The following is a 288,358-nucleotide window of genomic DNA, read 5'->3' as shown; positions in this document are numbered from 1 at the left end:
CCTCTGAATTTTTCACATTTTTGCACACGCGACTGATGTATGTATTATCCTGAAGTTCTCCTAGTGTCTGCTTTTTATGGAAATATTTGTTCTGCTCTACTTTGTGGTAGAAGGAAACTGGAACCCAAGTGCTCCATTGAGGGGAAGGTATTTCCCATGTGAGTGCCGACTTGCTCATGTGACTTTTTCACTTTGTTTATGTATTTATGGTAGGGATCACAAGTAGAAGGTATTGGCCCTTTGAAGAATGAACACTGCTGTTACCCTCCATTTCCTATAAGATGTCACAGCTGTGACAAGGAAGGGTTTATAATGGCACAGTTCGGTGCCTTCATAATTTATTCTTTCTGATTTTATGCTCTTTTAGTCTCCTGCTCAACCATCCACTAACAAGCAGTGATATTAGCCAATAAATCAAAGACGTCTGCTTGTCACCACCAGATGCTTGGCCACATCGCCACCGATTATGAGACATACAAAAGGACAATTTCATGTAGGGAGCTCAGCAGAGGTGTTCCACTGATATTCTGTTTGATAGAAAACTAGTTTGAGGTGAATGTAGTAAAATTCAAAAACTATTATGCCTTGCAGCAATGAAGAACTAAATGGAAATGAAATTGGAAAGTAAATTAGGATCTCACCTTTATGATTATTCCTTTTAAGATTCTAAATCTCTCCCTTTGTCACTTTGATACAAGTTAAAGAAGAAATATCTTAATATACTCTGTTTATTTTTCTAGGTTTAAGAATTTATCTCTCTTTTCTAAAAGCACCAAATAAGACATTTATATCCATCTATTAAATACACTTATTAAGACGTATTATTTCTAAACAAATATAATTTGTTTGAATTGTAGTCAATTGTAGTACAACAATAATATGATTTTATTTTTTCATTAATATTAAGACCTACTGTAACCTAATTAAAACCATCTATTAGGTATTAATTGCTTATATATTCTTTTGTTTCATTATTGAAATTACTGATACACCATAATGTACATAGACCTTTCTCTGTGGTATAAACAAGAACAATAACAGCATACTAAATGTATAGAGTTCAAATAACTATGCCCAATATTTTAGGAAATTCTCCTCAGCATACTGTTAAATTTTTAAAAGAAGACAAGAAGTTTATATTTTTTCTTTAAATTAAAGTAGAAAAGCAATGTCCAACTGGCTTCATTTTAATAAAGAAGTTGCTAAGTTTTTCTCAACTGAGAAGTTAACCATATTTATACATTAAATATATAACTAGATTGTTGACTTAGCATTTTTGCTATATTGACAATTTATTATAGAACAAACAAATTGTAAATTAAATTTCAATATGAGTTACAAAAAGGCATATGTAATGATGCTTTATTTTTAATTAATATGGCTATGTTTATCTTGTGACTGTACAAGCTGCCCTTTCTTTCTTCACATATTCTTTTGACTTTCTCAGGGCCCTAAAAATGCCATTCAGAAAATGAGTGAGTTATTCCACGGTGCCTCAATTTCAGTTACTAACTCTTGGAGGCTAGAAAAATCATGTCTGTTATTTTGTTTCCTTCCATTTCTTCATCTTTTTCCTTTATTTTACAGACATATCTAGATTACCCTTTTCAAATATTAATTTATTTAAGCCTCCTCAGAATAACAGTTGAACTTTCCAAAGTGTATAAATACAAGAACTTTTCAAAGTAAAATACTTACTGTATATATTCAAATAATAAACTTGCATTTTACAGTTCCATTCAACCTAGATGGAGATGCTGTATCACTGTGGTTGCTTTGTTGCTGCTGTTGTTTTGTTGTGATTTATACTATGACTTTTACATTGATATTTCATGATAGTTTTATTTCCCTTCAGCCTAATAGGAAGTCAAAGGTGCCATCTATTTAGAAAGCTTTAGACAGAGAAGATAATTCACTTAGAAATGTGTGCTTGAAGTTCTTTTTTATTTCTCTGAGCTACAGAATTATTAAGTATTTAAGTACTTTTTTTTTTTTTTTTTTTTTTTTGAGATGTTGTTTCACTCTGTCACCCAAGCTGGAATGCAGTGGCATGATCTCAACTCACTGCAACCTGCGCCTCCTGAGTTCAGGTGATTTTGCTGCCTCAGCCTCCCGAGTAGCTGGACTACAGGTGTGTGCCACCACACCCAGCTAATTTTTGTATTTTTAGTAGAGATGGGGTTTCACCACGTTGGCCAGGCTAGTCTCGAACTCCTCACCTTAGATGACCCACCCACCTTAGCCTCCCAAATTGCTGGCATTACAGGCATGAGCCACGACGTCCACCCTTAAGAACCACATTTATTCTGCAAAGTTTCTATAACTATTGTTTTGTGTCTCACATTCTTATGAAGTATAAGAATAAATGTCCAGTTATACTAAGCACTAGAAACCAAGGAAGCACTCTAAAAGTATACTGAGTAACAAAGTAAAAAAAATAGAAATCTTAGGAATATTAAGAAAGTGATACGTTACAGCACAATTTGGCTTATGCACAACCGCCATAATAGAATAGGGATTCCTGCTCTCATCTCAAGAAGTGTGTCGGCATGTATTGCCCTGCAGTAAAAAGATAAGAAATGACTTAAAATGAAAAGAACTATGAAAACACAGAAAATGAGATGATGATTAAGGATGTGAGCAGTATTTACCTTTGATGAGACATTATTCACACTACATCTATCCAGCTAAGGCAAGTGATGAGTTTAAGTGGATTTGATTGAGTTACTCAAAATCAATAAAAACCAGTAAGTGTTTTTGTTTTGTTTTGGTGTTTGGGTTTTCCCCCCGCCCCCACCAATACTGAGAACTTGGGAAACCCAGAAAACTTTAGAATGAATGCAGCATAAAGCTAGCAATGTCAGTTGAAACTATTGGTATCATCTCCATTATTTTATTCCTTGCCTCAATAACATGCTTTATCTGTAGGTTCTATGATACTGGGTTGGGTGAAAAGTATTGGCCACCTGTTATCTTGAATGTAAACTCAGAGATAACATTTATGAAGCTGTCTCTCTGTAATTACTTGTGTTGAATAAGAGTCCTGATTTGCCCTGTAGCTTTTGTGAAGCATCTATAGGTATTATTGCTATTTCATTGTTCATCCCCAGGGATGTGTGTGAAACCTGCACTGAAAGCACTGAGAGGACCACAATATATCAAGGTAGAAGAGGTCTGATTCTTCCCATTGGCAAGAGAGAACACTGTCCTAGGCCCAAGTATAGGTTGTCAACCCAACAGATGATTTTCTAGTTTCAAACATATCTAACAGAGGTAAAATTCCTTTACAAGCTGGGATAGGAGAGAGTTACAAATGTCTTTTACAAACAACAAGGGAACAACTATTTTGCATCATCTTCCATGTCTTTTAAAATCTTACTAATCCACCATTCCAGAAATGCTTGTGACCATGACTCTATGAATCATGGATTCCATCTTGATTTTCTCCTCATGGCTTTACCCAGGTAATAATTTATTGACATGTTATTTTACTCATAGCTTAGCCATGCAAATGCGCCTTCCTCCGAATTCTGCCCCTTTCATACTCTGACTCTAAAGCAAAACTCCGTAACAATTTTCTTCTCTTTCTCACTCCCATAATCACTACTTCTGAATCTCTGTAATTCTTCTTGCCGGCATAATATATCTGTCATTGATCATACATTGTGTGTAGCATTCTGATTAGAGATGTTATCTGGACCACATTTTCTAACCTCTATTTTCTTTTTCTATAAAATGAGACTAATAATAACATACATTTCAAATGCTGAGATGGGGATTAAATGAACTAATACCAAACTTTACTACATGTAAAGGGCTCAACCAGGGCTAGATGCATAGAAACACACTGCTGAATAAGTATGGGTTGGTGTTATTATGGTGACCACATTTTTTTTCTAGAGCATATTATTTTTGTGAGTATGTATTAATAAGGGTAACCATGTTATTTATATATTAATTTAAATTAGAAAGTATATCTTAGAGTAAAATGTACTATTTAACACTTGATTTATGTCAGTACAAGAGTCTCTGATTTTTATGTATCAGTAAACCAATAGTATAAACCACACACTAAACAAATGTATAAGTTCATACAAACTTTCTTGAATAGTATCATTGCATGCAGTATCATTTATAATACTGTTATGATTCAACTGCAAATGCACCAATAATTATGTTAAAAGATTTTAGGCTACACAACTCATCATGTGATAGAATCAAGCAAATGTGATAAATGTAACTGACATATAATTTGATTAGCATAATACATTTAAGTTACAAAATTTAAACTTGTTTAATAAGAGAAAACATGAAACCATTATTAGAAAAAAAATAAAACCAAGAATATCAGAACTGTTCGATAAATTATTTCTGTGCGGGGCTTAGTCCTCAAACTCTATAACCATGAAAAATATCACAGCCTCTCTGGCCCAGGTATTTATAGACTGTTTTAATTCATATTTTTCTACTCCACTAGAGTATATGCTATTTGAGAATAAGTATAGAGTCATTCGCTTATTTATTCATTCATTCATCCAATTCACCAATAGATCACTAACATCTAAATGAGTGCTCAGTAATATAATATGTTCTTGTAGGAAATGAATGATGAATGATGAATGACCTTCATTTTTCATCTTTAGAATGGTGGGTCCAGAGTACATAACCTCTCAGCTCCAGAATTTTAAAATATTATGACAGTATAATTAAAATATATCACAATTGATGCACATACAAGAAAAAACAGAAATTCTTCTCTGTTCTTGCCTCTTTCTCTATAACCACACTTTTTAATTTTATGAGCTCTATGTGAGTTTGTCCACTCTAGGGAGACAAATGGCAGAACCAAATTTAATATTTGAATTAATACAATTTTCAACTCTAGAGCAAAATATATGATCATCATTGTTGCCATTTATGTACTCAGTCATGTACTGTTCATTCCTGTGGGCCAAAATTATTCCAGGTGGTTTACTTATCTCAGTCCTCACAACGACCTTCTAATGCTGAGATAGGAACTTCCAAATTAAAAATATGGGTACAGGATGAGAGATAACTTGTGTAAGATTCCACACTGCTGGTGACAATCAGGATTCTAAACTAAATCGCTTTGAAAGATCATGCTCATTCTACTTAACAGTCTCTGATACTGATCATTGTCATAAGGAAGAAATTGTCAACTGCATGACAATTTATTATAAAGCAAATATCCAGAATTATAAGCCAATTTTCTTTCATTTGCTATTCTATAATGCCATTAATTTTGTCTGAGTTGTAATTAATTAAATAAAATACAGTAATTTAACTGTAGATCACATTTTTTCTTCACATCTTAAAACTTTTCTCCAAAAGTAATAGCAATTTCTAGACTTTGCATCTGCTGAATATTACTTGGGTCTGACTGACATTCCATGGTGGACAGACCTTAAGGTGAATTCCAATGATCTCTGCCTCCTTTGCTCCACGCCATTCATATTAACCTCCCACTGGAGTGTGGGTGGGACCTAAGACTTGCTTCTAATCCAAAGAATGCACAAAGGTAATGGAAAGTCAATATCATGATTATGCTGTTATATAAGACATATTTCTCTCTTTCTCTTCCTCTGTCACTGCCTTCAAAGAATTGATTTGCTTTGAATCCTACAGCCAAAGATAAATAAATTCTGCCAACAACCTGAAGGGCTTGGAAGAGGATCCTACCTTCTTCAATCAGTCCCCCAGATGAGAACACAGACCTGATTAACACCTCGATTGCAGTCTTATAAGGGATCCAGCTATTCCATAGCTCAAATCCTGACCCAAAGAAACTGAGATTAGAAATGTGTGTTGTTTTAAACCACTGTGCTTGTGACTGTTGCACAGCATATAAAACTAGTTCAGGCCGGGCTGGTGGCTCATGCCTGTAATCCCAGCACTTTGGGAGGCTGAAGTGGGTGGATCACTTGAGGTCAGGAGTTTGAGACCAGCCTGGCCAACACGGTGAAACCCCGTCTCTACTAAAAATAGCTGGGAGTGTGGGTGGGCACCTGTAATCCCAGATACCCAGGAGGCTGAGGCAGGAGAATTGCTTAAACCCAGGAGGCAGAGGTTGCAGTGAGCCTAGTTTGTGCCACTGCATGCCAGCCTGGGCAACAATAGTGTAACTCTGTCCCAAACAACAATAGCAAAAATATTTTAATTATTTTCTTAATTTTCCTATATCCTGGAATTAATGCTGTCACTATCATGAATAACTTTTTGGAGCTGGGGATTTCTAGAGTATTTCTGTCTCTTAATTACTACTAAATACCTTAGATCATTATTTGAGAACCAATATTTATTTTCTATAAAGATTGCTAAAATAACTACAAATTCTCCAATAACCTACAACGCAGATGAGCAGAATAACTGAAAACATCATTTTTAGGAATCTAGACTTTATGACTTTGTAATCTGAAATAAAGCTTTTTTGTTACTAAAGTTTAAATTTGCCTCTTTTTCAGTGCCTAGTGCCATTTAATACAGCAATACCTCTTTATGGTTTCTGCAAAACTATGTCTGATACATACATATGGGTTTTAGGGGACTTATACAGTAGTAGGTTTACCCCATTATAATTTTTCTGAGAAGGAGGAAGGAGAGAGAGAGAGTTTCCTTTGAATTCTCAGGATCCCTTCTGGATCAGTTTTCATCTGTTTAATTTCTCTGGATTTAATTCCTCTTTTGTTTCAACACAGCCTGAATTCAAAGGGAAAAAAATGAAAATAATATCAAAGCAATTTCAGACGCAATCTGCTTTAGGGTGTCGGACTGAAAATCTACCATAACATATGGCTCAAGGACAATTAAAAAAATTGTAGGATACATGAAAGAAGTATCAACAATATGAAGTGAAGATAAGTACTTCTGACCTTTTTAACATGAGAAGAAACTACTGTACAACAGGAGACAGTTCAATGTGGTGGACACAATTACTACATGAAAAATTAAACCTTATAGTCTTACATACGTAGGACAAAATGAAGGAGGAAGAGAATTAATATTTAATGAGTAACTACTTTGTGGCAAGCATTGTGTTAAGCCTTTAAATACTAAAGCTAACATGGTAACCTTGCACAAATATTTGATAAGTAGTAAAAAAAAAAAAAAAAAAAAAAGAGGTCCAAGACATCCATTTTCACCCTTGACCTATAAGTATCTAGCAGTCATCACTCCCATCCTAACAACAAGGAAAAAAGCTGAACAAAGTGAACAGCAATGTCTTGTTTGGGATCCAACAAAGAACAAACCTCCACTCTGAAATATGGAATAGCAAGTGATTTCAGAGAGTCATAGCCAAGATCTGCTTACCTGGAATAGAGGCCGCTGTAGCCATAAATTGGTAGGAACACTTAAATGGCAATTGGGACAAGTTTCTGCAGGCTAAGTATGAAATAGAGTGAAAGTGAGAAAGTTCAAGGGTCCAGAGGGTCCTCAAAAATATATGGGTTTACCTCAAAGGACTCCACTAGGTTCTCACAAAGCCAAAAAACATGGCTTTCTGGCTCTGGCAGAGGAAGACAAAAGTAACCATTTAGAAGTCTGTCGAAGACATTCTATATAATGAAAGCTTACTCTTTACTGGAGGATATTTTACAGGAGAATTGTCTCACCTGGGGGAGAGCCATTTCCCTAAACACAACCCCTACTATCCCTTCATCTAAGGGGGGAAAGTCTAAGAAACACTTGTGAAGGTCACAAGACTGAGGCACACAGGTCCACTAAAGGAGTGAGATTTAATCATAAGATTCATAAAATGAATCCACTCATCCATTGTGTACCACCACAACAAAAGAACTCCAATTTAATAGCAGTGGATTACAGATGAAATATGTGTAAGACGCAGACTCTCAAAGAGTTCTTAGGGAAACCTGGAGACAGTAGGAGAGGCAAAAAATAAAAGCACCAGAAGAATTTAAAGTTTCTGGTACCATATAGCACACATTACATATAGCCAAATTCACCTAAAATCTGAAACAAAAGACCCACTTACCTCAGTCCTACTATCTGGTATATTGTTTTAGTCTTTCAACAAAAAAATAACAAGTTATGCCAGACAGGAAGAACAAAAAACATGGTCTGAAAATACAAAGCAAGGATCAGAAGCAGACTCAAATATGACATAGATGTTGGAATTTTGAGACAGCTTAAAATAACTGTGATTATTATGTGAAGGCCTCTATGGGAAAAATGGGCAGCATATAAGAAGAGTTGGATAATGTAAGCAGAGAGATGGAAATTCTAGAAAAGAATCAGAAGGCACTGTAGAAATTGAAATATTGTAAAAGAAATGAAGGGTGCCTGTGATGGGCTTATTAGTAGAATTGGACATGACTGAGGGAAGACCCCATAAGTTTGGCTATATGTCAATAAAAACATCAAAACTGAAATGAAAGAGAATAAAAAAGAATGACCAAAACCCCCAGAATATCCAAGGCAATTTCCATCTCAAAAGATGCAACTTACATGTAACTGGAAGAGCAGAAGGAGAAGAAAATGAAAATGGACCAGAAGAAAAGAAAAAGACCAGAAAAACAAAGACAAAAAAAAGAAATATCAAAAGAAGCCAAACGATAAAAACAATTTACCTGTAGAAAAATAAGGATAAGAATTACCTAGACTTCTTGTCATCAACTATGCAAGCAAGAAGAGAGTAAAGTGAAGAAAATAAAGTGTTGAAAGAAAATAACCACAAACCTAGAGTTCTATAACCAGTGAAATAATATATTCTTTTGAAAATGAAAGAAAAATAAGGTATTTTTTTAAACAAACAACAACTAAGGAAATTTATTGCCAGAAGTATCCTTTAAGAAATATTGAAAGTTCATAGAGGCTGGGTGCGGTGACTCACACCTTCGGTCTCAACACTTTGGGAGGCCAAGGCGGGAGGATCACCTGAGATCAGGAGTTCGAGGTCAGGAGTTCGAGGTCAGCCTGGCCAACATGGTGAAATTCTGTCTCTACTAAAAAATAAAAAAAATAAATAAATAGCCAGGCATAGTGGCTCATGCCTGTAATGCCAGCTACTTGGGAGGCTGAGGCAGAAGAATCGCTTGAACCCAGGAGGCAGAAGTTGCAGTGAACCAAGATCGTGCCACTGCACTCCAACTTGGGGGATAGAGTGGGACTCTGTCTCAAAAAAAAAAAAAAAAAAAAACCAGTTCATAGAGGAGACAATGATAGAGATCTAAAACTAGGATCTACTGAAAGAATAGAAAAGCATCAATGAATGAATAATTGAAGGAAAAATATTTTTCTTATACTTAAGCAATCAAAAAGAAAATTTGATGAAAATAAGACTAACAATATGTTTGATGGTTATAGCATAAAGATAAGTGAATTACAGCAAGGTCATAAGGAGGAAGAGGTTGAGTACACTCTTTTACCAGTTATCTACACTAAATGTAAAGCAATCCATTGTTATTTGAAGGGGGTTTGAATTAGTTAAAAATGTATATTGTGATTTCCAAGGAAACCACTAAATTTTTAAAGAAGTATCATTGACAGGAAAATAGAGGAGAAAAAATAGAAATATATAACACGCTCAGATAAAACCCGAGAAAGGAAGGAAAAAGGAGGCACGAGACAAAAGACAAGCACAATAAATAGAAAACAGTTATAAAAATGATAGGTATTTAAGCTATGTTTTTTTAAAGACAGATGTTATTCCAAATATATCGATAATCATTTTAAATGTGAATGGTTCAATATGCTGATTAAATACAGACATTGTCAGATTGAAGTATCAAGCTATAGAATGATATGGATGATCTTTAAATCCTTATTGCCCAGTGAAAGAAAGTAGTTTAAAAACATTACATACTATGTGATTCCAATTATATGATGCAGAAAAGCCAAGCCTACAGAGACAATATTGGCAGGGGAGAGAGCAAAGAGGGAGGGTTGCATAGGTGAAGTATAAGGGATCTTTTAGGACAGTGAAACTGTTCTGTATAATACCAAAATGGTGAATATATAACACCATACATTTTTTCTTTTTTTTTAATTTATTTTTTATTATACTTTAAGTTCTAGAGTAGGTGTGCACAACGTGCAGGTTTGTTACATACGTATACATGTGTCATGTTGGTGTGCTGCACCCATTAACTCGTAATTTACATTAGGTATATCTCCTAATGCTATCCCTCCCCCCGTCCCCACCCCATGACAGGCCCCGGTGTGTGATGTTCCCCTTCCTGTGTCTAAGTGTTCTCATTGTTCAATTCCCACCTATGAGTGAGAACATGCAGTGTTTGGTTTTCTGTTCTTGCGATAGTTTACTGAGAATGATGGTTTCCAGCTGCATCCATGTCCCTACAAAGGACGTGAATTCATCCTTTTTTATGGTTGCATAATATTCCATGATGTATATGTGCCACATTTTCTTAATCCAGTCTGTCATTGATGGACATTTGGGTTGGTTCCAAGTCTTTGCTATTGTGAATAGTGCCTCAATAAACATACGTGTGCATGTGTCTGTATAGCAGCATGATTTATAATCCTTTGGGTACAACATACATTTTTCAAAATCCACTGAACTTTACAGCACAAAGATTGAATCTTAATACATATGCAACATAAAATAATTTAGGATAACACTGGTACTCAGGAAGTAATGCAGACTATGACAAAAAGGATCTAACTAGTATGTAATGGCCTCACTTGAGTAGGTGGGCAAAATGTGCTGACTCAAGTTGAAAATAAATGGAGTCTATAAAACTAAAGTAAAAAAAAAAAAATATATATATATATATATATATAAATATACACACATATAAGTACTGTACTCTAGTTGATAATACTGTTTCTACTGGGAACTCAGGCTTACAATTCTGATACTCTGATATATGCACACAGGAAGGGAAAAATTAGGTGAATAGATGGCAGATGATGGATCCAGGTTTCTCATTGTTGAATTGGAAATTTACAAATAAGCAAGAGAAGGAAGCTAGAACTATGAATGTGGAAATGGTTTAGAGTTGGAAACATCAGTATGAACTCATGTTGGTTACATAGAGAAAATATATATATATTTATAATATACATATAATATACAGGGTGTATAGTTTATATATAATATATATATAAAAATATATTTACACCCATATACAGAACTTAGCATACCCATATGCGATTATATCCATTTAGCATACCCATGTATACATATACACCCCATGCACAGAACTTAGCATACCCCCATATATTTTCTTGCTGTGTCAGCTGAGAGGGCACAGATGCAGTGATATTCCAGTACCAATAAGCATACCTCGTGCCCAAATCTTGGTTTCCAATTCTGTTGTTCAATAAAAGAAGTGGGGTATTTTAGGACTGTGGTAGAAAATATGCAAGAATAGTCTACAGTATTCTATAGTGAAAAATGGAAGGTACTAAAAAGAAAAAAAATAAAGAAAGCAAATGAAAAGAGTAGCTCCCAACGGCAAAAGGTAAAATCAATTATGCAAGGAAATAAAGTAGTATTGCATTATAACCCAGAGCATAAAATAAATATCAATGAGTGTATATCAATATAATGAAATAATTTAAAAATAAGTAAAGAAGATAAATCACTTATGCATAATAATTCCAAATAATTAATGTAGATATTCTCCTTTCAAGAGTTGGAGCTTAAATCACCACTTCTTAAGTGTTGAATGTTCAGAGTGACCTCTTTCCAAAAATTTTAGCATGAAAAGGAGAAAAAAGACCAATTTTATAGTAGAGAAACCTGACAAACACTATCAGATTTTTCAAGGTGATCATGGTTAACATCAACAGTTATAAATAATGTTGATTATATGTAACCTAAATGTAAAGTAAGGAGAATGACATTCTACTTCTTTAGTATTTCTGCTGAAAACTCAAAATCCCAGTCTAAACATTTAGAAACATATTAGACAAATCTCAATAAATTCTATAAAATACATCATATAAAATACCTTACCAGTACTCCTCAAAAATCATCAAGTTGATCAAAAACAAAGAAAGTCTGAAAAACTGTCATAGCCAAGAGAAGCCTAAGGAGATAATAAGGGAATCTTGATGGTAACCGTATATATAAAAGGAAAAAAAAGGACGGTAGGTGGAAAACTCAAGAAAACCTGAATAAAATCTGGAGTTTGGTTAATAATCGTGTATTCATATTGGTTCATTAATTGTAATGAAAGTATCATACTAATGTAAAATGTTAATAACAGGAGAAGCTGGTTGTAGAGCATACCAGAACTCTTTACTATTGTCATAAATTTTCTGTAAGCCTAAAACTATTCTTTTAAAAAAAGTACTTGAAAAAAACAGGCCAAAAATATGATGTTCTTTGATGAATTTAAAACTAAGGAAATATAATATTAAGTATTGTGTATTATATATTTCAAAATAGCTAAAAGAGAAGATTCTGAATGTTTTTACTACAAAGAAATTATAAGTTTATGAGGTGTCAGATACGCTAAACACCTTGATTTGATTTTTACATAATTTATACAGGCATCAAAACATCACATTGTACCCCATAAATATGTGTAATTATCATGTGTTAAATTAAAAGCAAAGTTAAAACAACTAAGAAAATCTACTAGAGAGTATAAATGACTTTTTGAGGGCATAAAATGAATGGAGATGTAGTATAGTAAAATTGTTAAGTGATTACTTCTGATCATCAGAAACAGTAAGTTTGAATTCTTGCTCTACTGCTTGCAAGATGCATTGGCATAAATGTTAATAAATGTTGGATATATGTAATATTAATTTAACCATAATACTAATATGTAGTGGTTCAAAGAAGAATTATGCATTGAAACTTTGAAGAGAATGAATGCCTTCCAGAAGAGTTTAGATTAATTAATTTGAAATTATGAACACACTCAAATAGAGGTTAACACTTTGTGTGAACACGTGTCTTTGTATGTGTGTGGTTGGAAAGCAACGGGGCCTAGAAGTGGAGCATAAAACAAGTTAGCTTTGACAGTGTTTCTAGCCTAGTTTTAGGAAGAGGATGACATGAACAGGAACCAGCATATCTATTGGGATGGAAGGTAGAGTTGGATTCATTAAGCGATATTAGTCAGCGAGAGCCATTAATATCATTTAGTTGGTTTATCTATGTTATACCATGTTCACCAGACAAATTTTTGATTATATTAAAATTTCCATGTAGATTTATAAAAAGAGAGTGCACTGATCAGAAAAATTGGAGGATACACGTCTCTTGATTCTAAAAATCTATCCTTAGAAACTAATGATTAGGTGTCTGATTTTTATGCGTCTATTCTAAGTTTAGTTATGCTGAATTGTCCTTGAGGTAGATCCACTTGTGGTGTTCTAGGACTTTCCAAATGATTTTCAACCTCTTTGCATAAACTTATGAAAGAACTCCAAGTTCTTTTTTTAATCATTCAAACTAAGAAATGTACTTTAATTCATTTAGACATGTAATTAAACTCCTAATATTTTACGCAGAAACATCAGCATTAATGTTACTAACATCAGTGACAGTATCAGCATAACATCAGTAAAATAAAATACCAGTATTAGTGTTATTTCATTTGTAAAAGTCAAATCACATGATGGATATCTCAAATTAGTCAAGGATATAAAACAAAAATTTATGAGCAACAACTCTAGACTCATTTGAGTAGGGAAAATCGGCATGTTGTTTACTTGGCAGGTATGTTTCTAGACTAAGGCATTTTCTAAGTTAACTCCCAGCCCATAGTTTTGAGTTTAGATATTTTGAGATATAAGCAGTGTTTAATGGCATTTAGCTATATGGTGACTTTATCTGGGAAGAAGTATCTATTTATATGGTGACTTTATCTGGGAAAAGTATCTATTTCACAAAGCAAAATTATACTAGAGTATCAATGAAATGTAAGTATATATACACATATGTTATATATATAGATATAATTGAGACACAGTATATTATTTGACCAATTCTTTTATCTAAAACAGGGTGAGGAACTAATGGGACAAAATGTTGGAGAAAAACATTCAAGGGGTGACTCTCTCAGCAAGTTTAGTACAGTAGTTAAGAAGACAGGCTTTGGAGCCAGTTGGATATACATTTTAGCCCCAGTTATCCTTAGTAGGTGGTGACTTTGCACAAGTTTTCTAATTTCTCAATGACTGTATTACTCCTAATAAAATGAGGGTAAAGGTAACACCTACCTTTACAACTGTGGCTTATTACATAGTTAGTTCCTCGTAATATTTATCATTTTTGTTTCTTTTGTTATTAAGATCATTATGATTGTACTTATTATTTTGCCTGTGCCACATCACAAAATTTGGTTCACTGATTTGGCAGACAGGGGACATACTCTAACAAAATATCAAATGCAGATTCTATGTAGTTATAATGTCAACCAATGAGGCTATTACTTAATATAGAAAAAAAAACAAGTCATTGGTTTTCAGCTCTTCTTCACCCATAGGTCAAAACTGCAGTAGAAATATTGTGACAGAAAATATGTAACATACAAGCAATAAGTTAAGTCATCAAAGAAGAAATGGACAAAAATATTTTATATGAAAATCCAAAAGAATTGGCTATAAATAAAAATGGTTCTGCAATAACTACAATGATTAATGTTTCACTGCATCAAAAATGGCATTTGAGCTTGCATATTGTGGTAGAGACCGTGGTCAACAAGAGTTCTATGTTCTCCCACCTTTCCACAGTTCACCTTGCAGTTCATTTGTTGCCTTATGACTAATTTTGGCCAACAGCCTGTGAGCAGAAAATATATGTATCTTTTGGGTGGTGGCATTTGATAGCCTGTGTGCCCTGTCTATCTCTCTCTTTTCCTATCTCAGAAATATGCGAGACCATATAGTCCCCAACACAGATTGGGTTTCCTATGAAGCTGACTCTGAGATTGAGTTTAGTGAATGGGATGTTTACTAGCAAGGGCCTTTGGGATCAACACCTTTGGAAAAGAGGAAAAGGAAAAGGGATGGGGCAGAGGCAGAAATTGAAGCTGAGATTCTGGCACTTGATATACTTCTCTAGGAGCTACAGAGATCAAAAATGGCCTATTCAGAGTTGTCTGCATTATATCAAAATGACTGTTCCTCTGAATACCTGCTTCAGTCAGTTTTGAAGGACAAGAGTCCTTCCTCAAAGGGAGGTGTGATCAGAACATCACCATGTCCACCGCCTTTCAGAAACAGTTGCAAGGTGGACAAAGGCTGCCGAAACCAGTGTCAGACTATGATATTAGGATTAAGCCACTGAAATTTCAGGGCTTGACTATTATTAGCTGATTTCTAGTTTCTGTAGTCAGATGCTGGCCTCAAAGAGTTACAAATAAAGCAAGAATAACATCTGATAATTTTAATCTTGAAATGCCCACATAGCCAGAGTGTACATTTCAGATAACATTTCCCCAATAATAAGAAAAAAATTTGGGGTGCAGTGACTTTTAAACAATGGCTAAATAAGGTTTTGATAAAATAAATCAGAGAAGTGAGTGGTTTAATGGCTTTTTAATGAGCTTAATGTTTTCCGTTTTAATGAGCCCTCTTACATCAGCTTTAATCATTTTATGAGAATGAGAAATGATTGAGAAATGGCTTGCATTAATTCAATTTTCTGTTCAGCCTTCCCACAAGCCATTATGGCACAGTTGCTAATGGGAGTCAACTTGGATAAGTGGGAACTTACATAATAGGACAAGTCTCAGCTAAATTTAGTTAGACATTTGATATGTTAACTGGTGATAAGGTTATATTTCCTCATTTTGCAAAGAGTGCACACCAAATGCCCACAAAGTATTTTAACACTATAGCACAAGTAAAAATTAATTAGGATAGTTGAAATGAACTAGAATTTGTCCTAATTAATTCTACATAATTGTGTTAAAAATCACCTGGCTTTTTATTAGTGACATATTAAAATTCAAAACGAACAAAAATAACTGAATTTGGAAATGTATACCTTTGATATATTTTGTGATTAAAACCATGTCAATTCTACCTATAGTTAAGGTGTATCCCTGTGTATAAGCAATAGAGTATATAGAACTTAGTAAGTTACACATAAGGACACAATGTACCTAATACATGGGATCATATTAAATAAAATCATTGGCCATATACCAAATTAGATGGGTAATTTACTGAAAGTGTATCAAATTATCACAAGAGCAAGTCATTTTAAACAAATAAAATAAAGTAAAATAAAAACAATGCTGTATTCTGATATATCAATGAGTTACTTACAATGAGTACTAGAAATCAATTCTTATTAATTTGGGTTTTAAAAACTATGGAAAAAAAAAAAAACCAACACTGTATGACTCACTGCATTGCCAGGAAAATTCAAGAACAAGGCTGAGAAGCATGGGCAAGAATAAGGAAAGTTGTGCAGGAAAAAAAAAAAAATCATATACAACACCGGTCCAGTGAGAATGTCCCAAGCAGTATCAGTTGGAAGCCTAGCAGTCCTCTGACAGTGCTGGGAACCAGGCTTGGGGCTAGAACCAGAGTCAGGGCCACCCCTAGAAACTGAATATTGATACTATCATTACCATCCCCAAGCAGGAATAGATGCTTAGCCCTGGTATTTCTTAATAAAAATATTTACAAGGTGTGAGATGGGACTAGGTCTGAAGCCTTCTTTCTAGACTAGATGTAAAAGAACTGTAAATATATATATGTGTAAATGTATATAAATATATATGTAAAAATATATATGCATGTAAATACACATACATATATGTTATATACAATTGTTTTCAACCTATTTAATGGGAGGTGGGATCTTCTCTTACAAAAATTCATGAGGTAGAAAATACTACCATGCATCGTAAAACATTTAGAAACTTGCAAAGAAAATGATAGACGGTTGGAGGGATAAATAGAAATATAGATGAAAGACAGATACAGAGATAGATAACCCAAGACCAGTGTAGAAATGTATGAAAAATACAGAAAAATAGAAGAAAGTGAGAATTTCCCTAATCATAGTACCATGAGAAAACTACCATTAACATTTTGCTATGCAAGCTTATGGCCGATCTCCATGTATATTTAAAGCTACATGGCTGGGTGCGGTGGCTCATGCCTATAATCCCAGCACTTTGGGAGGCAGAGGCAGGCAGATTACCTGAGGTCAGGAGTTTGAGACTAGCCTGACCAACATGGTGAAATCTCATTTCTACTAAAACCAAAAAAAATATTAGCCAGGTGTAGTGGTTCATGCCCATAATCCCAGCTTCTTAGGAGGCAGAGGAAGGAGAATCACTTGAAACTGGGAGGCACAGGTTGCAGTGAGCTGAGATTGCACCATTGCACTCCAGCCTGGGCAACAGAGCAAGACGCCATCTCACAAACAAAACAAAACAAAACACAACACAACAACGAAAAGACAAAAGAAACACTTTCAAATTCATATTTTCTTCTCCATCCCTACTACCCTATTTTAATTCATTCCTTTATTTCTTCTCTCACCTGCTCTACAAAATGACCCCTAAGATAACACTGACCAATTCTATCTACAGTTAAGATGTATCCCTGTGTATAAGCAATAGAGTATGTAGAACATAGTAAGTGTATATAATACATTCTTCTTCTTGGGTAAAGATCATTTTATATAAGTTTAATTTGTTAAAATTTCTTATTTTCTACTGATATATTGACATAAATGAGGCATTTATTTTAAAACCTTGCTCTTATTAGAAAGAACATTTTAAAGGAGCGTCTTGTAATTGAGATCTATGAACATTAGTGCTCTGAAATATTTTAATATAAATTTCAAAAAATTGTAACATGAAATAAGCTTGAGAAGTATTCAGATAATACATAGAGGACGTATCAGAGCCTTTACTATGCTAACATGTTCCAAAACTTCCTGAGAGGAATATATTACCTTCAGTGTTTCATAAGCATATTTCGCCAGGGAGCCTCTTTATCACAGTCCCTGTATAACTATTAACATATTTGGAATAATCTTAAAGACACTGATTGAGAAAAACCATTCTAGAGTATTTATAGAAACAAATTATGCTTAGATATAAGCAATGTGATATTTTTAGGTGACATAAATCAAAATTATTCATATATAATTAGTTTGTTTAAAATTACTTTCTAGTCTTTGCTAGACTACATCTATATATACTATATATAAACTATATATATCTATATATACTATATATCTATATATAAACTATATACATCTATATGTAAACTATATATGTACTATATATATGTATATACACTATATATATCTATATATATAGATAGATATCCTAGCAATAAATATATTGATTTATGAACAGTAAATTAAGACCCATGGAGTGTGGAGAAAAATGAGTTTAAAGTCATTTTGCATGTTTTTAAGTGTGATTCCCAGTGGATTCTATTTAAATCCTTCTGACATACTCTTTCTTAATATCACTAAAAATTACAGGATTAGGCTAGAATAAATTAGCAAGATGATTAATTAAGCTAGAAATATTTATCATTATTAAAAAGTGGTATTTCAGATAATCAAAAAAGCTATCTTTTTAGACCTGATTAATCTAGACTAAATTTAATATTCTCACTTGAGTACAGTGAACTACAGCATCATAAGATAGTACAGACTCTGGTTTGATGAAGAATGTGATGGATTTTAGAAGATGGCAAGTCTGGGCTTCCAAATTCATGTATAATCTCTAATTTCATCCTTCACTTTATAGAAACAAAATGATTGCCTTTATTCTCCAAGAGTCTTGGAATGATGTAGAAATTTCTCCTATAAATTATTCTGGTTTGCATGATATTCCAGTACATATCAATGCTTACCAAGTGATCTACACAGCTAAAGATCTGAATACTGTATGTTTCTATCATTTTGGTAGAAAAGAAAGAAAATGGTCCAGATGAATATCTATTCAATGTTCCCCTGTACCCACATTGTTTATTCTAGGCATAAAGAACTATTGATTGTCTTTTGGGATCAATTAAAACCACCTCAAAACTACATGTCAAAAAGTTCAGAATTGCAGTCATGTAACAGTGGGAAACTCACAACACTTAGGAAGATTATATGGTGGGAGGGATATCCTTAGAAATTAACATTTTCATGATAAAAACATACTCATAAATGTACTTACAACTTTTTATTATAGAAAATTTCAAACAAGCACAAAAATAGGAATAGTATAAAAAACTCCCAAGCACCTATCCTAAACAACTCAAGGTAATTTTTTTTTCTTCTATGTCCCCAACCTTTCCCTACCCTGAGTGTTTTCAAGCAAATGCAAGACATTTTATGATTCTGTCTGCAAACATTTTCAGGTTTTTTTCTTAAAAATGGAGACTCATTTTGAAAATACAAACAATACTATTGTCCCACCTTTGAAAAAAACAACAAAATAATTTCTAAATATTATATAACATAATGCCAGAGTTTAGGTCTCTCTACTTGCATTATAAATATATTTATTTAAGTTTACAGTTTGCTTGAATTTGAAATTTTTTTAAAAAGTCCATAAATTGCAAATGGTTAATATATCTCTTAACTCTCTTTAAATCTGTAAGTTTGTCTTCCATTTGTCTTTTGCCAAATTCCATTTTTTTGGTTTTTCAAAAAAATAACTACATTATTTGCCTTCTAGAGTATCCCACAGTCTTGTTGATCCTTGTAGGTTTTTAAAAATAATTTACAGATATTTTTGTATTTGTTACTATCCTCTAAGTAAACATTATGTTTGTTTTGTTTTGTTTTGTTTGAGACTGAGTTTTGCTCTTGTCACCCAGGCTGGAGTGCAATGGCATGATCTCAGATCACTGCAACTTCCACCCCATGGGTTCAAGTGATTCTTCTGCCTCAGCCTCCCAAATAGCTGGGACTACAGGCATGAGCCACTATGCTTGGTTAATTTCTTTTTGTAATTTTAGTAGAGATGGGGTTTCACCACTTTGGCCAGGCTGGTCTCGAACTCCTGACCTCAGGTGGTCTGCCCACTTCGACCTCACAAAATGCTGGGATTACAGGTTTGAGCCACCGCACCTGGTCAAACATTTCTGTAAATCCATGAAGTGTACATTTTTGTTACAGCTTTTCAAGGTTCTCCCATTCTAGTCTGTCCAAAGACCATTTTTCTACTATGGTCTATTTATGTTGTACATGTATGTAACTTAAATAAAGTTAAATATGCATGCTCACGTGAACTACGCTCTACCTATGAACAAACAAAGTCAGTATAAACAGTAGCTAGTTCTGCCTCCCGTTCCACCAAATGAAGATGCACCCTGATTGAGCAGGTGTGTGAGCCATGCATGTGTATTCTCTCTGTTACTTTTGTTCAGGGAACATTCTGTCCAGCTGACAATGATCCTTAGTATGTAATGATATGTGCTTACCATAATTAATGACTTATTCCCAATGATGAAAACAAAGAGGTGCCACCTACATTCTAAATACCTACTTTAGGTTTACTAAAAGTTACTGTAGCTTTTCTGGCCACAGTGAATCCTCCCATATTCCCTTTCATTCCCCAGCTTAGCCCCAGTCCTTATAAACAGAGGTTTGCGGAAAGAATGGGAAAGAGAGTCTCCAGGAAAATATTGTTTTGGAGAGTGATTACATGATCTTTTCCCACAAGAAACCAAGAGAAATTAGAGTTCCATGAAAATCACTTTTAGAGACTGGGAGAGCTAAGAACAGAGGGCTATGACTTGGTTTCCAATGTGCTGTCTGCTCAAGCATTCACCTTGCTGTGCTAATTCTGAGACTTGGAAGAGGAGGTCAAGGCAGGGGAAGACAAAATGTGGAGCAGCCTGTTGTCTCACTGTTTGGGGTATTCAAGGTGCATATTTCCCAGAAGTCAAGAGGACCCCACCAGGGAAGCAGGGCTGAAGCCGTCTAGTCAGTCAGTGTCTTGCCCATGTTGGCTGTCCATTGGGCCAAAGACCCCAAGTGGCAAGAAAGCTGTGAGGCTCACTCTTGATGACAACTGGTAGCTCCTGATGGAGCTGAAGGAAGTGGGGAGGTTCATCGTGGCCTTCAGATGAATTCACACTTAATGCTCTCCAAGAGCACATGACAGGCCAAGCCTCCTAGCCAGAGTTTCTCTACTGAGAGAAAGTCAACTACACAGCAGCCAAGTGAATGGAGATATTTGTCTCTTTCTATCTCCTTTCTCATTTCACCAGCACATTGGTAACAGGGAGCCCCCAGAGAGAAAAGGAGAGAACATTTCAGAGGCAGAGGATGCCCTCCTCTTTCTCCACTCTCTAACCTCCAGCAGTATGCAGGCTCCCATTCTACATGAAGAAATAATATTTAAATAGAGTGGCATAAAAGTTTTACATTAAAGTGGACTTCAAATAACCAGTTGCTGAAAAGTAATGTAATCTGCCAGAGATGTCAGTAAGGACATTTTGATAGATCACAGTTGAAAACAGTGATTGTAGAAAAATAAACTGCTTCATATTTATACCCCCACTGAGTTGAGACTACTCAATAAACCAGTTTTATGTGATTTTTATACCACATGGTGCCTAAAAACAAGCTAATTCCTTCTGGGGCTTAACCAGAGAAACTGCAATCTGTCACAGCTCTGGGAGAAAACCTGTCAGTGTCAGACTTGCTGAGAGACGCTATGTCTGTCTCCAACCTGGAAGCTTCCTAAGGAGTTTTCAAGAGCAATTTTGACCCCATGCAATTTTTTTTTTTCTGAATGCTTTAATAAACAGTACATCTGACAAAAGCAATTTATCTATGTAGCACATCACAGACCCTCGACAAATCAGCTGGTTCTCTCACTGTCTTAATCGTAAGGACACAGCTTCACTCATCTAGAAATTCAATTTAGTTTAAGATGAATAACTGTCATGCATTGTCTGAAATTAAAGGAGTTTCCAGGATCTGAGATTTTCAATATTAAAATCTAGAAAGTTTTGGTCAAACCAGAAAGAACTGATCACCCTTCTAGTTGTAATTGTCCTTCATAGAGTGAATAAAGTCTCATCCATCTCCTCCTCAAAGGGTACAGAGTGCAGAGACATTTGGGGGTTGGAGGTGTGATTTGGTTAAAGACACAGTAACGTAGCAGCTTAATTTTTCCTGTAAGAAGCCTATTAGTTTATTACTGATATAACAAATTAACACCATATTAGTGGTTGAAACAACACACATTTGTTTTCCTACAGTTCTAAAGGTCAGAAATCCAAAATAAGTGTCACTGGGCTAAAATTTAAGTGTTAGCAGGGTACGTCCCTTCTGTAATATCTAAGGGAGGATTCATCTCTTCGCCTTTTCCAAGCATCTAGGAAGTTTAACCTTCTTTGGGTCATGCGCCACATCACTCCAACTTCTGTTTCCACCTCAAACTTCTTCTCTGACTCTGACTTTCCTACCTCCGGCTTTAATATATAGATCCTTGTAATTACATTCGGTCTACCTAGATAATCCAGGTTAATCTCACTGTCTGAAGATCCTTAACTTAATCACATCTGTAAAATCCCTTTTGCCATATATGGTAACATATTTCCAGGTTCTTGGGATTAGGCTATCTTTGGGGGCCATCATTCTGTCTACCCCATTAAGCACAGGAAATATTTTTTAAATGATTAATTTTATCTCAAGGAAAGTTAATCCATATTTGTCTCCTATAACTCAAAATTTCTAGAGGACTATATGAATTTTAACATACTAGGAAATACTACACTTTTCATGACCTTCAGTATAAATTCTATTTGACCAATATTTTGTCATTTCTGGATAGATGTATATTCCTTTATCTTATAATGAGGTTGGAAAGATTCTATCCTTCATTCACAAATATTAGGGGAACCAAATTTACAACATCTTAGCATCTTACTTGCCTGAGAGGTAGAACTTCTAAAAAGCTTTCCCACAAAATACTCACAGCTAGAACTAGCTTAAAACTGAGACTGTCATTTGATACAGCAATTCCATAATGATTTTTTTGTGTTTTTTTTGGAGACGAAGTCTGGCTCTATAGCCCAGGCTGGAGTGCAGTGGCGCGATCTCGGCTCAGCCTGTGGAGTAGCTGGGACTATAGGTTCCCGCCACAACGCCCAGCTAATTTTTTTTTTTTTTTTTTTTTAGTAGAGATGGGGTTTCACCGTGCTAGTCAGGATGGTCTCGATCTCCTGACCTTGTGATCTGCCCACGTCAGCCTCCCAAAGTGCTGGGGATTACAGGCGTGAGCCACTGCTCCCGGCCTCCATAGTGAATATTTTTAAACTTTAATCCAACCTCTTTGATAAATTCTGATTATTTGCTAAAAAAAAAAAAAAAGTAATTTATTTTCACAAACATTTATTATCCTTAGCAAATTAGCATCTTACCAAGAAATAATTGGTGAACTTTAACATTTTGATCCTCTAACTCACCTTCAGACTTAGAGTTAAGGTGGTGAGAACTGGATATTTTAAGGCAGGGATCAGTATTATAGTAACTAGTCTTTAAACCCTGGGAAAAATCCAATTATACATAAGATAATTTCATTTATTTATTAAATAAATATTTACTGATCTCCTACCCTTTGCAAGATATATTTCAAACAAAAGATAAAATTCATTGAGGTCAGAATTAAGTAACCCTTAATGTATACAGTTTGAAGGAAGACAGATCTAATTTCAAAATTTCTCACTAACTGAGCAAGTAAACTCATTTTGTTTTCAGTTCAGTCCCACTCTTCTGATTCATATGGTGGTTGTGAGGTCTCACTTAGATAATACATTAAAACTATTATGCGCAGTGTATGGGATATCACTTAAATCTCTTCAGGATCTAATACACGGCTAAGTAAACAATTCATAAGCAGAAGTTCTTATTTTTTTATTGGATTACATCATATTGTTGCTACATCTCTCATAAAGGATCCTAGGATGTGACTAGGTTTCTATTCAGATTTAATACAACTCTCAATAATTTATTAATTAATAACAGTAAGTTATAAACTGAGACAACTTGGCTGGCCTGAGATACAATTTTTTGTTATTTCTCATGTTTTATTCAGTAAAGAAAAGTCTGGGTATGTATTTCAAGCTTTGTTGAATTTTCAGAAGAAACATACCATATTCAACAATTCTTAGAGCATTTATGACTTTCATTTTCAGCTCTTAAATTAAATAAAGATTACTTGGTCCTGGGTATTTAGAGGTAGGGGGAAAACTAAAATACAAGGGTCTGTCCCATAGTGAATTTAGATATAAATGAACTTTTCTTAAAATATGAAAAAAAAAATTGTCTACCATAGGCAAAAACTAAGCTCCCAGGAGATCAAGACAGATCAGCTGTTGGAACCAGAAGTATGGGGCTACTAGAGCCCCAGAACAGGTGACATTGAAAGACTACCTTATGGGAGGGATTGAATAAAAACTTAGGTAGAATCAGAAGAAGTAAAGGAAGGAAGCCTTTTGATATTACTTTTGTTTCTGTTGGTTACTTGATTAGCTTGGTTATGCTTAAGAATTTGACTCTAAGTCTCGGTGTTTGAGAACATCTTCAACCCTTAACATGTCTTATTAAGGTGGATATCCTCACTTCTTGGCCTGATCTCCTTGTTGACATTGCTTCCTGGAAGGAGGCAAAAGCCCAAAGACTCCTGGTGTCAGGTTTGAACAGTCTGGACACTTGGTTTGGAACACTTCCCTAAGCAACCTTTATTCTACCATAGCAGGTTTATACCCATCCATAGAAGGAGTGCACCATGGGGTCAGCAAATTACTTAAGTAAAATTTTCAATGGATGTTCTATAATTTGATTTTTATTAGTAAAAGCAATAGCAAAAAATAAATCTCTCTGGATTCATTCTACCCTATTCTATAAACTGAAAGGATTCTCTAATATATATATGTATATATAATATATATAATATGTATATGATATGTATATTTTTTCTTTTTATATATATGTTACATATATATATATTTTTTTGTTTGTTTTTTTGGCTGAGTCTCACACTGTTGCCCAGGCTGGAGTGCAGTGGCATGCTCTCTGCTCACGGAAACCTCCACCTTCCAGGTACAAGCAATTCTGGTGCCTCAGTCTCCTGAATAGCTGGGACTACAGGCGTGTGCCACCATGCCCGGCTAATTTTTTGTATTTTTTAGTAGACATGGGGTTTCACCACGTTGGCCAGGCTGGTATTGAACTCCTGACCTCTGGTGATCCACCCGCCTCAGCCTCCCAAAGTGTTGGAATTACAGGCGTGAGCCACCACGCCCATCCTAAAATCTTTCTTGATATACCATTTTAACCCAAATTTGCATCTTTTAAGAAACCTAGGAAATCTAATAATCAGCAAATTAAGTTAAGTAAAGAAATTTAAGACCTCTGAATGGTGGGTAGTAATTATTAGAAACTGCATATATCAGATAAAAGAAATATTATAGGTCCAATACCTAAATATAAAATCTGTTAAATCAGTGAGACACAGCAAGACAGAAGAGATAAAGAGGAAGAGGCTGGAGAGGGCAACATTCTGAAGATTAACCATGCAATTGGTTTTCATTGCAAAGGAGCAGAGTGTCTGGCTAAGGCTGCCTACACCAGCGCTCCATCCATCTCCTGGGAATGAAAGCCGGTGCTGGGATTACAGGCACGAGCCACCGCACCCGGCTGATGCTGAAGTCTTCTTTTTTTCCCAGCTGATGTTACTGTAATCAGCCTAAAGGTCTGTAAACTCATTTACATTATGTGTGGGTTTTATGATCCCATAGAGGGGGGGGGAGGGGGATTAGAGGGGCGGGGGGGAAACTCTTGGATTAAGAAGTGGTAGGATTAATGTTGTAGGTGTGGTGACTTTTGCATTTGGACTCCTTAACAGACAACTTGACAATTATTTTGTTTGTGTTGCCTGACTTAAGAAGTTGTCATTGGGAAAAGTCAAGCCATAATCATTAAACTAGAAATTAGAGTCAATGCTCAACAGACTGGAGCAAAATTATCTCTCTTGGAATACCCAGCAAGAAAAGGATCCTAATAAATTCATTTCTTCTTAACGTTTCAGTGTTATTTTTTGTCGAATCTCGTAAATCAGCAATAAAATGGCATACACAGTTGAACAAATACACTCATCAATTTATACCCTCCTCACATGGTTTGTAATAATTTTCTAGTTTTTACTCTATCAAAGATCCTAGGAATAAAGAGAACATAATTACTTCAAGTTCAAACTTCACTATAAGCAATCACTTAATTTCTTTCAGAAAGAGTTAATTTTTTTTATATTGATGTTTCAGCCTTACAGCTGCCCCAAAAAAGTTTTCATGTGGAGTTTATGAGGGATTTTTTGTGGCAATAGTCAGGTACTATAACAACCCAACCCTCTCTTTTCATTTTACATACATATGGATAAAATGACAAGTGCTCAGAGTGATTCAGTTAATGGTCCGTGGCCTTAAAATTTGTGAAATATAATCACCTCATTCATCATTTGCAAAAAGAAAATTTTTATCTTCCGTAACAGGAAATTAGGTAGCTAAAGGCTGAAAGTACAAATCCATCTTCAACTAATAAGGTATTAAGCAACACTAGCAAGCAGTCTACTCGCTTCTCTTCTAGACTAGGAACACAGAGAAGTAATAAGCCACATGAAATATTCACCATCAGGACTTTTGAGGTAGGCAGATTCACAACAACAGCACACAAGCTTCGTCAGGAATTGTTGAGAGATTGAAAGCATACTTAAAGGATTTATTAAAGCAATAGAGGCAACCTCGACTCCAGTTACCATGATTGCAGGGATTTTTATAGCCACGTGTTTAATCTTCTTGTGCTGTAACAGATAAGTTATGCTTTCAGCTGATTTGTGTACAAAGAGTTTTCTCAATCTTCTCTAGTACTATATAGTACTGTGGTACTGCTTTTTGACTTGCTAAGTGAAGCATTAATAGGACTGTCAGCAGCAAGATAGAAGAGGCAATAAATATTAAGGTTTAATGTTATGATGATTTATGTTGAAGGAAATATTGTCCTAGATTATAAGGTATGATTATTATCTCTCATAATAAGAAATGATGGGAGAAACAGAATGTTGGCAAAGGAAACTTTCTAAAGCTCTTTTCATCAGGAAAATCTTTTTACAGGAATATATTGGAGGTAATATCTTGATTTTCTAAATAGTAAAGGTGATTTGCATAAATGCTTACAAAATATTGCTGTTCTTATACAGGATTTTTTTTTTAAGGTTGGCACTGGTCTTTTAATATTTGACCATCTCATTCACTCCAAGTATTTTGTAGGAAAAATGCAGAGTGTTTTACGAATGGATTTAAGATAGCAGAAAATCCTTGCAGGAATTGAGACTAACATAAAAGACCATTAGACCACTCAACTCCTATACACACCATGGTGATAGCAGGTTTATTTACAGAATTACATGAGTTTTTAGAATCCCAGGCTCCCTGTCCCTGCATTTGCTATAATGTATTTTGCCTAGAGTGTTAGTTATCTATTGGGGTGAAACAAATTACCCCAAGACTTAGTGGCCTAAAACAAAAAAACATTTTTATAATCACAAATTTTTTTTATTTTAGGTTTGGGGTATATGAGCAGGTTTGTTACATGAGTAAACTCTGTATCACTGGGGTTTGGTTTACAGATTATTTCATCACTCAGGTAATAAGCACAGTACCCTATAGGTACTTTTGTGATCCTCACCCACTTCCCACCCTTCACCCTCAAGAAGACCCCAGTGTCTATTGTTCCCTTCTTTGTGGCCATGTGTACTCAATGTTAAGTTCCCACTTATAAATGATAACCTGTGGTATTTGGTTTTCTGTTCCTGCATTAGTTCAGTTAGGATAATGGCCTCTAGTTCTATCCATGTTGTTGCCAAGGACATGATCTCATTCTTTTTTATGGCTGTGTAGTATTCCATAGTGTATATATACCACATTTTCTTTATCCATTCCACCACTGATGGGCATGTAGGCTTATACCATGTTTTTGCTATTGTGAATAGTGCTGCAATGAACATACCTGTGTATGTGTCTTTATGATAGAACTATACACACAATTTCTATGGGGCAGAAATCCAGGCCTCTACTTTGGGCTGTTTACAACATAACAGTTTTCATCCCTTAGTGTAAGGCATCAGAGAGGGAATGTGTGACAGACAGAAAAAAAAAGAGTACCCATAAGGGTTCCATAGTCTTTATATAATCTGATCCTGGCAGTGACATCCCATCACTCACACAGTATTCTGATCATCAGAACAGAATCCTCACATATGGTCTTCACTTATGGGCAAGGGATGACACCAAGGTGTGAATTCCAGGAAGCAGAGACCATTTGGGGCCACCATAGTTTGTCTATTACACTTAGGTCTCTACTCTACCTTGGGATTTACTGTCACTATATCCCTCAAGTTACTGAGCTTGTAGGGAATGAGCTTTAAAGTTCTCAAAGAGTGCCTAACCCATATATTCATTTCAAATTATTTGACACAGTACACAAAACTTATACATTAGAAAAATTCCTTGGAGTTTGGGCTTAGTGTCTTCAAAACACTGAGAAAAATATGTATTAGGTATGGATTTGGAATAATACATTGGTCTGGATTTCCCAATAAGTCATATTGCTATGTATTCTGTTGTATTGTCTTCATAAGCATTCACACTTGTGATCCTATTTTGGGTTTGAAAATATACTCAGCACAGTTACACTTTAGGGATGACATTCTAAGACATAATCACATTAGAAGAGTAAGGATCTTTATTTAAAAGGGCCTCTAGCTTAATTTGTAAATAAAATATTCTCAAAAATATAAAATATAAACGGAGTGTAATGGTTTCCTTTCACAGTTAGTAGGCATTCAATAAATATGGTATTCTCAAAGGAGAGTTATAACTTCTCATACGGCATTAGACAAAGTGGAGGAAAAGCTATAATGCAGGAAATTATTTCTCTGTATTTTCATCCTCGACTTTTTGCATAAATACTCCTAAATAATAATCTTGCAATTATGGAGGCAATTTTTGCTTGTATATGTTTATTATTTCTTTGGGCAATCACTAAGATACACATCAACGCTAAGTGTGCCATGTTAATTGATTTACATGACTGAATGGTTAGTTAGATAATTTCTTTGTTTAAGAGCACCAAGGTAGAAGATTTTGTATTTTCTAGTTGCATAGTTCTCTTAAATACAAACTGGATATGGAGAATAATGTAGAATCTTGATCATTTGATTACAGAGAACCCTTTATTCACCTCAACTTGGTATACATTACCATGTATATGTCTGAATTCACTGGTGAATTTTGTAATAAGAACTAAATACAAATATTTAGTGTCAAATATATATATATATATTTGTCCCTAATGACATGGGCCTAGAACATCAGTAAGACATATAAAATGATAAAATGGCACTGGGGAACAAATGATTGAGGTTTCATGTGTGCATTTTTTTTTTTTTTAACATTTCCATCTTATACTTGAAGCCATATGTTGGTAAGTTTTACATCAAAACAAAAATTCTGTACCTAGAAGAGAAACAGCCACATAAAGACAAGTTTTCGTGCTAAATGAATAATAAATTATAGGTTATGTGTTTCTTTGATTTTAGAAAATGCATAATTTAAAATGACAATTAACATATCAAAGCATTCTAATTTAACTTATGCACAAGAACAGTTAAGATATAGAATCTGCTTGTTGTTCAAAACACGTCTTTATAGTATAGAAATGTAGCAGCTTTTTATTAGTAACAATTATGCTTTCCAAAGGGTAATTTCGGTTTATCACTTTAAAATATTAGGAAATGTTAAAAAGTTCCATTTCTTATACGGGATGTGTAAGTACGTAGTGGTGGAATATAGAAAGAGAGGCATAATTAGCAGTGTGCTATTAAAATCTCACATTCAACTTAGTCTGCTTTTCTGTTGCATGATTTCTGAGTGGCATACTCATTTTTATTTCCACACATGTTCCTCCTCTACTCTGAGTCTACTCTGCAAACATGAAGAAATAATCCTTGCTTTGTAATCATTAATTTAATAGACGCTAAAACAGTGTTCTTTAGATGTGGTATGTACTGACAATACTATATTTGACTATATTTAAGCTGGTGACAATCAACAGAAAGTGAAAGTGTTTTTCTGCTGTTTTTTTAACCTGGGGTTGAAGGTCAGCTAGCTAGAGACAAAGGAGGCTCTCAGAATCCTTAGTTTTCAGGTGCAAATTAACATTGATTCACCTTGTAGTCTTTAAAAAATAGTCTGTATGCTGTTCTGAAACAGAAATTGCCACCATCACCTCATATTGATTTATTTTTAGATTAAAGCAATAATTATAAAATAGCTTATTTTACATCTGCTGAAACACTGGATGTTCTATACACTTCAAACAAACAGCAGGTAGTTTAAATGATAATTAATTAATTTCAAATTCTTCCTTATTAGAAGCAATAATGAACATTATAGTGTGAATGAAAGTTCGAAGCAGAATATGAGAGAAGTAACCACTTAGGCTTAGCCCAAATGTTAAAATAATTTGTCTTTTAGTATAAAAGAACAATTTGGAGCATGGCTTTTTCTAGAACAGTTATCACAACAGCAAAAACACAAGATTATCAAGAAATGGGTGAGGTGCTAGCTCCTAGCACCAAATAAACACATCAAATCTAGCAGGAGGTACATATCAGCTTAGGTAAGAAGCACCAGGAATACAGAACTGAATTTGTTGGAAAGCAACATATAGAAACAATAGTACCAAAAGGGATTGCAAAATAAACCCTACTCTTAAATTAAGGACCTTGTTCCTATTCATATTTCAATGCCCTCTTAAATTCAGAATTTTTAATGAGACTGGAAAAAAATAGGTAAGATGAATGCTTTTACCTAATGCACATAGAGTGAGTCAACCCTAAAATTCCATTCTTCTCTTTTAGAAAACCAAGCAGGGCATTTGCGAGCAAGTAGGACATTAAGTATATATCCTCTGATCATAGTGGAATAGAACTAGATGTTATTAACACAAATTTCAGCCACTTAAAAAATAAATTAACCTTTCTAAATAATGAAAATTAAAACATTCCAAAAGTTTGAAATTACAGACAATTCATAGAATATATAATTTTGAGAATACTATGTGTTGAAGCTTATGAATGTAGTCAAAGCTTTAGTTAGAGGCAAATTCATAGCATTAAATTCTTTTAAATTAAAAGGAGAAATACACACATATTGAAAACAAAATAAGGAATATGTAAATAATAGTGAAAATGAAAATATTGACTCTATGAAAAATTTACAAAGAAACCTTTCCAAATCTAATTAAAAATAGCAGAAAGAAAACAGAAGTAAAATAACAACTATAGAGAAAAAGAAAATAGCACTATGCTCCAATCAATGTTAATCTGTTAGAAAAATTCTAAAGTATTAGATTCAGAAAGTACAATCATGATCACTAAAATCAAATCAAATTAAATGTAAAACCAGTGTAGAAATTGATAGTGCTGTTAAAATAGGATATCAGCAAAATATTTTTTAGGTCTAGACAGTTTTACAGGTAGCATCAATGAAAATGTCAAATAATACATTATTCTTTTTTTAAATTTTATTTAGTTTTTTTAGATGGAGTCTCACTCTGTCGCCCAGGCTGGAGTGCAGTGGCGTGATCTCGGCTCACGGTAAGCTCTGCCTCCTGGGTTCACGCCATTCTCCTGCCTGAGCCTACTGAGTAGCTGGGACTACAGGCACCCACCACCACTCCCAGCAACATTTTTTTTTTTTGTATTTTTAGTAGAGACGGGGTTTCACTGTGTTATCCAGGATGGTCTCCATCTCCTGACCTCGTGATTCGCCTGCCTTGGCCTCCCAAAGTGCTGGGATTACAGGTTTGAGCCACTGCACACGGCCGAAAATGTCAAATAATATATTATTATTATACCATATGTAAATGTTTCAAAGCACAGCCAACAAGTGACAGTTTTCTATATTTCAAAGATAAGAGTATCCTTATAAAAATCTTTGATGTTCACTCTGTACAGAAAAAAGTATACTGTGTATAACAAAGGCCTGCTTTGCCTTAAAAATTTGAAAGCAACAGTTCTAAATAAAGTCCTTTCAAATCAAATTTACCAGCATATTGAATACAAAAAATATGATTAAGTAGTTTTATTTCAGGAATGCAAGAATGTAGCACTGTTTAAGGACTCTTTAAAACATGTATATTTATTACATCAAAATTTTAAAGACGATAGTTCATACAATAATCTTGCTAAATATAAGATGTTTTAATAATATATATATGATTTTAAAAATAAAACAAAATCACATTTATTTAGGAATCGAAAGGTCCTTTCTTTTAATTATCATAATTATATCTTTCCTCATTTGCATTCCAACTTTATCCTAAATCTCCACTCATTATCACAAACTATGATATGTAATAAAACTATGATATAAACTGCCTAGCAATAACCATAATGGCCTAGAGAGAGGCAAAGGATACTGGTATCCTCACCCCAGGATCAACTGAGATGGTTAAGACATGAGTCTGTCCTTCTACACACTCAAAGTATTTCAAATGTACTATTTTTTAAATAGACTTTATTTTTTACAGTAGTTTTAGGTTCAAAGCAAAATTGAGCACAACGTACAGAATTCCTATATGCTCTTTGAGTGTACACAACCCCCTCCACTGTCAACATACCCCACCAGAGTTATAATCTATTTTGTTACAATCCGTGAACCTACAATGACACATCATTATCACCCTAAAACCCACAGTTTACCTAGGGTTCACTCTTGGTGTCCTTTTATAGTTTTTGACAAATAATGACATGTGTGTACCATGATAATAAACATATAAAATTGTTTTCATGCCCTAAAAATTCTCTGCATTCTATTTATCCCTCTTTATCCCTAATCCCTGGCAACCACTCATGGCTTTACTGTCTCCACAGTGGTTTTGCCTTTTTCAAAATGTCATATAACTGGAATCATACAGTATGTAGACTGGCTTCTTTCAGATTGACTTCTTTTACTGCATCATATGCATCTGATTTCCTCCACGTCTTTTTTCTTTTCTTGAGATAAGGCCTTGTTCTGTCACCCAGGCTGGAGTACAGTGGCGCAATCATGGCTCACTGCAGCCTTGACCTCCTGAACTCAGGCTATCCTCCCATCTCATCCTCTTAAGTAGCTGGAACTACAGGTGTACACCACCATGCCTGGCTAATTTTTTTTTGAGAGGGAGTCTCACTCTGTCACCCAGGCTGGAGTGAGTGCGGTGTCGCAATCTCGGCTCACTGCAAGCTCTACCTCCTGGGTTCACACTGCCATTATCTTGCTTCAGCCTCCCAAGTAGCTGGGACTACAGGTGCCCGCCACCACACATGGCTAATTTTTTTTTTTTTTTTTTGTATTTTTAGTAGAGATGGGGTTTCACCGTGTTAGCCAGTATGCTCTCCATCTCCTGACCTCGTGATCCGCCCACCTCGGCCTCCCAAAGTGCTGGGATTACAGGCGTGAGCCACCGCACCCGGCCATGCCTAGCTAATTTTTGTACATTTTGTAGAGACAGTGTCTCACCATGTTGCCCAGGCTGGTCTTGAACTCCTGGGTTCAAGCAATCCATCCATCTCAGCCTCCCAAAGTGCTGAGATGACAGGTGTGAGCCACTGTGCCCTGCCTTCCTCCATGTCTTTTTATGACTTGAATACTCACTTCTTTTTAGCACTGAGTAATATTCCATTGTCTAAAATGTACTACAGTTTATTTGTCCGTTCACCAACTGAAAAACATCTCGGTTGTTTCCAAGTTGTGGCAGTTACAAATGAAGCTACTATAAACACGTATGTGCAGGTTTTTGTGTGGACATAAGCTTTGAATTCTTATGGATAAACACAAAGGAGCACAATTGCTGGATTATGTGGTAAGAGTACGTTTAATTTTGTGAGAAACTGCTAAACTGGCTTCTAAAGTGGCTATACATTTTGCATTCCCAGCAACAATGGCTGAAAGTTTCTGTTGCTTCACATTCTTGCCAGTATTTGGTGAAGTCAGGGTTTTGGATTCTCACCATTCTAATAGGTGCACAGTGGTATCTCATTGTTGTTTAAATTTGGAATTCTTCGATATGATGTTGATCATCTTTTTATGTGCTTATTTACCATCTGTATATAACCCTGATAAGGTGTGTTTGTTCAAGTCTTTTGCCCACTTTTTAATCAGGTTGTTCATTTTATTATTATTGAGTTTTAAGAGTTCTTTGTGTATTTCAGGTAACAGTTCTTTACAAGCTATGCCTTTTAAAAAATATGTTTTCCCAATCTGTGTCTTGTCTTCTCACTCTCTTCATAATAATTTGTACATGACAGAATTTTTTTTTAATTTCAATGAAGTCCAGCTTATTAATTTTATTTCATGGAATGTATCTTTGGTGTTGCAGCTAAAAAGTCATCATCAAACCAAAAGTCATATAGATTTTATCTATATCATGCATAATTTTGAATTTTATATTTAGATCTATTATCTATATTGAATCAAAATTTTCGGAGGGTATAAGGTCTTTGTTTAGATTCTCGTTTTTTTTTTTTTTTTTCCAGATGTAGCTGTCCAGTGTCCTTACACCATTTATCTTTCCTCCATTGCACTGCCTTTGCTCCTTTGTCAAAGATCAACTGACTATATTCATGTGGATCTATTTCTGGACTCTCTATCCTGCTCCATCGATGTGTTATTCCAATCTTTCACCACTGCCACACTGTCTAAAATAAAGCTTGTAGTTAGTCTTGAAGTCAGGTAGTGTAGTGCTCTGACTTCCATCCTCACTTCCATATTGTGTTGATTATTCTAAATCTTTGGCCTCTCGATATAAACTTTAAAATAAGTTTATCAATATCCATGAAATAACTTGCTTGGATTTTGGTTGGGATTGCATTGAATCTATGGATCCATTTGGAAAAAAAAAAAAATGAACATTTTGTCCTTGAGTTTGCCTATCTGTGGACATGAAATATCTCTCCATTTACTTAATAATTATTTGATTTCTTTAATCAGAGTTTGATAGTTTTCTTCATAAAAATCTAATACAAATTTTGTTCTATTTATATCTTATGAATTTTTAATTTCAAATTTCACTTGTTTATTGCTGGTATATAAAAAAGCAATTGACTATCATATACTAACCTCATAGCCTTCAACCTTGCTATATTCACTTGTTACTTCCAGAAGGGTTTTGTTTGCTTTGTTTTTTAATAAAAGTTTTCAGATTTTTTACATAGACAATGATATCATCTGTTAACACAGATAGTTTTCTTTCTTTATTCTCAATCTGCATGCCTATTATACCATTTTTCTTCTTATTGCATTATCTATAATTTTCAGTAGAGTGTTGAAAATGTGTGGGGAGAGGGGATATGTTTTCCTTGTTCTTGATCTTAGTGAGAAAGCTTCTAGTTTCTCACCATTAAGTATGACTTAGCTTTTTATTTTTTTGTAGGCGTTCTTTATCAGATTGTAGAAGGTTTACTTTTCAAAGTAGCTAAAGTTTAAACATGGACATAAATAAATAGAATATAGTACTATGAACATTAATAAATATACGTTTAAAAGTTTCAAAAAAGAAATGCTTAAAAATCTCTTGACCCAAACAGATCTTGGAGGAAACGGTGAAAGTAGGAAATGGCAAGTTACTTAATGAACATTACTTCCAAAAGCTCTGATTTATTTTCATGTATATGAAAACAATAAATGAGAGAGAATATTCCTTACAGAGGTAAGGAATTTTAGATCTGGAAGTGCCTAAAATGTGTTCCTAATGCTTTATCTGTCTTGTATTGTAAACAATTGTGCTATTACATAACAATTATTGAGTAAGTGCTCCTTCTAAGTAAGCAGCATGCTAGAAGAAAGGTAAATAAAACAATTTCTAATTTCAAAGGACACTAGCATATATATGTACCCAAAATAACACAAAATAACATTGAATGAAAGAAGAGGGATGCAATACAATACACAGAAAGAGATTAGTGAGATTTAGATTTAATATTCTAAGCAGACTTTTTCTCTTAAACCGTGTCTTCCATTTAAAAGCTCTAGTTGTATGTCATTTGGAGAGAAACCCTACTTAATATATTTGTAAGTAGGTGAATGGTCACATATTCTAATACGCTCCCAAGCCACATGTTTAGTTCTGGGGGAATAATGTTTTATATTAAACATTTCTTTGTTTGGTTTAGCTTTTTTTTTTCTTACGTGCAATATAATTTAAGAAACTTGCACTCTTTCATGAGAAGGTACTACACTAGATACTTGTAAAAAGCAATCCTTATGTATATCTATAGAAAGCTCAGCTGCCTACTCATTGTACTATTTCTATCATGAAAGATCATGCAATATCTCAATATCTACAAGCTAGAAACTAGGAGTCATTTTTATCAAGTCTCTTTCTATCCTAGTTCCTCAAAATTTCATTCATCCACCTATAAACTGCTGAATATTTCTGCCAGATTATCTGCTCAGCTGCTCCTTTGATCTTCCATCTGTTCATTTCTTTCTCTCTGACTGAAGAAACAAGAACTATTTGTGGCTATGTATTCCACCGAGAAGCCACGAGACAAAAGAAGGATGCGTATGAATGAAAAGATTTCAACCTAAAGTGCCTTTTCCTGAAAATACTTAAAATCCTGTTGATTTGATTTTCTGTTAAGAATAGAATGACCAGATGCCATATTTTAAGAGCCTATCTCATTTTTAACTATTCTGCTACAGTATTCCACAAACTTCAAAGCCCCTTGGAAAGGACAACAATGTTTGGCAGATTTTTTTAATGGTTTTTAATATTCTCAATGGCTTCCCTTTGCATCTGAAGTAAAATCTAAATTTCTATCACAGCCTAAAAATTCTATGTGATCTTTCCATTGCTTACCTCATTTGTTCACAATTTTCCAGCCATACTAGCCTATTTCATTTTGTTGAAGACACTAACCCATTTCTATCTTGAGATTCTCCTACATGTAATTTTATTTGCCTAAAATAATCTTTTCCTGCTCTTATCATTGCTGAGTTCTTCTTATCTTCCAGGTCTTAGCTTAGGTTTCATCATAACTTTTCTCTCCAACAAATGGACATCGCTCTCCAAAAAATGTCCTGGTTTTTGACTCATGAAAGGGAGTGTAGTGTTGTGATCAAGAGCATAGCTCTATGTTAAAATAATAGGATTAGCATCTACTCTGCCTTTAATCATTGTGCAGTTATGAGCAACTTATTTAGCCTTTCTGGGCCTCAGTTCCATAATTTGTAAAATGGAGATAACAGTAATATATCTCATAGGATTGTAACTAAGTAATAGGATCCTCATAGGATTCTAAATAAGCTAATAAAGGAAAGAACTTAAAACAATGTCTGGAACAGAAGAAATGTCCAATAAATATTATCAGTATCTTAGCATCCTGTTTGTCTCTCCCATATCTCTTATAACAACATGGACTGGCTTCACTGCAAGATGGCCAAATAGGAACACCTCCAGCCTCCACCTCCCAGTGTGAGTGACACAGAAGACAGGTGATTTCTGCATTTTCAACTGAGGTACCGGGTTCGTCTCACTGGGGAGTGTTGGACAATTTGTGCTGGTCAGCTGGTGCAGCGCGACCAGCGAGAGCTGAAGCAGGGCGAGGCATCACCTTACCTGGGAAGCACAAGGGGGAAGGGAATCCCTTTTCCTAGCCAAGGGAAACTGAGACAGACACCACCTGGAAAATCGGTAACTCCCACCCTAATACTGAGCTTTACCAAGGGTCTTAGCAATGGCACACCAGGAGATTATATCCCACACCTGGCCCAGAGGGTCCCACACCCACGGAGCCTCCCTCATTGCTAGCACAGAGTCTGAGATCTAACTGCAAGGTGACAGTGAGGCTGGGGGATGGGTGCCCACCATTACTGAGGCTTAAGTGAGTAAACAAAGCCACTGGGAAGCTCAAATTGGGTGGAGCCCACCACAACTCAAGGAGGCCATACTGCCTCTATAGACGCCTCCTCTGGGGACAGGGCATAGCTAAACAAAAAGCAGCAGAAACCTCGGCACAGGTAAATGACCCTGTCTGATAACTTTGAAGAGAGCAGTGGATCTCCCACCATGGAGGCTGAGATCTGAGAACAGATAGACTGCCTGCTCAAGTGGGTCCCTGACCCCTGAGTAGCCTAACTGGGAGACATCTCTGACTAGGTGCAGACCAACACCTCACACCTCACATGGTGGGGTACACCCCTGAGACAGAGCTTCCAGAGCAAGAATCAGACAGCAACACTCGCTGTTCAGCAATATTCTATCTTCTGCAGCCTCCGCTGGTGATACCCAGGCAAACAGGGTCTGGAGTGGACCTCAATCAAACTCCAACAGACCTAAAGTTGAGGGTCCTGACTGTTAGAAGGAAAACTAACAAACAGAGAGGACACCCACACCAAAGCCCCATCAGTACATCACCATCATCAAAGACCAAAGACAGATAAAACCACAAAGATGGGGAAAAAGCAGTGCAGAAAAGCTGGAAATTAAAAAAATCAGAGCACATCTTCCCCTCCAAAGGAATGCAGCTCATCGCCGGCAACGGAACAAAGATGGACGGAGAACGACTTTGACAAGTTGAGAGAAGAAGGCTTCAGTCGATCAAACTTCTCAGAGCTAAAGGAGGAACTACATACGCAGCACAAAGAAACTAAAAACCTTGAAGAAAGAATGGATGAATGGATAACTAGAATAATCAATGCAGAGAAGACCTTAAAAGAACTGATAGAGATGAAAACCATGACACAAGAAATACGTGACAAATGCACAAGCTTCAGTAACCAACTCGATCAACTGGAAGAAAGAGTATCAGCAATTGAAGATCAAATGAATGAAATGAAGTGAGAAGAGAAGTGTGGAGAAAAAAGAGTAAAAAGAAATGAACAAAGCCTCCAAGAAGTATGGGATTATGTGAAAAGACCAAATCTACGTCTGATTGGTGTGCCTGAAAGTGACGGGGAAAATGGAACCAAGTTGGAAAATACTCTGCAGGATATCATCCAGGAGAATTTCCCCAACCTACTAAGGCAGGCCCACATTCAAATTCAAGAAATACAGAGAACGCCACAAAGATACTCCTCAAGAAGAGCAACTGCAAGACACATAATTGTCAGATTCACCAAAGTTGAAATGAAGGAAAAAATGTTAAGGGCAGACAGAGAGAAAGGTCAAGTTACACACAAAGGGAAACCCATCAGATTAACAGCAGATCTCTCAGCAGAAACTCTACAAGCCAGAAGAGAGTGGGGGCCAATATTCAACATTCTTAAAGAAAAGAATTTTAAACCCAAAATTTCATGTCCAGCCAAACTAAGTTTCATAAGTGAAGGAGAAATAAAATCCTTTACAGACAAGCAAATGCTTAGAGATTTTGTCACCACCAGGCCTGCCCTACAAGAGATCCTGAAGGAAGCACTAAACATGGAAAGGAGCAACAGGTACCAGCCATTGCAAAAACATGTCAAAATGTAAAGTCCATCAATGCTAGGAAGAAACTGCATCAACTAGCGAGCAAAATAACCAGCTAATATCATAATGACAGGATCAAGTTCACACATAACAATATTAACCTTAAATGTAAATGGACTAAATGGTCCAATTAAAAGACACAGACTGGAAAACTGGATAAAGAGTCAAGACTCATCAGTTGGCCATATTCAGGAGACCCATCTCACATGCAGAGACACACATAGGCTCAAAATAAAGGGATGGAGGAAGATCTACCAAGCAAATGGAAAACAAAAAAGAGCAGGGGTTGCAATCCTAGTCTCTGATAAAACAGACTTTAAACCATCAAAGATCAAAAGAGACAAAGAAGGCCATTACATAATGGTAAAGGGATAAATTCATCAGGAAGAGCTAACTATCCTAAATATATATGCATCGAATACAGGAGCACCCAGATTCATAAAGCAAGTCCTTAGAGACTTACAAAGAGACTTAGACTCCCATACAATAATAATGGGAGACTTTAACACCCCACTGTCAACATTAGACAGTCAACGAGAGAGAAAGTTAACACGGATATCCAGGAATTGAACTCAACTCTGCACCAAGTGGACCTAATAGACATCTACAGAACTCTCCACCCCAAATCAATAGAATATACATACTTCTCAGCACCACATCGCACTTATTCCAAAATTGACCACATAGTTGGCAGTAAAGCACTCCTCAGCAAATGTAAAAGAACAGAAATTATAGCAAACTGTCTCTCAGACCACAGTGCAATCAAACTAGAACTCAGGACTAAGAAACTCAATCAAAACGGCTCAACTACATGGAAACTGAACAACCTGCTCCTGAATGACTACTAGGTACATAATAAAATGAAGGCAGAAATAAAGATGTTCTTTGAAACCAATGAGAACAAAGATACAACATACCAGAATCTCTGGGACACATTTAAAGCAGTGTGTAGAGGGAAATTTATAGCACTAAATGCCCACAAGAGAAAGCAGGAAAGATCTAAAATTGACACCTTAACAACACAATTAAAAGAACTAGAGAAGCAAGAGCAAACACATTCAAAAGCTAGCAGAAGGCAAGAAATAACTAAGAACAGAGCAGAACTGAAGGAGATAGAGACACAAAAAACCCTCCAAAAAATCAATGAATCCAGGAGCTGCTTTTTTCAAAAGATCAAGAAAATTGATAGACCACTAGCAAGACTAATAAAGAAGAAAAGAGAGAAGAATCAAATCGACACAATAAAAAATGATAAAGGGGATATCACCACTGACCCCACAGAAATACAAACTACCATCAGAGAATACTATAAACACCTCTATGCAAATAACCTAGAAAACCTAGAAGAAATGGATAATTTCCTGGACACTTACACTCTCCCAAGACTAAACCAGGAAGAAGTTGAATCCCTGAATAGACCGATAGCAGGCTCTGAAATTGAGGCAATAATTAATAGCCTACCAATCAAAAAAAGTCCAGGACCAGACGGATTCACAGCCGAATTCTACCAGAGGTATAAGGAGGAGTTGGTACCATTCCTCCTGAAACTATTCCAATCAATAGAAAAAGAGGGAATCCTCCCTAACTCATTTTACGAGGCCAACATCATCCTGATACCAAAGCCTGACAGAGATACAACCAAAAAAGAGAATTTTAGACCAATATCCCTGATGAACATCGATGCAAAAATCCTCAATAAAATACTGGCAAACCGAATCCAGCAGCACATCAAAAAGCGTATCCACCATGATCAATTGGGCTTCATCCCTGGGATGCAAGGCTGGTTCAACATACGCAAATCAATAAACGTAATCCAGCATATAAACAGAACCAAAGACAAAAACCACATGATTATCTCAATAGATGCAGAAAAAGCCTTTGACAAAATTCAACAGCCCTTCATGTTAAAAACTCTCAATAAATTCGGTATTGATGGAACATATCTCAAAATAATAAGAGCTATTTATGACAAACCCACAGCCAATATCATACTGAATGGGCAAAAACTGGAAGCATTCCCTTTGAAAACTGGCACAAGACAGGGATGCCCTCTCTCACCACTCCTATTCAACATAGTGTTGGAAGTTCTGGCTAGGGCAATCAGGCAAGAGAAAGAAATCAACGGTATTAAGTTAGGAAAAGAAGAAGTCAAATTGTCCCTGTTTGCAGATGACATGATTGTATATTTAGAAAACCCCATTGTCTCAGCCCAAAATCTCCTTAAGCTGATAAGCAACTTCAGCAAAGTCTCAGGATACAAAATCAATGTGCAAAAATCACAAGCATTCTTATACACCAGTAACAGACAGAGACCCAAATCATGAATGAACTCCCATTCACAATAGCTTCAAAGAGAATAAAATACCTAGGAATCCAGCTAAGAAGGGATGTCAAGGACCTCTTCAAGGAGAACTACAAACCACTGCTCAGTGAAATAAAAGAGGACACAAACAAATGAAAGAACACACCATGCTCATGGATAGGAAGAATCAATATTGTGAAAATGGCCATACTGCCCAAGGTAAATTATAGATTCAATGCCATCCCCATTAAGCTACCAATGACTTTCTTCACAGAATTGGAAAAAAACTGCTTAAAAGACCCCGCATTGCCAAGACAATCCTAAGCCAAAAGAACAAAGCTGGAGGCATCACGCTACCTGACTTCAAACTATACTACAAGGCTATAGTAAGCAAAACAGCATGGTACTGGTACCAAAACAGAGATATAGATCAATGGAATAGAAAAGAACCCTCAGAAATAATACCACACATCTACAGCCATCTGATCTTTGACAAACCTGACAAAAACAAGAAATGGGGAAAGGATTCCCTATTTAATAAATGGTGCTGGGAAAACTGACTAGCCATAAGTAGAAAGCTGAAACTGGATCCTTTCCTTACTCCTTATATGAAAATTAATTCAAGATGGATTAGAGACTTAAATGTTAGACCTAAAACCATAAAAACCCTAGAAGAAAACCTAGGCAATACCATTCAGGACATAGGCATGGGCAAGGACTTCATGTCTAAAACACCAAAAGCAATGGCAACAAAAGCCAAAATTGACAAATGGTAGCTAATTAAACTAAAGAGCTTCTGCACAGCAAAAGAAACTACCATCAGAGTGAACAGGCAACCTACAGAATGGAAGAAAATTTTTGCAATCTACTCATCTGACAAAGGGCTAATATCTAGAACCTATAAAGAACTTAATCAAATTTATAAGAAAAAAACAAACAATCCCATCAAAAAGTGGGAAAAGGATATGAATAGATACTTCTCAAAAGAAGACATTCATACAGCCAACAGACACATGAAAAAATGCTCATCATCACTGGCCATCAGAGAAATGCAAATCAAAACCACAATGAGATACCATCTCACACCAGTCAGAATGGCAATCATTAAAAAATGAAGAAACAACAGGTGTTGGAGAGGATGTGGAGAAATAGGAACACTTTTACACTGTTGGTGGGACTGTAAACTAGTTCAACCATTGTGGAAAACAGTGTGGCGATTCCTCAAGAATCTAGAACTAGAAATACCATTTGACCCAGCCATCCCATTACTGGGGATATACCCAAAGGATTATAAGTCATGCTGCTATAAAGACACATGTACACGTATGTTTATTGCGGCACTATTCACAATAGCAAAGACTTGGAATCAACCCAAATGTCCATCAGTGACAGACTGGATTAAGAAAATGTGGCACATATACACCATGGAATACTATGTAGCCATAAAAAAGGATGAGTTCGTGTCCTTTGTAGGGACATGGATGCAGCTGGAAACCATCATTCTCAGCAAACTATCGCAAGAACAGAAAACCAAATACCGCATGTTCTCACTCATAGGTGGGAACTGAACAATGAGATCACTTGGACACAGGAAGGGAGCATCATACACCAGGTCCTATTGTGGGGAGGGGGGAGGGGGGAGGGATAGCATTAGGATATATACCTAATGATGAGTTAATGGGTGCAGCACACCAACATGGCACATGTATATATACATAACAAACCTGCACATTGTGCACATGTACCCTAGAACTTAAAGTATAATAATAAAATAATAAAAACAACAACAACAACAACATGGACTTATTTTTCAAATTGAATTTCTGTCTACCTATCATGCTACATTTTAAGGTTTCTGAGAGCAAAGATTGTATTAATATCTGTTTCATTTTTTTTTTTTTTTCAAATTCTAATCAACCTGCCTGGCATATAATAAAGTTTAGTGACTATTGAGTGATTGACAGAATGACAGATATCTGGGAGAGATCTTGCTTATGAATGGTATGAAATGGTAAGTATAACCTCTTCTTCTACTCATCAACCAAACTTTTATATTAAGAACAGTCACTATCACTCCTTAGAATTTAGGAACTTAACCATCGCTGGCTGGATAGTGCCTTCCGTTGAGTGACTAGCTTCTCCCGTGGCATGAACAAAATACATGCTTCTCTGTTCCTATATATTGGACCATCTATACTATGAATGACTCTAAAAGAAAAATGAAACCCATGCTAACAGGCAAAGAATCTTTACTCAAAAAGGCATTACACAGTGCTACCTTTAAAGAAAAGCAAAGACTGACTTTGTGAAATGAGGTTATTCTATAAATGATTTTTAAAAAGAAGCCAGCTGTACCACAGAACTAAATGGCAAAGATTACGCTGACATTTACTGGTTCCCTTCTTGCCACTTTTAGCAAAGTTCTATAAAACAGAGATAAACTCAGACTAGAGCAAACCATTTGGAAATCAGAAATGGAAGGAAATTCTGCTGTCTGCCCTTGTCCTGCAATCTATGTTGACTAAATGGACTTTTAAATAGGAACCTTACCAGACTGAAAAACCAACTGCTTCTGGACTCTAAATTGAAATGGTTGTATTGTAGTGGCTTTAAAACTGCAGCTTTAGCTGGAGATAAAGCTGGTGTCCAGCCTTCTGCAAGGACAGCAATAAGCTATTGCTTTTCCACTCAAGCCATTGTTTTCAGGGTCAATAGTTTAAAAAAGAAGCTTAAGAGTGAAGCTCCTGAAATAATGGCTAATGTACAGGAAACAGAAAGTAAAAGACTGGTCATGGTAATTAAAAGCAGAGCTTATAGAAAAGGAAGTAAAAGACAAGACTTCCCAGGCTTAAAACTATGTCAAAACAAGATTTGGGTTGTGGTTACTCAACCAAGGAATTAACTGGAAGCAAACAGACTGCAAATCTACTATGTTTTTGGAATGAAATTTATTGTAAAAAAAGAAAAGAGAAAAAGAAAAAGATATTTCAAGCCTGGTTCATATGAACCTGTAATAAACAATCCTTTGGCTCTAAACCTGCACCAAGAGGAAAAGGCTGGGCCACTGCAGGCAAGACTTTCCTCTCCAAGGCCTAGATCTAGCACAGGGGATCCAGAGACAAGATCCTTGCTAAGGGCAGAACTAAGGTTGACAGACGGATTAACAAATTGTTCTAGAGCAGGTAATCTATACTATTGTGTTCATTGGGATTTGATAATTTCTGAGCGCTATGATTGCTTAATGTTTTCCATTTTCCAGAAGGACATTTTTATTTTGTTATTATGTTTCTTCTCTACCACTGTATTTTCATTGGTTGGGTACTACACATTCTAAGTTATTAGACTACAAGGTACAATATCCAATCTTAACATAGAAGATTACACAGCACACTACTCATGTCCTGGAATTCATGAAAGATGGAGCAACTAAAGGAGACCTTAGGAAAGTCTGTTTTGGGGAGTGATATGTGTATTCTATACATATGGAGACATACACACACAGGCACACACATCTATATGGATATGTATGAATGTGTATGTGTGTATATATACATATATACACACATATACATATATACACACACATACTTTATTTATCTACAAAATATAAATGTAAGTCATTCCATGGCCTTCTAAAGAAACTCTTTAAAGGGGTGGACTCAACTGGAATTTGTACTCCTTATGTTCTTTTCCTTTCCTCGAGTCTAAAATATGAATGAGAAGGTTGGTGTTCCAGTAACCAGCTTGTAAGCATGAAGCAGCATTGCAGGTGAAAGCCAATAATAGGGATAGTAGAGCAAAAAGTTAGAAGTCAGCTACCAAGTGTTAGCTACTTATGGACTTCAAGTTTTATGAAAGGAAATTCAATCCCTACTTTATTGTACACATTATTATTCTAGACTTATGCATTAGCCCCCAAAGTTCATTTCTAAATACACATTTTTGCCAGTTCGTCCCAGACCAAACTTTGTGAATGACTATTTCAGAGATTTAAATTTTGCACTATATCGTGATCTTGTCTAGTACTTTTCCAAGGTTGAAAGAAGAGTTGACCAGCACATAATTGTCATCATTCTTTTAAAAAATTCCAAATACCTAGTGGAATGGAAACAAAATAATATTTACTAGCTTTATATTCATTATAATAAGAATGTAATAATATTATTTATTTTATCATGGACTAAAAATTTTAAGAGGCAAGTTATCTTCTTATGCATTTAGATCAAATCTTGGTTTCTAGGTTGTAGTTTAATAAGTAAATGAGTGTAAATTTGTGCACATCTGTGTTTAGTACACATGCACATACATATACGTAGACTTAGACACAGATAAATGCATGTGTCTCTGGATATGTTCTGGTATCAATATAAATTTGATAGCTTGTTACAACTTCATTTGTTTAACAGACTTTCCTGAACCCCAAGATTTTGCAAATTAAATAAATCTATTAGGCTGTCACAGCAAGTTTACTTTCTAAAGAAATGACAGGCTTGATTAGTAAGTATGCCCTTTATCTGTAAGGTTCTTATTTGTCTACCATTTCACAGCAAGCAATTCTGATGAATAGTGCAATTAACCTTTCTGTTATTAAAACAATTAATTGTAAAAATTAAAGACATGACAGGGACAAAATATTAATGCATAAATTATTAGGTTCAGAAGTTATAATTATTAAACCACATACAGTAATTGTGGCATAAACAATGAACAAACTGTAAGATAAAACATGTGACAAAATTTTTTGCTTTTTACTTCTTTTCCGGACAAAAGAAAAGAAGTGTTGGGAATGAGGTTTAAAAGAGAATTGGTATCAACTAAGCACTGTCAACATACAAGATATGACAATAAAGAACTAATACTGATTTAGCTACTAGATATAAAATGTATACATATGAACAAGTGTGTTTTTTCAAAATAAACATCTTCAAGCTACATAATGATGCTACTCTGATGCTTACCAAAAAAAAGTTAGAATATCTTTCCTTTTTTTTTTTTACAGTTTATAGCTATAGGGATGCTTAAATAGTCAGGAGGAACTAACTGTTTCTGATGTGGAATCAGATGATTTAAGCCAGTTTCTCAATTTTGCCTTTTACTGGCCATAGAATTCATTTCCTTGGACTTGAGTTTTGAGAGAGCAAAATAAAACTTCTAAACTCTCTCTTCTCTTCAGTTTGGTAGTAACTGGGTAATACATGACAACACTTAAATATCAGGTAGTATATACATGTGAATTGTTATTATTTTTTATTGAGTTCAGAGAAATGAATCCTGCACTGCTCGAAAAGGTAGACACTATCCACATGTGGTTACTGAGCACTTAGAATGTGGCTCATCTGAGTGGGAAATTGAACTTTTGATTTTATTTCATTTTAAATAAATTAAATTTAAATAGCCACCTCTATTGCATTCTCTATACACCTCTCCCTCCGTTCCTGAGCTTATTTGTCAGATCTTAGTGATTGGACCATAATAACTAGTAGGCTCAGTTATCACATTTTTAGGGGCATGCACCAAACAACGTTCTACTATTTAAATGCTATTTGCGATCCTTTTGTGCTTGTAGAAACCTTGAGACAAGGTAAGTTTAGCCCTTCTTGAATCTCCTGGTCATGATATCATTCATATCATGAAAATTTTGCCGGCTATTCATTTGCATATGATGGTTTTCAATCCCTGAAATAGACTCTTTAGTTTCAGAAGCTTAACAGAGACCATCTATAAACTGAATTCCATACAGGATGCACTTTATAAGTCAACCTAACGCAAGAGAAATAGCTATTTGCCACAGCACTATTCAAATACTCTACAAGCCAGTCATGTCAAAATTTTAATCTTGTTTAAAATGATATGGCATTTTTGCAATAATGGCATTTGATGACTTGTTTTGTGAAAGGAAAAAAGGATAAAAGAGTATTTTCATGTGAGCATGTGATTGGAAACATAATAGGCTATAAAATAACAATTTTTAGTAAATAAAATAGCTAAAGTATGGCTGGGATACCTTTCCAGATAGACAGTTTCATTGATTCTTTGAAGGGGAATTTTTACATGGTATACAGAATAGTCTGGCATCATAGAATTAGTTGGTGAATTTATTTGATGAATTAACTCAGCATTTAGTGCTAGTTACATAGGGAGCACTCAACATGTGCTGATGAAAATAATATTTCTATTTTGAGAACATTTTCAAGTATTCTGAATTTTTTATTATTCAGTAGCAAATGTGTAAAATATACAGGGTAATTCATCAAGTACATCAAGGACACCTAAGTTAATAAAAGAGAATATTTAATAGTCACCATGGGTTATATATGCAAATTACAATATTTTGTTTTAGACAGAAATTATTAATTTGCATATGATATCCTTTTTGATGTATGATCAAAAGCAATTGTTATTCATCCCTTTATTCAGGTGAAGTTTTGGTGAAGGGGCAAGCAGAAACAGGTGAAATGTTTAGTTTTTGTTCAGTGAAGTGGCTTAAACACAGAAAAACTTTGATCTTCCAGACTTGGTTGAACTGTATGCTGAAAAAGAATGTTTGTTAGTTTCCTCTAACTGGAAGAAATTAGCAATATGCTTTGAAACCTGACAAAATTTAAGAATAAATGTATCATATTTTTCTTCTAAACCTAAGTAAAGTTTATAAGAATAAAATAATTCTATCTATTAAGCAATCAAATGTATTTCTTCAACACATAGTTAAAATTCTATTAAGATTAAGACTTTAATTTTAGCATTATGGTGATTTAGAAATAAGATTAAATCATCTGAAACCATATCCTCTTATCACAGATAATTCCTATCTGCCTCCATGTAATCCAAGTCTATCAAATGACACTACTTATCCATATAAGAAACATGGCTCCAAAATGAAACTGAAAAATTTTCACAAATTACTCATATGTAAACTCCTACCCTGTTTTTTTCAAACAATAATATTAATCATAGTAAAAAAAAAATAACATCAATCTGACTCTGACTTTTTAGTGTTATTTTTTGCTGAATCACAATATACGTACATAGTTTTAGGGTAAATGTGATAATTTAGTACATTCATGTAATTTGCAAAGATAAAATCAGTATAATTGGGCTGTTACCTTAAATATTTGTCTTTTCTTATTCTCATCTAGCTATTTTGAAATATACAATCAATTATTGTAAGCTATAGTACTAATACATCCTACTAATCTGTTAGACACTAGGTCTTATTTCTTCTATTAAACTGCCTGTAACTTTTCAAGGTGACTTCAACAAAATACTAAAGCAAAGTTTGCAGAATACAACTGCAGTATCTTGACAGCATATTGTATTGGTCATGGTTCTCCAGAAAAACAAAATCAACAGGATGCATATAAAGATGGAGATGTATTTTTAGGAATTGGCTTATGTAATCGTGGAGGTTTGGCATGTCCAAAATGTGCAGGATAGGCTGTAAGACTGGAGTCCCAGGGAAGAGGGCTGTTTGAGTCCTAAGGCACTGTGTAAGCAGAGTCATCATTTCTTTTCATCTTAAGACCTTTACTTGATTGAATGAGGTCCACCACATTATGGGGGATAATCTGCTCTATGCAAATCTTACCAATCTAATTATTAATCTCATCCATAAATACCTTCACAGAAACATTTACAATAATGTTTGACCAAACGAGTACCATGGCCTAGACAAGCTGACCCATAAAATTAACCATCACACACTTATAGAGCCTTAAATCTTAAATAAAACAGCAACCTAAAAAAAACAAGGTAGTTAATGTTATTTGAAAGCTGTGGTGGCCATTTCAAATTAGTTTTTAAAAACGTATGCTTTTTAGTTTAAAAGAATGTGAAGTCACTGAGTTATCAACTGATTATTTTCTCAAGCACAAGAAGAATTTACTAATATTTTCACGGTCTTTTCCTTACACTCAATATGGTTTCCAACATGTTTACTAAATAAATAAGGCAATACATCAACATTTCCAACATTGTTTCTACCTATTCAATTTAATTTAATGTGCTTAAATCCCAGTCTAATTTTCCCAAATTCAATCTACTTGCTAAGTTTGTCATAGCTGGACAAATTTTGATTTTAATGTACCAGATTTACATCTAAAATGAATGATTATACATCATCAACCTAAGATTGTTCTAACTAAAATTTAATACTGAATTTCTCAAACATTATTCAAGCATCTTATAAATACACTTTCTTATTATTCGCTTTCTGTTCTGGTTCTAATCTTGTAGCATCTACTTGCACAACGGAAATGCCAATCATCTATATATTTATCCATGAGATTTTAGTTTGTGGTCTCGCTAATAGGAAAAATACACACTAAAGATTTCAAAGAAGAATGTAACTCATTACATGCAATAGTTGAGAAGTATGCCATGGTTAGCATTCTACAAATATGTAATCTTGTTATATTGTGAAATGCTATAATACTATGCCCTTTTCTAAAATGCAGTTTACTAGAGCATGGCAGGAAGAAGGCAGGAGGCCAAAAACTGGAAAAGGCAATTACATAATGTAAGTTATTTTTCTCAGTTTTAAAATAAAAATTTCTTTGACTTCTAATCTGATTTTTATCATAATATGTCATGCACAACACCCATATGGACACAAAAAAATTTAATAGTCATGCTTTACTGCATCCATCTATTTAATTGTTATTCCTTGAATAGTTTTAAAATTTTAATTTATATGATTTTTCTAACTGTTAACTGAAATGGATTGAAATTTATTAACTATGTTTTTCCTTGTAACTTCTTAGACATTTCTGAATGCAATAGTTTCAGCAAATGTTATGCAGTTGAAATTGTTTCTATGCCCCTCCAGTTTGATTGGAGTTTTCAGGAAGGATTTGTGAGGGTTACTTACCAGATTGTATGAAAACATTTATGTTGCATGTAAAAATAGCATTTATTTTCTTCCAGCTGTCAAATTGAAATATTTGGACATTGCAAACTCTAGAATTTCACTTGCAACTAGAATATCCTCATTTAAATACTCTATTCTGCTAAGCCAGTCATATCTGGAGTAAATTATTTTAAAAGGCAAGGTTTATTGATACGCTGTAGGTTTTATTAAATTGTATAGCTTTTTCCAAAAGCTTCAAATGTGATATTTTCTTAAATATTTACTCATGTTTAATATTTATGTGTTTAATGTTTAATATTTGAATTATCCTGTTCCAATTTTCTCATATTTTAAAACAATTTCTATTTTATTCTGGAAAAAAATAGGCACTGCCATATAACATGAAATTGTTGAGTAGATTATGATGACATTAGTATTCCTGTTGTTGAGAGAGTAAATAATTCCTAATTAATGAATTTGTTGGAAATTAAATCAAGTTCTGCTTTATGTCCTATATGTTTATCCACACTTTTAGTCATTAATCAGTATAATCAGCTAACTTTTATAGAATTATGTGTTAAGTATTATAGATACATATTGCATATAATAAATGAGGCTTGGAAAATTAAAATATGCTGGTATTTATTTATTATTATTTTATTAATAAAGTAAGTATTAAATATCCCTTATGTGCCAGTCAAAAATACATGTACTACAGATATCCTGCTGAAAATCTTGGGCCTGTGTTCAAGAACCTGGGAAAAACCCTGGTAGAGATTTGAAGCAAAAGTCACAAGAATCAGACCTGATAAGATCAAAAAATTTCAAAGTAAAAAGGGAAAGCAAAAGCAAAAATGAAAATAATATGAAGTTATCTAGAAACATTTTAGATAAGCTAAGTATCAAAACAGCATATAGCATCCTATGTTATGTAATCTAAATAGATAAAAATTAAATATCCTTATATCTAATTTACATTCTAAAAGAAATGGGGAAAAGTCCAGCATTTTTCCTCTCATTTTTGTCATGTTCATCACTTTTCCTAGATGTATATGTAACAATTTATGATAAGGTCTCTTCCTACAAATATATAAAACCTTATGCTAAATCACATTTCCCATCATGCTGCTTTTGTTTTCTGTGTGTGTGTGTGTGTTTTTTTTTTCTTTTTGTAACCATTAGCAGAACTGCTATCATTGTCTCTTCTATTTTGCTCATGTCTTTGAATACTTATCCTAAAAGTCTCTGTTTATTCTAATGGTGAAGCGTTGTTCTACTGTTAACTTGATTACACTGGAAACTAGAATACATTTCTGAGAATCTCCTTGTTTGTATGTTTGCCAGTCTGAGACGGACAAAAGAGAAGTTGCAAAGGAAATGATGCTCTAATGGGTTTGGTTAGAGGCTGCAAGAGGCACAGAGGTGCTGGCAAGTTCTAGTTTGTCCTCAGTAATTCTTGCTCTACACTCAGTTCTCTTTCCAAAATGTGGGCCCTACTGACAAATGGCAACCTTGTGGCCACTCTCCACACATCCCTTCTTAGTTGTAACCTCAAGGAAATGGTAGACAGGAAGGTCAACAACCTTTCCTAGATTTCCTGGAATCTTTTCTAACTCTAATGCTCTTTACAAAGAAGTAAGGAAAAACTCAATATAAGGACACAGAAAATAGCTGAGTTCTTCCTGAACCTTACTGAAACTCAGAAGAAAAATCCTTTATAAAAGAATGTGTAGTCAGACCTTCAGGGTAAGTAGCCGAGAGAATGCAAAGCTGAATGAAGGAGCTATTGGAATGAAAACGTCTCTGAATAAGAATGGGACCAGATTTGGGTTTATTCTGAGCTGCAGATAGGGAGTTGCAGTGTGATTCTAACAAGGCAGGGAGTACACCAAAGGATTAGACATACACGGCGCACCAAGAGCAGCTGTTACATTTTCAGTGGAATGAACATCTTGGCTTTCATACAGCACAGTTATTAATTGGAAGCACAGGATTTAAGAACCTATAAGTTCCATCTTAACTATGGAGAAAGTTACCAACTATAGCCTCCAGCAGCGGATGGTAAATCCTACAACCACCCAGGCACAGAGAAAAAGAGAGGGGTTGGAAGGTTTTAGGAGCCTCTCGATGAAGGGACATTTTATCTGACATCAACTCAGTATCTTTGAAGGGCAGAGCTTATTTAGGAAGAGTGCTTAAAAACAATGCTTGTTTTCTCTGCGGTCTTTAAAATTCCTTAAAAATACATTGTGTTAAAGTACAACAAGCAGTAGCTTGTAAAAGGTGACAATAATTAAGGAGTTAAACTTGGGGTGGGGAATTTCACATTTTGTATGGTTTGCATTTAATTTATCATGCAAATATATAACGTTTATATTAAAAAGAAAAGAGTGAATAGTCCTATTTGGACTTATTTGGATTTTTTTAATCAATTCAAAACAAAATATGAAGCCCATTTAAGTAAAATTCAAGTTAATATATCCTTATTAAGAGTGTGTTATGGGGCAAGGCACACTGGCTTACACCAGTAATCCCAGAACTTTGGGAGGCCAAGGCAGGTGGATCACTTGAGCCTAAGAGTTCAAGACCAGCCAGGGCAACATGGCAAGACCTCGTCTCTATAAAAAATACAAAAAAATTAGCTAAGCATAGTGGCACACCCCTGTAGTCCCAGCTACTCGGAAGGCTGAGGTGGGAGGATTGCTTGAGCCTGGGAGGTAGAAGTTGCAGTTAGCCAAGATCGTGCCACTATACTCCAGCCTCAGTGACAGAGTGAGAAACTGTCTCAAAAAAGGAAAAAAAAAACGGAAAGAAAAGAAAAGAAAGAAGAAAGAAAGAAAGGAGAGTGTGCTATGTTCTATATACTGCTCTAGATACTGAATATTGTGTGAAAAAATTTTTAAAAGTACATTTTGAAAATATGTACTTTGTTAAAATTGAGCACTGTTTTCTCGGTATGTTCTAACCTCAATTCAACAGTTAGACATAAATTTTGCTAATTTATATTCATAGTTCGTAGTTTCTAAATTGAATATTCAAGAGCTATAGAATTGATTTATGTTATAAAAATGACAGTCAACATCATGAGAGTTATTGATTGTCATATCTACTTTGTCAACCTTTGGACAACCTTTGTATTTTTGGTAAAATCTCATTATGGAAAATCAAACATTGGTCATAACTCTTCCGTCTCCTATAGTATTGCTATGTGTCCACACACTTGGCATGGTTCTATATGGGTGAAGTATACTTCCCTGCCCACTAAAGTCTGGAAATTACCATATGAACTTATTTGATTAATGGGATATTAGTAGACGTGAAACAATATCAGCTTGGAGTGTGATTCTATGATAGAGCATGGCTTCTTGTTCTTCTCCTGTCACTAGGGGAAGATGTCCTAGCTAACTTGTTTATCAAGGCAGGATGAGAAACTTGGACCCATCCTACACTGAGAGCCAAACCCAGGAGATCTGGCAGTCTGGATCAGTGAACACACAGCCATCCCAAACTGTGTGAGTAATTAAGCATGTCATTGAATTTTGGGCTGGCTTGTTAAACAGCATTTTTGTGGCATTGTTTGAATACTGCAAAAAATTTACCAAAAAACACCCCTCAAATATATGGTACTGGTTTTGAAACCAGGCAAAAGTGACATGAAATTATTATAAGAGTCGAAGAGATTGATGAGCAAACTGTTGTCAAAAGATGGAAAAATGGCGACATATATTAGGTAGTGGAAAAATATTAGTAAAATGGTCACTTATGATAATTGAGAAGAAAAAAATCACCCATCAAATTTGCAGAGTGGAGGGATGGGATTTCAAGGCTAGTTGCATTGGAGAAGGTGCCACAAGGAAGAGATGAAGTTAGAAACCAATTAGTTGATGTGTAAAATCAGTCCAATAACTTGCAGTTTTAGATAATGAAAGAGTTCCTCACCAAATTAAAGGATCTTATCACTAATCAAGATGCATTATAATAACCCAAGATATTTATTAGTAGGGGTAGCAGACTGTGGGGCGTGTGTGTGTGTGCGTTTGGCACATCTCATAGGTAAGATGTGATATATCATTTCTGCTCAGTCACTTGGCAGCTGGTTGACCATAAATAAGTTACCGAATCTATGCTTCAGTGTACTCATTTCTGAGCTTTCTCCATTACAAAGGGTTGTTTTGAATATACAAATTAAGACCAAAAAAGCAAAACAAAACAACAACAAATAAATCTGGAAAAGTTCTTGGCACAATATAAGCACCAATATAAACCATATTTGTTGTAATGTTGTTTTATTTATTTGTTGTTTTGTTTATTATATAAACAAGAGTTGTTTATATAATAATTATTATTAAGAGTCATGGTTGCATATTTAAACACTGAATATTTGAAGACATTTTAAAAAATATATTCATTACATAAACTACTCCACTTAGAGTCTGGTAGTACAAGAAAGTAATCTAATTACCCTGAGATAGTCTAAAACACTGGGAAAGATAACCTCAGTTATACAACCACATTGATTCTAAACAAATGTTATTCATATTGTAAAGTTAGAATATTAAGAATGCTAAATGCTAAATATGTACCTGCCCAAGTGCTCAATGCTGTAGGCTCTATAAAAAAAGTATGAGCTTTATATGGTCCTCAATCCTGGGAACTTAGTTGAAAAGAACAAAATAAAACTGAAATTTTCAGAATTTTTCTGAAAAAGAACAATTTTGTATAAATCATTGTTTTTATTGCCTTCCTGCTCTGTCAACTTTTTGCATCAATTTTCATTCTTGTAAACACAAATGCTATTTTTTCCTCATTTGAATGTTGAAACTGAAAATTATATTTCTTGCCTGTATGAGTTCACTCTAAATTCATAATATTCTACCTTATCTGTAAGTTTGCTCCTGCTAAGACTGCTCTAGATGTAGCAACTTTTCCCAATTCAGTCAATCCTATCACCTTCACTGTCAGATGATTTCGACTATTTCTCTACTAAATTTACTCTCTCTCATAGGTTTTATAAATTTACAAATCCAAAGGCCTGTACTCAGTCATTATTTGACACTTTTGACAGTTACTTTCCTCTTGAAAGTTTCCTTCCTCACATATGTACAGCTATACTGTTGAACTTTTGTCTGCAATATTTCAGTCATTCTCCTCTGTGTGAATAACTGGCTTCCTTTTCTCTTCTCTTCTTCATTCTTTCAAGTTACACTCCTTGAATGCTTCTGTTCTGAAAAGTTTGTCTTTGGTTCTCACAGCTCCTTCACTCTATACTGGCATATGAATGACTTTAACCCACCTATGACAGATTCCTAAGGTACACCTCTGGGCCTGACCATTTTCTATTACCTACACCTAGAATTCCTGCTGCCTACAAAGCTGCCTTCAAATTCAATTTGTCTAATATTTCTAAGATTCCCTGGAAACTTGTTGTATTTAGTATCACTGGTCACTTTTATTACTATTCTTTTGGTTTTCTAACCTAGATGCATTGATGTCATCTATTTTCTTCCCATGTACACCTAATCAATAGCTCCTCATATGTGCAGGAAAGGCATTTTGGCCAGAAAAGAAAGAGGAAGAACAGAGGATCTGACGCTCTAGTGTGTTTGGTGGATTTGGAATATCCAGGAGGTCTGTATGAAAATAAAAAAATAAAAAAAAATTTAAAAAGGGGAAAAAGTAACAAAGAAAGGGTTAGAAAAAAAGAAAATAAAGCCCACTTCACATCTTCCACATCTGTCTTCTACTGGAGCTCTGAAAGGCAGAAAGGCTGCCAATAGGCATGTATTTACATAAACACTTTGCTTTGTGCCTTTTTTACCAGGTGAATTAGAACGCTTTGTTTAAAAAATAAATAAAACCGAACAAAAAACAAACAATAAGACAAAACAAAATAAAACTCTAGTGGTGAGTCTCAATTTTAGCCACTCTGTAAACAGTAGTTTTACTAAGAAGAGTGAAGACTGCTGGTTTTTCTGGTCTCAGATGCAAACCAAATGTAGAATTTAAGAATTTTTAAATGAAGCGTGGCAGTGCCAAAGTGTCTGGCATGACTTATGTGGAATTTCAGCAGATGAGAAAAGATTACCATATATGGACTTCCTTCCATCTTCTCCTGTACAACAGTGTCAAATGGACATGAGGGACAACTTGTATTGGGAAGATGATAGTAGGGAGAAATGAATTCATTGTTGTGAAGTGACAAAAAAAAAAAAAAAAAAAAAAAAGATAGTTCTGAAATGCCCTTAAATGCTCTCTCTAGGATGCTAGAAAAATCATTTCACCAGGACCAGAACTTTCTCACAACTTTCCACCCAGAGGCTAGTACCTTCTCTCTCAGCAGACAAAAAAATGAAAACTTTCCCAGCCACCTCAAAGGATCAGTGGGTATCTAACTCCAGGCTGCCTGATACTGCAAATGATCTATTTGTCCCCCACTAACCAGGTGCTTCTAGTGCTTGCCCTAATAGCAAAGAAAACAACAGGGGTCATATTTCCTTCCCTGGAACTTAACCTCAAGGCCTGCCCTGCAGACCATGGTTGTCTGTCATGAATCTCTTTGCAGCTGATGAAAGTCTGGGTGGGTGGGGAGATACTGGCTCTTTTGCTAACTTCTACTCTGTTGTATCTCCTGTAAAATTTTATCTTTAATCTATCCTGAGTGGTGTCTTCTCTCTTCTGCCACATGTTAAGCCAAGAATTAACCAGCTTTGCATACAAGTTGCTTTATTTATTTATTTATTTATTTTTGAGAGGGGGGAGTCTCGCACTGTCTCCCAGGCTGGAGTCAATGGTGCAATCTCTGCTCACTGCCACCTCCACCTCCCAGGTTCAAGTGATTCTCCTAACTCAGCCTCCCAAGTAGCTGGGGATTACAGGTGCCTGCCACCATGCCTAGCTCATTTTTTGTATTTTTAGTAGAGATGGGGTTTTTGCTATGTTGGCCAGGCTGGTCTTGAACTCCTCACCTCGTGATCTGCCCGCCTCGGCCACCCAAAGTGCTGGGATTACAGGCGTGAGCCACTGCGCCTGGCCAAAAATAGCATTTTTTAAAGAGATGGGGTCTTGCTCTGTTGCCCAGACTGAAGTACGGAGCTATAATCATAGCTCACTGCTATAATCATAGCTCACTGCAGCCCCCAACTCCTGGCCTCAAGCCGTCTTCCTGCCTCAGCCTCCTGAGCAGCTGGGACTACAGGTGTATGATACCACACCCTTAAAATTGCATTTTTGAAACACACAAGTCATTGTGAAAATATTTCTTTTATTGAGCCAGACATGGTCATGGTAACTTGATTCCCGTGGGATGGACAAATGTCTTGAGGATAATTCACTTTGTAAGTTTCTACAGCTCATTGAGCTTTTACCTCACGTTTTGATTCACATTCTGCAGACCTACTAGAGTCTGTGGATATAGAAGGTTGGAAGTTTAAGGAGGAGCATCTCCAGTGAGTAGTAACATCCCTCGTGTAAGCCTTCAAAGGGGTAGAAGCTAAGCTGACCATTCAACCCTGATCCATTACACAGTAACACTGGAAAATTTCTGTTGCAAAGACAATCAGAGATATGGGAAGAAAGAATGGCAACTGAGGTAAAAGGAAACAATCTGTGATATTTCCAGAGACACAGCTTTCGTTGTGTCCTAAGCTACATCAATTTCATGATGCTATCTCTAGGTGATAAAAAAGATGAAGCCTATACAAAGTTGGAATTGAGAACTCCTTCATCTGCATTGTTCAGCTGTCTTCCTATGCCTTTCCTGGATGGTTTTAAATGGCAAACTCCCCTTGCTATGATAGGCCATAATGGTGTCTTAGTTTCATTGAAGAGAGTAAGTTCAGCCTTTCTGCCTCTGCTACTATACACTGAATAATTTCATCTCAAAATGTTCTTTGTTGACTACAAAGGCGATGGCAAATTTCATGTCACTATTTCATAGGAAAACCTATAGTTCTTTGCTATACTTCATTCTGTAGCTAATGTTGGGCATCCTCATAATAACAGAAAACTTTTCATACTGAAAACAATCCCCTCTGTAATATCTACTATAGGAAATGATAAGCTACAGGAGAGGTATATATTGCAATAAGCATGCCCTTGTATACATTTAGTTTCCAGATGTAAGCCTGTTTCCAAGATTTGCTTAGAGATAAAGACAGTTTAAAACTTCTAAATTTCGTATTTGTGTAATGCAATGAAATGATTTTTAAATCACTAACACCCCTCCTGAGGATAATCAATCACTGCTAACCTGCCTACAACTTAGTAAATTATGAATCTGAAGAGATTACAACTGTCATCTTCATCTCTTGCACTGGTAAAAGATTCATATTTCAAATCCAGGCTATCTTTGCATAAGATTCGGTGTTATATTGTCCTGCCACCTACTAATCATGATTTGGAAAGATGATGAGTCTTCCAAAGGCAAACATACATTTTCCTCTTATCACAGCAGCACAGTTCACTTTAGCAGAGTTAAGGTAGCATCAGTGTTTCTATTATAGATTCCTGACTTCAAGGGGTTATGCATATTGTAGAAGTTCACAATGAGAAGATATTTGTCATATACAGTGTGTTTGTGTTCTGGAATACTTAAAACAAAATAAAACTATACCAAAAATCAGTAATCTAAAATTGTGGCTTTTAAATATGTTGTTGGAACTGAAAACTCAGTTACCTATTTTCATCTGACAAATGGTATTGCTTCCCTTATTATAAAACACTGAAATTATGAAAAGTGACTGTGGGATAAACTGACTAGCATTGAGCAACAAATCAAAGTTGAATATTCCACCTTTCTATGCCATGTTGACAAATACATGGCTTGGATGTGACAAATGTGTTGTATTCTATACAACGTATCCTCCTGACCAGAAGGCTTTTTCTGGGATAAGCCTGTGCTCCACACTGGCGGGCAGAACAACAGCTAGGACTGAGGTGAGTCTAGAAAGGTGCGTGTTCTTTCCTGCTGGACATGAAGCTTGGGCAAATTGATGCTGGAGTTCTGTAGGCATCATTTAACCCAGGTTAAGAGAGTGTCGAACTAATTGGTGATGATGTGGAGATGTGGATTTAGGCCAGCACAAGATGAGACAGATGGCAGAGAAAACTTAGCCCTAATGACATTACTTCAGCCCCAAATGCTGTCATTTTCTGAATTCAGCTTTATCCATGGATGTTTTAGTTATGTGTTCTGATCTATTTAAATTCAATTCCTTTCCTGCCCCTACTCCCTCTCTCTCTGTAAGCCAGTAGCAGTTAAGTTTTTCTGTGACCTAAAGCGAAAGTCTCTTAATTGATGAAGCCTCTTAATCCATCTCTTCCATCTAGGCTCTGGGCTTTTTAATCAATCCTGTACTTTCTTACTGGACTAATCTCCCTAGAAGCATGCTACATCGTGTCATTGCCTGTTTTAGAACAAGTGGAGAAAGAAATACACCACCCCCAACAATGTCCACTGCATCAAATCTAATGATGGATTCTAAAGCCTTTCTTCATACCACACAAAATATGCAAATTCATCTCTCACAGTCCACATATACATGTTCCAATTAAACAGTGCTTCTTCCTTTCCTTGCTCTGTTTTACCTCCATGCCTCTGTTTATGATATTTCACATTCCTAAAATGAACTTTTGTTCCTCTCCAAATAGGGAAATGTTTCTTGAATTTTAAGGATCGTGTTACCTTCCAAGTCTTTTCAGCTACTTCAGATGTCAATGATCTTCTGCTCTAACTCCAATAGCCTATATACAGTCTATATTTTGGCACCAAGCATTTGTTTACCTTTGTAGATAATGACTTTCTTGAATCTAGTGATCATGTTTCGAGAATTAATTTACATCTCTACATTAGGTAACATTTTTTGACTATGGAAAATGGGATTCATTTTAAGCAAGAGAGCAAGACATTTTATATGAGTTGCAGGATGTTTCACAGAAGCCAGGCACAGTTACACAGCCAAAAGCAAGAAACTCTTCAAAACCCTCAACTCTGACCCTGTGTAGCTGCTTACTTCTTCTCTTTGTATTCTCTTTTTCTCTAACTCCTTTGTTTCCTTTTTTCCCTGTCTTCTGATCTATTCTACTGAACTTTATTCTCTCACTTCTTCTCTTTTTTGCTTCTATTTTTTCTTTCTACTCTTCCTTCTCCTCTGATTTCTCCTCCCTTTCTCTTCTTCTTCTTCCTCCTCCTCCTCCTCTTCTTTTCCTTCTCTTTTCTTCTTCCATCTTCTCCTCTCTCTCTCATCTTTCTCCTTCTACACTCAAAGTCTCACCCTTTTTTCCACCTGCCATTCTATAGTCAACCCATAATAAAATAAAAATAATTAAATAATATCAAATTCCCATTCCAAGTTTCTGCAATATAATTAGTTGAGCTAATTTTGAGTCAGGTAACTTTGGTTCAGTCAACTATGCCCACTAAGGACAGGATCTTATAAAATAGAGCCACACCCTTGTAAATAGGAGGGTGATTTTTGAGAAGAAAAGTGGTGAAGTAGACTGTCCCACAGATATCTACTGTAATTTCACACAAAATTAGCATATCATTTCTACATAACTATTGATACGTCAAGTCATGGGAGGTTTTGCCAGAGCTATAGGGATTTATATAAACTCTAAAGAAATATTTAGATTCATAAGATTGGATAGAAAAGTCTAGGAAAAAATGAATGAGAAATTTGATTCATTCAAAGGACAATTGGGATATAGTATTTATTAATTTGGAGTCAGAATAACAAATAGTTAAAGCTGGCACACTTTTCATGTTTGTAAATAAATTTTGATGCCTTCCAGACAAAACAGAGTACCATGGACTGAATTTACTCTCTAGTGTAAAGAAAACAAAAACACTGGACAAATATATTTAGAAATTGTTCTGAAGATAATAGACAGCAGGCAACAGAGGACTGGGATCACTAAGAAAAAGAAAGCAAATGTAAGTCCAAGATCTGTGCAAGCTCACTACACAGAGTTCTCAGTATGTGACACAGAGAGGGGTAATGCAACTGAAACATGGAAGTCTCCCTAAATCCAAGAGATAGAGCAGATAATCTGGGGAGACCAAGCAGCTAGAGTTCATAAAGCAGAATATGGGAACTGCACAGAGAGAGAACTCTGGAGATCTCACAGGCTGGGAATAGTGCCAGTGCTTTCCAGTCAGATTGGAAAATCTCATAATTAATGAAACATTGAGTAGAATATAAGAAGAGTCTTGCCTCAGTAGTGGGTAATAAATTTAAAAGGAGTCCAGTCATACAAAGTATATTATCTGACCACTATCAAATTAAATGAGAAATTAATAATAAAGAAGGATTTGGAGAATCCCCAAATATGTCAAAACTAAATAATAAATCTTTATATAATCCATGCGTCACAGAAACAGTCAATGGAACATTAGAAAATAATTTGAATTGAAAGAAAATAAAAGCAGAGCATATTAAAATTTGAGGAATGCATCTAAAAGCAGTTCTTAGAGAGATAATTAATAGGATTAACCACCTGTATTACAGAAGAAAGGTCTTAAATAAGTGATCTTACCTTCTAATTAAAAAAAAAAGAACAAATTAAAACTCTAAAGAAAAATAAAAAAATAAAGATCAGAGCAGAAAACAATAAAATAGAAATCAGAGAAAAATATACAAAAGTCACTCAAACCAAAAGTTGTTTTTTTAAGATCAACAAAATTTATAAACTTCCAGCCAGAATAATCAGTAAAAAAAGAAAAATGATGTTAATGACCAATATCAGCAATATGAAAAATAGCCTCACTACATATCTATAGATACTAAAATAATAAGGGATTATTACTCTCTCAATGCCAATAAATTTACCAATTTAGATCAAGGATCAGTAAACCCTTTAACGATCAAGGCTGACAATGAATGTTCAAACTTTGTACTCTATATGCAGTCTTTGTCTCCTATTTTTCATTATTTTTCAATTCTCTAAAAATGTAAAAACATACACACACACATATATGTGTATGTACATTTTATATATCTGTGTGCGTACATACATACATATATATGTATAAGTTCTTAGTTGGCATGGCTACATGATCTATTTGGCTTATGAGTCATAGTTTTCTAACTCCTGATAGTAGATAAAATGAATATATTCCTTGAAATAGCCAAAGTATCAAATTCATGCAAGAAGAAATAGACAAGCTAAATGTCACTATAACAATAATTTTGTGTTTGCATTTATAGTTGAAACCTTCACACAAAGGTCATTCCAGCCCTACAAGGTATCACTGATAAAATCTACCAAATATCTAATAAAACGTAATATTAAATTTACGTAAACTCCTTCAGAAACTTGAACATGAGAAGCAACTTTTTAATGCATCTCATGAAGCTAGCATTACTCTGATACCAAAATCAAAGGCAGAAGAAAAAATAACTATATGCTAATACTCCTCATGAAGATAGATGTAAAATTATAAACATTTTAAATAATCAGATTTGCAATATATAAGATAATTTATCATGACCAAGTGGTATTTATTACAGGAATGAAAGGTTAGTTTAATATTCAAAACTCAAACAATGTAATTCACCACATTAACTAAACTGAAAAGGAAATGTCATATATAATCATAATGTGCTAAAGATTACTCAAATCCAATATATATTCCTCATTAGAAACTTTCAGTAAATTAAGAATAGAAAGAAAAGTCAATCTGACAAAGAGTATGCTTTTGAAAAAAGCACAGTTTACATACTACTTCATGACAAACATTAAGTAGCTTCCCCTTAAGATCAGAACAACAAAAGAATGTGCACTCTTTGAGTCTATTTAGTACTGTACTAGAAGTTCTAGCCAGTAAAAATAGGGAAGGGATAAAGAAAAGACCTCAAAATTGGAGAGGAATAATTAATTATCTTTATTCGAAAATGACATTATGACCTATGTGTAAAATCTGAAGGAATATATTAAAAAGGTAGTAGAACCAACAGGTGCATTTACAAAGCTTTTAAAATACAAGATCAATATACAAAAGAAATCAATTGGATTTCTATTATCAAGCAACAATCATAAATTAAAATTTTTAAAAATACTCCTCCATAGCATCAAAAATATAAAACACTTAGGAATAAATATGACAAAAGATGTGTAAGACCTGTACACTTTAAACCATAAAATGCACTGAAAAACTGAAGGAAATCCAGATAAACGAAGAGACATTTAGTGTTCATGGAGCTCTCAAATTTATCTTTAGATTCAATGCAATCAAAATGTCATCAGGCTTTTTGTACAAACTGATAAGATGATTTATAGGGAAAGAGGATGTATCTAGAATATTCAAAAGAAATTTCAAAAATATGTGCAAAATTGGAGGATCAACATTACCTGATTTCAAGATTTGTTATAAAGCTAAAGTAATCAAGACAATCTGGTATTGATGAAGATAGAGACACAGATAAATGGAACAGAATATAGAGTCGGGAAATAGATTCACACATTTATGGATTACCAATTTTTGAGAAAGTTACAAAGATTGTCTTTTCAAAAAATGGTATCGGGTCAATTGGATATCCATATTGCAAGGAGCTTAGAGCCAAGTACAAAGTTAAAGGGCACAATTCTCAAGACTCCTGCCACTTTTGACACTGATCACAAAGTCAAAGGAGTTCCCCACACCACCCTCAAGTCTGATAGTATTAGAAGGACTCACAGGACTCACTGAGAGCTATTATATTCACAGTTATTATTCAATACAGGGAAAGGATATACAATAAAATCAGCCAAAGAAATATGCATACAGGGTGGACTTCAGGAGCTGCTGTTGTCTTTTCCCAGGGAGTCCGGACATGTCACTGTACTGCCATCAACACAGAATAATGCACACAGAGAAGTGTCAACCAAAAAGACTTGCCCAAGCTTCAGGGAGGAGTTTTTTTTGTTTATTTGGGCTCTATTATATATGCATGGTTGGTTGACTGATTGCCCTTGTGTTTGAACTCAGTTTCTGGGTTCCACATAACCAAAAGCCCCCCATCTTAAGTTACATTGTTAGTCTTTCTGACATGACCATTCTGCACTCTAAAACTAAACCATCGTGGACTCCTCCATCCTCACATCTAACGTGGCCACTCCTCACCCTGAAAACAATCCTCTCAGGTGTACCTCCTCCTACAAGCCAAGGGCAGAGATCAGACCTCTCTTTGGGCCAGACAAATTTTTTTACCAATATGTACACACACTTAAAAAAAAAAAAAAAAAAAAAAAAAAACCTTGGATCCATACCTTAAATCATACACAAAATGTATCTCAAAATTTTCATAAACATAAATGTAAATTATAATACTTACAATACTATAAGCCAAATAAAAGTCACATGAAAATGTGTGTGATCTTACATTAAGCAAAAATTTCTTAGATATGACACTAAATACTGACCATAAAAGAAAAACAAATGGTAATTTGGGCCTTATAACAATTAATTCTTCTCTTTTAAAGGAAAAATAAAAATCTGTTAACTGAATAAAAGGAACAAAAGGAAAACCATGAGCTAAAGAAAATTCTTGCAAATTATATATCTGATGAAGGCCTTGTATCTAGAATGTAAAAAAGAACTTTCTAAACTAAGTTTAAAAAATGAACCAAACGAAAATGGGCAAAACATTTACATAAGCATTTTTGTGAGGTAGATTTTCTGATTACCGAATAAGCACATGAAAAGACGGTAAACATAATTTATCATCAGAGAAATGCATATTAAAACCACACTGAGAGACCACTACACATCTGTCAGATTGGCTAAAGTTAAAAAGACTGATCTTACCTTATGTTAGCAAGGAAACAGACTGTAATTTTAATTTGCCACTGATGGTGGGAATGTAAAACGGTACAACCACATTTTAAAAAGTTTGTCAATTTCATAAAGAGTTAAACATACACCAACATATACCTAGACATTTCATTTCTAGATATTTGAGGAGCAGAAATGAAAATATATGTTCACACAAAGACAAGAATATAAATGTTTATAGCAGCTTTGTTTGTAACAGCTAAAACTTGGAAACAATCTGCTAAAAATTGGAAACAATCTAATGTTTACCGACATCTACAAATTGTGGTATATCCATACAAATAACTACAACAGAAAAAATAAAATATGATGAACTATTAATAAATGCAACACATGGTTGTATATCAAAATAATTATGCTGAATGATAGCAAGCAGGCTAAAAAGAGTACATGCTGCATGATTCAATTTATATAAATATCTATTTAATACAAATTAAATTTTAGTATCAGAATGCATATCAGGGAGTTGCCTAGGAAGGAGATGGGGAGTGATAAGAAAGAGAGATAACAGAGGGCATAAGAAAACTTTTGGGGGTGATGAGTCTGTTTACTATCTTGATTGTGATAATGGTTTTACAGGTAGATCAAATTGTATATTTAAATATATGCAGTAATGTTTTAAATTTTATCTCAATAAACTATCAAAAGATGTTTTACAAAGACCCTTGATTCCTTAATTCATAGAAATATAATCAAGATATAATTATAAACACTCTTTTTCAAGCCTCACACATTCCAAGTTGTTTACAAAACACTAACGAGAGAAGTAAAAGGTCTCTACAGCAAGGATTACACTGCCCAAAGAAATCAGAGATGACACAAATAAATAGAAAAACATTCTATGCTCATGGATGGGAAGATCAATATTGTTAAAATCGCCATACTGCCTAAAATAGTTTACAGATTTAATGCTATTCCTTTAAAAACTACCAATAACATTCCTTGCAGAATTTAAAAAAAAAAAAAAAAATGATTCAAATGGAACCAAAAAAGAGCCCGAATAGCCAAAGCAATCCTAATCAAAAGAAACAAAGCTGGAAGCATCATATGACCTGACTTCAAACTATACTACAAGGCTACAGTAACAAAAACAACATAGTATTGGTACAAAAACAGTCCCATAGAACACCCAGAAATAAAGCCACACACCTACAACCATATGATCTTCAACAAAGTTGACAAAAACAAACAATAGAGAAAGAACTCCCCATTCAATCAATGATACTAGGATAGCTGGCTACCCATATGCAGAAGATCAAAACTGGACCTCTTCCTTATACCATATACAAAAATACACTCACAATGGATTAAAGACTTAAATGTAAAATCTAAAACCATAAAAACTCTTGAAGAAAACCGAGGAAACACCATTCTAGACATAGACCCTAGCAAAGATTTTATGACAAAGATGCCTAAAGTAATGGTAACAAAAACAAAAATTGACAAATGGGACCTAATTAAACTAAAGAGCTTCTGCACAACAAATGACTATCAACAGAATAAACAGACAACATAGAGAATGTGAGAAACTACTGCAAAGTATGCATCTGAGAAATGCCTAGTATCTAGAATCTATAAGTAACTTAAATTAACAAGCACAAAACAAACAACCCCATTAAAAACTGGACAAAAGACTTGAACAGACAATTCTCAAAAGATTTATATACAATCAAAAGCATATGAAAAAATGCTCAACATCAATAGCCATTAGAGGAATGCATATCAAAACCGCAATGATCTCATACCAGTCAAAATAACCATTATTAAAAAGTCAAAAAATAACAGATGCTGGTGATGCTACAGAGAAATAGGAACCCATACTCTGCTGGTAGGAATGTAAATTAGTTTAGCCACTGTAAAAAGCAGTTTGGTGATTTCTCAAAAAACTTAAAACTATCATTTGAGCCAGCAATCTCATTATCTGCTATATACCCAAAGGAAAATAAATTGTTCTATCATAAAGACACATGCAGCCAGGTGCACTGGTTCACGCCTGTAATCCCAGCACTTTGGGAGGCCGAGACAGGCGGACCATGAGGTCAGGAGATCGAGACCATCCTGGTTAACATGGTGAAACCCCATCTCTACTAAAAATACAAAAAAAAAAAATAGCTGGGGCTTGGTGGTGGGTGCCTGTAGTCCCAGCTACTCAGGAGGCTGAGGCAGGAGAATGGCGTGAACCCGGGAGGCAGAGCTTGCAATGAGCCAAGATGGCACCACTGTGCACTCCAGCCTGGGCAGCAGAGCAAGACTCCATCTCAAAAAAAAAAAAAAAAAAAAGAAAAAAGAAAAAAAAAAGACATATGCATGCATATGTTCATCACAGGACTATTCACAATAGCAAACACATGGAATCAACCAAAATGCCCATCAACAGTAAGCTGGATAAAGGAAATGCAGTACATATACACCATGGAATACTTACAATATAGCTATAAAAAAATGAGATAATATCCTTTGCAGCAACATGGATGGAGCTGGAGGCTATTTTCCTAAGTGAATTAACACAGGAGCAGCAAACCAAATACCACATGTTTTCACTTATAAGTGAGAGCTAAACATTGAGTACACATGGACACAAAGACAGTAACGGCAGACACTGGGGCCTACTTGAGGGTGGAGGGTGAGAGAAGGGTGAGGGTAAAAAAGACTACCTATTGGATATTATGCTTATTATTACACCTGGGTGACAAAATTATATGTATGCCAAGCCCCCATGACACAAAACTCACCTATAGAACCAACTTGCACATATACCCCTGAAAATAAACTTTTTAAAAATATATTTTTAAAAACATTAAATAAATACATAAATAAAAGTTAAAAGTAACAAGAATGAAAAAATTGAAACAGAAGTAAAAAGAATAAACAATGCCTCCCATACACCTATTCCAGAAAGCAAACAAAGGAAACACAGTTCATACTTCTCTATATGCTTTATAATTTTTTTCATGTAGTTGTTTGGAGGTTTAACAATATGTGAAAGTTGAATAATGCACACCTGTAGTAGAACTGTTTTTTTTTTGGTTTTGGTTTTACTGTTTGCTTTCTTGTGTGGTTTTTGTAGGTTGCAGTATGAGGGTATTCATTGTTGGAAAGCTAATGTCATGATTAATTCTAATCATCCTCAAATACCCTTCTCTATTCAATAATGGAGAAGCAGCTCAAGCATAGGAGAGAGTTCAGCATCCCTGCATAATTCAGCAGAGTCATCTCTATCAACCACAGGCATGTTCTAGGCACAACCTTTTCCTGCTATGTCAGCAAAAGGCACAGGGAACAACTGTACCAGCGCAAGACAAAGTCAAGCAAGCAAAAGGAAGTTAGCTGTGAGAGAAACTGGTTCTTCCATGACAAGGAAGGTCCTGCAACTTCAGACATGGAGGGAGGAGAAAATGAATAGAGTTTAGACAAGGACGTCTCTGAAGCAAAGTAAGCCATTAATATCTAAGTCAGCAGGTTTTCATGCCAACATCCAAAAGTCCACAGCGTTCAAGGGGTGGAAATGGGTCAAACCTCTAAAAATTTTGGATAAAATTAATAGTCATGCTGGGATTTTCTTAAGTAAATGGTTAAAATTTGAGGAGATATCTTCCGACAGTTTGGTTATTTTTTTTAACATCTACAGGGCCACACCACCAGACCCAGTTAATTTTTGTATTTTTAGAAAGAAAGCAAGGGGGGGAAAGAAGTAAGGACAGAAGTGAGCAGAAAAGGAAGGAGGAGGAAATAGGAAAGAAAGGGAGGAAGAATGATCGAAAGCAAAGTTCTGCAAATGACCTCACTAGAGAGTATGTGCAATTCCCTCCCTCTGTGAAGAAGGCCTGGTGGCCAAAGCAAATCTTAAAATTCAGTACTATCTTGGTAATTAGTTGAAATGTTTAATTTAACGGTTTAGTAAATTCAGTTAATAGTTTATCTCAAGTGTGTGATTAAGTTATTCTTGAGGAAATTCTTTTTTGTTTCAAATCTCAATTAAGATTTCTAACATGGTGTTGTTTATTTTAAAAATACCCTAATTCAGGAAAAGAAATTAGATGGATCTATATCCTAATCCTTCCTCAAAAATACATTGTGGATGGAGCAAAGATTTAAAAGTGGAAAATAAAATCAGAAAGGTACAACAAGGAGCAAAACCTAGTTTTTATTTAATATTTGAGTAGGAAAGGCCTTAATATCACATAAATTTAGGAGTCATTAAAGAGAATATTGATAAATTTGTCTGCTTAAAAAAAAAAAAATTCCTAAAAGGAAACTTAAAGTAAAAAGGCAATAGAATATTGCAGGGAAATACGTAAAATGTGTGATATACAAAAACTTAATTTGTTAATACCTTAAGAGCTCTAAATAATCAGTAAGAAAATCCAATAGAAAAATGAGGAAGGATAGAATAGAAATTCCAGAGAAATGTATATATATAAATAGTGATTAAGTACTTGAGTTAATATTTAGAGTCATTCATTGTGAAATGCAAAATAAAAATACAATCAGATGTTATTTTCACTTAACAAGTTGGCAAATATCAAGTTAGGTAATACAACTTGTTAGTGAGATTGGAGGAAGAGATTCTATGTTGATATTAATATACGTTGATATTAATGTAATGGTCAACATGTGTTTATAATGCATTTAATCTTCAGCTACACATTTTTCATTCTAGGAATTTATCCTGCAGATAATTTCAAACAGTGAAGAAGAATCCGATTTTTTTTTCCCTACTTCTAAGCTAACAAATCGCTTGGCACAGTTTCACGTGTGTTGGCAGAAGGTTGGAGACTCCTGGGCCGGAGATACAGAGCAGTATAGTGCATGGGACAGAAAGCCGCACAAGATGCAGGTTCTCATCAATTCCCTTTGTCCCTTCGAGTTCCACAGGCGCAACATGGAAGGGCAGCCTTTGTGGTGGGTTTGCTTCAGAGCTGAGGAGCTTCGAGCTTAGGAATTCTGAAACTTTCATGCTAACCAGTAGATACATCTGCTTTTTTCCCAGAGGGAGACATCATCTCCATCTTTAGGGTGTTTGTCATAGAAACGTCACTGACAAGACAGTCTGGAATAAAACAGCAGTTAACTCCTCTGGTTGCAGCATATTCAGAAAAGTGACAGACTTATCAACCATTGCCCCTTAACACAGATATCTCAAGCAAAATTTTAAGTATGAGTAATTTTACTACTGCACTGTATAATAGTATTTAATTAGAAATATATAAAGTACCCATCATTAAAGTTCTAAATGTACCAGTGAGCTTGTATATGCAGAAGTATGAATGCATAACAAAGGCAGGAAATTGATATATCTTTCTTCCAAGTTTGATTTTCTAGTACATATATGTGTACATAAATATATATTCATATATATATAATGAATTTTAAAAACTGATAATAGTATTTCCTTTAGTGAAGGAAACTGAGTAGTTAAGAGCTGTTGGGAGAAAATTTACTTTATATATTTTTGCACCTTTTGAATTTTGTCACATTTACCTATTGAGGAAATTACTTATTTTTCTGAAATACCCTAATTTAATTAGTCCATTCTTGCCACTGAAATTAGGTCCAAGCAACGCCCTATTTTGCCTTTATTTCTAACCAATAGAGAGAAAAAGATAAAAGGTTCCTAAACTACTCAATAGAAAGTACAATCCCCATAATGCTATTCTCAATATCAGCCCCTTAGTTTTCTTTCTATAAAAGATTGGTTACAATGTAAATAATTTGTTTATTTGGTGGTTTATTAGGTTTTGTTTTGTTCCATGATGGAAACATTGTGATCTCTCCTGTCTAGCACATATACAAATTTGATGACTGGATGAGTTCAATAGAAGTTTTGGTTATTGAAGAACCTTAATTATATGGAGACCTGCTACCAAACATTGAGATCTAACATTTGACTGGTATTTTGTTGTCTAGTTTTGAGTAACAGGAGTGTTGAAGAGCAAAATCAGGTAGCGTAAGTTTTAGTCAGGAATTATCCCAGGCCTGGGACATCGACTCATTCCTGTAATTGAGCACTTCCGGAGGCCAAGGTGGGAGGCTTGCTTGAGTCCAGGAGTTTGAGACCAGCCTGGGCAACATAGCAAGAGTTTTTCTCTATAAAAAAATAAATAAATATAAATTACACAGGCATGGTGCCTGCAGTCCCAGCTACACTATAGGTTGAAGTGGGAGGACAACTTGATTGCACCACTGCACTCCAGCCTGGGTGACAGAGTGAGAGCCTGTCTCAAAAATAAATAAATAAATAAATAAATAAATAAATAAATAAATAAAAGGAATTATCTCAACTCCAAGAGGTAACAATAGGTTACATCAATTTATTGACGTGAATTAGAACAATAGAGTCTCATTACCTACATATTTTGTATTCTGTATCAGAGGCTGACTACAGGCTAGAAGCCAACTCCATCCTACCATAGGTTTCTGAAGATAAAATTTTTTGTTTGTCTGTTTGTTAGTTTTGAGACAGAGTCTCGCTCTCTTACCCAGACTGGAGTGCAGTGGCATGATCTTGGCTTACTGCAGCCTCCTCCTCCCGGGTTCAAGCAATTCTCATGCCTCAGCCTCCCAAGTAGCTGGGACTACAGGCACACACCACCATACCCAGTTAATTTTTGTATTTTTAGTAGAGATGGGTTTTCATCGTGTTGGCCAGGCTGGTCTCAAACTCCTCGCTCCAGGTAATCTGCCTGTCTCAGCCTCCCAAAGTGCTGGGATTATAGGCATGAGCCACCATGCCCCACCAGGTTTCTGTAAATAAAGTTTTATTGGAACACAACTGCATTCATTCATTTATACATTATCTATAACTGCTTTCACACTACAACAGCACAGCTGCAGAGCTGAGTTGTTGCAACAGAGACTACAAAGACTCGAATATTTATGATCTGTCTTTTTACCAAAAAAGTTTGCTAACCCATATTCTAGAGGTTTCTTGAAGCTCTAAATAATGGAATAGCAGGATGCTTCTATCAGCATTACAAGAGAAATTGGATAGCCATCATTAATACAACCACAAATTACTAAAAGTTCTTTGGTGAGAAAAGGACTCAAATTCAAATTCTTTTTTTTTTTTTTTTTTTTTTTGAGACAGAGCCTCACTCTGTGGCCCAGGCTGGAGTGCAGTGGCACCATCTCGGCTCACTGCAAGCTCTGCCTCCTGGGCTCACGCCATTCTCCTGCCTCAGCCTCCCGAGTAGCTGGGACTACAGGCGCCTGCCACCACGCCCGGAGAATTTTTTGTATTTTTAGTGGAGACGGGATTTCACCGTGTTAGCCAAGATGGTCTTGATCTCCTGTCCTGGTGATCCACCCGCCTCGGCCTCCCAAAGTGCTGGGATTATAGGCGTGAGCCACCGCGCCCGGCCTCAAATTCTTACACTAAAAACTCCCTGAAGAATCCCCTGAAAATACAAACTGCTCATTCTCAGCTTAAGAAAGGCAAGACGCATGGGCAATAAAAAACTGCTATGTCTTCTGGGCACGGTGGCTCATGTCTGTAATCCCAACACTTTGGGAGGCTGAGGCGGGTGGATCACCTGAGGTCAGGAGTTTGAGACCAGCCTGGCCAACATGGTGAAACCCCATCTCTACTAAAAATACAAAACATTAGCCAGGCATGGTGGTACGCACCTGTAAACCCAGCTACTTGGGAGGCTGAGACAGGAGAATTACTTGAACCCGGGAGGCAGAGGTCGCAGCAAGCAAGCCATTGCACTCCAGCCTGGGCAATAGAGTGAGACTCTGTCTCACAAAAAAGGAAAAACTATGTCTTTCAGGCAGAGTCTCCTGAGGTAATATCATTGTAATTCTTTATTCAAGGGGTTATTTTATGTTCAGATACAATTTAGACTCTACAAATGGAAGGTGACTACAACTTTCATGGTCTCAATTTGTTCTTAAAGTCATTTCTTCCTCAGCAGCGCTTCCCTTATTAAAATTTTGATAATCAACAAGTAGCTTGGGAGCTGGGCATGGTGAGTCATGCCTGGAATCCAGCTACTCTGGACACTGAGGCAGGAGAATGACTTGAGGTCAGGAGTTTGAGACCAGCCTGGCCAACATAGAGACCTTGTCTCTAAAAGAAAAGGAAAAACAAATTATAAAAAATAAAAATAAGAAACAAATAGTTTATCAAGAGAGGTTCTACATCCAAGGCACCATTGCTATTCCTTCCAGACCCCACAGATGCCCTTTTGTTTAAGGTAAGGACGAACTGTGAAATTAATATGATCTCTATTCACCATCAAATAACGTACTGCTTGGATAATATGTTATGAGTGTATAGATATCCATCTACTAAAATTGGAGCTCAGGTTTACAGCTCATACATTTGGGCTTTCCTGGGAGAACTATGAAAAAACACTTGTAATCAATAACAACTTACTTGGCTATATATATATTTCTTTAATGACACAGAAGTAAAAATATCCTTTTGCAATTTATTTTATTCAAGCCATACATCTCCTCAGACTGACTATAACTCACACATTTATTGTTTATGTTTTATGAAATAATAATGTTCTAGGCAGTGGCTAAGAAATGCTCATCTGCCCATGGGTCACACATCAGAGCTTATACACACTCTGATGGATAGGAGAGGGAGCTTCAGTTTGCTTTAAAAGAATGAGATAAACAGTGATAAAGGGAGAGAAATGGCATTCTCAGTTGATCGGTTTGATCACTTTTATAGATTGCTTGTCACTGGGGAAAAAAAAAAAATCATAGACATCACTTTAAGTTTTCAAAGGATTAGCATTGGACTGAGTTGTTCTCTAAACCTTGTCTCACCATTATACCTCAATTATTTGACTTTTCTGTGAGCAAACGCCAATCACTCCCAGGTGTCCTTCATTATCAAGTCAAAGCATTTTCCTTCCCAAACCTCAGATTGCCACATTTCCCAGGGCTTATTGATGATTTTAAGAGGAACCAAACTTTCTAGATAAGATATTTTATACTTTGAAAATCCTTTTAAGAACAGCATGCTGTAAATGATCCAGATTAATTCCTCCCTCCATCACATGCAGATAAACTTAAGGTTTTTCTACTGTAACCAGGAAAGCTTTTTGTTACAGTAACCCTTGCTGACTATGACTCAGAGTCCATTTGTTTGCAAAATAAGTTAAAAAGTTTGAAAAAATGAAGTGAATCTTGGAGCCACAATTTAAAACTATTGGATATTATTAATAATCATAATGGTGGCCTCTAAGGTGACCCATGTTAAATTAATTTTATACAATGTATTAACTAGAGTTCCTTGTTTCTGATGGACATCAACACTGCTGCTGCCTTTTGTTTTTTGTTTATTTCGGTGTCCTATCTATAACTTAAATTCAAAGTGCTATGAAGCAGACAGAAAGAGCTAGCATTTGGGCACATCTCTTTGAAATGACCAAATTCAAGGTAAATATTTGCACATCAATGCAAGCTAATCAGGCATCTTTATCGAGTGGTAAAGCTGTGCTTTACTCAAAGTTTAACAGGGAATAGTTAAAGGCAAGGACAACTTTCAGGTGCCCTTATCAACATATTAGCCCCAGTTGCATTTTCCAAATATGTTATCAAAATGGTAATTCTATGCTTTCCTTTCTGTAGCTAGACTAGGTTTCGTAAAGGTAGAATTATTACTATAAATATATTGGGGGGAAACTATTTCAATTACTGGGAGAATATGTAACTCCAAGTCTATTTATTTCAATTTATTCAACTGTCTTGATATATTCGCGCACAGAACTTTATAAAGAATGAATAAATTCACCTTGAAATTGTACCAATTGACTTTGGCTGGGCTAGTCTGTGAGAGGAATCAGAGTCCCTTTTTGAAATAAGCCTTGACAATGCTGATCAAAACAAAGAGGCTATTCATTTATTAAACTGACAGCTCAACTCGGGCTTCAAGCTTTTGGGATGACGGGGCCTGGGGTGTTAGCTCTGGCCTGGGGTGCTGGCCTCTACCAGATACATTTTTGCTGCTTACCCACTCAGAGCCTATATCTGATGGTGTGACATTTCCTAGGGCATTGGCAGCTGTTCAGATGTCAAGCAGCTGGTGTGAGAACTGTCATCCACTCCAGTTTATTATTCCATGAGTGACATGTTAGCCCAGAGAATCTTTTTCAGAAAACCACCTTAGTTTCCCTTTAGTTACTTACAATCTATTAGAAATTTCAGCAAAGAGGTGTGTCATGACTAACAACTCTATTAAGGTAAAATTGGGCAATCAATGGTCACATCAGATAACTGATTATTATTACAGAGTTGTGAAATGTGCATTCTGAAATTAACTACCTCTATAGTTAATGTACCAAATTTTGTGAATACATAATTTATTTTGCAAAAGACAGTGAATTCCACTTTCTATTTTTTTTGTTTAATGGCACTGTAATACCATTCTGAGTTATCTAAGAATGCTGCCCACGCTGGAATAATCTTGGGCATAGAAAATGGGAATGGATTGGGTGCAAGGAACATAGCCATCTATGTGTTTTGTGGCCATTCCAAATGCGGTACAGCCTCACTCTAATGAATGGAATTAAACATTGAGCAAAACATGATCAACATGACAATAGCATATTATATGCATTTAGCAACATTTTAGTGAAAGTGTTAAACCAAAGGGTTTTTCTTCTAACAATACAATGTGTTGTAAAATCAATACTAATTCAGTAAAGACAAGCATAAAGAATGTCAGAATCAGATCACTGCTTGCAGAAAGAGGAGAGTTCCTTTAAAAAAAACGATAAATTAGTCTGAAAAACACAGAGTCGAGTAGGAATAAAGTTGAATGAGGCTTTAAATGAAGAGAGCAAAACACAATACCAGTCACAACTAGAGGCTGCATATTTCCAAAGCTGCTATTTATTAAATTTTGGCTTTCCTCAAAAGACATGTCTACTCACGTTTATTTGAAACTGTAAAAAGAAATCTGTAAATTTTAAAATCATTTTAGTAAAATGAGAGGAATGTGGCTTGACAAAAATTACTGTGGCAGTATTGCTAATTTTTTATTCTTTAATTTCCTGCTGAACATTCATACATTCTCACTGTACACATAAGCATTCTTCATCACATAGTTCACTTTTATGGTGGTTCATCTTTTCTTCCTATATTCATTTCCAAATGGTTGTAAAATTACTACAAATTTGTCTTAGTGCATATTTCCTCTGCACTGATAGCCCTCATAATTGCGGTAGGACTGAATGAACCCCTACATAAACAGAGAGCCTGTGACCTGGACCTAAGCCACTTGCTGCCTTACACACCCACAAATGTGGCAAATGACTCCAAATGAACCTATCAAATTTAGTCCTGAAATTCCAGTTTGAATTGTGAGGAGGTGTTTTAAGGCTGTAAGTCAGCAACCTTCCTGCAATTTTATAGTAAGCTTGTTTAAAAGTTAAACCATTGCAGAGGAAATATGAACACAGTTATGGTGAGAGCCTGGTAATATTGAGACCCTAAATTTATCTATATCCGAAAGCAGCATGTATTAGTCAGCGTTCTGTAGAGGGGCAGAACTGATAGAATAGATATATGTCCTTGTGATTGTGTGAGGTAATACTTAATAAACTCCCATATATATTACCTCACACAATCACAAGATCCCACAATAGGCCGTCTGAAAGCTGGGGAGCAAGGAACGTCAGTCCAAGTCCCAAAACTGAAGAACATGGAGTCTGATGTTTAAGGGCAGGAAGGGTACAGCACGGAGAAAGATGTAGGCTGGGAGGCTAAGTCAGTCTAGTCTTTCACATTGTTTTTGTTTGTTTGGTTGGTTGGGTTTTTTTTGTTTGTTTGTTTTGTTTTGTTTTGTTTCTGCTTGCTTTATATTCTAGCCATGCTGGCAGTTGATAAGATGGTGCCTACCCAGATTAAGGATGGGTCTGCCTTTCCCAGCCCACTGACTCAAATGTTAATCTCCTTTGGCAACATCCTCACAGACATACCCAGGATCAATACTCAGGATCAATTGAAGGACTGATCTTCCTTCAATCCAATCAAGTTGACACTCAGTATTAACCATCACAAATCCACCCCTTGTCAACTTGGACCCATACAAATCTCCTGAGAGCATACATAATCTTCAAATAAAGACAATCATAAGGTCATAATTACACCTAACGTAATACAACTATTCTTTGTACAACTGGAAATGCAGCAATCCCCAACCCAAATACTATTACATAAGTTAACAATACTTAAGTGCTGATATGAAGTCAATAAATCTTATGTCATGTAATAAAAGAAAAAGGAAATAAAATGAAGATATTTTCTTAGTATAAGTGTATACATGCACAAACATGTTTTTAGCAAAAAAAAAAAAAAAAAGGAGAAAATACTCATGACAATTACAGTGCTCATTTCTGCAGTTGGTCACGTTGTCATAGTTAGTATTGATGACTGCCTTCTTCTACTATCCATTCCATATTCCCTTTGCCCTCAGCAAGCACCTCAGCAGGTCATGGTTTTTTCCTAGTAGAATGACCCAAATCTTCATTTCTGAAGGGTCTGGGCCATTTGTAGTTCCTTCCTGGATTGGGCTATTGTAGTTTCCCATTGACCTTAATCATACAGCATGGGAATACTAAGAGATGCCCTAATGGATCTCCTGTATTCCATGTGTTCTCTTTCTTACCTCCATTGTGGAGTAGTAGACTGATTTCATCATGATAGACCGGGTCAATACCCAAGCCAACACTGTAACACCCTTTTTAGCCTGTTGACTTAAAGGTAGGAGGAGCCCAAAGTGTCCAGGTGGCAATCTTAACTTCCAGTTTAATGGAATCATTGTTGTGTCTCCTGGCGGCAGCGTTCCTCCATCTGGAACTACGACCTCTAGACCAGCAGAACATAATGTCATGAGAACAGGAAGCAAAAATTTTGCTAGTGGATTACTAGGAGTGATGGTGAGTGGTACCACTTCCACTTCCACCCCTAATTCCTGAACCTGTGAATCCTGGCCAAGGGAGAAACAGTACTGTATATTGGACACTGATTCAGAGCATACATGGCCTTCTGCAGAACTTTGACCCAGCCCTGCAAAGTATTGTCACTTTTTTACTAGTTACCAGTTATCCTAGTAAAAGGCAGAAGGTCTCCTTGGGGAAGGATGGGAGAAAGATTAACAGCACAAATTGTAGGTAGTGTAGTGGGGTCCTTCCTCAAACGGACTCAGCTTCCCCTTCATTCAAGGGGTTCTGGGTCTGTAAACTGGTTCAAGTCTGGAAATTGATTGAGGGACCATGAGTCTCTGTTTTTATAATTCAAATTAGCTTTTGTCCATTGGGCCTAGAAGTTTTCTGCTTATATAAATTAAGTAGGAATGGAGTAGGCTTCCTATCAATTTTACTTCTAGGAACACTAATTAATCAGTTCTACACGAGTCAGGCTATTCTGATTGCCGCTTTGCCTCTGTTGTCCATTATGGTAGCTAGGCCCACCTTACCTTTGATGGTTGAGTACTGCCACTTGGCCCTGCCACTGGCCCCAGGATCCAAATATTCCCATTGTATTTAAATTTGGTAATTGAGTGACTGTGATTCCCACTGTTTGATCTGACATACAGAGAAGAGCAATTATAGGGCTCTTCAAAGATACAAGTGCTGCCCTCAAAAATCTATTTTTCAAGGCAATGGTCAGGGGCATATCATCTGGACCCTCTCAGTTGGGATGAGTAGGTCTAAAGTGACTAATCCACTCCACCATCACAATCTCCCTAAGCCTTTGAATCCCTTCCTTAACATTAAACCAAGCGAGTACAGGCATTTCCAGCTCACTCACAGTGGGCGATCTTTTAATCCATATTTCAGCTAACCAAGCAAGTAAACTATTAGAACCTTTTTAAACTCCCCCTACTTGGTAGACCCAAATCAATAAATTCAGCCTGATCCAACTCTATGTCCTTCCACAATTATCCCACACTCTTAATATCTATTCCCATGCCTGTTCTCCAGATTTCTATTCATATAAATTAGAAAACTCAAGCAGTTCTTTTTGAGTGTAGCATACCTCCTCATGGGTCACACTGTCAACCTCACCTCTAGGGGCCCACCAGGACTTTAGTCCTGTTATATGTCTAGAAGCAAACAGGGGTGTTGGGGGTGACTCATGAGGAGAATTAACATTACCTTGCCTGGCAACTGCCTCAGGGGAGGCCATCATTGTTGCTTCAGGCAGTGCAGGGTTTATCTCCTCAGACAAATGTGGAAAGGCTGATGGCAGCCTGGGTTAGGGAGGGAATGTTGCCACTACTGGGGATGGGGAAGCTGCTTTTTCCGGCAAAAAAGTTTCATCAGAGTTTAGAAACTCAGTGTCCCCAGCTTCATCAGGGTCCTCCCACACATCCCCATTCCAAGTTGCAGGGTCCCATCCTTTTCCAATCAATGCCCTCATATTAACAGTAGACTCCTGGTAAGGTGGTGCATGCACCTTTTATTGCAGGTCAGCTACTCACAAGAGCTTGTGTCTGCTTTACTATAATTTCAGCTCTTTCACTACAAGCGATAGACTGACTCAGGGCAATCTTAGCACATTTGAGGCTCAGTATCTGCTTCTGAAGCCAGGAGACAGAATCCCTGATTTCATCATTTTCTTTTGTCACTTTGTCCTCTGAACATAGGAACAACAGCTGTATTATGTTCCTTGGTTCTCCACATATGGTCAAAAGTATTATGTATACAGTCACTAAACTCCTTGCCTTTCATGAGTAGTGAATCAGGAGTGTCAAATGCATTTATTTTGCATAACTCTCTAAACAGTTCATGCCAAGGACTATTAGTTTTCTCCATACTATTAGATATAGAGTCCTTAGTATTTTGGGGTCTAATCATATTAAGCAGCCAACTCCAGAAACTCCAAAACAAATAAAAGAACTCCATCCTTAATATTCTATTCCTCTAGAACCACTCCTGGTACCAAAATCTGTATTAGTCAGGGTTCTCTAGAGGGACAGAACTAATAGGGTGTGTGTGTGTGTGTGTGTGTGTGTGTGTGAATGTATTAAGTGTTAACTCACTTGATCGCAAGGTCCCACAATAGGCTGTCTGCAAACTAAGGAGCAAGGAAAGCCAGTCTGAGTCCCAAAACTGAAGAACTTGGAGTCTGGTGTTCAAGAGCCCAGCATGGAAGAATGATGCAGACTGGGAGGCTAGGCCAGTATAGTCTTTTCTCATTTTTCTGCCTGCTTTGTAGTCTAGCCACACTGGCAGCTGATTAGATAGCACCCACCCGGATAAATGATGGGTCTGCTTTTCCCAGTACACTGACTCAAATGTCAATCTCCTTTCACAACACCCTCACAGACATATCCAGGATCAATATTTTGCATCCTTCAATCCAATCAAGTTGACACTCAGTATTAACTATCACACAGCACAACACAAAGACTTTCAGTAATGTAAGCAAATAAATCTTCTGTTTCATTTAACCAATTCACAGTGACTGTTATTTGCACCTAGAAAAATATTAATTTATGTATGTTCTAATTTTTTATTAAGTTCTCTTCTCAAAAGTTTTTATATGTATTTATGTTTGGAAAGAAAAGACTATCATCAAAATAGATTTCTATGAATTTTTGATGGACAAACTTCTCCCAGATTTTTTGACTATCCTTTAAGGGAAAAAAATTTACTTAATAACCTCCCCTCCCTGCAAACACAATAATTTGTGATTTTATAGGGAAATGACCCCATCATATTGTGCTGATGGTATAAAATCTGGGCCATCTGGAAATTCATAATTCTGATTATTAATATTATTTCAGTGACATTCCCTTTATCTATATCTATGTATTATCTGTCGATGATGTAAAGGTGGATTCAAATTGCCAGTGTTTCCTATATCATCAGTCTATATACTGACAAAATACATAATTATATACATAAAGTGTAGGATAATAATAATTGATTAAAAATTGGGGGATTTAATACAAATACGGAACTATGTAAAAGAAAATACACAATAAAAAAAGATATGTTTATGTGCATAAATAACTAAATGTTCATATGCATATTTATAAGCATATGAAAGGAAAATACCTTGGGCCCCCAAAAATCACTAAGGAAAACTCAAGCTGGAAACTGCTTAAGGGAAACCTGGCTCCCATACTATTCAAAGTTATCCTCTGCTCACTGAGATAGATGCATATCTGATTGCCTCCTTTGGAAAGGTTAATCGGAAACTCAGAAGAATGCAAATGTTTGTGTCTCATCTATTTGTGACTTGAAGTTCCCTCCCCACTTTGACTCTTCCTGCCTTTGCTTCAGGTTGTCCCACCTTTCCAGACTGAACCAATGTATTTCTTACATAACTTGATTGATGTCTCATGTCTCCCTAAAATGTATAAAACCAAGCTGTGCCCCAACTACCTTGGACACATGTTGTCAGGACTTCCTGAGGCTGTGTCATGGGCACGTCCTCAACCTGGGCAAAATAAACTTTCTAAATTAACTGAGACCTATCTCAGATTTTCTGTGTTCACAAGCATATATAATCTTATATACTTATATATTGTCATTTTCATAGGCTTTTCTTAATATCTTGATTCTTTTAATCCCACCTTTTCCTTGAATGTGATCCCTTTGTTTTCCTAAATAGGACAGCCGTTGCTTAAGTAATTTTTGCTTGTATTTGTTGGAGTTTGGGTCACCAAATATTTAATGTTGGTTATTAAAAACATTTATCTCATCTATCATCTATCTATCTAATCTATCAATCAATCATCTATCTTTGCGGGAGTGGGCAGGAGAGAGAGATCCATAAAGTGCTTATTTGCTCTAAATTTGGACTTTGGAGCTTCCCTCTTACTCCTTTTTAAAATATGCTCTGGTTACTTCTGTATGTTCCTTTAAAGACTTCTCTGAAAGCACAACAACAACAACAAACCCTCACCACCCTCTCACCCTCCCATCTTCTGTAGACCCCAATGTCCATTATTCCACTCTGTATGTCCATGTGTACCTACTGTTAAACTCTCCCAAACTAATATATTTTTAATAAATGGATCTTGCAGAATCAGTCAACAGCTTGGTATTTGCTCTATCCCTTTTAAGTATTCATTTGATGTCACCTTGAAAGTTTCTAATTTTAGCTATTGACATCAAGATCCATGTAAAAGTGTTGCCTCACATCACAATGAAAATAACTCAGCTAGGAAAAAAATATCTTTTATGTGTATGTACAAAGCATTCATTAGTGTCAGAGGAAGCAACAATCCTGTGGACAGAATACGACTTCTAAAGAATCTTTCATATATTTTAACAGATGTTTATTTATCAAATATAAAATTTAGTGCATATTCCTCAGGAAAGAAAGGGTATGAAAATTCTCTTCATTATTTACTATCATTTGACTTGTTTTGATTCAGGTAATTGAAAATTCTGGGTTTCCTGTTTATCCCGCTTGTAAGCATTTCTCTATTTCCCCTTCCATTTGTTCTGGTTTTGTTTTTGTTATTTGTGTATTTGCTTTCTTTTGTTTTTTAGAAAGAAGAAATAATTTAAGTATTTGAAACATTTTTGTAGTGTTAAGTAGCTAATCTGTGGTCCTGCTTTCATCTTCTCTTACTCCAGAAAGAGAACAAAATCTCTAAAGTCTTCAGTTATAGTGCTTTTCCTTGCATACTGGTGATTTTTGTGTACCCCTCCTCAGTGAAATTGCTGATCAAGTGTCAGATTCCATTTGGATGGCTTAACAGCACATCTTGTCAGGTTTACAGCCCCCAATTTACTTTAATTGTCCTCCCTTAGGTGGCAGCAATCAAATGACAGTGACATCGGGAAGTGTTTCCTATTAGAGCAATGAATTTAGATTCTTTAGTCCTCTCGGCCATGCCATCCATATACAAGTGATAATGAATAACCTGACAATTAAATAGACACCCTTTTTTGAGTTGCTATATGAGCAGCAGGGCATAGTCATATTACTTAATTACCAGAATACTAACTAATAGAAAGAAGCTGGCATTTACTTCTAATGTGTGGAATCCAAAAGCATCTCCTTGGAGTAGATTCCTTTATCTACTTACTTAGATTAAAGCCTGCCACTGTGAAGGGAAGAAATACACTTCTTACATCCAACCTGCAACATGTTTCCTACCTCCTTCCTAATACTACAGACATTAATTAATTATCCATTTCTTTACTTATAACTAAAGATTGGTGGAGAAAACACATAGTTTCCTAGTTGCTAGTCCTTATGAAATAGGAAGAAAATTTGCTCGTTTTTAATAATACCGTGCTTATTTGCACTAATCTAATCTCCCTTCTGAATTAGTGTAACCAGCCACTAGCAGATTGTGAGTGAAGAATGTTTTTAAACAATTTAATAATTCCAACGTGGTAATTACTTATTTAAGGTCAAAATTAACTTTTCTAAGGAATATTATTATCTTGTTCAAATCCCTTACTATTGCCCTGGTGGATGGTTGGATGATACAGAACTAGCAAATCATTTCTTACATATACAATCTCTGTAAGATTTCTTCAGACTCTGTTTTTAACTTTTTATTAGAACGTTAAATCATAGACAGGATAACTTAGTATGACAGCTGAGTTTTATATTTTAAAATATCATGCAATATATTGAATTGAAAAGTAAGAAGTTCTCTATTACCGTATTTTGACCTTAGGAAAACTAATTTACTTGCAAGAAGATGGTGAAATCTTATTTTTTCTCCGTATCGCAAATTTGCCAAGCTCCTCACTTAAAGCATATATACGTAAAATAGACTGAAAATTCCAGTAATTTTCATGTAGCTCGGGTTTTTATAACTGTTTTGTTTCCTTTCTCATTCAACAAGGGTTTATGTAATAGTAAGTAGAAAAAAATGGAATTGATAATATCCAGAAGGCATTGGGAATTTGCTGGTAATTAAACGAATAACTACAATCAACAAACAGATTAATAGCTTAGAAAAGCATTGAAAATGAAAATGTCATACAGATTTAAATGTCAGATTGTAGGAAGACCATGAAAGAAGGAAAAAAAAAGGAACCATTATTAGGTACTCCATTGTTAGTCACTAAGCCAGATCAGCTGGGTGTTTAAAAAAGCGTCTACTCGGCTCAAGCCTGTAATCCCAGCACTTTGGGAGACCGAGACGGGCGGATCACGAGGTCAGGAGATCGAGACCATCCTGGCTAACATGGTGAAACCCCGTCTCTATTAAGAAATACAAAAAACTAGCCGGGCGAGACGGCGGGCGCCTGTAGTCCCAGCTACTCGGGAGGCTGAGGCTGGAGAATGGCATGAACCCGGGAGGCGGAGCTTGCAGTGAGCTGAGATCCGGCCACTGCACTCCAGCCTGGGTGACAGAGCGAGACTCCGTCTCAAAAAAAAAAAAAAAAAAAAAAAAAAAAAAGCGTCTACTCGTGTGACAAAAGTTATCTTATTCTCACTTTACAGAGGAGAAAACCAGTTCTGAAAGTTTTTCAGATAAAAACAGTTTATCTGAAAAACAAATAAACTGTTTATGTGTGGTAGCATGAGGCCTGGGATTTATAGTATGTCTATCTGGGTTTTTAATTCAAGCTCTCCATGCCATGATATCTGCAAAGAGAATTGTATATTGGAGGTTGGGTTCTACATCTCCACCTTTAGTTAAAGATAGGTGAAGATGTTAATTCTCTTGAAAGAAATTCAACAATATTTTATAGTAATATATGACAGTAATATCTTTATTCTTACTTTCAAAGAAACTCTCATTGTTTAACTTCAAATGCACAGGTTAGAATTTAAAGTCATCTCCACAATAAAGACAGATAATTTAGAGTTCACACTCACATAATGTCCCATAATAATTTGAAGTTTCTGATTAAGTGAGCCTTGCCTTCTTTTTCTGAGTATCATCTATTTCTCTTTGTTCCATAGATATCCATTTAGAAAGTCCTAATCCATCTACTTTTACTGCAATGTTCAATGTTTTAAAATTCTTTGTTATCTATCCCAATGTAAAATATATATATAATAGGATTACTAGAGTGAGGAATGATTTCTCATTATTTGTGAGTTACAATATTAAAATATTCCTAAATTTGGGAAGTTTATATATAGGGTGCATATATACAATTTTCTATGAAAGTCATTCTAAAATGAAATTCTATGTTTAGTTAAAGTCCTGGTGTCTGTTCAAAATAAGGTGTTTCAATTCAGTTTAAGTAGTTCTAATAAGTGTTAATGATTAAAAAAAAAAAAAAAAAAAAAAGGTTGCAATGACCTGATAAGATAATGTGCAATTATTGGTTTGGTTTCTCCTCTTAACTTACTTATAAACTTTCTTTCTTTTTTTTTTATGTTGTTGTTGTTGTTGCAGGGGGACTGGGCAGAGTCTCGCTCTGTAGCCCAAGTTGCAGTGCAGTGGCATGATCCCAGCTCACAGCAATCTCCATCTCCCGGGTTCAAGCAATTTTGCTGACCCAGCCTCCTAAGTAGCTGGGACTACAGGCGCCCGCCACCATGCCCAGCTAATTTTTGTATTTTTAGTAGAGATGGATTTTGCCATGTTGGCTAGGCTGGTCTTCAACTCCTGAGCTCAGGTGATCCATCTGCCTTGGCCTCCCAAAGTGTTGGGATTACAGGCGTTAGCCACCATGCCTGGCCTAAACTTTCAATATTTAAAAAGAAAAGAAGATGCAGTTTCAAATCAAAACATTTGTTGTTGAAAATAAAATATTTCATCTAAAGGGAACAGGTTTCCAAAAATGATTTCTTTTTACTTGGGAAACAATAATGATATACTATGTTTACTATTCTAAAAGATATGGATGTAACAAACTAGATTTATTCAACTGTAATTATGTGTACTAAAAACCTGATCAAACATGATTAGCCTTCAACTAGACCATCAGATGACTTTTTCAATAAGTATACAATTTCATTAAAAATATTGTTTTCCCTAAAAGGCACCTAGATTTGACATGTGCTAATTTTATTTTCTAATCATTTTTATTTGGCAGTAATATACAATATATAAAATTTTGTCTAGGATGGCAAGTAAATAATTTTCTTCATATTTGAATTACAAAATTCCTTTCATACTACTCTTTGGTTGGTCTTGGAGAATTTAGGATCCTTCATAAAAATTAGGATATCATGATACCAATAGACAATTTGAACTGTGAATCACTTGCAAAATAAATATATGCTACAATATATCAAATAAACACATGCTATAATATATCAAATAAATATATGCTACAATATATCAAATAAATAGTTGCATTGATCAGGTTCTTTGTATCATAAAAGTGTTTACTCATTTGAAGGACAAATAGTTACCCTGTGTGAACAGAGTCTGTGTGTGTGTTGCATGAGGGTATTTGTGTGTGTTTGTCTGTGTGTATATCTATTAGACACATTTAATAGATGCTGTACCACTATTGCACATGTACGTAAAACCTTTATATACGTGGTTAAAGTTCTCGTTTCCCTGAGCACATTTGTTCATTAGATACTTGCTTGAAAATTTCAAGCCCATCATTGCAATACCTGTGATATTAAGTTGCATAAATAGCTTGTGATTTTTAGATTAATATTTTTTTTCCTCTGAGAGAGGGGTGCATAATAAACCCTTTAAAAATGCCAAATGTTAAAATACAAAATGAAGTGAGCAATGAAGAAAATTGTTTATCAAATGGCATAATTATTTACTAATTATTCACTTTATGCTTTCAAAATACAGTACAGTGTTTGTGTTTATAATAGCTCTTTCATTTTTCATATGAAAGCATACCCATAAATATTTGTCTAAGTAAAGACCTGCTCTGTGTACAAATGATTGTTGAAACTGGATGCTTGGAAAGAAGATCTTCAATGTTTTCACTGAGAAATAATGAAAACATATTTGATAAATAATTCATTTACACCTGCTGTGCATAATAATCACTCATGATGTTGGAGTTCTTTCTGAAATAGTTCTTCAAATAAGTTGTCCTTTGCACAGTGTTGTTTCCAGCGAGGAGACTTGAAAGTTTGAGATATTTCAATAAGCCTGTTGTCCTAGGAATTAGTATAATAAAATCAGTCCCCAAAGCTTTGTGTAAATGATTTATCTTAAATGTGCAAATAGCTTGGTCAAGGTTTAAATTAAAAGTTTGTGAAACGGATAGCATTATGCAAATCTGAAGTCATGTGCCACTTTTCCCCCAAATATCTGTAAATGTAGCAAATTAAACTTGTAGAAGTTTTAAAACAGGTGTGGAAAAAGCATTAGTAGTAGTGTTTGTTCATGATTCCCAACACGTGGTCTTTGAAGAACCACTAACTAGGAACTTGCTAGAACTGCAAATTCTCAGTCTCCAGCCCAGATCCACATATTACATACTCTGGGTTTAACAAATCCTCCAGAGAATTATGATACTCAAGTTTGAGAACACCTAGTATGTTATAAGAGGGAACCATATTGAGGGCAAAGGTTTCTTTACTTTTAAGAAGAATGTCATAAATGTTTAGCATATCCTAAAGATTAAGAATTTTTGAAACCAATATAATACTCCATCACTTCCAATTGCATTTTAGTGTAAACAAACATTTTTCTGCATTTTCTTTTCAATTTATGTTTAAATAGTTTTTATATCAGTGGATGCTAAGTGTTTTTACCTCCATTTTAGGAACTTCAGTTAGTATTTAATCATCTATAGCTTAATAAAATATACGGTAAGAAAATTTTAAGGCATACAAATACATTCCATTTTCACAGTAGAAAAAGGAACCTTTTATTGTTTGGGATTTTTGTGTTCAAGGCATTGAATGTGTACTACAATTCTTCACAATAATCATAATCATAAAAAGGCATTGATAAAAGGCTATCAGCCTATAAGATTTATTGTTACAGTGGTTTTAAAAAATAGAATAATGACTCATACATGGGAAACAATTAGCTTTCCAGTTAAAAGCAAAGGGAGATAAACTTTAATAAAATTCTAACAAATTCAAATAAATTTGACATTTTATTTATTTATTTGTTTATTTATTTATTTTCGAGACACAGTCTTGCTCTGTTGCTCATGCTGGAGTGCAGTGGTGCAGTCTTGGCTCACTGCAACCTCCACCTCCTGGGTTCAAGTGATTCTCCTGCCTCAGCCTCCTGCATAGCTGGGATTACAGACACCCACCACCACACCCGGCTAATTTTTGTATTTTTGTGTTTTTCGTAGGGACTGGATTTCTCCATGTTGGCCAGACTGGTCTCAAACTCCTACCTCAAGTGATCCACCCACTTTGGCTTATCAAAGTGTTGGGATTACAGGTATGAGCCACCTCACTTTTAAAGAGGATTTTTTTTTTTCCTGATCATTGACGTTGGACAGTTACATGTTTGGGATCTCTGACATTCTCAAACCATTTACTTAGTTGGAACTATTTCTTCCCATCCGAAAGTGAATTTCCATGTACTAAATTCACTGTTAAAATGACTTAGGACTATCTTCTCTAGTAATAGCTGGTACACAACAAATTTTGGAATGAATAAATGAAAGAGGGTGCCCTAACAATCATCAAGTTCTGGGATATTTTAGTAGAGTAGAGACATCATTAATATGAATCTAGTACTTACAGGGGCAATTGAGGTGTAAACATTGACTTGGTAGCTATTAGTAACAAACGGTGACTAAAATCATGAAGCGAATGAGACTCAGGGACAGTACAGATAGAAAGTCAAAGACAAAAATTTTAAATCCACAAATCAGTAAAATAGAAAAAAAACTCAGAGGAGTAATTTTAAGGAAGGAGACCACCCTTCACAATGTCTTATGCCCAATTTCTGCCTCCAAAGAAAGAAGAAGTAAAAACTAAAAGGCAGAAATGAAATCCACAGGCAGATAGCCCGGCACTGTACCCTGGGCCTGGTAGTTAAGGATGGACCCCTGACCTAATCAGTTGTTATCGATAGATTACAGACATTGTATAGAAATGCACTGTGAAAATCCCTATCTCGTTTTGTTCCAATCTAATTACCGGTGCATACAGCTCCCAGTCGCATACCCCCTGCTTGCTCAATCAATCACGACCCTCTCACACGCACCCCATTAGAGTTGTGAGCCCTTAAAAGGGACAGGAATTGCCCACTCTGGGAGCTTGGCTCTTGAGACAGGAGTCTTGCCAATCAATGCCCCTGGCCAAATAAACCCCTTCCTTCTTTAACTCCGTGTCTGAGGAGTTTTGTTTGCTGCTTGTCCTGCTACAATTTGATACAAAAATTATAATGAGAATATTGAGTCATTGCATAAATTGTGGTTTCATTACTAGAAGAATGACATGAAGAAATAAGCTGAAGAAAATAGAAAGGAGTCCCCCAAATTAAAGACAACATAAATAAGAATTTGATAAAAGGAAGAGCAAAATGTTCAGGAAAAACTACATAACAATTGTCAAAGTAAATTACTTTTATGCAAGAGATTGCTTTAGGATTTTATAAATTTAACAGATAAAGAAAACACAGTTTCATAGTCGAAGGAGAGTCTCATTGGTAGAAAAATAGAGCCCGAATTTAAGGATGATGTAATATATAAAAGGCTGATACAGAGTTGACCTCATTAGATAAATTTTACCATTAAGTCCAATATGCTTTCCAATAGTCTTATTGGACTTAATGGCTAAATATTTTAAATATGCTTGTTACATAAAGTTTAAATATAATCCATCCTAATAGCAGAGACTTGAACTAGATATTCTGCAAAAAACACAATTTTTTGAAGGTTTTGAACAATAGTAGGAAACAGATGACTTTATTTGACTTTAAAAACTTTTTTCTTTTGCTAACAGTGCTTTTATCGTATTGCTAACAATCAGGGAAACTTTCCCAATTAGTTTAGAAAGTAATTTAATTACCACCACCCCACCCGTGCACTCACTTAGGAATCAAATAACTCTTGGTCACTAAAATCAATTAATCCCACATCTGAAAGCTGGGTTTGCTGCTACAAAATGATGCATTAGAGATAGCCACTTGGAGAGACCAGGTAGGAGATAGAGGGATGCAACTGTGTAAGGACGTCTCCTGATATAATGTAAAGCTTACACCTGACTTCACAAACTTAGTTTTTCTCTCTATTTTCTACTTTTTTTTAGTTAGTTCTCTCCAGAGCAGCAGTGCTGAGAGAGCTGCTGCTGTGAATGTTTGTTTCTGCAGAATTGCACATCTGATTGACATGCCCTGATTCTAGTAATTTGCCTCGGTGCACTGTGTTGCCACTCATGGTGGTAACCTCCACCAGAGCTCTGGAATCTTAGTAGGTATAGTTTTATTGACTCATTCCCACCCCAGCAGTCTATTAGGTGTTTTTGTACAAAGGAGCTGAAACTAAATTTTCTTTAACCCTTTTTGTTGTGAAATATCTAATATACCATAGTAAACAACAGTATATAGGCAGCACAATTCATCATGAATACCTGTGTAATCACCACCTAGATTAAGAAATAGATCATGGCTAGCCACCTAGAAATCCAGTCCTTATGTTCCCTCCCAGTAATTGCTTACTGCCAATCACTTTAAAAAAATTCAATTTCATAGTGTCACTATGTCAGTTCCTATTACATGTTTTGTTAATTAAGTATAAAATCCTAAAACCTGTTCTGTTTATTTTTAAAAATATTGATCAATGTTATTATACAGTATGTAGCTTATTGTATCTGGTATCATTCACTCCCTGGTATATTTGTAAGATTCAGGCGTATGGTTCAGCGTAGCTATATTTCTTTCATTTTCATTGATGTATAGTATTCCATTATTTGCATATATAATAACTCAATTTATCCAAATAGCCTACATAATGCTGCTATAAATATTTTTGTATGCGTCTTGGAACATATTCCTCTTCATTGTATGCCTAGGAGAATAATTGCAGGGATATGGAGTATGCCTACATTTATATTTACAAGATAGGACCAAACTCTTCCCAAAGTAACTCTCTTTGCCACAGTGTAAGAGAACTCACAGTGCTCTATGGCTTTGTCAACACTTTGAGTTGTCAGCGCTTTTAATTCTTATGATCCTGGTGGTATATCATGATGTTTCATTATGTTGTAATTTTCATTTCCATAAATACCAATAAGGTTTATAAAATTTTCTCACTTTTGTTTGACATATGTATCTTATTAAAGCCTCTTGCCAATTCATCTCTTGAGTTGTTTTGTCTTTTTCTTATTGATTGGTAGTTCTTTATATATTCTGGATCCTTTATCTACTGATGATTTGAAAAGATATTCTCCCACTCTGTGAATTGCTTTTTCATTCTCTTAATAACATCTTTGGAAAATGAGTCCTTAAATTTAACCTTGTCCAATTTACCAACATTTTCCTCTGTGGTTAATGCTTTGTGTGTTCTATTTAAGAAATACTGCCCGACTCCATTATAAAGATATTCTCCCAAAGTTACATTCTAGAAAATTTCCATTTCTCATCTAAATATATAATTCCTTGGAATTCTTTTTTAATATATAATGTGTGGGAGTGGTCAAATCACACTATTTTCAATATCGATAATCAGTTGTTTCAGTATCACCTGTTAAAGATACTATTGTTTCCTATTCCTCCATATTGCCACTTAGCCCAGATATCTGATAGAGGAAGTCCATTCCCCTTGCTCTTCGAGGCAGAATATGATGTCTGTTATTATTAACATTTTGCATTTTCATACTAATTTTAGTGTTATCCCATCATGTTCCACAAAAACTCCCATGGGGATTTTGATGGAAATTGCAGTTAATCTAAAGATAAGTTTAGGGAGAGTTAGAAACTACATTACAGTGTGTCTTTCACTCCATAAACATGACACACACATTCATATTCTTCAATTTTCTTTAATTTCTCTCAATAAATATTTTGTACTTTCTTGCAGGGAGGTATTACGTGTTGTCTGCTGGATATATTATTTGCTAAATTTTCAATGCCATTTTATTATAAATGACATGGTTTTAAATTTTAATACTCTGTTTATTGTAGCTATAAAGAAATGTAATTGATTTTTATACTTTGACTTGCCTCCAGAAACCTTGGTCACTAAACTCTGGGTCACTTAACTCTCGGTCACAGTAAGGTCACAGAAACCTTACTAAAATATTTTATTAATTTTAATTTATTGTGTGTACTTTTTATTTCTATCTACATTATATGTGAATAATAAGAATGTTATTACTTCCTCTATGATCTACATTAGTTTTCTTTGTTGTTGTTGTTGTTTACTGCACTGTGAGGGACTCCAGTAAAATGAAGATTGATGACAGCAGCCACTTAGGACTCCATTTCAAGTAGAAGTCTTCAAAACTGTCATGATAAGGCATTATTTTTTCCATGGCACTTTTCTTGTGATACATACATTTATTAGACTAAGTTCTTTCCTTTTTGTTTTCTAAGATAGCTTAAATCATGAAATATTGAATGTGATCAAACCTTCTTTTGTCATGCTTTTCAGAATGATGTCATAATTTTTCTTTTTTTCTTAGTAATATGCTATGTTAAATTTATTTACCAACGTTAAACTAACCTTACATTCCTGGAATAAAAACAACCTCAATATGATGCATTAACTCTTTTAGGTATATTATTGAATTAACTTTGCTAATATTTGTATTGGGATTTTGAACTCTACATTCTTCTTGAAAATTAATGTTTGAAAATATATTTTCTTGAAATGTCTTACCCTCATAATATAAATTGGAAAGCATTGTGCTTTCATTTTATTTTATTTTGCTGTTTTATATATGTTGTTGTAAGATAATTCTTCCTTGCTTAAATCCTTGGAGGTATTCACCAATGATCACATCTAGACCTAGATTTTTATTTTGTAATGTTTTATGATCTTTTCTTTACATTTTTAAAAATTCCTTCGTAGAAAAGCTATTAACTGGGGATTAAATTTAGTTAATAGTCACAGGTTTATTCAAATTTTTATTTTTCTTGTGTTGGTTATATTGTCATGTTATTATTTTCAGAATTGTTCATTATATCCTTATATCTTTTTAATGTATCTACAGATTTTTAGAGTTGTTAATTTTTTTCTTGATATTGACTATTCTACACTCTCTCTTTCTCCTCTTCCCCTCTTCTAAGCTCAGAATTTGTTAGCTTTATTGATTTCCGGACTATTCTTTATTTTTTTCTATTTTAGTAATTCTGTTTTCATCTTATTTTAATTTTTTTTTTTTAGTTTAAATTTCAGTTCTAGTACTTCTTAATAAGGTGTTTGGTTCACTGATACTCACCTTTTCTTTTCAAATATATGCCAAATTTTTCCTCTAAGAAAATATTTTTCTGCTTCCGGTAAGTTTTGATGTATCATTTTTATTAACATGCAGATAAAAACATTGTGATGGTTAGTTTTATGTATCAAGTTGATGTATATGGTGATGACAGATTCATAGGCATATACATTTGTCTCCTAATTTTCTAATGCTTTAACGTTCTCATATGCAGAGTCTATATATATATATATTCCTCTATTTCCTTTCTCTTCATAGATATTTTTATGCCATGGATACTAAAAAATATTTCTTGCACTGATTAATATGGTAATATCAGACATATGAAGTGTACATAGTGCCTATATAAATTTTAGAGACCAGTCAGAATTTGTACTAGTCAGTGACTCTTATAAAATAAAATAATTTTTAAGACCAGTTTGACTGATGATATCATTACAGTTTTTCATTTTAAAAAAGATCTATGCATTTTGTTATAAAACAAGTTCAATGAAATAATGTGCCTAAGAAGTAAGCCTTACTTTGTTTCATTTTTATATTTATTCCCATGGAAACATTATGCACATCAAGTATAGCCTTGGAAGTTTCCTTACAGCTTAGAAATATACAAATAGTTTAATACAGTTCCCAACTCATATTATACAGGGTTCCTACGAAGTAAATTATAAGGGCATCTTGTCAGAGATGAGTTAAAAAAATTAATTCTTATAACATTTTCTACATAAGCCTAAATATTTACGCCCAGGTATTGTTGTTTTGTTAGCTATTTAGAACCCATTAGAAAAGTGAAGGGGCTAAACGCACTGACGGTGGTATTAAATAGGCAATATATGATTATACGTTCCTTGAAATACATAAACAGTAATAATAGCTATCATTTATTTTGCTCTTACTAATGTTAAACACTGCACTAAGCATCTTGCTTATTGACTTACTCTTTTTTTCATTCACTTGATAATTATTTGTTGAATACCTACCATTTGCTACATCATATTCTTGGTGTTTGGAATCTAACAGTGAAAGAAATAGCAAAGTTTTTGCCTTCGTGGAATGTAGATTCTGCTGAGCCTCAGAATAATGTGAACATTAGATACTGTGTTTTTGTTGTTGTTTTGTTTTGAGACGGAGTCTCACTCTTTCTCCCAGGGTAGAGCGCAGTGGCATGATCTCGGCTCACTGCAACCTCTGCCTCCCGGGTTCAAGTGATTCTCGTGCCTCAGCCTCTCCAGTTGCTGGGTCTAGAGGCGCCCGCCACCTCACCCCGCTAATTTTTAGTAGAGATAGGATTTCTCCATGTTGGCCAGGCTGATCTCCAACTCCTGAACTCAGGTGATGTCTGCCTCTGCCTCCCAAAGTGCTGGGATTACAGGTGTGAGCCACAGCGCCAGGCCAAAAATTAGGTACTGTTTTATCCCAGTTTTATAGCTGAGAACTCTAAGGTTTCCTTGGAAAATAGGCTATTTGCCTAGTTTACTTTGCAAAGCCAGAATTCAGTTCATGTTTGTCTTACTTCTGATTCCAAGGACTTAAACACTATACTATACTGAAAATAAGTGAGTTGAGTAGATTAAGTCACTGCATCAAGACTATACTTATTTTAAGATGGTATCTAAAAAAAAAAATGTTAACATAATCTCTTATGTGTTAGTACTTTTTCACTTGAATTATGCTGTAAAGTTATTATCTTTATTCAATTTTATTTTTGGCTTCATGTACCTCTGCCTATGAATGATATGGACACTGCGTGTGAGTTGCATTGAATGATAAGATATCATTCAAGGAGACATTATTCAAGGAATAATAGGAGAATTATAAAATGCAGAGGAGACTAGTTTACAAGTGAATTCATTTAAAAAATTGCTTTAAAAATGTAAATGTTGGTTTTATAAACAAAATAAATCAAATTTATTCCAATAAGTGAATATATTATTTAGTGAATATTAACCAAAAGATTATTCAAAATTAAGTAAATATATCTCATATAATAACTGTCAAATGATGTCAATTTTTAAAATAAAAGAGACACATTATATTCTATTAGTTCAGGAGAGTGAAAGAGTTGGTGATCTCTCTCTCTATCTATCCATCCATCCATCTAAAAACAGACTTGCTCCTTCAACCTCAACCTCAATCTCAGAGGACAAGAATGAAGCCAATTTTAAAAGTAAACAAAAGGCTCCATTTCTGTGTTCTTCATGCTCTGCTGATCACAACACCAAGAATGTGACTAATGTCTAAAGCAAAGTATTTTTGGATGTCTTGCTATTGTAACATGGACTTCAAATAGTAATCACCAGCATTCTTCAATATAGAATTAGCTTGTGGACTATACTGGTGATGGAGAGGGTCCCTAGGCCTCACTGTAGCAATTTAGTATAAGCAATCCTCCAGAGAATATGCGGTAAAGGGAGATTCTGGGTTTCATGCTATTTGTATTCATAGGCTTCTCATGAATCTTCATTTTCAATGGGAATTGCAGGTAATTCTGAGAGAGATTACCATTGCTCTCTCATTGGGCTAACAGTGGCTTTGATTGAGCCAATAAAAAAGACAGACTCTTATATGGCAAAAGATAAATGAATAAATAATAATAATGAAAGTGTCATGTGATTTTTTTCTTTCCCAATAATTGTATCTTCCCCTTGTGACAGTTATTTGCCTTTAATCTGCTTTCAGTGATAGAATTCATGAACTTCAAATACTCTGACAGACCTATACTGTCATTAAAATATTCTTTACTTAGAAATAAACAGGTGTCATAAATCGTCTCTCAATAGATCAAAGTACACATACACATGAATTAATTAAGATGTTTAGAGTGAATGCTCTGTCTGTGACATAAGAGGGCTAACAGTTGGTGAAATTGTTTTTAAATTATTGTTAAATGCCATCTTACTTTCCCAAACTGTTCTTATTTTTAGTGAAAATGCGTGACACTAACTTTTGATATTTTTTAAACAATTTTTTAAAAATCATAGTCTTATAGTCATTACATATGTGTGGATTTTATATTTTGACTCGTAAATACTTTTTTATTTTTTTTCTTTGCTCATTTTTTCCTCCCTATTTCCTGCTCCTCTATGTGGTATTGATTGCTTTTCAAAATCGCTTTATTTTCTACTTTTATATCCCCAGTTTAGATTCCCCATATTATGCCCATCAACTCTTTTGGTACAGAAACACAAGTAAAAAGTAGAATCTCTCAAATATTAAAATACAAAGTCACTTGATCATAATTTAACATGAAAAAAGAAAAACATATACATATACTCTATGCAATATATTTAAAGTTAGTTGTTTATAGATTTATATTTCTTATGTAAACTTTTTGATAATGACTGCATCTGATTTTTCTCATGCAATTCAGATTTTTAAATTTATTATAGTAAGACATATTATATTTTTAAATTTAAAAATTTAACAAGAGAAAATAATATGAAAAATTTGGAGTTCACAAGAAATCTTATTTATGTTTTTATATTTAGATGTTTTGGCTGGAAGAAGGGGAGTTTGATTTAAAAGGAGATAATAGTCCCAACTGAGAAATTTTCTTTTTCCACACCAACATTTTTTTGCAGTTTTTATAACACCTACATTTTCTTATTGCCTGCCTTATGGTTCTATTTGGAGCTATGCCAGTGTCATAACTAAAAGATATTTTTTAAATGCAGGGGAGTAATGCACAGTAATAGTAATACTGTCCACAGAAAGGAAAATCATTAAACATTTCAAATTGTGATTATATTTTGATATGGTTTAGCTGTGTTTCTGCCCAAATCTTATCTTGAATTGTAGTTCCCATAATCCCCACGTGTTGTGGGAGGGACCTCGTGGGAGGTAATTGGATGATGGGGGCAGCTACCCCCATGCTGTTCTCGTGGTAGTGAATGAGTTCTTGTAAGATCTGATGGTTTTATAAGGTGTTTTTCCCCCTTTGCTCAGCACTCATTCTCTCTCCTGATGTCCTGTGAAGAGGTGCTTTCTGCTATGATTGTATGGAACTGTGAGTTAATTAAAACACTTTCCTTAATAAATTACCTAGTCTCAGGTATTTCTTCATACCAGTGTGAGAACAGACTAATACAGTAAATTAGTACTGGTAGAGTGGGGTGCTGCTATAATGATACCCAAAAATGTGGAAGTGACTTTGGAACTGGGTAATAGGCAGAGGTTGGAACATACTGGAGGGCTCAGAAGAAGACAGGAAAAGATGGAAAAGTTTGGAACTTCCTATATACTTGGAGGGCTCAGAATACAGGAAGATGTTTGAAAGTTCGGAACTTCCTAGGGACTTGTTGAATGATGTTGACGAAAATGCTGATAGTGATATGGACAATAAAGGCCAGGCTGAGGTGGTCTCAGATAGAGATCAGAAATTTGTTGGGAACTAGAATAAATGTGATCCATGCTATGTTTTAGTGAACAGACTGGCAGCATGTTACCCTGCCCTAGAGATCTGTGGAACTTTGAACTTGAGAAAGATGATCTGGGGTATCTGGCAGAAGAAATTTCTAAGCAGCAACATGCTTAACAGGTGGCAGAGCATAAAAGTTTGGAAAATTTGCAGTCTGATGATGTGATAGAAAATAAAAACCTATTTTCTGAGGAAAAATTCAAGCCAGCTGCAGAAATTTGCATAAGTAATGAGGAGTCAAATATTAATCTCCAAGAAAGTGGGGGAAAATATCTCCTGAGCATGTCACAGACCTTCATGGCAGCCCCTCCCATCACAGGCCTGGGAGCCTAGGAGGAAAAATGGTTTTGTGGGCCAGGTCCAGGGAATTTCATCCTAGCCACTCTAGCTACAGCCATGACTAAAAGGGGCCAAGGTACACCTCGGGCCATTGCTTCTGAGAGTGCCAGCCCCAAACCTTGGTGGCTCTCACATGGTATTGGGCCTGTGACTACACCAAAGTCAAGAATTAAGGTTTGAGAACATATGCCTAGATTTCAGAATATGTATGGAAACTCTTGGATGTCTAGGCAGAAGCTTGCTTCAAGGGCAGAGTCCTCATGGAGAAGCTCTGCTATGGCAGTGCAGAGGGGAAATGTGGGGCTGGAGCCTCCACAGAGAGTTCCCACTGGGGCACTCCCTACTGGAACTGTGAGGAAAGGGCCACCATTATCCAGACCTCAGAATGGTAGATCTACCGACAGCTTGCACCATGTGCATGGAAAAGCAGAAGGTACTCATCGCCACCATGGAAACAACTGGGCCAGAGGGCTGCACTTTGCAAAGTCACAGGGGCATAGCTGCCCAAGGCGGTGGGAGCACACTCCTTGCATCAGCATCTCCCAGACATGAGACATAGAGTCAAAGGAGATCATTTTGGAGCTTTAAGATTTAATGACTAGCCAGGCATGGTGGCTCATGCCTGTAATCCCAGCACATTGGGAGACTGAGGCAGGCAGATCACCTGAGGTCAGGAGTTCAAGATCAGCCCAGCCAACATGGAGAAACCCCATCTCTACTAAAAATACAAAAATTAGCTGGGCGTGATGGTGCACACCTGTAGTCCCAGCTACTCAGGAAGCTGAGGCAGGAGAATCACTTGAACCTGGGAGGTGGAGGTTGCATTGAATTGAGACCATGTCATTGCACTCAAGCCTGGATGACAGAGTGAGTCTCTGTCTCAAGAAAAAACATGATTAATGACTGTCCTGTTGGATTTTGGACTTGCATAGGACTGGTAACCCCTTTGTTTTGGCCAATTTCTCCCTTTTGGAATAGCAGTATTTACTCAGTGCCTGTACCCCCATTGTATCTAGGAAAGAACTAACTTGCTTTTGATTTCACAGACACATAGGTGGAAGGGACTTGCCTTTTCTCGAGTGAGACTTGGACTTGGACTTGTGGGTTAATGCTGGAATGAGCTAAAACTCTGGGGGACAGTTGTAAAGGCATGATTGTGTTTTTGAAATGTGAGGACATGAGATTTGGGAGGGGTCAGGGGCAGAATGATATGGATTGACTGTGTCCCCACCCAAATCTCATCTTGAATTTTAGTTGCATAATCTTCACGTGTCATGGGAGAAACCTGGTGGAAAGCAATTGAATCTTGGGGGCGGTTACCCCTATGCTGTTCTCATGATATTGACTTCTAGACAAATCTGATGGTTTTTATGAGGAACTTCCCCCCCACCCCCCTTGCTCAGCACTTCTCCTTCCTGCTGCCATGTGAAGAGGGACATGTTTGCTTCCCCTTCTGCCATGATTGCAAGTTCCCTGAGCTCTTCCCAGCCCTGCAGAACTGTGAGTCAATTAAACCTCTTTTCTTTACAAATTACCCAGTCTCGGGCAGTTCTTTACAGCAATGTGAGAACAGACTAATACATATTTCAAACCTATATTAGTTCTTTTATAACACAATTAGACAGATTATTCAACCCATGTGGGAAAAGATGGTGTCTTTTCCTCTTTAGTTCCATTTAATAGCTAGCATAATCCCTGACACTCACGGACACTTACAGTGCTTTTTTTTCACTTTTGGCTCTAATAGTGTTTCTATTAACCTTTACCCATTTTTCATGATCACACCTCTCTTTTGGAAATTTATAATCCTGTACAGGCTTAGGGGGAGGTAGTTTAATTCTTACCAATGAAACCATCAAAATAAGATTTTCCTTCTTCTCAAGCTCATGGAGGCAACATACACATACCTCACGTTCAGTCAGACCAATGCCCCTGTGAGAAATCTTGAGAGAGTAACATAATCTTGGGAGTGAAAACTTGACAGCATGACCTAAGGACCTCAGGACATGAGGCCCCATTCACTGTAGCAACAGATGCAGCTTCTGGAGGACTCACCTTTCTAGAGTGTGAATTTCATGTGCTTCTTGCTACATTGGCTCATAATCTGTCAACTAGGCTCCATCTTCAGGTATGAGGATAAGTAAATCAAATTAAATTTGGTTGGACCCACTATGAATCATAATTTTATTATACCAGAAAAGAGACATGGATTAACTGATATCATGGAAGGGTTGCAGAATTTGCCCCTTTGGCACAAAATTATTTTGAGTAAAATGTACTTGGAAAAACAGCAGGTACAAGAAGGGCACTCTGACCTCCCTTATTTCCTTCCTGAAATCAGGCAATTAAAACCCCCATATAGAAGGTATTATCCATATGCCAGGAGGAAAGTAAGATTCTTATTACCAGGGACAGGGAATTGAGGCTGAGAAAAGTCTGTACAAACAAGCTTTGGAAACTAACCCTCAATTTCCTAGTCAGGTCTCTATGATTAACTACGTGTATTAACTTTACAAACAAACCCAAGTCCTCTTGCCTTGTTTCATTTTCACAATCTGTTAGTCTCTGTTCAGCTCAGTATGTAAAGCTTCAACTTTACCTCCTTTCTGAGTCTTCATTTTCTTATGAGAGCTCCTGTGTCATGTAAAACTCCTGTTTCAGACATGTGTATGATTTTCTCCTGGTATTCCGTCTTATGCCAATTTAATTCACAGACCGAGGTGAAAATTCTAAGAGGATAGAAGTTAATCTTGGCCCTCCGCCCCCGACAACACCATCAAAGATGCATGTTTCAAATGGTTATATACTGCATCCAATTTCCATTTATATTCAAAATAAGGAACGTTTTATGATTTAAGGACAATCTTCCTCTTAACATTTAGGAGATAATTACTATATTTTATTTCCAAGTACTGTTGTTGGTGGTATTTGATTGCCACACACTTATTTTGGGTTATGGGAACAAACAGACATCAGCAGAGGTATTCTTAAAAATGTAGGCTGTGTACATCTGAGACATGATATTTATTTTATATGAATATACCTAATGTTATCATTCTTCTTTGGTATGCACTTAGTTTGCAAATATCAGAGCAATGAAGTTAAGCTATAACCCAAAAAGAATGATATCCATCATCAACCTTCTCAACTTCTGTATTTGGATACATTATATATCAGCATATTAAGTTGCCTTCTAGTAATTTCCTGTTACTATTCTATAGCTCTTTCAATGCATTCATTTTACTAATTTTGACTACAGTTTGGTTATGCTTTAATCTGGTTTTCACAGACTCTTTCAAAATTTTTGCATTTGAATTCAGATTAGATAAGTGCTAAAGACATGTGAGAATCAATATCCAATCTATTTCTGAATGTAGTCCTCAGCATTTTTATCTTGAATTAAAACAACTGCAAGTGCTCACAGTACCACCTTTAATCAAGTGTAACCATAAACTACAAAGAATTTAAAATGAAATGAGTATAAGACATTTCACACTCCAAGCAGTCAGATGATAATAAGTTTCCACCTGTTAACATATTAATAACAGTGTTAAAGAGCGCAATGTGCCGGAGGTATTACAAGTCTGTGCAATTTTACATGTGTCAAGAAATAGTTTGCTTGTTAGCAACTGGTTAGAGTATCACAGCAAAGTGAATTCCATGGGGGAAACTGGTTGCATAATAAGGAAAAGGGGAAATCTTCATTTCTTTAGTTATTTAAAATAACCTGTGAAGAGCACTGGATAACATAGCAAGAAGGATTTGCCTCTGAGAGTATTAGATGACCTACAGTAATGGATCATTTCCCTCTCTAATGTCTGTGATTAACATGTCATAATTTTGAAAGGCGCACTCAGGAAAAAGAGAGACAGTGAAGACTAATACAATAAGACAAGGCGTGGCACCAAGAAGGGACATCCAATACCAGTGATTTTGGTAATAGGAAGAGGCAGAGCACATGGTTAGACCATCACATGATAATAAGAGGTTGTTAAATGCCATTTTAAAAGATTATTTCGCTTTCATCTTATATGTGATTTTTTCTGTTAGATAAAATGAAAAGTATTTTAGCACTAGACTGAAAATCTGAAAATGAAAAAAATAAAGCAAGTCAAACATAACATCATATACTTTACTTAGAATTTTTAAAAGAAGATTAGAGCTTAATAAAGGCCAAGGCCAAAATGAAAGTTCAACAACACTCCTGTGTTGCTTTTTTATGGTTGAAAGTGAAAAACAAAACAAACATCCATGAAAAGGCCGTCAGTGGGTGCTAAGTTAATGTCTAAATTATGTCTAGAATAAGCATTCCTCTTTTTTTATCTCTTTTTCTAAATATAATAAGATTAAGAAATTCTATTTCCCAATATGTGTCTAGAAGGAGTTGAGTTTCACCAGCATTTAGTTGGAGTTGAACAGTAAATTTTGAATGAATTTCTTCTGAGACCAAGTAGAGAACTAAGCCCCCCCTCTCAACACACACACCAAAAAAAAAAAAAATTACCCAATGAAGAAAAAATGTCATGAGGGGAAGTTTAAAACTTAATTTTTAAAAAGTGTTATTTGAAAATCATGACAACTACATTCAATATATTTTCAAACACGTTTTACTTTTTCATAAGCTCCCAGCTTCACTGATTGCTTGACTGTATCATACTCTTTTTCCTTCAGTGAACCCTAAAAAGGAATCCAATACCAAATAGTCCTCAATTAATAATTGTTAATCTCTTGGTTGATTACCCATTGATTATTCATTTGTGCAATTATTTATTTATAAATCATAGAAAATATTGAATTTCTTGATGAATGAGTAATCATGCTAGTTATATGTTGTGGCAGTAGTTTTTAAAAATATTTTATCTTCCAGAATAATGTGAACGTTGTATAAAAAAATGGTATAAGTAAAATCACGTAATAGTAAGGCAAATTAGAACAGTAAATAGTTAAGAAATTATTCTTGGCCGGGCGCGATGGCTCAGACCTGTAATCCCAGCACTTTGGGAGGCTGAGGTGGGTGGATCACAAGGTCAGGAGATCAAGACCGTCCTGGCCAACATGGTGAAACCCCGTTCCTACTAAAAATACAAAAATTAGCTGGTCGTGGTGGCACTTTCCTGTAGTACCAGCCACTCAGGAGACTGAGGCAGGAGAACTGCTTGAACCGGGAAGGTGAAGGTTGCAGTGAGGCGAGATTGGGTCACTGCACTCCAGTCTGGTGACAGAGCGAGACTCCATCTCAAATAAATAAATAAATAAATCTTAAAAGTAATCATGGCCTCCCTAAGACCAGAAAGGTATCTTTAACCAGTCTCCTATTGTGAAGCAAAGCTGAACCTAAACTCTGCTGAACCACTATTAGTCAATCCCCGCAGCCCAAAGGGAAAACTCTCACAGCAACCAGATAATCAAGGAAGCGCCAAAGCGGTCATTATACTAACCCCATGCAGGGAAGATCCATATAGGAGGATTTTGATTATTTATTTAGCATACCAGGTTTCACAATTTAGATTGAGAAGAACTAATAGAAGCATGCTGATAGCATGTCTGCTATAGAATAATGAAAATTTGTAGTTTGTGTTTCCTACTGAGCAAAAATGGGAAGCCTGTTCCTCAAGTAACTACAAATAGTTTATATAAAGCCTAGTGAAGAAAATGGACGGACACACACACGTAATGTATGTATTTTAGCTAGGTTTATAAGGGCCACTCAATACCTGTAAAAATCTAAGAATAATTAAAGCTCAGTGTCCATGAAGAGTGCCATGCCTAAATTAATTATTTGAATCATGTGCCTTCTCAAATGGTTCCCTGCTGGATACAGTTGGGTAGAAAACTGTTGGGAAGCAAAAACTGTCCCATATGCAAGTAACAATCGGAAGTTCTGCTTGCTTTTAAAATTATGTGAAGTTGTAGATTATCTCCTTAAAGGCTCAACTAATTTAACATAAGTGGGTGTAGGATCCTCTATTCGGAGCACACATGTTAACACTCTTTGCAAAAATATTTCCTCAAAAAAGTCTGGGAAGCTCTATCTAATCAATTACAGAGTTGAGAATGCATTGGCTAAGGGTTGGGAAAATTAGTAGTTTGCACTAGGTAAGAGAGGGAGTGATAGCTTATATTTTAATAAAACAAAAAATATGTTTCAAAAATTTATCTGTATTTTTTTATTTAAAGAACCTGTGACTTATTCTAAAATAATTCAAATATAAAAATCTTTAGCCTATACTAAAGTTTCCTTTATAAGCCATTATTTCCCATCGAAAGATTGGGAAAATATATTTGGATGTCATTGCTTTACTTTTTGCTTTATTATATCAAGCTGAAAAACTAATGTCAAAAGATTCCATAGGACGTACGTTCGAAATATCATTCAAATCAATTTGAAACTTAAAAAAAAAATGATTCAAATTGATCTTTCTCCCAAGAATTGTTTTCCCAGATGAACAGCCTCTGGCAAACATAATTTTAAACAATTGGAACATTTATAGTTATTACAAACATATTTTTCCTAAACCAGAGTAATGGCCTGTAACTGGTATCTGTGATTCTCTCTCTATACAAAACCTATGAGTATGTGAAATATCACTCAGATCATATGATTCCCTTCCCATTATATAAAGTCTACAATTAAGACTTGTTCCCATATCACAAGAGTTCTTTGCAGACTGGTCCTTGTCTACTTCCTACATCTTGTATCCTAGCATTCTCCTTCTTGCTCTTTAGGATTCAATAACATTGGCCTTATAATTTGTTCTCAGAAATGCCAGAATTAGTCTTACTTTACGATTTTTGCACTCACCATTCTCTCTGCCTGGAAAGCTTTCTCTAGACCTTGATGTGGATACAGCTTCTCTGAATACAGGTTTCAGCTCACATAATTGTCACATCTGAAAGAGGACTTAACTATAATATCTAAAGAAGCACACTTGCAGGCATTGTCAGTGCAAGTCATTTTTATCATAGAGCTTACCATAGTCCAAAGTGATCATCTTTATTTTTTCCTCTCTACCAGAATATAAACTCTATGGGAAGAGTCAACTTAAATATCATCTTTACAGCTGTACTTCCAATACCTAGAAAACCACTTGGCCCATAAAATATACTCAATAAATACGTGGAGAATGAACTAACCTGGATTAACATATCATAAAACATAAATTTAAATTAATTTTAAAACTCCGGGAATGCATGCAATTAGATAGTGGTCTAGAGTAAATGTGTTTTTGATATCAAATTCCTAAGATATACAGTTAACTCTAAAAAGATAATTTTATTCCTCCTTTAAATCATTCAAGTATTTTCTTATAGAAGTTCATATAATTTGATGGCCATAATAAAAATCCAATTTCTTCTTAATTAGTTTTATTGCAAGTGTTGTTTTTTTAATGAAATAAAATATAATTAATGAAGTATGCAAATCCCAAGTAAGAACTATGATTTTAAAATCAAAATTTGTGTTCTACGAATATATTAAGACAGATCTAGAGGATACATATTAATTATGTATGATTGAAACAGTAAATGTACTTGATTTCTAGGGAAAATCTAAGTCGCATCTATGGTGCTCTGGCAAAACCTCATTGCATAACATTGCCAATGATATGTTTTATACACTAAATATTTTGCTCCTAATTTAGAATTCCAGAATTGCCTTTGTATATCAAATTCAAATTCTATAATAGTTCTTTCTTAATCTGAAAATGTAGCTATTTTATACCAGTGCCAACCACTAGAACATTCCATATGGTGGGAAAGTCTGATTTTAAAAGATAAAGCAGTTGTGGATAATGATAGCAATAAAAAAAATCATTCACATAATTCTTAAACATGTTAAAACATTAAATATCATGAAAATCATTTTGTTTAAACTTTCAGAACATGATGGGCAAATTTCTAAAGTAATCTCTTTTCTCTGATGCTCTTCCTATGAAAGCTAACATGTTTGATTTAAAATAATTGTTACCAAATAATTTCTAAAGGAAAGAAATAATATTTTTCACAAGTCCCTATATTTTAGAAAACTCCCTAGTATTTTCCTGAGCGACTGCAGTGTCATGAATTTCAATAGATTTGTTCACTGCTCCTGAAATAACTAAAGATTTTACTACTCTATAAATGATACTTTTAATGAAACTTCAGCCTCCTGTGAGTGGTAATCATAAAAAATAGTTTGAAGCTGTCATTCATTATATTTTTGATAAGCTTATAATACATCAAGTTAACTAGATTTGACATCTTCTACCACATCTTCAAAAAAGGTGCTTTCATCTAGGAATTAGATATTGATCCTTCTTTAAATACAGACTAATGACTTTTGTGTAGCTACTATATAGTCACAGTACACACATCTCTCAAATTCAGTCAAAAGTAAAGCTGTACCTCCTATTTTCAAGAAAAAATATAGTTTTATTAATGCCTCACTATTACATTTTTATGATGGCTTGGAAGATGAAAACACTGTAAGTTGCAAAGTGCAGTATCAATACATTTGTTGACATTGTTTTTAAATTCATAAAAAACCCAATAGAATTAGTCTTTATTTATTTTTTACTTTTTTATTTATCTATTTATTCTATAGAGATGGCATCTCACTAAGTTGCCCAAGTTGCTCATAATCCTGGGCTGAAGTGATCCTCCCATCTCAGCTTCCCAAAGTGCTAGGATTACAGACATGAGCCACTGTGCTTGGTCGAGAGTTTGAGTAATAGCTACAGCTATTTACTTTGAACATACCCACTTATAAAACCAAAGCACAATTTAGGGGTGGGGACGAGAGTGAAAAAAAAAAAAAAAACCCACAATTTAGCAGTAAACATACTCTTTGAAGGACATACACGTGTTTAAACTTAATTATAGAAATCATGAAAATATATAAAATTATGTCTAACCAATGCATGAGTATCTTTCTTTCTGTTTTTTCCCCAGATGATGCAAACTTAACTCAAGTTATGTTTCCATAAGGTGCAAAGGTGTTTGTTCAAATAATCTTTTAACTATGAGTCATAAAATCCCAAAACAAAGTAAAAAGATTTGAACATTTCTTACTCCTTTTGTATTTGGAGCTTAAAGCAGGGGAACAAATTATTTATTTATTATTATTTTTTAACAGGGTCTGGCTTTGTCACCCAGGCTGGAGTGCAGTGGTATGATCAAGGCTATCTGCAGCCTAGACTTCCTGGGCTCAGGTGATTCTCCCACCTCACCCTCCTGAGTAGCTGGGACTACAGGCACCTGCCACTATGCCCAGCTAATTTTTTATTTTTTGTAGAGTTTGAGGGTGGAAGGGGGATCTCCCCATGTTTCCCAGGCTGGTCACAAACTACTGGGCTCACCAAAAGTGACTTGGCCTCCAAAAGTACTGGGATTACAGGTGTAAGTCACCGTGCCTGGCCAATTTTTAAAAAACATAAGTGAGAGAAACAGTTGGTAAAACACTTTTCATACAGCGAATCAATCAAGCACTTTTCGATTGTAAAATGTGACTGACTTTTTAAAAATTTCTGGACACTTCCATACTGCCATTTCAAATTTCCTGGAGTTCAAGCTATCTTTTTAAATTTTATTTTATAAAATAGCAAGCATAAAAGAAAGTTCATAAAATAGAAATGATTAGCTTAACACATTATTATAGAGTATTCATTAAATTAATACAATGAAAATACCTGCAGTCCAGAAGCGCCGTGCCTTACCTACACGACCTCTTCCCAGTGATGACACTTTCTGTCCTAAACTAAACCAATATTTTTTTTTTTTTTTTTTTGAAACGGAGTCTTGCTCTGTCGCCCAGGCTGGAGTGCAGCGGCGCGATCTCGGCTCACTGCAAGCTCCGCCTCCCGTGTTCACGCCATTCTCCTGCCTCAGGCTCCTGAGTAGCTGGGACTACAGGCGCCCGCCACCATGCCCGGTTAACTTTTTGTATTTTTAGTGGAGACGGGGTTTCACTGTGTTAGCCAGGATGGTCTCGATCTCCTGACCTCGTGATCCGCCTGCCTCGGCCTCCCAAAGTCCTGGGATTACAGGCGTGAGCCACCGCGCCTGGCCTGAACCAATATTCTCTTGATTGTATTTTCTCACTTTCCCTTTTACAGTTCTGCTAGGTGGCTATGAAGTTTTGAAACATTAATGTTTATCTTTGTTTTGAACCCTATAAAATAGTTTTTTAAGATTCATTTCCATGTCACATGCAGCTATAATTCCTCAATTAATTACAATGGAGTAGTCCATGTATATAATACCTAATCTTTTAGTCAGAAAGTTGGTTAAAAAGTTGATGTATTCTCTAATCCATATAAAAAGTAGGTCTTTTTCTTGCCTGATTGCACTTTCGAGAACTTACAGGAAAAAAGTGAGTAGCTGTGATGATTGTGGGAATCTGTCTCTTGAGGCTAGCACTGAGGGGAAATATTTCAATATGAAGAGTTTGAATACTAAGCATGCATCTTCTGTAGAGTTTTTTTAAGTAACTTTTTAATTTTTAAATGCCTAAGGAAGTTCCCTTCTTTTCCTAGTTCACTTTTTCTCCTTTTATTGTGAATAGAGTCTGAATTTAATCAGGTTTTTTTTTTTTAATCTGTTGAGATAATGTGAGTTTTATTCTTTATTCTGTGATGTGGCAAATTATATTTATTGATTTTTCAAATGTTAAATGAATCAGAAATTTCCCAAACGAGCATGAATGCCCCAAATGAGTATGTTTTATTTTTTATAGATAAGGCTTTCTTTATTTTGCTTAATAGTTTAGCATGCATGGCTATAACTAAGACCACCTAACTGGTTTTTCCTTGTCCTCGCCTTCCTGTGTTTTAGTGTCAAAGTGTTGCTACCTTGATAAAATGAGAGAAAAAATGTTATTTTCTGTTTTCCTTCTTTGGAAGAGTTTGTAAGACACTGTTTTTGTTTTATCATTTTGCACATATGTCAGAAACTGGTAATGATAGCAACTGGCCTTGAGATTTTCATTGTGAACATTTTAATTTCTGATTCAATTTCTTTAGTAAGTATAGTAGCATTCAGGTTATCTACTTACTTTTGTAACAATTTTGGTAAGGTAGGGATTCCTATAAATTATCAAATAAATTTAATTTCATTCAAATTCTCTTATTTATTTATTTATTTATTTTTGAGACAGAGTCTCACTCTGTCGCCCAGATTGGGGTGCAGTGGTGGGATCTCAGCCCACTGCAATCTCCATCTCCAGGTTCAAGGGATTCTTGTGCTTCACCCTCCCAAGTAGCTGGGATTACAGGCATGAGCCACCACCGTGGCTAATTTTTGTATTATTATTATTATTATTATTTTGAGATGGAGTTTTGCCTTTGTTGCCCAGGCTGGAGTGCAATGGCACAATCTCAGCTCACTGCAACCTCCAACTCCCGGGTTCAAGCGACTCTCCTGCCTTAACCTCCCGAGTAGCTGGTATTACAGGCATGCACCACCGTGCCTGGCTAATATTTTGTATTTTTTTAGTAGAGAAGAGGTCTCACCATGTTGGCCAGGCTGGTCTTGAACTCCTGACATCAGGTGATCCACCTGCCTCGGCCTCCCAAAGTGCTGGGATTATAAGCATGAGCCACCACGCCCAGACAATTTTTGTATTTTTAGTAGAGACAGGGTTTCACTATATTGGTCATGCTGGTCTGGAACTCTTGACCTCAGGTGATCCACCCAACTCGGCCTCCCACAGTGCTAGGATTATAAGAGTGAGCCATTTTTTAGCATAAGGTCTGTTTATAACTTTCTATTATATTTTTAAGGTCACTCTAGAGGATTTATAGTAATGTTTACTTTTGTGTTCCTGATAATGGTTGTTTTCATCTATTCTCTTTGATTTTGTTTACTTACCAATAATTTATTATATTTTAAGTCTATTAAAACATTTCAACAAGATTAAAACTTTTTTAAGAAATGATTTATCTATTTCTTCAGTTTGGCCATATTTGTTCTATACTGGAACATCTATTTCATCTAAATTTAATGTAATGATTGACATATTTTATGTTTTAAGCTAACATTTTATATGCTTTTTATTTGTCCTTCCTGACAAGTTGCTTTTGTCTTTCACCTGTAGCCTTCAGAAAAAAATGTGTCATTCAGTTTTTCCCTCTGATATATTGGAAATTATATACTTTTTTTTTTTTTTTTTTTTTTTTTTGACACAGAGTCTCGTTCTGTTGCCCAGACTGGAGTGCAGTGGCACAATCTCAGCTCAAGCAATTTTCTGCCTCCTGGGTTCAAGCAATTTTCCTACCTCAGCCTCCCAAGTAGCTGGGATTAAGAGTGTGAGCCACCATTCTCAGCTAATTTTTGTATTTTTAGTAGAAGCAGGGTTTCATCATGTTGGCCAGGCTGCTCTCAAACTCCCAGCCTCAAGCGATCCACCCACCTCGACTTCCCAAAATGCTGAGATTACAGGAGTGAGCCACAGCGACCAGCCTGAAAGTTATACACTCTTGTTCTTTTCTTTTATAAATAAATAAATAAATAAATAAATAAATAAGTCTTTTTTTTTAATCCCATGGTTGTTCTTTTTTAATCTTCCTGTTCCTTTTTTATTTGTGATGGTGTGTTTGACACTGCATTTGAAAAATTTTTTGTAGAAATATTTTGAGGTTAAGAATTACGTTACCTTTATTCAAAGTTCAGTCTTGAGAGTTTTGTTGTGGTGGTTTTTTTTTTCTTTCTTTCTTTCTTTTTTTTGTCTTGTTGCTATGGAAGAACTAGAAATTCAGAATTCTTATAATCTTTGTCAAGAGTTTAGATTTTCCAAATTACTGAAATGGCATAAAGCTGAGAATCAGTCCTTTCAAAAATTAGGTAATTTTGAGAATACTCTTACTTTTAGGGTACATCGTTTTGCAGCTCTGATATAAATGGACCTTGATTTCTCAGTTCAGTCCATCCAGCCCTGTAAATTTTCCAAAAGCGCAGCTCAAATTCTCAACCACCTCATATGAATTGGTAAATGTCTCCAAAAATGTCCAAAATCTTGAGATATGTAAATATGTTTTTGGCATTTTTAACAAGAAATTCTTCTGGCATTTTTGTTGTCTACAATGAGAGGGTGAACTAGCTAATTACTTTACTGGAAGAGAAAGACCTTGAGTCTGAACTATTCATATGAAGTATATAATCTGAAAACATAATTTAGGGGTAAGAATTTTCTGTTCTTTCTTTCTAAATAATGTTTTCCCAGCCTGGGTATTAATTTGCATTACCACAATCCTGCAATTATTTTTTGAGCCTAGTTTCAGATATCATGGTGTCTTTAACACAATTCAAAATTCTCAGTAAAATGTAATAATTACATTTTTGGCTATATTTCTTCCTTCATTCTCTTAATCACTGGCACAGTTGATAGTTGAACAAGTGGAGATCTGGCACTGTTCTCTGCCCTGAGCAATAGCTCTTTGACACAGGTGCTCATAGTTTCTTAGGGCACTTATTTTATCTATTCAAAGAATCAATAGATGCCCAAAATTATGGAAAGCCACATCATTGAAATGTGTGCTACACATAGCAATTTTCTTTCTAGTGCTTCAATGCCAGAAAATATGCTCTAAACTATTTTTATTTCTCTAATTAAAGTGTGATTCAAAAGAAAACTAAATGTAACATACAATTTTCCTGGTGATCCCTTAGGTAGCATTACTACTTGCTTAAAATGTTCTTTATATCAGAACAGTCACCATTGTAATTTCTTGTTATAACATATATCTCCTGTACACAGAGCATTTCCAAATAATTTAAGGATTAAATTTTAGATAGTAAAAAAAAATTAATCTGATTTCTTCAAGGTGGAGAATAAACATTTAAAATGGGCTCTAATTTTTTTTTTTTTTAATATTTTAAAATACAAGGTAGTACAGACAATAACATAGTAACCATGTTCCCACAAGCCAGGATTAGTAATTATCGTCATTAGGCCATCTATACTTTTCATACATAATATAGGAGATAAAACATTAGAGGAAACTTATAGTTCCATTTCACTCTTACTCACAATTTCACTGAAAGTAACTTTTTCCCCTAATCCCAAATCATGAATTTGCTGTACATCCTTCTAGTTATTTAACACCTTACACACAAATACAAATTTATTAATGTATTTATTATTGTTATATTTTTATACTCATGCATCATTTTACAACTTGTTTGTTTTATTTACCATGTTTTGGGGCTTTTTTTTTTTTTTTTTTTTTGAGACATGCATTACATAAATGTACCAAACATTGCAAAAGAAAGTAGGGACTCAAAGAGGAAATAGTCTTCCACTCCCTCCCTAATAAACTACTCTAATTTCGATAAAAATTCTATCATAAAAATTTTAAATACATCTTGTGTGGAGACAGTATGATGAAATGAATTTTCTAAGATTCTCTCTTGTCTGTAATCCCAGCACTTTGGGAGGCCAAGGCAGGTGGATCACCTGAGGTCAGGAGTTTGAGACCAGCCTGGCCAACATGGTGCAACCCCATCTCTACTGAAAATACAAAAATTAGCTGGGCATGGTGGTGGGTGCCTGTAATCCCAGCTACTCAGAGGCTGAGGCAGAAGAATTACTTGAACCCGGGAGGCGGAGGTTGCAGTGAGCCAAGATGGCACCACTGTACTCTAGCCTGGGCAACAGAGAGAGACTCCATCAAAAAAAAAAAAAAGAGAAAAAAAATGAAAAAAAAAAGATTCCCTCTTGGTACCAGGTATTTAGCAGATCTTATTACTAGGGCATTGCTTGATTACATAATGAGTTTCTCTAATAGGTATCTGTTGAAGTGACTTTTTTTCCAATGGGTGTCAATTAAAAACAAGCCAATAAACAGAAAAGGAACACATCGCCAGAATAGACAACTTGGATCATTTTAAAATTCTTTTAAAATTATCTTGCGAAATGTGTATCAAAACTAGATTCAGAGATTTTCAATATAGAGTTAAAGGAAAACCAAATATTCTATTCCGGTATAAAATTTTCCAAGTGCTACTAACAGACAACAGTAATTTCACAGAAGCAGCTTAATACACAAATGATTTTCTGAAACCATGTGAGTAATTTATATCTGATTGTCCATAATGAAATTCTCTCAGATAAGTCCAATAATTTTCTATAACTTGTAAAGTTATATATACATGCCTGCTGAGGGTTTGGGTGGAATTTACATTAAAGAGACTGCAAATTGAGCAGTAAACTTACATCTTAAGTATTGTAAGTTTGTTTACTGACTGGTAACCACCCACAGAAACATAATGGCAGCTATGTTAGTAGGCTTTTCAAAGTCCGTATATATAAGCCTTACATTAGATTATCCAAAAAAAAGGTGGGGTCATTATATTTATCACATTTGTACTTAGAACCCATTCTGTCGGCCCCTCAAAACTCAGCAATTCCATCAGTATTCTAAAATCTGTTTCTCAATGTGTAAGTTTTTAATTTTTTTTAAACAGTTTTTCATATTACCTTAGTTTCTGTCCTCATCTTCTGGATTTTTGCACGGGTCTTTAAAGTTTTAATACCATATGGTTAAAAATTGTTCAACTAATTAATTGTGAACGTGCTTTGCTTTCATAATTTTAAAATATGGTAATAGAATGGTTAAGCCTTCCTTACTATCACTGTATTTGGTGATGCAAGACTGAGGGCTTAAAACCCATGGCCTAAGAATTATCTAATATAACATTCTTTGTTAATTCTAATATTAATTGAAAGAATATTGTGATTTTTAGCTTTCTTGGTTTTTTAATTTACTATTTTTATTTTTATCAAAATAATAACTACATAGCTTAAAAGGTCAGATAGTGTATCTAGGCTTATAGTCAAAAATAGTTCCCTACTTCATCCTACCCTTCTCTTTCTCATCTTGCTTCCTGGAAGAAGATGCTTTTAACTCCAGATCTTAAATGCTCTTCCAGGATTCCAAAATGTTACAACGCATCCATTGGTTCCCTAAGACACGGGCTGAGCATATGGCTTTATTACACTTCTCAGGTGTGCCTGTGCACATCCCACACACTTGCCATTTCTCAATGAACCCAACACAGTAATAGTATATTTTTAATTAAATGAGAAGTCAATGTTTATATTTTTCTGACATATTGTGGCAGCCCAGGTCTCACTGATAGCTGTTTCAGTACTGACCAAGTGGTTAATTTAATTTAATTTTTTTTTTTTTTTTCCTAAGACAATCTTTCTCTGTTGCCCAGGCTGGAGTGCAATGGTGTGACCTCGGCTCAGTGCAACTTTTGCCTCCCCAGTTCAAGCAATGCTCATGCCTCAGCCTCCCAATTAGGTGGGACTACCACCATGCCCAGCTAATTTTTGTATTATTAGTAGAGATAGGATTTCACCATGTTGCCCAGGCTGGTCTCAAACTCCTGACCTTAAGTGATCAGCCCGCCTCAGCCTCCCAAAGTGCTGGGATTACAGGCATGAGCCACTGTGCCTGGCCTGTGGTTAGGTTAAATATTAAAAGCCAGTGCACTTATACAAAGGCTGGGATGTAACAAAAGGCCATCAAGAGTTTTGCCTAGGCCTTTCCTAGGCCTTAAAGCATGACAAAGGAAGCAAGAAATTCTTAACAGGATCCATTAACGACTGAACAAGTTTTACTATGGATCTGAAGAAACTCCCCAGGCCTCCACAAACAAGTTTACTGGGGGTCTGAAGAAACTTCTCAAACCTCTGTGATTTAACAGGAGACAAGATAAGGGTAATCACCCCAGCACTGGACCCATTTAGATTAAATAAATTTACTGAGGCTCCAGAAGAAGGTCTTCAGAACTCAGAACTCAGTTATGTCTTTAGATGAATGCACACTTACACATAGACATATAGCTTAGAAGGTATATAAGCTCTGGAAAACTTTGTAATTTTGAGTTGGTCTAGCAATAATTTCTAGGACTTCTCTCTGTAACCAGCTACAGAAATAAAAACTCTCTTCCTCCCCAGTTCATCTGCATCTCATTATTAGGCCATGAGAAATAGCAGCCCGACCCTCAGTTTGGTCCAGGAACAATATGATAATAATTTCATTCCTTGAGAACCTTTTCTTTTTCTGAAAAGAATAATTTATCATTTTTGCATTTGTTTACCTTTTATATAGTCCTACTGAATTCAGTTCCCAACTTGAAGAGAATAGAATCCCTTAATATAGTCAGAGATTGGGACTGGTTGCACCCTAGGCCTGTCACATAGTCACTGTAGGACTTCACTTGAATATTGAGTTGAAAATTCCCTTCGCATCCTTCTTGGGTTGATTCTCCTGTTTTATGTGTTTTATTTCTCCCCCTCCCTTTCCTCCCCTCCCCTCCCCTTCACTTTCACTTCTCCTTTCCCTTCCCCCTTCCCCATTTCTCTTCTTTAGAAGGAAATATTTGTTTTAGTTCTAAAACTATTTATAGTTCTAAAATGATAGTTTTATCTATATCAACCCAGTATGAAAATAGATTATTTAACATTATTATATACTGTTACAATGGAGCATAACTGAAATTATACAGTATGTTTCTTTTATTTACAAGTATGGAAATAAACAATGATACACTTCAAATTCATCCCAGAGGCTATTTTAAAGTTCTCACTTAAAATACAGTTTTTATATTAAATGTCTTGCTAGAAACACAATTATATTTAATTTTATTGAAGATGCTTTTTGTTTAACGATGCTGTTATAATGTTCTCGTATGCCATCACTGAAAAAGATTATGTTTGTGTAATTGTCAATAATTATACATTGTAAAATGCAAATATACTTTCTCACTTTTATCATTGTATATATTCTGTTGAAGATATGGTCCAAAAAAAACAAAAAAAAAAAACAAAAAAAACCATTCAATTCACTTAATGACTTATTTTTTAAACTTTTTGCACATGCCAGAAGCCAGTGTGGCACAATTGATAATATGATAAGAGATTATTTGTTTTTTAATGTTCCATTTTTTTTTTCCATCTAAACTCAACTAGGGTGATTCTAGCGATTCAACTTCATGTCCTCAAAATTAATTCCAATATCTTCAATAAACTCAAAAATTATATTTTGTTTCAGGGGTCACTTAATTATAGTGAAAATTATTAACATTTATTTTAAGAACACATTACATTATAGTATATCAGGTACAACAGGAATGGTTGGGTAATTTTTCTTCTATAAATGCAGTGAGAACAATAGAAAAATGGTCAAAATTAACTTTTTCAGCACTCTGGAAACTAACCAAAGGGTTATAAAAATCTAGGGTCTATTACTTAAGAAAAGCAGCTTCAATAAACAGTAAGTAAGCTTTTTGGTATTTTTAACTTGCCCTATTTCCATTTTCCTCCCTTCTGTGGTAGGCTTGAAAACTCACATCCTAGAAGCTACTGGAAGGGACAGAAAAGGGTTGGAGTTCCTCCACCCTCCCCACCCCCTGTACCCTAAACCTCCCCGACCTGTTCTCAAGAATTCTCATTATTTTAACTGTCTCAAAATACCCTGGAAAAATTCACCTGCAGTGACCTAACTCAGAGATCATCCACTGTGAGATCATCTCGTCTTTTCCCAGAGGGACATTCCACTGGCAATTAATTGCTTAAAAATGCAGTTGCCTGAGGTGACTTAAACAACTGGGGCCAAAAAAAATAAAAAATAAAAACTACTTAAGGCCAGGAGTGGTGGCTCAAGCCTGTAATCCCAGCACTTTGGGAAGTGGATTGCTGGAGGCCAGGAATTCAAAACCAGCCTGGCCAACATGGTATAACCCCATCTCTACTAAAAATACAAAAATCAGAGGGACAGCCAGGTGTGGTGTGGTGACAGGCTCCTATAATCCCAGCTATTTGGGAGGCTGAGGCATGAGAATCGCTTGAATCTGGGAGGCAGAGGTTGCAGTGAGCCAACATCATGCCACTGCACTCCAGCCTGGGCAACAGAGCTAGACTCTGTCAAACAAAACAAAACAAGCAAACCAAAAAACAATACTTAAAAAGAAAAAGCTGGAGACATTTTAAAATCTGGGGACATTTTAAAAGCTCTAACATATTCCTGTGAATGTAGAAGGGCTTGTGCATGCAGAGGGCTATGCAAGCCTGAGTAGGACACTTCATACACCCAGAAAACACTCACCTTTAGCTGTCCTTGAGGCTCTACACAAGTCGAACGTGAAGAATAAGGCAAGGTTTTAAGCTGCCTGCCTGAGCACTAAGAAACATTGACAAACCAATAGTTACACTGACCAGAAAAAGAGAGAAGGCTCAACTTACTAAAATTAGAAAGAGGAAATATTTCTATCAAACTTTAAAAACTAAAAAAGATTATAAGGGTATCCCTTATATCAACAGCTCTGTGCTAACAAATTAAATAACCTATATAAACTGAAGAAAAAAATATCTGAAAGAACCTATAACAAGAAAGAGAATGAGGCTGGGTGAGGTGGCTCACGCCTGTAATCCCAGCACTTTGGGAGGCTGAGGTGGGCAGACCACCGGAGGTCAGAGTTCAAGGGCAGCCTGGCCAACATAGTGAAACCCCGTCTCCACTAAAAATACAAAAATTAGCTGGGCGTGGCAGTGGATACCTGTAATTCCAGCTATTCAGGAGACTGGGGCAAGGAGAATTGCTTGAACCTAGGAGGCAGAGGTTGCTGTGAGCTGACATGGCGTCACTGTACTATATAGCCTGAGCAACAGAGCAAGACTCCGTCTCAAAAAAAAAAAAAGAAAAAAGAAAAAAAGACACTGAAATAGTAATGAAGAAATTTCCCAAGTAATGAAGAAATTTACCACAAAGAAAAACCCAGGACCACATGGCTTCACTGTTAAATTCTATGAAACATTTAAAGAAGAATTAACACTGTTGTTTCACTAACACTTAAAAAAAATTTTGAAGAGAATAAAATAATTCTCAACTTATTCTACCAGGCAAGTATGACTTTGATACCAAAACCAGAAAAAGATATCACACAAAAAAAAACTACAGACTAACTTTTCTTACTATTATAAAACACAAATACTCTCAACTAAAAACTAGCAAATGAAATCCAGCAATATATAAAATAATTATACATTGTAACCAAGTGGGATTTATCTCAGTAATACAAGGTTTGTTCTACATATGAAAATCAATCAATGTAATACACCATATTAGTAGAATAAGAACAAAAACCACAATCTCACAGATGCAGAAAAAACATTTAACAAAACCCCAATCTCTTTCATGTTAAAAACACTGAACAAAACTTATAATATTAAGGAATTTTCTCTAAGTAAAGGGTATCTACAAAAAAACCTAAAGCTAACATCCTACTTAATGATAATAGACTAAATGCTTTCACCTTATAATTACGACTATTGAACATTGCACTGGAGGTTCTAGCCAGGATAGTTAATACAGCGAATGAAAAGAAATTCATCCAGTCTAGAAAGGAGGAAGCAAAACTATCTATATTTACAGATGACATAATTTTGTCTACAGAAAAATTACTACCAAATATATATATTTTTAAAAAGTATTAGAATTAATAAAAGAGTTCAGCAAGGTTGAAAGCTATAACATCAATATACAAAAATCGGCTTCCTTAACAATGACCTATCTGGAAATAAAATTAAATAAATGATTCTGTATACAATAACAACAAAAAGAAAAAATAAGAATAAATTTAACCAAAGAAATTAATGACTATAAACTAAAATAAATGTAAAAGACCTAAATAGCTGGAAAGGTACCACCTTCGTATATTAGAAAATTTAATATTATCAAGGTGACAGTTATGCCCAAATTTATCTAAAGATTCAATTAAATTCTTATCAAAATTTCTGCTGCCTTTTTTTCCCCAGAAATTTGATAATCTAATCCCCAAACTCATGAAAATACACATGAACAGTGAAGAAACTCTTGACAATAAAGAACAAAACTGGAGAACTGACAATTCTCTATTTCAAAAGTTACTACAAAGCTATAGTCATCGGCCGGGCGTGGTGGCTCAAGCCTGTAATCCCAGCACTTTGGGAGGCCGAGGCAGGCGGATCACGAGGTCCGGAGATCGAGACCATCCTGGCTAACACGGTGAAACCCCGTCTCTACTAAAAAATACGAAAAACTAGCAGGGCGAGGTGGCGGGTGCCTGTAGTTCCAGCTACTCGGGAGGCTGACGCAGGAGAATGGCTTAAACCCAGGAGGCGGAGCTTGCAGTGAGCTGAGATCCGGCCACTGCACTCCAGCCTGGGCGACAGAGCGAGGCTCCGTATCAAAAAAAAAAAAAGCTATAGTCATCTGTGTGACTGTACTGACCTAAGGACAGAACTATGAATTGATAAAGTAGAATTAAAAGTCCAGAAATAAGCCCTGACATTCATAGTTAATTCATTTTTAATAAAGGGGGCCAAGACAATTCAATGTAGAAAGTATAGTTTTGTCAACAAAATAGTACTGAGATATCTGGACAACCATATTTAAAATAATGAAGTTAGGCCACTACTTAACATAATATGCAAAAATTAAACCACAATAGATTAAACATATAAATGTGAGAGCTAACATTGTCAAATTCTTTGACCAAAAAAATCATTGTCATTGTGCAATTATTTCTCACATACAGCTTTGGAAATATAACCAAAACAAGGAAATTAACTGGACATTAAAAGAAAAAATAAACGAACATGTACTTCAAAGGACAGCACTTAGTAAAAAGGCAACTCATTATTAGGGTTCAGAATATTATACTACCCAAAGTATTTTAACCTGAAGGAATCTGATAAAATAGCAGAAGTGGGAAGGTCTCTCCAACCTTCCTCCCATAAACCAGGTCAATAAAGCCTAGGAAGGATTTTCTGACTTTCCCTTGAATCAAGTCTAAGACCCTCAGTTTACCGGTACCCTCCACATACCTGGAGGAAGGGATTATCCTTATATCTGAAGACAAAGACATAGAAAAGTATCTGAATAAATGGGTCTTGCTAAGTTTTGTCCAGTTTATTACCGTTAGATCATAATCTTTTGGCCCTATCATTTTTTTTACATGACTGTTCAACTCTTTATCAAACCTACAATGATTTTTTTTTTTTTTTTTTTTTTTTGAGACAGAGTCTCGCCCTGTTGCCCAGGCTGGAGTGCAGTGGCACGATCTCAGCTCACTGCAACCTCCGCCTCCCAGGTTCAAGCAATACTCTGCCTCAGCCTACCGAGTGGCTGGGATTACAGGTGCCCACAACCATGCCTGGCTAATTTTTTGTATTTTTAGTAGAGATGAGGTTTCACCATCCTGGCCAGGCTGGTCTTGAACTCTTGACCTCATCATCCACCCACCTTGGCCTCCCAAAGTTCTGGGATTACAGGCTTGAGTCACCATGCCCAGCCAATTTTTAAAAATTCATGTTTAATGTTTTATTTGTGCCTTCATTTCCCTTTGAAGTCCCCATGTCATATAAAACTGATATGGAATAAATTTGTATGCTTTCCTCTTGTTAATCTGTCTTTTGTTATAAGGGCATCAGCCATGAACCAAAGATGGGTAGAGAAAAAGATATTTTTTCTCCCTCATACCACAGAATGGGAGAAAATGTTTGTAAAGCATATATCTGATGACAGACTTGTATGCAGAATGTATATAAGAATTCTTACAACTCAGTGGTAAGAAGACAAAAAACAAGTTTATAATGGGCAAATAATCTGAATAAGACAAGATCTAAACAGGCTATATGAATGATCAATAAGCACATGTAATCCCAGCTACTCAGGAGGCCGAGGCAGGAGAATCGCTTGAACCCGGGAGGCGGAGGTTGCAGTGAGCTGAGATTGCACCATTACACTCTAGCCTGGGTGACAAAGAGCGAAACTCCATTTTAAAGAAAAAGAAAAAAAAAGCATATGAAAATATATCCAACATTATTATCCGTAGGGAAACATTGTTGACTTGTATTAGTTCTTTATAAATTCTGGATAGATTGCAATTAAATCCAAAAATCACATTTTATTTTTATTTACTTATTTTTAATAATTTCAACTTTTATTTAGATTCAGAGGGTACATGTGGAGGTTTGTTACATGCGTATATTGTGTGACACTGAGGTTTGGGACACAAGTGATCCCTTCACCCTGGCACTGAGCATAGTATTCAATAGGTAGTATTTCAGCCCTTGCCCCACATCCTCCCTCCCCTGCTAGGAGTCCCCAGTGTCTTTTGTTCTCATCGTTATGTCCATGTATAACCAATGTTTAGTTCTCACTTACAGGGTGAGAACATGCAGTAGTTGGTTTTCTGTCCCTACATTAATTCACCTAGGATAATGGCCTCCACTGCATTGATGTTGCTGCAAAGGACATTATTTTTTTCTGTTTATGGTTGTGTAGTATTCCCTGGTATGTACGTGCCACTTTTTCTTTATCCAATCCACCACTGATGGGGACATAGGTTGATTCCATGACTTTGCTATTGTGTATAATGCTGCAATGAACATACAAGTGAATGTGTCTTTTTGGTAGAATGATAAAAATCACATTTAAAACTACAAATATTAAGTAATGTTACCTATATACCATAGAACAGCGGTAGTTCTTAAGTTTAATTGCGCATATAAATTACCTGAGGGGAGGGTGTGTAAAAAATACATACCCTCTAATTTTAGTAACAGACATCAGGGTATAGGAAAGGAAGAATAACCAAAGAAGAAAAAATGGAAGACAAAACATAGTTTTATTTCCAAAAGCCTTTTTTTCTGGTTTAGCATATATTTAAATGAAGATCAGTTGTCCAATACTGTTATGAAAAATATATCAGAATATGTTTTTAAATATTATTCTATGTTCACACATCCTCTAAATCAATTAAAATGATGGTATAAGTACCATTCATGTTTCAAATATTTATTGAACACCTACTAAGTCTATGAGTCTATGATTCTGATTGTATCAGTAAATAAGAACTTTAGTAAAAACAAAGTTTTAATTATTTTTAATTATCTAAGAGTCCACAAACTAAAGTAAAACATGTTTATTAAAATTTTAGTCTTATATTGGCAAAGTATTAAAAATTTAATTAAACAAGTTAATGAAGGTTTCTGTATTCAAAATGCTGTTTACTCTTCTAATGAAAAAATGGCTACATAAATTGTAATTATTACAAAAGAAACAGTGAATTCATCACACTGGTGTCTGTTTTTAATATGCTCACAAATTATTTTACACATACACAAAAACATTTATTTTTAAAACTAAGTATAGAATCATGCCATCCCAATTGTACTTAATTTTTAGATGTTAACTGAGAGGATCATGGTATTTTAAGAAGTGGACGGGCCAGGCGCAGTGGCTCATGCCCGTAATCCCAGCATTTTGGGAGGCCAAGGCAGGCCGATCACCTGAGGTCAGGGGTTTGAGAACAGCCTGACCAATATGGAGAAATCCTGCTTCTACTAAAAACACAAAAAAATTAGCTGAGCGTGGTGGTGCATGCCTGTAATCGCAGCTACTGGACAGACTGAGATAGGAGAATCATTTGAAGCTGGGAGGCAGAGGTTGCCATCAGCCGAGATGGTACCATTGCACTACAGCCTGGGCAACAAGAGTGAAACTCCCTCTCAAAAAAGAAAAAAAAAAAAAGTGGATGGCAGTGAAGAAAGATTTTCATCCCCTTTTCTATATATTTTTCAATTGTTTGAATTTTTGCAACAAGAATGATTGATGAATGATTGGTTGGTTTAAAACTGTGATTAAAAAGAGAGGAGTGTGGCGTTCTCTTTTCTGTAATTACAAATCATGGAGAGTTTATAGAATGACAAGCATCATAATTACAGCTGTGCTCTATTTTATCCTGGTGAGTTTTATAGGATAGGTTGGTTAGGGGTGAGGGGAGAGCTGAAAAAAAAGCAATGTAGGTAAATTGTCTTCATCCAGGGGACCATTGAGACTGACAAGAAGTGGATGCATATATACCGTGGATAGATTTAATTTACCCTTGTAACTAAATGGATTTATGAGAAGAGGAGAAACATAGCATCAAATACAACCATGTTTTTCAGTTTGAATTATTATGATAACTTTAATTTTTAAAAAATATGAGAAAAAATTAGAAATTCTGGTGTTTAATATATTGTGTGTGCAATGTCTGTGAGTGAGGACAGAGAAAGGCAGGAATTTTTTGACTTTTTTTTCTGATTGAATCATAGGATTTCAAGAGAGAAAAAGAGAATAAAAAGAAAGAAGAGTCAACCTTTAGGATGATGAGTATTTATGTATCATTTGCTAATATGAGTTATCTGCAGTAAATGCGGAAGTTAAGATGTAAAGAATTCACGCGTAACTAGGTATATAATTTCTGTGACAGTTTCTGATTGTATGGTATACTTGGATTTATACGTTTCTCTTACACCTGGAGTTGTAATGGCAAATGAAAGAAATACACAGTAATATACACACACATACTCTCCTGCTCACATAGCTGTGTATAGAAGGAACAGTTTGTAATAAAATTGACATCTCTAAAGTCATGAAGAGTGTTCTCCTTCCAACTGAATTTATATGCATGGAGTTGATATTTCAGATGTTATTTTTGTGGTGAGATAGTCTTTTGGGACTTCAGCTACTGGGGATAAAAGGAGTGTGATGTTGATAGAATTCAAAATGCTGTTTGAAGAGGCAAGCAAAAGTGGATTTCTCTTATTACCTTCAGAAAAATTGTGGAAAATAGCAATCTTATGTCAATTATATTAAATATACTTATTTTTATATTTTCAGCACAGGGCTTTGAAATTTTAACAAGATTTATATGTAAATGATAAGTTATCATGATATGATTTTAATAGCACCAACACATCAGAAAAAGATAATTACCATCTCACACTTTCAACCATCCTTGGGAAATTTAAAATATGCAGTTGGGCTTAGGCATTTGGTAGTTGTCTAATATGAAACATATTTAAATATAAATGCTTTCTAAATACAAATCATTGACAGTTAAATATGCAATGATTCACAATAAATATTCTGGCCTCCTAAAGCATGCTACACATATGTGCATCAACATTTATCTTCAGTCATAAAAATCTAGAAATTGATTTAAATATATTTATCAAATAACCACAATGAACTAAGCTGAATTTTATAATAAATTTATAGATCACACAATACACAGATGTTAAAAAGATTGTATATACCTCATTTCAAAATATATTTGCTACCATCTTATCAATGTATCTATAATAATCTATGCTGGTCTCTGTAGTAACAACATATACCTGTATAAGTCCTGTTCATTTTAATACTGGCTAACAAAGAAATGGCCAATATGTGTCAGCCAAAATGAGAAAAACATTAGGAAACATGAAGCAAGATAAAAATGTAAAACATTTATTTGGATCTAGGCATAGAGTTCTGTTATTTTACTTGGTAAAAGATGACATTCAATTAACAAATGTTTGCTGAATTCCCACTCTAAGTAGGATCTTATGTATACACTGGAGGACAGGCAAAGTAACTGCTATGCACAATTTTTGCCCTAATAGATGGAGACATATGATTAATGAAAAAAAATAGAAAAGATACTTTCATCTGAGGATAAGAGTACTATGAAGACAAAGATATGCATGTATATCTTTTTGCATGCATGTGTTCATGGGCAATATTTGGTACAGGGAAGAGGGGGAGATTTGAGCTTTTATCTAATGACAAGAAGTAGACAGCCATGTAAAAGTGGAGTTGAGGGAACAATGCCTATGGTGAGAACAGTATGGAGAAGTGCCTTGAGATTGGAATGAGCTTGGAATGATTGAAAAAAAAGGACAGCATTCATGGAACACAGTGACAGAGGGAAAGAGTAGGAAGAGATAAAATAGGAGAGGTAGATGAGTCTTAGCCCTCTATGTCGTTTGAAATTACAAATCTTGCTGAAAACCCAAGCAAGCTCTACGGTAAGGTAGTATGATTATCTCAAGAATACATAATTAATACTTTTAGGAAGATTTCTAATAATAGTTGGCGAATGCAGCAGAAATGCTTCTAAATCTTATAGCTAGTCAATCTTGATAACCAAACACAGTTATATGAAAGTAAAGTAATATCATACTCACACTGGAAATTTTTCAAAATATATACTGACTTAAGACAAATTTTTATTTGAGAGGCTGAGGCAGGAGGAAGGCTTTAGCCCAGAGGTTTGAGAGCAGCCTGGGCAACATAGTGAGACCTCATCTCTACAAAAAAAAAATAATAATAAAATAAATAAAGAAAATTAGCCAGGCATGGTTGCGTACACTTGTAGTCTCAGCTATTTGGGAGGCTGAGGCAGGAAGATCCCTTGAGCCCAGGAGAGCATAGCTGCAGTGAGCTGAGTTCGTGCCACTGCACTACAGCCAGGGCGAGAGAACAAGACCCTGTCTCAAAAAAAAAAAAAAAAAAAAAAAGAAAGAAAGAAAAAAACCTACAAATTTTTAGTATTGGCAGGCTTATTTTTCTAAGTTATTCCTTTATTTCATTGTAGTCAACAATTGGTAACATTGCAGCAACTCTATCACGAACTTTATCCTAAGACCTGTTCAAATGGTTTAAATGTTCAAACTTTATTCTAAGACCTCTCATTATACAGAGTTCCTTTATGTTTGTTGTTATTTTAAAAATTTTGGTTAAATTTCTCATTCCAGAATTTCTACTAGGAATGTCTGGAGAAAAAAATGGATGATATGCTGACATGCTTTCTCCTTTTCCAGTTCACTTTTCCATCCCTTATCAGATGTTAGAACATGCCCCAGTCTCAAGATAGAAATATGGAAGAGCCCAAGATGGAATTTTATCCCATTAATAACATTTTAAGCATCACAACAGTAAAAGAAGTAGTGGAGTCAACTGATGAAGCTTACAGTAGACTTGAGAGCTGTATAAATAACTGTCTGGTCTGGATGTTGCTCTGCTTATGTAGACAACCATCTGTACCAATCAATGAGGCAAAGCAAAACCTGAATGGTGAGAGCATTCTGAAACAACTCCAAAGAAAATTAGTCTTCCTTTTCTCACACACTCTGTCTCTTCTTTCCCTGCATACACTTTCCAACTTGCTTGACCGGTTACATTTGGGTTAATGTTACCCATACTGTAAAACTCACTAAAGGCTGTTTCTGTCTCACACATGAACATTAACTGGGTACAGTGAAACCACTGTTTGCACGTGTACCTTCAGTGTTGTCCTCTGTGGCATTCTCACCTTGAATGTGCTCATAATACAGTGAGATCTCCATATTATAATAAAACAATGCATTTCACATTATAAGTCATGATCTATTTTATGCTATACAGTCAGGTCTTAAGTTCCAAAGGAGAAAGAGAGAGGGAGCTTAGAGAAATTATCTTATATGTATAGCGATGTCAATTTTAACTTGATACTTTTCAACCTATCAAAACACTTTACTAGGGTACGTAAAAAAAGATGTGTTATAATGTGTATGATGTTTCAATGAGGATACATGCATATATAAAATATATATCCAATTTGCAAGTTAAAATAGTTAGCAGATGTGTAACTATTACAGAATAGGTACTTTACAACTTTAACAGAAAGGTATCAATCATGAAAGATAATAGATTTTTTTAGGTATTTTTAATGGAAAGCCCCATGATAAAGTGCAAAGGAAAGGGAAAGGGATTTAAATTAAGGAAATGAAAACATGGAGATAAAAAGTGAAATTTATAGCAGAAGACAGACAAACTATCTGACTGAGGCAGCAGCTTTATGCAAATTGATGGAAATTATTCTTGCCAAATAGAGACCTTTTTCTTAGTCTAACTTGTTTTGAGCAGGATCTCCCTGAAAGCCTCCTCTCAATGCTTCAGGGACTGTGTATTCCTGAGATCTCCTTCTTTTATTTGACGCCTACACCTCATCTCCCAGGATCCCTGCTCTGCTACCCAACCTCTCCTCAGCTCCTAACAGCCATCTCTCTCTTACTGGCTTTTCTTCTATCTATTGGATTCTAGTGTTCTTCAACAATCATGACTTGGCCAACTTTCGCTTTTCATCAAGTAGTTTTCTCAGACTGACTTCAATTCCCATCTTTAAAGTTTCAGGTAAAAAAAAGTCTGCCATCTACAATAACCAAGAGATCATCTCTGCTTCAATTTATTTATTTACACATAAACAGAGTTCATAATCCATATAAAATCAAATTGAATAAAATTGGTTTCTACCTCTAACTTCTTTCTTACAGGCATCTCCTTAATCTACTAAACTCAAGTATCAGAAATCAATTCCTACTCTCTTCCTTATCACAATTAGCATTTACCATGTATTCATTTTACTTTGAAATGTTACCCAGCATTTCCAGTTCTAGTATGATCTTCATCCAGACATTCCAAATTATTATATTGGTCTATGAAGTAGATTTTCTGATTCACATTATCTACTCTATTCTAGTTTACCAGTTACTAATTTTCCAAACATACACATTCTTCCTTCATCATGACCTGGTTGATAGTGCTTAAAAGCATTCTCAAGTACCAGGTCACACAAGCTTCAAGGTCAGAGCCTACTGCACACATGAGGATTGAGTATCAGAACAGGATAAGATAGTTATGAGTCTGAGATCAATGTATTAACCTCAAACTGACAGTTGAAGTGAGATTTCAGTTTCGAATATGTGAGGTGGCTTGGTATTCAAACATCCAAGAGTGTTATGAAACCATTGGCAAGGCTAAAGATTAATTTTAGGGGCTGCTCCCTCTCGCTCATATGCATGGGTATGGAAACAAACAATTTTTCTCTGTAATTCTTCGCCTGTTTCTGATGTGACTGAAACTTCAAAAACATTGCTTCCATTTATGTTTCTATTAGGTGCTTATATGTGATTTAGGAAAAAGTACTAAATGGTTTTTATCATAATTGTATGATTAATAGTGTTTTTTGTGAGTGAACTGGAAACAGAGGCATAAAAACAAAGAAAGGAGAAGTTATTTTTTAAACATCTCAAAGTAGGTCAGTAGCAGAGTGCAAATAAGAATGCAAGACAGGAAAGTAATAAAAGCTGTGTGGCAGTGCATTTTTAAACATAGGATAGCCCAATATTAATAGAGTCTTTCTCATGTGGGTCAGAATTCCAAAACCGTACAAGGTTTCAAGATGCATTTAAATTGTCAACAAATTAACTGTGTTCCAAATAACTTTCTGCGATTGCCAAGTAGGGAAAGGGTGAAGACGGAGGGGAGCAGGTGAGAAGAAACTCCAGGCTCCTACCCTATCTTCAAAATTGCTATAATTCTTGCTGTACATGTTGAGTTGCTTAAATATTAAATTGAAGAAAAATAATTTCCATTTCATCAAAAAGAAAAAAGATAACAAATTATTTTAATAAGTGGAAACATGTAAGCTGTGGTTTCTGAATAACACTGGAAATTGGTCAAGAAGTTTCTAAAGTTTAGATTGAATTCTTGCTCTCCAGGATTTATGTTGTTATATTCTCATAACTCCAGTAAATATACCCATAAATTTTTAAAGAAGTAATAAAAATCTCAGAAGGTATTTGAGGGAAGCACTTTATTTTTGCCACAAAATTCCTGATGCATGCCTGGTTCTGATCCCAATACCAAGAATCAATGAACATTGTTGGTAAATGACCTTAGATGAATGGTACAAAATGACCTCTGTAAAACAAGAACAGCTTTGAAAAGATTATCCTATTTACTTAGCGACAAAATGAAAATACAAAAATTATTGTATTAGTTGACACGGATGCATTCCTCAGCCCTATTAAAGAAAGATTAGATCAGGCAAACTCGTCTTCAATTACCCAGCCTGTGCTTCTACACATCTGCCTTCCTCTGCGATGGGTACTTTGTTGAATGTTAGTGTTTTCATGGTCCTGTCCCTATATACCTGCCACTCTCACATGTGATCACCAAATCTGTATTCAGTCTTGTATCAAAATCTATATTCACAATCAAAATATTAGAAAATGACCAGGGATAGGTTGGAGTGCTTCACTCCCAAGGTATCTCTGCATTTTTTTATAACAATTAAAGTTTATGCTATAGACATAGAAGATCCTGGGTTTTTTAAAGTTGAATGAGGCAAATAAAATGCTTCTATAAATCTAAGTCTAGGACTACACAGAATGTGCAGATTATAAAACATCAGAGTCAGTGGCACTTTTAAGATATGTCAAACAAAAATCATATCTGAAGTTCAAATATAGGACACAGTTGTACCCTATAACTAGCTCCTCACTGGTTCCTAATGCATCATGACTCTGCCAGTGAAGTAACTTAGCTTATACAGCAAACCCTGTCAAGATATTCCTGCATATAGCCCTATTATATGACAACACAACAGAAACACATACTGATGAGTATCTTACTAAGGGTTCATCATGTGCCAGATGTGTTTCAGATGCTCTTCACAGAATATCTCACTCAGTCATTGTAATTGGCCCATGAAACAATATGTTTTCATTGTTTCCATTTTCACAGACAAGGAAATGAGGCCCAGGGAAATCAGATAACTTGTCTATGGTCTCAAGTTAGTATAGGACAGAGGTAGAATTTAAACCCAAATTACTCAGAAACTTACTCTTAAATCCCGTCTGTCCTGATGGTTTCTATTACCACTATGGATTACACACTGATATGGTTTGACTTTGTCTCTCCACCCAAATCTCACCTGAAATTGTAATTGCCAGGTGTTGAGGAAGGCACCTGGTGGGAGGTGATTGGATCATAGGGGTGCTTTCCCCCAGGCTGTTCTAGTGATAGTGAGTGAGTTCTCATGAGATCTGATGGTTTTCCAAGGGGCTCACCCGCTTTACTCTTTCCCCTCTGCTGCTGGTATGTAAAGAAGGTCCTTGTTTCCCCTTCACCTTCCGCCATGATTGTAAATTTTCTGAGGCCTCCCCAGCCATGGGGTACTGTGAGTCAATTAAACCTCTCTCCTTCATAATTTACCCAGTCTTGGGTATTTCTTTATAGCAGTATGAAAACAGACAAATACACACAACTTCTCTGAATTCCTGCACTGTGTTCTGTCTCTATCACTCAGCCACTGATATGAGTTTTAACATTTCTTATATCTATATTTTACCTTCTATATTAGATTTTCCTGCTTTTGAAGGACAATGTGCACACATAATGAGCAATGTGAAATGTGTTAGTGACTATTTAAAAGATCACTCATCTTCTCTATTAGGAATAATTTCTGGCTTTTTATTTTATCATGTTAATTATACTTAAAGAACTTACATTTAATTCTATGTTTGTGCAGTAATTGCAATTCAAAAATTATATTAAATTATATGATTAAATTATTTGAATGTACATAAACAAAACTTCTATACAACAATTTCTCATTTCAGACTTATCTTTATTCACCTATTGGTTATGTGTATTATGCCCAAAGTTCAGACATTCAATCTAATGAGGATTTTTTACTGTTGGGAACAGGCCCCGAAATCTGGCCATAAACAAAATTTCTGCAGGACCATGACATGCTCATTATGGCTATGATGCCCACGTTGAAGATTATTGGTTTACCAGAATCAGGGAAAGGAATACCTGGCACACCCAGGGCGGAACACCGCTTAAGGCGTTCCTGAACCACAAACAATAGCGAGAGCGATCTGTGCCTTAAGGACATCTTCCTGCTGCAGATAACTAGCCAGAGCCCATCCCTTTGTTTCTTGTTTTACTTAATCTATAATCTATAGAAAAAATACTTGCTGTCAATAACTATGGGGGTAAAACTCTGTTTGTGGCTCTCAGCTCCGAAGGCTGTCAGCCCCGATTCCCACTCCTCACTCTATATTTCTGTGTGTGTGTCTTTAACTTCTCTAGCACTGCTGGGTTAGGATATCCATGACAGAGTTGGTCTCAGCATTTTACAATTAATCTTTTATATCTTCTTTCTTCAATTTATTCAAGTCTCTTGTCCAGGAATATATTTTTTATAAATTAAAATTTTGTTCCTTTTACCAACCACTTCCTCACTATTTTTATCATTTTTTTCTCTCTGTAATTTGAGAAAGGTTATCAAACTCATCCTCTATAAATTTTCTGATTAAACTTTCTATAATATAGTCTGCTCTTTTTCCCCCAATTTTGTAATATTTGGGTGAAACATTCATTTCCTAACATTTGTTTTTGAAATGTCCAACTCCTAAGTCAGGTATTTTTTGTCAGCTCTTTCTTTTGCTTTGTGTAGTTAATATTTATTTAAAAATTTTGTACCTCGAGTTTTATATTCTTCATTTTTTTCCAAAAAATGTATAGATTTATTGTTTTCATTATTTTTTCTTTTAAAAAATGTTTCTTAATAACAAGCTAGAGGCATGGTTTTCCTGCCAAAATAGGAGAGATGCTTCACTGTTCATAGGTAATTCTCCAACGAGTTTCTTTACAGAGCTATTTGATTGCATTTCCATTACCAGTCTTTCCATTTCCATTTCCATTACTAGTCTTAGAATCCAGGAGCCAGTAAGACCAAGCAAGATACTGGTTTATAGGCAGACCCAAAGTGTGAAGTGTTATCTGTGGATTTGACAAAACTCCTCTTTTATTCTTTCTAGTTTTCTGTTTCGATCCAGGTAAGTGGTTTGACTGTGTGGGATCCTCATTCTGGTGACACTGCCCAGTGGATCACAGGCAAGCTATATGACATCAAGGAGATGTTTCCAACCAGTTCATTGTTTCCAGTGACCATGAGTGCTTTTAAGGGATTCATCCAACACATTGATCTAAAGTGCTTAAAGGATGTCTAAGGGAGAGATACACATTTTTCTGGGTGTTTGTTTGGTCGGTTGGTTTTTTTTTTTTTTTTGGCTGCTAGATCTTACACCAACTTAGTGGCTAGGGATATGTCAAACCTCTACTGAAAGCCCATTCACCACACTCTTTTTTGCCTCAATTTTGCTTGTCTGTCCTTGTCTGCATTATCTGTTGCAAACATATTTAGTGACTGCCATGCGCTCTTCACAAAATTCCACAGCTAGCATAGATACCCTTCTTTGTACCTTAGATTGTTTTAGTCAGTATTTTGTAGGATGACATGAGATTTTTATTTTATGCATTAGTCTCATGTGAATAACATTGAGAGGGCATGGTAAAAGATCTGGTAAGCTCCATTAGGCTGCTGGCATAAACTCCATAAAGGAAATCTAATACAGAGGGAAAGGGCAACTCAATAGACATACAGAACATGGAGAAGGGCTATTTTGAAGGAAGCAACATTAGAATATTCCAGGGGACAAGAAAGCAAATAAGCACAGGTAGGAAAGCATCAGGAATATCAGGTAACAGGGTCTGACCAAGACTAATGGATAGAGGCAGGATTTAAGACTCTGAAGGTGGGAAGCCTAGAGACTAATGAGTTCTAAGCAAAAGTGGCTTAAAATTGGGATCTAGTTACCACAAATTCACAGGACAGAGGTCATAGCAAGTAAATTTTTCAGAATAGAACTACAAATAACTTATTATAGAATATTGACCTAAAGTATCTTGATTCTTCACAAGTAGGGTCACAATGACACTGATCACTGAGGGAAAGAGGATAACTTAGCTTGGGGAGAGTAGTAATACAGAGGCAGATACTACTATTTTTCTATAATATAATCTTCTGTGATACTGGAGTCTATGTGATAAGAATCACAAAAAATTCACTGAAGAAGAGCATGTTAAAAAGAAATTGAACTTTTCTTGGTTTATCCAATAATTCATCTCTCATTTTCCAAATGCCATGAAGATTCTCATAAATGATTTGTATTATTTAAAAATTGCAGTTTTTTATTGCCCAATGCTCTGCTATTTACTTTTAGCATCTATATTACACAAATAGAAAGTATCCGTTATATTATATTATATCAGGAAAATGTTCTGTATCACATAAGTGGAATTGAGTAGACGATTCAAGATGGACATAAGGTTTTTTTTTTTTTTATGTTGCATCAATATATACATTTTAATCATTTGTTTTATGGATCACATTTTATTTACATTTGTATTCATTTAGTGGGTACTTTTTCCATACTGTTTGAATGCACAATTCCTTATTAGTCACACATTGAATTACAAAATAATTAAAAGTGTGATGTCCAGGCTTATAAAAGTGACAATGTATCTGGAGAGAAAAAAACTATGTATGAAGAATGAATATGATATAAACTGGTCTGAGAACATTGGCAGTATCAATACATAAAATTGCTTATACATAAATGACAACTGTAAAATTAAAAATAAGACAATAAACTACCAATAACATTGCTCATGGAAAGTTGAAAAGACTAAAAACCTTTCAAAAGCTAGAAAATACTGCTTTGATTGTCATAAAGAAAAACTTCCTCACTTGGAAAAATAGATGAATATATGTTCATTGCAATTGAATTGAGTAGCAACAATACAAGTTTATTGACTCACAGAAATCTCCAAGAAAGAAGAGAAAGAACTGTTATGTATATTAACATTAATTTTATTTTTCCCTATTCCTTAAATATAAGAACTATGATCCCATCAAATATACTTACTCTGTCATGATCTATTAATTCTCAAAATAACTCATATTTTGATGCAAATATTTATAATTAGATGAATAAATGAATTAAAATAAGTATTTTATAGATCACCTATCACAGCAAACAGTATATGTTTTTAAGTTGTTAAGGATGATTTGACAATATATACTAAATGAAGTAAAATAAATTTGAATGAATTTTAGAACATCCTTCTAAAATTAATATGTTTGAACCTAATACCCAAAGTTATAGTATTAAAGGGGAGGGGAGTCTTTGGGGAAGTGATGAGGTCATTAGGTTTCTCCCTAGTAAATGTATTAGTGCTTTTATAAAAGAGTTTGAAGGGAACACCATGATGCCTTTTTGTGTGTCTGCCTTCCACCATGCGAGAAGGCAGCAACAAGGCACCATCTAGTAAGCAGAGGGAGAGATAAATATAATAAATGAAGGAAGTATCAGTGACATCTATATAAACATTAACAATAGAATCTGCTAGTTAAGAAAATTGGGATATCTGAGGGAACACCTGTAGAAAGGTATTTTCATCAGCTAAGATAAATTATTTTGATATTATTCGTTATTTACCTTCACTTTATATTATTGTTTATGGCAGTAAGGACACATTATTAATGATTACATACATCAATACCACTATGGAAACTAGAGGTCAAAATTAGAACCCTAGCTGGGTGTGGTGGCTCACGCCTGTAATCCCAGCACTTTGGGAGGCCAAGGCAGGTGGATCACCTGAGGTCAGGAATTTGAGACCAGCCTGATCAACATGATGAAACCCCGTCTCCAGTAAAAATACAAAAGTTGGCCAGGCATGGTGGCATAGGCCTATAATTCCAGCTATTCGGGAGGCTGAGACAGGAGAATTTCTTGAACCCAGGAGGCCAAGGCTGCAGTAAGCCAAGATGGCGCCACTGCATTCCAGCCTGGGTGACAGAGTGAGACTTCATCTAAAAAAGAAAAAGAAAAAAGAAAGAAACCTAAATAATGAAAATAATGAGACACTAGAGTGATTACCGAATCGCCCAAAAGAGAATTGGTTTCAGTATAGTTTTTGTATATAACGTGTCCTGATTTTTAGAAATCATTTGAAAAATACGGAACATGATATTCATTCACCAAACAACCTAAATCAGTAAGCCCAATTAAATCCAGAAACTTAATTTAAAAAATTTAATTAATTTGAATTTTAGGAGCAGTTTCCTTTAATAGGGGATCTCTTAAATAAATTGCATGCTATAGCATTCAGCCATTAAAATAAATAATGACGGCCGGGCGCGGTGGCTCAAGCCTGTAATCCCAGCACTTTGGGAGGCCGAGGCGCGTGGATCACGAGGTCAGGAGACCGAGACTATCCTGGCTAACATGGTGAAACCTCGTCTCTACTAAAAATACAAAAAACTAGCCGGGCGTGGTGGCGGGCGCCTGTAGTCTCAGCTATTTGGTAGGCTGAGGCGGGAGAATGGCGTGAACCCGGGAGGCGGAGCTTGCAGTGAGCCGAGATCACGCCACTGCACTCCAGCCTGGGAGACACAGCGAGACTCCGTCTCAAAAAAAATAAATAAATAAATAAATAAAATAAAATAAAATAAATAATGATAATAGAATGAGAAACATTTATTGAAAGCTTACTTTGTGTAACACAGCTTGCTAAGTGTTTTAATAGCATTACCTCAACAAATACTTATCAGTAATATTAATATTAATTATTTTATTAATATGATTTTATAATAATATAATAAAATCTATTAAAGATAGTTCAATAAATAAAAATAACAAATGTGCTTTTGATGGAAGATTAGATAGCATTAAATAATTATTTTGCAGCAATATGATATGGATCATAAAACATCTTCATTCCATGCCAGTGGATTCTGTGTTGCTCTGAATTGTATACAGAATAAATGTACTAAGACAATTTTGTTAATTATTTTAACTTTATATTCTAAAGAAATAATCAGTTGTGTATTCTTTTAGTTATCACACAAGAAAATTATTATTTATAATAAACTCATAATAAGCTTTAACTGCATTACATACAAACTAAAGCTGAAAGAGTGATTACATGTCTGTCATACCCCTCTGTTTTTCAACTTCCAAATGTTTAAATCGTTCTAGCATACTTAGGATTCATTAGATCAAATACTGATTCCTGTTATAAATAGAAATCATTTCAAAGTATAATTGACATCACAGAATAAGAATTTTGGAACTTGATTCTATATAGATTTCTATAGAGAATGGTATGACCTCAGCTGTGCTGGAACAAAGTGTACATTTAAAGCCATCTTATATATTTCCAATTCATTCTTCTTTTATAGCCATGATTACCTCTATGAAATGTCCCTTTTGCCACCTAAGAGTTCCCAACAGCGTTATTCTAAGGGACCTCATCTGCAACGCTGCACATATATAACATCTTACACTGACTGTAAGTAGCCAAACCACCTTTGTTAGTTCAAAGACAACAAATCAATGCATGATAAACAATACTGTTCCACTTCTGACTAAAAAAATAGGAAGTTAAAGTATTTCCCATTATTATTAGCAAAAATCTGAAAATGTTCTGTCTTTGAAAATAAATGTTGTTTTTCCTTCATGACAGAATGTAAGTTCATCTATAGAAAGCATTGAATATATTCTCAATAAAATGTTTTTTTCCAATAATCTAACCAGGCCCTTTAAAAAATAAATGTAAGAAAAAACACTTTATTTATTTGTATTCTCTACAATAAGTATTTAAAGGGTTTAATAAATCTACAGAGTTATTTACAGTAGTGAGCATATCAGAAGCCAAAAGAAACTGATCTTATAACATGGTTCTTGACAGATACGCATTTGAAACCGCCTTTGCAAAAATTATAATTGAGAAAATTATGACAGTGAAAGAGATCAGACCTAATCAACTCCATCTTGCTTCTAAACTTTAAGCTGTCCTTATTCATTCCTGGGTGTAGGCCAAACTAACCTTGGGAAGGAATTTAGTTTACGGTTTGACTCTGAAACAAAACTGATCATAGCCCTTTCCCGAAAAAAAAAAAAAAAAAAGAACCCTTCTTGCATGGGGGTCAGTGTGCCTTTGAAGGACTAACAATTTAGCTACAAGATTAGAAATTACAGTTTAGGGGCCATGCAGCCTCTGGCTGCAAGAGTCTGAGTCTCCCCAAATTACTCTTGGGAGTAACATCACTGTTGTAATAACTAAGATCAGTGCTTGAGATATTTTGCAGACCCTGCATTCCAGTGCACCAGCTGACACCACCAGATGGCTAATCTGGCTCAACAGGTTCTATGATTCCACCCAGGAACAGAAAACAGCAAGAAAAACTCACTTTGACACTACTAGGATTCCATCTCCAACCAAGTTTCTACCTGCCAAATTACCTTAAAAACTCTGATCCCCAAACGCTCTGGAGACGGATTTGGGTAATGATAAAACTCTAGTCTCCTACACAGCCAGCTCTGTGTGAATTACTCTTTCTCTACTGCAATTTCCCTGTCTTGATAAATTGGCTCTGTCTAGGCAGTGGGCAAGGTGAACCCATTGGGTGGTTACACATTTGAATAAATATGTTATAAGGTGTTGTGCATTTTCAGTGACACAGGAACAAACAGAAAAAATTAGCAATTAATTATGATGGTGTCTCTATGTTGGTAGTTGGTAATGAGTAGGGAACAATGGGTAGAGTATAAATGAGAAAAAAAAATGGATGAAATGTCATTTAAACTAAGTCTTGATAAATGAGTAGAACTGTAATAAATCTGTTAATCACAAAAGCAATCCATGTTGACTGAACATCATGAGTGAGGCCTTGAATACTCTAATGTACATAATTTAATTAGAGAGTAGAGATTGAAGCATGTAAGGGTCAAGAAAGAAAATTAAATACTCAAATATTGGGTCTAGCTAAGGACAATCCTATTTTTTTGTTTTTTTTGAGAAGTCTTGCTATTGTTGCCCAGGCTGGAGTGCAGTGGCGTAATCTCGGCTCACTGTAACCTCCACCTCCCGGGTTCAAGTGATTCTCCTGTCTCAACTTCCCAAGTAGCTGGGATTACAGCCACCCGCCACCATGCTGGGCTAATTTTTTACTTTTAGTAGAGATGGGGTTTTGCCATCTTGACCACACTGGTCTTGAACTCCTGACCTCAGGTGATCTACCCACCTTGACCTCCCAAAGTGCTGGGATGACAGGCATAAGCCACCATGCCTGGCCACTAAGGACACTCTTGAATGCCAAAATAAGACATTCATAATTGATTGGGTAAATAAAAAAGAGTAATATAAGAATACTGAGCAAGATACCTGGCCAGCAGGAGAAGATAAGAAGTCTACTGAAATTTGTAAGAATGATCTTGAAAGATAATTTCAATAATCTAATTAAGATGAAATGAAACTTTGAACTCAGGGTAACTTGTTTTGTTTTTCTGAGACACAGTCTCACTCTATCTCTCTATTGCCCAGTCTAGAGGGCAGTGGTACAATTTTGGCACTGCAACCTCCACATCCTGGGTTCAAGCACTTCTCCTGCCTCAGCTTCCCAAGTAGCTGGGATTACAGGTGCTTGCCACCATGCCCGGCTAGTTTTTGGATTTTTAGTAGACACGAGGTTTTCCCATGTTGACCAGGCTGGTTTCGAACTCCTGACCTCAGGTGATCTGCCCACCTCGGCCTCCCAGAGTGCTGGGGTTACAGTGTGAGCCACCATGCCCAGCCATAACTTGTTATAATAGAGGCCAAATAGCTATTGGTATAGCTCTAGTGAAGGAAGAGAGAGACCCTCTCTCTTATTGTTTTATATTGTTTTATACTCAGTACTTGTTTTAAGAAAAAACAAGGACGTGAAACCAAAGATAGGCAGCCCAGCGCCAGGCCCAAAACCAGGCCTGGGCCTGCCTGGCCTGAACCTAGTAGTTAAAAATCAACTCATGGCTTAGAAACCGATGTTATCCATAGATTCCAGACCCTGCATAGAAGAACACCGTGAAACTCCCTGCCCTGTTCTGTTTCACTCTACCAGTGCATGAAACCTCGTCACATACCCCCTAGATTGCTCAATCAATCACGACCCTTTCATGTGAAATCTTTAGTGTTGTGAGCCCTTAAAAGGGATGGAAATTGTGCGCTTGGGGAGCTCGGATTTTAAGACGGTAGTTTGCTGATGCTCCCAGATGAATAAAGCCCTTCCTTCTACAACTTGGTGTCTGAGAGGTTCTGTCTGTGGCCCATCCTGCTACACTAGCACTTTCTTGTAGCTTTTTTTTTTTTCCCCAAAGAAACATATCCAGAGAATGAACACCTAAAGAAAACTATAGATGACAGAGAAAACCCACCGAATAAATGATGTGTGTGTGTTGTTTTCCTTGTTTCTTTTTTTTTTTTTTCACATTGGATGCTACTTTTATTTTTCACTGTATGGTAATTATCAATTATGTTATCAATTATCTATTTATGATGCACCATAAAAAGATAAAAAGACAAATTAACGTACAAAAAAATCATGAATATATTTATGGGAAACTTCCCCAGTAATGTATCAAAAAGGCCAGTTACCCTCTCAAGTATTTGCTTGTAAAAGACAGAGAGGAAGAAAGTTCTCATCAAGAAGACTTTTTCTTTCTCTTACAGCAACATTAATTACATTGTCAGCTGGTGCTGAAATTATGAGATAGGCCGAGGCAATCTGATTCTCATCTTGTTTAAACTTGTCAGTTCCAAAATGAAGTCTAGAGTCAGTCAGGAAAAATGGAGAAGGTATCCCTCCTCATTTAGAGATAAATGGGAAGTCCAGCTCCGGAATTTTGTTTTGAAAAGGAGGGTCACTCACAAGCCGGCACTCATCTCTTTTTAAAGGTATTGTTAATTCAGTCCCTTATCTGACCCCCAGGGCTGGAAGCCTCGATGTTTTTCATCAGAAGACACTCCCATCCTCAGCACTGCAATGGACCATCTGTGCCTTTGACCCACTGCTCAGAGGAAACGTATCTCTGACGTGCTTCAGAGCTGCCGAGACTTCACGCACAAATTTTCAACTTGCACTTTTGCTTCAACCCCGTGTTCTTACTTCCTAGCTCTGCTGTTTCACGTGGCTTGCTAGACAACTATTTGTTAGAACTCTGACTCCTGACTCCCATATTGGCCTTAGTGTGTTTTATAATATCAGAGGAGAAAAGGGAGGGAAGGAAAGAGAAACCCAGAAGAGCAGAGGTAGATGAAGTGTGGAAAAGTAGATTACCCAGTAAAGGAAGGGTTATAGAGTATGGTGTGCAAGATGCGATGAAGAGGCTGAGTGGGCAAAGAAGTATATGATTTGCACTGGAGATCAAAACCCACTGAAAGTCCTATGTGGTGCAATTGCAAGGAGTTCGAATACAGATGCTGCTCAGTCAATGGCTTGTTTTCTATACCCCCTACATGTTGTGGGTTCCCTTCACTGTTCCCTTGAAGTTGTAAAATCCATGACTTTTTTTTTTTTTTTCCAAATAAAGCCTTTTATTTAATCAGGTGTTAATAATATGAGGTGAAGGAAAAGAAAAGGCTTTATTTTTCATTTTCTAACAAAATTTTATCCTGAATAAAGTAAATAGATTCCAATAATTTTTGCTTAAAATTAGCTGAGACAATGCTACACATGAATGATTTTACTGCTGATATTAATATATTTCATCAAATTCTACCCACCACTGCACATGCATACCATTCTGATTGTCACATCAATTTTCTGGATTAGAAATGTTTTTGGTGTGCTCTTAAAGAAAAAAGCTGGTTTAAATGTTGTTTTTTTTTTAACAGAAGCTTAGATGCACTAGAGTATTGACTTAACGGGGAAAAAAACATCACTTGAAGCAAGACATGCAGTTTGTTCCATTCACCAATGCTCTGCCCACAGCTTAGATGTGACACTCCAATGAGGCCCAAAGGCGATAACACTGCCTAAATTCGGTTAGGGTACATGGGCTAGGAGATAACAGCTTCTCCATTATTTTCTTCATAACCTGAGGCTTAAAGGTCAGTTAATGATGGCAAACAGACCAAAAAAGAAAAAAAAAAAAAAAGCAACAAAACCAAAACCAACAAAAAAGTTTTATTGTCAATTTAAAAAAATATAACAGCTCTTGATAAGTAACAAAGAATCTGGATTTTAAAAAAGAAAGTGCATTTACCAATTTTTCTAATCTTTTTAAAGTTTTTCAATAGTTCTAAATTAAATCCCTTTCACCATTATCTCTTTATCCATCAGAAAATCCGAAGGGTATTTGGATTCAGACATCCAATGCACCAAAGATCTTTCATTACACAGCACAAACAAGCACTTTTATTGAACAAGAACCCAATTACTTAACCCAGCTTCACGTTTCATTCTACCCTGCAGCATACACCCTGACAGAAACCTACTAATCTCTTCTGATGGACGTTGTAACATATCAGTTCTGATACACAGAGATGATTCCTAACCTTCTTGTAGAGAACCAATGATTAAATAAACTCAGATGCCCATCGCAGCTTCCTTGGACCAACGAATAACAATGAGAAAAGGCACGTATGGGCCCTTGTCTCCTCTGTGTAAAGCATGCTCAGAGAGGAAAAAGGAAAGGAGGTTATGCTCTGAAAAACTGCCCAGCATTTACCAAAGACCTGTGCTGGCATTGCCTGAAGTTCTTTCTAGTTTATTTCTGCACTTTAAATTACTGTCATACCCTCTGCACCCATATCTTGCTAGAAGAGAAGAAAATCACTTCCTCAAAGCTCTTATACCTTTGCTGCTGCCATTAGAAAAATATTTTGATAAATAATGTTAATAACTTGGCCTTTCTGTCAGTAATTCTCAAAACTGGGGATTAGAATAACCTAGGAACTTCTAAAGAGACTGATCCACATATCTGGAGATGCTGGTTTAATTCATCAGTCTGGGACCTGGGCAATATTGCTTTCTAAAAGCTCTTCACATTATGGCAATAATATAGCTAAATCTTAGAAGTATTGATTCATGTGATAATTATTATATTAGAATAAAGAAAAGAACATAGAGATCATTCAGTCTAGCCTGACATCAATGCTGAAATATCTTCAAGAAAAATATCTGAAAAGTCACCTAAATGAAAAAATTGCTAATCCACATGGATGTCCATTTCTTTGGTTTCCTTTTAACATTAAATCTTTAGAAAAGATCTCCAAGATACGTCAAAGTATCCATGTACAAGACTGCTCATGACAAAACTGTTTATGTTAATGAATAAACTCAATAATTTAATGCCCATCAGTAAGGAATCAGAACTGAATACACACCTACACACACACACACACACACACACACACACACACACACACACACGTATTAGTCCATTCTCATCCTGGTATGAAGAAATACCCAAGATTGGGTAATTTATAAAGAAAAGAGGTTTAATTGACTCACAGTTCCACATGGCTGGGGAAGCCTCAGGAAACTTACAATCGTGGTGGAAGGCACCTCTTCACAGGGTGGCAAGAGAGAGAAGTGCCAGCAGGGGAAATGGCAGGTGTTTATAAAACCATCAGATCTTATGAGAATTCACTCACTATCACTAGAACTGCATGAAGGAAACCACCCCCATGATTCAATTACCTCCTACCGGGTTCCTCTCACGACACATGGGGATTATGGGATTACAATTCAAGATGAGATTTGGGTGGAAACGCAAGGCCAAACCATATCAATATCTATATATGTGTGTGTCTCTATGTGTGTATGTAAATGCATATTATATATTTATTTGTGTGTGTGTGTATATATATATGTGTGTGTGTGTGTGTGTGTCACGGCTCAGATCAGGGAATAGGGAGAATACTGTCATGCACGTCCGTGTGAAGAGACCACCAAACAGGCTTTGTGTGAGCAACATGGCTGTTTATTTCACCTGGGCGCAGGCGGGCTGAGTCTGAAAAGACAGTCAGCTAAGGGAGATAAGAGTGGGGCCGTTTTATAGGATTTGGGTAGATAAAGGAAAATTACAGTCAAAGGGGGGTTGTTCTCTGGTGGACAGGAGTGGGAGTCACAAGGTGCTCAGTGGGGGAGCTTTTTGAGCCAGGAAAAAGAATTTCACAAGGTAATGTCATCGCTTAAGGCAAAGACCCTGGCCGTTTACACCTCTTTTGTGGTGGAATGTCATCAGTTAAGGCGGGGCAGGGCATTTGTACTTCTTTTGTGATTCTTCAGTTACTTCAGGCCATCTGGGCATACACGTGCAAGTCACAGGGGATGCGATGGCTTGGCTTGGGCTCAGAGGCCTGACAAATAAATACCTTTAGTGTAAAATAGTGTAAAATGTTTTAAGGATGTACCTTATAATACATGTATGATTATATATATAATACCTTTTTGTAAATCTGTAAATAATGGTTTCTAAAAAGGTAAGATTGGCTTTTATTTTTAGTTTATGCCTTTCTTATTTTTATGTTTTAATCATTTGTCAGAATTATTATTTACGTATTTCAATTAGCAGAGGTTATTTGGATATTGGGATAACACACTATTTGTATGTCTTTTTTTAACATTTTCAGTATCTTCCCAATCTTGATATGAAATCAGATACCTATAGTTTTCTTTTGAGCTACACAGAATGAAGTTATCATCTTGTATATGACAGCCTTAGCTCTTTGAAAGAACACAATACTGTTTCCCCCTTGGTGGAAGAAACTCCATTTCTTTTTCTTTTCTTTTTTTTTTTTTTTTTTGAGAGGAGTCTTGCTTTGTCGCCCAGGCTGGAGTGCACTGGCCAGATCTCAGCTCACTGCAAGCTCCGCCTCCTAGGTTTACGCCATTCTCCTGCCTCAGCCTCTCGAGTAGCTGGGACTACAGGCGCCCGCCACCTCGCCCGGCTAGTTTTTTTTATTTTTATTTTTTTTAGTAGAGACGGGGTTTCACCGTGTTAGCCAGGATAATCTCGATCTCCTGACCTCGTGATCCGCCCGTCTCGGCCTCCCAAAGTGCTGGGATTACAGGCCTGAGCCACGCGCCCGGCCAGAAACTCCATTTCTTCCATTCTTTTTCATAGCCCTTCAAAGGCTGTGTCTTATAAGCCTTGTATTAATGTGTTGGTATTAAAGGACATGGAAATATTTTTACAAGTTCTTGACATTAAGAAGTTTGTGTCCTAATCATGGAAATAAAAATAAAATAACAAAAATATAAATAGTAGAAAATAGTATTTTGGGGGCAGGCATGGTGGGTGGCTCATGCCTGCAATCCCAGTACTTTAGGAGGCCAAGGCATGTAGATCACTTGAACTCAGGATTTTGAGACCAGCCTGGGCAACATGGCAAAACTCTGTGTCTACAAAAAGGACAAAAATTAGCTAGGCATGGTGGTGTGTGCCTATAGTCCCAGATACTTGGGAGGCTGAGGTGGGAGGAGGGTGAGCTCAGGAGGCTGGGGCTGCAGTGACCTGAGATGGTATGACTGAACTCCAACTTTGGAGCCAGAGAGAAATCTTGTCAAGAAAAAGGAAGGAAGGAAGGAAGGAAGGAAGGAAGGAAGGAAGGGAGGGAGGGAGGGAGGGAGGGAGGGAGGGAATATTTTTAATATATTATTATTTATGATCAGAGGAACTGAATGCATAGCAGGGAGTCTATTCTCTCAAGAGGTTGGCCAATAAACAGAAGAAGAATAAAATTGGTAAATTGGTATGGAATATATTTATGAAAATTTACTTTTCAACTTAAAGAATATGTGTTCTTTTATTTTAATCTTAGAATAGCCTCAGATATTAATAACCCCACTTTATAACTGTAAGAATGGAAGTACATGATATTATGGTTTTAAGATCCTTTTCTTCTCTGAACATGTTCAAGTTCATCAATGGTTGCTCTAAAATAGCCATGTCAAGAACTGGAGATATTTTCTACAGATGCTGTGATCAGTGCAGAGGCAAGGGGCACTACAGGGTCCTTTGATCTTGACACTAATACCTTTAACACTCTGGTCTCCAGTAGAGATGGTAGGAAACATTGTCACAGAAGGAGGTAGGAGGTAGGAGCAGCTAAACCCACCTGGAAGTCAAAGAAAGCTTCAGAGAGGAGACACTGTTGGCTTGAGCTCAGATTTGAAACACAAGAAAGAATTTTCCAGAGGGACAAACAACAGTGGCTTCATTCCAGGCAGAGAAGACAGCACTACTAGAAACACTGTATGTTTAAGCACTATGGGTGTATTCTTTGGAGCTACATAGAATAAAGCTGGGGAAAAAACGAACATGATGGACTATGGGAGATTGCAAGTCTGGGATATTAGGTTAGTGCTACAGGGAAAAGAACAAAAGATCAAATAAGAGTGAAGTTAGGGAGGTAGACAGAAGACAGACCATTAGAATCTTGGGAATTTGTATTTGACCCTAGTGGCAATGGACACGAAAAAGGAATACTTCATTTTTGTTCTGAAAATTACTGGTGTATTTGCAAGAAGCTAAAAAGGACTGAAAGCATATATAATAGAGACTCTCAGCTAAAATAAAATGTCCACACAAATATCAGTAGCTTTTAAGTTGAAATGACAATTTATTACTTTTGTAATTTTTACTTGCTATTGGGAACACAGTTGAACCCTTTTGTGAGGAATGATTGCCTTTTTCACCAAGCAGAGTATGTAAAAGTCAAGAGGTGCCTAATATGATTGCTTGTGGTCAGGATCGCTTTCAAATTTGTTTTGACATAGTATTTCCATCAGAATATTCTAAGCCAGTTAATAAAAGAGCATGGCATACTTCCATTAGAGATCATTCACTGGAAGCTGTTTATTATGATTTTTTACTTCCAATTTCTCATCAAATGAAAGACCATATCTTAGCTTCTCCTGAACAATTTTGAGCTTTAGCTTCTATTGCCTGGATGTCTACTGCATATTCTAAAATTGGGATCTGATTGAGAACAACAGGATTCCATGGTAAGGAAAGAAAATATAAAGCCATGTATATGAGAAGAGATTTTCTCCCTCTTAGTTCGAACATTTGTTAAGATAGCACGCTGGTTTTCTGTGATGTAAAAATATTTCTCTAAAGACACTAAATTTGGATTTTAAACAATATTCTGTCCTTTGAAATGCTTATAAATTATTTTTTGAAATTAAAAAATTATGAGGTAATAAGTAGTTTGAGACAGTTACAGAACAAGGCTATTTATTTTTTATTTGGAATATGAGACCAAACTCTTTTTGTGGTATCCAGTGTTAAGGATTATAATTATTACTTTTATTTGATAGAAGTCTAATTTATAACATCCATATGCAGATTAATTATTATTGTTTCACATTATATTATCAAATTTCCCCAGCTAATAAAGCCATAGATAATGAGGCTGGCAGATGAGGTTATTTTCTGGACTTTTCAAGGTCAGTATGTCAATTAAGATTATGGGCTAATTCATTAGTGCTGGGGAAAAAAATGAACATGTTGAGCTACAGAAGATTGCAAGTCTGAGATATCAAGCATCTGTATTGACTTATGACAGCCTCAAGTTCTCTATTTTATTAAGTGATTTAGAGGTACAAATTACTTTTCCACTAATTTGACAGAGATGAAAACTTAGGAAAAATTTCAAAATATAACATAGACTCAAAGATTGCTGTATCATGTTAATCAGTAAACCATGGTGTATACATGGAGCCAAATTCTCTAAGTACCTAAGTTTTCTGTTTCACTTAGAGGCAGCATGAATTTGTTTAAGTAATTAATTCATGTATTTGACAAGGACTTATAATTTACTAAATATGTATTCTGTACAAGGTTCTGTGTTAGCCCCTTGGGAAACAGAACAAAAGAGGCAGCCATAATCTTCACCCTCACATAATTTATGGAGACAGATATGAAATAATTAAGTACACACACAATTAGTTGTTAATTATATTTGGTACAAGTGCTAGAAAGGGGAAGTACTGCCTGCTATGAAAGCATGAAATTGTTATTATATAGTACCTTAAAAAGAAAAAGAAGTGGTCTAAATATATTTATAGACTAATTCAGTAAGTATTTACTGAGCAACTACTGAGCAACTACTATATTCCATTCATTCTGTGGGTACTGGGGATATAATGAAATCATACAGTGTAATTTGGTAAACACATATGCACAGCAAAAAAAAACTTTTAAAAAGCTATGGAAGCATGGATAAAAGTAGGGTGGCCTATGATATTTAAAAAGAAGCTTCCATAGAGTCAACTCATTGACTTCTTTATTCAAAAGTATGTATTAAACACCAATAATATTCCCAATATGGTGTTTGGTGTTGGAGATTTATGACAATAAAATACACCCTTGTCTGTAGAGAACTCAGAGTTTAGAGCAGCAGTCTCAATCAGGGTCAGTTGTGCCCTTTAGTGAACACTTGACAATGTGTTCACAGATATTATTCTGTCCTAATTGAGAGAGGGCGCCATTGTTCTAGTGAATAGAGGCCAGAGGCACTATTACATATTCTACAATGGAAAAAACAGCTCCCCCCACAACAATGAATAACTATCTAACCTAAAATTTCAATAGCACCAAGGGTTGGATAAACCCTGTCAGAGAGAAACAGACAAATAAGTAAATGATGGATTATAATACCAAGTTATTATTGTTAAAATGGGGCTGTGTTTTAAAATACCAACAGCAAAGTAGAAGGTAGATTTGACAGGTAAAGGCAAGAAGGCAGAAAGATCACTTGGCTTGGTATTCTATTTTGGCAAATTATGGTATGATGCTGGAAATGCCTGGACTAGAGCTATCAAAATGAAGATAAAATGATCCTAAAAATTGTATGTGAGAGGAAATTTCAGAGGTAAAATAAACATTGATTTACTGACCAATTGTATGGTAAAAATTTGGGAGAAGAAAGAGTTGAAGGCTGGGTGCAGTCGATCATGCCTCTAATCCCAGCACTTTGGGAGGCCAAGGTGGGTGGATCACTTGAACCCAAGAGTTTGAGACCAGCCTGGGCAACATAGGGAGACCCCATCTCTACAAAAACATAAAAAAATGAGCCAGGCATGGTGACATGAGGCTGTAGTCACAGCTACTCTGGAGGCTGAGACAGGAGGATCGCTTGAGACCAGGAAGTGCAGGTTGCAGTGAGCCAAGATCATGCACTGGACTCCAGCCTGGGCAACAGAGTGAGACTCTGTCTTAAAAAAAAAAAAAAGTAGTTCAAACAGATAGAAGAGTCAATTACTACCTTAAGAGCTGTTTAGTTTAGGTAATAAACTACTGTTAAGACCAACAAATGTATGAATAAAGGAAAAGGAACAAGTTTTGAGGGAAATTAATAATGACAATAAAAATAATATTGATGTGTTATAGGTCAGGCAATGAGCTAATCACAGAAAACATTAATAAATTTGTCATAACTTTGCAGGAAAGTAATACTATTGGAAGTAAGTACTCTGATTCCCTATTTTTCAGACATGGTAAGAGAGATTAAATAAATTATTCAAGGTCATATTGCTTAATAGTGGCAATAGCTAGACTTCAACAGGTGTTTATCATTTTCTAAAGTCAAGGTCTTCAAAACTCTATGCTCTATTGCATAAACAAGGAAGAGACTGGAAAATCCAGGTGGACTTTTCTCACTCTGGAGCCAGAATGCCCTGGTTCCCTGAAAAATAGAACCTGGTGCAAACGCTTGTACGCTACTGGCTATTACAGCACGCATATCAGGGAAGCAGAGTGAGCCATTAGAGTAGAGAGAGCAAACATTCAATGTTATCCAGCCGCTTTCTTGTTCGACCTTGGAGGAGAGTCTGCCAAGAAGCTGCAGACATTATTCTATTTCAAGATACGCCATGCAGAGGAAGAAATGAAGAATAGATACCATCTCTGCACACCATTCATTAAACATGTGCTCCAAAGCTTTCACTCACCTGCTCTTCCAGCTTAATCAAGTGGGTCTGAGTGGCAGCAGAAGTATCCTAGAGCAGGAGGCAAGAGGGACCCAGTATGAGTAGAAGACAAGGCACTGTGGACTTGTGCCTGTGAGAATCAAGGAACATAGTGCAATATAAGAGGCCAAGACCCCAAGACAAGTGCAGGTGGGAAGGTATGGGATGGTGTGTAAGAACGAGCTGATCTATCTGGTGGCTACAAAACACCAGCTTTGGGTAAGTTATGTCCTTATCTATAATATCCTCATCTACAAAATAGAGAAAATCAGAGTCATGTTGTGAGGATTAAGTGATTTAAAATACATCAATCAGTTTAAACAGTACCTGCCGCAACATCAGCACCAGATGCAATATTTGTTATGACATCACTATCATCACCACTGTCGAGAAGAGAAAAGCAGCTCCTTTTACTCTGGAACTGACTGATTCTAACAGCAAATTCTTGGTATTGTGAGGAGCTGGCCTGCCCTTCACAGTTAAGGTCATAATGTTCTGTTACCAAATAGAAACAATCTCACAGAATACCAGGATCTGACATGGTCACCATGTGACCATGATGATGAGAAACAAAGAACAAAAACAGAAACAAAATCAATTCATAACTTTGTCTAAGCACTGACAAACACAAGGTCACTATACAAAACACAAAATACCAAATGCATCCCCTTCCTGGCTAACAAGAGAGAATTGTTTTCTTTACCAAGTAGAGCTTTAGTTTTGGTCTATTATTCCTTTCTTCTAGGTAAGATTTATTAAGATACCCAATTATATATTTCTGTGTGCTTCCTCATAGGTTTCAATCCAGAGCCAAGCCCCATCTCCTTGAACTCTCCCCACAAATCACATAACCCAAGCACAATCCTATAACTAGTTCTTTCTAACACCCTTTTATTAAAGGTGCCCAAACTTCCCCATGATGTGTGCTCTCCCTCACTGCAACAATCAATAAATTCAACTTGCTTAACTGTAAGTGTACACCTGGTGGGCTTTGGCTGAAGAGCATTGGCATCATCTTATCGTCATCATCATCATCATCATCATCATCATCATCATCATCTCCTAAAGCTGGAGACATTAGATTAGCCACATAGTTGTGAAATTTTAGCATTTAAGTTGTAATTGGAGTCAAAGTAATAGAGGAAATTACAGAAGGAGAAAATGTCAAATGGCAGGAGTAAATTGCCTGGGGCTAAACCAGAGGGGACACACTAGTATTGAAGGGACAGTCCAAATTAAAAGAATCAATTATGTTTTTCAATGAATGATTTTATGAGTAGTCATGTAAGAGAAGAAGAGAGATCAGCTTATGGAAAGAAGGGAGTTTTAAGAATGTCGTGGTGTTCCCATGTGCTTGATACAGAAATGTCCAAATAAGAAGTAGGGAAAGCCCATTGGATTGGTCAGACAGGAGGTCTGATAGCCAACACTTCAAAGAGTATTTAAGTAAATAAAAGACATTACAACAGGCAAAGTGATGAGTGGGAGACAGGGAAATTAGTGTCTTTTAAAGTATGAATGTGAATAGGACGGAGATGGAAATTTAACTGAAGGTAAACATAGGGTTGCAGGAGGGTTAACTTATGACAGAAAGAAGCAGACATCTCAGTCTGCTTTAAGAAAGCATCTGGCCAGGCACAGTGGCTCTGCACTTTGGGAGGCCAAGGCAAGTGGATGACTTGAGGTCAGGAGTTCAAGATCAGTCTGGCCAACATGGTGAAATCCTGTCTCTACCAAAAATACAAAAATTAGCTGGGCATGGTGGCAGGCAACTGTAATCCCAGCTACTTGGGAGGTTGAGGCAGGAGCATCGCTTGAACTCAGGAGGCGGAGGTTGCAGTGAGCCAAGATTGCACCATTGTACTCCAGCCTGGGTGACAGAGCGAGACTCCGTCTCAAAAAAAAAAAAATAAATAATAAATAATAAAATTAAAATTTAAAAAAGGATCTATGGAAAGGGAGAGTTTGCAGAGCCAAGAAAGAGAGAGGAGATTTGAGGAATGAAGGTTCTAGAGTGTGTGGAAGGAGGAGAGATCCAAAATTCTGTTGGAGAACTAATCCTGAAAAGAAGTAGAGGAATTTCATTTTGAAAGTAGATGAATGAAAGATAAATACTGATACTGCTAAGTGTGAAGGTTCTGTGCTAGAAGGTGAGGGGAGGCAGCTGAGGAATTTCATCACTGTTGACTTTTGTTTTCTCAGGAAATAGTCTAGGACATTTGTTAAAGGTGAAGGTTAGGAATGTGGTAAACCTGAAACAGCCACAACAGAAAAGGGAACTGCAGGGAAGAAGAAAAGAAAAAGACTGTCAGGCATTGTGAAGATGGAAGTAAGATAGGAGAATCTGCACTCATCGCTCTAACAGAACTGGACAGCATGGCTGTGCAATGACTCTAGCTGTCCTCAACAACTGAGGTCAGGACAAGAGAGATCAAACACGGAGGCCGATCCTTGTTGCCAATGGCAGGATTTCTGAGGTGGAACAAAGGGAAAAAAGGAGAAAATCTGGTGAGAGCACAGTTTAAATGAGTGATCAGTGAAAGGGAAAGGCTAGATAAATGGAAAAGCCAAGGTAGTCACAGACTGACTAAGGGAACTTAAAGTTCTAAAGGTGGCAGGATACGTAATGCCACTGAAGGAATTAAGGTTAGAAGAATAGTGTTGGCAGGGCGTGGTGGCTCAAGCTTGTAATCCCGGCACTTTGGGAGGCTGAGGCAGGTGGATCACGAGGCAGGAATTTGAGACCAGTCTGGCCAACACAGTAAAACCCCATCTCTACTAAAAATACAAAAATTAACCAGATGTGGTGGTGGGTGCCTATAATCCCAGCTACTCAGGAGGCTGAGGCAGGAGAATAGCTTGAACCTGGGAGGCGGAGGTTGCAGTGAGCCGAGATCGCACTTCTGCACTCCAGTCTGGGCGACAGAGAGAGGCTCCGTTTCAAAAAAAAAAAAAAAAAAAAGAATACAGTGTTTCAGATAAAGAGCTTAAGATTTCAGAAATAAACAGTAGAGAAGGATAGTAAGATACATACAATGGTACAGAAATTTGGCATTGAAATTGAGAGAGGGCAAAGGAAAGCACTAGAGAAAAAGTATTCCACGACCTTAGGGACTAGGAAGTATGAGACATGTTAACAGGATACAAATTTTAAAAGACTTAAAATAGAAATGAGTTATCCATATCCAAAATTCATTTCTACGTGTTATATTTTCACAGGGAAAATAGGATTCCTACCTTACTTTAAAAAAACAAAAAGAAAAAAGAAAATACCTTTAACATTTAAGATTGTAATTCATAAAATGGTTTGGTAACAATATTATTAAACTGAAGTGGGATTTTTTTTTAACCATATTTCTCACACCCTACATATAGACATGGCCTTCTGAAGAAGTTGCCAAATAGATTTCCTTGTGCCCAGAGAGGCCACACATATAGGACAAAGCCTTATACGTTGATTACAGGTTCTGGAAAAGAGCTGACCACAGTGCTGGTATCTGCTAATAAGAACTTAAAAATAGATTTTAAAAATCTATTTTTAAAAACTATATTATCAAAAAAAGAGTGTATCGTTCTTGTATCACTTTTCCATGTATGAAATTCTTAATAGGAAGAGTGACTGTATAAATTTGGGGTACCTGGTAAATATTTGGTGCTCATACTGGTTTTACTTAGCCCTTTAAAGAAATTTAGTATTCTCAGTCTTGATGAAATTTTAAAAAACAATTCATTATGCCTTTTGTTCTTCCAGAATGTCTGACTTTTAGAGGTGGGTTAATAGGCCAGAAAATTTTTAAAAATATACATATTTTACTTGATACAAATAAGATATATTCTATGTCTATGTTATAACAAAAATCTAATTTCCAAAGAGAGAAGTTTCCAATTATATCCTTGAGAAAATATGTTTGTTAATTCTTAATGTTTACTCTGCTATTTTTGGTAACATCATATTTTAAGGTTTGCCTTTTTCTTGCTGCTGACACTGTGGGAATAATAAGAACCACTAAGATGTGATGGCAAAGAAATGCCAAAAGTACTTAAATAGGATATTTTGGTAAAATTTGTGTTATTTGGACAATCTGACTGTGATACATAGAATTTTCTTTTACAAATTAGGTGATTTTAGTGTTATATAAAGCTAAAAAGTAGAAAAAGTCAACATTTTTGTATTATTTTTTCCTGCAATCCTCAGGCAATATTATAACTTGCTTATCTAACTCATCTCAATGAGTTATTAATACCATATCAAAAGGTGGACGAATTTTCTCTAGTTTCTCTTGAGAATTGAAGGTAATTAAATGAAAGTACAATCCTATCTCCTGAGGATAATTTTTGGCTAATTTTTGAGACTTTTTATTTCTAATTTTCCTTGAACCTATTGGACCTATGTACCATTCTGACCCTTTCTCTACTCTCCATGGGTGATTAGGATCTCTGCTTACTTATTTTGCTATCAAATATGGATAACTCTTATTCTGAACTTCTGATTTATCTGCAGGGCTGAGAGAGCCTGGTCAGTTTTTACCTAGGAATATACTTTTTTATTTTCCCCCAAATTTTACTCATATTGAGTCTATATATAAATAATGAGGCTGAGTTGTATTTTCTTAGAGAGTAACCTATGTCTCCTTTGGTCTGGGTATGTTGTAGATTTCAAACTCAGGGTCCTTACTCTTGTCTCTACATTTCCACATATCTATTAGGATAATCAGAAATTATAAATGTGTCATATTTGAGTACCTAGAACTTCACATCTAATTTGGCAGTCACTAGTCATGTGTCTATTGAGCCCTTGAAATGTATGGCTAGTCAAAATTAACATGTGCCCTAAGTATAAAATACAAAGCAGATAGTGATTTCTTAGTATGAAAACAATGATGTAAACTATCTCGATAATTTTTACATTGATTAGATATTAATAAGATGCTAAAACATATTATCAAAATATTTTTCCTGTTTCTTTTTGCTTTTTTTAGTGTGGCTATCACAATTTAAAATTTACATATATGGTTGATGTTTGTGGTTCCCATTAGAATTCTACTCAAAAAAAGTTTGAAATTAGTACTGTTAGCAAATGTTGTATTCCAGCTACAAGTAGATATGAAGAATGTTATAAAATCAACGTTTTACAACTTTGGACTTACTACAACAAAATACAATTTATGTTATTATTATTATTATATCAGGGAACCTAAAATAGAACAAAGATTAAAGTATATGCTTTCTTGATTCTTAGTTACCTTACTTCTCAGGTATCAAACCTCTGGGTTATTATTAAACTCTGAGTAAGGAGGAGAGAAGCAAACCCTACTACCTGCTCCACCGTTTCTCATGGGTTTTGCTTATTATTTCTCTCTAAAAGCAGCCAAGATTTTAATAGCAGTTGTTAAAGGAATGCATTGATAAGAACCGGATTTTAAAGTGTCTCAGAGTGAAACTCAATAACTCAATAATATGGTTTTACTACTGCTTACAATATAATGTGTTATTCTGCTGAAATGACATATTCAAGATTTCTGATGCAGTATGTGGTTGAACAGAATCCTAACATCTTGTAGTTCTAGCATTCATTACACATTAAGGTGGTTATGCAAAGCAGAGAATGTGAAAAACCACTGGTCTTACATTTCTACTTTTCTGGTCACAAATGTGCAATGATTCCTCATGCAACATTTTGGAAACACCTCACTGCTGAATGCAGTAAAATCATCCAGCATTCCTCTGGTCATGAATAATTTATAGACAAAGTGCCATATACCAAATATGTTACATGACGTGATTCCTAGAGCCGTCAAAAACTTGATCTATGGACTTATTCTTACTGCACTTTTTTTTTAAATCATATCTTTGTGGGAGAACAGTTACTATGATGAACATGAAATCTGAAACTATTTAAATGATACTACAAAATGCTCCATAATGTTTAAGTACAACATAGAATGATTTCTCCATTTCTCCAAGTGTGATGACCAAACTTGAGATTCATGAAAACATCAAACTTCTGTTTCAAAGTATGGTAATATTAACTTTGTAACTATGGATGACATATTATGATTTTAAAAGTTGTTGACTTTGTCCTTATATCTGTCTCTCATTTTTATTTCCTTTTAATCATCTATTATTCTCCTAAAATAAAGAATTCATATTTGTTGCAACAAATTAAAAATAAAAAATTGGAAATATGTGATTCCGTTTGATTTTGTAATAGATTAATATCAGATCTAGAATGGATCTTAAAAGTCTAAAACTTTTTCGTTGCGTAGCCTTTGCTCAATCACACACATTGGTGTAATATATGTAATAGATCCTGAGCCAATTTCTACTCCTAGAGTCATGAGGGTCTACAAGTTCTATTTTATGCTTATGTGAAATTAACTTATCTGTAATGTACACCTACTGATAGTAATGTACATCGGAATTATAAAAAACAAGTGTAATCCATTTTATATGAAAATTTAAAATTTTTCTTAACTTTTAGAAATCACTCTACATTATCTCCTAGTTAACTTCACTCACAAACATTTATAAATATAGCCAAGAATATTTTTCTTTCATTGATGCTCCAGTCCTACATATTCAATCTAATTAACATCTAACGCTTAGTGGTCTTAAGGATATCTCAAATTCCACACATTGGAAATTACACTTAAGATCTCTATGCACAAATCTGATAAGCAATTGTACTCAAAATGCAATAATCCTTGATACTGGCTTCTTTTTCTCTAACCATACCGTATCTATCAGCATGTCTTACCAACCTTATCTCTTAAAGTTTTCTTAAAGCCACTGATTTCTCTCCAGCAATAACTAACCTTCAGAAAAATTTCTATTATTTCTCACCCAAAGAAGGTAATGGCTTCCCAAATGATTTCCCTCCACCCATGCTTAACACCCTAGAGCACAACAGTCAAAGAGTTTACTTAAATATGTAAATCAGATCAATGCTTAAATTTTTACATTGTATTTCCCTGCTATTTTTTTTAAAAAGATCAAAAGATCAAAGACTTTGATCAAAGAAAAAGATCAAAGATCTAACAATGGCTTGCCATTTACTACAAAGTCTGGGCTCTGCTTACCACACCCTTGCTTAATTAGTTGTTCCTCCTTGTTCAGATATCAAGGAAATCAGCTATCAGGGACAAAATAGCTTTTGTCCAAAAAGCCTTCCTTGACCTTGGTGACCATAATCCTTTCCTTCATTACATCCACTCGTAACATCATGTAACTAAACTTTATAGCATTTAATGTCATAGCTCATATTAATTTTGAAAGAAGGAATGAAATAGGAAATACAAATTAACTTTTAAAATACATAAAGAAAATGCTTATATTAAGAACTAAACTGCAGCTTTTGGTGTATATTCATGTTTAACACAAACTAAGCAAGTAACAGTAATTCAAAGGTTTTAAATATACACCCAAACCTGCAAAGACACATAGACACCTTAAACTACTGTTGCTCCAGGCAACATAGAAAAATGAGCCTAACAAACACTATAATTTGTTTGGAGGAAACGGATATTTATTTTTAAGACTACCCTTCTGATATAATCATGGTTGATGGAAAGAAGAACATCACCCTGAGTATGGTCAGATATATTAATACAATCTTTGCTAAATTATAAACTCTACTAAGACAGCAGATCTGCTTCTATTTGCAGTGTGGCTAAGCTACAGTGATGAGACTGCCTTAGGGGAAGTCACAACTTTCCCATAAAGTTGTTTTCATGAATAGATGTTGCAGTTGGATGAAAATTTAAAAAACAAAAAGAAAAAAATACCCAACTTTCTGGGCACATTCTCAGATGGTCACCAGTATATCCACTTTAAAACACAGGATAATGTGGGAAACAATAAAAATAACCATCTGTTAGAATTGTCTTAGAGGGATACATTTCCTAACAGTAAAACTTCTGAGCTGACCCAGCAAAATCTGAGAATGAGAGTGGCGGATGGCTCCGAGATGACATTTCAAATATTGTTTTTTCAAACCTGTAGATGTATAAGAAATTATGGCCAGGAACAGTGGCTCATGCCTGTAATTCCAGCACTTTGGGAGGCCAAGGCAGGCAGATCACCTGAGGTCGAGAGTTTGAGACCTGACCAACATGGAGAAACCCTGTCTCTTCTAAAAATACAAAATTAGCCAGGTGTGGTGGCGCATGCCAGTAATCCCATCCCAGCTACTTGGGAGGCTTGAGGCAGAAGAATCGCTTGAACACGAGGCAGAGGTTGCAGTGAGCGGAGATCGCACCACTGCACTCCAGCCTGGGCAACAAGAGCGAAATTGTCTCAAAAAAAAAAAAAAGAAGAAGAAGAAATTATAAGCAGAAAATAATAGACATAAACTGGCATTTGCAGCACTTATTTTAACACAATGAATGAATTAAGTCATTCTTGAAAAGTTTGGATATAAGTGTATACACACTATAAATTTGAAAATGAAATGCACATTTGTGCCTAAGACTGATCTATTGTCTTGCGTTGTTCTTGGCAAAGTCAAGCAAAGTCTTCACAGTACACTCTGCCCCTTAAGGTTAAATAGTTTCCACTTGCAGAGGTAAGCTGTTGGTGGAGGAAAACAGATAAAACAGATTTTTTAAATAGAACTAATCCACTTATTTAGATGTTGATTCCTGCTTGATATTTTAGAAATTTTACTTTTTACAAGTCCAGTGGTTCAGAATCTCTTGCTTCTGTTATGTATTATGAGCTTAGCAAAAGCTCGAAGTATCTGTTATGGACTTAATTGTGTCACTCCCAAAATTCATATGTTGAAGTTCTAGACCCCAGTATGACTGTTTTAGGAGTTAGGGTCTATAAAATGATGATTAAGGCTAACGAGGTTATATGCGTAGGGCCCTAACCCAGTAGAACTGGTGTCTTTATAAGTAGAGGAACAGACACAAGATGGCTCTCTCTCTGTGTGTGCCTGCACAGAGTAAAGGCCAAGTGAGGACAGTGAGAAGGTGGCTTTCTAAACCCCAGGAAGAGAGACCTCAACCCTGCCAGCACCTTGATCTTGGACTTTCAGCCTCCAGAGCTATAGAAAAATTAATGACTGTTGTTTAAGCCACCTACTCTGTGATATGTTGTTACCGCAGCCTAAACTGACAAATACAGGATCTTTAGATGCTCTCAAGAGCTTTGTTTTTTTTTTTGTTTGCTTTTGGAACAGCCCCATAACAGTTTGACTAAACCTACAGTAATTTAGATTTAACTACAAAAATAATTACATGAAATTTTTGATGTATCAGTTATCAGAACCCTGAGAAAGTTTTTGTGTGGTCTGTTTCATGTTAAACCTATGTTAGATATGTTACCAACTTATTAATAGCAAATCTGAAATTCTAAAAAATGTTGTGGCAATAGAAAGTTTAACTGAAGATGCTTACCTTAAGCTGTCTTCTCAGTGATCAATGATGACTTGTCCTTAGTAACGCTGTGGATAACTGCATGTATTACAGCTCGGACAAGGTCAAGTTTTGCAAATAGTGTCTTCACCAGTTCACAAACTGGATATGAATATTACTTATTTTGTTTTTATATTATGATTATAGTCTTCACAACATCTGCAAGTCCTAGTAGATCTGAGTATTGAATGTGGATACTAAAAAAAAAATAAATACTGAGTCCAGGCATAGTGGCTCATACCTGTAATCTCAGCACTTTGGGAAGCCAAGGCAGGTGGATCACCTTAGGTCAGGAGTTTGAGAACAGCCTGGCCAACATGGTGAAACCATGTCTCTACTAAAAATACAAAAATTAGCCAGAAGTGGTGGTGGGCACTTGTAGTCCCAACTACTCGAGAGGCTGAGGCAGGAGAATCACTTGAACCTGGGAGGCAGAGGTTGCAATGAACTGAGGTCGTGCCACCTCACTCCAGCCTGGGCAACAGAGAGAGACTCTGTCTCAAAAATAAATAAATAAATGCATACCATACACACATACATACTGAAAAGCAGTAGAAAAATAAGCATATTATGTAAATATGCAATTAACAAAAGTTAATATGAAAAATTCACTTTAAAAAATGTTCATTTCTAACTTACTATGTAAGTAAAATGCAAATTAAAATGTGACATAAATTTTTGCCTATCCAGTTAGCATCTTTTAGGTCGATTTTATTTTTAATTATGAAGTGATACTTTATTGTAAAAATATCCCACAGACAATTGAAATGCAAATTTGTAAAAACTTCAAAGAAAACAGCCAATATAGTGTGTATATATAGACAGATCTAATTTGCAAAGACCAATTTATACATTTATAATTTTGTTTTAAAATGGAAACAAAGAACACCAAATCTAAAATCTGTAGAAATTTAAATGGATTATAGCATATTCAAAGATTAAAATATACTATATGCAATAAAACGATCTTGCAGAATAACAGCCTATAAGAAATTATCTGTGATAAAATGTTAAAGCAAAATTCAAAAAGCATATATGATATGAACTCAATTTAATTTAAAAATTGATATTTATGCAAAAGTTATATAATAAAACAAAAATACTTTCTATATTTTCTTTACTGATTCTATTTTCAAGTTTTCCAAATTTTAAATTATTCTCTAGCTTATTGCTAGATTGAAATACTAGATTGGAATCTCTGAATGATGGATGATGATATGATTGAGATGTAAACTCTAAGTAATTCCCCAACTTTATTAAGTCTATTTGCAAAGAGAAAAGGAGGAAAACTGAAAATTGTAATTATGTCAAATATTTGGTCATTGCAGACATTGAAACTTATTTCTTGACCCATTCCTTTGCTTGCTTCGAAAATACATAAAAAGTCTCTAATATATAAATTCCAGGAGCATAAAACAAACAGAACATTTTTCACTATGCCCCCACATTGGGTAAATTTGATTTAAGCTTCTAGGTTCCAGGGTAAAGGACATATTCATTTGCTTACCACTTCTTTAGTGGGTGTATAGTGTCTGACATTTTCTAATTTTCTTGGTATTAAAATTCTGTCTTCAACAGTAAATAAGCAGATCTTCAAGAAGTAGTTATTATGGGGTAATAACTATTCCGGGCCAGCCCAGTTTAAAATCATATCAATACAAAATTACTTGAATGAAAGAGAAAGAATAAAACACAGAAGCTCACCTATATACACATATCCACACACGAATATTCTGCAGTCTCTAGAAATCAGTTGCTTAAGACTCAGTCATCTTTAATAAACGATATTTTTTAAAGAACTCAAATCATATGAAAAAAATAATCTTTTCTGTCTATATGTTTTATTACCTACAATTCAATCTTTTTCAACCAACAGTTAAAATAATACAAAAAGAAAAAATGGACAATTCTCATTCTCTATTATAAGAGTGCATAACATTCTAAATAAAATAGACTCTGAGGAAAAGCAAGTACTCTTTCAATCTTCCTTAAAGAACACTGGATAAATGTCAGTATTTCCTCACAGTTGAGTCTCCAGGCATCTATTTCTTTGCTTTTAATTTTAACCAGAGTCAATGTTGCCCTGTCTTCCTTTACATTTGTTTTGAAATCTTCTGCCACTTTTCTTTTCCCTTTCTTGTTGAAGTTGTCAGATTCCATATTTTCCCTTCAGTATTTCACTCAGGCTTAATGAAAATTAACCTCACAGTCAAAATAAAATGAAGCTAATGGAAGAAAAGAGGAAGGTAATAAGTTTATAAGAAAACTAATGCCATATCTAAGAAAATCAGTGTCAAAAGCTGTGATCACGTTATCGCTTGATGATACAACATCATTAACACAGCTGATGTAAAGTTATCCTGAGTCTAAGTAATTGTGTCTGAGAGAAACACAGGTGTGGAGTGCATATACCACCCACTGGATTCCACTCAGAATCTCTGAAGGTCATATGTTGTCATCACATTTCAGATACCAAAATAGCAGCATCTTTGATGATAAAAGGCTGAAGCATGAATGGAAAGCCAATTTCCTTCTTTATAATGCAGAAAGCTCACATTGAAAGGCATTTCCATTCTGATAGAAATACACTTCACACATTCCAAAGATCAAGAAACATTTGAATCTCTTATATCTGGTTCAGGACAATATTTCATTTTATTTGTCTCTCTCTCTCTCTCTCTCTCTCTCTCTCTCCCCCCCTCTTTTTCTCTCCCTTCACTCCCTTCCCTGCTCCCTCTTCCTTGACCTCAGATCTCAAGCAGTGGTTTCAACTCCACATTAATCCAATATCTATAAATCAATCAGATGGATTAAATGCCTGAACTTCAAAGTTTTATAACAAGCTCTTTAGAAAATAGATGTCAGGATGCAACATCTACAGTATAGATTATATTTTCAAGGTGGCAACCTTTTTGTCTACCCATTTTTGGTTCACTTGACTATTTTTTGTAAACCTGAAGCTGAAGAAACCAAAGAAAATCCACAAACTAAATTTAGGGCACAGTAAAAAATATTGTGTTTAATGTGTAACTTCCCCTAAACCTTTGAAAGAAAATAGAAACCTGCATATAAAATATAATTTAAAAGAAAAAAAAGTTATGTTCTTTTCTTCTATTTACCAGGATCTCAGAAATAGTTGCATTTTGGTATAAATAAATAAGTTTGTAAATATTTAGTATGACTAAGTTTGATATAGTAGAAGCAAATTTTATTAGTTTGTATGTATTTCATTGGATCTTATTTTTAAAAAGAGGTATCTTCACTGACAATAACTGTATTTGCTGCTATGCCAGACAAGACTCTGAATCCTTTCTGTGTTTCTATTTTAGTTCGTGAAGAGGAGCACATCTACTCATTCTTCAAGGCTAAACTATTCCAGGCTTCTTTAGAAATTTTCTAGGTTATTCTAGATCTATCATGCAGTAGACATATGTGCTTTTAGTTGTTGATTTTCATATTGGGAAATATTCCTCCCCTCTGCTAAGTACATGTGACTCCCATGAAACTGGCTTCATTCACAGGGCCAAGGCTGGCGTGTGACTCAAGTCTGGCTGATGAGAGCCTCACACTTTTCTGGCCCCAGTGATTGGCTCTTGGATGTACATATGAACTCATCAGAACCAAGTAGACATCCGGTGCTTTTGTGGAGATTTCTCATGCTGAGATGTCTTCTTTTCTCACAGTATTGGACTAGTGGAGCCACCTTGCAAACACAAAAAGAAAGTCTGTCTACGAATGGAGCTAGTAAAAAACAGAACCACAATTTGGAGATAAAAACTGGATCAAGACGGGCACTGTTTGATCCTTTGAATCAAGCAGCTAGGAAGTTCATCTGTGTTGTCGGAAGTCTCAGTTACCTGCAATTATTTTTCCCTTTTGTTTAAACCACTTTGGATTGAATTTGTTGTGCTATGCAACAACATATGAAAGTGTATTTTCACTTAACTGACACACCTAGCCATGATCATTCTTACTTCAGATTGTCCATAGAAATGAAAACTGTACAAATTGGCATTTAATAATATATGTGCTTAAATTATTTAGTATGTTTTAAAGATGCTTATTTTTATATCTCTGATAAGATTTAATTTCCACAGGGAACATTGCATCTTTCAGTTAGCACTGACCTCCCTATATTCTGCTATGCTATTGTAAGTAAAACTGTAATGCACAGGAACAAAAACAATTTTTACTGAGGAAAAATTCTGCTAAAGATCCTACTAACCTGACTTCCTCACTTGAATTGTAACAGTAACAGAAAGAAGAAAAGTGTTTACCCTGTTCAGATATCCTTTTAGTTTAATGATTGGATGGATTATTTAGGAATGAATTTTATCATAATGCAATTCATTTGAATAACAGAAGTACATAACAAGACACTGCATTTAATTTATCATGTTATTTATTTAAGCATAATTATTTAGAAATTAATAATAAGCAATGGGTTTTGGATGTAACTTTTCAATTCCATAAACATTGGCAGTCCTTATGCAGGTCTTTCTAAGGAATGTTTCTGGCTGATCTATCAGGACCAAATATCTTTGTATCATCTTCTTTGTTCTATTCTGTTACTCTGGGTATCATCATTATTTATTCTAGTCTGTGTTGAGATGTTACTTCCATGCATTTGATTTAAATTATTAATTGCATAAATATCTATCTGCAACTATAATTTGTCAAAACAGACTTTTAGGTAATTTTTAATCAATGGTTTTAAACATTTTTCTAACACTTTCTAATAAATGTCTATCTCAGCTAATTATTACCACTTAGAATTTTTTTCTTTTATGGTGGCTAAGGTATTCTAAGTCTTTTCTTTCTCTCTCCTTTCTATCTCTCTCTCCCACTTGTGTGTTTGAACCTTTGCTTCAATTGCTTTGTTTCAGTTGCTTCAGTGATGTGACTTTATATCAGCCACAAAATTTTACTGAAAGAACCTTTTCCTCCTGGACAAGGACAGTGCCTATATTAAGTAAAAAAAAAAAAAAAAAATCACTTGATATCCAGTTATTTTCCATTTATTACCTAGAGCATTTTTCTTGGTTGAAAGTTACATAAATTTTATTTTCATTTAAGTGCTATAAGATTTATATGTTAACAAAGTCTTGTATTTAAGATGCACTAGATGATTATATGTTGACAGTTAAAAAAATGTTGACTGATAAAAAGAAAGGACATCATTCATTTTCCCCTCTTGGTTTCCTAAGAAAAAATTGTGGCATTCCACATAAGTCCTATTATAAGTGTGCTAAGTTTAGAACTCTCTATTAGCTGAAATAAGAGTTTCTAGGCTGATGATCAGTAATTCAGTAAATTACTAAATTTAATTGAATGCATGTGTCAACACCTAATTAAGGTCATCAACTCAACAAGAATTATGCTACCATCTTCATTGTGTTATTAACAACCTCTCAAAGAGCTGCTCTTCAGTCTAAAGGTTCTGCACTGAATCCATTCTTTGAATACAGTTCCTAATCCAAGATTAATTTATTCGAACTTTACTTTTTGTAAAACCTATTGACTTCATACAGGCTTTGGTGGGACTATAGGAACTCAGTGTCTCCGCAAAACTGAACTGGAATAGGACTGAATTTTAATATAAGAACAATTTATGAGGACATGTGAACAATCAGCTTCTTTATTTGTATTTTGGTTTACCAACTTGTTTAATGAAACTATTTTCTCCTGAAAATCAATCTGCCACAAGGTTTTATTATATATCTGTTATATACAGCACAGTATACTACATAAATATTTTAATATTTTAAGTTTTAATGGCCTATTTTTTGAGGAATTTTCAATATCACTAAAATATTTAAATATCTCTAAGGGATATAATAATATCTGTAATATTTAAGTATCTCAATGGGATATAATAATTTTATTTGATCAAGTTCTTATTTGCTATAGTAAGAAAAATAGAAGTATTTATGAAGGCTGAGGTAATGATTCATAGAGGTAGAATTTGAAATTATAAGGTAGGTAAGCACCACTGTATAAAGGGAATAAGAGCAAATAGGAACTGGTCACAAAAATTAAGATATCAGGACCACATCATCAGGGACCAGTCAGGAGACTACCCTTATAAAACACAGGCTATATGCTGGAAACTTATATGGCATCTTAGAGAGATGAATAATATAGGAGATTAAAGTCCTATATTTTTTTTTAAAGACAGCATCTTATTCTGTTACCCAGGCTGGAGTACAGTGGGGTGATCTCAGTTCACTGCAATCACCATCTCCTGGGCTCAGGCAATCCTCCCACCTCAGACTCCTGAGTAGCAGGGACTACAGACATGTGCCACCACACCCAACTAATTTTTTGTACTTTTTGTAGAGAGAGGTCTATTTTGTCCAGGCTGGTCTCCAACTCCTGGGCTCACGCAATCTGCCCACCTCAAGCTCCCAAACTGCTGGGATTACAGGTGTGAGCCACCACACCCCAGCCGTATACAGGTATTTTAAAACGTTACTTTACAGGTAGTAGATGTGTAGAAATAAAGGCTATGTCAAACATTATATATACCTGGAAGTTTCTTCTGAAAGTTGATAGTCTAATTATCAATCATCACTATCACCACTGCTCTTCTAAAGTTAATAATAATGTTATTAACTAGGAAGAATTTAGAGAGAAAATAATAACAAAACGTTTAAACTTTAGGTAAAAACCATAGTTACACAGAAAAAAAAAAGAAAAGAAAAGAAAAACCAAGGTAGGCAAAGAGGGAGCAGATAAATAGAGAAACACCAGATGCTAGGGTTTCATGCAAACAAGGTGGGGCAATATGTTTCTTCTCTTTGTTTTTTTCTTGAATGAGAATGCACATGTATGACTTTCTCACCACTGTAATTTTTTTCCATAGTTCTTAATAGACAAGCTAACCTACAATTACCAAAAAATGAATAGAATAGCTCTTGAGATTGCAGGGCACTGAAAGCACATTTCTACTTACCGGGAGGTGATTAGTTGGTAGAATGTGTTTGAAAGGCTGCAAATCCCATACAATAAATATCAATCATCTCATTCAGAGGTTGTTTTTCATCACTGACCAAAAACACAGTCAATTCATTAAATCATCTTTCAAGTTTTAGAATTGTGCTAGGGGAGTTATTGGGGAAGTTTTCATAATGTCACCTCCCATGGATTGGTAGAGACACAAAACATGTGGTCAAATACAATTGAATGAAGTCTCTCGGAAATATTTAGTATCAAACAGCAATCTCTTGATACAAAATAATTTGGTTTGGAGAGTCAAAGCTATATTAAAGAAGCATTTTTTTAGTTTATTATGCAAGGAGCACTGACATAGATGTAAACATACACAAAAATAAAACAGTTGCTTCAGTCAAGCTCACCATTTAGTAAGAATAATAAATAGGAAACATTAAGACAATACCACTGATATACTATGGTAAGTGGTAAAACATTCTGAAAAGATAGAGGGAAAAGTCACTGTTTGGGAAGGTGAGAAAAGGCAAAAGGCAAGTTTAGAATTGAGTTGAATCTTAAACAGGAAGAGTTTGGGGGCTATGGGGTTTGTTTATTGTGTATTTGTTTGTGTGTTTTTCTGACTGAAAAGGAGAAGTTCATGCTAGGCAAAGAGAACACGTGCTAAGTTAATGGCAAAGTGAAGTCATTTTATGTTTTAGCAACACCAACTTGCTCTATGAGACTGAAATTTAGACACTCAAAAAAGTGGCTAATGTGAAGACTGCAGTACTTCAAACAGTCACCATCAACTCTGAAAATCCAGAGTTTCAAAAAACTACACGTGTCCTGCTATTTAGGCCCCTGTTTGGATATTATAATTCCATTGAGCTCTTCTCTGAAAGTAAGCTCCTACCTTCATCTTCAGTCCTATCACATCACCTTATTTTACTTTTTTTTTTTTTTTGAGACATAGTCTGGCTCTGTCACCCAGGCTGGAGTGCAGTGGTGCGGTCTCGGCTCACTGCAAGCTCCACCTCCCGGGTTCACGCCATTCTCTTGCCTCAGCCTCCCAAGTAGCTGGGACTACAGGCGCCCGCCACCAAGCCTGGCTTTTTTTTTTTTTTTTTTTTTTTTTTTGTATTTTTAGTAGAGACAGTGTTTCCCCGTGTTAGCCAGGATGGCCTCTATCTCCTGATCTTGTGATCTGCCCGCCTCAGCCTCCCAAAGTGCCAGGATTACAGGTGTGAGCCACCGTGCCTGGCCACCTTATTTTTCTTTTCTCCTATTTTTCTTTGACCACAAAACTTACGATTGCTTCGCCTTATTTTACTTTTATCCCATTTTCTTTGACCATAGAACTTACGACTGCCTACTATTTTTTTTTATTTGTGTCCTTATGTATTGTTTGTGGTTTTTGTCCTAAGAATGTAATTTCCCTAAGAGCAGAGGCCACATCATTGTACTCTGGAATATTCTGAAGGATAACCTAGACATGTATTTTATATGTATATAAAAGCAACTGATGGACACACAAAATTTTGGTCATCATATATTCATCCACATTTAGGACAGTGACTGATTTTAAAGTAAGCAAATAAGTAATACTAAAATCAACGATAAAAGCTTAACTAATGAAAGAAATAATGATTCCCTAAAGATTGCAGTCTCATTCACCAGGGTCTAATTTTCAATAAAAATTTATACTTAGGTTACTTACTCAAAAATAATAAAAAGAATAAAACTCAAAAACTAATGCATTTATTTTCAGGACTAACAGAAAGTTAACAGTGACAGCAAAAAAGATTTGATGCTGAAAACTTAAATTCCAAATTCTCTTTTCAAGTTTCTAGAAAATTGGGTATTCACTAATTTCTAAATGTATCAAATAACTTTTCTTTATGAGGATAAATAACATTCAGTTCTTTTCCTATCACCCCTAATCTCCAGTAATATAAATCACATAATTATCAACATTAGGCTACCAGAAAACTAGCAGTTCCTTTAGTATCTACCTTTACAATTCTATAATTGTCTTTCAAGACTCATTCTGCAAAAAGATTTTTTTCCCCCATTGTGAGATGGCCTTAAAAAATGTCTGCAAATTCTTCGACATTTCATCAAGAAAAAGTAGAGTCCATGTTACCTCTCGCCCCTGAATACCAGTGGGCTTGTGATTTGCTTGTGACTAAAAAGATTAGGTGCAAGTGACATTGTGTCATTTCTGAGGCTAGGTCATAAAATTCAATGTAGCTTCTGTCTTACTCACTAGAACACTGAATTGTCATATAAGGAAGCCATGCTCTTTGGAAGCCCAAGACACATGAAGAAACTACATGCAGATCTACCATCCAAAGTCCAAGTTTAGTTTAAATTTGACAGCTGGAATGCATTGCTCAATGATTTGGGAAGATACTTCCAGGTGATACTGGTCACTCGCCCTCAAATGCTGAGTTTCTTCAGCTGAGACCCTATCACTGAACAGAGAAAATCTATTTCTGCTGTGACCTTTCCACATTCTTAACCTGCAGAATTAGTGAGTGTAACATAATTGCTGTTCTAACCCACTGAATACTGGAGTGATTATTATGCAGTAATAGTAATTACTATGGAAAGATTACAGATATGCTGTATCAGCATGAACAAATATTCATATAAGCATGGAGTGAAAAATAGATAATCCTTCAAGAGAGACCTCTAACACAAAAGCCTATTATCAAATAACCAATTACTCATTGTTAAAAAGGACACCACTTAGCCAGCAAGAAGATTACCATTCAGAAATTCTAAACAATATTGAGAATATTGTAAGTAAGAATATTGTAAGGAGAAAGTATTATAGTATTCTATCATGCCAAGTACTCTTTTTCTTTTTTTTTTTTTTTTTTTTTTTTTGAGACGGAGTCTGGCTCTGTCGCCCAGGCTGGAGTGCAGTGGCCCGTGATCTGGGCTCATTGCAAGCTCCGCCTCCCGGGTTCGCGTCATTCTCCTGCCTCAGCCTCCCGAGTAGCTGGGACTACAGGTGCCCGCCACCACGCCCGGCTAATTTGTTTTAATTTTTTTGTATTTTTAGTAGAGACGGGGTTTCACCGCGATAGCCAGGATGGTCTCAATCTCCTGACCTCATGATTAGCCCGCCTCGGCCTGCCAAAGTGCTGGGATTATAGGCGTGAGCCACGGCGCCCGGCCGGCCAAGTACTCTATTTAGAAGCTGAAAGTATTTTAGGACTTCAGCAAAACCAGATTTGTGTTTTCTACATGTACTAAACTGGTAATTGTGAACTGGTATCGCTGTCACTCTTTTAAGGCTTTACGTCTAAGTATTTCTGCCTTTAAAACATGCCTCTATGTGTGGGAAAGGGCTGTTTAAAACAAACAAGCAATCCAATGAAAATAACAACAGAAGGTAACCTCTTTTTCATCAGAACTCTTTCAGCCTAAAGAATGTGTTTCTGCCAATCTGTATCGCTGGTTGACTTCCTTAGACCAAGTTATTTGAGCAAAGGTTTCTGGATCTCAATAAAAAGATCACTACAATTTTTGGTTATAATAATTTCACTCATGAAAGGTAAAACTTAGCCCAAGGGTGGTCCCTAAAAAGATAGGTAAGTTTAAGTGCAGGTTCCACATAGTAGTCAAGAAAAAAAAAAAAACAAAAAACAAACCGCCTGCTCAGCCAGGCATAGTGGCTCACGCCTGTAATCCCTGCACTTTGGGAGGCCAAGGCAGATGGATCACCTGAGGTCGGGAGTTCAAGACCAGCCTGACCAACATGGAAAAACCCCGTCTCTACTAAAAATACAAAATTAGCCAGGCATGGTGGTGCATGTCTGTAATTCTAGCTACTCAGGAGGCTGAGGCAGGAGAATCACTTGAATCTGGGAGGCAGAGGTTGCCGTGAGCCGAGATCGGGCCATTGCACTCCAGCCTGGGCAACAAGAATGAAACTCTATCTCAAAAAAAAAAAAAAAAAAAAAAAAAAAAAAAATTACCTGCTAAACTTAGTATGTAGTTCGTTGTTCTACATGATATTCCAAGTTTGCCAACAAATCAAAATCTTCTTTTCTCTAACAGAAAGCAAAAATTGCCAGATTTCAATGATTATTTTGTGTTAGCATGCCATTCCTAAACATTTATAGATAATAGTTTCAACATCATATAACCTCAGTATTATTTTGTCTTCAGTAACTTCTATTTGGATTTTCTCATCTAAATGTGAAAACATATCATCTTTCATGAGCATTGTATGTATTTAAACAACTAGGTTGTAAATTCTACACAATACATTTAAGGGGGCATTGGCAATTCCATAGTGCTGACGAACAGAAATACAGTATGAATCCCAAGCAAGAGTTGCAGAAAGAATTTTAAAATTTTTAGCCACACTTCAAAAAGGAAAAAAGAAATAGGTGAAATTAATTTCAAAATATACCTAATCTAACCTAATATGTCAAAATATAATTTCAAGCTATAATTTAGAAAATTAAATATTTTAATATTGTGTTATACTAAGCTTTTGAAAGACAGTGTTTGTGTTACACTTACAGCATATCTCAATGTCATCTAGACTTGTTTCCTTCGTATGTGTGTGTGTACACTTAAGGGGTTCAAGTGCAATTTAAGGGGTTTAAATGAATGTGTTACATGAATATATCACATAGTGGTAAAGCCTGGAATTTTAGTGTAACTATCACCTGAACAACGCTCATTGTACCCATTAAGTAATTTTTTCAGGCCTCGCCTCCCTCCTTGCCTTCTCACTCTTCCTAGTATTCAATGTCTTCTATTCCACACTCGATGTTTATGTGTACACATTATTTAGCTGCTGCTTATCAATAAGAACCTGCAGTATTTGGCTGTTTTTGAGTTATTTCACTTAAGATAATGGCCTCCTGTTTCACCCATGCTGTTGCAAAAGATGTGATTGCATTCTTTTTTATGGCTGAGTAGTATTTCATTGTGCATATTTACCACATTTCCTTTATCCCATCACCCACTGAGGGCCACTTAGGTTGATTCCATCTATGTTTGCTATTATAAATAGTACTGAGAGAAACATACTAGTGCAGATTTTATTTTAATACAATGATTTCTTCTCCTTTGGGTGGATACCCAGGAGGCGGATTGCTGGATCAAATGGTTGCTCTATTTTTAATTGTTTGAGAAATCTCCATACTGTTTTGCATAGAGGTCATACTAATTTACACTCCTACCAACAACATGTAAGTGTTCTTTTGGTCTACTTTCTCACCAACATCTGTTTTTTGGGTTTTATTTTGTCTTGTTTACTTTTTAGTAATAGCCATTCTGACTAGCATGAGATAGTGTCTCATTGTGGTTTTAATTTGTGTTTCTCTAATGATCAGTGAAGTTGAACTTTTCTTTTTCATATGCTTGTTGGTCATTTGTAGGTCTTCTTTAGACAAATGTCTGTTCATGTGCTTTTGACCACTTTTTATGGGGTTATTTATTTATTTTTGTTGGTGCTGGGTTGCTTGAGTTCCTTGCACATTCTGGATATTAGTCCCTCGTGGGATGCATAACTTGCGAATATTTTTTTCTCATTCTGTAAGTTGTCTGTTCACTCTGTTGATTATTTCTTTTGCTGTAGAGAAACTTTTTAATGTAAGTCTCATTTGTCTATGTTTGTTAAAGCGCACATGTGACTAGTGTCAACCACGGTGAATGGTGCAACTACAGAAGATCATCTACTGTGGAGCAAATCTCAGGATTGGGGCATTTTGATCTGCTTCATTTTTCCCCTTTATAGTGAGGCTCTAATTCTTTCAAATACTTCAAATAATAAGTAAACTTATTTGAATTTGATTCTTTTAGGAAAATTTTAAAATGATCTGTTATTTGAAATAACCTTTCATTTCTTCCATTTAGTTTTTATAACAAATGTCTGTATGCTACTCAAAATCAACGTGCAGATTTAATCAGTTTACCAAAACTTGAGAAATGACTCTAACAAATTAATGATTCTTTTGGCTTATTTATTAGTTACTTAAAGAAAGCTTTTGTGACCACCCTCTCTGTCTCCACCTACATCCCATTAGTCACTCCATCATGAAATCCTGCTTAATTTTTTTTTCATAATTCATAAACCTATTTGAAAATGTGTTATTACCTAAATCAGTTTATCTGTTTATTGTTTATCTCTGTAAATATAATACAGACTCTCTGAGAGCACATAGATCTCTTTCGTAAGCACTAATGTGCTGTTCATTTTCTAGAAGAAGACCTACCACGTTGGAGGTGCTCAAAAATATTTATTAATTAAATTAATAAATATCTTCATTGCATTATAAAAATATAGACACTCTTCAATCTAATTTATACCAAGAAAATCAGTTGAAATATCATTTAGAAAGTTTCATCTGAGAGTCACTGTCTTCTCAGACTTTGTCAAGAAAGGAATGCAATTTTTATTGTGGCTCATATGGTAGAATGTCCATCTCTTTAATAGTAAGAAATTCAGAAATGAAGAACTTCATGTTTGTGCCTCTAGGATAAGAGAAAAGCTTATTCCTTTCCAAATATCATCTACAGTCTGGCTAATACAAAGCTATTAATTCAACATACAAACATGTTTCTTTCTTATTATTGAAAAAGCCTCTCAAATTTAATTAAAGTCAATAAAGAAATTAAAAGCTTAATGAGAGCAAGAATCCTCTGAGTGTGTTCATGCTGTTATCAGACTGTGATGTTGTAAAAGATAAGATTATGATTTTACTGCCTGGGCAACCAAGAATAGGGAAAGGATGAGGAGAAGAATTTTGAAAAGTCTCCTGGTGAGGAAAATCTCAGAGTGGCAAACTGTGGTGCTTAATGAAGTCGACGGAGAAATTCAATACCAAACGGCTAGCTTGTGAGCATCACTACCTATTATTTGAAGCTAAGACTGACAAATAATTTGAGAGGTGTTTAAACAAGATTCCTACTCAATCTGAAACTTGATGGGAACCTCTGGAAGTATGTCTACTGTCTCTTCCCAAGTGATCTCTCAATGATTGGAATTGGGCAAGGTTAGATCATAAGTAATATTTATTGTTATTTCACTAAAAAAAAAAGAAAAGAAAAGAAAAAAAAAAAACAGCCAGGCGCGGTGGCTCATGCCTGTAATCCCAGCACTTTGGGGAGGCCGAGGCAGGCGGATCATGAGGTCAGGAGTTTGAGACCAGCCTGACCAACATAGTGAAATCCCGTCTCTACTAAAAATACAAAAATGAGCCAGGTGTGGTGGCACGCGCCTGTAATCCCAGCTACTCAGGAGGCTGAGGCAGGAGAATCACTTGAACCCAGGAGGCAGAGGTTGCAGTGAGCCAAGACAACGCCCATTGCACTCCAGCCTGGGTGACCGAGTGAGACTCCAACCCCCCCCCAAAAAAAAGAATAGTAATAAATAATAAAGAATATTTCCTGAACTAGAAAGTCAGGACAAACTTCCAGTCTTTTGCATTTAGAGTAAGATTCCCCCGTCCCCCTACCCGTCCCATTAAGTATTGAAAGCTTAAGCAATAGTGGTCAAGAGAGAGATATGTGGGTGCAAGACTCAACTAATTCTGGCCTCCACATCTCCTTCAGAAGGAGTGAAGAGGCTCCCCTAGACACTCACATTCTCTCACCACTTCTACCTCCATGATACCACTATGCCTACATCCTTTTTTCTGGTCTATTTCAAATCCCCATAAGAAGTCACTGACTTTATCTCTCATTTTCCTCATTTTTACCTGCTTAGGCTGCACATCACTGTTTAGTCCCCATTTGCAAGTCTTCCCAGTTCCTGAAACTCCTCCGCTGTGCTCTGTGGAACTTGCCATGCAGCATCCTCAAGCTTTAATGTTCCCTTCATCATCCTGCTCAAAGAACCCTGGGACTTCTCTGAGGACAGTGCTTTCCCAGGGGAGCATCGTGTGTTTTCTCTCTCTTTCTCACACTATGGGCCTGGTAGTGGATTCCGTGTCCTCCTTATGCTTCATTTCCAGTTCCAGACTCTTCCCTATGCCTCCTCTTGACAATGCTCTAGTGAAGACATGACCAGCCCAAACCAGCCCTTGCTGCAACCAGCTACTGTGCCCCAAGTAACTCCTCCTCATTTCTTAAAGAGTTTGCTTCCTGTGTCACTGTTACTCTCTCCAAGATAACTCCAGGCTTAAATATTGGTGATATCAATTTATACAAAGATGATCCTCCCAAATTTCTCTCTTCCCACTACTATGGAATCTTCTTCAATGATGCTTTCCACCACCATCTCTCAGACACAATTCCCATGGTCATGCACGTTACAATGACCTCTCCATATTTACAGCTTCAAGCATCCCACTTTCTCATCACTTGTAGAATTCTCTCTTTACGTCTTACTTGCTTCAGGACCTCAACACCAACAGTTCTTTCTACACATACAATCCCACCAGCTCTTCTATTCATTTTCTCACCCTCATTTTACACTTGCTCAATTTAAATTCCACAGTTAATCATATAATCACACACTTGGATACTCCCTCAGCTCTCTTGTCTCTTAATTCATCATATTCACTAGACAAAACCATAAATCTTGTGAAATGCAATTTTCCACCAACTGTACACTTGGACCCATGCAGCTGAATATGGCTAGGGAAAAAAATTAAAAATAAAAATATGATGACTACTCTCATATTAAATGCTTGGACAGGAACATCACTTGATATCTTAATATGGCCTGGTGCTTGTGTTAAGTTTACCACCCTTACAGGCAACTGTATGATGCTTTTCCTCTCTTCAAACCTTCAATATCTCTCAATTTCACACGCAGTTGACAACCTCATTTCTCTTTTCATGAGAAAATCAAATGAACTAGAATGGTGCTCTTACAATTTCTACTCTTCTACAAACTTCTGCACCTCAATTATATAAATAAAATGCATCTTATTTCATTTATCCCAGTGACATTTCATTGTCTTCCATCCCAATTATATAAATGAAATGTCCACAGTTCCATCTACAGTCATCACACTGGAACTAGAGATCCCATGATTTCTTACCTAGTGAGGGATGTCATTCTCCCTTATCATCAGATTTATCCTCTCCACCAGATTACTGCCATTCCCAACTGCCACTCCCCCAACAACTACTACTTCCTTTATTTCCTCTCCTTTATAGAAAAAATACTTTGAAACAATCTTCTGGTGCACACTGCTTTCAATTTTCCTCTTCTTATTCTCTTGTAAGTCCTCTTTCATCCCCACAAATGACAGTTCTCTGGGCTCATATTACCCAACCCAAGGGCAGCAGGTGAGACAGTTGGCCACTTTCTCTTTCTTAAAGCATTTTCTTCATTTAATGCTCAAGTTATTTTTCTACCTCAGTGACCCTCATTGGAGTATCCCAGTCTTCATTTCTTACATCTCTTCATTTCTATTTCTGATCTGTTCCCTTGGTGACTTCACCTAGCTTCATGACTTTAAAACTCAATTCAGGTATCCAAGTGCTGAGAAAACATCTCCACTTGGATGTTTAATTGGCATCTCAAAGTTAACACATGCAAAGCTGATTTCTGGTCTTCCTACCAAACATACTTCATCTGTGTCTTCCAAATTTCAGTGAAGATTGCTCTACTCTTTTGGTTGTTAATACCAGAAAACTTGGAGTCATTCTTAACTCCTTTATCTTATATCCCTCATCTAATTCATAAGCTAATCATGTGGGGTTAAACTTCAAATTGTATCCAGATTCTGACCACTTTCCACCAATTGCACTGTCACTGTCCTGCTCCAAATTCTAGATAACTTTATTGCTTCCAGACTGGTCCTTATTTCAACCTGTGCATTCGCTCTTCAGTGTATTCTCAACAAAGCAGCCAACGTAATTCCACTAAAATTAAAGCAATGCTTTATAATCTCTATACTTAAAACTCTCTACTATTTCCCCATTTCATTCAGACTAACTTACTGAGCACTCCAAGTCCCATATGAGGTAAGTTCAAATATTGAAACTGACCCAACAGTCTCATAGATAATTTTTTGAATGAACATAGAAATTGACCTTTTTGGTCTTAAAGCTTGAACTTTACGTTTGTTTTATCTCGTTTTTCCTCAGGAAATGACCTTCAGGCATGTGAAAAAAAGTATCAATGAACTGAAACTCACCAGCTTACCACATCCAGAAAATGAAATGTTGGACCCCTCATTCATCATGACTGCTTCCTTGCCTTTCCCTAGTTCCTGTTTTTTGTTTTGTTTTGTTTTTGCTTTTTTACACATTTGTTACGTTTCTTCCTTGCTATATAAATGCCTAGTTTTAGTCAGTCTAGGAGATGGATTTGAGAATGATCTCCCATCGCTTTGACTTAGCACCTGATTACAGCTTCTTCCTTGGCAATACTCATTGTCTTAGTCATTGGCTTTCTGTAGCAGCAAGTAGCAGGACCTAGACCAAACCCCTGGTGTTTCAGTAACATTAGTACTATTTTACAGACTACGAAGTAAAAATTAAACAATGACAATAAAAAGGTTACTGGCTGGTAAGTGGTTGTAATAAGATTCAGTCTTAGGGGTCCTGGCTTAAGAGTCCATATTTTCAGCCATTATGATTCACTGACAAAAGCAGTTTACCTAAATTAAGCAATAAAACTCTAAATCATTTCCATGTCTGGTTCTGTGGCTTATCTCAAGACCTCATCCCCTGTAAGCCTTCCCTTTGCCTATTCCTCCAGTCACACTAGCCCATTACTATTCCTTGAACTGTTCAGTCAGACTAAAATCCAAACACTTCCCTCACCTGCATCAAACTTTCCTTGTTTCTCTGTTTACATCCACTTGGCACTTCAAGTTTTCTGTTCTTCCAGTTGCTGAATTCTTGGTATATATGCCATCTTCTTCCTGCTATGACAACTATTCTCATTGTTCATTTAGTAAATCACTTCAAAGTGGTGGGGTGGCCAGTGCTGTCCAGCAAGGCTCTGGCTCCACAAAGTCAGGGATTCAAACAATTCATTTCTAAGATAGACAGATTGAGATTTTCCAGTCTTTCAGAGTCCTAGCTCCTTTCCATCTGAGAGTCTTTGCATTTGCTATTCCTTCTGCCTGGAATATTCTAGTTCCTGGGATGTTTTTGCATTGCTGGCTCCAGTTCAGCATTCATGTCTCTGCTCATATATCACCCCTTGGGAAGACTTCTCTGGCCACTCTACCTAACGTAGCCACCATCACTGTTCCGTTAACCACTCTATCCTATCACTATTTCACTTTCTTCACAGCAAAATATTTCACAATTTTTAATTTATTTACCTGTGCATGGATTACCTTCCCCCACTGGACTATGAGCTCTATTAGCAAGGACTTCGTCTCTTTGATTTCCACCACTTAGATCAGAGTCTTCACAAAGAAAGTGATAGATGAATATTTCTTAAATGTATGAAAAAAATTCTTATTTTTGTCTGACTTGATTCCAATAAGTTTAAAAATAGCAAGCAGTATGGAAACTTCTGAATTTTATCTAAATTTCAGAATTTGGTAGAGAGATATTTAACTTTTTTCTACTATAATTGGTATGTGTATACATTATGGTCTATTTCCAATTTATCTTTGGATATAAATAAGACATGTACAATTTTAGCAATTCTTACAAGTACTCAACACATATAGTCTTTTCTTTTAGTCTCCTAGTCTTAGCCATCAACAGCATGGAACTTCTATGATAGTATTTTATGGCTGGTGGATATATATACATACATACAGTTATATATATATTTACACACACACACATAAATACATGTACACACACAGCTCTTCGTGTGTGTATATATGTATTTAATTATTCTTTTGGTTTATTTAGAATACTCTCTTGCCTGGCTAGGCATGGTGGCTCACGCCTATAATCCCAGAACTTTGGGAGGCCGAGGTGGGCAAATTACCTAAGGTCAAGAGTTCAAGACCAGCCTGGCCAAATGGCGAAACCCCATCTCTACTAAAAGTACAAAAATTAGCTGGGCATGGTGGTAGGTGCCTGTAATCCCACCTACTCAGGAGATTGAGGCAGGAGAATCGCTTGAACCCAGGAGGCGGAGGTTGCAGTGTCTGAGATCTCTCCATTGCACTCCAGCCTGGGTGACAAGAGCAAGACTCCGTCTCAAAACAAAACAAAACAAAACAAAAATCCCACTCTATTTCCCTATAGTTATTTAGCAGAATGCTGTTTTCCTTAGAGTTCAAGGTTAGATGAGTACAGGCAAGTTGCCAGGCCAGCAGATATACCTCATGAGAGAAATGTAGCTTATTAATAAGTGCTGTAAAACACACCCTAACACTTTGTCATGTCATGCCGTAGCAAATTAGAAGAGTGTCCTTAGTTCTTAAGGGAAATATTGCAGCTCTGATCTTTTGCAAGTTGATCTGTGAATATAAACATGGTACTTACTGCCTGCAATATGTATCAGTGGCAAAATAAGCCAACAGTTAATGCTTAGCACATAAAATTTTTGAGTAAAAATTCAAAGGAAGGTATGAATGTAGTCCTTATAAGAAGAAAAAAATATTGCAGAGGAAGAGAGCATAATGAGGATAGTGGACATTTCTTAGATAAATAAGATGAGGCTATCAATTTCAGAGATATGCCAGCCATAATGAAAATAATGATAGTAAGGAATGCTTATATACATCAATTAAAAAGTTACTTAACTTCTTTCTTAACTTTTCTTCTTGTTTCAATTCAATTACTCTTGTGATTGAGGGCCCCCAGTGAATAATATTTAAAAACATTTTTGTTTTTCTAATTTAAACAATATATAATGGTACTTTTCATTTCCCAGAGAAATGAAAACTTAAGTTCATACAAAAAAAATCTGTACATAGATGTTCAGTTTTATGAATGGAGCACTTGTATTTATAATAACCAAAGATCGATACAACTTAGATGTTTTTATTTATTTATTTTGAGACAGAGTCTTGCTCTGTTGCCCAGGCTGGAGTGCAGTAGCGTGATCTTGGCTCACTGCAATCTCTGCCTCCCAGGTTCAAGTAATTCTCCTTAATCAGCCTCCTGAGTAGCTGGGATTACAGGCACGCACCACCACGCCTGGCTAATTTTTAGTATTTTTAGTACATGTATTTTTGCCATGTTGCTCAGGCTGGTCTCAAACTCCTGAGCTCAGGCAATCTGCCCTCCTCAGCCTCCCAAAGTGCTGGGATTACAGGTATAAGCCACCACACCTGACCAACCTAGATGTCTTTAAATGGGTAAATGGTTAAACTAACTGAAGTCCATCTATACCAAAAAATACTAGTCAGCAACAAAAATTAATGAACTATTTATACAATGACTATTGGTATAGATCATCAAGGAGTTATATTGAGTGAAAAGTCAATCTTGTTCATGAACATACCGCATGATTCCATTTATATAATTTTCTTGAAATGACAGTATGTTAGAAATGAAGAACAGATTAGTAATTACTAGTAGTTAAGGGGAATAGGATCATGGATATGGCTATGAAAGAACCTATGAAAGAGGTGATGAAAATGTTCTTTATATTAAGTGTATCAATGTCAATAGCCTGGTTTTCATTTTGTAGCATAAATTTCCAGTATGTTACATTGGGAGAAACCAGGTAAAAGGCACCTGGAGTTTCTCTGTATTAGTTTCTTACAACTGCATGTGAATCAATAATAATCTCAAAATAAAAAGTTTAATAAAAAATAATGTAATTCCTAAAATACAGGTAATATGATCTCCAGTTAAGAGTGTGAAAACCTAAGAACTGACTCTTTTAAAAATTAAAATTTATATTTTTCTTTACCTTTGCTCTGTCAGACTTGATGTTTCTGATTATATATTTATATGACAAACGTTTATTCAAAACTGTTAATAAACACTTAAATAATTAAAACTAGGTCATATTGAATTGTGAAAAATTTACTCCATTTGTGAGAGATATCAAATGCACATGACTAAGTTGGAAGTAGAGAATCAATTATCCAGCCTCATATCCAGAAAGTGTCGTTTTTTGAAAATGGAAAATCTGTGTTTGAATATTCTTTCTGGCCTCTGTATCAGTTTTCTGTTCATTTTTTTCTTCACATCATTTTAACAATCTGAATTTTAGGATATTTGCTCTAAAAAAAAAGGTTTAGCATTTGAAATTGCTAAATAAGAATTCAAGTTCCAGCATCTTCTTAATAATTACATAATTTGGAGCAAGTAATTTTTCTGCTCTGAATCTGTTTCCTTATCTGCAAAACGAAGCTGATATCTACCTCTTAGGTTTACTGTGGGAATAAATGGAAATGTTGCCAGTGAAGCAACCTGATTTAGTGGCTGGTACATCATAGGTGATCATTTCATTGATCCTTAATGCAGCCATTTAACAAATGTCTACGGGCTAGCCATTTGCCAATCAGCAAGCATCTGGCTCCCCTAGATGTTACCTTCTAGTGGGAAAGATGGGCAACAAAGGTATCAATACAAAATAAATATTTTGTATGATGACAAATATTTTAATAATATGTGTTCTAAAAAGTAAAACAGGTTAATAGGGGGAAAAAGAGTGCTTATAGAAGATGACCAATCTGGCTGGGCATGGTGGCTCACATCTGTAATCCCAGCACTTTGGGAGGCTGAGGTGAGTGGATCATGTGAGGTCAGGAATTTGAGACCAGCCGGCCAACACAGTAAAATCCCATCTCTACTAAAAATACAAAAATTAGCCAGGCGTAGTGGCTCAGGTCTGCAGTCCCAGCTACTTGGGAGGCTGAGACACAAGAATCACTTGAACTCAGGAGGCAGAAGTTGCAGTTAGCCAAGATCACACCACTGCACTCCAGCCTGGGCAACAGAATGAGACTCGGTCTCAAAAAAAAAAAAAAAAAAAAAAAAGATGAGCAGTCCACTTTGGTAGGGAAGTCAGGGGAACTTCCAGAGTTCGGCGGTCTCTTCCTTTAATTCTTTACATTATTTTTCACTTGCCCATGGAAGGGCACCATTATTACTTAAAGAACTAACATTCAAATCTCAGTGAAAATAAATAGCAGATAGTTAGTGACTCCATTTCAGTATCTGTAATTCGATATATCACATAAATAGAATAGGGATGCATATTTTTCTCAGCTCTGTGTATATTGGAAATTGTATTTGAAAATAAAGATATCATGCAATAAAACTATGTGATCATTTTTATAAAATGTTATTTTATTAAACATTCTTACCATAAGAAGTTCTTCTTAGATAAGTTCCCAAAAGATGATTTCCCTGGTGGGGGCGAAAAAAAAAAACATGAAAATTAGAAATAATGAACATTACATCATATGCTATTTAAGAAGTTTCATTGTTCAAATTTAGGTTCTTCCCTTTTCTTGAACTTAATGTATTTATTCAAATAAGACTACTGTCATTATATAGTCAAAATACTTCTATATTTATTGTAAGACTGCTGTTCTATTACCAAGTAAAAAAAGCATTCTATAGAACGCAAAAATTGCCAGTGGTTTTCTACTTTTTTTTTTTTTTTTTTTTTTTTTTTTTTTGAGACGGAGTTTCACTCTTTTTGCCCAGGCTGGAGTGCAGTGGCACGATCTCGGCTCACCGCAACCTCCGCCTCCTGGGTTCATGCCTCAGCCTCCCCAGTAGCTGGGATTACAGGCATGCGCCACCATGCCTGGCTAATTTTGTATTTTGAGTAGAAACGGGGTTTCTCCATGTTGGTCAGGCTGGTCTTGAACTCCCGACCTCAGGTGATCCACCTGCCTCGGCCTCCCAAATTGCTCGGATTACAGGAGTGAGCCACTGCGCCCGGCCAGGTTTTCTACTTCTAATATAAATCATTTAACTTTATTGGCCTCAGTTTTCTCACTTATAAAATCACAAAATTTACTTGAAGTGAAATATATCCAATCTAAAATTCTAATTATGTTTAAGGCTAGGACAATGTAATTTTAGTTAGTGTTTTAAAAATTGCATCTATGTTAATTTTGCAGTGCCAACTAAATACACACACATAGAACATCAAGTTGTATTTCGTGTATCTTATGTTTAAATTGAAATGTGAAGCTATTGAGTAATTTGCAACTATTTATTTTTAATCAAGGGAAGAACATATTTTTCTTATGTTTTAGTATTCTGAGCACTGGAAGCCTGAAATGAAACTGAAGAAAAAAACTTCTATTTTTCCCTGAGTGATTTAAATGCCTTTAAAAGAATCTTTTGCTCATAGAAAACATTTATTTCTTCACCATTATTTTTTTCAATTCCTACTATGTTTTTTCCACCAGCATACTTTAATTTAAATTTGGACTATGAACTTAGAATTGAGCAAAAGCAATAGATTTCCAAAATCAGAAGGCTGCTGGGAATCACTTTCAATAAGAGAAGAAAAACAAATGAATTACAGCCAGCATTAGGCTCCGGAATTGAAATTACAAGCACTCTGAGGAGTATTTATAGTATGTGGTCCAAGGATCCTGCTGCTCAGGTCCATTAACATTGTAGATCCTGCTGAATTATGAAAATGTTCCTAAGAACTAACGTTTTTACAAAAAGATGCCAAAACCAAATTTCCGAAATACTCCCTTGATAAATAAAAAGTTATATAAAACTCAGTATTCATATTGTAGTTTTAAGAAAACTTTAAGATGTGCAGATATATTTTACATGTTAAAAGCAGTGAAATGTCTGGTTGAAAATGAATGGACAGAGTAACTGAAAACTCCATTAAATAGACCTGATTTTAAATTCCATCACCGATAGAAAATGACTTCGATATTCCCAAAGTAATAAAGTCCAGGATCTTTGGTGCAGCTCAAGAATGCAGACTGGGGAAGGTAAAAGTTATAGGAAGGGTGATTTCATTTTAATGAAAGGGGGAAAATGCTTCATGAGATAGGTTCCAGTGACTAAAAACATTTAAACAGAGGTTAGATGGCCTCCCTTTAGGCTATTATATAAAAAGTGTCTGGACTAGAGGATCTCTATGTTTATTTCCTGCACCTAAGATTGCATAATTGTGTGTTTCAATGACCTTTGTAGTGACCCTGCAATGAAATCTGAGATGCACAACAAGTCTATGTTAATGTACTTTAAATATCAAGTCTAGAACTTTCTTTATTTCCCTTTTCTCAGTAATTCCTGAGGATCCTATAGGTTTAGCTAAAAATTATCAGACCTATAGGATACTCAGGAATTAATTTATTAGACCTTCTCCAGGAATTTTCCTGCCCCAGCCCTCACCCCAAGGGTGAGTTAGGTGTGTGTTTCTATAGCACATTGTATTCACTCCCATAGCATGGTTTTGCATATGGTATTATAACTGTCTATTTCCCTTAATAGACTATAGGTTTCTATAGGCAATAGTTGTGATTACAATGACAATGTATATTTTAAAAATTAGTTGTATGCAAGTACCAGTTGCAGAATGTTAATATAATCGTTTTCTGGGTATACAAAATGATTTTTTGAGACAAATTTTGAACGTGCTGGATGATTCAGAGGTTAAGCAAGTATATTTACTTAAGGACACAGCAGAGCCATGAAAGTGTTTCATATTCTATAAATAATAATGATTATTAAAAAGGTAAGTAGATGTAGAATTTCTTAACACTATTTCATCTTGGTCTTATTTTTTATGGAGCATCTTCTAAGACTAGAGTTTGTTTTTTCTTTCCCAATTTCCTCTAGTGAATTGGTTATTATAGTGAATTATATCACTCACCATTTCACTAGACAGTATCTGGCACTGAGCAGGAATGTAAGAAAAACTAATTGTATTCATCAGTTACTAAAATCTAAACTAATTGGCTTTCATGTTCCCTGATAAATGCTACCATATCTATCCCAAATTATTATTTAAATTAAAGAAGTATTTGGGTCATCTTCTTTGTTTTGATTGCAGAAATCCCTTCTGTGATATAGTTGGCTATTTAACTTCTATGAGAATGAGTTATGGCTATAGACATCATATATCTACATGAGCTAGCGTGTTTCACTGTAAGATAACCATTGATTTAAACAAATATTTTTCACTGAATTTATAGCTGAATGCCTCTAACTTTTGTACCTTTTTGAACAACCAAAACAAGTTTGTGCCTTATTCAACATGATACTTAATAGACATTGTGTTTAGGTTTATCTCCTTTGAGCTAAACATCTTAGTTTCCTTATTCTTCCTGCCATGGTTTCCAGATTTCCAAATTGACAGGAATCTTGTTATAAAATTATAATTGATTCTGCTATCTTCTTCCGAAGCCCACTTTAAGGTAAGGTAAGGCAGAATCTTAATATTTTATAAAGATGCCACTGCTGAATCCTGTGTTATTTATTCTACTCATATTGCTTCTTTTTGCCAGAATGTTTTTTCTTCTTCCCTCCTCCTCATTATCTGCCCTTTAGGAAAAAGCTCGCCCCCATTTCATGTTCAACCACATTTGCTGTCATTTTTCCTCTCCTGCTCTCAGAAAAATCAGTTAAGACTCATTGTCTGTTGTGACTATTCAGTCTCCCAATTTTCTGTATTATTAACTGATGTTTCATGTATACTTTTCTTTATTAGTAGTAAATAAAGTTAATAATGACTAATTTCTTATAACTAAGAAGTTATAAGAATCATGAGAGCAAGTACTTTACTTTTTTTTTTCTAGACACTCTGTCAAATACACAACTGATTAACCAGTTGCCTGAAAATGTTGATAGACATATATGCAGATTTATATGGCCATAGCTCTTATGTCCCTCCTTGCTCCTTGATATTTAGAAAACTAAGGTGCAGGGCACTGGGGCAGATGGAGGCAATTGGTATATAGCTTGTTTTCTGACCTTCCAAACTTTTATTTTCAATGGGAGTGGAGGAGAGGAATGGCATCCTGGAAGTCTAAAAATGACATTTCCTAGAATTTCTTGACTCGTTTTCATAATTAGTTCTACTAATGGGAGCCAATGGGAGGAGGCACAGGCAGGAAGCATTCTGTATTCAACTCTCAACTTAGCAGAAAGGCAATTACCAGGAAAGCATATCCTCCAGCATTTTCAGGTCCCAACAGCAGTGGTTAAGGCAGCCTCATTTCAGAAGCAGTGCAATCTATAAACAACAGATGCTGATGAAGTTGTGGAGAAAAGGGAATGCTTTTACACTGTTGGTGGGAGTGCAAATTAGTTCAACCACTGTGGAAGACAGTATGACAATTCCTCAAAAATGTACAGGCAGAAATACCATTTGACCCAGTAATCCCATTACTGGACATATACCCAAAGGAATATAAATCGTTCTGATATATAGATACATGCACACGTATGTTTATTGCAGCACTATTCACAACAGCAAAGACATGGAATCATCCTAAATGCCCCTCAATGATCGACTAATAAGGAAAATGTAGTACATATACACCATGGAATACTATGCAGCCATAAAACAGAATGAGATCATGTCCTTTGCAGGGACATGGATGGAGTTGGAGGCCTTTATCCTCAGCAAACTAATGGAGGAACAGAAAACCAAACACTGCGTTTTCTCAGTTATAAGTGGGAGCTGAATAATGAGAACATGTGGAAACATGGGGGGAACAACATACACTGGGGCCTGTTGGAGGGTGAGGAGTGGAAGAGGGAGAGCATCAGGAAGAATAGCTAAATATTAAGCCCAGCTAAAAATTAAGCTGGGCTTAATATTTAGGTGATGGGATGATCTTTGCAGCAAACCACCATGGCACACATTTACCTGTGTAACAAACCTGAGTGTCCTGCATATGTACCCCTGAACTTAAAACAAAAGTTCAAAAAAAAAATGAAGCAATGTACCACAGCAGCTTAGTGAGGAATGCACCCCAGCACACAGGCAGGGACACTGTCCTGGTCTGGCATAACAACTGCTCTTCCCCTTTCCTGCCCATCTATCACTTTTGTAAACATTTATCTGCATTAATATCCTCTCTCTGAGGATATCCAAATTTCTAATAAAACATATGAAAAGACATCAAGAAAACACAAATTACGATCATAATGAAATACCACTAAGTAATCACCAGAGAGGCCAATGAGAAAGACGGGACTATCAAGTGCAGGGGAGGATGTTGAGCAACTGAAGTTCTGAAACAGAGCTGGAAGCCATGGAAAACTGGTACAGCCTTTGGGAACCGATTTGGCTGTTTCTACTGAATGTGAACACACAAAATCTCTATGATCCAAGAATTCAATTTTTAGGTATATTTTTATCAGAAATGTGTTCCAATGTTTACCAAAAAATCATGTAATACAATAAAACACTACTAATTTATAATAGCTAAAACCTAAATATCACTCAAATCTCCATCAATAGGATAAATTCAGGTATTTCACATAATGATTACTGTACCACAATAGTAGTCACTGTCTACAAATACAGGTAACAATAGGAATGAATTACACAAACACTGTTGAGCTAAAGTCAGGCAGAAGTGAACATGCTGTATTATGCAATTTTTATATAAAATAATATAAAAAAGTATTCTACGCTTTAAGATATTAGGATAATGGACTAACTTTGGGGAAAATTAAAAGAGGGTTTACTGGGGTACTGGTGATGATTTCTTGATCTGGGTGCTAGTTACACTGGCATAATCAATAATCAGTTAATGAAAATTTATCAAATTGTACTCCTACATGTGCAGTTTTGTACACATATTTTACTTCAATAGAAAGCTTTTAAAAATGTTCTTGGCCTACCTGAGACCAGGATATACTAGTGACTTTGTTGTAGTGCATAGCTGGGGTAATTTTTGCCTGGAAAATTGAAAGTAAGTGTTCTAAGCATCTTTTCTTGACCATTAAAATAAACAAGAAAAGCAAGCCTGAATCCCTAGAACATATTGACTATTAAAAAATTAACTAAACAAGGCACGGTGGCTCATGCCTGTAATCACAGCACTTTGGGAGGCCGAGGAGGGTGGATCATGAGGTCAGGAGTTCGAGACCAGCCTGGCCAACATAGTGAAACCCCGTCTTTACTAAAATACAAAAATTACCTGGGCATGGTGGTGGGCACCTATAATCCCAGCTACTTGAGAGGCTAAGACAGGAGAATTGTTTGAACCTGGGAGGCGGAGGTTGCAGTGAGCCAAGATTGTGCCACTGCACTCTAGTCTGGGAGACACAGCGAGACTTCATCTCAAAAAAAAAAAAAAAAAAAAAAAAAAAATTAATTGTTTGAAAAACCTAGGATAGCTTCTGTATTCTTGACTCCATGCACAGGGATATAGCTTTATTTGTTTCCCAAGTTTGTATGTGCAATTCTTTTTAAAAAATATTTCACAGTGACTTTAATCATTATTTATGTAAAGTAATTGAAAATTCCAGAAAATACATGTTAAAAATTTCTGCCAAAATCTCATGAAGTATTCCAAATAAATAAAAAAAATTCAGGTTTTAAAAACTTATAATAAATGCCAGTGGCATTTCCACATATATTTTAAATGCTTCACTGTTTCTTCCATATCATATTTAAAGGTTTTCATTATAATTTTTGTGAAACCTCTGGAGGAGCCTTATACAAGAATAATTATTTTTTTGTTTCCAGAAAAGGAACGGGAATTATTAAATAAAGCAGAACTTGAAGGGAGATAATTTTTTATTCATCTTTCATAATTGAATAAAATTTAGTGACTTGTTTTTTTTTAATATACAGAAGTGCACTGCCTAATTATAATTGCTGCCATATTTCTTTGTGGGAATCTTATTTTATGAAGACAAGAATATAGAAACAATATATAACGAAACTTTGCTGGGCAATTATACCAGGCAATGACCCAACTAGTCAATTGCCCAGCCATTTTTAGTAAGCATTGCAACAGAATAGGAACAATTATCATTTTAAGTAACCAAACTGAAAAAGAGATCTTATATAAAGTGCAGGATGTGCTGACCCCTGGAAAGTAGAAGGAAACACAATATCCAGATGAAGTAATAATAGCAGGTTCAAGCTTTGTACAGAATTCACAGTTTGCATGGCCAAAAGAAAAGATCTAATTTTATTCCTGAATTTACCAAACAGCAAAAGAGAACTTTTATACACTGAGTTCTTTAAATTTTATGATTTACCATGTTTAACATCTTTAAGTAATCTTTTCAATAACTGTAGGTTGTTCATGTATATTTTGAGCATTGTGAAATTTGAAAAAATTCTACTGACTTTATCCATGACAGACACCTTGTTTTGCCATGAAATGCTGGTTCATAATTTCCCCCTAAAATTCCAATGGAATTTCATGTTATATGGGAGAATTCTGATGCTGAATTTCTTTTGCGCTTTTCAGTAACTCTATATTCTCTCTAAAAAATTACAGAATTTCCCTCTTTTCTCTGTATAATAAAAAAGACCCAGCTATGTTAGTTTATGTATTTTCCCATTAATTTTACCTGCAGTGCAGCATATATCCTTCTTGAATTTTCTTTTGTTTATGTAAACTTATGAGTAAATAATTGTATAAGTTATAGAAAACATGTAAATAGGGAATGGGTTCTTTTTGTTCTATTTAGAAAATTGGATTAACTCTGTATTCCTCCTTGTCAATATTCTGTCTTTATAAATTTAAGAACAGTAAACATATTAATATAACATTACTCCTCTCATCATTTCTTAAATTTACTTTTGTATCAGTATCCCAAATGATTTTATTATTTCAGGCATCTCCTTTCTTAAATTTATTGTCTGCTTCAAGGTTTTTCAACCTTGGCAACATCAACATTTGGGACTGAGTATTTCTTTGTTGTGGGAATTTTCTTTTACATTATAAGAAGTTTAGAAGCACCCCTAAACTCTACCTAGTAGATAACATTGGCTCTGTGACCCCTAATCTCTCATGACAACCAATGCTATCTCTAGAAATGGCCAATTGGCCCCTGAGAGATAAAAGCACCCCCTTTTAGAACTATTAATCTACGTTGCTGCTAGAGTTCCTATATCTGTCTGTTTTGCTTTGCTATAAACGAATACCTAAAGCTGGGTAATTTATAAAGAAACATTGTTTATTTGGTTCACAGTTCTGCAGGCCGAGGCACCAGCATCTGCCTGGCTTCTGGTGAGCCTCAGGAAACTTACAATCATGGTGGAAGGTGAAACAGGAGCAGGCATGTCATGTGGCGAGACAGGGAGCAAGAGAGAGAGGAGAGGAAGAGCCAGGCTCCTTTTATAGCCAGCTCTCATGTGAAATAAGAGAGTGGGAACTCACTCATTACCATGGGGTGAGCATCAACCCATTCATGAAGGATCTGATCCCATGACCCAAACACCTTCCACCAGGCCCCACCTCCAACACTGGGGATCCAACACTGGGGATCAACATGAGATTTGGAGAGGACAAAGATCCAAACTATATCATTTATCTTTCTAAAATACTCATTAGATTATGTTATTATTCTGCTGTTTGAATAACTTATTTTGGTGGTTTTCTTCACCTATTTGATATGTATTTTACCAGGATTTTTGCAATAAGGCTTGACACTCATTTCTAAAACTATATCATGCCCTGGACTTTTGTTTCAAGCACAAAGAACTATTATTTTTCTCTCAAACAACACTCCTCACTCCTTTATGCTTCTGTGTTTTGTCTTTTCTTCCACTTCTACTTGGGAAGTTAGTAGTGACTTATTAAAACAAGTTAAAACATCCACCTCTGTTAGGTTTTACTTGCATAGATACTTATGCACTAAACATCACACACAAGTAGAAAATACCTGCATCATTTCACTCAAATTTATTTTTACTATTTTGAATGATAACAAAATTTTGTATTTTAGGAAACACTACATAATGAACTTGATATTGTTCTATCAATTGTTAACCAGGAAAACCAAATCCAGTATCCCATAAGGCTGCAATCATTTCCACCTAACTTTGTCACATTGTACTTGCTTGAAGAGAAGCTCATCTGACGCATGTCTGCCCCCTCATAAAGCCTTCAGGCATAGTTTTTCAATTTGGCATTTCCACTCCCAGAAGAGCTTAGTTCCATCTGCACACTTGAAAATTTTACTGGCCGGGCGCGGTGGCTCACGCCTGTAATCCCAGCACTTTGGGAGGCCGAGGCGGGCGGATCACAAGGTCAGGAGATCGAGACCATGGTGAAACCCCGTCTCTACTAAAAATACAAAAAATTAGCCGGGCGCGGTTGTGGGCGCCTGTAGTCCCAGCTACTCGGGAGGCTGAGGCAGGAGAATGGCGTGAACCCGGGAGGCGGAGCTTGCAGTGAGCTGAGATCCGGCCACTGCACTCCAGCGTGGGCGACAGAGCGAGACTCCGTCTCAAAAAAAAAAAGAAAATTTTACTGGGCTCTGTGTCTTCCAAATCATTTGTAAGCCCCTTAGATAGTACCAATCCCTAGTGGAGTCAGGTAAGTAAAATTCTGTAAAAGGAAGAAGCACTTTAGCTAAAAATGAAAGAGAAGTCACTAGTCTGCACATTTGCATTGAATAGCTACCACGTACTTTGGGTCAACTCTGTCCAACAGAACTTCCTTTGATGATAGAAACGTTCTATATTTTCACTGTTCAACACAGTAACTATATGTGGCTATTGAGCACTAGAAATATGGCTGAAGTAATTGATGAAATGAATTTTGAATTTTATTTACTTTTATTTATTTTTTTTAGACGGAGTCTCATTCTGTCGCCAGGCTGGAGTGCAGTGGCACAATCCAGGCTCACTGCAACCTCTGCCTCCTGGTTCAAGCGATTCTCCTGCCTCAGCCTCCTGAGTAGCTGGGACTACAGGTACGTGCCACCACACCCAGCTAATTTTTATACTTTTAATAGAGATGGGGTTTCACCATGTTGGCCAGGATGGTCTCAATTTGTTGTCCTCATGAATCGCCCACCTTGGCCTCCCAAAGTGCTGGGATTACAGGCATGAGCCACCACACCAGGTCAAATTTTATTTATTTTTAATGCATTTACATTTTAATTCAAATAGCCTCACACAGCTAAAAAGCATAGATTTGAGCTATCGCCAAATGTCATTTTCCTGGAGTTTCATAAAAAAGGAATTTAAGATTTTTTGTCAGTCACTCTTCATACTTCAGTTGAGAGTGCCCAGAAAAGGAAGTAAGTTTTACACTGCATTATCTTACCTCTTAACTTTGCATTATCCACTCCAGTTGGAAGTGAGAAAAGGAGGTCTGGCCAAGAGCATACGTAACTTAATTCAAAACCATCTTAGCAAGATCAACTTTTTAGCTACTTGAGAGGAGCTGAGAAAACAAGCAAAGCAAAATCTGATCAAGCTCGACTTACAGATCCATTATGCAAATTATCCCTTAAATAGTATGATCTAGAGAAGCTAAAGAAAAAAGAATAATGGTTAACAAAGCTCTACTGAAGAGAATGTTTCTGTAAAGACTGAAAGGGAGAGAATAAGAAATAAAAGTCCAACAAGTCCAGTGAAGTGAGTAGCAAGCACCTGACGGTGATTAATAGGAAAAGTAGCATGGAGGGTCACAGAGCTAAATAAGAAAATGGTGGCCAGTAAAAGTCCATGATTGAACGTGAGTTTCCAAACAGCATCTCCAAGCTCTGATGAGGAAAAAAGATGGTTAAAATGGAGCTTGAGATAGATTATTCCTGTAGTTTTGCTTAACAAGACTAGAATGAAGCAGGGGGATTACAGAGAGAATGTTTCTATAGCGCAGAGCTTAGAGAAAGGGCAAAAGGAAGTTGAAAAAGTAGAGTACTTTATAAATCAATTATTTCTCAAAGCATATTTGCTCTAATTTTTTAAGAATATATACTTGCTAACCACACTATGATGTGTTCTAATTTATCTCTCTTCTACAGTGCAATTTCTTCAGCTATAATTTAAAATTTAATTATGTTCTTAATTAGCCCTTTCTGCTCAAGGAGTGATATACCCCTAGAGTGGCAGATTACCATTATTCATTCACAAACTTCATATTGTACATACTCCATGTACTGCCAGTGCTCCTTGGCCAGAGAGATGACTTCCAGCTAGGAAATCAGAAAGACTTCAGAGTGGAAGTGGCATGAACATCGACCTCAAGGGATCAGAAATAAGACAAAATGACATCTGTGTGTCCCTTCAGGGTTATCCTGAAAAAATGTTCAATAGGCCTACCCAAGAATTTTTTATTATCTTAATCTCTAGGAGGATACAATTTTGTTTGACATATCATTTATTATTATTTAGATACCTGACTTTGAAGTTACATCATTAATTTGTAGATTGATTTTTATCCTGTATAAGCATTTCCAGGTTTTAATCTCACCTAGCAATCTTATTCTAATGTTTTTTTTTTTCCTTTAATCTCTGTACATATTTGGTTCTTCAAATGCTCTTTGAATTAACTTCACCATCTTGTTGTTGCCCTTATTAATAAGTTGCATGAATCTGTGGCACATTTTATATTTATATGAGGGACACACTTATAGATTTGTACAAATTACCTTTTTACAACAGATTGGGGATAAAAAAGAGCAAGAACAGTCCAGGTATATGGAACTGAGTGACACAATCCAAAATTGGCATATATAAGAAGAAGGAAAAGTCCTTTTATTTTAGTAAATTGTGAATATTTGCTCTAAGAGGATTCAAAGAATACTTTGTTGTCATGAAACTGGATGCTCTATAGTTACATGAAGCAAACATCTCATAAGTACAATGTTGTGAGAAAGAAGCCAAATACAAAATAATATACACAGTGTATACATATTATAAAAAGAAGCAAAGCTAATTTATGCTGTTAAATAGAATAGTGACCCATGCAAGATGACGGGGCAGTGACAGAAAGGAGGCATGGGGGTACCTTCTGGATGACTGGTAATTCTCTCTTTCTGGTTACAAAGATGTGTACAGTTTATGGAAATTCATAAAGCTTATAATATGTGCACTTCTCTGAATGTAAATTATACACCAATAAAAATGACCATGCATACTATGTTTGAAAATGTTCATAATTAAGGTAAGAAACAAGTTCTTGTTAAATAATGGATTTGCTACAATCTTCTCTGCATCATATTTAGATTTCTGTTTTTGTCATTACATAAATGATGTCTGCATTTTCGATAATTTGTTTTCCAAATAATTATTACCATTACTACTGTGACATATCATTCTCTAAATATGTCACTTTCCTTGCACAAACCATACCCAAAATGCCTGACCTTGGAATCCCACTTTCAATTTCTTTAAAATGGAGTGAAACTTCAAGATTTTCAACTAGAAATATAAATGCAGAATCTTTCTAGTTTTCTATGATCTTCCCCCAATGTTTTACAGTTATATTGTTACAACCAATATGTATGACAGCAATATTTTTAGGGACTTTATTTCCAAAACATCTAACTTACCTTTTATAGGAAAAAATTTATCTTCCACTTGTATTTATCAGTTGGTTATTATTTAAGTTTCATAATTATAATAATAGCAATTTGCATAAATACATTTGGTTATAACCTCTCTTGTTTATCATATTGTCTAATTGACTGAAGAAATGGTAGTATAAATAGCAACTAGCCTACCAGTGTGTGAGGAACACATGATGAATGTCAGGCAAATATGTTAGAGAGAAGAATGGAGAGCATGGTTTGGTTGAAGCTGGTAAACTAGTTAAGTTGAGGTAGATTATGTGGAGATAGGTCAGGAACAATTCTGCCATAGCGCAGTTTTGGTCTTAGGGATATAAAGAACAGGATATGAAATGAGGTTTATATAACGTCAAGATCAGATCACAGACGGTTCTAAATTACAGGCTATTGAGTTTTTGTATTATTTTGTGGAGTCAAGAATCTAGTGAAGATTTTTGAGCAAGTAAATGACATGGTAAGAAATGTGCTTCAAATATTCTCATCCAAAGAAGCATTGTGCAAGTTGGAAAGAGTAAAAAGTTATCGGCCCCTCCCATGCATAAGGCTGTCCAGGATGGGAGGTAAGGAAGGCTGAAACATACTTCATGAGATGCACCATTAGTGGAAGTAATAGAACTTGGAAAACAAATCCACATATACTACATATAGTGGCGCATTATACAAAACAAGAAGGATAAAAGCATTTTCTCTAACCCACCAAGGAATTCTTCTATGAATGAATATATTAATGACTGAACTGTAATAAATTTCTTCAATGCTATTTGCCAGATCAATGATCTATTCGTGTTGAACCAAAAATGACATCTACTCTACATGTTCTTTAAACATTGTTTTTTTGCCAACTTTATAAAATTGAGTTGTTGTAGGCAAGATATCTGTTCAAGTTTCATTATTTTTCTTTCCTATAGTATCAGTATGTTACAATTCCCTTTGTAATGGTTTGCTTTATTTAAAAGTTATGATGTAATTGTTTTCTAATATGAATTAAAGCAGAGTAATTACTATTACTTATGTGACAAATCAAGAATGGTGGGAAAATTGGGAAAACAAACAAACAAACATGGTGTTCTCTTCCAATGCTTTCAGGTATGCTGCAAGAACAATTAGCCAAAATTCCTGATAGATTTAAAATAGTTGAATGTGTGGTATCTTGACTCCATTAACTAAAATAAAAGCCGTAAGTTGAAGACACAAGTTTAGAACAACTCTCCCAGTGCCTAACAATAGAAGAAGGCCCTGTTTTGTTTATATCTTATGAAGTTGTCTGGAGCAAAATAATATGTAGGCAAAATGTCCCACATGGGGCTAGGCTGGAATAGGGGTACTCCTTAAGTTGAGTTTTAAAGATATTTATCTTTCATTACCAGGGTTTGCAATTCAAGTCTATTAAACTTTTTAGAGTTATGCCTTTGCTAAGATGGCTTTTTTCAGCAAATCACATGTGACATTTGCAAAAGAATTAATTTTTATTGACTAAAAAAGGAGATGGGGTGCCAATTTCCTTTAAAATTAGTTACCACTAGCGGGGCAGCGGAGGAAGGGGTGAAATGAAGGTGTAAGGTGGGAACCATTGTTCTTAAATTTTTTGCACAATAGGATATATGAGTCTGTGAAAGTAAAAACAGCAATATTATTTTCCTTCCTTTTTTTTTTTTTTTTTTATTATAACAAGACTTGGCTGCTCCTTAAAAGTGTGATTCTCTTCTGAGCCATCAGGGTCATGCTAGACTGAATCATGCTCCCTGAGAGCCCTGTTATGTAAGTAGAAGACTCTAATAAAAGTGACCTTAATGGCTGATTTGGGTGCCTCTTACAATGCACCTGCATCCTCCATGGGCCAGCTGTAGCAGCAGCAAGCTGAGGCCAGTGCTGCTGTGAGCTTTCAGGTGTCGTTAACAGATCATTGAGTCAACAGATCACGATAGCTCCTTCGGAAAACTCCAGCTCCATGTTAGCATGCTCTGCCCAGGGAGTCAGAGAGAGACTTCAACAGCCCGTAGTGTGACTTAAAGAAATTCAACAAGAAAAGGGACATGTTCTAGCAAAGCCAAAATAATAGATTATCTCAGAGACTGCATACCAATCTTAAATAAACAGGGGCAACTGGGGCATGGAAACTACTTAAAAACACATTTTGGGGATGTTACGATATCCTTAAAACCTAAGTATATAGCCTAAATAAATAAATAAAACTTTAGGGGTCGGTTTTCTTCTAGATGCTTAGACTACATAAACACTGCCCCCTTTATTGTTTAGTGTTTTGGGTTTTTTTTTTGCTGTGGTGTTTGTTCTTGTTTTATGTTGCCTTCTCTGAGAAACCAAACCATCCATACCTTAACTGATCCTGGGCCATTTCATGGACATTTATTATTCATATTTTAATAACTTCAAATGTAGTTTTAAATTCCTGTATAAAAAATTTGTAATACACTTACTTAGCTGGGATAACATGGAGAGATTAATCTGCTAAATAAGTAAACCATTTGTAGGCCTCTTGATGTGACTGGATGGAAACCTGCCATCTTCTAATTTTGTGTATCAAACACAATTTCCTTGACTGATATTTGAACATGGACATGTGAAGGACAGCTGGAGCTGGCTTGATTCAAACTTTAGGAAGAAATTGCTAGCTGTTGTTAATAACACAATCTATCTATCTTTTGTTTAAGAATATTATTGCTTTAATATTCTTCAGTTAATATTCTTGGTGAGACTCCAATATGTCTTTTATACATATTATTTTTGTACCTAAAATAATGGTTCAATATATATTTTACTTCCCCCATTTTATAAATAAGAAAAGTAAGAGAAGTATTATTCCTAATATCATACTCCTAAAAAGTTCTAGAGCAAGATTTCTAGCCTAGTTTATGACATTAAAACTTCTGGTTCTATATCATGATTTCCAGCATGGGTGATTTTTTTTTTCTTTCCTATTCTCTCTATAGTTGCTTTAAAGTAGTCATTCCTAAACTTTAGCCTGCATAGAATCACCTGCAGAGCCTATTAAAACAGATTGCTAGACCCCACCCCGAGAATGCCTGACTAAGTAAGTCTGTGGTGGTGCCTAGGAATTTGCATCATTAACAAGCTCTCAGGTGATGCTGATGCTGAAGGCCTCCACTTTCGGAATAATTGTTGTAAAGCTATGTAAAATAATTGTTTTAAAGCTATGAGTGAGTATTAGTGAGTTTCCCTGCCACCCGTTGAGATTAATCAACATATGCCCTTTCTTGAAACAATAGGTTTCAGTATCTTGTCTCTTATTTTAAGAAGATGTTGATATTTCTCAGCATGAACAGTGGAGCGGGGGCTATGATTCCACATTTAAGCTGTTCCTTTAAATATTTTATGAACATCTTTTCAAAACTTTCTTATGTGCTAAGTGGGGGATATGTGAGTTGAGAATAAGAAAATATGTGCTTTATTTTTACTAAAGATTGATTTCTGATACTGCTTTTTTTTTATTGACAGAGACAGGGCCTTGTTTTGTTGGTTAGCCTCGAACCCCTGGCTTCAAGCAATCTTCCTGCCTTGGTCTCCCAAAGTGCTAGTGTTATACAGGCATGAGCCACTGGGCAAGCCAGTATTACTGTTTTTAGTTTGCTTGAGACAGGATCTCATTCTGTTGCCCAGGTTGGAGTGCAGTGGTGTGATCATAGCTCACTGCAGCCTCAGCCCCCTGGGCTCAAGTGATCCTCCCACCACTGCCTCCCTAGTAGCTGAGACTACAGGTGTGTGCCACCATGCCTGGCTAATTTTTTGTATTTTTTGTAGAGATGAGATTTCGCCATGTTTGCCCAGGCTGGTTTCAAAATCCTGAGCTCAAGGGAACTTCTTGTCTTGGCCTCCCGAAGAGTTGGGAATATAGACGTGAGACATCATGATGGCTGATATTGCTCCTTTTTAATAAAGGAAATGATATGTCTGGTAAATATGTCAAAATATTAAAGCTTTGGTTTTTTATAAATATGGTATCAAATTATCAGGACATATGTCTGTGTAGGTACAAACTAAAGCAAATATACAGAATGAGACTAGCCCTGAAGGAAACTGTAATTAGGCTTAAATCTACATACCATTTTGAAAAGAGTAGTAGTCTTGTGAAAAGCATTGTGCTATAGGTGTTTCTTGCTCTATAATATTAGAAACTTTACCAAGTGGTCTACCTTGCCATGGATTTGTAGGTAATGTTTTTGGAACAGCAGCCTAAATTTGATACAACATCATTTAAAAACATGCTTTTAAACTTTATTTTCCACTGAAAATAATTGCATGTTATGATTTTGGGGGTACAATATGATATTTTGGTATATGTTTGCAATGTGGAATGATTAAATAGACTAATTAAATCCATCACTTCATGTGTTTATCATTTTTTGTGGTGAATATATTTTAAATCTACTCTCAGCAATTTTGAAATATACAGTGCACTCTTATTGATGTTGATCAAAGGGTACAAAGTTTTAGTTAGACAAGAAAAATAAGCTTTAGAGATCTATTGCACAGAAGAGTGACTATGGTAATTTTTAATAATTTAATAATCTTTATAGAGATCTGTCACTGTAAAATTGTCAAGAAAAAATAATGTTGAATCATTTTCTATAGAATTATTAGTGATTCTTATTTAATATGAAAACTGATATACTTTTTGTGACATTGAATAGTATATGATGCGCTTAAATACAAATCTATTTTCAGATGGTTGTTCTTTGTAACATAAGCACTAATAAGTGCTGTTTCAACAATCAGAATTGAACACCTTGAGTATTTTATCTTTTTACAGTGAGTACACTAGATATTAATATATTGGTATTGCTACTTCATAGTTGCATTAAAAATTACGTGAAGAGTAACTGCAGACTTCGGATTTTCTTTTTTTTTTTTTTTTTTTTTTTTTTGAGACGGAGTCTCGCTCTGTCGCCCAGGCTGGAGTGCAGTGGCCGGATCTCAGCTCACTGCAAGCTCCGCCTCCCGGGTTCACGCCATTCTCCTGCCTCAGCCTCCCGAGTAGCTGGGACTACAGGCGCCCACAACCGCGCCCGGCTAATTTTTTTTGTATTTTTAGTAGAGACGGGGTTTCACCGTGGTCTCGATCTCCTGACCTTGTGATCCGCCCGCCTCGGCCTCCCAAAGTGCTGGGATTACAGGCGTGAGCCACCGCGCCCGGCCTCGGATTTTCTTTTGTTGTTACATTCCTTCACAAAATGAAGGTTTAGTTTTAAATCCTGTTAAGGGTGTTCTCCCCTTTTATTTCCATTCATTAAGAATTTATTGTCTTGAATTTTTATCTTCAAATGACTTTCATGAAATAAGTAATTTTATAAATTTGCAATAATATCATCCAGTGAGACTACAAATTTTATTTTCTTGCTTGTTCTTACTTTCAAACTGATCATTTCAATATTATGAAACCAATTCCTTCATCTCTCAAGTGCTGATTAAATATTAAAATGGAATTGTGGTTTTTAAAATTTTTATAATCTGTCTCATTCTTCAAAAGTATGTGAAGTAGAATTTCATTCACTTTTCCAGCCATATCTTTGTTTTGATTTTCTGCTGCATGGGTTTCCTGTCCATCCCACCTCTACCAACACAGCTTTAGGTAAATGGTGAATTTGAAATAGGCAATGGTAATACCATTTTACACACTGTCTGGGGCCATATGACTATACTTTTTGTAGGAATATTTTATAGTGACTGGAAAAGCACCGTAAACCTCTTATATTTACTTTATCATGATGTCTGAGGTATGTAGTTATGTACACAGGCTATCATTCACACTCTTCCTTTAATTGCATCTATCCTTCTACCTTTCATATTGGTAAAGCTTGATTTAATGGTGTAGTATAAAATCATTATAAGATTAATTATATGGAACACTGTAATTTCTAGAAAGATGTCACAGAATCCAATCTCCAAGGAACTATGACTGCAAAAAGGGACTTTAAATCATTATTCTCACTTTTTTCTCCTACCATGACCATTCACTCACTTAAAGTTAATAGTCTATCTTAATAATAACAGGAAAAATATTAAACAAAATACAAAGGTTGGGCTGGAGAGGTGGCACATTTCTGTAAATCCAGCACTCCTGGCTGAGTCAGGAGAATCACTTTAGTCTAAGAGTTGGAGTCCAGGAGTTTGAGACCAGCTTGGACAACATAGTGAGACCCGTCTCTACATACACACACACACACACAAACACAATTGACTAAGTGTGTTGCCTATAGTCATAGCTACTCAAGAGTCTGAGGCAGAAGGATTGCTTGAGCCCAGAAGTTCAAGGTTACAGTGAGCTATGATCGCACCACTACACCCTAGTGAGTCTCCATCTCTAGTAACACCCTATCTCTAAACAATTTTTTAAATTTTTTTGAGACAAGGTCTCTGTCTCCCAGATCAGAGTACAGTGATGCGATCACAGCTCATTGTAGCCTCAACCTCCCAGGCTCAAGCAATCCTCACACCTTCACCTTCACCTCTGCCTCCCAAGTAGCTGGGAGCTCAGGCCTGTGCCACCACACCCAGATAATTTTTGTATTAAAATTTTTTATGCAAAAGTCGGGTAACATCTTGACAACCTTGTTTTATGAGGAAGAGTCTGCAGTATTAGTAGTCAACTGAGGACATCAAGTCCAGGTGTTGTCTGGATGACCTGACCTTGGTATACCATACACAGGACCTGGCATCTGCAGGCGATCCAGCAAGACCTGTAGAGTATATTCCGATATATCTGCAATTATTATGAATAACTGATGGGAGAAAGAAGGGTTCTTGGATTGAATGCAGCATTGTATTGATCCTGGCTAAAGAGGAATTTGTAAGAGTTTAAGACAGAAACTGAGCAATTTCCATATTGTTCACAGGGAAGGGATAAAAGTAAAGGTCATACATTTCTAGGATTGTCATGTGAACTGGGGACACTCCTGTATTTCCACATGAAAGTTAATGTGGGTTATTTCAACATTCAAAGAAGAAAGCTGTATTTCCATAGTCCATTAAATGGTGAGGTCAAATGTTTGAGTCATTCTCATCAAAAGTAACACCAAATACAAAAATTAATTCAAAGTAGATCACAGACCTCAATGTAAGACCTAAAACTATGAAACTATTAGAAAATATACAGAAGTAAATCCCCTTTGTGATCTTGTGTTAGACAAAGTTTTCTTAGATATAACACAAAAACACAGGTGATGAGAAAAAGATATATTGGATGTCATCAAAATTAATACTTTGTGCTTCAAATGACATTATCAAAGTTAAAAGACAACCTGCAGAATGGAATAAATTCAAAAATCATGTATCTACTAAGGGACTTTACAACCAGGTTATATAAAAAACATTTACAATTCAATAATAAGACAAATAATTAAATTAACAAACGGACAAATAATCTAAACAGAGTATTTAAAAAGTAAGTTTTCCAAATCTGGTGAAAACAGGCAACATTCCCAGACCTGTGTAAGCTCTAAGTATTCTTCCCACTAACTCTTTCAGATGATTCTTCCCCTTGCCTTTTGTATTCTCCTTACAACAATGCATTGATCAATACTTTGCTAAATATGCAAGAGTCCTGTCTACAGATCTCTGTAGGTCTTTCTTTTGCAACTCTTCTCCCAGAGCCTGTCTTGTAAGGCACACCTACTATGAGAGTTATTCCTTAGCTTTCAGCAACTGCTGTTCCTTGTTGCCGGATATCCGCTGTCTTGCAAACCATTATTTCATATATTTTATCTGTTGGATTTTGTTTTTTTATTTATTTTTCTTTTTTTGGTTGTTTTTGGCAAGATGTTAAATCTTGTCCCTGTTACTCCATAGAAGTCCCCCAGTCATGAAGTCTTAACTTGAACTAAGAGAATCATTCATGTTTAATTCTGATCTCGGTCTTGATTGGCTTATGTTTTTGATCCAACCTACCTTTATTAACTAGTGTGACCTCTAAATTTATTGGAAAAATGGATTAAATATTAGCTAGCACTGTTCAGGTACCTCAGTTTCAGGTACCTCACTAATATTAAGATATTAGTACTGGAGTTTTGGAAGATGATAATTACAAATTTTTGACATAAAATTGTCCATTTATTTATTTATTTATTTATTGAGACAGGGTTTTGTTCTGTCACCCAGGCTGCAGTGCAGTGGTGTGATCTTGGCTCACTGCAGCCTCACCCTCTTGGGCTCAAGCATTCCTCCTGCCTCAGCTTCCACGCCTCATGCCCTTCCCACCCTCCCACCAGTAGCTGGGACTACAGGCTTGCACAACACCACACCTGGCTAAAAATTGTCAATTTATGATGTCACTTTTTACTTCTTTATTTATAACATAGGCAAAGGATTATTTTACTCTGGCATTTGATGAATGCTTAATATAGAGAAAAGTTTAACCATAAGGTTGTTAAATGTTAATAAATTGACTACTTTTCTGGATTATTTTATTGATTAAATAAAAATTTGACTTACTATATTTATTCTAGATTTCAGCTGTGATTCTATAGGCATAATATTAAAAATATTACTTTATCAGTATTTTAGAGACAGCAATTTAAATGTTTCTCTTCCAATAAGGTTCTTTCCATTTATACTGATTATAATTTGTAGAAGCAAATTTCATACTGAAAATCAAGGAAACTCACATACCATGGTTAATTGTGAAGCTGAACTTCTAACATATTTTATCATAACTGATTAGGAAGCTCGTCTCTTAAAATTAGGCATAAATTTGCAGTAGTGGAAACCAATGATGAGTAACAAAGAATTGACCTATTGTCTTTCCTCTTTTCTTTTTTACCTAAAAGTAATTAGCATTACCATTAGAGAGAATTATTATTTTTACCATTTTAATATGACAGGGTAAATTATGTATACTTGACATGGTGTTTTTATTGCATTTTAAAAAATGTTTAAGTTCTGAGGTACCTGGGCAGGGTGTGCAGGTCTCTTACATAGGTAAACGTGTGCCATGGTAGTTTGCTGCACCTATCAACCCATCACCTAAGTATTAAGCCCAGCATGCATTAGTTATTTTTCGTGAGGCTCTCTCTCCCCTGATGCCCCCAATAGGCCCCAGTGTGTGTTGTTCCCCTCCCTGTGTCCATGTGATCCCACTGTTCAGCTCTGACTTATAAGCGACACCATACGGTGTTTGGTTTTCTGTTCTTATGTTAGTTTGCTGAGGATAATGACTTCTAGCTCCTTCCACGTCCCTGCAAAGGACATAATCTCATTCCTTTTTTTGCTGCATAGTATTCCACGGTGTATATGTACCACATTTTCTTTATCCAGTCTATCATTGATGGACATTTGGGTTGAATTCATGTCTTTGCTATTGTGAATAGTGCTGCAATGAACATATGTGTTCATATAAAATATATGTGTTCATATAAAATATAATATTCCCTTGAGTATATACCCTGTAATGGAATTGCTGGGTCAATTGGTATTTCTGGTTCTAGGTCTTTGAGGAATTGCCACACTGTCTTCCACAATGGTTGAACTAATTTGCATTCCCAACAACAGTATAAAAGTGTTTCTATTTCTTTGCAACCTTGCAAGTATCTGTTGTTTCTTGACTTTAATAATCATCATTCTGACTGGTGTGAGATGGTATCTCATTGTGGGTCTGATTTCCATTTCTCTAATGCTCAGTAGTGTTGAGGGTTTTTTTCATATGTTTGTTGGCTGCATAAATGTCTTCCTTTGAGAAGTTTCTCTGTTCATGTCCTTTGTCCACTTTTTAATGGGGTTGTTTGTTTTTTTCTTGTAAATTTAAGTTCCTTGTAGATACTGGATACTAGACCTGTGTCAGATGGATAGGTTGCAAAATTTTTTTCCCATTCTGTAGGTTGCCTGTTCACTCTGAAGATAGTTTCTTTTGCTGTGCAGAATTTATTTAGTTTAATTAGATCCCATTTGTCAATTCTGGCTTTTGTTGCAATTGCTTTTCATGTTTTCTTCATGAAATCTTTGCCTGTGCCTATGTCCTGTATGGTATTGCCTAGATTTTCTTCTAGGGGTTTTATAGTTTTGGGTTTTACATTTAAGTCTTTAATCCATCTTGAGTTTATTTTTTAATAAGGTGTAAGGAAGGGGTCCAGTTTCAATTTTCTGCATATGACTAGCTAGTTATCCCAGCACCATTTATTAAATAAAGAGTCCTTTCTCCATTACTTTTTTTTTTTTTTTTTTGGTCAGGTTTGTTGAAGATCAGATGATTGTAGATGTGTGGTCTTATTTCTTATATCTCTATTCTGTTATAGAATTAGAATTCTAATTCTGTCAATGATAGTTTGATGGGAATAACACTGAATCTATTAAGTACTTTGGCATATGGCCATTTTCACGATATTGAATCTTCCTGTCCATGAACATGGAATGTTTTTCCATTTGATTGTGTTCTCTCTGATTGCCCTGAGCAGTGGTTTATAGCTCTCCTTGAAGAGGTCCTTCATTTCCCTTGTTAGTTACATTCCGAGGTATTTTATTGTCTTTGTAGCAATTGTGAATGAAAGTTCATTCATGATTTGGCTGCTTTGTCTATTGTTGGTATAAGAGAATGCCTGTGATTTTTGCACACTGACTTTGTATCCTAAGACTCTGTTGAAGTTTCTTATCAGCTCAAGAAACTTTTGGATTAAGATGATAGAGTTTTCTAGACATGAGATCATGTCATCTGCAAACAAAGACAATTTGACTTCCTCTCTTCATATTTGAATACCCTTTATATCTTTCTCTTGCCTGATTTCCCTGGCCAGAATTTCCAATACTACGTTGAATAGGAGTGATGAGAAAAGGCATCCTTGTTTTGTATCGGTTTTCAAAAGGAAATTCAGTATGATATTGGCAGTGGGTTTGTCATAAATGGCTCTTACTATTTTGAGGTAAGTTTCTTCAATACCAAGTTTATTGAGAGTCATTAACATGAAGTGATGTTGAATTTCATCAAAGGCCTTCTCCGCATCTATTGAGATAATCACGTGGTTTTCATCTTTAGTTCTGTGTATGTAATAAGTGACATTTATTGATTTGTGTATGTTGAACCATTCTTGCATCCCAGGGATGAAGTCAGCTTGATCATGGTGGATAAGCTTTTGGATATGATGCTGTATTCAGTTTGGTAGTAGTTTTTCTTTTGAAGATTTTTGCATTGATGTTCATTGGGGATACTGGCCTGATGTTTTCTTTTCTTTTTTCTTTTTTTTTTTTTTTTTTTTGTATCTCTGCAAGATTTTCTTATCAGGATTATGCTGGCCTCATACAAGGAATTAGGGAGGAGTTCCTTCTTTTCAATTGTTGGAAACAGTTTCAGAAGAAATGGTACTAGCTCCTCTTTTAACCTCTGGTAGTATACAACTGTAAATCCTTCTTGTCTTGGGCTTTTTTGGTTGGTAGGCTATTTATTACTGCCTCAATTTCAGAACTAGTTATTGGTCTATTCAGGGATTTAACTTCCTCCTGATTCAGTCTTGGAAGGGTTTGTGTGTCTAGGAATTTATCCCTGTCTTCTAGATTTTCTAGTTAATTTGCATAGAGGGGTTTACAGAATTCTCTGATGGTTGTTTGCATTTCTGTAGTCTGTGGTGCTATCCCCTTTGAAACTTTTTATTGTGTCTATTTGACTCTTCTCTCTTTTCTTTTTTTTATTAATCTAGCTAGTGGTCTATCTATTTTATTAATTTTTTCAAAAACCCAGCTCCTGGATTTGTTAATTTTTGAAGGGTTTTTCATATTTCTATCTCTTTCAATTCCACTCTGATCCAAGTTATTTCTTGTTTTCTGTTAGCTTTGGGTTGTGTTTGCTCTTGGTACTCTATTTCTTTTAGTTGTGAAGTGAGGATGTTGATTTGAGATATTTCTAGGTTTCTGATTTAGTGTTATAAATTTCCCTCTTAACACTGCTTTAGCTGTGTCCCAGAGATTCTGGTATGCTGTTTCTTTGTTCTCATTCATTTGAAAGAACTTCTTGATTTCTGCCCTAATTTCTTTATTTACCCAGAGTCATTCACCAGCAGGTTATTCAATTTCCATGCAGTTGTGTGGTTTTGAGAGAGTTTCTTAATCTTGAGTTCTAATTTAATTGCATTGTAGTCTGAGAGACTCTTATGATTTCAGTTCTTTTACACTTGCTGAGGAGTGGTTTACTTCCAATTATGTGATCAATTTTAGACTAAGTGACATGTGGCACCTAGAATAATATATATTCTGTTGTTTAGGGATGGAGAATTCTGCAGATATCTATCAGGTCCACTTGATTCAGAGCTGAGTTCAAATCCTGAATATCTTTGTTAATTTTCTATCTCAATGATTTGTCTAATATTGACAGTGGGGTGCTAAAGTCTTCCACTATTACTGTGGGGGAATCTAAGTCTCTTTGAAGGTCTCTAAGCAATTGTTTTATAAATCTGGGTGCTCCTGTATTGAGTGCATATATATTTAGGATAGTTACTCTTCTTTTGAATTGAACCCTTTGCCATTATATCATGCCCTTCATCTTTTTTGATCTTTGTTGGTTTAAAGTCTGTTTTGTCAGAAACTAGGCTTATAACCCCTGCTTTTTTCTGCTTTCCATTTGCTTGGTAAATTTTCCTCCTTTCCTTTATTTTGAGCCTATGTGTGCCTTTGCACATGAGATGAGTCTCTTGAATACAGCACACTGATGGATCTTGACTCTTTATTCCTTGCTATTCTGTGTCTTTTAATTGGGGGTATTTAGCCCATTTACATTTAAGGTTAATATTGCTATGTGTGAATTTGATCCTGTCATCATGATGCTGGCTAGTTAATTTAGCAGATTTGTTAATGTGGTTGCTTCATAGTGTCATCGGTCTGTATACTTCAGTGTGTTTTTGTAGTGGCTGTAATGGTTTTTCCTTTCCATACTCAGTGCTTCCTTCAGAGCAGGCCCTCCTTCCTTGCAGAGCAGGCCTGGTGGTGATGAATTCCTTTAGCATTTACTTGTCTGAAAAGGATTTTATTTCTCCTTCCCTTATGAAGCTTAGTTTGCCTGGATATGAAATTCTGGGTTGGATATTAGTTTCTTTAAGAATGTTGAACATTGTCCCCCCAATCTCTTCTGGCTTGTTTTCACTGAGGTCCACTGTTAGTCTGATGGGCTTTCCTTTGTAGGTGACCTCACCTTTTTTTCTGGCTGCTCTTAACATTTTTTCTGTCATTTCAACTTTGGAAAATATGATGATTATATGTCTTGGGGTTGATCTTCTCATAGAGTATCTTACTGGGGTTCTCTGGATTTCCTGAATTTGAATGCTGGCCTATCTTTTTAGGTTGGGAAAATTATCCTGGAAGATATCCTGATTTATGTTTTCCGACTTGGTTTTGTTGTCCTCATCTCTTTCAGGTACCCCAATCAATTGTAGGTTTGGTGTTTTTACGTAATCCCAAAATTCTTGGAGTTTTGTTCATTGCTTTTCATTCTTTTTTTTTCCCTAATCTTGTCTGCCTAACTTATTTCAATAGGACAGTCTTCAGACTCTGAGATTCTCTCCTCTACTTGGTCTATTTGGCTATTGATATTTGTGGTTGCATTGTGAAGTTCTTGTCTTGTGTTCTTAAGCTCTATCAGGTCATTTGTGTTCCTCTCTAAACTGGTTATTCTGATTAACAACTCTTGTAATGTTTTACCATGGTTCTTAGCTTCTTTGCACTGGGTTAGAACATACTCCTTAAGCTCAGCAGCATTCATTATTACCTACTTTCTGAAGCCTACTTCTGCCAATTCATCCATGTCAGCCTCAGCCCAATTCTATGTCCTTGCTGGAGAGGTGTTGTGATCATCTGGAAGATAAGAGGTACTCTGGCTTTTTGAATTTTCAGTGTTTTTGTGTTGCGTCTTTGTGGGTTTATCTACTTTTGATCTTTGAAGCTGCTGACCTTTGTATGAGGCTTTTGGGGGTCTTTTTGTTGATGCTGTTGTTGTTGCTTTCTGTTTCTTTGTTTTTCTTTTAATAGTCAAGCCCCTGTTCCACAGGGATGATGCAGTTTGCTGGGAGTCCACTCCAGATCTTGTGTGCCTGGGTCCCTCCACTACCTGGAGGTATCACCAGTGGAGGTTGCACAACAGCAAAGATCACTGCCTGCCCAGAGGGGCACCAACATGATGCCAGCCAGAACTCTCCTGTATGAGATGTCTGGAGACCCCTGCTGGGGGGATCTCACCTAGTCAGTAGGCACAGGATCAGGAGATGCTTGAAGAAGCAGATTGGCCCCCTTGATGGAGTGGGTGCACTGCACTGCAGGGGAATTACACTCATCTGGACTGCCCAGTCTCCTCCAAGTCAGCAGGTGGGAAAGACTAAGTCTGCTGAACTGGACATTTCAGGTGCCCCTTCCCCCAAGGGCTCCATCCCAGGGATATCAGAGTTCTGTCTTAAACCCCTGGCTGGAGTTGTTGTAATTCCTGCCCCAGCTGATGAGGAGGGATGGATGGATCTACACACCCCCATCCCCACAAAGAAGCAATCTGGCTATGATCTGCCACAGCCACTGTGCTGCACTGTGAGGAATGCCTCCCAGTCCAAACTGTCCAGTCGCCCAGGCACTAGTAGGGGAAAATGGCCCACTGGAGCTGCAGTGATGGTGGCTGCCCTTCTCCCTGGGAGCCTACTGCAGTTTTTACTAAAATAAAATTGTAAAAAAAAAGTTTTCCAGCCAGGCACGATAGGTCATGCCTGTAATACCAGTATTTTGGGAGGTCGAGGCAGGTGGATCATGATGTCAGGAGATCAAGACCATCCTGGCGAACATGGTGAAACCCCGTCTCTACTAAAAATACAAAAATTAGCCAGGCATGGTGACACGTGCCTGTAATCCCAGCTGCTTGGGAGGTTGAGGCAGGAGAATCGCTTGAACCAGGGAGTCAGAGGTTGCAGTGAGCCAAGATTGTGCCATTGCACTCCAGCATGGTGACAGAGCAAGACTCTGTCTTTAAAAAAAAAAAAAAAGTTTTCTTAAAATCACAGTTTAACAGTAGTTGAAAACCAGAAATCTTTGGTCTGGACTAAATCCTGAATGCATGACCTTTATCTGTTCTCCTGGGTTTTATTTTTTAAAAGATGAATTTCTGTTAAAATATAAATGCTGAATTTACTTCCTCACAGTTCTAGAGGTCAGTTTAAAATCAGTTTTGGCAATGCTGTGTTCATTCTGGAGGCTATCTAGAATGAGAGAATCTATTTTCTTGCCACTTTCAGCTCCTAGAGGACACCTGCATTCCTTGACTCATGGTCCCCTCCTCCATCTTCAAAGAACATTACTCCAACCTCTGATTATTTTACCACATCTCCTCTGTCTTTGACCTTCTTGCCTCCCTTTTATAAAGATCTTTTCAATTACACCGAATTTACCCAGATAATCTAGAAAATATCCCAATCTCAAGATCCTTAACTTGATTTTATGGAGGAGAAAGGGCCATTATTCAGCCTACCACAGCCATTCTCCCTCTTATTCCTTTCAGTTTTTACTTAAATATTCTCCTATTTATGTTACCTTCCTGGTTCCTGTGGGCACTAGAGTTTGTAGACTTTGACTTCCAAAAGGGGAGTCTTACCTACTCGGATTACTGAAGAAGCACAACTCTAGTTAGCAGTTGGTTATCAGACTCATACAACATAAAAAGTTTTTAATAGGCTGGGCGAGGTGGCTCATACTTGTAATCCCAGCACTTTGGGAGGCCAAGACGGGTGGATCACCTGAGTTCAGGAGTTCAAGACCAGCCTGACCAGCATGGTGAAACCCCATCTCTACTAAAAATACAAAAATTAGCTGGGCATATTGGTGGGCACCTGTAATCCCAGCTACTTGGGAGGCTGAGGCAGGAGAATCGCTTGAACCCAGGAGGCGGAGGTTGCAGTGAGCCAAGATGGCATCATTGCACTCCAGCCTCAGTGACAGAGCAAGACTCTGTTTCAAAAATTAAAAAAAAAAAAAATTAATGTTTTAATAAAATTTGAACTGCATTTAGTTTTATCAAAGGATACATGAAATGAAATATATTAGGAATGATATCTTCACCTCATCAAGAGGTGCCAATCATGGACAACCCAAGGGCACAACTTCTTTGACCCCTTGTCTCTGCCAACTATGGCATGGAGGGCTGACAAGGATGAGGGCCAATGTGAATGGGAATCACCTCAACATAAGTTGCAAGCTGAGTACAGGTACCATACTATATCTATTTGTTTGTACTAAAACAATTTATCATAATTTTGGTAATTCACTTCAAGTCTTGTGATAGTTTTGTAAAGAAATATAATATATTTCTTCTTTTTCTCTTTCTTCTTTTCCTCCTCCTATTCTGTCTTTATCATCATCATAGTTTTCATCTAAAGCTATTATTTATTGAATTCTTTGTCTTTTTACTTGGCTAGGCGTATATATATTATATATATATAATTAATAATGATTTAATTCTATAAAATAATGAAATAACAATACTTTCCTTTTTTTACATAGGCAGACACTTTATATCCCTTTCTCTGTTTTGTTTTTATCTTATCACATATGCAACATAATATTACAGCATTTGTTTTCTTTTTATTTTATTTTTTATTTATTTATTTATTTATTTATTTATCTTTGAGGCAGAGTCTCACCTTGTTACCCAGGCTATAGTGCAGTGGTGTGATCTCGGCTTACTGCAACCTCTGCCTCCCGGGTTCAAGTGATTCTCCTGTCTCAGCCTCCTAAGTATCTGGGATTATAGGTATGCACCACCATGCCTGGCTTTTATTTATTTATTTATTTATTTTAAGTAGGGACAGGGTTTTATCATGTTGGCCAGTCTGGTCTCAAACTCCTGGCCTCAAGTGATCTGCCTGCCTCGGCCTCCCAAAGTGCTGGGATTACAGATGTGAGCCACCATGCCTGAGCTGGACTGCATTTCTTTATCTTGTTTATTATCCATCTTCTCTGTAATGCAATCTAAGTGAGAAAAGAAATTTTTGGCCTTTTGTTTTTTAAATGTTTATGCTGCTATCTCCATGGATTGTAGCACAGCACTTTGCATACAATAACTCCTCAGATATTTATTAACTCTGCTACATGTGTAGAAAAAGTTATGGACTAATGGGGAAGACAGAACACTAAACAATTGAAATCCATTCCATGAGAGTAGAAATAGGGGGTGAAACTTAGGTCTTTGTCTATTTATTGGCTATTCTCTAGAGATTCCCATTCTAGAAGGTAAGAGAAAATAAGAAGATATTTAGAGTATGGAAAAATGAAAGGTGTAAAAAAAGGCTAGGATGTGGTGGGTACGTTGAAGGAAAACATGTGCACACAGTGCAGTGTTAGAAGAGTTAGGCATGGCTTCCCAGAGGAGGATGTTCCAATAGGATGGAAACTTATTTTGGAGGGAAAATTAATATGCGTTGCTTTAGGGCCTTATTTGCTAACTTTTCAAAATTTTATTTTCTTTTTTAATATATAAAAGGGCAGAACAATTCAAAAATAAGCTGAAGAAATTTTACTTAGAGCATAAGTATGGAAGGAATATGCCCTGTTCAACTTAAAGTGGTCAAGAATAGTTCAAAAGGTTCTAGTTCAAGTGATATTCCTTGGCTTGGCTCAGTCATGTTCTGGTCATTTTCACAAACAAATGTACAAATGTTTCTTCAAGGCCTAGCTTTCGATTATTTTGGGTGTATACCCAGAAGTAAAACTGCTGGATCATATGGTAATTCTATTTTTAATTTTTTGAGGAGCCACCATACTGTGATCCCTAGAGTTGTACCATGTTACATTTCCATTAACAGTACAGGAGGGTCCCAATTTCTCCACGTTGTCACCAACACTTGTTCTCTGTTCCTTTGTTTTGTTTTTTGTATTTTGATAGTAGCCTATCTACTTCTAATGGATGTGAAGTAGTTCTGGGCAATTTGATTTTAGATGAGTCATCTAATTTAGCTACATTTCTGTCTCCTGTCCTTAAAACAATGTTTCATCAAATTTGTCTGAAAGGACCAAATAAATGTAATACTTGTAAATATGTCTGAAATTTCTTCGTGAAACTTAAAGATAACTCAATTTTTGAAAGGTTATTTTCTATCCCTAAAAGTGATTGAATGATTCCTCAAATAACTAGAATAATTCTACTTGTTTTGAGGGGTCTTCTTGGCTTTTCTAGAATTCTATACCTCTGGGTTTTTCTAGAAAAAAATATAAATTCCCAAAGCTAACTCATAATTAAACATATAAGTCACCAAATAAAAACAGAAAAAGGAGTCATTTTCTCCCTTTAATTCCTTGTACTTTACTCAAAAATACCACTGTGAAATTCTACAAATGTCAAGAAATAGATAATTTCTAAGCTATTTAAATGTGTCAGAATATAGGAAAGCCCCAAATATCCTTAATTCATTCTATAAAGCTAGCAGAACACTAACCACAAACTAGAAAGTGATACTATAATCAAAGGAAACTATAATAATATCACTTGAAAACTGAAGCAAAGAAACTATTAGGAACATGAAATAGCAGTCTATTAAAACAATAATTTACTATTAAATTATTCTTAGAAATCTAATCCATAAATGAAGTACATTCCACTAATAGCAGGGAAAAAAAATCCCTCTGAAGTTGAAAGGCATATAAGAACATTTATCATCACTTCATAATTAAAATTATAGACCTTCTTTGGAAATTGGGCTAATGGTATCTATCAAAAACACAAAGTATTTCTAAGTTCATATTTATTAGAGCTACCCTGCAGAGTCCATAAAATCATTGAAGATAACATTATAAAAATTAGGACAATAAGAACTCACATTTATATGTAAGCAACAGGAGGCTATGCCTTTTACCTGCATGTCCTGATTTAATCCGTATAACCATCCGGAAGTGTGTGTTATTATTGGTCTCAATTTTGCAGTTAAGAAACCTATCCTCAGAGAAATTTAATAACATACCCAGAGCTAGTATTATCAGACAATCAGACAGGATCCTCTTCTTCAGAATTAAGCAAGCTAGAAAAAATCATTTAATTTTCTACCAGTTTTGATGATGTACCACTAATGGTTACAGGGAATATTGTCATTGAATTTTATAGCCATTTTTGTATTGGCACTACCAATATAAAAGCCTGAGATGAGTGTCCCTGTAAAATTGAGTTTCTCCTACTCTTTGATACCATCTGTGATCATATCAGCAGGTGTTAATTGTTCTTTTGATAATACCCAAACTAATCCTATTAAGGTTAACAGTGGGAGTATGGCCTACTGCAACTTAGTACCAAAGTCCAAACATAAAAGGTGATCTTATATCCATGTATGCTTCCAAATAATACACGTTTTTAACTGCAACGAAGTGGTCAATTTCCTAAAGACTTTGTAAGCTTCTGCCTGTAGTGTTAAATGCATTAGTTCCCCTAGCAGACCAATTAGAATAGAAAGATTAATTGGAAAGTAAATTCATTGTGCCATGTTATATACAATTTACTGACTTAAAAAACTCATGAAGCAGGCTGGGCACAGTGGTTCATGCCTGTAATCCCAACACTTTGGGAGGCTGGGAGGGGGTGGGGGAGGGTGGATCATGAGGTCAGGAGTTCGAGACCAGCCTGGCCAACATAGTGAAACCCCATCTCTACTAAAAATACAAAAATTAGCCAGGTGTAGTGGCACGCACCTGTAGTCCCAGCTACTCGGGAGGCTGAGACAGGAGAATTGCTTGAACCCCAGAAGTGGAGGTTGCAGTGGGCCGAGACCGCATCACTGCACTCCAGTCTGGGCGACAGAGCAAGATTCTGTCTCAAAACAAACAAACAAGCAAGCAAAAACTAATAAAAATAAGTGATTTCTCTAATGTGCAGAATTTTTGTGGGTTAACATGGCACAAATCAGGAAAAATACACAGTTGTTATTTAATAATCTGTAGGTTATTTTAGGCATTTTGTAAGATTTGTTTTCTTTTAATACGGCATACATTTTTTTTCGTTAGAGAGAGAAAAATTTGTGGAAAAGCGGATTTGGAAACCAATATATGGAATTGGCAACTTAAATTGAATTATAAAGTGATGATAAAATAACATACATCTATATATGCCTATGGGTACGTGTATGTATACAGAGTATACACCAGCAAATCATAATATATGTTGCCTAGATTCATACTTTTGTGTTTAGACTGAAATTAGGCTCCTTAAATAAGCGGCAATTACATTTATTAGAAATGCATTGTTAACAAATCAAACTACCATTGAAGCCTAGTAAATGACCAGAGCTAATCATTTGTTTTGCTGATCTCTTTTTTGATGTGCTAAGAGCCTCTAATAAGAATAGTTAAAGCATTCAGCTGAGAACTGAAGTGTGAAAACTAACATTATCTCTTAATTTGATGATAGACATTAATTGAAGCTTAGATTTTACAGTTAGTGTTTGACAGAAACTTTCCTGTCTATGTAACTTTTAAGGTGCCCACATGAAGTCCCCCAAATCATGTCTCAATAAAAGGGAATTCAGGAGTAGAGTAGAAAACTAGCTACACAAATTACCAGCACTGGTAGGACAGACATCATTGTGTTCTTAATCTTCTATTTATATGAAAAAGCCTGCAACAGATTGCATAAGGATCTGTTTGTTTGGGTTGGATTCCAGCAAAGAAGGCTACATGCTCGCAAATAAGCCAAAACACCATATTATCTAGGGAATTGGAAGATTGGAAGTGTTTAAGCATAAATGCAAGTATATATTTTATCACTCTCTCAAGTGTATTTATGGGACAATGGTTAAGTAAAATAATTATTAATACATTAATTGCTTTACTTATTGTAGAATTAAGTTCAGAATTTTGTTTTGATGCATTTCTGACACTAAGCACACATGTGGGAACACACACAAACACACACACTTCCACATGTGCACACAACACCTATAAACCTCATCCTCTGATGTATACCTACACTCACACCCACACATTCACTCTAGTTATCCACATGTATTCTAATTTTAAGCTGGGATAGTAATGCATGCATGTATTTGTGTTATTTTTTAACAGTTAGCTTGCATGTAGGTCAGGACACTAATTTTTCCTTCTGTAGTTAATATAATTTCAACACATAAAAATTAGTATTTTTTTTCAATTTACTGTCTCAATGTAAACTAAGGCAGAGTTTGCTTAATCAAGTTATTGAATTATAACTGATTTCAGTAAATATTAAAATTTTCTTAATTTTAAGAAACAGTTTAATTTAAATAATTTCTAGGAGATGTATTTTATATCTTTATAACACTCCTCATGATTATATTACTTCAAAATCTTGCTTTTTAAATATAAGCTGAAAGAAGACCTTATTTTAAATCAATTATTCTCACAAGTAATTGGTTGGAGTTATTTTGGGTATCCTCATTGAAACTTACAATTTTGATTTCCTATAACATTTTCAAGATATCGATATCATTGTGGTTCATTCTTTGATTATTCCTTGTGAATCCCTACAGTCTACCATGTGCTGGGCACTTTGCTTGATTTCAAGTGTACAAAGCTGAAGAGCATTTTTCTCTGTTTTAATGGAGCTCTGAGCTCCATGCAGTGAAGGGAACAATTTGTAAATATTATTTATTATAACAGAAACACAATGGATGTGAACAGGGATACGGATGTAGAAGACCTACAGGACAGTTCTGCAATAGATTGGTCAATTAGCTTCTGAGCACAGATAAATGCATAGAAGGATAGAATGTCAGAAAAACTGAAGAAGCCATTCAAAATATAGCATCTAACTTAGATTCCAGAATCCTTTGCAATTGTTTATGAGAGATCTAACCTGTATGTCCATGTAGAGATTCTTGCTCATATTAAAGCAAGCTGAAAACGTACATTTGAGCAGATGGGCTTATTATTGTTTAGTTTGTATTTTGGGTTTTTTGGTTGCTGTTATAATGAAACAAATGATATCTGTAAACTAATGTTCAAATCGGGACAGTTAACACATATATACATTGTATATAGGAAAGTATTTAAACAAAATTTTGAGTCAAGGGACAACTTCCCATGTCTCTTGGATCTGATGTGAGTGCTTTTCACAGATATAATCCCTGAAGAAATACATGGAGCTAGAAAGCACCTGAGTTCAGTTTTATTAGTTGATGAGCTGAGGTAACTGATGGTCATTTTACTTCTGGCTCTGAGAAAAGGAGACAGTGATGAAAGGAATAGAATACGATTAATGAAGTGTATAGAAACAAAATAAGAAATAATAAACTTTTAAGATTATGATTCCTTTCATGAGATTGCATTTTTATTTTTAAAAATTAGTTTATTTTGATTAGTTTTTAAAAAATATATGAAAGTATTAAAAGCTAATACTCAGAAGCTTTTTATGTTACAAAATAGCCACCCAAAAACGCAATGTGGATATCTTTCTAAACACATGAATTTGCATGATTTTCCCCTACTGCACCCCAGAGAATGAACACTACGTATGACACTATCAGCATGGTCCAAATTAAGGAACTATTTATCTTTGTCATTAACATCTCCCTTCCCCACATATATACCTCCAAGCACCCTTCAATGAAAGGTTCAATGTACAACATTTTTGGTCTAATCTGAATGTGATTAATTTTGTCTTGGTGGTATTCTATCAACCTACATAATACTTGACTGTAGCTCTGTGTGCATTTGTGCATAACTTTTATGGAATTTTAAGAACACTGATTGTGTGTAATTGATTGAGATAATAAATAAAAGATCATCAGTTCTTTTATAAGGTCTCTTTAGCCTCTAGATACCTATTTTTCTGCCTCTCCTATTGCAGACAAAAAAAAAAAAAAAAAAAAAAAAAAAAAAAAGCAGCATCCAGTTACTTTTATGTGAATGTTTCTGGGGCTCTGATCCTATAAGGGCCTCTTTTAATCTTTCCATGAGCAACTTTTTTTAGAATGCACAGATTTTGTTTTCTCTTCAGCAAGTGTATTATAAAAACAATGCATGGTCAACCTAAAATTTTGAAAAGAGAAATAATTTTAAGAAGAAAATGAAGGTCATCATTAATACCTTCAATACTTATTATTTGTGTGTGTTAATTCACTTCCAGAAGTGTGCTCTTATGTGTATGTCTCAAAAAACTGAAATAATAAGGTACTTAACAATTGCTTAACATGCTCTGACTACATATCATGAATATTTGTTAGTGTCACAAAATGTTTTTCTAAAGCATGATTTTAAATGGCCATGTACTATTTCAGGATGTGGCTGTCACATAATTTATTCACTTAATCAGATTTTTAAAAAATTCAACTTCTTGTAAAGAATGACATAACAAATGTCCTTATGCACAAATTTTCTTGCACATATTTGATTTTTTTATTAGTTTAAAAGGAAGAGCTATGCTGAAAGGTATACTCTTTGTTTTTGTTTTTGTTTTTTCCGAGAGTCTCACTCTGTCACCCAGGCCAGAGTGCAGTGGCATGATCTCCACTCACTGCCATCTCTCCGCCTCTTGGTGCAAGGGAGTCTCACGTCTTAGCCTCCCAAGTAGCTGGGATTACAGGCATTTGCCACTGTGCCTGGCTAATTTTTGTATTCTAGTAGAGATGGGGTTTCACCATGTTGGCCAGGCTGGTCTCAAACTCCTGACCTCAGATAATCTGTCCACCTCGACCTCCCAAAGTTCTGGGATTAAGGCGTGAGCCAACAGGCCCTGCTGGTATGCTCGTTTTGATAGCATTGATGATTCCTGACAAATAACTTTCCAACATAGCTGTGCTGTGCTGACTTTACACTATGAGTGCATTGTATCAAAAGTACCCGAAAAGTACTTTTCATACTTTTGCTAACAATGGGTATTAAACTTACAATTACCCATATGATACATGCAAAAGGTATAATTTTTAAATTTTTACCTACTAAAAGATGTCTATAACGTTCTGGGCTTTTGTGAGCTCCTTTGTAAATTGGCATTTTTACTTTCAAATGCTGGTAATTTACATTTTATCTTTAATTTTGAGGCACTGAATGACAAGATGAAATAAAGGAGATGCTTTAACAAGCCAGGGAGAAATATATATTATATATTTATATATATTTATATGTTATATATTTATATATATTTATATATGTATGTATTTATATATGTATATATTATATATAAATGTGTATATATTATACACAAATATGTAATATATACTATATTTCAATTTTATATTTATAAAATAATATAATTTTATATATGTTTTATAAATATATAAACACGCACATATTTTCCCCCAAATTGCTACATGACATCAGACCCTGTAAGTATTTAACAAATCACTGTTGATTTTTGACTAACCATGAAAATGTTAAGTGACACCTTTATCAAGAGATAATTGATAAGCCAGTGGTAGGTCCAAAACTAATACTAGTAAAATATTTATCACAGACTAAGTAATAAACACAAGGTTCATCTAAGTGTGATCAGAACCATGTATTTCTAAATACCTTGTAAGAGATATTTAAAGATATTATTTTTCAGGCAAGGTAAAGTACAGAATTAAGTGACATCATTAAAAGTGCAACAAATTTCCATTTTAGCAAACATTTTCTCTCCTTTGTGAATAGGAATGGCCATTTTAGCTCTTTATGTGTGAAAAAAAGGAGCCTACAGAGAAGGGACAAATGAATCTATTAGATTATAGGTTTTATGGAACATTTGAAGTAAAGGTAACACATTAGGTTTTATTCAAAGTATAATAGGATGCCAGTGTGTGATGTTAAGCAGGAGAATGACATTAGCTGATGGCATTTTAAAAGATTCTGGTTGCTTTGGGGAGAGTGAATTGTTGGAAGACAAGAGTGAAGGCTGGGCGACGGTTTGGGGTTACTGCGAAAGTTCAGAAGAGAAATAACCATAGCTTGAGATAGAAAGGTAGCACTGGACAAGCAGAGAGAGTCTATTTTGTTGACAGTCTTGCTGATGCTGATGGACTAAATAAAGTAGATGAAGAAGGGAAAATTTCATGCTAATTAGATAATGAATGAATGGAGGCAGATTAAGTGTTCTGAGAAAGAAAAAAAATTTTAACACTATTGAGTTATTTTGAGTGCAAAATCAGACACTATGATTTTTTTTTTTTTTTTTTTTTCCTAATAACATAGCAGGTCCTAACTCCTGGAACCTGTCAATGTTACCTTATACGGAAACAGGGTCTCTGTGGATGTAATTAAGAATCTTAAAGTGGAAAGACTATTCTGAATTATCCAGGTGGGCCTTAAATGTGATTATACGTATCCTTATAAGAGGGGTAGGGACCTACAAGGATTACACACAGAAATAAAGTCAGCAGTGTGAGATGGAACAGAGAGAGATTTCAAGAAACTGGCCATAAAGGGTGGAGCAATGTGGCCATAAGCAAGACATGTCAGCACTCATCAGAAGCTAAAAGAGACAAGGAATAGATTCTCTTCGAGAGCATGCAGAGTGCGTGTGGCTGTGCTGACACCAGGATTTCAGGCCAGTGATTCTGATTTCAGACTTCTAGGCTCCAGAACTGTGAGAGAATACATATCTGTTGTTGTTTTAAGTCACTGAGTTTGTGCTAATTTGTTACAGCAGCCACAGGAAACTAAAATAGATTTTGATACAGAGTGGGGGTGGCTACTGTAACAAATTCCTCAAAATGTGGAAGTGCTTTGGGGACTGGGTAATGGGAAGAAGCTGGAATAATTTTGAGGTGCATGGATTGCCTTGAACAGACTGTTGGTGAAATATAGATGTTCATAGTGTTTCCAGTAAGGGCACAGAGGAAATGGAAAGAAAAACTTGAAAGTGATGAACTGGGATACTCAGCTGAGGACATTTCCAAGAAAAGCATTCAAGGTGTGCCCTGGTTTCTTCTTACTGCCTTTAGTAAAATGTGAAGGGAAAGAAAGATTCAGGGAAGATCTGTTAAGCCAAAATGAAGCAGGATTTGATAATTTGGGAAACTCCCAATCTACACAGATTGCAAAAAATGCTAAAAATAGGAGATTTATTGTTAGGAAAATGAATTCTAAATATAAAGGCAACAGTTTAAACCAAAAATAAAACTCTAAGCCCCCCATCCAACTGAATGGACCCCTCCTTTTGGCCGAGGGCATTCCAAAGTTAAACTGAAAAATTGGTTCAGGCCACGAGGGGAAAGGGAGGTCTGACATGCCTCATTATATTCTCTCTTTGGAATGCAAGCACAACTGACCAACATTAACATTAAAACAGAGACCCTCAGCACTTTGGGAGGCTGAGGGTGCATTACCTGAGGTCAGCAGTTGGAGACTAGCCTGATCAATATGATGAAATCCCATCTCTACTGAAAATACACAAATTAGCCGGGCATGGTGGCATGTGCCTGTAATCCCAGCTGCTCCAAAGGCTGAGGCAGGAGAATCACTTGAACTTAGGAGGCAGAGGTTGCAGTGAGCCGAGATCACGCCATTGCACTCCAGCCTGGGCAGCAAGAGTGAAATTCTGTCTCAAAAACAAAACCAACCAAACAAACAAAAACCAGAGACCTTAAGACTGACAAAATGTACTCTTCGTAGCAATAAGATATAACATGACAGATAGCAGACCCTGAAAGAAATCTAAAAGCTTTGTCCCAAAATATATTTCTTTGGCATATTTTGAAATGGTCATGCAAAACTGTCTCTTGTGGTGAAAATCTACATTCTGTTTCCCTTCCCTTCCCAGGTCTTTTTCCTGATCCAGGAGAGAATAAGGGTCTGGCACCTTTTTAAGTCTGATAAGAAAAATTTACAATCTATTCTGTCTGAAGCCTGCTACCTGAAGGCTTCATCTACATAATAAAAACCTTGGTGTCCACAACCCCTTATCTTAACCCAGACACTCCTTTGGTCTTTAAATAATACCTTAACTCTTTCAATCCATTGCCAGTCAGAAAATCTTTGTACCCACCTGTGACCTGGAAGCCCTTCCCACTCCACTTCAAACTGTCCCACCTTTCCAGACTGAACCAATATCTTTCATATATTGATTGATGACTTACGTCTCTCTAAATGTATAAAACCAAGCTATAGCCTGACCACACTGGACAAATGTTCTCAGGGATTCCTGGGGCTGTGTAAAGGGTCATGGTCCTGATATTTGGCTCAGAATAAATTTCTTCAAATATTTTACAGAATTTGACCTTTTGTTATTGACAGTAGGTAGACAACCATTGACTAGTTACTCAAAGTGATCAAAAAGGTCAGAGTATTCCCTCACACAGAGGGCTCTTTGAAGAGATAAGCATGTGACTTGATATACTCTACTCTCACAGCAGAAGTCAGGAAGATGAGATTATTCAGAAAAGGTATGTGGAAGACTCCCTTGTCTAATGGAATTTTGGGATCATAGGTGCTTGGTCCCCTAAAGGTTTTCTGAAAATTACTGACCTAAGGCATATTAATTAATAGGAGAAAAGGCAGACAAATTTATGTAACATGGATATGTGGAAACTTTCAGAATGAAGACCCAACATCCCAATGAGTTATACAGACTTATATACCATTTTGAAGTTATGAAAAGAATGGGGGCTTAGATCCAGTAAAACAGGTTATGAGTGGTTGGCAGGAAGCTTGGCTAGCAAAGGTGTCCTTTTTTTATATATATACATATATTTTTTATATATTTTAAGTCCTAGGGTACATGTGCACAATGTGCAGGTTTGTTACATATGTATACATGTGCCATGTTGGTGTGCTGCACCCATCAACTCGTCATTTACATTAGGTATTATCTCCTAATGCTATCCCTCCCCCCTACCCCCAAGACATGCCCTGGTGTGTGATGTTCCTCTTCCTGTGTCCAAGTGTTTTTATTGTTCAATTCCCAACTATGAGTGAGAACACGCAGTGTCTAGTTTTTTGTCCTTGCGATAGTTTGCTGAGAATGATGGTTTCCAGCTTCATCCATGTCCCTACAAAGGACATGAACTCATCCTTTTTTATGGCTATATAGTATTCCATGGTGTGTATGTGCCACATTTTCTTAATCCAGTCTGTCACTGATGGACATTTGGGTTGGTTCCAAGTCTTTGCTATTGTGAATAGTGCTGCAATGAACATACGTGTGCATGTGTCTTTATAGCAGCATGATTTATAATCTTTGGGTATATACCCAGTAATGGGATGGCTGGGTCAAATGGTATTTCTAGTTCTAGATCCTTGAGGAATCACCACACTGTCTTCCACAATAGATGAACTAGTTTACAGTCCCACCAACAGTGTAAAAGTGTTCCTATTTCTCCACATCCTCTCCAGCACCTGTTGTTTCCTGACTTTTTAATGATTGTCATTCTAACTGGTGTGAGATGGTATCTCATTGTGGTTTTGGTTTGCATTTCTCTGATGGCCGGTGATGATGAGCATTTTTTCATGTGTCTGTTGGCCGCATAAATGTCTTCTTTTGAGAAGTGTCTGTTCATATCCTTTGCCCCCTTTTTGATGGGGTTGATTTTTTTCTTCTAAATTTGTTTAAGTTCTTTGTAGATTCTGGATATTAGCTCTTTGTCAGATGGGCAGATTGCAAAAATTTTCTTCCATTCTGTAGGTTGCCTGTTCACTCTGATGGTAGTTTCTTTTGCTGTGCAGAAGCTCTTTAGTTTAATTAGATCCCTTTTGTCATTTGTCAATTTTGGCATTTGTTGCCATTGCTTTTGGTGTTTTAGACATGAAGTCCTTGCAAAGGTGGCCTTGTTATATTGATGAAGCCACTCTCAGAGAGAAAAGATGGTAAGGGTTTCTTTTTAGACGTTTAAAGGTGTCAGACTCTCAATCTCTCCTACATAGGGTGGGGTTGGGGGGTGAGGAGGCATAGAAAGGGGATGGGGCATGGCTGCATTAATGGAGATTCTCTACAACTGCAAATTTTCCCCCATATAAGCACTGCAAGGCCACTTCTGCCTCTGGAAAAGTGACAGCCATTTCAATATATGTCAAAGAAATATATTTTGGGGTAAAATATTTTAATTTATCTCAGCATAAATGCCTGTGACATAAAAGGTTTCAAGAATTGTTATATCAACAGAAAGACTGCCAGCTTGGTCTGAAAGGGACAGAGACAGGATGAAATGAAGGAAAGGTTTGTAAAAAATTATAACAGTGAGAAAAGTATGACAATGAAAGAGATCTGATCTAACTGACCCCCAACTTGCCTTTAACCTCCAAACCTTCCTTGATTATTCCTGGGCTTTGGGAGACATTTGTTTGTAGGTTAAATGTCAGTAGCCCTTCCCCCAAACTAAACTTCCATTGTCAAGCTAATGAAAGACCACTAGGTTGGAAGGATGAGAGGAACCTGAATTCTGCTAAGCTGTAGACATAAATGATTTATCAGCCATTATCCAGAGATCACAAGACTTGTAACTCCCCAGTTACTCCTGCAGGTAACATTAGTACTATAGAACCTAACGTTGGCCTTTTGAGATGCTTTTTCACTTGTTTACATTTCTGATGACTGATGGTTCCACCCAACCCTACCAACCAGTCCTGTGGCTGCACACGGAAGCAGATTCAGCTGCAGGAGGCCCATTTTCCACATGGCCTATGATTGCATCCCCAACCAGTCAGCAGCATCCGCCAAACTATCCTTGAAAAACCCTAGCCTCCAAATTTTAGGGGAAGCTGATTTGAGTAATAATAAAACTCGGATCTCCTGTTCAGCCAGCTCTGTGTTAACTAAGCTCTTTTTCTATTGCAATTCCCCTGTCTTGATAAGTTGGCTCTATCCAGGCAGTGGGCAAAAAGAACTTGTTGGGTGGTTACACTAGAGTTACTCTAGTGGAGAGTTATAATGGAACTCCCAATGGACCAGAGACCAGAGTCACAGACGCAGCACCCGAAGCCCAAGCTGTGGATGCCAAGGCCACGGGGATGGTATGGAAGATACAGCGATTAGCTGTAGAGAATTATTTCCAGATCTTGAAATATAATAAAGACTGGTTGGATTCTGAAATTATTTGGGGGCTAACAACTCCTTTTTTCCTTCCATTTCCCTATTTTGGATTGAGCATGTATGTAACTACTATTGTATGTCTGTCTCACCATTTTTGAGAGCAGATAACCTGTGTCCTAGTTTCACAGATCCAGAGATAGAGAGAAATTTTGCCACAGGATAAATCACACCCACACTCTAACTCATACCTAAGTTAAATTATTTAGATAATGAGATTTGGGACTTTTGAGCTCATAATATTTAGTTGCAATTTTAAATGCATTAATACTTTAATGAGTTGAGATTTTGGGGGTTGTTGGGACAGGGTGAATATATTTGGCATATGGGGCCGACATGAATCTCTGTAGGCCAAATGGTAGACTGTGCTAGGTTGAATAATGCCATCTCCCAAGAGATGTCCACATCCCAATGCATAGTATGTATGGATGTTACCTTTTATAGAAAAAAAAAAAAGACTGTGAAGATGTGATTCCTTTAAGGATAGAAAAATATTGGGACAGTATTCTGGATTATCCAGGTAGGCCCTAAATGCAATCACAGATGCCCTTATAAAAGAGAGCTAGAGGATAATTTCAGGCAATGTGACCATTGAGGCAGAGACTGAAGTAACGTAGCCACAAGCCAAGGAATGCTTGCAGCTACCAGAAGAATAAAACAGATTCTCTTCTAGAACCTCTAGAGGGATTGAGGCCCTGCTGATACCATCATTTTGGCCCAGTGATACTGACTTTGTATTTCTGACATCCAGAACTGTGAGAGAATAAACTTTTGTTTCAGACACCCAGTTTGTGGTGATTTTTGACAGCAGTGACAGGAAACTAATACACACTGAAAAAAATAGATTCCAAAATTAACTTTACCATCTTACCCAACATGTGCTATAGTTAACTGGGCATGAGACTTTAACAGGGCTGTTGGACATGGTCATTTCGAAGGCAACTTCCTGGGGTACTACAGCCAGTTACTTTAGCTCTATAACTTAGCATTTACTGCTGCTACCCATGTCCAGAATTTACACTAGTATTTGCCATGTGTCTTCTGAAGGCTGGTGATGTGACATGAAGATTTGCCAGGTGGGCTGCAGTAAAGTTCCTAGGACCTGTTTGGGGATGGGGGATGAAGAATTAGGGATATAGAAGAGACATTTGGTCTGCACTTCATATCAACAACAATTCTTAAATATAGATTATGGATGTTATTGACAAATGAGGTAATGTATCCTGTCACAATTGAAGGAAGATATTCTGAGAACTTTAAAGTCCTGCCTCCTTATCATCTGTAGTAAACTAGCAATTTATGCTTTATAAATTTTGGAAATACCCTATGATAACTCTTTTATGTTTCTTTTTCAGTTTAAACAATGTTATTAATAATTAACATACCACTTCAGTGCATTGCAAATGTTTTATTACTCTGGTTTTGGAATTTCTTTATTTTTAAAAGATGAAGTAAACTCAAACTTCTCCCAGCTACTGAGATGTCCTATCTATAGATAAATAGAGTTGGTGTATGACTGTATTCTATTTGAGAATCTTGTGAAATAAAGTGCACATAATTTAAGTCTGCTTATTCTTTCAACTAATAATTGAGTGCGTATTGTATGCCAGACACTGATCTAGGATCTACAGACATAATATCCCACAAATTTCCTTGCTCTAATCAAACTGGCTTTCAAGTGGGGCAGACCATCCATAAACAAATAAATAAGTAAGTAAATGGCAGTTCATTTTAAGGAAAGAGGGCTAAAATGTCAAGTGGAATTAGTAGTTGTTAAATGCAGGAGAAAGAGGGTTTTTACATTTTAAAGAGAAATCAAGGAATGAAGGTCTCTTGATTGGCTGACATTTGAGCAGAATTTATTCTACTCTTTCTTGTTGCTCTTTCTGCATCAAAATTCCAATAAATGCTTTGGTGGAGGACAGTTGGGATGTCTGGCAAGGTGAACATTTGAAGTTTTATTTGCCCCATTGGAGTAAAGAGCAACAGTTAAAAGGAATATGTCTCTATATGAATTTTTCTAGAGCAATATCAAATATAAATACTGGTGGCATTGTGATTCTTTTTCCCCAGGCAAATCAATCTTGGTCTTCCACATAAAAGGAAAAGTGGAAATTTAGTCAGGAGATTTTGTTTGAATGAGACATATCCAGTTCATCATAACAGCAAAAGCAATATGCTTATGCCTGGCATACCCACCCACTGGCACAGGAAAAAGTCTCGAACTTGGTTAAATCATTATTTAAGTAATTTGGCTGACTGGCTGAGCCCAAATTCCAGTAAGCACGTCCTTGGACTCCATGCATAAAGCTTTGAGGACTTCTGCTCCTGCTGGGAAAGCTGCAGGTCATTACCACATAAAACTGCCTCTGCTGTTACATATTTCAAATTAGTATCCTTTCTTCTCTTTCCTCCATCCCTTTCCAGACTACTGGTGCCCTTCCCACTGTGCATAAAATTAAGCATTAGATGGCTGTTTAGTAATCATGATGTGGTTTGTTTGTTTATTTTTGGAAGTGCATATGGGGGTGCTTTTACAATTATCTTTATTCTCTGTAATTAATTTCCAAAGCATTAAATGTAAATTAGTCCTCTGTGTGAAGTGTCAGTGCTATCACCTAAGCAAGGAAAGAAAAAGGTTCAACTTTGCAAAGTAGGGGGAACTTCTCTCTACCTCATTCTGTTAACTCATTGTGGAGGGAAACATTAATATTAAGAAGGAGAAAAGGAAAAGTTTTAAGAAGCTAATCTTGCTCTCTCTGGCTTCATCTCTTTCCAAGCTCGTAATTGCTTTCTACCGTTTGTGCTGAGTCCTTAGAGGACCAGCACAGGACGCTGCAGTACAAAATAAGCTACGATCTAAATTTCCAATAGGTCAGAAATTCCTGGTTTGATAACTATTAACCCCAGTGGCTAGTTTATTCAGAACAGAGCATGCATAAATTTCAAATGCACAATGAGTTTTGATGCCTGAATATGCTTAGAATTCATCAGCATTTCAAGGCAAGTTCTAGCAATTTCTCATGAAAACAACATAGTAACATGTTATTGAAAAAACAATGAAATTTTTAATCAGTATGTTGCCCTACTTTTTACAATTGATCCATCTGAATCACACACATTGAGTACAATTAAAGTACACCATATCTTGTTGAACTTTTTCACATTACATGCAAATTTCTATGCTCTTTCATTTTAATCATTAGATTTGTGATTCTTATGTGCAACTGTACCTTGGAAGTATCCAGATTAATTATTCTCTACCTTTTCTCCCTCATAATGTCCCCCAAAATGTTTAAATGTATATTTAGAAGATAAGTTAGTCTTAAATAAACATTTAAAGCCAACATTTTTCATATCCCATCATATGACTAATGGAACTCCTTGGTCAAGTAGTAAACTATAATGTCATCCTTACAATCACAGGACCAGATTCACAATGATGTGCCACCCCAATGCTGCATTGGTTTTAGAGACATTTCAAATTCTATTCTGAATGTTTTTGAATATTTTGTTGCACAAGTCAATACTGAAGTTGTAACACAATCAAGTAGAAAAAACTTATGTCAATTCTCTGCCTTTTTCTTTGTGCTTATCTTTATCTAAATATGTTTCAGTTGCATAAATCACACTAGGCAGCACTGAGATGTAACAACATTACAAAATAAAAGATGACCTTTTTTTTTGTTTCCATGCATGCACCTATCTTCAAAATTAAGATATATTGAGAAGCTAGGTAGAGAGTGACCAGTCAACTATAGAATATAAATGCCAATTCTCTAGTTTGGGAATGTGAAACAGACTTCTGGGCAGATTAGGTATTTGAGTTCTGGATTGTACTAGACTAGAATCCCTGTTCTGCCAATTTCTGACTATGTGACTTCAGGCAAATTATTTAACTTACACAAACCGTTTCTTCATTCATTGGTGAAAGGAAAATGATAGATGTTTAGAGTGGTTGTAAGGATGAAATTCTATAATGTGCATTGTCTGGTGCATAATAACTCAATAAATATTAGCCATTAATGTTGATTTTGCAAGACACCTAGATAACTGTGAAATAGGCTTAATCTAGATGTCACCCTAGAAATCATCCAGAATTGGAGACACAATCTAACACGCCATCAAAGACCAGATGGGCAGCTGAGTAAAACAGCTAGCCTGGAAAGGGACTCATGGTGACTGGGCCTTCTATAGAATGATTGTTCTACATAGAAGCTTGAAATGCTCTTTATCTGTCTCTTTCTCCTCTTTCTCCCTCCCTTACCCTTCCACGTTCTTCCTCTCCTCTAATATGCACAGATTAAGCAGTGAACACCAAAAACTCAGATTAGCCCATGGCAACCAATGTGTTGCCCCAGATTTAATTACAACCCCCTCATTATACAGAGCATGAAATTGAGACCTAAAAAGATGGCTGAGCAAGTGTGTATGGTTTGTTAATGGAGAGGGTTTATACCTCCTCTCTCCCTTGAAGGTTATGTTCTTTATTCACTATGAATAATCTGATGACTCTACATAAACCAGTTTTTATTTTTAATCTTAAAGAAAATTACTACTTTATGCTGCATCTTTCTCTGAAGCCTACAAAAAGCATACAAACTACTGCTTATAATATTATAGAGTTAAGACATCTCTAATAGCAATTTAGGCAGCAATGTAAGTAAAGCTAAAGGAGAAAAGTGATCATATTCCCACAAAAGTTTAAGTAGATTGCTACTATCAGCAACATGAATGTATTTAAAGCCTAGTTCTCAACTTCACAAAAGACTAAAGTTGAAGTAGTTGCCTAATGTTAGTGTTTGTATCTGCTTTAATCATTGAGGTCCTATCTCCTGCTCATAATAACTTTACCACTAGGTGGAAACCTTTAAAAGATAATAGCTGTTTATTTTTTCCCCAAGACCATATTGAACTGATGGACACTGTAAATTTTAAAAAATTGTTTTCTATGAATCAAATAAAGATGTCTAAGTTAAGAGTCTCTGAAAAAAATGGAACTTTTTATTCAATTTCAATCTAAGTTATCTTTGAAAGTATTTTTTGGAAAAAGTCATTCAGAATATACATATGCTGAATTCCTGAACTGAAGTTTAGCCCAAAAACATTTCGAAAAGCCTTTCTTTTGCCTGTGTCCATTTTCCATATCTTGTGCTATGTCTTAATAAGATTTTATGTTGCACTCTCTACCTAATAATCTTATACAATAGTTAGCATATTGAAGCTGTCTGCATCTGCTTGAGAGGTCCATTAGGCACTTAACTAGATCTTTATTTGATTTAGGCCTTGGAGTGTTTGGCCCTCCATCGCTCATGAAGCTGCCTGTTCAGGCCTTGAGCTAGTTTCTACCTTAGAGGAGCCAAAACAAGCACCCTTGGCAGTGACTATAGCTTCTACTGCCATCATTTCAGCTAAAACGCTGTCCTGCCTCATGATTAAATTGCAAATAGCATTTTTTAAAACCTATGTTAAAAGAGAACATATAGATGTCTCATGCATTCATCCTCCATCACTCTGAACCTGAAGTTACTTAGATGTGTTCCCTAACCAAAACATCAAATCTACATTTGATAAAAGTTGAAATTCATTAAAGCACTGCCATTCCAGAAGCAGGAAATAAGCTGGCGCACGTTCCAGAATAATTTCTTGGGATTATTTAGAACACACTGGAACATTTATCTGTGACTCAAGCACATAAACTAACTGTGTGACGGTTTTTACAACTTGGATTTGGGTGTAGCTGATCCTTGCACTCATAGCTACGCTACTGAAAGCGTAATTAAAGCTAATAGTTCATAATGTCTGAACAGTATCTGGAGGAACCAGAGAGAATTGTTCCCCACAGTCGAGTTTCGCACAGTTAACTGGTGGCATTCAGGATTGTTCCGGCCTGCCTCTCAAGCATCTGGCATTAACTTCTGCTGACAGCAGGCGAACAGATTTGATGGATCAGTATTGAATCTGGAATGGAAATGTTATTTTCCCTAATGTACCCAGATCTCTTTCAGGATATCTGATAAAGCTTTACTTTGGGGATGGGATATATAAACTATCTCCAACCATCCATTAATCTAATACTCCTTCAGGGGGGAATCTGTCATATTAAGTCTATGTACAAATGTTGATCTAAATAGCATAAGGAAGGAGAAATGTTACATGGCTTTAGTATTTAGAATAATGATATTTTTATTTTAGAACTACAAGGATCTTTAGAGTTTGTCCTAATAAAACTATTTTATTTTCCAAATGAGAAGGAGAAAATATAGAAAAGCAAATTGTTTTCACAAAGTTCAGAATTAGCACCCAATTCCTTTGAATCTCAATCCAGAGAGCATTTCAATACATCTAAACACTTCATTCCATTCAGCTTCTGTAATTTATATATAGGAGATTTTCAAACCTAATAGTATGTGAAATCCCAGGGCAGGGTGGAGGGTTTAAAAAATACTGAAGAAAAATACTGTCGCACAAGCCCCACCACAGACCAATTAAACCACAATAGAATCTCGGGTAGGGCTTTGACAAATATATGAATGCATGTATCTATGTGTGTGTATGTGTGGGTTTATGTAAGTATGTATGCATTTAATTCCCAAGATGATTCTAAAATGCAGCCAGGGTTGAGAACCAGTGATTTATACTTTGATCAAGTTTGTAAGAAAATAAGCAAATAAATGTTGTGTCCTGCCCTACTCTCCTCTTTGTTTAGATGGTTCCTCATCATCCAGGTTCTCCAACCAAAACTTTTTTTTCTTGAGAGATTTTCCAAAAACATCACCATAGCTCTTCTCATATTCTACGTACATATATATAAAATATATATATATAATATATATATAATTTTGATAAAGTAATTTCAAAATATTGCTATATCTACTAAAGTTTTAAGGTCTACTTTGTTTAGGGCTATTTGCATTTCAGGAGAAGAAAAATAATAGAAATAGAATGATTTAATAGGAGGAGTTTAGTTGCATCCAAGATTGTGAAAAACATTTTGAATGAAAACACTGCTAGAATCCTAAAATTAAACCATACTTAAAAATGTGTAATTCGCCTTCATGATGGTTTCATCATGCCATCATATTTTGTACTGTTATTTAGTTTTCATCATATAAATTGCTTTTCACTTCATATAAGTTTATGAGAATGATAATTCTCAAGTCTCAAAGCACAAGAATTGGCACCTATACCAATGATTAAATGCTAATTTGCTAAGCACCACATTTAATTGTTATAATCAGGATCCTCTTTTCCTAGGAAGGTGATGTCATCACTCCTATGTAAAGGAGGGAGAAACTGATCAAAGAGGGTAAATTGGCTAAGGTCAATTATCTACTTGGCCATAGAACTGGGGCTAAGAATAATTTTCAACTGATTCCAGAACAAATGTACTTTAAAACATCATGCTTTACAAAGTCCAGAATGGTCAGGATAAAATAAGATCAACCAAAGAAACCTGCATGGAGCCAGAAAACTAATCAGCTTGACATTCTGACTGTTGATATAATTTGATATATGCCTTCAAAAGGCTTCCATCAAAAGTTTAAATACTTAATTGACAGTAGGCACACAATAGTCAATTAGTACCTTCGGAGAAGAGTGTTATAATTTTATGCTTTTTAAAAAAACAAAGCTTCTGCCTACTATTTTTGGAAGAGTAGCTTGTTTTTCATTTTTAACTCTTCATTAAGTTCTTTGTTTGCTGTAACGGGAACTTCCAAGAGAATGTTGTAGTCACATAAAAATGATATTTACATTAAAAATCTACATAAAGGAAATGAAGTATTCACATATAAATATATTTCATTCTTCAAGATTGTATTCGTTCTACAAGATACGTATGCTATAATTTACAAAATGCTAATAAAAGACATTTTAAAAAAACTAAACAAAAGAAGAAAAGTACCATGCTAATGTATTGGAAGACAACATAGTAATTATGCCAATTCTACCCAAATTTATCTTGAGGTTTCATGCAACTTCTACCAAAATGCATAAGATTTTTTGTAGATATAGACACATTTATTCTAAAATTTATCCCCCAAAGTGCAAAACCTAGAATAGGTAAAACAATATTGAAAAAAAAGTATAATGTGGGAGGAATCACTCTATTCAATATTAAGTCCTATTATATAGCTACACAAATCAAGACAGTGTGGTATTAGTAGAGGAATAGACACATGAATCAATGGAACAGAATAGATAACAGAAATAAACCCAGATAAATTGGCTCAACTAATTTTGGACAAAAGCACAAAAGAAATTCAATAGAGGAAGGATAGACTTTTGACAAATAGTGCTGGAGCAATTGGACATCTACAGGCAACCAATCAATCAATTTTGATCTAAGTCTCAAATCTTATACAAAAATTAATTCCAAATGGGTCACAGATATAAAATATAAAAACATAAAACTACAAAACTTAAAAAAAGTAGGAGAAAATCTGGCCAGGTGTGGTGGCTCACATTGGGAGGCTGAGGCTGGTGGATCACCTGCCTGAGGTCAGGAGTTCAAGACCAGTCTGGCCAACATGGTGAAAAACCATCTCTACTAAAAATACAAAAATTAGCCAGGCGTGGTGGCAGACACCTGTAATCCAGCTACTTGGGAGGCTGAGGCAGAAGCATTGCTTGAACCCAGGAGGTGGAGGTTGCAGTGAGCCAAGATCGCACCACTGCACTCCAGCCTGGGCAACAAGAGCAAAACTCCATTTCAGAGATAAAGAAAAAATGGGAAAAAATCTTTGGGATCTAGGGATAAGCAAAGATGAGAAGAGTGAGATTCCGTCTCAAGGAAAAAAAAAAAAAGAGTTGTTACACTTGACATTTGACATCAGAAGCATAATCCATTTAAAAAATTGGACCTTCTCAAAATAAAAAGCTTTTGCTCTGCAACAAATTCTATTAAAGAATAAAGAGACTGGGCCAGGCATAGTGGCTCACACCTGTAATCCCAGCACAATGAGAGGCAAAGGCGGGTGGATCACTAGGTCAGGAGTTCGAGACCAGCCTAGCCACATGGTGAAACCCCATCTCTACTAAAAGTACAAAAATTAGCTGGGCATGCTGGCATGCACTTGCAGTTCCAGCTGCTTGGGAGGCTGAGGCAGGAGAATCGCTTGAACCCTGGAGGCAAAGGTTGCAGTGAGCCGAGATCATCCCACTGCACTCCAGCTTGGGTGACAGAGCAAGACTCCAACTCAAAAAAAAAACAAAAAAGAATAAAGAGACAAGTCCCCACCCACCCACCACATATGCACAGAGAAGACAAGAAACATAACAAGAGAAGATTCATTTAACAAAAGGATAGTATCCAGAATATACAAAGATTTATCAAAACTCTTCAGTAAAAAGAAAACTAATAGAAAATGAGCAAAAGACATGAACAGACATTTTGCCAAAGATAAAGGCAAAGAAGCACACAGAAAGATATTCAACATAATTAGCCATTAAAGAAAGTAAAGACCACAGTAAAATATTATATATCACAAAGCCTAAAATAAAGAATACTGACAACACCAAATGCTGGTGAGAAGTACAGAAACTGTTTTATTCATATACTGCTGGTGAGAATGTAAAATAGTACAGCTATTTTGGCAAATAATCTCTGGAGTATAATTTAGCAGTTTCTCAAAAAAACTAAATGTGTAACTACCATGTGATCCAGCATTTGCACTCTTTAGACTTTATACCAGAGAAATAAATATTTGTTTTAATGTAAAAACCTATACATGAATGTTCTTGGCAACTTTATTTCTAATAGCCAAAAACTAGAAACTACCCAGATGTCCTTCAAATGGTAAATGGTTAAACTGTGGTACATCAATTATCATAAGATGCTACTTAGCAACAAAAAGAAGTGAACAATTGATACACAAAACAATTTGAATTCTCCAGGAAATTATGCTGAAAAAAAAAAGTAATTCCTCAAAGATTACATGCTGGCTGGGTGCAATGGCTCACACCTGTACTTCCAGTACTTTGGGAGCCCAAGGAGGGTGGATCACCTGAGGTCAGGAGTTCGAGACCAGCCTGGCCAACATGGTGAAACTCCGTCTCTACTAAAAATACAAAAATTAGTCAGGCATGGTGGCACGTGCCTGTAATCCCCGTTATTCATGAGGCTGAGGCAGGAGAATCACTTGAACCTGGGAAGCATAGGTTGCAGTGAGCTGAGATTGTACCACTGAACTCCAGCCTGGGCAAAAGAGAGAGATTCTGTCTCCAAAAAAAAAAAAAAAAAAAAAAAAGATTACATACTGTATGATTCCATTCATCTATCATTATTGAAATGATAACATTTTAGAAATAAGAGAAGAGATTAGTGGTTGTGAGGGGTTAGGGGTAAGGTTGGAGGTTTGGGCAGGGACATAGGTGTGGCTATAAAAGGCCAATAGCAGAGAATATTGTGGTAATAAAACTTCCCTATATTTTTGACTATATGAATTCCAACATCCTGCTTGGGACATTTTCTATAACTTTCCAAAATTCAAGAAAACCGGGAAAAGGGTACTAGGGACCCTTCTGTATTATTTCTTATAATGGCATATAAATCCATAATTATATCAACATAAAAATATAGTTAAAAATTTATTTTTCAGTTCAAAGGCAAAGCAATCAAATGCTATCTTTCTGCCTCAATCATTGGATGTATTTTTGCTATTTCTCTTTTCCTCTCTTTTAAATATGTAGCTATACTGAGGTTCCTTTAAAATATTGACAGTTTTTATGAATTAAAATTTCGAGCAAGCAATAGAAGGTGATTTAATCTTTATACTTTGAGTGTATATTTGTGTAATGAATTCTCATGGACCTATGTCTATTAGAGATTGTATTGCCAATCTCTATCAAAGAGTCTAACTTCACTTACAGTCAAAAACAATCAAAATTATAAACTTGGATGAGCTAGACATGTTCTATTTTAATATGCGTAATATGCAAAGAAAAACCATTTATGTATTTGGAAATAATATTTTTTTCTTAAAACAGGTGGGGTGATGGTATATTTTATCTTTCATAAAATCATTGCCATACAAACTTCCAGTAACTATGCATATTTTGCACTGTATGCTAACTGAGAATTATCAGCCTATTGAAAAGTGACAGAAGTGTTCCCAGAGCACATACTAATTACAGCAAAATTACACCTACAGGTAAACTTATCTTTTTTACAGATGTCTGATTTTCACCTACTGCATGTCCTGGTATCTGAGATGTGAACCAATACGTGATGTGTCATAAATTTGGTTTGCAAATATGCACCTAAGGTGGGAAACCCAGGAAGATTTGATAAACAGACTGTTTCCTGTCTAAGAATGCAGACTTTATGTTGCCATTTAGTACAACGTGAGATGTCTATGAGGTGCCCTTGGGCAGGAACTCTTTCTTAACAAGCTATCAAGCTTAACTGGGGTAACCTGTAGGAAATCTTTACTAAACAAACAGAAGCCAGTCAATTCTTGAGAGATGCTTGTACACATCAGCATGACACAGCCATTGTCATCTTTAAAGGCTAATCCCTAAACTACTGCTAGTTGTATTTTGATTGTTGTGAGTCAATTCAAATTTTGTAAAACATCTACTTGTCTTCCTAATCTAAATCCCATTTTCTTACACCTGTTAGGATATTTTTTCTTTTATGTAAAAACTAGTCTCCCTTGAATTTAATTTAAAAGTTGTATGCTCTCCAAGTTCACTAGTTTGAAATGGTAGAAAAATATGCAGTAATTTTCAGCTAACTTTCAATAAACTCTGAATGACAGAAGCATGCTGAGTCAAAGGTTATACAGAACATGAGAAGAATATTCATCTATTTGCTTATCTGCTAGCTGGCCTCTTCAGCATTGCGTGGGAGGCCTGTCCTTTGGAGAGAAACTAGGATGGCAGTGGAGGGTCCAACTTGTGTGGGGGGGGTTAGATGAAGTGGTGACCTTTCTTGTCTTTTCTGAACATTATAAAAATGTTCATAATAATGAAGTCTCCACATTATTGGAATTGTCTTGGGACAGTACCAATCAAGGGATGACTCTGCTTGAAAAAAATCACTGATCAATGTTTCAAATACCATTCCTTGCTGCCCCTGACCATGGCATACTCCATAGAATTGACCACTTGAGATGTAGCTGGGTTTCTAATTAACACATGCAACTGTTCAAGAGGATGGCTGACTTTCTGAGGCTCTCTCTTGGGGTTCCGTGATGCGATTTTCATTTATATCACATTGACTACAATTTAATTCCAAGCATTCCCAAGCACCTTCTGATTTAGTGCTCCTTTCACTCGATGTGGTTACAGGCAGAAAAACTAACTTTATTTATATTGATTACATAGATCTATATACTATATATTGTGTATCTGGGTAGATAAAATGCAGAAAAATCAAATGTCCATTACATTCTTAATCCAGTTGTCTATTTTCTTGTAGAAAAATGTATAGCTTTGTAACTTAAGGACACTAAACCCAAGGATATCTTTAATTGTATTTATTGCTTATAGGATACTGAAATGTGACTATGTTAGATTATTTTTATTTAAATAAAAGGATATTATTATTTATATTGGGGAGAATAGTTTAAAGTTTTAGTTGACCTAAATAAATATTTGAATTACCTTTATGCTATTATAAGTAATCATACTCTTAAAATAATATAATTATAGATGGTCCAAGATCTTACCTGAGAGTGTTCCTGGAGGCTTAACAAATGTAAAAGTGTCATTTGTTTATATCCAGAAAAGGGTTCTGACGGGAAAGTACATTATATGTTCCAGTGGGAATGTTTCTAATAACTCAAATTTCTTGGAGTAGTTTAGAGCCATATTAAGTCTATATTTGTATTAGTCCATTTTCACACTGTTGATAAAGACATACCCAATACTGGGCAATTTGTAAAAGAAAGAGGTTTAACTGGATTTACAGTTCCATGTGGTTGGAGAGTTCACAATCAGAGTGGAAGGCAAGGAGGAGCAAGGCACGTCTTACGTGGAGGGCAGCAGGCAAGGAGAGAGATTGGGCAGGGAATCTCCCCCTTACAACACTGTTAGATCTTGTGAGACTTACTCACTATCACGAGAACAGCACAGGAAAAACCTGTCTCTGTGATTCAATTACCTCCCACCAGGTCCCTCCCACAACACATGGGAATTCAAGATGAAATTTGGGTGGGAACACAGCCAAACCATTTTAATATGTTAAGAATGTGACCCCAAATATTTATAATTAATTTGGAGTCCTTTAGAAACTTGTTTGTGTTTATTATATTAAATGATTATAATTATATTATAAATATTCTTTTAAGTTACAAAATTTTCAAGTTTCTAAGTTGAAATCTGGAATTTCTAACTACGTCAAGGAAAACTTACTGCTTGCAGATAGCTGATTTTTCTGACAGTGATTCAAGAGAAAGGAACATCTTAAGATGATCTTTTAAGTATCCACATAATTTTTTAGAATTACAATGTTAAATAAATTTAACATTGAAAATTTGTAGAAAATTAAAGTATTTTATTACTTTAATTTCTTTTTTGGGAAGGGTTTACATCTTTTTCTCCCAGCTTTATTGAGTTATAGATGACACTTAAATACATTTAAGGTATACAATGTGATTATTTCCTTATATGTGTGTGTATATATATATTTCATCATAATGAAGTTAATTAACATATCCATCAGCTCACATCATTAGCTTTTTTCTTTCTCTTTTGTGGTGAGAACACTTAAAACTACCCTTTTAGCAAATTCCAATTGCACAATACAATATTGTCAACTGTAGTCACATAGTTGTACATTAGATCTCTAGAACTTATTCATCCTGCATAACTGAAATTTTGTACCCTTTGACGAACATCTCCCCATTTCTCCTTCCCCCATCTCCTGTAAACCACCATTCTACTCTCTGTTTTGATGCGTTTTACAATTTTGGATTCCACATATAAGTGAGATCATGCAATATTTGTCTTTCTGCATCTGTTTATTTCACTTAGCACAATGTCCTCCAGGTTCACACATGTTGTTGCAAATGGCAGGATTTGAGAACCAATGCCTTTCTTATATTCTCAATCTATTATTCAAATAAGCTTAGGTGGCTATCTTTGTCATAGCAGTATCTTACAAAATCTAATCTGATTTTAATTTTTTTAAGGAAGCATTCATTATTGAAGAATGCAAATGGCATCACTTCCACAGTGTTTCACTTACAGTTATAATATGGGAAAGTGGAAAGTAAAATCCTAATTGGATTAGGCCATCTTTTGAGAATAAATTGTATCAGATCTAGGGTGGTCCACATTAACCAAACTGAATAATTACACCAATAATTATAAAATGTTGTCCATAAATAATATTTAGAAACAGGTATTTCTAAACTATAGAGAGCTACAGTACAATTTTGTTCAAAGATAATGATTTGGCATCTTATTGACCCTTGACTGGCTCTGACCTTGATTGCATCTTAAACCAAAAGTTTGCTTTATAGAGCTCTTTACAGAAATTTTTGGTAAGCTAGCAGAGCAACTATTTATGAGGCAGATGATTCACACAATAAGTATGTATTGAACCCTTTTGTTCATGAATGGTAGTAGGTGAAGCACTAAATATGTAGTAGGAAAGATTTTTTCCTTCCCTTATGGAGTTTCCACTTTAATGTGGATGTCAGTCTTCAAACAAATACTATCTCAAATAAGACATCACATCTTGTAATGATATATATACACATATATATACTAAAACTGGAAAATATATGAGAGAATATAACAGAAACATTGATGTAGACTTCCAGTCTGAGGGAGTAGACCAAATTAAAGCCTGATGCATGCATTGACTGTGGACAGCCCAAGTTTAGCCAAGAGCATTTCAGGTAGAGGAAATGTCATACGTGAGTTTCCAAAGACAGGAAAGAGCTATGCCTACTTCAGGTGTCCAAGAGAAGAGAAGGGTCAGTAAATAGAGATGTGAGGGGGATGAGGCTACTATGCAGAAGCTAGAGCATGCATAGTATTACAGGGTCTATTTCCCAAGTATAATGCAGGCTAAGGGAGGATTATGAGAAGAGACAAAGTGGGGCTGGATTAAAATTCTGCATTTGTACCCTGTCCAGTTAAATTAGCTGCAACAAGTTTCACCACTTTTTCTGTGTCCTATGAAGAGCAAATCTAAGATACATTAAAAAGGAAGAGAAATACAGTCTACAACTGTCTTTTGGGTTATTAAGAGCTATAACAGAGTTGGTGAACATCCATTTTTGACCTAGAGGTGGAAAGTGGGTAGAAATGTTGCATCTGAGCTGCAGTTTTTATGTTATAGTAGTTTTTCAGAAGAATTTGTATTTGTGTGGCAACACATTATATTACGGCTTCAGGGTAGGTAACTTAGATGTGCATTCTGATTAAAAATTAAGCCTACGAATTGGCATTTTACACTATAATTCTTAAAGTTAGAATAAAGAATATTTTCCAATAGTCTCTTGTTGCTATGGGGAAAAAATCTGCAATTTTATAAATAAACAACAACCTGGAAGCTTATTCTTCTAAACAGATTGAAGACAGATGCCAACATGTCAGTGAAAGCTGAGACAAATCCAGCATCATTCCGTACATCAAATGTTTACATAGACACTGTTTAAATGGGATGTTTGTTATATTAAGAGAATGTACAACAGCATCTCAGTCTACAGCAAGCAATAGAAAACTCAAGAATTTTCTACTGAAGTGTTTTATCTTGAATGAGATGATGGTCTTTTGATTACCTAATAGTCATAGGAGCTCTTGTCCAGAAAGTTTAGTTTCTACAAGATATAAGTTTGCTGTAAGACATATTGTTTCAAATTTAGTGTAAAGAGAATCATGTCTCAGTGTTTTATTTTACTTATTTTACTTATGTATTTTATTTAAAACTTATATATTTCTAGAGACGGTTTCACTCTGCTGTCCAGGCTGGAGTGCAGTGATACAATCATAGCTCACTGTAGTCTTGAACTCCTTGGCTCAAGTGATCCTCTCACTTCACCCTCCCAAGTAGCCTGGACTATAGGCATGTGTCACCATACCTGGCAGATTTTTAATTTTTTTGTAGAGACATGGTCTTTCTATGTTTCCCAGGCTGGGCTCGCACTCCTGGCCTCAAGTGATCTTCTTGTCTCAGCCTTCCAAAGTGCTGGGATTACAGGCATGAGCCGCTGGGCTCAGACTACGTCTATCTTTAAAAATTATCCTTTTTATTGGCATCATTTCAATACATTTCTGATATCAAAAGAACCATAGCTTGTATATATTTGAGACACATATCTATTTAAATTCATTTTTCTCTACAAAATACTATTATCTCTTACTAAATTTCACTTTAGTCTTTATATTTTAAAATTATTTGAGAGGGCTTGAGTATTTTTCCAACTTACAAATTAGCCATCAGCATTAAAAATTAATCTTAACAGAGAAAAATTTATCTCAACAAATTAATCACTGTCATTCTTCCATGTCCAGTTTCTGTTCATGAGCTTTTGTAATTTTTAACTTATAAAAATATTTAGTCTCTCTTTTGTGTGGCTTAATGAAATAGTTTTCGTTTTGAATTCAAACTGAAGTCAAAGCCCTGACATTCTCGTTAACTCTATGTGTGGTTGTCAATACGTTATTAAATCATTCTGAGGTATAAGTTTTTTTACCATTAAGATGGTAATAATAACCGAACTCAAAAAGTAGTTGAGGGAACCAAACAGCCTAGTGACAACCTGGCCCATTATAGGCACAATAAATTATAGCTATTATCATTAATAATAATTGGGACATCTGCATCTTAAACTCCCTGTAATTTTATAGACACTGAGATCACTTGGACTTGGGAAGGGGAACATCACACACCAGGGCCTATCACGGGGAGCGGGGAGGGGGGAGGGATTGCATTGGGAGTTATACCTGATGTAAATGACGAGTTGATGGGTGCTGACGAGTTGATGGGTGCAGCACACCAACATGGCACAAGTATATATATGTAACAAACCTGCATGTTATGCACATGTACCCTAGAACTTAAAGTATAATAAAAAAAAAAAAATCACTGTTCTAGAGCTATCATATGACTTCAATGACAGTTTAAAAAACCATTTAACTTTACTGAGAATACAAAGAAAGTGGATCTCACAAACATTGATTGTAAGAGTGTAAAATGGTATAGCAACTCTGGAAAACAATTTAGCAGTTTCTTCAAAAATTAACATACACAGTCTGCAAATACACTCCTAAGTACCTATTCTAGAAAAATGAAAATTTATGTTCACAAAATCTCTGCACTATTTAAAAATATTTTTTTAAAGTATTTAACTATGTGATCACAGTGTTTACAGCTTCAGTTTTCTTTGTATTGGTGATAACTTTTGTAGCATGGGAAATACATTGATTTTTTTAATGCTATAAACATTACTTTGCAGTTGCCTATAGATGCCAGATGATAATACAAACTGAGAAAAATTCTTTATTAAATCATACACTGAAGTGAAAAAATATACTGTTCTAATAAATTATTTATCAATGCAGAGTTTATTAGTTTATGTTCCTTTTTTTTGTTGTTGTTCTCTGATATGATGAAATTTTCCATAGAATAGTCATCATTTTATTTAAAAAAAAACTTACTAGTGGACTTTAAATATAAAAAGATGTTGACTATAAAATGTGGTCCCAATGTATGCAATGAATTATTTTTCAACTGTAATTCACAGTGATGACTGGCATCTCATCCTGTAAAATATCTCGTAAAGAATCTTTCCAAAAATTTTTTTATAGCTCCTGTTTATGTGAACATTTGACCCCCAAAATGTGTCAAGCTAAGCTACATTGGATGTGAGTACCTGCTCCATTTTTCATTTTTATAAATTACTATTTGGACTAATTTTAGTAACCCTTAGAAATCTTTGCTTTTTGTTTTACTTTTTTTTTTTTTTTTTTTTTTGAGAGGGAGTTTCACTTTTGTTGCCCAGGCTGGAGTGTAATGGCGCAATCTCGGCTCACTGCAACCTCTGCCTCCCCGGGTTCAAGCTATTCTCTTGTCTCAGTCTCCTGAGTAGCTGGGATTAGAGACATGTGCCACCACATCCGGCTAATTTTGTATTTTTAGTAGTTTCTCCATGTTTAGTAGTTTCTCCATGTTGGTCAGGCTGGTCTCAAACTCCCGACCTCAGGTGATCTGCCCACCTTGGCCTCCCAAAGTGCTGGGATTACAGGCATGAGCCCCGCGCCTGGACTACATTTTTAATAATTAAAATATTAAAAATCTGAATTTGATATAAGTACACTGAAAAATTTACATTGTTTTGAATATTATTTTTAAAGAATGCTAGAAAACTTAATGAAATATTTGAATTAAACAGCATGGAGAGGGGTGGGAGGGAACTTGTAATTAAGAGTTTGGACTTTGAAGGAAACCCATTGAGGCTGAGCCTTGATTCAGCCAGTTGTCACTGTGTGGCTCATTCACTTGACTTCAGTTCTCAGAGGCTCAGAAATGGAAGACGTTTTCTATTGTATTGTTGCTCTCATTATTCTTGGTTGTGATTGAAGCTCAGGAACAGAGTTGAATTAACCACACTCTCCAGTTAACAACACTGTATCACCGGATGGTGCAAGATCTTGTTATTGTTTCTTGGTTTAGTTATTTCATTTTATTTGCCACTCCCATTTTCCTCTCTACCTCAGAGGTGATTGTTTTGCTTAATGTTTATCCTTTTGCAAATGCATATTCTTATAAAATATCTTTATAGAATATGTTAGATATTTTTTTAAACTTTATAAAATTTTAAGTGCATGTAGATAGTATTTTGCTATGATTCTCATCATGTTTTTAAATGTATTCACTCAGCCTCTTGTATACGTACTTTGAGTCTTGGCTTCTAACTGCTGCAGAGAGAGTCTTACGTCACCACCTCGTTTTGCCTTTCCACTCCTCCACTGACAGTCACCCAAATTGCTGCTACCACGCATAACACTGCAAATAACATACTACATATTCTTCTATAAACCTATGTGGAAATTTACCACTAGCAGAATATGAGGTGACACGATTGGCATTATTTACTTTCCTATTTTTTTTTTTTTTTGCCAGTTTAATTCATGCTCTTTCAAATACCAGCTCTTGATATTTTCTCCATGAAATTTTCCCTTATCTACTACATATCCCTTTTACCTTTCTTTCTCTAAAAGCAATTTTTTTTTTTTGTGATAGCATATGGCAAATCAGATCTAGTCTCTTGCTATGATTTAAATGTTTGAACTATGACTATAAATTTTCTCACTAGAAGTTGTGTGACTTTGAGAAAATTACCTCTCTGTTTCTTAGTTTTCTTAGAGAAATAGGAGTGCTTATTTCAGGACCATCATAAGAATTTTAAACAATTTAATGTGCATGAAGCTCTTGGCTGATTTCATAGCAATAAAATTTTATTAATGTTGTAGTGTTGGTGGTCTTGATGTTGAATGATATTGCTAAGGATTATGATGATGATGCTGATGTTGATCATGACAAATAGGTAATTATCCATGTCTACTCTATGTCCATTTAGCTATATTTATATCCATACCTATCATAGTGTGGTTTCCTGAGAAGCAAACTGAGAGGAATACTGAAATGCAAGTAATTATTTTAGAATGTCATCTTTGGAAATAATATTAGAGAAGTGAGAAGAATGACAGCAAGGACAGACAGTTTATTTTTAAGAAAGTTACTATTTTGTGTAAATGGAGCTGAATCTTATCAGAGAAATTCGGGATCCAGTATAAAACAGGTACCTTAGAGTTAACTGAGGGGTGAGGAGATAAGTATTGACATTTCAGCTCCCACCAGTCTGTGGCTAAAGGCTGTTTCTGGGGAAGCAGAGGTGCAGCTTGCCCCACAGGCAATAAAGTAGCCAGATGGCCAGAGAAAGCCTTCAGACAAAGAATAGAAGTCTTGATAGGTGATAACTGGCAGATATGCAGTGAACTGATCAAGGTGAGGGGGATTCTGGTGGGTTCCTGACAGTATCTGCTCCATATATCCTATATTATTCTGTCTGTGTTGGGAATTTAACAGCTACTTGTTGAATTAACAAATATGTTATTTAGGCTTGCACACTGAGCAACAGCCCTCTTTTATCATAAAATTATAGTGCTTCAGTTTTAATATAATTTGGCATCTTTTTTTTTAGATGATGCAATTTTTTTCAAATACTCCGTCCATTTCATTTATATCTGTTGCATTACTCAATCAACAAATAATTTCTCATTACTTGATAGTACAGAGAATAAAGTCGAGAAATGTGCTTTCCAAACAAAAAGCATTTACAACGTTCAAGAGGAAATAGGTAAATCAATAGGAGTTGACAGGTCTCACAAACATTAATGTGTTTAGGACCCAAATGATATAATACTCCATGGTGAAAATTAATGAATTTTCAACCCATCTGTTAGATTTCGTGTGTTAAGGACATAGTAAGGTTATAGAATTCCCAGAGCTAGGGCTAGAACTTCTTACTGAAAAAGCTAGTCTGCAAAAGTCACATTTTATTCTTTTGAAAAACTAAATGGTCAATAACATAAAATTTAATACCAATGACTCTCATTTGAAAAACAAATATTTTATAATTAATGTACTTACTTAAAAGGCTAAATATATAATTTTATTTAAAAAAAAAACCAATAATTCAAACTGAATGTTAGACTATTTGATTTAGTGAGTAAAGGAAAGCTTATGTGAAACATAGGCCTGAATCTTGTATGTAAGAAAATGATGTACAGAAATTGTCAATTTTCTCTTGTTTATCAATTATCTATCTCTTTGTGATGTTTAAAAAGTGAGGCAAGTAGAATGAAGAAAATTGTAATATGGTTGAATCATGATTCTTGGAATGAGGAGGAGAGAGGAGAGGGTACAATTAATGTAAAAAAATAGTGTCTCTCCCTTCCCTTTCATTTTCTTTTATGTATAGTGACCAGCTTAAAGTGTGACTAACAGGAGGAAACTTGAGATTAATTTACACAGAATATAATGGTGTCATTCAAATCTCCATTGTGTCTCCTAAAACAATTACACGTTGAAACAAAATCTGATCATCTAGCGAAAACTGTTGAAAGTCAGGTACAGTCCAAAAACTTTAAAAATCAAACTAATGTAAAAAGGTGAGAAAACAGAACTCCCTAAATTTCCATGTGGAAAACTGTTAATTACATAAATGTCTCTTGTCATGTTTGTTAAATGTTCAGTTTGGCATTGCGCATGAGAAAGCAAGGAGATGTTTGATAAATTACTATAGAAAACATAATGGATCATACTGTGATTTAACTGGAATTTATTGTGCGTTCAGTGACAACCCAGTATTCATATTTTCATTTGTAGGCATGATTAGGACATACGGTTTTTAAGCCTTTCATTTTCTATGAAAGAAAAAGGCAAGACACAGAATTCAAAGAAGCCTTATTATTCCTGGAATGCTTGGCCTGATAAGATGAATAGAATGTGTCTTTTGATTTTTCAACAGTGTTATTCTAAAATTCTCATGTAGGTCATTACTTATTCTAGAGTTGGATCAATCAAAGGGAGGTGAATCAGCAAGGCACAAAAGAGGAAGCCACCTTGAAATGGATTAAGTGAAATAACTGTGTGAACATATGGCCTAGAAATTAAATTGATTCAGCTAAACAAGTTATATTAAATAAATTAGGCATCTGGTCAGGTGATCACATTTTAAAGCAATTATGTAATTTGAGACTTTCAGAAAGAGAGGGGCCTATAAGCCTATGGTTTACAGAGATAGCGAGAGAATACAAGATGAAATTCAACTTGTTAGTGATCTTTTAAGTCTGCCCTTTTACAAAACATGTAAGGATAAGGCACTTAAGGAAAGATACTAGGTTTTCTAAATGAAATTTGTCAAACGTCCAAGTTGTCAGTAATTTATTAATTTATTTACTCACTTAAAAATTTTATTGAGCACCAACTCTCTTTAGGTTCATTATAAAATTTCCTACTTTTCAAATTTCCTATTCTATAGTGGTGGATCAAAATATTGTGTGAACTTATGCTGCATTTAGAGCAGAAAAATAGGTGCTCTTTTAATCAATAAACTTTTACTAGCAAAATACTCTTTGACAAAAAGATATATTTTCTTGGACACTGTCTTGTTTGAGCTTAATGTGAAGCATACATTTAGATATTGTCCCTCTTCTCTTTACTTATTGTTTCCAGATATATAAGAATATAAAAATTGCAAGAGAGTAACTGTCAGGGGACTTGCAATACATAGGAAATGCATAGCCTACGAATGACTACTTTGATTTATTTTTTCAAAATTAATGATATAATATAGTAAGATTTTTAAATAGTTGGTGTAAAAACAAGTAACTTTAAAAATATTTTTGGACCGGGCACATTGGCTCATGCTTGTAATCCCAGCAATTTGGGAGGCCGAGGTGTGTGGATCACTTGAGGCCAGGACTTCGAGACCAGCGTGGTCAACATGGTGAAACCCCATCTCCTAAAAATGAGCTGGGCACAGTGGCCCACACCTGTAATCCCAGTTACTCTGGAGTCTGAGGCAGGAGAATCCCTTGAACCTGGGAGACAGAGGAGGCAGTGAGTCGAGATCACACCACTGCACTCCAGCCTGGGCAACAGAGTGAGACCCTGTCTCAAAAACATAAATAAAAAATAAGATAAAAATAGTTTTGGTTAAATTATGCAAGAATCTCATGAAAATAGATAATCTTTCATATTTTGAATTATATGAATCACTATTATTGTGCACTTTTGTTATTTTAAAGTTGTTAAACATAGAGATTATAACTATACCAGTATAAGAACTTCTTTAATCTCTCAATCAAAAGCTCTTCTAATGAATGAGATGTCCTATTAGATTTAATGTATGTAGCCTGGACATGCTGCTTTTATCATGAAAAAAAAATGCAGTCATAAAACTTTCTTTAAAGTTTATTCATTATAAAACACATGGGTAGTCCTTGGTAACAATAAATTCCCATGGTTACAATGGAAATGAGGCAAACAGTATGAAGTTTTTATAATTGTAATAGGCAGTCCAGTTGGTTTGGTTTATAGAAAATTAATTCATAGCTAAGAAATCAAAGGACTTTAACCTTATTGGGCAATGACAAGTGTAAGCATTTTGTAAGGAGCTTCATATTTTACAGAATGTCCTCTCATATATATTCTCATTGAGCCTTACAACAACCAGATGATGAAACTATGATATTCGACACATAGATGAAAATCTTGAAGCTAAGAAATCTTTAAGTTTCCCAAGTATGAACAAATATATAGAACAGGTAGGCAGAATAGAAATAAAGGTGCCTTGTCAATACTTTCTGGCATGCTACAAAAATCCACACGTTAATCATAAAAAAATTGGGGAGGGCTGTTATTAAGAAACTGTTATCTTTGTGGGTAACATAGAAAAATGAGTATGAATAAAATTTGTGAATCAGTAGCAAAGTTAAGACTTTATCTCAATATATAATTAAGGTTCTGTTGTATTATTTCTCTAGAACATATTCACAACTTCAGTAGAATTGCTTGGGGAGATTGGGTGATATCAAGAGTACAAATTGAAAGAGAGGAGAGGTGTAGTAAGAGGGGAGGCTACAGAGAAGATCTAAACTAACACCACATCATATAGGGTAAATGGAGGTACAGAGTTTGGATTTTACTGAGGATGTTGAAAAAAATGAAAATATTTAGCTAAGCATTCTAGCATGATCAGATTTTTAAGTTGGCTGGCCACAGTTTGAAGAATGTAATGGAAAGAGTATGAGGGAAACCAGAAAAAGGCCATTTGAGAGGCTATCATTGTATATTCTAGATAGAAGTGATAGAATCTAGAATAGAGGCAATAACAATGGGTGAAGAAAAGTGAATTTGTTTCTGAGATATTCATGAGAATTTAGTGGTTGAATGAATATATTAGTTGGAACCATATGAAATTGCTAATGCTAAAATGTTAAATGATAATTTCTATTGTTGGAACCATATGAAATTGCTAATACTGAAATGAAAAATGATAACTTGTATTGTTTAGAAGTTAAGCATGAAAGAGATGCACAAGATTCTCAGGTTTCTGGTTTGAGTGAGTGGTTATTAGAATCATTCATTATGATCACAAATGCAGGGGACGGAAGAAGTAATTATCTGTTTTCTGGACCTACATAATTCTAAGTGTTTTTGAGAAATTAAGATGCAATATTCACTCAGAGTAATTAGATGGGTAGGTAGGGGAGTGATAAGAGTAACTACATCAGGAAAATCATGAGTTGAGTGACAGTTGGGTGAAGGGAACATGTATAAGTTAAGAAGAAAAAAAGAATGAGAAAAAAGTGATCATTTAGAAGAAGAGAGAAAGGATGACTGAAACAGACTGAGAAGAAGTAATCAAGGACATACAATGTTTTTTTTTTTTATGGAAATTGGTGCCAAGGAAAGGGGGTCACAAAAAGGAGTGGTCCTTTTATTCTACATCTTGCTGGAGATTGTACCAAGACAAGAAAAAGAAAAGGCAGTTTTATTTCCCCCAAGATGGCAGATTAGAGGCTTTTAGCATGTATCGGCCAATTGGGAATAGCAAGCAAGATATTACATAAAGATCAACATTATGGGCTTTAATTCAAGAAGAAAAATGGGAATCCACTGGAATCATGAAGGACACTCCAGATCCCAGAGAGAAGAATGCTTGCAAACAGCCTCTATGGTGGCATCCTGCTAATAAAAGTGAGTGAAGCCCCAGTACCTGAGAGAGGCAGAGCACCTCACTCTGTGATTTACCTTTCCCATGGGGATCTCAGCAACCCAGGCTGAGACAGAAAGAGAACACTTTGTTTCTTTCAAGCCCCGGAGCTAACTTGGGGAGAGACTTGGAGATGTTGGGAGGGAAAGACACTGGGAAATGCTGCAGATATTCCCCAAGATCCAGGATTCAGAGCAGGACGTCATTATTAATCTGGGCGCCTAGAAAGCCAGCAGTGTGGCCATGCAGGCATTTTAGTCTCAGACCAGAGATTGGAACACCTGCTCTGGAGTGAGTTGGGGGCCTTCACGGCCAGAACTGTGGAAAGCGCCACAGCAGTAGGTGCTGGAATTGTGCTCTCCCCCATTGCAAGCCTTGGGTGAGAGGAGAGCTGCTACAGCTGCAGTTTCTTCTAGGTGGCAAGACTTAAGAGATAGGGCTAGTTTGGCAACCTGCAACTGATTCTGTGTATGCCATTGCTGGGTGCCCCAGCCTGCTCCCCTAATATACAGTGCCGTGGGGCCCTGTCCACCCTATCCCCAGGCAGATTTCCAGGCATTTGGAGCACCTGTTCTCCTGCTATGCTGGTAGGAACACACAAAGCACGGCCATGCTAGAAACAGTTTGGTAATTTCTTGTAAAGATAAACATACAGTTAGTATATGACCCAGCTATCCTACCCCTAGGAATTTACCTACAAAATATAAAATCTTATGCTTACATAAACATCTATATCACAAAGTTTATACAGGATTTATTGTTAATTATAAAAACTAGAACCAATCCAAATATCATTAAATCAGTGAATGGTTAAACTGAGGTATATCCATACAGTGCAATACTACTTAGCAATAAAAGGAATGAATGACTGCAACACAAAACAACATTGTCATGAAGTGCACAACAAATGTGCAATGCTATTTAAAAGAAGCTGGGCCAAAAAGGCTCCATACTCTATGACTCTACTTTTATGACATGTTGGAAAAGGCAACATTATAAGGTCAGCAAATAGATCGGTAGTGGTTGGAGGATTGACTGGGGGAGAGGTTGGTTACCATGGGCACAAGAAAATTTTAAGGGATGATGGAATTATTATGTATCTTGATTGTATTGGTTCTACAATTGTACACGTATGTCAAAACTGTTATAACTGTATACTAAGAGGATCAATTTTCATGTATGTAAATTATCCTTTAATAAAAAATAAGAAAGATTGGTTAAATAATTTAAAACACTTCCAAGACATCATTCAAGAAAAGAACCATCTATTGGATTTAGGAGCAAGAGTGCCATTGTTTAGAAAACCTTTAAAGTGCTTGGAAGGTATCAAAAGCTATAATGTCAGCGTACTGTTGTTCAAGAAGCCAAGCAATTACATCCAACAAAGGAGGAACAGCCAGTATATTTGGCAATTTCCTCAAGACACTGGAATAAAAACAGGAAGAGAAAGGAGATACTGTGTTGAATGTGAATATAAAATTGGGTGAGAATAGTTAAAAAAATAAAAAAAGAAAGAAAGACACTTGGATATGCATAGGAAAAAGACAATAGAGAAGGAGGTTGAAGATACCAGAAAAAAAGAAGGAAAGTTAACAGTGCAGGCGCCTTGAGGAGGCAGGGGCATGGCTTGAAGCACAGGAGAAGCAGTGAACAGGACAAGAAAGGACAGCACTTCCATCTTAGTTGGAAATGGAGAGAGATGCATGTGAATGTGTAACATTTGGAACTAGGGTGGCAGAAAGCTGAGGGAGTTTCCAACCTATGCCTGCTATATTGCTCTGTGAAGGAAAAAGGAAACTGAAAGATAACTTAGCAGCATTTCAGGCCCCCTTGAAGCTGGGGAAAATACATCTGATATCACCTACGGAGAGAGAGAGAGACTGTGTGTTTTCCTAAGAGCATTGAGCAACCCAAATGTAGCTGCAAAGATGAAGGGTTGAACTCATCCCAGGTCCCAAGTTTTTTGAGGATGGTGAACTGGAAAAATAAATGAGGCACTGGAATAGAGAATATTTCCAAAACATATGCAGTTTAGATTAAGCTATTTAAGGCATGGAGAAAAAGACACAACAAAGGACTGGTGGTCTTAACGAATTTGAACCATTGTGGAAGGTGTAACAAAGTAAAAAGCAAAACAAAACCAAAACAAAAACATGTTGATATGTAAGCTATCATCACAGAATGAGATTTGGCGGCCTGTAGATTTCAGTAATGGAATGAGTAAGAATAAAATTCATGGTCTGACCCTGGGCTGGGAAACTAATATAGAAAAGTGGTTCTATTGCAGGATATAAAAAGATACTGAGTTTATTTTCCATAGTCATATTATAAACACTGAGAATGCCGGGGTGATTTCAAAATAAAAAAGAAACTTTGAAACAAGTACCAAAATATTAATTGAATGAACAAGAATGCCTGTAAAACTGACAGGTAAGAAAGGGTGTGCAGAGAAGTAGACTACAGGTTTCATGGCTGTGAAAGGAGCAGGAGCTTATGTAAAGACGCAGAAATGAAGGTCTTGAAGTGGTTCTGGTGAGTGAGGAGGGAGGATGTGGAAGCCATTTACCCTCTCCTTAGCTATGTAGGCCATGCAAAAAGGCACGTTTCTTTTGAGAGATAGAAAATATGCTCTAGACTGGGTGCGCTGGCTCACGCCTGTAATTCTAGCATTTTGGGAGGCTGAGGTGGGAGGATCACGAGGTCAGGAGATCAAGACCATCCTCGCTAACATGGTGAAACCCCGTCTCTACTAAAAATACAAAAAATTAGCTGCGCGTGGTGGCGGGGTGCCTGTAGTCCCAGCTACTCAGGAGGCTGAGGTGGGAGAATCACTTGAACCCGGGAGGTGAAGGTTGCAGTGAGCTGAGATCGCGTCACTGCACTCCAGCCTGGGTGAAAGAGCGAGACTCCATCTCAAAAAAAAAAAAAAAAGAAAATATGCTCTGAGGAGTCAGGATTCAGTTAAGGTAAGGAACATATACTCTCTAGATAGAGTTGATATCTTGTGAAAAAATTATTTCCAGTGCACAACAGAAAAGAATACTTAGTTTGCACATGTGTGTGTTTGGGGATAGAGGTTAGCACTGATACTCTGCAGAAGAGTGGAAAGCTGAGTTAAGAGAAGGATGTGGATGAAACTCTATGGAAGAATGATCACCAGTGGGACTTACTGGGCAGTAACCAAGAATGATAGGTGTAGGAGGCATGTTCTTTATGTTATTTCATAATGACACTGCTAATGTGAAAGTAAAAGAAGTGACTGTCCTGGGGTTTTACAGAAAAGCAAATTGGTCTAGAGTAGATTGTACAGTATTGAACAAGGGAAATATATGGTATATCTGCTGCTGCTTCCCACTGCTGAGCCTGGGGCAAGCATGACTAATGATGGGACTCTCTCTGCTGGTACTTCGCCATAGTTTCCATAATTTTTCCTATTGAATTTTCTTTTTCTTTTTCTTTTGAGACAAGAGTCTCACTCTGTCGCCCAGCCTGGAGTACAGTGGCGTGATCTTGGCTCACTGCAACCTCTGCCCCTCCTAGGTTCAAGTGATTCTCCTGCCTCAGACTCCCATGTAGCTTCGACTACAGGCAAGTGCCACCACCCAGCTAATTTTTGTGTTTTTAGTACAGACGGGGTTTCCCTATGTTGGTTGGTCTGGTCTCGAACTCCTGACCTCAGACAATCCTGCCTTGGCCTCCCAAAGTGCTAGAATTGCAGGCATGAGCGACTGTGCGTGACCTTCCATTGAACTTTCTTCTGGGAGACCTTCTGGGAGAACTTTCTTTCTGGAATACCCCAAATTCCAGAAAGAAGAGATCAGCATTTCTCCTTTACCTTAAATATTCTTCCTCTCCTACAAAAGGTTTCTATTCTCTACTTTTACCCACTTCTGTCAGAAATATAGGATGTGCACAGATTTGAAGGAGGCCCTTAAAGTCCCTCTGAACTGTAAAGGGGGAAGATTTTTTTTTTTAGAAGAAACTACAGATGGTTGTCTCCAAAAATTAATATTCTTGCTCAGTTTTACAGAGAAAAAAAAATAAATTCACATTATATCTTTCTCTCTCTCTCTCTTTTTTTATTTGAGACAGAGTCTTGCTGTATCACCGAGGCTGGAGTGCAGTGGCATGATCTCAGCTCACTGCAACCTCCACCTCCCAGGTTCAAGCAATTCTCCTGCCTCAGCCTCCTGAGTAGCTGGGATTACAGGTGCGCACCACCATGCCCAACTAATTTTTTTGTATTTTTAGTAGAGACAGGGTTTCACCACGCTGCTCAGGCTGGTCTCAAACTCCTTACCTCGTGATCCGCCCACCTCGGCCTTCCAAAGTGCTGGGATTACAGGCGTGAGCCACCGCGCCCGGCCTGTATCTTACTGTCTATGAGAGTGCTCAGGACAAAGCAAGCAAAGTCCTTTGCTTAAATCATATCCGGAATATAGTTTTCTATTTAATTACATTCCACAAAGAACACTTATAAAATTGAGTCCATCCATGTTATTGTAGTGCTTAATAGTTTAGTCGATGGAGTCAGACTACCAGTTTTTACCTCATACTGGCTATGTAACTTGGATTAAGTTACAAAACATTCTTTATTTCCTCATCTGTTATCTAAAATAATGTGTGAGAGAAGGATGGCAATGGCACCCACCTCATAGGGTCAGTGTGATCATTAAGTGAGAAAATATGTGTGTAGTTCATTCCCTGGTTCAGTAATAGTGATAAGATCTCAATGGGGAGGAGGAGGGAAACTTGTTTCACTTAAGGGACAAAGAGGCTTATGATTCCCCTAGAAAAGAGGTGATTTAGGAGAAGGACTGTTTTAGCATTTATATGGAATAAAAAGCTGAATCAAGTTACCTAGAGCTGTATGTTGGCTCTCCTTAAGGAAAAATACCAAATAACTAGAGCCAATAAAATTGGATGCCTTGCCTCTGAATTGATGAGAGTTACTTGATGAACCATGAAGAGAAGAGGCCGAATGAACCATCATCATAAATATTGTGACCTGAGTTTCTACATTACATAAGAGGTTCAGCTGGAAGATATCTAAAGTTTCATTACTCTAATTTTGTATTTATTTTGCCATAAGACTTATTATTTGGCAAGATTGTTTAACACTGATGAGTCTGCTTAGAAATGAAAAAGAAAAGATGGAATTAATAAATAATTGGTTATTTGGTTAGGATAGAATTTAGGAGTCAAAATTTAAAGATTATATTAAATGGTAAGTATAGTTTTTCAAATTAAATACAGTAATTGAAATCATACTATAGAGAGTTGAGAAGGAGTGGGAGGGCACTACATTTTAAGCTTCAAATATATATCATATATTTGATGTAACTTTGAATCATTGTGATATTTTACATTATTGGCACTTTGGGGGGTTGAGGCGGGTGGATCACCTGAGGTCAAGAGTTTGAGACCAGCCTGGCCAACATGGCAAAACCCTGTCTCTACTAAAAAAAAAAAAAAAAAAAAAATTAGCCAGGCATGGTGGTGGGGGCCTGTAATCCCACCTACTTGGAGGCCTGAGGTAGGAGAATCGCTTGAACCTGGGAGGCAGAGGTTGCAGTGAGCTGAGATGGCACCACTGCACTCCAGACCAAGCAACAGAGTGAGACTCCATCTCAAAAAAAAAAAAAAAAAAAAAAAAAAATTACATTATTGATATTTTAAATGTTAAAATTGAGTCTCAGAAGAATACCCAGATCTATGCCAAAATGTATTCTTTTTACTAGGATTGCACACTCGTGCATGAACACACAAACATCATTTGTTTATATATATATAAAATAATGCAACAGTAGTTTCCAAAGACTGCATACATTATCTTTACATATATTAATAGCGTATCATTTATAATATATGTACATAGAAATGAAACATGAAATAGAATCTACTCAGCCTTTTAAAGTACCCTTCTGTTAAAGGTTAGCATGATAAACTATGGTAAGAGTTTATAAAAAAGAAAACTACCATGTTATAGAACTCTGTAAGTACTGACTTTCTAAATGGCATAGAATTCTTTTATTTTTGCTGATCTTTCAAGGAATTACTTAATTTTTTTAAGAAAAAAGTTTGTCTTTCTTTCATCTCTATGAATAGTGGAAATATTGATAACTGCATCCAATTTATTGGGAAACTATAACTGAATATATCCACATATTGGAAAGGAGATTGAAAGAAATATTTTCAAAATAAAACAATTTTCTTTAACTCTAACCACATTGATACTTTTCATATGAAGAAAATACATAAATACGTAAATTAAATTTTATTTTCTATCACCTCTTTTACTCTCTGTCAAAACAAATATTTTTTAAAAACTCAAATGGATTTGCAGAATGAGAAAAAAAACTTGAGATACAGATTTCATAAAGAAATCTATTAAAATAGGTTGTAATTGACAGCTAAGGTTAGGATAACAACTTATATATAATATTTTATTGTCAACTAGAAGCTGAAACAATAGTAGCTAATTCATCCTTGAAAATCTATTTCCTAAAACATATTAAAACAGGATACACATATAAAACATACATTTAGTATTTCTACAGTTATTGAATTCTAGATGATGAATGAGATTTAGATGCAAAGTATGAAAAGACTAAAGCCATTTCCATATTTACAAAGTAATGTGTCCCAGAAAACGCAAATGGCATTGCCTTTGAAGACTTGGTAATTAAGAATTTAGAAACTCAAATAATAATTTTAGTCAATTGTGGCCTACATGTTGGATTTGTCTTTATTCACTGTGATATGTAAATAAGATATCTAACTATCTACAGAGATATAAGGTGTACATACTAATATAAATGTACATATTAATATAAGGTGTACCTACACACATGCACACACATATATACACTATGCACATTATCTTAGTATGTATGTTCATGTGTGCATGCATGTACATATGGTGTGTACTTATGTATGTATATATGGATGTGCCTGTGTGTATATACACATATATATGTATAATTGGACAGCCAATTTGAGATGTAATAGAAGTCTTGAAAAAGAAACTAAAAGTATTGTGCACTTTTTAGTTCTTGGCTTGAGGATTTAATTTGATGATGGTTTTAGCTTGGCAAGAGCTTTATAATTGTTAATGGAAAGTCTGCCAATTCATTGAAGAATGAACAATAATTTTATTATGTTAGTTCCAACCTAAACATAATTTTTAAAATCATTTTACACAGGTATGAGTCTGCAAAGCTCAAACTGGATTCCTGTCAAATGTATTTATAAAGCTTAATTTTTTTGAGCAACCTTCAAATAAATTGTTTTAATGAGAAATGCCTACTCATCCTCATTTTGAAAGCAATGTAATATTGTATCTTGTTTATTAATTTGTCATTTCAATATGATCACATGCAGATTTAATTTTCCCCAACATGTGTGAAAACAAACTAAATGGTGATAATATACCAATAAAAAATTCTCACTTTTAATTTATTAATTTATTTTAAATGCTATCCAAGTTCTGATTTTGAGGTACAGCAGAAGTAATTGTCTGTATTAACCTGTGACTCCTCAATTTTTTAATCCCTAACCTTCCTAGACCATTCAAGATACAAGATTTTTCTTCATTCCCTGCCCTCGGGATATGAATAATAAGAGGAATGAGGCCAAATTTTGGCGTTGTTTTTTTTTTTTGGTTTTGTTTTGGTTTTTTTTTGAGCCATTAAGTAGATTTTTGTTAATGTATTACAAACGTAATATTCTTAAAGCCAAGGTTTTCAGTTGTATGAGTCAGTCACTTAAGAGAGAGAGAAGTTTTATTTTGTTTTATTCATTCCAAAAATGTATCTTTACGTAGAGAGCAAAAGTTGGCCGGGCGCGGTGGCTCACGCCTGTAATCCCAGCACTTTCGGAGGCCAAGGTGGGCAGATCACGAGGTCAGGAGACCGAGACCATCCTGGCTAACACGGTGAAACCCCGTCTCTACCAAAAATACAAAAAATTAGCCCGGCGTGGTGATGGGTTCTTGTAGTCCCTGCTATTCGGGAGGCTGAGGCAGGAGACCGGCGTGAACCTGGGAGGCGGAGCTTGCAGTGAGCGGAGATGGCGCCACTGCACCCCAGCCCGGGCGACAGAGTGAGACTCCGTCTCAAAAAAAAAAAAAGAAAGAAACAAAAACAAAAAAAAGTAACAGCAAAAGTTTTGAGAAGTAAAAGTAAACGATTTCTACCAGGGCTCAGCAAACTTTTTTAGTAAAAGAACACATATTAAATATTTTGGGGTTTGCAGGCTATACTTTGTTGCAACTTCTCAACTCTCATTGTAGTTGAAAACAACTATAGACCATATGTAAATGAATTAGTGTGGCTGTGTTCCAATAAAAGTTGAATTATGGACACTAAATTTTGAAATTTATGTATTTGTTTCATGCCATGAAATACTTTTATTTTTATTTTATTTTTCTGATCATTAAAAATGTAAGAACCATTCTTTTTATATGTTTAATTTAAGTTCCAGGAAACATGTGCAGGACATGCAGGTTTGTTACACAGGTAAACATGTGCCATCATGGTTTGCTTCACCTGTCAACCCATCACCTAGCTATTAAGCCCCACACACATTAGCTGTTTATCCTGAAGCTCTGCCTCCCCCTGCCCTCCCCCAACAGGCGCCAGTGTGAGTTGTTCCCCTCCCTGTGTCCATGTGTTCTTGCTGTTCACCTCCCACTTATGAATGAGAACATGAAGTGTTTGGTTTTCTGTTCCTCTGTTGGTTTGCTGAGGGTGATAGCTTCCAGCTTCATTCACGTCCCTGCAAAGGACATGATCTCATTCCTTTTTATGGCTGCATAGTATTCCATGGTGTGTATGTACTATAATTTATCGATTCTTTCATTGATGGGCATTTGGGTTGATTCCATGTCTTTGCTATTGTGAATAGTGCTTTGATAAACATACACTTGCATGTATCTTTATAATAGAATGATTTATATTCCTCTGGGTATATACCCAGTAATGGGATTGCTGGGTCACATGGTATTTCTAGTTCTGGTTCTAGATCCTTGAGGAATCACCACACTGTCTTCCACAATAGTTGAACGAATGTACGTTCACACCAACAGTGTAAAAGCAGAACCATTCTTCAAGACTGTATGAAAACATGCAGTTAGCTGAATTTGGCCCAAGGACCATAGTTTTCTGACCTTCGATTTTTATTGTAAATCATGAAGAAGAGAGGATGATGTAAATACCAGTATTCCCTCCAAACTAAGTAAACATTCTGACTTCTAGGTAGTCCACATGCTATTTCTTTAGGAAAATTTCAAGGCATAAGGGGGTTGACTTCAGTGATAAAGTTATGATAGAAACCTCCAAAAATTTTGAGTAGACTGCCAAAGTAGAAGGGATTCTATTTTAGGCATCTCAGGATTCAGACTGAAAAACCCCAATCTTCAGAGAAAAGTCTTAACTATGGGAAGAACAACTTATACCATCACAAAAAGTGCACAGAAGTGGTTGAAAGCAAGGTGACAGACCCAAAGGAAAGCTAAAGCAAGGACAAGATACACAGAGTGCACAGTCCCCAGGGCTGGACTTCATCAGGGCATGCCAGGTTGTAACGGTGGGGACGAGGAGAAAGAAGCTACATCTTCTCTGCGGCTGTAGAAGCAGAGCAAAAGATTCCCAAGTTAACCTACTCCGTCTTCAGCCTCATGTGAGAATGACAGTGCCCATATTTAGAAGGGACCATAGGGAATTCTGAAAAGACTAACTTATGAACTATAAGTCATCAGTTACCTAAGATGGACAAAGTTACCTATCATAAGTTAAAATGTGGACTTCCGAGACATGAGTATAGTTGTAAGAAAATGAATAAAGTTTTCTCCTTACACGGCTGAGCCTGAGGCCTACACGAGGAAAAATTAAAAACATTTAAGTTTATGTTAAGTAAAGAAACACACTGGCCGGGCGCGGTGGCTCAAGCCTGTAATCCCAGCACGTTGGGAGGCCGAGATGGGCGGATCACAAGGTCAGGAGATCGAGACCATCCTGGCTAACCCGGTGAAACCCCGTCTCTACTAAAAAATACAAAAAACTAGCCGGGCGAGGTGGCGGGCGCCTGTAGTCCCAGCTACTCCGGAGGCGGAGGCAGGAGAATGGCGTGAACCCGGGAGGCGGAGCTTGCAGTGAGCTGAGATCTGGCCAGTGCACTCCAGCCTGGGTGACAGAGCGAGACTCCGTCTCAAAAAAAAAAAAAAAAAGAAAAAAAAAGAAACACACTATAATATTTAATGTCAAATATGGATAATCTTGATTATGCTAATCACCATGTGCATTGACTTAAATGTGAAGCATTAACTTCTCATAAAACTTTCCTGAGGAATATGCCAAAACGATAATGACATGTGAACAAATCTATAAATAGATTTGTTCTCTGAAAGTGTTGGCTTGATCAGTAAAAACAGATATGATCAAATCAACTGTTTCAAATGGAAGGCACCTGTGTTAGGCTGGATTCCCCCCCCTCCACCTCCCCACACTACACTAACACATGGAATTTGTGAATGCTACTTCATGTGGCAACAAAGGACTTTGCAGATGAGACTCACTAAAGATCTTGAGATAGCGTAAGAGTATTCCAAATTATCCAGCTGGGCCCTAATATGCGATCATTAAGTGTCTTCGCATGAGAGAGGCAGAGGGAAATTTGACAACAGTAAAGGAGCAGGCAATCTGACCACGAAGGCAGAGACTGGAGTGATGCAGCCACCAGCCAAGGAATGTTGGCAATTGCCAGAAGCCAGAGGAGAAAAGGAAGAAATTATTCTCTAGATGTTCTGGAGACAGCCCTAGCAACCCCTTGATTTCAGCTCACTAAAACTGATTTTTGATAGCTGGCATCTAGAATTTTGAGAGAATAAATATTTGTTGTTCTAAGCCACCAAGTTTGTGGTTTTGTGTTACGTAAGCCATAAGAAACATAGTGCCCAAGCACTAAGAATTCACAGTTTTACTTGAAGAAATTGTATTCTGTTAATTTTTACATTTTTACTTTGTTTTCTATCATTACACATGAAAGAAGAAAAGGGATTTTCAATGACATTATCCAGGGTTAGGATCCATATGTACGTTATTCCACTTGTAACATTTTCAGCTGTAAGATATATTTTATAGAGTGATTCATTGTAAATTTAGACCACTCCTTAATTAGAAAGTTTCTTTAAATTCAGATCTTAATTTTGCTTTCATGTAATCACCACCAACTAGTTCTAGTTCTGGTCTCTCAAGCAACCAAATGGCTCTAGCCTTTCTATTATGTTAGAATATTTTGAAACCTGAATGGATCTAACCTTAATTTAACATCACAATTTTTAAACATATTTGAAAAAAAATCTATGTTCCTCTCCAGGCTCCTCCAGAGTACCTTAGCCTAGTCTAAAAATCTTCTCTAAGCAAAATGTATCTAGTTCCTATTATTATCTTTGATATAACTTTGATTTCTGTAAACCTCATTCTCTGAAATCCAGAAAAAAGGGAGAAAACTATGAAATTGATGATAACAGTTTATTACTTGTGGGCTTGTCCTATGCTAGGCATTGACCAATGAAGATATCCCTAGTGTTGTGATCCTCATTTTATAAAGGAGAAAATTGAATTTAAGAAAATTCTTCTAAAATATTTAGTAAATGTTCAATTCAAACATTGAAACAGTTAAATATTTAACTAAGATGACATTAGAATAATGTGAGTGGAAGAAGAACTGTAGCTCAGAGGAATACTACTTTTCTTTTCTTGTTGCGACAGAGTCTCACTCTGTTGCCCAGGCTGGAGTACAGTGGTGCCATCTCAGCTCACTGCAACCTATGCCTCCCTGGTTCAAGCGATTCTCATGGCTCAACCTCCCGAATAGCTAGGATTACAGGCATGTGCCACCACGCCCAGCTAATTTTTGTATTTTTTTTAGTAGAGATGGGGTTTTGCCATGTTGGCCAGGCTGGTCTTGAACTCCTGACCTCAGGTGATCTGCCTGCTTTGGCCTCTCAAAGTGCTGGGACAACAGGGATTACAGACCTGAGCCACCACGCCCGGCCAGTACCACAAATCTTCATTTCACAGGTTTAACTGCAACCTTTTACACAGCTATGATATATGGCTGGCTTATGTGGAGCTGATGTCCAACTAAAAATGTCATTTTTCTTTTTCTTTTTGACAGAAATACTTGCTAAATCAGGGTCACTATATTGTGTTTGTGAAAATGCCTTCCTAAAACAATGTATAATAAAACTCTGTGTTCTATTAAATTTTTAAGTGCCTGGTTCACAGATTGGATTAACCATAATCTTTGGTTCAAAGCATCTTCTCATTATTAGTTAGTTTGTTAGCTACTGTTAATAATGTAATACTGGGAAGACAATCTATAGCACAAAATAAGGTGTCTGCCATTTCTTTGCCTCCCTTTTAATATAGTTTTACTGCATTTATATGTATTCCTTAAGTCTTCTCGTTTGAATTATATTTCAGGTTTTTTTTTCCTGCCTTGTGTAAAGGGCATCAAGCAATATCTAGTTGTTTGGGACTTTTATACTTAATATAATATCGTAAAGGTTCACCTCTTGCTGCATTACATTATGGCTTATTTAATTTGTCTGGTGGAAATAATCCATTGTGTAAATGTTACAGTATATTCATCTACACATTGGCAGTTGTGTGCATTGAAAATGTGTTCATTTTTTTGTATGTTTTCGGTGTTATCATTTTAAAAGAACTTTTTTAGGGTGCCTGAGGTAAAAAGGCTCTTGATTATAATATACAGGTAGTTATATATTTCCTTTTGTTTAAGAACTTTCTCCCTACTCAAGCTCTAAATGATATTATCTCTATTTTTAACTGTGAGTATTTTTTTCCTTAAATTGAACACCCTTGAAAAATAGTGAGATAATTGTTGTTATATGAGATTTTTTTTTTTTTTTTACATGTATCTAACCATTTTCCCACCTCTGTTGAATGATTGTTCCTTTTTGCCCTGATGTGAGATTCACCTTTGTGGGAGATCAAAGTTCCAATTTTGGAGGGATTTCTTTTTGGCTCTTTATTATATTTCACTGGTTTATTGGCTAAACTCTGTCAGTAAAATATTCTCTTAATGACTATAGTTTCATAATAAGTCATATAATTTAGGGAAATTTCATTTTGTAGAAATTACTGGTCTTCACTAATATCCTCTTTTCTCCTCCTTTTGTATAGACAGAATATTTGACTCCATTGCCCTCTATTATTTGGGCAGAAGCATGTGATAAATTCTAGCAAATCAAATTTTATTGGAAGTCCTATGTGTCACTTACAGACAGAGGCAACAAAATACCCATTCTCTCATTTCTCATTTCCCTTTCATGATGTCCAATTAACTCTGTGTTTCAAATAGAAAATATGGTGGAGGCCTGGACAACCTGGCTCCGTGAATAATTGTATGGTTCATATCTTCCTATGGGACATATAAGGTGAATTAAAAATACATTTTGCATAAACAAGATATTTATGTTTTAGAGTTCCTGGTACTGCATTTTGTAATGTATTTATATTATAAATTCAAATCCTTAGATAGGCATTTAACTATGTACTAAAAAACAACTTTTTCTTTTTACTGTTAAGTATCCCTACATACTGGTGCTAATGTATGAGTTACTATACAAGGTTTCTTTCTATCTGTGTTCTTTAGTTAAGTATATTGGAGACTTAAGATATTCTCTGTACCTAGTAGCTTTAAATTGAGAGAATTTGGTTTTGAGAAATAGGGTTGTAAGAGAGCATGAGATAGCAGATGGGGAAATTGAAAATCTGATTCATTCCACACAAATTGTCAGTAAGTCTCTTACTTGGAAAGAGATTTACCTTTTGAAAGTATGAAGTTGAACGTTCTGAGAAAGAAGACCATTTTCATTAGTGGAAGTTTTAAATGGGTCACAAAGAAAACACTATAGCATAGTATCATGTAAGGTTTTGCCCTACATAGAGGTTAAGATGCTTCTTTTTCTTTCTCTCTACTAAACCATTTGTAAAAACTATGAAGGAATTTTTTTGTTTGTTTGTTTGTTTTTGAGATTTAGTCTCACTCTGTCACCCAGGCTGTAATGCAGTGGTGTGATATTGGCTCACCTCCAATATCACAGGTGCAACCTCCACCTCCCAGGCTCAAGCGAATCTCCTGCCTCAGCCTCCCCAGTGGCTGGGATTACAGGTGACTGCCACCACGCCGGGATAATTTTGTGTAATTTTAGTAGAGATGGGGTTTCACCATGTTGGCCAGGCTGGTCTCAAACTTCCGGCCTCAAGTGAACCACTCACCTCAGCCTCCTAAAGTGCCAAGATTACAGGCATGAGCCACCATGCCGGGCCCATGGATGAGATTTAACTAGGAAAATGGAAGTTGTATCTTGTGATCCAAAGGCCTGGAAAGAGCACAGCAACAGAGTCAAAGTTTGAGCTGTCTCATGGAATTAAAAAAAAATTCACAGGATTGACATAGTTTAAATGGATATCTTAGCAACTGCATTGGTACAATATAGGTATTTACCATGTGTTCTGGTTTTTTAGATTGAATACTTATAGACTTATAAATAACTATGATACTGTTATTATTGAGAAAGTATACTTTTGTGAAAATACTACTCTAATTTAATAATAAAGAAACCTCTTTTTGTTTTGTTTTCATCTGTTTTCTCTGAGTTGAAACTTTTCTGCACTTCAGGATTTGTACTGTAAAAATTCTGTTGCCATAATACTTGCCTGCAGCTAGATACTTAAGTTATCACGATAAAGATTGATTTAAATTGAGTGTAATTATATGCCTACAATCTTTTAAAAAATTTTCCCCTTCTTTAACCATTAATTTTCAAAACCATAATTATCCACAATATGTTTAGTTGGTGGTCTTGAATTAGTGTCTTTTAAAATAAGATCTATGTGCTGGTTAATTTACTCTGATTAGAAGAGAATCACTAACACAGAGCAATTCTGTGAATTTGAAATGGGGTCTCTTAACTTTTACAGCTGCAAGATGGGATTGAGTCACCCACATTAAAATGTTACTAAAGTTCTATTCACTCATTAGATTGGTAGTTTAAAAAATGTAAATGAGATTCTACTTTTTACCTCTCAGACTGAAAAAGATAAAGTTTAAAAGGTTTGAGAACACACAGTATCAGCAAAGGCGTGGAAAGCAGGCACTTTCCTATGGTATTGTGGCAAATGTTAACTGCGGCAATTTTTTTAAAGAGTGATTTAATAAAATATTTTTACAATGTAAATCTTCAAATCATTGACCAGTAGTTTCATTTTCAGGAACGAATCCAAAAGATTTTCTCCTTTAAGTGTTCAGAGGTATATACGAAATGATTCATTTCTGGCAATGTGAATGATAAATGTCCTTAAAGGTATTGTGAAATTCAGGAAATTCATGCAATGTGGTATTAATTTACTCTTCAGTCATTGAAAAGAAAGCTAGACTTCTGTATGCATTGAAATATACAATCTCCACAAATAAACAGTGTTTTACACTCTGCTTTAATCTATGCATTTTAATGGAGTGCCTGTGTATGTGTAGAACACCCACATATTTAAGTGTGTTTGCATATTTAGAAAGCTTTTGAATTACACAATAATAATTTGTAATAATGGTTGCTATTGGCAATAGTGATTCAAAATACAGGGGAGGAGAACTTATGGTTATAATTTTTTAAATGAAATATATAATATGAATATCTATTACTTTTTCTTTTAAAAATCATTATGCAAAGAAAGGGAGAGCACATTTAATTTTTTTGAGTGTGCAGCACAAAAATATAACAATGACTATGAAGACGGCCCTACATATCCTGCTGGGTGCTGCAAAGACTCTCTGGCACACCAGCTCCATCCAGTTTTCAGTGACTTAGCACTGACCTCAATTCCTGAATGAGTATCAGAGCAACCTCTGGTTAAAAAAAAAAAAAAAAAAAAAAAAAAGAAAGAAAAAAAAAGTACTAGTTCTCTGCAGAAAGCTATTTTTTTATGTAGATAATTTTCCAGCTATTCTAGGCAAGTCATCAACTTTTATTTTTCAGCAATTAGATAAATATGTTTACCCTAGAGCTAGTCACATCTTCTCAACTCTGCCCAGGTATCCGATCATCTACCATTGATCTATATCCCCATGGTTTATTTCCTTTTATTCTGCAAAAGAATATGAAAGGCTTTTGCCAAACAATATTACAGCCAGGAACCGATGCTGTGAGACTGGAAGCCTGCCCCATGCTATAAAAATAAGATTGTATCATTAAATCGGGCTCTCAGGTATTTGCCAACCTGGGTAATGATGTCTCTCTGGGATACCTGCCCTTTTGGCAGCCTCCCATCCAGGCACAAGTCAGTAATCACAATTAGTGTGAAGTGGAATAAGAGTGCCAAGTCTGCAAAAAAAAAAGAAAAAGAAAAAGAAAAAGAAAGCAGAGGAAATGCAGCAGAGTCTGAAATGCAACACAGTGAGCAGGCACAAAATTCAAGGCAAAAAAAGCTCCATTCTTAAAAAGGAATAAAGCAATGATAGATTGACTGCCAAACTGTATTTTCTGTGTAGGTATGCCTGATTGTCCTGTCATTCTTTTGAACATTTCAGAGTCTTCCCAATGTGACTCTTTCCTCCCAGATAGTGTCATGCGCCCTTCCCTAGGTACCTGTGGCAGAGAGGAGTGATGCAGAGTTAAGGACTCCTGTTGAGGACACCTAGAATGGAGCTCATCCTTTACTGAAGAGGATAGGAAAAGATTGAATAAATAGAGAGCAGAGAATAAAATGGTTAGAGCTGCTTGAGTAAATTCATACGATGGATTTATCAGGTGAGAGATACCTTTAAGATCCTAAAGTACAGTTGGAAAGTGGGTTGGAAAAATTTCAAATCAATATATCTCTTCCTTTAATTACATTGTCTATGCTGGCCAGTCACCTTGAATTTCTATTTCTCATGATGAATCACTCTCAGTTCCAAAGTACTTGTTTGTTACACTGCATATTTTTTATTGTGTCCCTTAAAGTTCCATCCCAACACAGTTAGCATATTGCCGTGAATATAACAGATATGGAAGTGAAGGTTGGGTGGGCATGTTTAGTATTATTTGCTGATAGATTATTAGCATTTCCACTTAAATTGTGGGCCAAACACATTTGGAGTTGTGAAAAAGTACAATATCTTCTGATTTACATCTAGGAATTAGTTGACCCATATTATTATATGGAAATACCTTTAAAAAAGCTGGTATACTACAAAGACAGATACAGAATCATAATGGGTCTACCTTATCTCTTTTTGTTTCCCTTTAGGGACCTAGTATGGATTATACAGAATCACCAGCAGCTGCAATAGCATTGCCAATTAATAATTGCTTTAGATTTAGACTCTCTCTTCTTCCCTTCTGAATAAAACACATAAAATACTTCTACTCCAAGTCATATATGCTTTTTAAGTTCTTGTTAAATTAGTCCCCAATTGAATGTAAATATCTTTTGTTTCTTACCACATAAGAGCCATTATTGAAACTCCTTAAATTTACAGACACCAAAACCATCAATGAAAAAAAAAAATCTTGTCAAAATGGGCTTACAGGTGGACATTCTACTTACTCTCTCATGCATTTAATTGAATTCCGTGCAATTTCATGTGCATTATAATAGACTTCTTTTACACCATCAGGAAACAAGTTTTAAAACATGTGCTGTGCATTAAACATCACATAAATATTCAGCAAGGGAAAGAAAAACAGTTCTAAAGGAGTATAGTAATTTTACAGTCTCTGGTTTCTAATAAATTTTTACAGCAATCCTAAACTGCATTAGCAAGTCCCAGTTTATTGTCAGGCTTCTGCACAACATCCCTCAATGACATGTCAAATCTTTACCACAGCAGTTGAACTCCTAAAGCTGTCCTCATTGGCAAGAATCTTGTCAGATTAACTTGCCAGCTCTTGTCAAGTAAAGATATATGATCTGATCATATTCTCCCAATGATGACATGAGTTGTCCTTTCACTGTGGCTGGATTGTAAATTCCCAGGACATCCCAATAACCACAGTTTTTGAGAATAAAAAGAGAATTTACTGGCCTTTCAAAATGTCAGTTCTTCCCTGAATAAAATATCTAATCATTTTAACAGTATGATTCTTATTTCTGTGTTCTCATTGTATTACCATTTACCAACACGTTTAGTGGGTAACTTAGGATGTTGCACATGCTTTTTTTCTGCCTCTCCCCACTTCCTTCTCATTTCCCACATTAAATATTATGAATGTGTATCTCTCAAGAAATTAGTTTTTATTTCAGTTACCCAGGATATTATATGTAGAGAAGAATTTATAGAGTCTCATTGTTGCTCTCAATATTTGTTAAACATGTAAAAGAATAGATACAGTCAGCAAGCTACAATGACAATCCATTGACAAGAATGGCATTCTTGGTACCAAACTTTTAAACACTAACAATAAATACGTAAATTGTATTCTTTGTATGAGATATGTAAGGACCCACTTCAGAATACACTGCACATGTCATGAGACAGGATGAGATGTCATCTTATGCCTTTCTACTTAAATTCAGGTGATCCCATTTCCTCTAACACAAATTATCTGAGTCTATACCACAATTGTAAAGGATGGCTTGACTCTGAAGAACCCAGGATTCCAGCTAGACAATTTTACATGCCTAATAATATGTTCAAATAGTAGTTAATTTCAGCAGTTAAAAGAGTTTTTGTGTTATCATAGCAGCCATTAACTTCCATATTTATAAGACACCTAGGATTACACTTTAAATGGTAACTTGGGTGGGGCATGGTGCCTCACACCTATAATCCTGGCATGTTGCTTTGGGTCCAGCCTGAGCAACATAGAAAGATCCTGCCTCTACCAAAAAAAAAAAAAAAGAAACGGAAAGAAAAGAAAATTATCTAGGTGGCATATACCTGTGATCCCAGCTACTTGGAGAGTGATATGGGAGAATCACTTGGGCTCAGGAGGTAGAGGCAGCAGTGAACTCTGATAGCACTATTGCACTCCAGCCTGGACAACAGAGTGAGATCCCATTTTAAAAAGAAAAGGTAACTTGAATAGGTGCAGAAAACATTGCTCTATAACGATGTGTGAGGTCATGTGGGAAAGTACATATTTTCTATGTTAAAATTGTCCTGAGTCCCAAATATTTCATTGAACAATGTATTCTGCCCCAAACAAGACAAACAAAATCTAACCCATCATTTAAATTTCAGCATAGGCTTACTTACTAACTAGTGAATTGATATTTCCTTCATAATTAATCTAGGACTATTTTGTGTCATGATTTTCCATGTTATCAAATAATAAAGGTTTTAGTTACATGTATTTATTTTAAATCAATTTATGGGTAAATTTATTTCACAAAATAGATTTCACAGACATCATAAATGAGTCCAAATGAGTAAAAATTACTTGCTGAAATTTAGATTTGTCCATAAATTTAGGAAATTAGGAACTTAGTTTCATTCTATTCCATTACTGTGTCAGTTCTTGACTCAAATATCTATCAATGTCCCAAAAAAAGGCATTAATGTTTAGATCACTAAAGATTATATTTACTTTTGTAAATTGACTTTATACTGGATTAATTTACATTCATTTCTCATCTTAGTCTAGAACTGTATAATTTTAATGATCTGACTTGGTCTTGATTGATCAAACCACAAAAGCAAAATAGCATGTATTCCTGCTTCATGGCTACATGAGTATAAACTTGACGTTTTTTAAAAAACAGTCTGGGCTGGGCGCAGTGGCTCATGCCTGTAATCCCAGCACTTTGGGAGGCCAAGGCAGGCAGATCGTGAGGTCAGGAAATCAAGATCATCCTGGTCAACATAGTGAAACTCCGCCTCTACTAAAATACAAAAAAAAAAAAAAAAAGTCTGTCAATCACCTTAAAAATTACTATTTTTTAGTGGGCAAATGCTAGAAGCAGTCTACTTTCCCAGGATCCTTCAAATCTGGGTCATAAACCAACACAACTGTATTATGAGGATGAGATTTAGGTGATTTTTATATTCGATTTTAAATGTCTTTTAATGTTACATTATAAGAGATGATATAGTATAATAATGTGATAGTTCATGATGTAACTTGAAATAAATTAAAATTCAATGTTAATAATATTTAATAGTAATTCACTATAAATATCAAAGTAGTATCAAATAGTCCATTTTCTATCTCATTTAATATAATGTTAGTGCAATACTGAGTAAACTAAAGAGGTAAATTTCTTCTGTTTCATCTATTAACATTAGGTGTTATATTTCTATTCTTAAAACTGTATTGCTTACAAAATAACTGGGTACATCTTGTGTTTACAACTTAAAAGCAGATGTTAAAATACAATGGCACAGGATCTCTTTAATATAAATAGTGGTCACTTAATATTTTAACTTATAAAAATAGACACGTACACACACTTGAAAATAGCATCCCCATGTTAAGTACATGATTTGGGGAGTTTTCTTTCAGTCTGTTTTGTGTATTCAATTGACAGCTATTTAGTTGAAAAAAAACCTTAGGTTTATTTTCTGCACCAATATCATATTGTTTCTCATTTGTATTTTTAAAATCTGCTTACATTTGAGCAAGAGAACAAGAATTAGATACATTCTTAGTTTTTCAGTGGAACTGACATTCTATTTAATTCTATTAGCTGACATTCTATTTAAACATATGTGTTAAAAATTTAAGTAAGCCATTGCTCTTTACTCTCCTAAAAAGGACTTTTTGAGAGGTCTAAACTACCTATATTAATCTCATCTAAAGAGAGGGTAAAGTGATACATCAGAAAAATCAATGCAACAACAGATTAATGTAACTGTATTAAAATCCTATTTACATAAAATTAACATAAATATGAGTTAGTATGCCATATGCTACAGCATCTGCTCTTCACTGTATTAGTAACAAGGCTGTCCCCAACAGGAATCTTAAAATTAATACATATTTAAATTGTATGTGTGTATATATATATTTATATATGTGTGTATGTGTGTATACATAGATATATATATTTTATGAAGTTTTGACAATGTGATATATGTGAAATTTTGCCAGTTGCAAACAGGCTGATTCACACAGAAATGATATCATCATCAACTGGACTATGATTCTGGTTTATAATAGGTGGCTTCTGAGCTATTTCACATTCTTTTTCAGAAGACTGTTTAACCTCAAGCTAAATAAAACTTTCAGTTAACATAATTACTCCCTTTGCTTCCTGGTGACTCCCTATTCCATCTTCTTTGAGGTCCAGTACAATTAGCCAAAGAAAAATAATCAATAACCCATCATATGGGAAGATGCTTTAAGACAATCTTACACTTCACTATCTGTTGCTAAATGTTTTTATTCTGTTTTCCCAAAACAAACAGCCTAAGTTCATTTGATGGTTGCTTCTTCTAGCTTCTAGGGTGACTAAATAAAATGATTTCCTAATACAAAATTTTGTAGGAACATCAAATACATCGAAGTGGGAATGTTGCACTTTGTTCATTTTAAGAAAATGGATGTACTTTGCTCCTTTTTATTTCCATTTTTTATGACTTAATGCAAGTTGTGAATTGTGTTCTTGCATGTTTTCTTCATGTAATTTTTCACAAAGCAAATTGAAGGGTAATAATTGTTTCAAAATGATAAATTAACTTGGAGTTGCTATGGTTATAATTTCAAATCAATGTGGTAGAGCATATAAATATTAAGCGTAGATATTTCCTGTCCCAGATGCATTGAAATAAAGCTATAGATCATTTATTCCTCAGTATGAGCACAACTGTTATATTACCTATTTTTTATGTATAATTACACAAAAGGATGTTCGGTAGTAATTAAGACTAAAAGGAAAACAAATGTTTGACTTAAAAAAAGAACAATTTCCTTTAAGAATGCCAGCTAATTATAAACACAGTGTGTTTATGTGCATATATGTGTGTCTATCCACATGCATCTAGATGTACACATACAGATGTAAATGCGTATAGTTATAGACACATATAGATACGATTCTTATACTACAGACACCTTTCTTTCTGAAGTAGATAAGTGAGGAATCATAGTTCAGAATCTCTCCATTCTTTTTCCTATAATCATTTGACATCTGGAATCTATGATGCCCTCCTCTAAATAACCACACAGGCCGGGTGCTGTGGCTCACACCTGTAATCCCAGCACTTTGGGAGGCCAGAGGCAGGTGGATCACTTGAGGCCAGGAGTTCAGGACCAGTCTGGCCAACATGGCAAAACTCCAACTTTACTAGAAATACAAAAATTAGCCAGACGTGGTGGTACGTGCCTGTAATCCCAGCTATTTAGGAGGCTGAGGCAGGAGAACTGCTTGAACCCAGGAGGTGGAGGTTGCAGTGAGCTGAGATGGTGCCACTGCACTGCAAGTCTAGGTGACCAAGGGAGACTCTGCCTCAAAAAATAAAACAAAGAAACCAACAAAAATCTACACATATGGTCACAACTCAATCCTTCAAATATTTCTGAGGAGGTTATAAACACTGTAAGTCTATCTTCAGAGGTCAGACTAAGAAGAACTATTGAAGTAAAATGCAAATGATTAATTCCTCAGCTTTCAAGGAGTCAGCAAGCATTTGTCTTCCATTTCTTATTCTGTATAAAAATTGAATTGCCATTCAGTAACATATTGTGTAAAATTTACAGGATAGTATTTCATCGACTACGTTCTATGTACTTTCACTGTGGTCTTGAAATTTCGTATTTTTTAATCTCTTCAATTTAACTAGCTGTTATCTGTATACTTGATACTCAGTTTGACATTCCAAATCTTTGAGTTCTCAGGTTGTGCTCCTAGCCCTGCCTCTCAAAAGTGCTGTGCACAGATCAACAGCATTTGCAGTAGTTTGTTGGAATCTCAGGCTCCAATCCAGACCTACTGAATCAGAATCTGCATCTTAACAAGATGCCCAGGGAATTTGAATTCACATTAAATTTTAAGGAACACTGGATTTAGAGATGCTTAAGAATGACAAATATTAGAATTTTAAAATACGTTCTTTACAGTGTTAGCTTTATATATGATTTGTATATACTTTATTACTATAATAATTTTCCTCTTCCTGTCTTAACTCTGATTACTTCCATTTAGTCATATTTTTATTTTCCTTTTATTTTTAAACTATTTTTTTCAATAAATATGTGCTCTCTTGTCCCACATAATGTTGACATATTTCAACTAAAATAAAAATCAAACACTAGTAATGAATGCAGTTCTGCTTCTTTTTCTGTATTGGAAGATGATCATCTGTCCAAAAAAGACAACTGCAACTTAAGTATTCAAAAGACAAATCAATCAAATTTGGAAACATGGCACTTAATTACTTTTCTTCCTTTTGGAAATCTCTTGATAATATAAGCTAAAATATGCTGTGACTACATTGGTCTGCTAAAATTTATTAAGGGTAGGCAGTGACTATTCTGGTAGTTGATCCAGATGCCATCAGGAAACTATTTCCTGATTTTTAGTAATAGTAGAAAACAGAACTGGGATTCATTGTTTTCTGCACCCATAACTTTGGCAATCAATGGTGTAAGTTCTTGCTACAAAATTAACCTTGCCTTGAAAGATATTTATACCTGTAATGCATGACATTTCTATATTTTTTTTCTAAAACTAGCTTCATGGTCTAGGAAAGAGGAGCTTTATCTACAAGAGCAGATATTAGAGAACACACAGACCACTAAAATATTTTTCAAAATAAAAATGTAAAAGGGATTGGGTGGTGTAGCGTAGTAATACAACAACTAAGAACTAGACACAGTGTTTCTTCTTACAGTTAATGAGCTACGCATATGAAGATCCATATATTTTTAACTCATATGTTCTATGTTCATGTTTCATAAGCAATCAAATCAAAATGTTTTCTATTTATGTCATACATGTTTGAAGAAAGAAAAAGAACATGTTACAAAAGGCAAAGAAAATCACACAGAAATTCTTTATCACAGCAAAAAAAAAAAAAAAGGCTTTATAACATGCCCGATTTGACTCACAGTGTTATAGTATTAAAAATTTGAAGGTAATTGAACAAATTAGGTGCTTCTGCTTGGTTCCCAGCCTTAGGGTAAACTCAGACCTATCCTGGCAATGAAAAAGAAGAAACGATATGTGTTATCTATATGAAAACCAGGATGAATTTTAAAATGACCAAAAGCATTTACGAAATATCATAGAACTTTTTAATTTTAATGAAGATTCTTTTTTACCTTAGCACTGAGGGGCTATAATTTAGTCAAATCTCTAAAAAAGGAGCTCAAAAAATAAAACTATCTAAAAATCTAGCTGATATTAAAATTCTGTACTTACTAGCAATATCTGCCCAGCTAAACAAAATCTAAAATATGTTTTAGAATACATGTACAGATGTTGGAATTGTTTTGTTTTCATTTATTGAGATTTTATTTTCTTTGAAAAAATTGCCTGAGATTAATTACAGAAATCTGGAATTGTTCCATTAAAAAATAATATCAAAACAAAACAAAATACCATCTGGACTCCCAGGTTAACCTGAGCATCCATGGTTTTGACTCCTCTTTGTAAACAGGTCTAGAAGAATTTCTATCACTTTTGATAAGTAAGTAAATGTCCTGATGGCAGCAATCCAGTCCCAATTTTAAAAATTAATTCATCTAATTATAATTTGTTGAACATCCACTATGTGCATAGGAAGTGAGGGTTATTCAGAACCACAATTTCTGACTCAGCCCTTCTGTGTCTCCCTTTCCTAAGGGCTCAAGTTTTGAGAATGGGGAGATTCCAGGTCTACTGTGGAGGGGATTCAGAGCAACAAAAAGAAGTTGAGATAAACAGGTAGAAGTGATATAAATTGAGAAATTGGTATTACCTAGAGAAATGCTGTCTGCTGTTAACATACTGTTTTTGCAGAAGTCCTCACTCTAAGGAAAATCAGACGTACACACCTACTTTTCTAGAATAACCTGTCCTTCAAGGGAAAATTAGACCTTACGTGATGACAGCTTTAATTTTCATAATTATCCACCTGTTTAATTTATTAAATAAACAATAAATGCCTAGTTACCCACGCATTTCTTCCAAAGAACTTCTACTTTTGAATACTATAACACGGATTTCCTTGAGCTCAAAGAATACAGGAAAAGGTGATTAGTTGTACTTATTTGTCCATCTTTGATAAAGTTCAGCAGGATATGTCATGAATAAAATTGTACCAGTCTCTTTTACTGTTCATTTTAAATTACTATGATTTCTACTGGAATTCAAAATCAGCAGCAATCAAACATCTAAACTGTAGCATTGATGGCACAATTTTATTCAATGAATCTCATTGAGCTTACCTGGCATAACACAAGAATCTTAGACCAACATCTGTCTCTAGAATTCTACCCCCCATGTTAGCAACCAGAGAAGCTAGAGTCTCAAGCACTGGTTTTCCAGTTTTCTTGGCAAACTCTCCCCATCATATTCCTAAGTCCACACATTGACCTTGATCATCTTACTCTCCAGTAAATACCCCTTCTCCCTTTTCAGGCTTTTTCCTACTGGGCGAATAGACTATGATGTTATATTCATTTATTTTTTTATGTGGGAGCTCCACAATCTAGACTTCTTGTTCAGTTATACTTCTTTTTCTAAGCTCATCATATTTTATTTGTATTATTTCTTTGGACTGCTGGCAACTCTTCAAATGACCACAATTTTCCAAATTGGAAAGCTTCCTCTAATGTATAATACTTAAGAAGCATATAAAATTGTCTTTACTTATAGGTCATTTAGAGTCTTAAGATTTAGCTGATAAAATAGATTTATAACCAGGTCCCATTTCCATACTGGGATTAACTAGAACTAAGGTAGACCATAGAAACTTATATTTGGCATTTCTGAGAATTGAGAATCAATTATTTAGGATACTGCTGTAAGTATGATAAGTGGCTAACCCATCTTAAATGTAGGCATAGGTGAACAATTTTATCGGTCAAGGTATTTTTTCCCAAGTATGCTTTATAAAGCACTAAAATTAAAGATTGTTAACAATATGAAAGGGAAAAATGGTCTATAGGCAAATACAGTTGGTTTAGACCACACATTTTTTATTAGAGTATCACTTGAAGACTTTAATATAGTAATTTGAACTGTGATTCTTCAAGAAGAGCATTGAGTGTACATTATTTATCAAACAAATGTGATGCAACTCATATTTTTAAATATTTTCTTAAAATTATCTATGCATTTTTGATTATTATAAAAAGTAGAATGGGAAGATTTAAGAAACCTCATAGCTGATGTTAAGTTGAACTTCTGAGAAGAATATTTGACAAACTAATATTGAAGTTTATAATATGTACTAAGTATTTTAAGTCATTTGATTGTTATGGTGAGTATAATTATTACTGTTACCATAAATTATGCCAATGCTGTGGCAGACACCTTAAGGAGAAATAAATTTGATAGGAAATATGCCACAGATGGTTTTCGCATTAACCTCTCTTATCCTGTTTTCTGTTTTGTTTGTTTGTTTATTTGAGATGTGTTTCACTCTGCTGCCCAGGCCGCAGTGTACTACACAATCATATCATGGCTCACTGCAGCTTCTACCTTCTGGGCTCAAAGAATCCTCTTGGCTCAGCCTCTTGAACAGCTGGGACCACAGATGCGTGCCACCACATCTGGCTATTTTTTTTTTATTTTTAGTAGAGATGGGGTCTCATTATGTTGCCCAGGCTGGTCTTGATCTCCTGGACTCAAGCGATCCTCTCATCTCAGCCTCCCAAAGTGCTGGGATTATAGGTGTGAGCCACATGCCTGGTGTATCCTGCTTTTATAACTGTTACATATTTTACTTACTATGACTTACAGAATTTCTCCAATTATTCTGTGTATCAGAAGGGATGAAAAATATCCAGTGAAAGTCATGTTATTGTATATTGACAAACTTACCTAAAATCACAATTTATGATGTTCAGAGAAATATACTTGAGCAATTTAGTATATTTACAATGGCCCAATGCTACTGGAGGAATGGTTTCTAAAGGATGCATCACAAACAGATTTGTAATGTAAAAAATGCATTCTCATTGACTTATTAAATCAGGAAATCAATAAGCACAACTCTTCCAAACAGGGTTAGATATAGGAATTTGTATAAGTAATTTCACAGTCTCTGTCTGGGCTATTGTTCACACATTTTTGACACTGTCTATGTATTCTAGATTGAGAAATACTTCTGTATCTGTCATGGACTCGTAGCAATTGTGACCATCTGTTAAAGATTTCATAGAATTACTAACCAAGTTGTTAAAATGTGTTACCTTCTTAGGCAGTGTTGTGTTTCTACACTTTAATAATTAGATTTGTTTGTTTCATGGCATGTGGCTGTGATGTTCACATTGGTAGTAGTGTCTCTAACCTCTTACTACTAAAATGTGTTAAATTAGAGTTTCCAATTTATGTACCACTGACCCTTTATTTAAATGTGATCTGTATCTAATTATTATAAACATGATTTAACAAACCATATGCTCACTCATCTGTTCTTTATTGTATTAATGTGTCTCCTAAAGGACTCTGAAATTAATGTATAGCAGACACAGGTGTCCTAATACCTGGTAGATAACAGGTATTCTTGATTTATTTTGAGGTAAAAATAATAATGTAAAAATAATGAATACTAAAGATACACATTATAATGTACTAAATATCATTTATGACTTAAAAGTCATAGCATAGTAACAGTAGTCTGGTAGTTTAGGATGTTTACAAAGTCTGTGATTGTAAAAATAAATTTTAAGCAGCCATGCCTCTTTTGTTAATATTTACAATTCTTATTTTTTAACACTGAAAGGATTTGAAGAATAAAGCATGCATAACACCACCTACTCAAAATCAGTGTACAGAAATCGCCAAACTGCTGTATATACTCTTGACTAGGTTTTCGACCTGACTCTAATCTACAAACTTGTGAAACAGCACTAAAAGGCAAAAACTTTAACTGACTCTCCAGTGCTTGCTTCAGTTTAGGCTTTCCAAAAATTGATTTTCAGATGATGCAGAACGACTCTAGACCCAAGGCACTCTTCTAGAAATGAATTGATTCTTAACTTACTATTATTATGTCACTTACATACAAGATGGTCTGGATATATTTTCTATTTAGATTTTACATATTGTTCAATGTATTATTTTGTATTTTGGTCTTCTTATGTCTGTTGAAAACACTAGCACTTTCTATACTTCTTCTTTGAACTGAAAGACTTGTTTCTCAATATTTAAGGTACACACGGAAATCAGACCATGGGCCCCATCGACAGCTAATTGTAAGAACAAAATGAAACAAACAAAAATCCACCTGAACATTTGAATGTGTGCTTATTGACAATAGCTTCAGACATTCACTTAGAACACTGCATTAATTTAAATGGTTTCCTTTAGTCGAATTTTTATTCAGAAGGTGGTACAAATTGTTACATTTTTACTTTTAAAATCTGCATTTCCTTTTCTTTTTCAGTCTCAGGTTATTAACCTTAGCATGATAGCAGGTGGCCAGCATGAGAGAATGAACAGATTCTTCAGTTTTCCAATATCCTAACATACTGCCTACTGCAATAGATTACACTACTAGTAATGTACTGTATCATCTTATGGCTTAGTGATAACCTAATGAGATGAAACAGACAAGGACAAAAATAGAAAGCTTTATATGCTTAACCTATGGCTGAACATTTTTATTTGTTTCAAAAATAGTTAAATGAAAAAAATTAAATAGATTCCATTATAAATAGGCAATTAATTTTATTGGACTCATAATATTATTTTATTGTACTATCATTTTCTTTGAGATGCATATTCGTATAATACAGCACACATATGGAGAACAATTTCAAGCTATTTAAAGTGAGCATACTTGAAAGCAAGATGATGGCAATATACCAGTGGATTTCAGATTACTCAACACTTAACTCAAATTTGATCAAAGGCAAATTGTTCCATTAGGCATATAACAATATTCTAGAGAGATCACATACACAGAAATATTCACATTCTCATTACATAGAGAAATGTCTGAAACCTTGCTGCATGTTGAACAGCAGTTATCAGGTTTCTGCAGGGTATTTGTTAGTGACAAAATTTCTGCTCCATTTTATGTCAGGGTAACATATAGAATAATATGTAGTGGACAATATATAGTTAGGTTGTTCCATTAGATTTGTACATTGTGGTAGATGTTAGAATTGTCACCCTCAAAATCTATTACCAGTTTTCTTCTCACCTGCCGTCATCCACCACCAAGACTAGAAAGACAAGTACTCCATTTTTTATTTCTCAAAAGTTAGGGCAAGCTATTTGGCACAATTCATAGCAAATGAAGTTTATACTACAGTTGCTGGGAGGAGAGGTCCCTTCCTGAATAAAAGGATAAAGTTTTGATAGGAGGAACTCCTCTTCACTATTTGCCTCTTTTTCTTCTTTATTTAAAGACATAATATGCCTTTAAAGTCCCAAAAACTTTGGGACTTTCCCATACAGCCTCATGACCATAAATGGCCGCTTCACCTCTAGACAGAATATGGAATCAACCTGCCCATCAACGCATGAATGGATAAAGACAATGTAGTATATACACACAATGGAATACTATTTAGCCTTAAAACAGAAGGAAATTCTGTCATTCCAATAACATGGATGAACCCAGATGGCATTACGTTAAGTGAAATAAGCCAGACACAGAACGACAAATACTGCATGATCTCACTCACATGTGAAATCTAAAGAAGTTAAACTCTTAGAAATAGAACAGTGGTTACCAGAGACTGGGCTGGTTGTGTGTGTGTGTGTGTGTGTGTGTGTGTGTGTGTGTGTGTGTGGAGAGGTGTTGGTTAAAAGATACAAAATTTCAACTGGATAGGAGGAAAAAGTTCAATAGATCCATTGTACAACATAGTGACTACACTGAAAAACAACATATTGTGGCCGGGCATGGTGGCTCACGGCTGTAGTCCCAGCACTTTGGGAGGCCGGGGCAGGCGGATCACAAGGTCAAGAGATCAAGACCATCCTGGCCAACATGGTGAAACTCCATCTCTACTAAAAATACAAAAATTACCTGGGCGTGGTGGCATGCACCTGTAGTCCCAGCTACTTGGGAGGCTAAGGCAGGAGAATTGCTCGAACCCGGGAGGTGGAGGTTGCAGTGAGCTGAGATTGTGCCACTGCACTTCAGCCTGGTGACACAGCAAGACTCCATCTCAAAAATAAATAAATAAACAAACAAATAAATAAAATATATTGTATTTTTGAAAAATGCTGAGTATAGATTTTAAGTGTTCTCATCATAAAAACTAATGAAGTAATGTGTATGCTAATTAGCTCAATTTAGTCATTCCACAGTGTATATATATTTCAAGACATCATTTTTTACATGATAAATATATGCAATTTTAATTGTCAATATAAAAAATAATAAAATATCACATTCAAAAAGGTCTATTTGATATTTCCTTCTAAATAATTTGACCACTAATTATCACTCCTACTGTGACTCTCCTACCCAGGCAACCACAGTCTCTCTTGCCTAGATTGGTTTAGCTTCCTAACTGGCTTTCCTGCTTTTGCCCTTGAGCGACTATACTGTATGGTACCCATTGATTGCTCCACATGCTTTCCATCTTTCAGAGCCCCACTGATCCTTTTTTTTCTTCCTGTTTCTTCTCTGACTTTATGTCCTCCGACTTTCTGTCTAGTTCATCAGGCCCCAGTAACAGCAGCTTCAATTCTGTTCCTTCACTTTGGTCCTCAATCAAAGTCTTTGCACTTGATATTTTTCTGGCTGGAATCCTTTCCTCCAGATATTCTCACTTATAGGTTTTGATATCTTTCATATTCTTGCTCAAAAGTCACATTCTTCAAGTGCCTAGTCACTCTAACTCCTTCCCATGTCCTACATGATCACACCAGTGGCAACATTTTTTTTTTTTTTTTTTTTTTTTGAGACAGAGTCTTGCTCTGTTGCCCAGGCTGGAGAGCAGTGGCACGATCTCAGCTCACCACAACCTCCACCTCCCAGGTTCAAGCAATTCTCCTGCCTCCGCCTCCCTAGTAGTTGGGACTATAGGTATGCGCCACCATGCCTGGATAATTTTTGTATTTTTAGTAGAGACGGGGTTTCACTACGTTAGCCAGGCTGGGCCAGTGTCAACATATTATATCACCTTTCACTGCTGTATTCCTGTTGGCACTTTTCTCCATCTTACATAAAATATACTACGTATCATTTCATTGTCTTCACACTAGAATGTAAGTTCCATGAGGGCAGCAAGGCTTGTCAGTTTCCTCACTGTTATAGCCTCAATGTCTAGAACAGTACCTAGCATGATCATTTGTTGAATGAATGTGGATTAAGCCAAAAGAATAAAATAGTAACTTCCTGTCATGAGCAAGTGGTTGCTATGTGGGGCTGGTGGGGCCAGGGTAAGAAGAATTTACTAAGACAGTTGTAGGTAAAGAAAGGCAGATTTATTGAAGTATTCAAATGTGTTGTAAGAGAGCAACAGGCAGTTAGTAAGAGAGGAGTTGACTGTATGGAGACAAAGGCTTGCTGGGGATTTTATAGAATTTATAGAGTAGTGTTTATATTGTGTTGAAGAGGGATTTTTTTTTTTTTTTTTTTTTTTTTTTGGAGATGGAATCTGGCTCTGTCACCCAGGATGGAGTGCAGTGGCGCCATTTCAGCTCACCACAACCTCCACCTCCCAGGTTCAATCTATTCTCCTGCCTCAGCCTCCCACTTAGCTAGGATTAGAGGCATGCACCACCACACCCACCTAAATTTTGTATTTTTAGTAGAGGCAGGGTTTCATCATGTTGGTCAGGCTGGTCTTGAACTCCTGACCTCAGGTAATCCACTGGCTTTGGCCTCCCACAGTGCTGGGATTACAGGCGTGAGCAACCATGCCAAGCCTTGAAGAGGGTTTTTTGTAGTACTGATAATGTCAAGGTTGTAGTGAGTTAACTTGCAATTTTTTGTTAGCCGAGGGTCTAGTTATAGTTGGACGCAGGAAGAAGATTGTGAGTTATTTGCACAGGAGGGCTATATGTCTTGGACTATGAAGAAAGGCAGGCTTATGCTTTACTTGTCTTTGTTTATTTGTTTTTTCACTTTCCCCTGCTCCCATCAGCCTGATGCCCCCTCCGTAATTAGAACTCCAAACTTCCTACTACTTATACTTATAAATATATTTAATGAGTGGCTCAAATAATGTACATGTGGTAAACTAAGGCAAGGCAGCCTAAATAAAAAAATACTTTGAATTATGTTTGTCAGAATATCCCTTTGAGTTTTCTTATTAGACTACCTGAGAAAGTCAGGTTATGGAAATAAGTAGTTTTTAAGTGCATTTTAACACATTAAATTAATTTTAATCACATCATGGTATAAAAATAACCGGGTGACTTAAAATATAGGGTAGTAATAGAAAATTTGAGGTATAATGAGGCAAACAGATAAGGAGACAATTGTAATTGGAAAGATAGCCTATGACACACCATTCCCAGGAGGAGGGGACATGGAGAGTCACACAGGGAAGTACCAGCACTGATAATGAGGCAGAGGGAAAGACAGAAACTGTGGGAAAGAAGCTTAATTGTGGTTTCTGTTGAAAAGAATGGAAGAGCTGGGGTAAGCAGGATTCGGATTGGCCATAGTTGGAATAATTTCAGCAAACTCTGGGGCACAGGAGCTGTCTCTGCTTGTGAGACACCTGGCCCAGCAGTGAGGAGGATACTGGCCTGTTTGCAGAGCCAGTAAAGGAGGTGGTTGGGAATGTGGTTCCTGGATTGGTTGGTTTGTATTTTTAAAATGCATGCCTGGAAGGAGGGGCCTCCTGGGGTGAGGAGCACAAGGGAGGTAGGAGGCACAATCCAGCCATTGTGTAGGGTTGTCCATAGCAAGGCAAGGCTGGCAGAGGCATACAGAGCGAATGTTAAAGCAACAAGTTTACAGGAGCTAGAAACATGGTTAATACACCCGATTAATTAGCCACTTAGGGCACTATTATATATAAGTTACAAATTCTCCATGGTTTTTCCAAAATTGTCAACTTACTCCATTTCATGGAATCATCCAGGTATGTGACACCATTTGTAGACACTGATTATATCCATAAATGATAGCAGACCACAAATTAAGTTTTCAAAGCAGTTTCTCCCTTAACCAACCAATTTAACCAACCTTTTAAAAGAAAATGAAGCAATTTAACCAACCATTAGTTTAAAGGTAAATGAAGCACATTTTTTTTTAATTTAAAAAAAGGGTTTTTTTTAAGAGACAAGGTCTCTCACTCTTTTGCCTAAGTTGCCGTGCAATGATGCAATCCTGGCTCGCTGCAGCTTCATACAATCACTAGAGCCTCAAGCGATCCTCCCACCTCAGCCTACTGAGTAGCCGGGAGAACAGGTGATTATCACCACACCTGGCTTTTTAAAATTTCATTTTATTTTTTAAATTTTTTGTAGAGACAGAGCCTTTCTAATGTGGAAGAGGCTGGTCTCAAACCTCTGGCCTCAAGTGATCCTCCTGTTTTGGCCTCACAAAGTGCTGGGATTATAGGTCTCAGGAACCACATCCAGCCCAGCAGCATGTTTTCTATCTCCATTTTCAAGAAGGAGGTAACCAAGGCTCAGAAAGTTTTTCTGTGGCTCAGGTATATAGGGTAAATGTTGGCATAGCCAGATCGGCTACTCTAGCAACCTGAAGCCAAGCTTTTGTCAGCTGTATGGCGGAACTCTGGCTGAAACCTCCTTCAAATTTAGTCCTAAATAAATAAATAAACAAACAAACCAACAAGGAACCATCTCCTACTTGCAAACTTGTGTAACTTTATGAGTTAACCATCCATACCATGAATCATCAAAATACCTTTTTAATTTTTTTTTTTTTACTCTCTCTTTGTTGCTACTTTACATTGACAAGCCCCTGGATTGTATTCAGAAGGCTAGAGAAAGTTCAACAGTTAAATGATTTAACCCATGGAGAGTTACATTCACATTCTAATGCATTTCAAAGCAGTCCAAGCTGATATTTAATCTCCCCAAAAACCTGCCTACCAAAAGACATGCTGATGGAAGTTACACCTGTCATTTTACAAAGCATCTTCTGGTATCCATATTTTCTTTTTAAAATTAAATTTTAAAAAGCCTGGTGTAGTGATAATCACCCATTCTCCCAGTTACTCAGTAGGCTGAGGTGGGAGGATCGCTTGAGGCTCTAGTGATTGTATGAAGCTGCAGCGAGCCAGGATTGCATCACTGCACAGCAGCCTAGGCAAAAGAGTGAGAGACCTTGTCTCTTAATTTTTTTTATTGTAAATGCCAATACATTAGTATTATCCAATGCTTTGTTGTTATTGTTAAAACAAGTTGAGTGTTCAGAAGAAAATGTTATATTGGTATCTCATTTGGTAGGGTGTCAGGTGTGCCTCTTACCTCTTTTCTCCTCCCTCTTTTTGTGACTATTAGTGGAAGCAATTTGGTAATTTGGGTTAGAGAAGACGTGTCAATGTAATTTTGTGATGAAAAGTATCCATATATTGTATCTGTGCACAATGTAAAAAAAAAAAAAAGTAATGTCCTCCTAACCAAATAACATTGACTACCAGATAATAAATATCTTGACTATAGGTTAATCTGATTTTTTCTTCATCCATAACAAACACCCTAAGTTCCAAGAGAGACACAACAGAGTTTAAATATTCTGATCTGAACAACTCTGGCAGGTTAAACATCTCCACTGTGTTGAGTTTACTGATTGAAATGTCTGGTCTCAATTGCCAGTCCCTCTGTGGTGCTCTCCAGATGACATAAGGAAACTTCTCTTCCTGACAAGAGACAAAACATTTCTGCCAGCCGAGGTGACACTGTGTTCACTCAATAATGATACAAGGCCCTGAGGTCCTTCGGCAAGAAAGATAACAAAGAAACTCTCATTAGCTAACTGAGGAAGAATGAAGGTCATCCCACAGAGAGAATGTCACACTTACACATCACCTAGAACATTTGTTTTTCATTAATTCTGTAAGCCCAAGCTGGGCTATCATCTAGTAGCATTTTAATACTCTGTCGTCTGTCAGAAATAATGGTTAGGGTGTTTGTTTCCTCTGTAATGTACTTAAGAGAACATTTTATAATCATTTGCTTTCACATCAATGAATTCAAATAATGTTTTAGGACATAATATGATTAGATTTAATATCGGTAATAACGGCTTGAATTTCTCAGATGAAATGAATGAGGATAGTAGTCATCTATTCTAAAGAGCTCATTATACAAATTCATACTTACTACTATCATTCTTAGCGAAATACTTTGCAAAGTACTAATTTAGTATTGCCTTATATTTAAAAAGTACTTAGTTACAGGAAGAGACTTCTAAGTCATTCCATCTACAAAAGATTCCTTTATGGTGAAATCTAATTTAAATAGTCCATCAGTTATATGGTAAACATATTTTCTATTTGCTGCTACTTAAGTCTAGAATTTTTTAATTATTGGATAGAAAACAGCAACGGCAGACTTATATTCTAAAAAGTGTTGCAAAAATAACCTTTAAAACAGATATTATACAGTGTTTCTTCTGTTAGGATTACTTAGTAGCGTATCTTATTATGTCTTCTATCTATCCATCCTTTCCACAAACTGATGTGGTATTGTTTTTGACAAGAGTACAAAGCCCTGAAGTTTTTAGTAAGACACATAGAACATTTTTTCAGTAAAAATGAAAATATTATTAAATGTTTCTGCTTATGCGAACACATGCTTTTAGCAGTTTTCAAATAATTATAATTATTTTGTGTGCTAAATAAGTCTACAGTGTCATGTTTCTATGTACCAATAGCTCTTAAGACTAAAGTACTGCAAAAGTCACGATAAAAGCAGAATAGCTATGATAAAATAACTATAGTAACATTGTGTTTAATGAGAATAATGCATGACTATTCAACTAATAAAATTTAAAAGTCATTAATCTATCTAATTGCATTAAAGATTTAAGACAGAAGACAATTAAGAATTCTAATAAAACTTGATATACAAGAGCAATTTTAAGGTCAGTGTCTTGTTGCTATCTCATATAAATATTTTATTAATTTCTCTGAGAAATTAAAGAGGGTCAACAATTAGATAAGGATATAACCATATCAGCTTGAAATATTAAATTAGGTCAAGTTATGAGGATAAAATATTTGACAGCAGTGTCTCCAAATGTGTCTTTTAACATGAGTGTGTATATTCATTGGAATTACATTAATTTAAAATAGTGTAATGTAAAATACATGTGAAAAAAATTTTATGCCCAAAATCCAAAATAATGTGAAATATGTCAGGAATCATGTAATTTCAAACTGCAAATAGTGTTGCTACTAAAAACAGTAACCAGTGACTTTTGGCAGGTGAACAGAAATCTCTCTGTTGTCAACATTCATCTGGTTTTACGCAAGATTTAAATTATAAAAGTACTCCAGGAGTTTATCCTTCATACAATACTAGTGCCCAGGATTGAAGGGCTGATAATATTCACCTATAGGAAAAAACTGTATATATAAATCCTTCCATTGAAAACGACTTTTTACTCTACTGAAACATTGCTAGTCATTTTTAGAAAGATAGCTTTGAGAATAATAAAACTGGTATCCTTCCCTTATTTATTCCTCTTGTTTTGTAAACAATGATTTAGTGGAAAATTAACACTATCTGCTAGAAACCACTGAGTTCCCCTTTTCCTGCTATTTCTCCTGCAGAAAGACAAGGCCAAACCCCAAGGCACAGTCTTCTCACTCATATATGAGGCTGCATGTGCGATGAAAGTCAATGTGAAACATCCATCTGCTGTAGTTTCTCATTGAATTCCACTTGTCTATGATGCTATCTGTGAGTCAATCACAAAGCCAGACTCATTTCTCTTTCCTATGACATCTGTTGGAATATACTGGCTTATAGATGAATAGAGACAGAATATAAACATATATGATAAAACGGTTGCTCTGCATTTATACATCTTTTCTTTTTCTGCTGTTGTTATTTGATAATTAACTTAAAAATGACTGGTTTCCTTGGTTTACTGAGTGATTGCTTAATCCTGTTAATTTATGGGAAAATAAATAAAGAAGTAAAAGGAGAACTCAAAATCAAACCAGAACTTTATTCTACTATTATCATCATCCAAACTCATCAAAAAATATGTTTTCGGGTGTTTAAGGAATGCTTTAATGCAAATTATACAGGTTTATGTATGTTTATATTTTCCTAATTATTACTTTTATAATTACTATTGTTTAACTCAAAGAAGCAAAATAAACACTATAACAAAATTTCACTTTATGGTATTCTAGGCCAAAGTCTCAATAAAGATGTTAATATTTCTCAACTTTCCTTATTTTCTCCTTCTGAAAGTTTAGTTTGTATAGGTTATAAAGTATTCATATAAATGTTATGATCAAATTAGGTTTCTCTTACCACTCTTTTCTGTTTTGTCTATTTTCACTATTAGCATTTCTCTTTTCCAAGCAAGCTTGAAGATGTTACACTAAACAGGTCTTTTTAAGTATAAAAATGTCCTTCCTTTAACCAACAAAAAACAAAAGTGTCTTCACGTCTTCCCGTAAATTAAACTTTATACATATTCTCTTCTCTTTCTCTTTTCTTCTCTCTCTTCTTTCTATATAGTGTCTGAATACTCATATACAGACACTGGTATAATCATACGCCATCATCTGTCTTCCTTAGTAATACCAATTGCCTCAAGCTCAAATATATGGCTCAGTTTATCTTTTCAAGTACTTTCTCCTGCCTGGAATGTTCTTTCTTCTCTTGGTGGGAGTGAGAGAGAGAGCACAGAATGGGGTACTTTTTCATCCTTTAACATTTAGCTCAAAAGTCTTCTCCTTGCTACCTTTCTCCCATGTATGACCCCAGCCACTCAGTCAGACTATTCTCATCTGACTTACAAAATTCCTGTTTCTTTTACAGCAAAATGTATTGCATTTTTTCACTTACATGAATGTCTACCCAAAGAAACTCTGTATCTCTTAATACCTATTCAATATTTTATCCAATAAACTTAGTAAAATGTCCTATAATAATTTCTTAAAATACATTAAACAAATGAATTTTAGTGCCTGTCTCTTTCATAGGTAGACTATCCTCGATCTCGTTCCTCTTCACAGTGCATCTGGCTTTCTTATTTTCTTGTAACTTTGGTGAATTGACTTTGTTTCTTGTCTGAGAAATGACTTCCTGCTAGTTTCTTTCTCTTCTTTATTTATTGTTGATTTTCATCCCCCTCCTATTTTAAAATTTATCATTTGACATAGGAGTTTTCAATTGCATTCAGTCCTCTAAAGGAAGTGCCTGATCATCTTATCACTAAATTCTCAATACTTATGCAAAGCATATTTTGGTCTATTACTTAGCTTATAATTTGGTAATTTTGTTTTAATGCCTTTTTATTTCCTAACTGCAAAGATTCCACATAGATATATAAGCAAGGAAAGATAGCTGCCACTTTTATTGGTTAGTTGGATTGTTCTTCCTCTTCTTCTTCTTCTTCCCTGATTCCTATTACTTCTCTTTCTCTTCCTTCTTCTCATTCTTTTTGGACATTTCTTTATATATTTATCTTAAGGAAATAACTATAGATGATGAAATGGTGAACGGCAGTAGCATTGTAACACTTGGGAGCTTGTTATAAACATAGAATTTCAGGTCCTATCACAGACTTACTGAATCAGAATGTCAATATTAACAGGTTCCCCATGATACTGTTATGCCCGTTAAATTCTGAGAAACACTCATCTAAATTCATTAGTTCAAAAAGACTATACTTTTAAAGGTGAGGCAATATAACACTTCTAAAAAATGTGTCTATCTGTGCTTCTAGACTCAGAAGCTGTGCTGTAAAAACTGACAAACGTAAGCTAAGTTTTCTAAATGCCAAATGTAGGCAATTTTGTGCAGATACAGAATGGGTGTTTGTATTCAGAGAGATTAATGACATTGTGCAATAAATGTCAGCTATAAGGCAAGCACTGTGCTAAGTTATTGGGCCATAACTTGTAACATGTAAAGTCTCTGCCATTTCAAAGCTAGTAGATCTAGTGAGGAGAAATGTAAAGAATTCACTGACAATCACAATACAGTGTGATATTATACTGGTAGTTACTGAGTGGGGAATACAAGAAATAATATGAGGACAGAAGAATAGCAACTTATTCCGCACTTATAGGATCAAGAAAGGCTTCCTGGAGGAAGTGATCACTAAGCTGAAAGACAAAGAGAAGGTAACCCTGGAAAAAGCAGAAGAAACAGCATGTGTATATGCTCACAGTTTGGATAACACATGTCATTCCAAATTCATTTGATTATAGTATAGTAGTGAAAACTGAAAGGTTGTTGTAAGTCAAACTTAGTTTTACTCTGACATAGGGCCAACTCTCAATAGTAATACCTCCATATTGTAAGTCTTTGTCTTTGTTAAAGTTGCAGAGATATAAAAAGGAAACTTTAAATTAAACTACATTCTCCAAACAGATTTATAACAGGGAACAGATCTTTGCAGTGCTTGAGTTAGGCAAAGGAAAATGCAGGAACTGGGGCAAAGGTGGAAGCCCTTCACATCTGTGTAGGATGTCAGACATCTTTGGGGAGATTGCTCTTCCTTTCTGTGATAAGGGTAAGCAGGATTTTAGGATTATGTAAATTGTTATGCAGATTAAGTTTAAACCCCCTCCTTTAAAAATCTCCCTTTCTAAATGGCCAAAATTTTATTCCTATATGTAATACATAAAACAGTAGTTGAAATTGTGTCTGTGCTAGAAAAACACCAGTAACATCTATCATGAAACTTGAAGTATAAGTTTTCTCTACATTAAAATTATACATTTTTGGTTGAGTGGTGGATACTGGTGTGTGTTTAATGACTATTCCTTAATTTATCATAAATATATCACCATACTCTTTGGTAAACATTTTATAGTGAAACAAGGAGAAACAAAGTAACCTTTTAAATCATTGAGTTTTAAATGTAAAAGAGTTAACTTTGTAACATCATTTTTTAAACAGTATACTAAATATATGTGTCTTAAAGTTTTTTTCCTGATCCTGGGGGAAATTTTTAGAATTGACAAGGGGAAAAATAAAGTTCCCAGTTATCTTAGTGCATTTCCCCCACTTTTTTTCCTTAAAGTGCTTGCCTTAACTGGCATTTTAATACAGTAGTTTATTTGTTTCCTCGCCAGCCTCTTATTCCCAATTGTACCTTTCTTTGTCAGTATCAAACTGCCAAACAAAGCTAATCAAACAGAGATAAAATAATTTCCCTTGGGGATGTAGTTTTAAATTTATTTCATTCCAAAATTCTTAAATTCTTGAAGTGGAAATTAACAATTGGCATAAACTTTTAGTGTGGAATCACCTCCTGAAACTTTCATGAAATTGGAAGACAATTTACATTGGCAGAGCTATTCAAGTTATCGGTTATTATGTGTTATCTTCCTACATAAATATCTAGTTATTTTTAGTTAATGAATTAATGAGCTGCTCCTTGAAATGTGATAATTAACCACCATTTGACTGATAGAAGAAACAAATTCTCTGATGGGGAAATGAGAGGCTTTCAGGAATCCTAATCCCTTTTGCAAAGCATATTTGAGTCAAATATTACTACCCTGCATACTTTCCCTTGTTAGAGAAAACTGTTTTCAGTTCCATCAATCTCAGTCTATTTATTTAGAAATTACTGAGTTATTAGAGCTGCTGTCTGGTCTCTTGTGTTTAATTTTCACTCGGCATCACATTCAGAAATCCTAGCTGCTGACAAAGTGCTGTGTGGTTCCATTTCTGTATCTTTCAGTCCTATAAAATGAATCTTGCTGTGAAAAATGAAGATTAATGAGCTTTATAATGACTCTCTCCTGCTAAAGCCAATCTGAATAAAGAGGAGAGGAAGGGTGTGTTTGTGTGTGCGTATGTATGTGTGTGTGTGTGTGTGTGTGTGTATGCAGACTGTGAAAAGGACAACAGGAAAAAAGCCTATGGGTTCCTTTGGATAAAATTGAGACATGGAAGTATGGTGGTTCCTCCAGAAATTAAGCATAGAATTTACAATATGATCCATCAACTCCATTTCTGGATATAGACAAAAAAACACACACCTGAAAATGGGGACTTAACAGATATTTGTACACCCATGTTCATAGAAGCATTATTCACAATAGCCAAAAAGTGGACCCAACTCAAGTGTCCATCAGCAAATAAATAG

This window comes from Macaca mulatta, chromosome 6, assembly GCF_049350105.2.
Source record: "Macaca mulatta isolate MMU2019108-1 chromosome 6, T2T-MMU8v2.0, whole genome shotgun sequence".
NCBI classification, from domain to species: Eukaryota; Metazoa; Chordata; class Mammalia; order Primates; family Cercopithecidae; genus Macaca; species Macaca mulatta.
Note: the sequence above shows the minus strand (reverse complement) of the source record.